The sequence below is a fragment of the Mytilus galloprovincialis genome, chromosome 12 (assembly GCF_965363235.1).
Source record: "Mytilus galloprovincialis chromosome 12, xbMytGall1.hap1.1, whole genome shotgun sequence".
NCBI classification, from domain to species: Eukaryota; Metazoa; Mollusca; class Bivalvia; order Mytilida; family Mytilidae; genus Mytilus; species Mytilus galloprovincialis.
In genome coordinates this window covers 35,427,919-35,716,276 of record NC_134849.1, presented here as the reverse complement: position 1 = coordinate 35,716,276, position 288,358 = coordinate 35,427,919, and the positions used below count along the sequence as shown (strand labels likewise).

Sequence of the window (288,358 nt, the reverse complement as noted above, 5' to 3'; positions counted from 1 at the left end):
ATCATTGCTTAGAAAAACAAATTAATGTGTTTGAATAAAATGTGAGTCGCTATTCTTATCGTATTTGGAATAAGAAAAAATCGCAGCTCTATGTTCTGCAAATTGCCCTAAAAATCACAAAGATCATTCAATGAGCTCCAGTTCCGCATACAATGAGCAACCATATAACAAGATAATGGTCAAAACCGATGATCCGAAAAGTATAATAATGTTTTTTTTTTAATTCAAATTGTTAATTTTTAATGTGAGCTTATTTGAAAAGAAAGGCGAGAAATTATATACTTTTTTTGTAAATATAAAATCATAGGTTTTTACAATATTGATGGTAACAAGTTGGTTTTAAAATGGATTTTGATATTTTTTGATTTACAAATACTGAAGTTTTCTTTTTACCTGTTTCCAAGACATGCTATGCTCTTTTTCAATTGCATCATATTTATAAAATTGAAAATTTAAAAATGAGGAATGTGTCAAAAAGACAACAACCCGAACACAGAAAAGACAACAGCAGAAGGTCATCAACAGGTCTTTAATGTAGCGAGAAATTCCCGCATGACTTCTTGTAATATTTTTTGGCAACATCAGATCTTGAACTGAACTACTGAATAATAATTTCAACTGATTTAAATCATCTCTATTGCATTGTTGTAGATATCTTTCTTCCTTCACCCGACATGACTTATAACTAGAAACACGGCGGGTGTCTTGCAAGAAGCAGGAAATGTTCATCCTTTAGGACCACCTCAGTTTATCCCCAGTTTCTAGGGGTTTGTGCATTTCGTTGATATTTGTACTTTATAGTTGTTGGTTATCGGTCTCGGTCGTTTTTGGTTTTCTCATTTTTGTTCGTTGTCATTTTGGATTTTTGTATATTAATAAGATGTGGTATCAGTGCTAATGTCAATGACTGAATAAAACAACTCTCCATCCAAGTTAGAATGTTTTAGCTGGTTGGGACTTCACAATATGGGATATCCCTAAAATTACTCTCCCTAAGACAGAGGTCATGTTGCTGTTGTAGAAAGGACAAAAAAGAAAATCTTGTTTTTTTTTTAAACAAAAGTGGAAAATTTGTATTTTTTTGGAACAACGTTTCAGATAGAGGGTGTCCACTTTTTTTTGATAATAAAGAGGATATACATGTAAGACCAGGAATATTATGAAAATTGTTTTGAACATGTAATACTAATACTGGATAGTTTATTCAAACATTATAAATAAGTGCCATTTTGGACAAAGCAGTGGTTTTTACAAGGAAGCATGTGTTATCTCTTAAAATTATCCCTCATATAAGGAATAGTCGTTACATTGAGGGGTAACTCCTCATTCGAGGGATTGTTCTCAACCTGATGAAAGTTATCACTTATAGAAATCAACACAGAGTTTGACTCAAAATGAACTGCAAGCAATAAAGGGCTCAAAATGACTAATGTAAATCAATACAAACAGGGAAATCAACGATGTAATCTATACACAAAACGAGAAACACGTAGATTAGGAACCACACTTACAAACGTAAACTACCGTCAGTACTGAACAACATGCTACTGAATTGTGACAGCTGCATAAACTATTTGAAGAGCTCAGCAAACGTCTTCCGGCAGACGATAGTGCAAACGAAGGCTACACTTCTCCTCCTGCGTCCTTTAGTATGACAACTTAAATCTGCATGATTTTTGAAACGAATCGTCCTTGCATTGACTTTGATAAGAAATATGTGTTATTCCTCGAAACGTTAACTAAAACGCTCTGACGATGACTTTCTTTAATGTTTACAATGGTTAGACGCTTGAAATAGACAAGATTCGTTTTCCGGATGCGAGGTTTGTAGATATATGTCACTGGAACTTAATATGAAAGAACATATAGCTTGGTATAGTCTTATCTGTTATTTACATAAGACAAGTTGTAATATACTAACTAATATAATGTCACTGCAAATATTATATAGATAAGAAATCCCCAATCTTAAAATGATGTTTCGCCTGTGCCAAATAGCTTTTGCTTTGACTGTATCTGATTTCAAATCTAGGTATGTAAAATTGAATAATAGTCACATAGGTTAATTCATTATCTAGAAACATTAAACTATTTTTAACTGCATTAGAACTAACAGTTTTTGTTATTCATGGACACTATGTTGTACACATTCAAATTGACTTATATGTCGAGATGTTCTTTGTATGTTGTCGTAATCAAACTTGGTCGAACCAATCAATATGTATGAAGTTGGCAGATCTATGCTGATTGTCTTCCATGCTTATGTTGTTGGTTTTTTTGTTGCTCGACAAAAAATTTTGCAAGGAGCAAATAAGCTTCACGTTGTATCTTTGCTTATAATGTTTGTTCAGGAATCAAAGCTGTGACATGTGAATGTGACATGAGCAATAGAGTCAGCAGTGTGAAAAAGGCAAATGAAAGCATGGTAATTTATACTACTGTGGATTCATTATCATTCCTGGCCTTGTGGTCATAAAACTTTCGAGTCTCTTTTTTGTACTCGTACTCGAAAATCAACCAATCAAAATGGTGGATTTCATGTTTCGAGCATGAATTTTGTGCTCTGACTGCACCGAGCAAAGTTTTATGACTTCAACCCCTAGGATATCAATATTCGTTGAGTTCGTGAGTTAAGGTCGACCCCGAATTTCAATGGTCTACGAATTTCAAATTGTTAATGGGCTTATATGCAGACTTAAACAAAACAGCACAATTCAACATCTTCGAAAACATAAGTTTTCTCAAATCCACGAAAATTGATACCAACGAAAAAAAGTACAGAATACATAACATAAGGCAGATGAAAGCCGTCATTTAATTTAAAATTATCCACAACAGTAGTTAAGAAAGTCGTGTCCATGCCACTACAATCGAGCTTCTATTGTTCTTTATTGAATTTGTTATCCAGCCACTTTAACAATATATTGAATACATATATGTACTCTATGCCGTTTTCATATTGCAAAAACTCTTTAAAAAAACCTCAGCCAGTCATTTATTGTAATGAGCACTTCACATGTCATGATATATTGCTGGTATTACCGTACATATACATAGTGACAAAAGTCCAAATAATGCTGCTACATAAACATTACATGTATTCTGAGTTGCTATTTTTGTCTGCAACTAATTAGAAAATCATATGCGTGAACGAATTTTAGTATAGGAATCATCACAATACGCATTGGTGCACAAAATGGCCTCCTGATAAATATTCATAAAATTTCGGACTTATGACTGAGGGAATATATTTTTAATACAACTGTTTTGTTTACCAATTATATTAGTGTAAACTTAAATTGCAGGATTTGTATTAATGGAGACTGAGTGTCCTTTATGATGGCAGCATTATAATAGTTCGTGTTACTTCTTCAGTTCCGAGAGTTTAAATTGGTATTTGGCTCAGATACATTAATTAAAGATATACACAGAAAAGGTGTTGCTCTAAGGAAACTTAATTACAGTGATCGTAAAGGAATTGAAAATGATAATGTGTCAAATTGTCAATACATTTGTAATTGAAGCTGAATTTTGAAAATGATTCATTCCATATCCTAATAGACAGGTTCTTTCATTTATAATTAACATAATTAATCTTCATTGAAACGGTATTTGATTACATGTAATGTTGAAAAAATTACTGAGCGTAGTGCAGTCTTAAATCTAGAGCTATAACGTTTTGAATTGTTTCAATGGTCTTATAGAAAAAAGTGAAATTCAATGTCCGGGAAAAACGTTTTTGAGTTAATTCTGTTTACAACAGTCTGTAAAATTGGAGATGATGCTATCATACATCTCATTTTTTATTAATAATGTTGACAGTAAAACTTAACGATATTTATTTTTACTGTCTTTTGATGAGGTAAATATGCGGTTTTAATTCATATCAGTTGAGAATAAGCTTTTCTTATTTGATAAAAAGGGGCCACATGACATTCATTATTCTTCAATAATAAATTCCATCGGTCATTTACAGAACCAAACGCAACAGAAAACCGGTCGTTAACGGACATTTACATGATAGTGACCGCTAGGGCGTGGTTTCCATTTGTTCATGACCGTTAGCGCGTGGTTTCTCTGTTAATGACCGATGGGGCGTGGTTACTCTGTTTAGAGAGATGTCCCTTTAATAAAACATTAACCTGTTTTCAATATTATATTTAAGTTGTTGAATTGTTAACCATATGTTTTCGTAAATTATGAAATTATAGAGAACTTGATTTAGTATTCATATACTGAAAAATTGCACTAAAATGAATGGCAGTATTACTACGACTGGTCTTCACTCTTTGCCATAGAAATCGTTCAACTATTTGAGTTTGCTTTGGCCATTTTGAATTTTTGAGAATTTTCAAACACATAGTTCCTCAATGAAATAAACATAATAGTTATTAAAGAACTGGCTTCGGCTCAGTCATTATCACTATCTTAGTCAATACCACTGTCCTGTGGGCAGTCTATATATCACGATAATGACCAGTTGTTCAAGAGAACTATTATGTAATGGTTGAATTTTGAAAAACTGATATTCACTGAAGCCGAGGGCTGAAGTGAATATCAGTTTTTCAAAAGTAAATTAAACCATATATTTACGGAAACAAAAGACAGTAATTGTTTTATTCCATATCTAAAGAAAAAAAAATGTATTCAATGACAAATATTTATCTAAACCAATTGTACATCAAACATTTTACCATAACCCTACATGTAAAAGCGTGTGACGTTTAGCGCGGTGAATAACACTTTTCTCCAGGTGAATGTTATACAATAACTGTCTTTTGATGAGGTAAATATGTAGTTTTATTGCCTTTGAAAAAACTGATATTCACTAATGCCAACGTCCGAAGTGAATATCAGTTTTTCAAAAGTCAATTAAACCACATATTTACTGAAAAAAAGACAGTAATTGTTTTATTCCATGTTCCGAGCGAAATGTACATGTATGTAATGGCAATTATTTACCAAAACCAATTGTACATCAAACGTTTTTTGAATATGCTTATTTTTTCAAAATCTCATTCATATAGAAAAACCTACAAAAATAATACTAATATGGAATAAAAATAAATATTTAGATTTAAATAAATATTTAAATATAAATTAATATTTAAATATAAATTAACATCTAAATATAAATATATATTTAATTATAAATATATATTTAAATATAAATATATATTTTATTGGAGCATTTATACAAAGTCAAAAGAAAGACTTTATTATAATAACGTACATTGTAGAGTGCCTGTCGAGGACATGAATCATGGCTTGTAGAAATTGAAACCAAAGATCGGCAAGACTATATTTTAGATCTGGCAAAACGCTTCCATGGCAGTACGTATTTTTGCATTAAAGCCTGCACCCTTTAAAATTGTCCTATATTAATAAATCAACTCTTTATATCTAAAACTAAAAAAAATTTAGTCAACCTGTTGTAAAAATGGACTATAATAAATTGAACATATACATGTTACTAATCATTTTAAGCCATTGATGTCCCCCTAAAAGACACAGTACTTATAGTTTACATTCATAAACAGGAACTATATTTATAGACAACCGAAATACAGCGACAAAACAAGTCATTCTTTTTTCATTTTTTAAATAAGACCATTTTTTCTTTTTTGTATAAGGTCCTTTTATCTCTCTTCATCTTTTATCAGATACGAAATAACACCTTGAACTGCATGTTTGAAAATTGACAATGTCCATCAAAAACAAGTGTGGTGTAAACGTCAATGAGCCGCAACCTAGCGACAAATATAACCAAAAGACACATGTGCAAGTTTGACGTTAAAAAGAGATGTGAGTTTCCCTCAATAAGACAGCATCCCAGCGACAAAATATATGAATGAATGAACTAATCACTTGACTCATTCTACACATATTTGTTTTCTCTCTCAATTGTTTGGTATTTTCCAATAATAAAATTACTGTTCGCATGCAATAGTTAATACTGATGAAAAGTGGCATTAAACACTTCAAATCGATAAATTCATCATTGTTTATTTCAGACGTGTTCTACACCGATCATTGGTTTGGTAAACAAGAATCTATTAACTGGAATTGTTATTTCACTAGAGCAATGTTTTGCATCACATACTTTTTACTATTATATCTTTTGCATCATGACTGTAATATTTGCCGCTGGTCATGAAGCAGTTTCATGGAAATTAATGATTTCTTGTATATTTCTAACAAAAGATACTTTTAAACCCGGAGTATGATGAACACGTCAATCAACTTTATGGAAAGAAAAAAAAACGGTATATGAAAAAGTAGTATAAAGGGTTGGAAGAATAAAACATTATAGGTAGGACCTGTTTTTTTAAGGTCTTTGTTTCCATCACAAATAATGTGTGGTGACCTTTTGTTTGTAAGTCTATACTATGTTAAACTTTTTTTTTTTTTTATCATTAATACTATGTTAAACTTTTTTTAAGTTATAGTAAACTTGTCATACAACTTCAGGTCGACACCATTATATATAGAATTTTTATTTTCAAAATGACAGGGTATTTTATGTGTCAAAGAATTTCCAAAATTCTGTGAATGTATCGCGCAGTCTCTATTTCAATGCATCATTCTGTAGTTAAGAAGACATGTCGTCGTGTAGCACAACTGTTTTACACTAACTGTTTCTGTAAAGTTAATATGGGCAAAATTGACCAAAACTAGCATTAGAGTTAAGTCCCTGCTACACTGAAGTCTTCATGTTTCAGCTCTGGAGTTCCCAGTGAAGACATTTTTTTGCCTTCATAAATTTGAGGTATACAGTTACTGAATGATGAAAAAGATGAAAATCTCTGGAACATATTGACATATACTCGACTTTTAACATATTTGAACTGCTTAAATATTTAAATGGCGTCAATAGACACATTGGAAAAGTCGCAAATTTTTAACCTACGATGTTCTATTTCATTTGTTAAATAGACAGATTTGCCATCCATACAAATCTGACACTTAAATCCACAATGCCATCTGAAAAAAACCTAATGTTTAAATGTGGGGGTAATCTTCCCTATAAAAGAAATAGTATAACTAATCATTTTAAGCCATTGATGTCCCCCTAAAAGACACAGTACTTATAGTTTACATTCATAAACATGACAGGAACTATATTTATAGACAACCGAAATACGAGCGACAAAACAAGTCATTCTTTTTTCATTTTTTAAATAAGACCATTTCTTCTTTTTTGTATAAGGTCCTTTTATCTTCTCTTCATCTTTTATCAGATACGAAATAACACCTTGAACTGCATGTTTGAAAATTGACAATGTCCATCAAAAACAAGTGTGGTGTAAACGTCAATGAGCCGCAACCTAGCGACAAATATAACCAAAAGACACATGTGCAAGTTTGACGTTAAAAAGAGATGTGAGTTTCCCTCAATAAGACAGCATCCCAGCGACAAAATATATGTATGAATGAACTAATCACTTGACTCATTCTACACATATTTGTTTTCTCTCTCAATTGTTTGGTATTTTCCAATAATAAAATTACTGTTCGCATGCAATAGTTAATACTGATGAAAAGTGGCATTAAACACTTCAAATCGATAAATCCATCATTGTTTATTTCAGACGTGTTCTACACCGATCATTGGTTTGGTAAACAAGAATCTATTAACTGGAATTGTTATTTCACTAGAGCAATGTTTTGCATCACATACTTTTTACTATTATATCTTTTGCATCATGACTGTAATATTTGCCGCTGGTCATGAAGCAGTTTCATGGAAATTAATGATTTCTTGTATATTTCTAACAAAAGATACTTTTAAACCCGGAGTATGATGAACACGTCAATCAACTTTATGGAAAGAAAAAAAAAACGGTGTATGAAAAAGTAGTATAAAGGGTTGGAAGAATAAAACAATAAAGGTAGGACCTGTTTTTTTAAGGTCTTTGTTTCCATCACAAATAATGTGTGGTGACCTTTTGTTTGTAAGTCTATACTATGTTAAACTTTTTTTAAGTTATAGTAAACTTGTCATACAACTTCAGGTCGACACCATTATATATAGAATTTTTATTTTCAGAATGACAGGGTATTTTATGTGTCAAAGAATTTCCAAAATTCTGTGAATGTATCGCGTAGTCTCTATTTCAATGCATCATTCTGTAGTTAAGAAGACATGTCGTCGTGTAGCACAACTGTTTTACACTAACTATTTCTGTAAAGTTAATATGGGCAAAATTGACCAAAACTAGCATTAGAGTTAAGTCCCTGCTAAACTGAAGTCTTCATGTTTCAGCTTTGGAGTTCCCAGTGAAGACATTTTTTTGGCTTCATACATTTGAGGTATACAGTTACTGAATTATGAAAAAGATGAAAATCTCTGGAACATATTGACATATACTCGACTTTTAACATATTTGAACTGCTTAACATTTTTAAATGGCGTCAATAGACACATTGGAAAAGTCGCAAATTTTTAACCTACGATGTTCTATTTCATTTGTTAAATAGACAGATTTGCCATCCATACAAATCTGACATTTAAATCCACAATGCCATCTGAAAAAAACCTAATGTTTAAATGTGGGGGTAATCTTCCCTATAAAAGAAATAGTATAACTAATCATTTTAAGCCATTGGTGTCCCCCTAAAAGACACAGTACTTATAGTTTACATTCATAAACATGACAGGAACTATATTTATAGACAACCGAAATACGAGCGACAAAACAAGTCATTCTTTTTTCATTTTTTAAATAAGACCATTTCTTCTTTTTTGTATAAGGTCCTTTTATCTTCTCTTCATCTTTTATCAGATACGAAATAACACCTTAAACTGCATGTTTGAAAATTGACAATGTCCATAAAAACAAGTGTGTTGTAAACGTCAATGAGCCGCAACCTAGCGACAAATATAACCAAAAGACACATGTGCAAGTTTGACGTTAAAAAGAGATGTGAGTTTCCCTCAATAAGACAGCATCCCAGCGACAAAATATATGTATGAATGAACTAATCACTTGACTCATTCTACACATATTTGTTTTCTCTCTCAATTGTTTGGTATTTTCCAATTAGACAATATACGTATAGTGTCTTGAAATATGAAATTTATTTGTATGAGGCTTAGAAACGGGGGAAATGCGAGGTTCTACCGAGCATTTTCCCGTTTCGTGCCGAATACAAATAATTTTCATATTTCAAGACACTATACGTATATTGTTTTTATACTGAGATCGATAAAGAATTGAAAAAATAATAAAAATATGAAACAAATATTGTTAAAAAAAAGTGTTTAGAATTTCCCTCTTGGGGTACCATTTTTGGGTATTTCCCTTTGAGCGTAGTCCAGGCGGTACAAAATTGACATTTTCAGGGAAAAGACAGGGAAATGAACTCTAATTAATAACATTTGATAAATCATGGTATATAAATTACCAATTTGAAGACATAACAAGTTTAATTCATAAAAGTTTGACCATTGTTACTACACGTTGTCATGGTTGTGACGTGACGTTGTAAGTAGGCGGGGCTTATAGGTGAGTTGAGGTCATTGACGTATAAAGCTAACGTTTATACGTATAGCTTTATCTGTATAGTAAAATAGCTGATTGCAGTATAATAATAAAATTACTGTTCGCATGCAATAGTTAATACTGATGAAAAGTGGCATTAAACACTTCAAATCGATAAATCCATCATTGTTTATTTCAGACGTGTTCTACACCGATCATTGGTTTGGTAAACAAGAATCTATTAACTGGAATTGTTATTTCACTAGAGCAATGTTTTGCATCACATACTTTTTACTATATCTTTTGCATTATGACTGTAATATTAGCCGCTGGTCATGAAGCAGTTTCATGGAAATTAATGATTTCTTGTATATTTCTAACAAAAGATACTTTTAAACCCGGAGTATGATGAACACGTCAATCAACTTTATGGAAAGAAAAAAAAAACGGTATATGAAAAAGTAGTATAAAGGGTTGGAAGAATAGAACAATATAGGTAGGACCTGTTTTTTAAGGTCTTTGTTTCCATCACAAATAATGTGTGGTGACCTTTTGTTTGTAAGTCTATACTATGTTAAACTTTTTTTTAAGTTATAGTAAACTTGTCATACAACTTCAGGTCGACACCATTATATATAGAATTTTTATTTTCAGAATGACAGGGTATTTTATGTGTCAAAGAATTTCCAAAATTCTGTGAATGTATCGCGCAGTCTCTATTTCAATGCATCATTCTGTAATTAAGAAGACATGTCGTCGTGTAGCACAACTGTTTTACACTAACTATTTCTGTAAAGTTAATATGGGCAAAATTGACCAAAACTAGCATTAGAGTTAAGTCCCTGCTAAACTGAAGTCTTCATGTTTCAGCTTTGGAGTTCCCAGTGAAGACATTTTTTTGGCTTCATACATTTGAGGTATACAGTTACTGAATGATGAAAAAGATGAAAATCTCTGGAACATATTGACATATACTCGACTTTTAACATATTTGAACTGCTTAACATTTTTAAATGGCGTCAATAGACACATTGGAAAAGTCGCAAATTTTTAACCTACGATGTTCTATTTCATTTGTTAAATAGACAGATTTGCCATCCATACAAATCTGACATTTAAATCCACAATGCCATCTGAAAAAAACCTAATGTTTAAATGTGGGGGTAATCTTCCCTATAAAAGAAATAGTATAACTAATCATTTTAAGCCATTGGTGTCCCCCTAGAAGACACAGTACTTATAGTTTACATTCATAAACATGACAGGAACTATATTTATAGACAACCGAAATACGAGCGACAAAACAAGTCATTCTTTTTTCATTTTTTAAATAAGACCATTTCTTCTTTTTTGTATAAGGTCCTTTTATCTTCTCTTCATCTTTTATCAGATACGAAATAACACCTTAAACTGCATGTTTGAAAATTGACAATGTCCATCAAAAACAAGTGTGGTGTAAACGTCAATGAGCCGCAACCTAGCGACAAATATAACCAAAAGACACATGTGCAAGTTTGACGTTAAAAAGAGATGTGAGTTTCCCTCAATAAGACAGCATCCCAGCGACAAAATATATGAATGAATGAACTAATCACTTGACTCATTCTACACATATTTGTTTTCTCTCTCAATTGTTTGGTATTTTCCAATAATAAAATTACTGTTCGCATGCAATAGTTAATACTGATGAAAAGTGGCATTAAACACTTCAAATCGATAAATTCATCATTGTTTATTTCAGACGTGTTCTACACCGATCATTGGTTTGGTAAACAAGAATCTATTAACTGGAATTGTTATTTCACTAGAGCAATGTTTTGCATCACATACTTTTTACTATTATATCTTTTGCATCATGACTGTAATATTTGCCGCTGGTCATGAAGCAGTTTCATGGAAATTAATGATTTCTTGTATATTTCTAACAAAAGATACTTTTAAACCCGGAGTATGATGAACACGTCAATCAACTTTATGGAAAGAAAAAAAAACGGTATATGAAAAAGTAGTATAAAGGGTTGGAAGAATAAAACATTATAGGTAGGACCTGTTTTTTTAAGGTCTTTGTTTCCATCACAAATAATGTGTGGTGACCTTTTGTTTGTAAGTCTATACTATGTTAAACTTTTTTTTTTTTTTTATCATTAATACTATGTTAAACTTTTTTTAAGTTATAGTAAACTTGTCATACAACTTCAGGTCGACACCATTATATATAGAATTTTTATTTTCAAAATGACAGGGTATTTTATGTGTCAAAGAATTTCCAAAATTCTGTGAATGTATCGCGCAGTCTCTATTTCAATGCATCATTCTGTAGTTAAGAAGACATGTCGTCGTGTAGCACAACTGTTTTACACTAACTGTTTCTGTAAAGTTAATATGGGCAAAATTGACCAAAACTAGCATTAGAGTTAAGTCCCTGCTACACTGAAGTCTTCATGTTTCAGCTCTGGAGTTCCCAGTGAAGACATTTTTTTGCCTTCATAAATTTGAGGTATACAGTTACTGAATGATGAAAAAGATGAAAATCTCTGGAACATATTGACATATACTCGACTTTTAACATATTTGAACTGCTTAAATATTTAAATGGCGTCAATAGACACATTGGAAAAGTCGCAAGTTTTTAACCTACGATGTTCTATTTCATTTGTTAAATAGACAGATTTGCCATCCATACAAATCTGACACTTAAATCCACAATGCCATCTGAAAAAAACCTAATGTTTAAATGTGGGGGTAATCTTCCCTATAAAAGAAATAGTATAACTAATCATTTTAAGCCATTGATGTCCCCCTAAAAGACACAGTACTTATAGTTTACATTCATAAACATGACAGGAACTATATTTATAGACGACCGAAATACGAGCGACAAACAAGTCATTCTTTTTTCATTTTTTAAATAAGACCATTTCTTCTTTTTTGTATAAGGTCCTTTTATCTTCTCTTCATCTTTTATCAGATACGAAATAACACCTTGAACTGCATGTTTGAAAATTGACAATGTCCATCAAAAACAAGTGTGGTGTAAACGTCAATGAGCCGCAACCTAGCGACAAATATAACCAAAAGACACATGTGCAAGTTTGACGTTAAAAAGAGATGTGAGTTTCCCTCAATAAGACAGCATCCCAGCGACAAAATATATGTATGAATGAACTAATCACTTGACTCATTCTACACATATTTGTTTTCTCTCTCAATTGTTTGGTATTTTCCAATAATAAAATTACTGTTCGCATGCAATAGTTAATACTGATGAAAAGTGGCATTAAACACTTCAAATCGATAAATCCATCATTGTTTATTTCAGACGTGTTCTACACCGATCATTGGTTTGGTAAACAAGAATCTATTAACTGGAATTGTTATTTCACTAGAGCAATGTTTTGCATCACATACTTTTTACTATTATATCTTTTGCATCATGACTGTAATATTTGCCGCTGGTCATGAAGCAGTTTCATGGAAATTAATGATTTCTTGTATATTTCTAACAAAAGATACTTTTAAACCCGGAGTATGATGAACACGTCAATCAACTTTATGGAAAGAAAAAAAAACGGTGTATGAAAAAGTAGTATAAAGGGTTGGAAGAATAAAACAATATAGGTAGGACCTGTTTTTTTAAGGTCTTTGTTTCCATCACAAATAATGTGTGGTGACCTTTTGTTTGTAAGTCTATACTATGTTAAACTTTTTTTATGTTATAGTAAACTTGTCATACAACTTCAGGTCGACACCATTATATATAGAATTTTTATTTTCAGAATGACAGGGAATTTTATGTGTCAAAGAATTTCCAAAATTCTGTGAATGTATCGCGTAGTCTCTATTTCAATGCATCATTCTGTAGTTAAGAAGACATGTCGTCGTGTAGCACAACTGTTTTACACTAACTATTTCTGTAAAGTTAATATGGTCAAAATTGACCAAAACTAGCATTAGAGTTAAGTCCCTGCTAAACTAAAGTCTTCATGTTTCAGCTTTGGAGTTCCCAGTAAAGACATTTTTTTGGCTTCATACATTTGAGGTATACAGTTACTGAATTATGAAAAAGATGAAAATCTCTGGAACATATTGACATATACTCGACTTTTAACATATTTGAACTGCTTAACATTTTTAAATGGCGTCAATAGACACATTGGAAAAGTCGCAAATTTTTAACCTACGATGTTCTATTTCATTTGTTAAATAGACAGATTTGCCATCCATACAAATCTGACATTTAAATCCACAATGCCATCTGAAAAAAACCTAATGTTTAAATGTGGGGGTAATCTTCCCTATAAACGAAATAGTATAACTAATCATTTTAAGCCATTGGTGTCCCCCTAAAAGACACAGTACTTATAGTTTACATTCATAAACATGACAGGAACTATATTTATAGACAACCGAAATACGAGCGACAAAACAAGTCATTCTTTTTTCATTTTTTAAATAAGACCATTTCTTCTTTTTTGTATAAGGTCCTTTTATCTTCTCTTCATCTTTTATCAGATACGAAATAACACCTTAAACTGCATGTTTGAAAATTGACAATGTCCATAAAAACAAGTGTGTTGTAAACGTCAATGAGCCGCAACCTAGCGACAAATATAACCAAAAGACACATGTGCAAGTTTGACGTTAAAAAGAGATGTGAGTTTCCCTCAATAAGACAGCATCCCAGCGACAAAATATATGTATGAATGAACTAATCACTTGACTCATTCTACACATATTTGTTTTCTCTCTCAATTGTTTGGTATTTTCCAATTAGACAATATACGTATAGTGTCTTGAAATATGAAATTTATTTGTATGAGGCTTAGAAACGGGGGAAATGCGAGGTTCTACCGAGCATTTTCCCGTTTCGTGCCGAATACAAATAATTTTCATATTTCAAGACACTATACGTATATTGTTTTTATACTGAGATCGATAAAGAATTGAAAAAATAATAAAAATATGAAACAAATATTGTTAAAAAAAAGTGTTTAGAATTTCCCTCTTGGGGTACCATTTTTGGGTATTTCCCTTTGAGCGTAGTCCAGGCGGTACAAAATTGACATTTTCAGGGAAAAGACAGGGAAATGAACTCTAATTAATAACATTTGATAAATCATGGTATATAAATTACCAATTTGAAGACATAACAAGTTTAATTCATAAAAGTTTGACCATTGTTACTACACGTTGTCATGGTTGTGACGTGACGTTGTAAGTAGGCGGGGCTTATAGGTGAGTTGAGGTCATTGACGTATAAAGCTAACGTTTATACGTATAGCTTTATCTGTATAGTAAAATAGCTGATTGCAGTATAATAATAAAATTACTGTTCGCATGCAATAGTTAATACTGATGAAAAGTGGCATTAAACACTTCAAATCGATAAATCCATCATTGTTTATTTCAGACGTGTTCTACACCGATCATTGGTTTGGTAAACAAGAATCTATTAACTGGAATTGTTATTTCACTAGAGCAATGTTTTGCATCACATACTTTTTACTATATCTTTTGCATTATGACTGTAATATTAGCCGCTGGTCATGAAGCAGTTTCATGGAAATTAATGATTTCTTGTATATTTCTAACAAAAGATACTTTTAAACCCGGAGTATGATGAACACGTCAATCAACTTTATGGAAAGAAAAAAAAAACGGTATATGAAAAAGTAGTATAAAGGGTTGGAAGAATAGAACAATATAGGTAGGACCTGTTTTTTAAGGTCTTTGTTTCCATCACAAATAATGTGTGGTGACCTTTTGTTTGTAAGTCTATACTATGTTAAACTTTTTTTTAAGTTATAGTAAACTTGTCATACAACTTCAGGTCGACACCATTATATATAGAATTTTTATTTTCAGAATGACAGGGTATTTTATGTGTCAAAGAATTTCCAAAATTCTGTGAATGTATCGCGCAGTCTCTATTTCAATGCATCATTCTGTAGTTAAGAAGACATGTCGTCGTGTAGCACAACTGTTTTACACTAACTATTTCTGTAAAGTTAATATGGGCAAAATTGACCAAAACTAGCATTAGAGATAAGTCCCTGCTAAACTGAAGTCTTCATGTTTCAGCTTTGGAGTTCCCAGTGAAGACATTTTTTTGGCTTCATACATTTGAGGTATACAGTTACTGAATGATGAAAAAGATGAAAATCTCTGGAACATATTGACATATACTCGACTTTTAACATATTTGAACTGCTTAACATTTTTAAATGGCGTCAATAGACACATTGGAAAAGTCGCAAATTTTTAACCTACGATGTTCTATTTCATTTGTTAAATAGACAGATTTGCCATCCATACAAATCTGACATTTAAATCCACAATGCCATCTGAAAAAAACCTAATGTTTAAATGTGGGGGTAATCTTCCCTATAAAAGAAATAGTATAACTAATCATTTTAAGCCATTGGTGTCCCCCTAAAAGACACAGTACTTATAGTTTACATTCATAAACATGACAGGAACTATATTTATAGACAACCGAAATACGAGCGACAAAACAAGTCATTCTTTTTTCATTTTTTAAATAAGACCATTTCTTCTTTTTTGTATAAGGTCCTTTTATCTTCTCTTCATCTTTTATCAGATACGAAATAACACCTTAAACTGCATGTTTGAAAATTGACAATGTCCATAAAAACAAAATTGTTGTAAACGTCAATGAGCCGCAACCTAGCGACAAATATAACCAAAAGACACATGTGCAAGTTTGACGTTAAAAAGAGATGTGAGTTTCCCTCAATAAGACAGCATCCCAGCGACAAAATATATGTATGAATGAACTAATCACTTGACTCATTCTACACATATTTGTTTTCTCTCTCAATTGTTTGGTATTTTCCAATAATAAAATTACTGTTCGCATGCAATAGTTAATACTGATGAAAAGTAGCATTAAACACTTCAAATCGATAAATCCATCATTGTTTATTTCAGACGTGTTCTACACCGATCATTGGTTTGGTAAATAAGAATCTATTAACTGGAATTGTTATTTCACTAGAGCAATGTTTTGCATCACATACTTTTTACTATATCTTTTGCATTATGACTGTAATATTAGCCGCTGGTCATGAAGCAGTTTCATGGAAATTAATGATTTCTTGTATATTTCTAACAAAAGATACTTTTAAACCCGGAGTATGATGAACACGTCAATCAACTTTATGGAAAGAAAAAAAAAACGGTATATGAAAAAGTAGTATAAAGGGTTGGAAGAATAGAACAATGTAGGTAGGACCTGTTTTTTAAGGTCTTTGTTTCCATCACAAATAATGTGTGGTGACCTTTTGTTTGTAAGTCTATACTATGTTAAACTTTTTTTAAGTTATAGTAAACTTGTCATACAACTTCAGGTCGACACCATTATATATAGAATTTTTATTTTCAAAATGACAGGGTATTTTATGTGTCAAAGAATTTCCAAAATTCTGTGAATGTATCGCGCAGTCTCTATTTCAATGCATCATTCTGTAGTTAAGAAGACATGTCGTCGTGTAGCACAACTGTTTTACACTAACTATTTCTGTAAAGTTAATATGGGCAAAATTGACCAAAACTAGCATTAGAGTTAAGTCCCTGCTAAACTGAAGTCTTCATGTTTCAGCTCTGGAGTTCCCAGTGAAGACATTTTTTTGGCTTCATACATTTGAGGTATACAGTTACTGAATGATGAAAAAGATGAAAATCTCTGGAACATATTGACATATACTCGACTTTTAACATATTTGAACTGCTTAAATATTTAAATGGCGTCAATAGACACATTGGAAAAGTCGCAAATTTTTAACCTACGATGTTCTATTTCATTTGTTAAATAGACAGATTTGCCATCCATACAAATCTGACACTTAAATCCACAATGCCATCTGAAAAAAAACCTAATGTTTAAATGTGGGGATAATCTTCCCTATAAAAGAAATAGTATAACTAATCATTTTAAGCCATTGATGTCCCCCTAAAAGACACAGTACTTATAGTTTACATTCATAAACATGACAGGAACTATATTTATAGACGACCGAAATACGAGCGACAAAACAAGTCATTCTTTTTTCATTTTTTAAATAAGACCATTTCTTCTTTTTTGTATAAGGTCCTTTTATCTCTCTTCATCTTTTATCAGATACGAAATAACACCTTGAACTGCATGTTTGAAAATTGACAATGTCCATCAAAAACAAGTGTGTTGTAAACGTCAATGAGCCGCAACCTAGCGACAAATATAACCAAAAGACACATGTGTAAGTTTGACGTTAAAAAGAGATGTGAGTTTCCCTCAATAAGACAGCATCCCAGCGACAAAATATATGTATGAATGAACTAATCACTTGACTCATTCTACACATATTTGTTTTCTCTCTCAATTGTTTGGTATTTTCCAATTAGACAATATATGTATAGTGTCTTGAAATATGAAATTTATTTGTATGAGGCTTAGAAACGGGGGAAATGCGAGGTTCTACCGAGCATTTTCCCGTTTCGTGCCGAATACAAATAATTTTCATATTTCAAGACACTATACGTATATTGTTTTTATACTGAGATCGATAAAGAATTGAAAAAATAATAAAAATATGAAACAAATATTGTTAAAAAAAAGTGTTTAGAATTTCCCTCTTGGGGTACCATTTTTGGGTATTTCCCTTTGAGCGTAGTCCAGGCGGTACAAAATTGACATTTTCAGGGAAAAGACAGGGAAATGAACTCTAATTAATAACATTTGATAAATCATGGTATATAAATTACCAATTTGAAGACATAACAAGTTTAATTCATAAAAGTTTGACCATTGTTACTACACGTTGTCATGGTTGTGACGTGACGTTGTAAGTAGGCGGGGCTTATAGGTGAGTTGAGGTCATTGACGTATAAAGCTAACGTTTATACGTATAGCTTTATCTGTATAGTAAAATAGCTGATTGCAGTATAATAATAAAATTACTGTTCGCATGCAATAGTTAATACTGATGAAAAGTGGCATTAAACACTTCAAATCGATAAATCCATCATTGTTTATTTCAGACGTGTTCTACACCAATCATTGGTTTGGTAAACAAGAATCTATTAACTGGAATTGTTATTTCACTAGAGCAATGTTTTGCATCACATACTTTTTACTATATCTTTTGCATTATGACTGTAATATTAGCCGCTGGTCATGAAGCAGTTTCATGGAAATTAATTTCTTGTATATTTCTAACAAAAGATACTTTTAAACCCGGAGTATGATGAACACGTCAATCAACTTTATGGAAAGAAAAAAAAAACGGTATATGAAAAAGTAGTATAAAGGGTTGGAAGAATAGAACAATATAGGTAGGACCTGTTTTTTAAGGTCTTTGTTTCCATCACAAATAATGTGTGGTGACCTTTTGTTTGTAAGTCTATACTATGTTTTAATTTTTTTTTAAGTTATAGTAAACTTGTCATACAACTTCAGGTCGACACCATTATATATAGAATTTTTATTTTCAAAATGACAGGGTATTTTATGTGTCAAAGAATTTCCAAAATTCTGTGAATGTATCGCGCAGTCTTTATTTCAATGCATCATTATGTAGTTAAGAAGACATGTCGTCGTGTAGCATAACTGTTTTACACTAACTGTTTCTGTAAAGTTAATATGGGCAAAATTGACCAAAACTAGCATTAGAGTTAAGTCCCTGCTAAACTGAAGTCTTCATGTTACAGCTCTGGAGTTCCCAGTGAAGACATTTTTTTGGCTTCATACATTTGAGGTATACAGTTACTGAATGATGAAAAAGATGAAAATCTCTGGAACATATTGACATATACTCGACTGTTAACATATTTGAACTGCTTAAATATTTAAATGGCGTCAATAGACACATTGGAAAAGTCGCAAATTTTTAACCAACGATGTTCTATTTCATTTGTTAAATAGACAGATTTGCCATCCATACAAATCTGACACTTAAATCCACAATGCCATCTGAAAAAAACCTAATGTTTAAATGTGGGGATAATCTTCCCTATAAAAGAAATAGTATAACTAATCATTTTAAGCCATTGATGTCCCCCTAAAAGACACAGTACTTATAGTTTACATTCATAAACATGACATGAACTATATCTATAGACAACCGAAATACGAGCGACAAAACAAGTCATTCTTTTTTCATTTTTTAAATAAGACCATTTCTTCTTTTTTGTATAAGGTCCTTTTATCTCTCTTCATCTTTTATCAGATACGAAATAACACCTTGAACTGCATGTTTAAAAATTGACAATGTCCATCAAAAACAAGTGTGTTGTAAACGTCAATGAGCCGCAACCTAGCGACAAATATAACCAAAAGACACATGTGCAAGTTTGACGTTAACAAGAGATGTGAGTTTCCCTCAATAAGACAGCATCCCAGCGACAAAATATATGTATGAATGAACTAATCACTTGACTCATTCTACACATATTTGTTTTCTCTCTCAATTGTTTGGTATTTTCCAATAATAAAATTACTGTTCGCATGCAATAGTTAATACTGATGAAAAGTGGCATTAAACACTTCAAATCGATAAATCCATCATTTTTTATTTCAGACGTGTTCTACACCGATCATTGGTTTGGTAAACAAGAATCTATTAACTGGAATTGTTATTTCACTAGAGCAATGTTTTGCATCACATACTTTTTACTATATCTTTTGCATTATGACTGTAATATTAGCCGCTGGTCATGAAGCAGTTTCATGGAAATTAATGATTTCTTGTATATTTCTAACAAAAGATACTTTTAAACCCGGAGTATGATGAACACGTCAATCAACTTTATGGAAAAAAAACGGTATATGAAAAAGTAGTATAAAGGGTTGGAAGAATAAAACAATATAGGTAGGACCTGTTTTTTAAGGTCTTTGTTTCCATCACAAATAATGTGTGGTGACCTTTTGTTTGTAAGTCTATACTATGTTAAACTTTTTTTAAGTTATAGTAAACTTGTCATACAACTTCAGGTCGACACCATTATATATAGAATTTTTATTTTCAAAATGACAGGGTATTTTATGTGTCAAAGAATTTCCAAAATTCTGTGAATGTATCGCGTAGTCTCTATTTCAATGCATCATTCTGTAGTTAAGAAGACATGTCGTCGTGTAGCACAACTGTTTTACACTAACTGTTTCTGTAAAGTTAATAATATGGGCAAAATTGACCAAAACTAGCATTAGAGTTAAGTCCCTGCTAAACTGAAGTCTTCATGTTTCAGCTCTGGAGTTCTTAGTGAAGACATTTTTTTTGGCTTCATACATTTGAGGTATACAGTTACTGAATGATGAAAAAGATGAAAATCTCTGGAACATATTGACATATACTCGACTGTATATTATCAAGATGCTTGATTTCATGATTGACAACATATTTGGTACGTACGGAGGACGTGTTTTTCAACAGACTGTCGGCATTCCAATGGGAACAAACTGTGCCCCTCTACTCGCCGACTTGTTTCTTTATTATTATGAGGCTGACTTCATGCAGGAACTTCTTAGGAAGAAAGACAAGAAGTTAGCAATATCCTTTAACTCTACTTTCCGCTATATAGATGATGTTCTTTCACTAAACAATTCAAAATTTGGTGACTATGTGGAACGCATCTATCTAATCGAACTAGAGATAAAGGATACTACAGATACAATTAAGTCGGCTTCATATCTTGACTAACATCTAGAAATTGACAATGAGGGTCGGTTGAAAACAAAACTTTACGACAAAAGAGATGATTTTAGCTTTCCAATTGTGAACTTTCCATTTCTAAGTAGCAACATTCCAGCAGCACCTGCATACGGGGTATATATCTCCCAATTGATACGATATTCCTGTACTTGCATTTCCTATCATGATTTTCTTGATAGAGGTTTGCTGCTCACAAGGAAGCTATTAAACCAAGAGTTCCAAATAGTGAAGTTGAAATCATCCCTTCGTAAATTTTACGGACGCCATCACGAGTTGTTTGACCGTTATGGAATAACCGTTTCACAAATGATATCGGATATGTTCCTTACGTCGTAACTACAATCCCCTTCCCTTTCATGAATATGACCTACCGAATTAGACTATTTACCGGATTTGTAATCACATAAGCAACACGACGGGTGCCACATGTGGAGCAGGATCTGCTTACCCTTCCGGAGCACCTGAGATCACCCCTAGTTTTTGGTGGGGTTCGTGTTGTTTATTCTTTAGTTTTCTATGTTGTGTCGTGTGTACTATTGTTTTTCTGTTTTTCTTTTTCATTTTTAGCCATGGAGTTGTCAGTTTGTTTTAGATTTATGAGTTTGACTGTCCCTTTGGTATCTTTCGTCCCTCTTTTTTTAACATATTTGAACTGCTTAAATATTTAAATGGCGTCAATAGACACATTGGAAAAGTCGCAAATTTTTAACCTACGATGTTCTATTTCATTTGTTAAATAGACAGATTTGCCATTTATACAAATCTGACACTTAAATCCACAATGCCATCTGAAAAAAACCTAATGTTTAAATGTGGGGATAATCTTCCCTATAAAAGAAATAGTATAACTAATCATTTTAAGCCATTGATGTCCCCCTAAAAGACACAGTACTTATAGTTTACATTCATAAACATGACAGGAACTATATTTATAGACAACCGAAATACGAGCGACAAAACAAGTCATTCTTTTTTCATTTTTTAAATAAGACCATTTCTTCTTTTTTGTATAAGGTCCTTTTATCTCTCTTCATCTTTTATCAGATACGAAATAACACCTTGAACTGCATGTTTGAAAATTGACAATGTCCATCAAAAACAAGTGTGCTGTAAACGTCAATGAGCCGCAACCTAGCGACAAATATAACCAACAGACACATGTGCAAGTTTGACGTTAAAAAGAGATGTGAGTTTCCCTCAATAAGACAGCATCCCAGCGACAAAATATATGTATGAATGAACTAATCACTTGACTCATTCTACACATATTTGTTTTCTCTCTCAATTGTTTGGTATTTTCCAATAATAAAATTACTGTTCGCATGCAATAGTTAATACTGATGAAAAGTGGCATTAAACACTTCAAATCGATAAATCCATCATTGTTTATTTCAGACGTGTTCTACACCGATCATTGGTTTGGTAAACAAGAATCTATTAACTGGAATTGTTATTTCACTAGAGCAATGTTTTGCATCACATACTTTTTACTATATCTTTTGCATTATGACTGTAATATTAGCCGCTGTTCATGAAGCAGTTTCATGGAAATTAATGATTTCTTGTATATTTCTAACAAAAGATACTTTTAAACCCGGAGTATGATGAACACGTCAATCAACTTTATGGAAAAAAAAACGGTATATGAAAAAATAGTATAAAGGGTTGGAAGAATAAAACAATATAGGTAGGACCTGTTTTTTAAGGTCTTTGTTTCCATCACAAATAATGTGTGGTGACCTTTTGTTTGTAAGTCTATACTATGTTAAACTTTTTTTAAGTTATAGTAAACTTGTCATACAACTTCAGGTCGACACCATTATATATAGAATTTTTATTTTCAAAATGACAGGGTATTTTATGTGTCAAAGAATTTCCAAAATTCTGTGAATGTATCGCGCAGTCTCTATTTCAATGCATCATTCTGTAGTTAAGAAGACATGTCGTCGTGTAGCACAACTGTTTTACACTAACTGTTTCTGTAAAGTTAATATGGGCAAAATTGACCAAAACTAGCATTAGAGTTAAGTCCCTGCTAAACTGAAGTCTCCATGTTTCAGCTCTGGAGTTCCCAGTGAAGACATTTTTTTTGGCTTCATACATTTGAGGTATACAGTTACTGAATGATGAAAAAGATGAAAATCTCTGGAACATATTGACATATACTCGACTGTTAACATATTTGAACTGCTTAAATATTTAAATGGCGTCAATAGACACATTGGAAAAGTCGCAAATTTTTAACCTACGATGTTCTATTTCATTTGTTAAATAGATAGATTTGTCATCTATACAAATCTGACACTTAAATCCACAATGCCATCTGAAAAAAACCTAATGTTTAAATGTGGGGATAATCTTCCCTATAAAAGAAATAGTATAACTAATCATTTTAAGCCATTGATGTCCCCCTAAAAGACACAGTACTTATAGTTTACATTCATAAACATGACAGGAACTATATTTATAGACAACCGAAATACGAGCGACAAAACAAGTCATTCTTTTTTCATTTTTTAAATAAGACCATTTCTTCTTTTTTGTATAAGGTCCTTTTATCTCTCTTCATCTTTTATCAGATACGAAATAACACCTTGAACTGCATGTTTGAAAATTGACAATGTCCATCAAAAACAAGTGTGTTGTAAACGTCAATGAGCCGCAACCTAGCGACAAATATAACCAAAAGACACATGTGCAAGTTTGACGTTAAAAAGAGATGTGAGTTTCCCTCAATAAGACAGCATCCCAGCGACAAAATATATGTATGAATGAACTAATCACTTGACTCATTCTACACATATTTGTTTTCTCTCTCAATTGTTTGGTATTTTCCAATAATAAAATTACTGTTCGCATGCAATAGTTAATACTGATGAAAAGTGGCATTAAACACTTCAAATCGATAAATCCATCATTTTTTATTTCAGACGTGTTCTACACCGATCATTGGTTTGGTAAACAAGAATCTATTAACTGGAATTGTTATTTCACTAGAGCGATGTTTTGCATCACATACTTTTTACTATATCTTTTGCATTATGACTGTAATATTAGCCGCTGGTCATGAAGCAGTTTCATGGAAATTAATGATTTCTTGTATATTTCTAACAAAAGATACTTTTAAACCCGGAGTATGATGAACACGTCAATCAACTTTATGGAAAAAAAAAACGGTATATGAAAAAGTAGTATAAAGGGTTGGAAGAATATAACAATATAGGTAGGACCTGTTTTTTAAGGTCTTTGTTTCCATCACAAATAATGTGTGGTGACCTTTTGTTTGTAAGTCTATACTATGTTACAATTTTTTTAAGTTATAGTAAACTTGTCATACAACTTCAGGTCGACACCATTATATATAGAATTTTTATTTTCAAAATGACAGGGTATTTTATGTGTCAAAGAATTTCCAAAATTCTGTGAATGTATCGTGCAGTCTCTATCTCAATGCATCATTTTGTAGTTAAGAAGACATGTCGTCGTGTAGCACAACTGTTTTACACTAACTGTTTCTGTAAAGTTAATATGGGCAAAATTGACCAAAACTAGCATTAGAGTTAAGTCCCTGCTAAACTGAAGTCTACATGTTTCAGCTCTGGAGTTCCCAGTGAAGACATTTTTTTGGCTTCATACATTTGAGGTATACAGTTACTGAATGATGAAAAAGATGAAAATCTCTGGAACATATTGACATATACTCGACTGTTAACATATTTGAACTGCTTAAATATTTAAATGGCGTCAATAGACACATTGGAAAAGTCGCAAATTTTTAACCTACGATGTTCTATTTCATTTGTTAAATAGACTGATTTGCCATCCATACAAATCTGACACTTAAATCCACAATGACATCTGAAAAAAACCTAATGTTTAAATGTGGGAGTAATCTTCCCTATAAAAGAAATAGTATAACAGTTGAGTAAATCTTTTTAAAATTCAGTTGTCCGATTTACTTCCTTTATTTGCTTGCTAGCGAAGCTATAAGACAAGAAAAGGACTCACACAGAAAATCCAAAATTCACTTAACAAAAGCGTATGAATAACTCGATGAATTTAAGTTGGAATCTTGTATACTTATAGTTTCTTAACGAAGATTCTTTAACGGCGTTACATTGTCAATAGTGCTTATATTTCTTTCTTCAAAATATGATTAATAAGCGGTACCAGATACCTTTAATCTAAAAAAAAAGAAGATGGATTTTAAACTGATAGAATAGAATAAAAAAAACTGCATAGTGATATTTGATACTCAATAGACCATTTATGGCACAAAATTTACAACTTTAGGTTTCCGTACGGCCTTCTACAATGAGCAAATATTATATTGTATTGTCATCTATAAAATATCCCAAAATGTTAACAGTCAGTGGTTCGTAGAGTCAATTTGATTTTCATTTTATATTTAAATGTTTATGTGACCAAAGTATTTCTTTTTGTAGCTTTGAGTAAAATGGGTTGTTTTTGAATTTCAGACGTTTATTGGACAGGAGGACGTGATGATATTATTGGAGATAGATAGATGTGGTCATCAACAGATCAAATATTTACGTATTCAAATTGGGGCCCAAATGAACCAGATGGTGGCACAGGACAGAACTGCCTCGCTATTTATTCTCATTACTCATGGCAGTGGATTGACATGACATGCTCGGATTCACAACAGTTTATCTGTGAGAAAAAGTAAATACAATTTTTACTGACTCTACTTTATGACATAATTGATGAAAAACTGTTTTAACAAAACTCGAATGATATAGAAAGACGCGAAACAAGTATACCATGGCATAAGTGCAGAAACCCCATTTGGAAATTTAAGCAATTTGGACAAACGTTAACTATATTAAGTCCCCCAAATAGTTATCAAAGATACCAGGATTATAATTTAGTACGACAGACGCGTTTTTCGTCTACATAAGACTCTTCAGTGACGCTCATATCGAAATATTTATAAAGCCAAACAAGAACAAAGATGACGAGCATACAGATTTTCAAGAGAACGTGATTGAGTTGAACATGACAGTGAACGCTCAGTCCTAGCTAACCTATATCTGGACAGTGTTTTAAGAGGACAGCAGAAGAAACTTTCAAAAACATATTTGGAAAGGGTTTGCCCTAACAGATCAACGCAAAACACTAACATAACATATAGTCAATGTTAGTTAAGATAAAAAAGAGACACTTTTTTTTCACTAAATTGTGCATTGATTAACCATTTTGGTAAATGTAATAAAACATGCATCATATAACAAGCTCTATGAAAAGTTTTAGGATAAACAAAAATTTGAAAAAAATAAATACTACATGGCATGTGAATAACAATTTTATTACTTTAGTTGTAGATAACATACGTAACTGTTTAAAATTAATATGATTGTATTAACTGGTAAAAGGTAACACTAAATACACGCTTGTTTAGATATTTTCATATTGGTAATGAAACAAGTACTACTACTTTCATTCCACAAATGTTTTCATGATAAAGTATAAACAATGATAGGATAGTTGTGAATGCGATAAATTGAACGGAATATTTGTCATCTCCGACATAAGCGTTTTGTTCTACTTTGGGAAGAATTCAAACAACTTATGACATAATAGCCTTTTTCGTTTATTTCAGATACCATGCAAGTGGTGAAATCATCGGCTAGGCCCAGTTCCCTAGAAAGTGAATACATGATTTGATTTCAAATGTGTTTTTTTTTATTGAAATAAGGAGATGTAGATCTATGTAACAATTATTAATATCTGCACGTCCTTGAGTAATAGACAAAACTCATTATAGATAGACAGGTATAGTAAACTTCAGATAAGATTTTCAAGAGAACGTGATTGAGTTGAACATGACAGTGAACGCTCAGTCCTAGCTAACCTATATTTGGACAGTGTTTTAAGAGGACAGCAGAAGAAACTTTCAAAAAACATACTTGGAAAGGGTTTGCCCTAACAGATAGGCGCAAAATACTAACATAACATATAGTCAATGTTAGTTAAGATAAATAAAATACACTTTTTAAATGATGTTTTGTTTGTATTTTTGAACCGTTAAAATGTTGACCATATTGATAAATATTCCGTATATAACTTCACAAATAATACACGATGGTCTTGACATATAGATTTTTTTGTACTAACGTTGTTAATCATCTTACGTTTCCGATGGTATCCATTTGACGTGACTCTGCACTTAGACATTCCGTTATAGTGTTTTTGTTCTATGATGATTTTTGTATTCTTTTCTTTTAAATTTGCTAATATGCCTTGTCTATGTGCCTTTTAGTGTTTCTTTGTTACAATGACGTGGTTTTGTACATATATACCCCGTCTTTGTTCTATCATAATTTTTGTATTATTATCTTTATTGTATTTTCTTATATGCATTTTTCATATTCCTTTTTGTGCTTATGTGTTACATATGACGTGGCTTTGTACTTATTCATCCCGTCATTGTGTTATTGCGCCATGGTAACTGTATGTTTATATATTTGTTTGTTTTTATAGCGATAAAGATAATAATACAATGTTGACTGCTGTGCTGTTTCTTTATTTTTGACACTAATACCTATTGTATCTGTTTGTTTTGTTAAAAAAATGTTGACAATATGATGGAATTGTATGCGACTTTCATACACGTGATAAGTTTAAAGAGCTATGCATCTAGGTTAAACCCACCATTTTCTACTTAAGAAAATGCCTGTACCAATTCCGGAATATTACAGTTGTTATTGTTGTTTGATGTGCTTGAGCATTTTGAATTTGTCATTTGATTAGGGAATTTCCTTTTTGTATTTTTATCGGAGTTCAGTATTCTTGTAATTTTACATTTTTATTAGATATTTTGAAATAGTAATATTAATAGTTATCACGATTACTTTTTAGCTATGGTTTAAAATCAAAGATCAACAAAATAGTACCAATAACACAACAAAAACATAGAAAATGTTGAGCCTTTTTACTTTTTACTTTTGAAATTGTCACCTGAGTTTTCAGTTTAATTTCGACTATGAGTTGAATGTCCCCCTATCGCTCTCGCACCTCTTTCATAACTAATGAACAACTTGTATTTCTCAGACTAAAATGAATCACTAGAATTTAGTTTGAAGTCGCCATGAACAGTCTGAGAATATATCTTTGTAAACAGTACAAAACTAGCGCATAATTAATGCATAACCTTCTTGACTTTGGAATTTACTCTCCGAAGCAGTTATTGTCGCAAGTTTCAAAGTGCGATCTAGTTGAATACCTTTTCACACTACTTAAGAAACCACCAATGATATGAAGCAAGTTCTGGACACACATTGTTGTGATCGTCGATGGGTACACTTTGTACAATTGACTTATCCTTGCATGTTTGATTTATTGTGATAAACTGTTCATATGTCTTAAGAAATGACACCAAACAAATTGCTTTGGTTTGAATTTCAAGGACTGGTAAATGTTCTTTGATTTGCAGATTATTGGAATACGATATAAATGGTAAAAATATTACTATTACTGACACTAGTCAACAGCAGTTTTAAACTTAAGTTTAAAAAAAAAAAAGAATAAAAAACACTCACAAACAAGAAAAGATCGTTTCAAGAACTATTTACTTAAAAAGCTAATTGATTTCTGCGTAGTGTTTTTTGGTAGTTAGGCTGCTTAGTAACTTTTATTATATTTGACCTTGACGTGTTTTTCTATTTCTGAATTTTGATTGCCACCTTTGTACAAAGTCGATCATTTTATGTCAGTTAAGGTTACTCTTATCTATATCATTGCATGTATAGTAATAGTGCATAGTTACATAGGTTGTGATCTCGCATGAATAACACTTAGATAAGGAACCAAGGGAGCAAAACGAGTTCTTTAAAATGACATTACGACATTGCCGTATTGCTGTTGTTTTGTTTCTTATTTCATATCTAGGTATGTATATTTTTTTCAAAAACATTTAACAAATGAAGCCAAATATTAATCGTTGATAATTATTTGATTTTTAATTAATAAAACAACTTTAAGTCTGAGATAATTTTTGGAATGCACTAAGTTAACAATTATCGTAAAGTTACGTTGTCAAGACTAATCGGTAAAGATGTTTGGTCATATCTAATTTTGAATCACAGTTCGAATTGAATTTAAAGAATTAAACGATTCGCTGTTTTCCTTTGCCACCATCATATATAAGACATTTATAAATAACTAAAATAGTGAAAGCACAAAAAGCTCGTGTAAAGAGCGAATGTTCAACATATTCATTTACATGTAAAATTGATTTATGTGGGTTTTTTTTGTGGATACTGAGTTTGTTGGTCACTTTTTTAATCCACTATTGTCTTGTTTGTTTTGCCACGATATATTAATTTGAATTGCGACAATTGCATCTGTTCAATCTTTTGACGTAAGTAAAGGTTGCGCTTATTTCTCTATCGTGCTATCTATAATAACCCCCACCGACGGTCTGTTTGAATAATTAAAGGTACTAGTATGATGTTAAAATCAGCATTCACGATCTTCAAATTAAGACTAACTGCTTCAAATTTTTTGAAAAACATTTAAAATACAAGCAACATAGTTGGAATTTATATGGAAAGCGTATTTTCTATTAGGAAATATTTTTAAAGCGTATTTTCTTTTTGGCATAACTTTTAGAAATTTTGGTCCTGAATGCTCTTCAACCTCGTACTTTATTTGGCCTTTTAATCAGTTTTTGATTCGAGAGTCTTTTGTAGACGAAACGCGCGTTTGGCGTAAATATAGAATGTTGGTCCTGGTATCTCTGATGAGTTTATTTGCAACCACTGCGTCTAAGGTCAGCTGAACCTTGCACACATTAAATCACTATGCTTGGTCAATAATTATAACAAATTATACGTCAATTGAATGTTCTCTGACTTAATGCAGGATATGTATTGACGGAGTGTCCATTAGGATGGCGGCAGTATAACAGTTCATGCTACGTTCTCAGTTCCAAAAGATTAAGCTGGTATAATGCAGAGGTAAATAAATGTACAAACAAGAATACTAGTCATGATTGTCCAATAATTGATAAATTGTTTGATTTGAATAGACCACCAATTTTAGCGCAATTGGCTCTTATGTGACAGTTTCCATTGGTGAATGAGCAGAGAAAATCACCAAACGTCGGAAAGAAAACCGACAATCCTATTCGATTCATATTGGAATTGAGTTCACCTGTCTCGTGCACAACCAATGTAGACATGTTACTGATGAATAAAGTTGTACGTCATAGACTTCTCAGAAACCAAAGCCCCTGATTGTCCATATACTACGTTCCATCGCATGACGTAGAGATAATTAACAATAAGGTACCGTACGGTCTTAAACAATGATCGAAACCCAAAAATCGTAGCGTTAGATAAAAAAAACCTCTGTGTGAACTTTGCAATGCAAATATATAATCATAACCGTTCAGTCATACACATTTAGCTATGTTTGAATTTAAAGAGAACAAAATGAAACATAAAACCGACAAAAACAGTATTCAGCGATCTTCTATATTAGTATCAAAGAAAATGATATATTTTTGTTCGTTCTGATGTTTACAGTTTACAAGCTATTCTTATGTCGAACTATAACATAACAAATGTATCCTGTTCACATTATTTGTGAACCTGCATTCCATGGTTGTTGTATGTCGATGTGTACTGGTATATTGCCTGTTGTCTTTGTCATAAACGAGACTGCTGGTGTGTTTTGGTTGAATTGTTTTCATTTTGTCATGCCGGGTCTTTTTATAGCTTGCTGTACGGTATGTCTTTGGTCATTGCTAAAGGCGGTATTGTTGCCTAGTATTGTTCAACATAATGTAGTTTGGATTCTGCTGGACTGTTGTCCTGCAGAAAGTTTGGAAAAATATTTTTTGCAAACAAGTTTTTGAACTGACAATCTATAAATATATATACATAACGATACAAACAATTGCTAGTGCCGACAAATGACTGGGTCCGTGTGAAAAATTATAGATGGCGGGGTATAAATAAACTACATTTAAAACACTGTTTTAATCATACTTATAGCTATATTTTGGAATGTTAACTATCACACTAGATTTCTATCAAAGTTTAAAAAAACTAATACTATCGACTACTTAATGTTGCTGGTAGATGTTAGGAATTGAAATAAAGGAAATACTAGAGCAAGGATAATAAAGCGAAAATGAAAACAGTTAATGTAAACATTTGTTGTAGAGTTACTGTCAAGAACATGGTGCCCGGCTTATTGAAATTGAAACTAAAGAGCAACAAGACTCCTTGACAGATTTGGCAAAACGTTTTTATAGCAGTATGTATTATACATATCGTAACTGCCACTGTTACACATAATTCAAAAGGAGTAAAGTTTATCTGCCACACGCATTTATCTTTCTAAAAGTTCAACGAAAGGTACGAACGAACGACCGTTAATGAAGACTACATTGAACTCCCATAATAACACTGAGAGTTTATGTTTTATTTGGTAAAACGACTAGCTTTGTCAGAATGCAAAGTTTCTTTAGAAATTGAAACATATATCTCATTAACTGACTTTTTAAATATCTGAAGAAAAAAAATGTACATTCAAATGTATACGTTCCTTGTTTTGCAAGGCGACACACATTTGTTTGATGATGTATTACGTACATGTATATACTAGTAGCATTTTGGTTGTTGTGGAAAAAGGTGAAGTTGTTTTCATATCTCATCATTTACCATTATTTAAATTCGATTGGTCAAAATCCTTAGAATCATAGATTTCTGCAATACGAGCGACACATAGTTAAAAAGGTGATGGCTCTTTTTTCCTTGTTCAGTATTGATGTTGTAGATACTGAATTTCAATTTCAATTTAGAATATAATTTTTGGCTCGGTGGAAAAGATGAGATTAGTGAAAACAGATGGATATGGTCATCAACAAATCACTCAATAATGTATAAAAACTGGGGCATAGGTGAACCAAATGGTGGAAAAGGAGAGAACTGCCTCGCTATGTACGGATTTTGGACATACACGTGGTATGACATGGGATGTTCATATTTACTACAGTTTGTCTGTGAGAAAAGGTATGATTGTTTTTTCAATTGACTCAATTCTATGCATTATCTAGAATTAAAACATAAACTGGATTAATGGAAAAGGTTAAAGAAAATATAAACATAAACAAGAAAAGATGTCAACCAAAAACAGGTATCTGCAGGACGTTTCTTAGATACCAGGATGCTTTTTAAACTAGGTGATGCAATAATTGACAATTATTGGTAGATTTAACATTAAATGTATGTTGATAAAAATATATTGGTTATACTTTAAGCATGTTATAGCGAATCTCAAGTAAAATAGAATACTATATAGAAAAAAATAAGGCCATATTTGACATCTAAAACACAAATGATTTTGGACTGCTTTCAATATAAAAATAATTAAAAGCAAATATGAAGACGTTATCATTTCTATTTCAGTTACCAAGATGGGGAAGAAATCATTGGCTAAGTTTAGAAAGTAAATAAAAATATATCGCATTACCATGTTTGTATATTAAAATAAAAGATGTCTGACCTTCGACATTTGAAAAAAATCAAATCATATGGTAGTCAGCGCTCAAACCTCGGCAAAAATTGGCAAGGGCTTGACGCATCAGATTAGTACTACTAAAAAAAAATTACCAAAAATCACCAAAAAATCAAGCTATCGGAAACAATGGAGTGATAAATATGAAATTATAGCGTTGTTGATTGTATTGTTTAATGAAATGGTGTGATTAATGGCCTTATCAGTAATTCGTATATTTTCCCTTTGATTTTACTGCCTAATATTTTCGAGTATCAGCGAACTTGCTATCACTGAAAATATTAGGCAATGCATTGTGTGACGTCATAATTATCGATAAACATAATAATAGGTAGTTTCAGTTTTTTTTTTATACTGACTATATCATGTGGAATATTTCAACTCGCCCTAACGGGCTCGTCTTGATATTCCACATGATATAGTCAGTATCAAAAACGAAACTATCTATTATTTTATATTAATTTGTTAACCAAATGATTTTTTTACGTCTCTGATAGAAATATTGTATTTGAAAGAAGGTAAAATAGCACAAATACAGAGCTCAAAGATTAATTTAATTGGAAACTCCGAAATTATCAAATTGCAAAATCAAAAGCACAATCACATCAAACGAATGGAAAGCAAACATCATTATACCTACTTTGTACAAATGTGGGTACTTCACAATCGTTTTAGTGACGCACATGTTTAACGTTTTCTCTTTTTCTTTTAACGATGGTTCCGAAAAGAATCCTGTTACGAAAATGAATGTTAAATTTAGAAAATCTCTATATACCTTAATCCATTAATTTTTAAAGAAATATATGTTTACTTTGTAAATGAGTGCAGTACAATCTGTATGGAGCCAAGTTTTACCTCGTCAGGTTGATGACGAACAATCATTCACAGTTTTTTTTAGAATTTCTTTGTAGACGTTTCATCTCTCCTCCTCTTAGCTTTCCTCTATCAACCTTTTCAAATAACTCAACAGTACCCCCTTCACTTTTAGCTTATGTAACACACCCGCCTTGTACACAGGGAATAGAAATTACACTCAAAGAAATGTGTCAAAGGATGGCAAACATAGAAACAAAATTGCCAAATAGAGTCCCGATTGAACAAAATGTAAACAATTTGGTTCTGTGGATAACGAAATTATAGATTGTAAAAAGCGCATCAGCACAGTTTACAATTTCTGTCAAATGCACACGACGATCTACGTGGTTTGAGACTAACAGTTGCCACTATCAATTTTGGTGTAGAATTCACGAAAAATTAAAACACAGAAGTTTGTAATAAACTTGTGTATATTAAATCCCAAAATCTAATTCAAAATTAAGTATTTTTGAACTGTAGGAAGCTAGTGAAACAATGACGCAGCCGAGCGGAGTGCAACGGATGACAATAGGGGTGCAACGGGATCAACATACAATAAAGACTGTAATAACACTATGTTGGATTTTTGTGAAAACAAACTGAAAATAGAAAATGCAAAAGACAAGATTTTCTTTGGAAAAAACATACCGTTTAGAAAAAAGGAAAAATGACGCAACCAAACCGAGACCGATTGTTGTGAAATTCAGAAATTTTGAGAATCGTGAAATGATTCGCAGTGTCTCAAATCGTTTAGAAAACAGGACATACGATTTTAGTCCACAGTATCCCAAAAAGGTTCTAGAAAGACGGACAAAATTGGTACATTTTAAAGAAAAAAAAAAAACACCAAAAGCTTACATTTTTGGATGAAAACAGAATTAACTTCAACCTTGCAAAAGCAAAAGTATGAAAGAGGGACGAAGGATACCACAGGGAAAGTCAAACTCATAGATTGAAAATAAACTGACAACGCCATGGCTAAAAAAGAAACAGAAAAACAGAAAAACAATAGTATAGAAGAAACAACATAGAAAAAACTAAAGACTAAGCACACGAACCCCACCTAAAACTGGTGCTGATCTCAGGTGCTCCGGAAGGATAAGCAGATCCTGTTCCACATGTGGCACCCGTCCTGTTGCTTATGTCACAAATCCGGTAAATAGTATAATTCGGTAGTTTACATTCGTGAAAAGGTAAGGGTATTATAATTACGACATAAGGAACACATCTGATATCATCTGTGAAGCGGTTATTCCATAACGGTCAACCAACTCATGATGGCGTCCGTAAAATTTACGAAGGGACGATTTCAACTTTACCATTTGGAACTCTTGTTTTAGATTAGACGAAAAACCATTTACAATTCAAAAAATCTAGTTTAGAATGCCACACAACCATTATAATATACTTTATATATTACTATATGATATATACTCTTTAGGACCCCAGAACACGATGTTTAAATAGGAAATCATGTGAACTCGTCCCACTGGCCAATCGGTCCACTCTAAATCACTGTAAAAAAAATCGCCCCACTCTTGTTTACCAACTCGCCAATCTTATATAAAAGGGTAAAACACTATTGCACAATTAGTCTGACAACTCCCCTTATTGATGAAAATTGTTAAAATCCCACTGAATAAAGGTCTGCCAACTCGCCCTTCTTACCAAAATATCTTGTTTCCTTCAAATACGTTTAATTACCTGTAATTGGAACACAGTAGTCCTGGTGTAGAGGTTTGTGTCATGGGTTGACATGCTAAAGGTTTTGAGTTCGAATCTCAGCATAGCCAATGAATTTTTTTCTACATAAGTTTTGCATGTGTGTCTTTTCGTAATGAATAATTGTAAGTTTTATTGTGAATGAGACATTCCCGCTAAAATGTTACAAAACAAAGGAAAGCATGCAAAACAAAGAAACTGAAGCTGGGGTGGTCTGGTATTTAAGGATAATCCGGCTCAGATCACCCCTGGTAGAACAAAGAAGCTTAGATGTTACAACTGGTAGAAGAAAGGAGCTGGGATTCTTATTGGTGAAAATTAGCTTATTCAGGCAGAGCATATAGGATCTAGTTTTACCGTCTGATTAGTTTTTATTTGAAATGCATCTATTATATGTGAGCGTATCCGTAAGTGAGGTCGGAATATAATCATGAATTATGTTTTGAAATGACAGTAAAGTGTCCGGTTCTATAGAAATACTAGTATTGAAGATGGGTTGATTAAGGTGTAGATACTCGTTAATTTTATTATCACGCTATACCGTATAACACGGTATAAAGAAATTCTGATGACAAAACAAAACAATCCTCCCTTCCCGAAAAAAATACCTGCATTAATCGTATCAAGCTTTATTTTTCTCCTTTGGAAATTGACCTTATAATTCTACTTCTTATTAATCTTTGAAATTTTGACCTTTAAAAAAAAATTGTGGTGCAAATGAACTTTTATTTCTAGGATAAGATATTTTTCAAGTAATTTTTGGGGTCCTTTATATCTTGCTGTTCGGTGTGAGCCAAGGCCCCGTGTTGCGGCGCTCCTTGATATGACGACGTTATTACCAGTGATGATTGGAATGAGAATGATCTACGAGTGACCAAAGTACGACAATGTAAACAATGTTCTTGATCATAAACGTATTGAAATAAAATTTGTTATCATGGTGAGATTGATATTTTTTTTTGTTTTATGGCTGAATTTGTATAACTTAAAATGAATACATTTATAGCGTGGTATATTCTTATCACTTTATATGCATACATAATATGTGTAGACATATACACGCAAATGTAGTCAATGTAAAGATAATATAGATAAGTTAACACAAGTCTGTAAATAATGTTACGACTGTGCCACGTACGATTTGCTTTGTTTTTAATTGCAAACCTAGGTATGTAAAATTAAATTAATGTCATGAAGATTTATGAAATGTCAATAATAATTGATTTTTACAAAATAATAAAATATGTTTGTTTGTAAAGAAGAGGGTAGTTTCTGTTTCTCGTGGACACTACTGAATTTGTTCGTGTAAGCGTGCTTGCCTCAATACAATGTGGTCGTTTGGTTCGTCTTCAAACTGGGTCAAACGAAAGTCTGTTAAATTAGAATTTGATTCGTTTCTACTAATCACGTGTTTTTATTATTGATGTGAGATGAGATATGGGTTAGGTTAAAGTCAGTAATATGTCTTTCTCTAATTGTTGTGCTTTTTTCACATTTCCTGACCGGTGTGAGAAAAATATTTCTCCTCACTAGTGAAAATCTGTTCTCGGTAAATGATTAGTCGAAATTCGATTATGACGTCAAAATGTTTTGTTATTTTCTGAACTTTCCTATTGTGACGCCATGAAAAAAGACGACCATGTCTGATGACGTTACATATAAAGAACACAAATTTCTGAAAATCTTTGAAAAAGAAGAATAAAAATCATAAGAGAAACAGACTCCTACACTATAACTCGCGTATTACGATATTTCTCCACTTTCGACAGTTAAATTTGATTATTTAAAAAGCTCGGCAAGCCTCGCGCTTTAAATAATAAAATTTAACCGCTCGAGTGGAGAAATATCGTAATACACTTGTTGCAGTGTAGGAATCTATATGTCTACGATTATACGTAATCTTGTGGGCTAGCACATTACATGTTAGTTATTTGACCTTTTCAACAACTCTCGACACCGACTAATGACAGTTTACAGGTAAAATGGAGGGGTCGTCTCAAAGACAAAAACGTCTGATTATCATTACGATAAATAAATTCGGTTTGGCGGTTATATATAGCTACAGAAGATATAAAAAATATAAAAAGTAAATAAAATATTTCTCAGTCATACAATATTCTTACAAAATGTATTTACAAGACAATTCACGTTGAATTGATTAAAAAAATAATGCAATCATTCCGCATCCTGATCAGCTTTCTCTTCAATTTGATGATTGTTCCGCATGCCAGTTAGAATAAATGTGTCTGTAAAAGTTTTTCTGATATTTTCCGAGAATTTCTGAAACATTATTACTAAACTGTCTGTCCGTCTGTTAACACACTTGTAAACACGGTCGAAACTTTTCTAAACGATCTTAACCTTACCCGATGTATATATTTAATTTTGGGAGGGATAAAAACATATTGATTTCAAAGGTTGAAGGCAAAAATCAAGATACATTGTTAAAGTTGGTGTATTTCCTTCTTGAATAAGGGGAGATGTATCAGTACATACCTGCGTATGGAATTTATAATTGAAAAAGAAAAACAGTTACTATAGAGCTTTGTCATTGTAAATTCTTTTTGGATAGTGCTAAATAGGGGTTGGTAGTCTAATGATTTATTTTGTCCCCTCATTTTATTATATGGTTGTCCTCACGAACTGATTGTCCAAAATATTTGCCCGTGTTCCGAAAAAAAAAAACCCAACAGACCTTGTACTTTTTATCGTAGAGCCATTTCCCTGTTCTTGAAAATGACCTTTGAGTTTCTTGCAAGAAGCGAGACTTGTTTAGCAGAGTTTAATGGGGTCCGTGTTGATCAAGTATCGTTGGTTTTATATGTTACACTGTCAATGCCATATTTTATTTTGTTGTCAACGGGTCAGCAATTATTTCACTGTTTCTTTTTTCCTTAAAAAATCTTTGCCGGTTTTATAATCTTTTATTATTTTGTTCGTACTAATGAGACTTTTTAAATTTCGTCTATGACCATGCATAAGAGATTTTTTTCTACTTAGATTAGTAAAACCCCGTGGCATGTTTTGTGCGCCTGAACAAAGTCCTGAAAATGTTGATACTGTGTACGGCCTTCACACGGTGGAAATTATGCTTCGCCTTCATAGTTGATTCCTTATTAGACGATCAGAGATCGCTGTTTTTTTTATTCTATCTGTTTTTGTCGACGTATGCGCTCTATTTTTCCTGTCGAATAATCTATGGAAATTTGCCCATTGTCATTGATTGTTTCGTGAAAAATTAATATGAGTACAACTTGTGACGTCATAATGAAACGCAGAATTGTAAAATTTACAATAACATGGCTTATATCCTATCTAGTCAATGTATTAGCTATAATTTATCGTGATAATGGTAAATAAATCCGAATTTGAAATTTACGCTAAAAAAGATGGCCATTTTAGGACCTTATCGAACATACTCCTTTTCGTTGCTTTTCCGATGCTACTACGTCTTCATCACGCTTCTTCAACGATCCCGCTCCGATAATGTGTATGTAAAATTAAACTAATGTCATGAAGGTTATCAAATGTCAGTAATCATGGTAATAATGGCAAGCCTTTTTAACATTACAATATGTTTGATTTGTAAAATAAGAGGGTAGTTTCTGTTTCTTGTTGACGCTATTGATTTAGTTCGCGTAAGCTTGGTTCATCATCGATTCGTAACTTGTTCATCAAATGATCATGATGAACAAACTAAATTCTCTTTTTAGTTGATAACCAAGGAGGAATTTAAACCCAACAAGAAGACGTACACCGTTTAATTTTTTTTTCTGATTCTTCTTCTTCGCTCTTCCCCAAACACCATTAACACTATTATGACTTGTTCGTTAAGATTTTGTATATGTGTTAATGCTTGTAGAGTCTCGTATTTCTATGGCTCAATTGATGTTTCAAACAAAACCTGGAGAGCTTTAAATATATTTTATGTGACAATGACAATAAGCATGATTAGAACTCGAAATGGTCGAAGAATGAACGTAGTCAAGTCCTAAGAAGAGCGTGATGAGGACGGCATCAGCATGTAGGCATCGTACTATGGTGTTGTGTTTGCGTCACAATTAGAACATGATGGTCGTATTAACGTCACTGTGAGATCGTAGTGTAGTATCTCCGACTAGAATTGCGCTTTCACTATGCTTTCGCTACGCTCTCGTTACGATGGTACAGCGACCGTGGCGATCTTACCACGACATTACCTTCTACTACATGTACTACGATCGTATTTTGCTACAACTGCATCCCGATTGGTTTAAAAATGTTCAAAGTTGGTCCACGTTATGAAGAAGACTCCACCGCGACCGTACCATGGCCTTTCTGTAATCAACACGAACCCGCTGCAATCGTCATAATTGTCATTTTTTATAGATCGCAGTGAAATCGTGGACTATTGTAACGGGCTTATTAGTGTTTTAGTCGGAAAGAGAAGTATTGAAAAAGTGCAGTGTAAGATTTATTGTTTTTGGTTTATGCCAGTGTACACATTATTGACATCTGACACAACATTGATAACTTTTCTAAAATTCAACTGTTTTTTCTATCTCTTAACTTTAATTTCAGATCGTGTACGGACGGAGTGTCCATTAGGATGGCAGCATTATAATAATTCGTGCTACTTTTTCAGTTCCGAGAGTTTAAATTGGTATTTGGCACAGGTAAGTTAATTACAGAAAAGTGCTGCTCTAGGGGATATTGATTATAATGAACATGTTTCAGAGGTGGCAATGATAATTAGACAAGGGTTGCTTAATGTTAGAATTAGTTTATTCCGTTGTTAAATAGACGGATTTTGTAATTCTTTTTATTAACAATGTACATATCAATTTTTGTAGATACGGACTTACTTACATGTATTGTTGTCCGTTCCAAAATATTGAAAATCGCGTGAAATATAAATTGACCGACTTTTGAGAAACAGAACGGTAATTTTGATTAGGCAAGGTTTTCCTATTTATTGAATTTACTGGACAAATCGTCATTAGGAACACTCAAAACAGAAATATTTAATGCAAACAGATTACAATTATTGATAATATCTACAAAGTATTTAAAACTGTCGAAGGGTTTAGATAAACCAGCTTAAACGGTACTATCCATGATTTACTATCTTTTCCAAGTTTAATATTGCCTTTGAGGAACTGGTCGGAGGAATGCGAAAGTGTCTTTATTCGGCATTAATTCAGTCAATGATTTGGTCGACCAATGTATTTTTTCTCAAAATAACTGTTTTTACACTTCTCATTATCCAGTATATTCACTTATTGTGTTCAAATATGTTATAATCTGAAATTTAAAGAAAATTATTTAAATAAGAAACGAAAAAAAAAAACCGCTTACCCGTTAAATTGTAGATGTCTTAAAACATAGATACAGTTTGTTTTAATGTAATTACATATTCAAGTTTGTGAATGGTCTGGTATATTTAATTTACAAAATCGCATCTAATGTTTGCTATATCGTTCTATCATAAATATAAGGCCAGTTTATGTAAAGGCCAGTATATGTAAACATGTTTTAATAAGACCAACACCATGTAGTCTTGGTCCCCATTTATTTCTTCGTGAAATTTTCATTTTCGAAATTTATGATGGAGGGGGTATATCGTTATCACCAGACAATATTTGTTCACGCAACTTTTGACACACACCAAACCAGGTACTTCATACAAAAACAGTAGCCACTTATACCTCCAATTTTAGAATTCATTCATACACTTTTATATTACTCAAAATTATCTATCAAAATTGTGTTTACTTCAATGATTAACTTTCCTAACCTTCCATCTGATACCTAAATGATCAATCTTGGACAATATTCTAACAGTTTTATGATCAATCTTGGACAATATTCTAACAGTTTTATATTCACGCCTTTTCAGAGAACTTTGTTTGGTTTAAATATGTACTGCTTCAAAGTATGTTTCTTTGAACAGGCCCGATTTGGTGGTGTTATATCGTACAAAGTCTACCCGATAAAGTTTGGGAATAGTTTTGCCAAAACCTGTGCTAGGAGGTATGAGGTGTTTTCTATTTCATTCAATGGTTAAAGGCCTCACTGTGGTTGTGAGATAAAGAACAGCAATTATTAAAACATTTGAATTTGCATATACTGACTTTTTTGGGATACAAAATATCCTTTCATTGTTTTTATAAAACTCATTTGTAATCATGTTTACAGTACTCATAAACAGTTCTACTCTATATAAATAGCCATTTACACATTGGCATGATTGAGACACAAATATATTTAAAAGTAACATAATTTGTAGAGTGCATGTAGAGGACATGATGCAAGGCTTGCTGAAATTGAAACAAAGGACCGGCAAGACTATATTACAGATCTGGCAAAACGTTTCAATCATTGTATGTATTAATTGTTAAAGCAATACAATCGAAAAATATCACAAACATTGATAAATCACTTGTTGTATCATCGGCTGGTAATAATGAAACATAAAAGGTATTAGTATGTGAAGTTAATCATTTAAAAACTGCTTTTCATTTCTGTCCGGTGATATGCGATTTGGTGCCACGACATCTCAGTTCGAATCCCAGCTAGGGAAGAAAAACAATGTACAGATCTAACATTGTTAGTCTGATGTTTAGACAATTTGTTTTAAATATTATTTTGTTTATTGGTGTGTTGGAAATATTGTTCAAAATACAGAAACAATATCACAATAAAACCTGTATGACAATTGATGCCTTTACTGCTTTTTATGTCTTTTTCTCTCTCTTTCGTTAAGTTCTTTATTTACATTTAACAACAGTAATAGTGTATGTTTCACAAACTTAAAATTAGACACATAATGCGAAATATTATTGGTCACTTTAATGATCAGGTAAGTATACTCGTCATAGATACCAGGTATTATATTTTGTATTTACACCAGACGCGCGTTTCGTCTACAAAAGACTCATCAGTGACTCAAGAATCCAAAAAAGTTTAAAATGCCAAAAATTCAAAAGTTTTGTAAACAGCTAATTTATAAATATAATCATATAAATGATAATTCTTGTCAGCACAGAAGTGCAGAATACTGGGCGAGTGATACCCTCTGGAAATATAAACTCTACCAGCAATGACATCGACCCAGTGGTTGTAAATAAACTCATCATAGATACCTGGATTAAATTTTGTAGTTATGCCAGACGCGCGTTTCGTCTACAAAAGACTCATCAGTGATGCTCGACAAAAGACAAAGCTACTGAGTGTATCTTGTTTTGTTAATGTGGTGACTTAAAATTTTAGACAATTATTGGATAGGAGGACGGGATGACATTATTGAAAGTCGATGGATATGGTCATCAACAGATAAACTGTTAACGTATACGAACTGGGGTCCAAATGAGCCAAATGGCGGGACAGGGGAAAACTGTCTCTCAATGTACGCTCCTTGGACATGGCAGTGGTATGACATGACATGCTCGACGTCACAACAGTTCATCTGTGAGAAGAAGTAAATATATTATGTTGATTTACTCTATTTTATGACATATTCTTAAATAAATCTAACGTTAGTTTAAGAAAAAAAGATAAACGAAATTTTGGACATACAACAACCAAAATATCAAACATGGAAGAAGTTCCAATTTGAAGAAACAGAAGGAAATTTCTCTTAGCAAATTACCCTAAAAGAAAAAAAAATGAGTTAATGTGAACAGGATTTTTTTCATATTACGGTATGTCACGAAACTTGTAATACTGCTCCAAATTCATTACTGTCTTCCAACGTTGTGCTATATAGATGTTTGAAGAAACGCAATACACAAGGATAAAAGAACAAAATGGTGTGAGTGACGATCTTAACAATTAAGTTGTCATAAATGAGTTGGCATGATGTTGTGCAAGCTAATTTTACTTTGTTTCTTATTTCAGTTATCACAACAGTGAAGAAATCGTTGGCTAATAAATAAAATAAAAAGAAGAGATATAATTTCATTAGTTTTAAACAAAAAATACGAAATGTAGGGGTAACAGTATAGTCATCAAGGAGTAAGAAAAAATAAAATTATAAAAAGAATACCGCATTCATTTCAGAAGAAATCGTCAAACAAAAAACTGCTAAAACAATTAATAAAAAAAAAACAAATCTGACATACAGCAGCAAACTGCAGACTTTCAAATTACACATAAACGAGGTGTCTAGTTTAAACATGAATGAGCTTTCAACCTTTCCATATGACATTTCTTTAACTAACTGCACATCATGAGAAGAAACTAAAGAAATCAATTTAAAAGCTCCGACGCAAAAGTAAACACACAACCGCCGATTGTTTGTTGTTGATGAAACTGACGTGAAAACCGAATTAAGAGTAATTTAATTACTAAAAGCAAGCTCAAAGCATGTTAGGAACTGCGACATCATATGATTGCAATGATAACATTGATAGAATAGGTATTCTATTTAGTCCTTCCTTGAATTGGTGAATATGATGATCATTTTCAACTTTAATCCTCGACGTATACGCAGTCATGATCATCATCATAATATATCCATGATGTCTCTACTAATGACCTGCAGCTATTTGTACCAAAGCTGTTACGTATTTAGTACAGTACCACGTAGATTTATTCATTTTCCACTTCACATTTGGGAAACCATTGTTATAAAACCTCATTCAAAGCAAGTTATCATTTAGTTATTGTAAGATATTGCAAGTAACAGACTTTTCCAACCAGTTTTCATAGAGGATAAAAATTAAGAACGGAAAGATCCTGTCTTAATCTTTCATTTGCCAACAAACTTCCTTGTCGTCAACTTGGGCAATACCCTTCATTATAAATTAGTTCTATCGAAAATACCTCCCTTTTCAAAAATCTATTTTTACTTATTAGTACCAATACAAACATTACAATACAATTGAAACATTTTCAATTACAAACACGTGTTGCAGGAACTCAATACTGACGACTTCTAGTCTTTAAACTGTTCTGATTGCATTAGTTCTCCATTCATATATTATCCATCTGACTGCGTTATAAAAGAAGGGCGAAAAATACCAGAACAGTCAAATTCATAGATAAAAAATACACTGACAACGCCTTAGCTAATATTTATCAAAGGTACCAGCATTATGATTTAATACGCCAGATGCGAGTTTCGTCAATATAAAACTCATCTGTGACGTTCAGATAAAAAAAGTTATAAAGCCAAAACACGTACAAAGATGAACAGCATTGAGAACCCAAAATATAATAACGTTGTGCCAAATACGACTGAGGTAATATATTCCCAGGATTAGAAAATCCTTACCTTTTCGAGAAAAAAAAAGTTTTGTCAACAGCAAATTTATTAAAATGACCATCTAATTTATAATTATGTCAACACCGAAGTGCTGACTACTAGACTGGTGATACTATCGGGGACAAAACGTCCACCAGCAGTGACATCGATCCAGTGGTGTAAATAGTGATCAAAAGGAACCAGGATTTAAATTTAATACGCCAGACGCGCGTTTCGTGAACATAACACTCATCAGTGACTCTCAGATCAAAATGGTTATAAAGCCAAACAAGTACAAAATTGAAGAGCATTGAAGACCAAACTTTCAAAACGTTCTGCCAAATACGACTAAGGTAATATATTCCTGGGATAAGGCAATCCTTAGTTTTTTTTTAAAAATTGATAGTTTTGTCAACAGGACATTTATTAAAATGACCATATAATGGATATTCATGTCAACGCCGAACTGCTGACTACTGAGTGCAGTGGCATCGACCCAGTGAAAAAGACAAACAGAATAATAATAGTACACAAGACACAACATACACAACGACTAAGCAACATGAACCCAAACAAAAACTGGGGATGATCTCGGGTACCCCGGAAAGGTAAGCATATCCTGCTATACATGTGGCACCCGTCGTGTTGCTCGTGTTATGACAAACCCGGTAAGTAGTCTAATTCGGTAAGTCTCATTTATGAAAAAGGAAGGGTATTGTTGTCACGACGATATGAACATATCCGTTACCATCTGTGCCGCGTTAATTTCATATCGGCCAACCAACTCGTGATGGCGTCCGTAAAATTTACGAAGAGATGATTTCAAATGAACTATTTGAATACTCTTGATTTAATAGCTTCTTTGTTAGCAGCAACCCTCTATCCAGGATATCATGATAGGAAATAAAAGCCCAGGAATATCGTGTCAATATGGAGATAAATACGTAGTATGCAGCCGCTGCTGAAATTTGCTTCATTGTCTCTTTCGTGGTAAAGTTTTGATTTAAACTGATCATAATTTAATAAACAAGTCGGCAATGAGAGGGACACAATTGGTTCCGATTGCAGTGCCGACAGTCTGTTTAAAAACACTTATACTGGTGACCGCATCATTGCTAGTAACACTTCCCTACCAATTGTGTTTTCTAAAGGTTCAAACAATCGTGCGCTTTATTCAAAATATGGATCAATTCAGTCGAGGATTATACCAGGTAATGGGTTTAAAGCAAGAAAGAACTGTGCCCCTCTTGTTGCCGACTTATTTCTTTATTGATGAGACTGGTTTCATACAGGAAAGAAAAGAAGGAAGTTAGCAGTATTCATTACCTTTACGTTCCGCTATATAGATGATGTTCTCTCACTAAATAGGTAAACATGTTGTGACAATAATAAATGCATCAATTCCAGCGAACTTGAGATAAAGGATACAACATATACAGTTAATGTTGGCTACATTGTATGAAAGTCGGTTGAGATCCAAATTTAACAACCAATAGATTTGATTTCCGATTCAGAACCCTCCTTTCTATGTAGCAACATTTCTGCGGCGCCTGCATATGGAGATAACATGTATATCTTCCAATTACTATGATCTTCTTGGTCTTGTATTTTCTCTCATGATTTATTTGCTAGAGGATTGCTGTTTACAAGGACGCTATTAAACCAAGAGTTCCAAATGGTGAAATTAAAATCATCCATTCATAAATTGTACGGACTTCATCACTAGTTTGTTGATAATTATTGAATATCCGTTTGATAGATGATCTCAGATATGTTCTTAATGTTGCAACTACAATACCGTCCTTTATCACGAATGTGACCTACCGAATAAGACTTTTTGCCGGGTTTGTAATAGAATGAGCAACACAGCAGGTGCTAAATGTGGAATAGGATATACTTTACATTTTCAGAGCACCTGAGATCACCTGCAGGTTATAATGGGGTTAGTGTTGTGTTTTGCGTACTATTGTTTGTCTGTTTTTTTTTTCGTTTTCATATTCAGCCATGGCTTTGTCAGTTTGTTTTCGCTTATGAGTTTGATTGTCTGACTGTTAGCTTTCGTCCCTTCTCACAACTAATGAACAAGACCTATTTTCACAGATTTAAATATATCATTAGAATTTAGTCTTAAGGCGTCTTTAACAATCTGAGAATATAACTTAATGTTAACAGTACAAAACTAACGCATAACCTTCTTGACTTGATACTTACTCACCGAAGCAGTTGTTGTCGGAAAGTTTAGATTTTGGTAAAGTAATATAACTCTTAATTGTTAAAACAAACATACAAAAAAAGATCGTTTCAAGAACTGTTTACCTAACATTGCATAGTTTTTTTGTTGGAAGTTAGGCAGTGGGGAACCTTTACAAATTTTACTTTAATTGACTTTGGCGTTTTTTTTCTTCTTGTCAATGTTGGTTGCCAACTTTGTACAATGTAGATAATTTAATATCAGTTAAGGTTACTCTTCTCTAAATCATTGCATGTATAGTTATATCAGTGCATGGTTACATAGGTTATGATCTCGCATTAAAAACACTTAGATATTGAAATAAGGCAGCAAAACAAGTTGTTTAAAATGACATTACAACATCGCCGTATTGTTGTTGTTGTTGTTTTGTTTTTGATTTTTTTACAAATCCAGGTATGTATGAATAAGTGAAAGATTATACAAATTTAAACATACATTAGATTACTGGATGTTTAAGGCAAATATAAATCTTTGATAAACTCTACGTTAATCTATCAAACAAATTTAAGACTGTAATAAGTGAGTAAACAATTATTTTCAACCTACTTTTTCAATTTGTAAAGATGTTTGACCATATCTAAATTTCAATCAAACTTGGGTTTATATCTAAAGGATTGACCGACTCGCCGTTTCGCCTCCCCACAATCATAATAAAATTATATAAAACACAAATAAATTACAGAAATATCGTTGAAACACGTGTAAAATAAGAATGTTCATCATATTTATTTTAAGTTAAATGATGTTTCTGGTTTTATGTGGGTACTGCATTAGTTAACTGTTGTTGATTTTTCAATTGACCATTGTACATGTTTTGTTTTACATCGAGTTTTTAATTTTGATTGCCGCCTTGCTCGATCTGTTTACGTAAGTTAATGTTGCTCTAATTAGCTAGCGTGCTACTTTATATTCACTCAACCGCGAAACAACAAGACTGGCTGTTTGAAAAATAAAAGGTACTTGTATGCTAAAATCAGCATTTACGATCTTCAAATTAAACCCAATTGCTTACAATTTAGGGAAACCATGAAATTACAAGTATCATGATGATAGTCGGAATCTATATTTTTTGGATCATGGTTATTTGACTGACCCGCTTATTTCCTCGCCCCTATTATGACATGAGAATAGTTAAAAAGGTCAACAAATATAATAACTTTTAAAAATAAAAAAAGGGAGTGTAAAGTTAAAAGTTCAGCATTGTTTCTCTACAAATTACACCTTAAGACATTATCTAAATTTTATTGAGGAATAACTTCTTCAGAATGAAAAATGATGAAAAAGTATGGTGATAAGGTGAAAGGGATGAGGATTTTCAGTTTGGAAAGTTTTTTTACTTTGAAAGGAGAAAGAATAGATTTAGAAAAAAAAAAAGAATAAACGTTAGCAACCGTTTACTACTGAAAAGCGTATTTTCCCAATACGAAGAAAAAATTTACAGGAGCCGTGAATTGTATAATGTTCTGAAATTTCCGAAACGTTTATGAATATTGATTGCGTCATGTGTTGAAACAGTTATTGCCAAATCAAATCAGTATTCACGGTCGGAAATGACTTCGTTCAGATTAAATAGGTTGAACCGAGCTAATCAGCTTTAATGACTTTTACCGACTTTGTTGGTCAATAACTATAACTTATATAATTTCTCTGAATTAAATGCAGAATATGTTTTGACGGAGTGTCCTTTAGGATGGTTGCAGTATAACAGTTCATGCTACGTCATAAGTTACAAAAGATTGAGCTGGTATAATGCGGCGGTAAATACATGTAGAAATAAGAATGTGTATCATGATTGTCCATACATGAGAAATTGTTTGATTTGAATTGAACACCAATTTGGAATTTGCAATAGCAGAATTGTCCTTTACGTGAATCTGTTGATTGGTGAAGGGGCAGAAAAACAACCGAACGTCGGAAGGAAAACCGACAATTCTTATTGATTTATATTGGAGTCGAGTTCACCTGTCCCGTGCAGGGTTTGAACTCACAACCAGTGTAGCCATGTAAGCGATGCATAAGCTGTACGTCATAGAACACTCAGCAGCAACCGAAACCCCTGATTGTCCATGCGCAAAACTCCTACAAATGACGTAGTAGTTTGCAACAAATTCGGTACCGTACGGCATTCAACAATGATCGAAATTCATACCGTATGGTTAAATATAAAAAAAAACTGCTTGAACCTTTGCAATGCAAATCTATAATCAAAACTGTCTAGCAATACATTTTTAACTTTGTTTGAATTTATATTGAACAAAATGAAATGAAAAAAAAAAAATAAAGACATTACCAAACGATCATAAAAAAAGCTAAATTGATAGTCGTAACGATCTTCTATATAAGTCTAAAACATGCTGTATTTATGTCGTGCTGATTTTACCAACTTTTCTTATGTCGTGCTATCACATTATTTTCAAAAGTTAGTGGAAGATTGAGTGCGTAAATGTATTTTATTCCGGTCACAGTATTTGTGACTTTGCATCTCAGTAGTTGTTGCGTGTTGATGTATACTACTATATCTGATTGTTGTTATTTGTACTGTCATAAATCAGGCTGTTGGTATTTTAGGTTGAATTATTTTACATTTTGTCATGTCAGCTTTTTTAATTGCTATACCGAATGTCTTTTGCTCATTGTTAAATGCGGTGTTGTTAATATAAAGCTATACGGATTCTGCTAGACTGCTGGCTAAACTTTTTTTATATCACATCTCTATCATTCTATATCTAATACATATACCTACGAAAGTTGGAAACATAATATTTGCAAACAAGTTTCTGTACTTACAATCAATAGATATGTATATATATACATAACGATATAAACAATTGCTTATGCCGAAAAAATACTATTTCCCCGTGGAAAGTCATTGGGAGCGGGGTATAAATAAACATCATAAAAAAAAATGTTATAATGAACCTTATAGGTACATTTTTGGACTTTTAACCATCGTACTTCATGTCAATTAAAGTTTCTGAAAACCAATGTTATGGCCAACTTAATGCTATAGGTAATTGTTTTTGAATTCGAATTAAGGAAATAGTAGATCGATGACATTTAAGCGAAAATGATAATACTCACTGTAAACACTTTTTGTAGAGTTACTGTCAAGGATATGTTGCAAGGCTTGTTGAAATTGAAACAAAAGAGCAACGTTTTTATAGCAGTATGTATTATTGAACATATCGTTGTTGCCATCGTAGGAAATAGTCCAGTAAGAATAAAGTATATCTGCCACACGCATTTATCTTTCTAACATTTCAACGAAAGGGACGAACGAATGAACGGTAAAGGAAGATAACAATTACATGCCAATAATAAAACTGTTTTATTTGGTAAAACGTCATTTTATTTCAGAATGTAATGTTTCTTTAAAAAATTAAGTATATATCTCATTAAATACTTAATATATAATATCTAAAGATGAAAACAGTTTTAAGTACATATACGTGTAATGTTTTGCCTGGCGACACACATTTCCCCGAGGATGTATTACCTTTATAGCTTTTTGTTTTTTGTGGAAAAAGGGGATGTTGTTTCCATAATTCTTGTTTTTTTATTCAACATTATTTAAATTTTACATTGTCAAAATCCTTAAAATAATAGATTTCTGCAATATGAGCGAAAAATGGGAAAACGGGATGATAGCCTTTTCTTTGGTCAGTATTGATGTAGTAGATACGAATTTCAATTTCAATTTAGAATATAATTTTTGGCTCGGAGGGAAAGATGATGTTACTGAAAATAGGTGGATATGGTCATCAACAAATCACTCATTAACGTACAAAAACTGGGGCACGGGAGAACAAAATGGTGGGAAGGAGAGAACTGCCTCGCTATGTATGGGTTTTGGACATACACGTGGTATGACATGGGATGCTCATATCTACTACAGTTTGTCTGTGAGAAAAGGTATGTAGGTTTTTTCAATTGACTCAATTATATGCATTATCTAGAATAAAAGCAAACATCGGATTAACGGAAAAGGTAAAATAAGGTATATAAATATACAAGAAAAATGTTAAACAAAAACAGGTTTCTTGCAAGAAGTTCGTTTGATCCCAAGACGCTTTTTAAACTAGATTATACATTATTTTACAATTATTGGTAAATTTTACATGAAATGTATCTTGATAGAAATATAATGATAATATGTTAAGCATGATGTAGCAAATTTCTAGTTAAATAAGTATACTAAAAAAGGAAAACAAACTCATATAGGAAATACATAGTGATATGTGTTAACCAGTGCTATTTCTCGCTAACGTGGTTGTTTGAAATAAAAAAAAAAATGTTTTAGGCAGAAACGTTTCAATGAATTAAAACCTTTGCATTCTATTTTTAAATTGCAATGAAAATACAGTGCAACCTGCCTTATCCAACGCCTCAGTATTCCAACATCCTACTTTGACCGATATATTTTCATGGTCCCGCAATAAGCCTATCCTTTCAGAAAAAAACCTGAGTAATCCGAAACATGCTAATTCAGACATTTTTTCTGGTCCTCTAGTGTCGGATTAGACTAGTTACACTGTAATATAAATGAATGCTTCTTCTCCACTGGTGTACTTCGTCGTTGTTGTCATTTTAATATCCAGCAATAAGTCTTAAAAAAGGAAAGGGGGCAGAATTGGGAACGCCATAATTTAAACAAAAGAGTTGTCATCTATGACAAAAAGTATTTTGTACTGATGGCAATATGAAATTTATCCAAACGAAGTATCATAATGTTGGCGTTTTTATTTCAGTTTCAAAGACGGAGAAGAAATCATTGGCTGAGTTCATCTCAGAAAGAAAAACAAATAAATAAGAGAATGTCTTAAAAAGTTTTATATTAAAAAAAAAGAAATTTAGAGGTAACTGGCTGTCCATCAATAATAAACAACAACAAACATATGCAGTAAATGTCCCTGATTTGAGAAAATGTAAGCCAATGTTAACAAAAGAATTTATCACCTCGATGACTACAAGTATGCAAATTACTCTCTAGAAGCAGTTAATGTCGGTAAAACACGAATGCTATCCAATTCGAAAAGTCTGAAATATTTTTTAAAGACCATCAAAGCCAGGAAAAAGTAAGACATTATTTTAACGTCTATTTAGGTACAATTTTCTGTTCGCTACATGTCCCTCGATTTACTGTTTTAAATACTTAAGTTTCATTAAACCTTCCGTTCTTTCGAATCCACAAAGAATACACTGTAAATGTCGACGAGGTTATTTGATTAACAATAATTTTATAATCACCAAAGCATCTTGCAAAGTCATACAATGTAGTTTTGCTATAACATTAAGCATCTGCTGTTAAAAATAAAACAACAACACTGTTCAGAGTCATAGTTATCTAAAATGACTTGTACTGAACATGGACGAGAACATGATACATACATTTTGACATTTTCACTAGTATAAGGACACGAATTCGCCGTATTTGAAGTATTAGTCATGTCTGATACTAAGGGGACACCAGTAATTTCAATTCAGACAACATCATATCTTTGTGAGTCCGTTTTGTATCTATTTATATTAAATGTGATAGGCGACAGGTATGTTAGATCATTGTATGTTACAGAATGGATGACAGAGACTCAGTTGTAGTAACAAAGATATAAGAGATAACAAATCAACATTCTAACTAAAATTAAAAACCAATTGTTCAGAGAACCATTGATGGTCTTTCCACCAGTTAAGACCCTTTTTATATAAAAATATTACAATTTGGTTTAAAATGTCAATTTTAGCGCCAAATGACAGCTTATTGAACGCTTATTCAAAAAAATATATGGTTTCTATAAAAAAAAAATATCGAAAAAGGAGATAATCTTTTACTTTCGGTTTAAAAAGTTTACTTCCGGGTATTGTTTGATAGTTTACTTGACACTGATCCCAAAAATATATGGTTCTATATACTTTTACATTGATTTAGTACAAAAAAAGCTACTTCCGGTTTACAAAAGGTCACTTCCGGTTGTGTTTTTTAAGGTCACATTGCTTACAACTTAATGCAAAAAGTCCCATGGCTTTATCATGTGTACATATGAGGTAAAAGCAAAGGTCAAAATCTAGAACGTTTAATTAGCATATGACCTTGAGCTCAATTTCAAGGTTATAAACCAAGGACCTCAAATCAAAAGACTCTAGTCCTCTACTTTATATTGTTAATGAGTTATATTACCATACGTATGATATTAGATATAAAAAGGGGAAAAACTTGCGTCAAATGTCTACGTACCCTTTTAACTAAAATGTATGTGTTACGACATGTCGTAACCAACAATTGTGTGAAATTATTTTGTCGATATCTTGTATGATTACTGAAAATAAGAGATAACAAGCCAAAATCAAAATTTTAATCATGACCTTGACCTTTGACCTTGACCTCATTTTGATTTTTTTGGACCAAGGACCTCAAATCAGAAGACCCTAGGCCTCTACCACTTATGGTTTTCCAGTTAAAAATGCATATCACTTATATCAAATATAAAAGGGGAAATAACTCTCATATGGAGTCTCCGGATAGCTTCGGTCAAATACCAAACATTCAGATATTTCTACGTCTTTTTCGGTTTTAGTTGACAAATTCGGGATAGAAATAATAATAATAATAATAATAATAATAATAATAATTAAAAACCAATTGTTCAGAGAACCATTGATGGTCTTTCCATTAGTTAAGACCTTTTTTTATATTAAGATATTAAAATTTGGTTTAAAATGTCAATTTTAGCGCCAAATGACAGCTTATTGAACGCTTATTCAAAAAATATATGGTTTCTATAAAAAAAATATATCGAAAAGGGAGATAATCTTTTACTTCCGGTTTTAAAAGTTTACTTCCGGTATTGTTTGATAGTTTACTTGACACTGATTCCAAAAATATATGGTTCTATATACTTTTACATTGATTTAGTACAAAAAATAGCTACTTCCGGTTTACAAAAGGTCACTTCGGGTTGTGTTTCTTAAGGTCACATTGCTTACAGATTAATGCAAAAAGTCCCATGGCTTTATCATGTGTACATATGAGGTAAAAGCAAAGGTCAAAATCTAGAACGTTTAATTAGCATATGACCTTGAGCTCAATTTCAAGGTTATAAACCAAGGACCTCAAATCAAAAGACTCTAGTCCTCTACTTTATATTGTTAATGAGTTATATTACCATACGTATGATATTAGATATAAAAATGGGGAAAACTCGCGTCAAATGTCTACGTACCCTTTCGACTAAAATGTATGTGTTACGATATGTCGTAACTAACAATTGTGTGAATATATTTTGTCGATATATTACTGAAAATAAGAGATAACAAGCCAAAATCAAAATTTTAATCATGACCTTGACCTTTGACCTTGACCTCATTTTCATTTTTTTGGACCAAGAACCTCAAATCAAAAAACCCTAGGCCTCTACCACGTATGGTTTTCCAGTAAAAAATGCATATCACTTATACCAAATATAAAAGGGGAAATAACTCTCATATGGAGTCTCCGGATAGCTTCGGTCAAAATGAATCAAATCATCCTGAGGATATAACGAGCAATTTGGTAAAATAAATTTGTCGGTTTCTTATACGGTTGCGAAGATTAAGCGATAACAAGAAAAACAGTGTTCGGGGAGATAACTCTTACATGGATAAGATTTTGGTTACGCGGTGTCAGTTTCAAAAGCGTATTAATTGTTCGATATCATATACCATATATCTCAGCGACATCTTGCGAAAAAAAAAATTGCGAAGGAACAAAAAGTTGGCGGAAGAAAAAAAAAATAATTAAAAACCAATTGTTCAGAGAACAATTGAAGGTCTTTCCACCAGTTAATATCTATTTCGATATTAAAATATAAAAAATCAGTCTAAAATGTCAGTTCATATGGCTTTATGATGTATAGATATGAATTTAAAGCAAAGGTCAAAATCTAGAACGTCAAATTAACCTATGACCTTGACCTCAATTTCAAGGTCACAAACTGAGGATTTCAAATCAAAAGACCCTAGTCTCTAATATGGATGGTTAATAAGTTATATCACTTTAAACATAATTTAAGATATGATAGGGGCTAAAACTCCCATTCATTGTTTACACACCCTTTCAACTAAAATTATTTAGTTACAACATGTCGCAACTAACAATTTATACAAATAATTTGTCGATATCTTATAAGGTTAATGAAAATGAGTGAAAATAAGACAAATTCAAAAATTAGAAAATGACCTTGACCTTTGACCTTGACCTTATTTTCATTTTTTTGGACCAAGGATCTCAAATCAAAAGACCCTAGGTCTCTATCACTTATGGTTTTCCAGTTAATAATACATTTCAAAATTTCAAAAACAAAAGGGGGAATAACTCTCATATGGAATCTCTATACGGCTTCGGTCAAAATAAAACAGCACATCCTGAGGATATAACGAGCAATTTGAAAAAATAAATTTGTCGGTTTCTTATACGGTTGTGAAGATTAAGCGATAACAAGAAAAACAGTGTTCGGGGAGATAACTCTTACATTGAAAAGATTTTGGTTACGCGGTGTCAGTTACAAAAGCGTAATAACTGTTTGATATCATATACCATATGTCTAAGCGACATCTTGCGAAACAAAAAAATTGTGAAGGAAAGAAAATTAGGCGGAAGAAAAAAAATAATAATAATCAGAAGAAAACCAATAGGTCTTTCCACGGAAAAGTGGAAAGACCTAACAATCAGAAGAAAACCAATAGGTCTTTCCACGGATAAGTGGAAAGACCTAATAATAATAATCAGAAGAAAACCAATAGGTCTTTCCACGGAAAAGTGGAAAGACCTAAAAATACGAACAACGCCATGACAAAAAACCAGGTTTTGTCCCAGAGGGTATCACCAGCCCAGTAGTCAACACTTCGGTGTTGACATGAATATCAATAATGTGGTCATTTTTATAAATTTCCTGTTTACAAAACTTTGATTTTTTTCGAAAAACTAAGGATTTTCTTATCCCAGGCATAGATTACCTAAGCCGTATTTGGCACAATTTTTTGGAATTTTGGATCCTCAATGCTCTTCAACTTTGTACTAGTTGGGCTTTATAAATATTTTGATATGAGCGTCACTGATGAGTCTTATGTAGACGAAACGCGCGTCTGGCGTACTTAATTATAATCCTGGTACCTTTGATAACTATTTACATTTGTATACCACTGGGTCGATGCCACTGCTGATGGAAGTTTCGTCCCATAGGGTATCACCAGCCCAGTAGTCAACACTTCGGTGTTGACATGAATATCAATAATGTGGTCATTTTTTTTAAGTTTCCTGTTTACAAAACTTTGATTTTTTTCGAAAAACTAAGGGTTTTCTTATCCCAGGCATAAATTACCTTAGCCGTATTTGGCACAATTTTTTGGAATTTTGGATCCTCAATGCTCTTCAACTTTGTACTAGTTTGGCTTTATAAATATGTTGATATGAGCGTCACTGATGAGTCTTATGTAGAAGAAACGCGTGCCTGGCGTACTAAATTATAATCCTGGTACCTTTGGTAACTATCAACTCACCTTTTTTTTTCTTAAAATGTCCTGTACCAAGTAAGGAATATGGCCATTGTTATATTTTAGTTCGTTGTTGTGTGTGTTTCATTTCAATATTATGTCGTTGTTCTCCTCTTATGTTTGATGCATTTCCCTCAGTTTAAGTTTGTAACCCGGATTTGTTTTTTTCTCAATCGATTTATGAGTTTCGAACAGCGGTATACTACTTTTGCCTTCATTCATACGACAGGACAGTTGAATTATAAAAAACTTAAGACAGAACAATACAAAAAAAGTAAAATAACAAAAATAAGGAACTCCGAGGAAAATTCAAATCGGAAAGACCCTAATCAAATTGCACAATCAAATGATAAAATGCATTAAACGAATGGATAACAATTGTCATATTCCTGACTGGATGAAGGCATTTTAAATGTAGAAAATTGTAGACTTAACCTGGTTTTATAGCGTTTAACCTCTGACTTGTAAGATAGTCGCATCACAAATTTATTATATTTACAACGATGCGTAACACTAAACAAACATAATAGGTAAAATAGTCAAAATATGAGTACAGCAGTCATTACCGTGTCACATTCTCGAATCGAGCAATTTTTTTTAACAAAGAAGAACAAAAAGCACCCCAAAAAGTGGTGCTCTGCAAGCGTGGGTGAGATGATGGTGTTTCATTATATGCATCGTATTTGTCTAGTAAGGACAAATACTGTGAGAAGCGTAAGTCGTGTTAGCGACCTTGCGAATAAATTCGTCATCATCTGTAAACAATACCTTTTGATATGTTATGTTACCATCTCAGCTCTCCAATAAGGGAGGCGAGAATCACAAAAAGCATGCTGTAAACATAAGGTGTTTGTTTTCGTTCTAAACTCTTAATAAGATACGAATGTTATTTTGTAATGGATTAGAAAAATTAATCATTATTATTCAGATATTATATAAAACAGTTTCAGAGAGAAATTTTATTCGGTATGCACGATTCCATGATTTGCTGAGTTTTTTTTATCATTGCGTAAATTGAAGAAATATAAATCACTGTTTACAGAAATCAAACAATTATGGTTAAATATATTATTAGACATAGTTTAGAAGCAAATATACAGTAGGCTGCATTTATCACAAACTTATTGTTCAGAGTTTATATGACAATAAATATTTGAATTAAATTTAAATTGAATTTATCAAACGCGCGGCTGAATTGAGATAAGATAATATGTTAAAGAAAATAATAAAGAGACTAATTCTATCTTAAAAATATAGAATTTTTTTTTTAACTGTCTGATATAATCAAGTCATGATCATTTAATTTTTAATTCAGCGTAAAATAATCCAACTGACAAGCCAAACAATATACACAGGAATACAATAAATTGACAAACATGACACCAAAATGTTTCAGATTTACATATTAATACACCACGTACATTTTTTGCCTTTGCATGGAACAACTCGGAGGTAATAAATTCATTTGTACTTTCGACAAACTTATTAATATCCTTTGTATTTGAAGTCTGTTTATTAGCTTGACCATGAACACAACATCCTACCATTGCAGCAGTTAGCAATCGAACGATTACACTTACACAAAAAGTGATAATGAAAAACCAAACAGTTGAATTGCATTTCTCCACAAATAAATTCAGTTCTACAAATAGTCCAGATGGAATCGAAATTATCAATGAAAGGTATCCTGAACAAAACCTAACGATCAAAGCCCCTTTTGCAGATTTTAATGTATGCAATGAAGTTACAGGTAACATTGTGCAACAATAATACAACCCGATGAATAATGTTTCTATCACAAACCCACTGCCGAGAATTATAAATAATTGATAGCACCATAAATTGTGTACTTGTTTTTTTGCTATTTCACACACAACCGGGTTATTCGTTTCATCTTGAATATTGCGTAAAATAAGACTAACATTAGCTAAATCTTCGATGTATGGCAACGTGTCAGCTTCTGATAATCGCAAGAGAGCATTTTGTAAAATGGTATCTTCCATATGATTAAACGAACAATGAACAGTAACATTTTTAGCAATTAAACTAATAAATGTTGATACAATGACTCGAACATATGCGTGCCTGATAAATGTTCCTACAATTGAAATAAGTAATGATAATATGATTATATTGGTGGCACCAATATCCTTAAGTTCCGCCGTAACAACACTACAAAGATGTGCACAACATCTGTTCTCCTGGACTTGCACAGAGTAGTCGTTCCCTGTAATAATGTAGTTTACTATATGTTCACAGTTGTTCCAGGAAACGTGATATGCTTCTTCATCTATACGTCTAAGCAAACGACTGTAAGCCTCTTGTACTTGTTTAGGCGTCTGTAGATCATTCTCATGTTTTACAATGAAAACTCCGTTATCAAAATCAAGCAGGCTATTATATTCATCTTTCTTTATACGAACCGTTTCACGGAGGAATTTTCCCCCTGCGTTATCATTGTTGCTTATTATCGGACATGACGTTGTATAATGAGCAACAGTCACAAGTTTATTTTGACTATCAATGTGTTTCAATCCTAACAGAATAAAATGATGATAGTATTTTTTTTCGCTTCACCCGAAAGTGCGTCATAAACTTGGCTTCTTCGCAAAACCTTTTGAAGTCCCTTTTGTTATCTAAAAAGGGCAAAAAATATAACAGATTATAAAAAGTTGAAGATGTATGGAACATTATATGTATACAAATACATATTATACTAGAATTTTTTCTGAATTTATTTACCAAATGTGATGTAAACAATACCAACGAGTGCCCTCCACATGAAACATTGCTTTTAATTATCACTGTTTTTCAAACCTTTAATTTTTCAAAGAGTCAGGAGAAACCATTGTATTTCTTTCATTTTACCTCCATTTCGCGGAATAATATTTTAATAATAATAAACACGAAAGCGCATCATATTTTTTAACATTCGAAACAAATATCGTTGTTATTGATATAACGCTATAATATGTGTAATAAATTACATCTAGTGTTTGTTCCTCTTGGACCATCAAGGGTGACTGGGAAATAGAAATATGGTCACTTGATTTTCTTCCGACTGGCAGTAAAACGCTTGTCAAAGTGGGGCGTCCGTATGGCTGTGTGGGATGTATTAAGTTTGCAACCACGTCCGGTCAGTATGGGGACGTTAATCACATTAAGCCTCATGTAAAAATAGTGACACGCTCCTTACACGGTAATACCCTTGCAACAATCTTTTAGTTTTCCGTAGGTGGCCTGTTGCAAGGCAAAATGTCGGTCTGTATCCAATGTACCCTCATTTTTAAGTGGCAGTCAAAATTTCCCCGACCATCATACTGAACGTCCTCATTATTTCAGGACCTTCCTTTTGTATTTGTTGTTTACTTGTTATCGTCCTGAACATGCATGAAATATTTGCCACTAAAATTTTAGCACCCAACAACCAACAATTATGTTCATCTTGAAATTAAAAGGTCATATAGGTCTGGTTTACACTATGTAAACAAAAATTAAAGTATAAAGTTTAATTTAAGATTTAATAGTTTAGATATGTAATCGAACTTTTAAAATACTAAACTCAAGGTGCACTTTCGATCATTTAGCTTTTTGAAATTCAATTATTGTAAAATAAATAAATGACTTTGAATATGTGGTATGATTGCCACAAGAGACCAAATGACACAGACATAACTAACTGTTGGTAACCGAAGCACAAACGACATAGTCAACTATGACATATCCAGACATGACAAATGTCAAACAATGCAAACGAAACAAATTACAGCCTAATTTATGTAAAAAAAATTGAACGAAAAACAAATATGTAGGACACCACCAAACGACAGCCACTGTACCAAAGGCTCTTGACTTGGGATAAGCACAAACATACATAACTTAGTGGGATTTAACATGGTTGCCCCCCCCCCCCCCCCCCCCCCACCGTGGACCAGTGGTGTGACAGTACAACACGAGAACAGACAACAGCTAGAGATTCCTAGGAACCCATGTCGTTCACTTGATATTTAAAATTACAATTGATGCATAAAATAATACAACAGTTATACTTTTGCTTTAGTTTCAGAGATATATGTCAAAAACTGCATTCTCCCCTACATTCTATTTTAAGCCATGTCTGTCATATTGGTTGGCATACAGGGGTATGGGACACATTGTAAACTTGATACCATAATGCTAATTGTCGCCAAGTTAAAAAATGTCTTAGTTGTTTCAGAAAAAAAAAACTATTTAAAAGATTACAAAAAAATACGAATAATTGTTAAATTTGACTTTAAAGGATAATAATTCTTGAAGTGGTCAATTGACCATTTTGGTCATGTTTGACTTGTTTGTAGGTTTTACTTTGCTGAACATTATTGTTGTTTACAGTTTATCTCTATCCATAATAGTATTCAAGATATAACCAAAAACTGAAAAATTTTATTAAAATTATCAATTCAGGGTTAGCAACCCGACAACTGCTTGTTTGATTCGTTTGAAAATCTCAGGACAAATAGATCTAAACTTTATGAACAAGCCTGTCAAATTGCTGTTTAGTTTTAGATATGTTAGCGAAAACTATCATAATAAATTTGTCAGCAAGTTTCAGAGAAGATTTTCGTGTAAAATTAGGGATTAATTGACCATTTTTGGTCATGATGACTTATTTATAGATCTTATTTTGTTGAACATTATTGCTGTTAATACTTTATCTTTTATTCTATAATAATATTGAAGATAATAACCAAAAACCGCAAATTTTCCTTAAAATTAGCAATTATGGGTCAACACAATTCAACAACGGGTTTTCAGATTTTTCTGAATGTTTCAGGGCAAATATATCTTGATCTGATAAACAATTTCATCCTATATAAGATTTGCTGTAAATGCTTTGGTTTCAGAGATACAATCCAACAAAAGTTTTTACCACAATGGTCGATTTTTTGTCATGGCGGCCATCGTGGGTGGTTGGCCGTGTAATTTGACACGTTTTGTTAAATAAGATACCACTATGATGATTGTGTCTTAAATTGGTTAAGTTTGGCAGTGTAGTTTCAAAGGAGAATTTTTTTTTTTAAAGTTAACGGACGATTGACAACTGACTACGGACGAAGGACTACGACGACTGACGTCAGACGCCAAATTTGAAAAAAGCTCACTTGACCCATTTGACCAGGTGAGTTAATAATCAGTTGAAAAATGTATAATCTACAGAGTATGAGATTGATACAAATAAAAACACAGAGTGGACGTGGCCGGGTACTTGTTTATTTCAACACGTCTACTTTTTAATTGCTGCTCTTAATACTGTTTCTGAAAGTAGAAGTTTGTATATATAGTAACACCAAGATGCACTTGAATTAAATCTGGTAAGCTGCATTCAACAATATCTTGATAAATATTGTCACTAATTTTGAAATATACAAGATCAAGATTGTCTTCGCCAAATAGAAGCAGCTGCTATAAAAAAAAAACCAGTTTTTAATGCCAAGAAATTGTACGTAATATGAGCCAAAAAAAAAATAAACATATAAACTATATTGACCATCAGACGAACAATCATGAATAGTACAATAGTATCATTATACTTTTATGTCATGTACCAAGTCGGGAAAATGGCCATTGTTATATCATAGTTCGTTTCTGAAAGTGTTACATTTTAATGGTGTGTTTCTGTTGCATCGTAGTTCTCCTCTTATATTTAATGCGTTTCCCTCAGTCTTAGGTTGTCACCCGAATTTGCTTTTTTTCTTAATCAATACATGACTTTTGATCAGCGGTATACTACTGTTGCCTTAATTGAAAATAGCAGTAAATCTATCTGCTCGCATTTAATATCACAAAAAAAAAAATACTGTGATTTTTTTTTCAATTGTATTTCACCTTATGAACTGTCTGCCTCTTATTTTTGTATCTCGTTTAATTTTAATTAAAATCTAATGAAACGAGTGACTGGTGAAACAATGATGTTAAACTTGTTTTTGAACTAATGCATGCGTATATCAAAATGCTTATTTTTCTGTGCACGATTTTATATTTTTTACGCTTCAATATCGTATAAATGTGTAATCGTCAACAACTTTTCCATCGGTCTGTTGACAGCTGTCTGTTGATGTCAAAAGATGGCAGCTTATTAATTATTGTGTTTTGAAACAGAAGTCGACTAATTGTCACCTCAGTAAATAAATCAACCAAGAAAGTAGCATAAACATTGTAGTAAGCACGTGTAGAACATAATTATATAATACGATAAAGTCTATTTCGATGACGACTCGAAGCATATTGCGATCATCGGATTTTTACGAGAAAAGCTACACCGAGGTCACTGCAGAGGGAAACCGACATGTCGGCGAATTTCTTTCTTATTAGAGCTTTCTTACAAATTGACGAAAGGTACGTATGCTTGACGAATCATACGTAAGACTCGTTTGAGGGATCCTTTATTTTGACTTATTTAAATAATAGTCGTGAAACTTCGGACAATGATCCTACATGCAACGACACTTATTAAATTGGACTTCTCTTGAGATATATTTAGGATTTTGGGACGTACGATATGATACCACCAGGTCGGAGGAGATAACACTACAAAATATCTTAAATAGAAAGTATACGTAGTAAGACGAAAAAAATGCCCCTAAAAGACTAAAAACCGACCCTCCCCCACTCTTCAATATTACAATGTTGCACTGTTTAACCTAAGACAATGTCAAAGCAAATACATTGTCTTCTTCCCTTACAGAAGAATAAGAAAAAAATCAAAACACAAATACTTCCTTGATTCAAAATTTGCAACGCTCAAAATAATAAAATGAAAATGAAGAAAAAGATGATCTTCATAGTTTGCCATATGCTGGTGCTCGTTTAATAACTTTTGAATCATCGCCTCTACTCTGGTAATATTCATTGCCCCCCCCCCCCCCTGATGTGTATATATGATACACTGGAGCAATGAAACGAATATTTTAGCGTATAATTGCGTTTTGCCTATAGTCCTGATCATTCATGAAGTATTAGCCACTGGACGATAAGTGACAACTTCGCGTCTATTACCCATACATGTGTACTGATAAATCGTCATTATAAAATCCACAATGTATAGATCTATGTTGCAAAATTGTTGATTTATTTTCTTGATATACAAAATATGTTTTTTCTAGATTTATTCAACATTACTTTTTAAAAACATTGTAGCATCATTTTTGTAGCAAATCTCGATATTCCACTTTGACAATTTGCTGAAAGTGTACTATAAAAAATAAAAATAAATGTGAATCTTGTCGTTAAATTTAGACTAACGTACTTCAATAATGCCATTGAAATGTTAATCGTGAAACTCGTGCTGAAAATATTCCCGCGGAAATGTGTGTACTCGTGGTTTATGTAAGTAACGTATCGGACGTAAGTGTATTTGACACTATTTTTCTCTGTTTGATTATATTAAAATTGTGTATTATTTGCGATATTATTATTTTTGAAAAATAAACTTGATTAAGAAAAGAATGTTGTTTTACTGGATAAAACAAAAACTCTTTTACTGTTATTGTGGAAATGTAATACGTGCTCCCGTCACGTTCGTTCGTACCTTTCGTCAATTTGTAAGAAAGCTCTATTTAAAGAATATATCGGAAAAACGTAAATGTACGTATCGTTTTATAGTAAAGCCGAAAACCATCTAGCTAAAAAAAATATTTTATTTGAAATTTCATATGACTTTTAATATTCATTTCTAATTAGTAAAAAAAAAATAAAAAAATAAATAAATTTGGATTTGTTCCGTTTTAGGAAATCCGTTAGGAGCTATTTTGTTCCGTTTTATTCCAATTTGCACTGTATAAATACAATTTACACCAATAAGGATATTATCTTACAAAAAGGATGTTTTTATTGGGCCATATGCTCTGCTTATAAAAAATTTTGTGTCAATATGTTTTTAATTTTTACGATAGATATAATGCTAAATAAACAAGTTGTTCAGGGTCACAAAACCGAATTATACAGATGCAAAACCAGAAATACTGTTTCAAGACACGCCCAAAATCCTCCAGATACAACACATATCTTCTCAAGAGAATCTTTAGCCATACTTTCTGCAACTTGACAAACATTGTTACTGTGCAACGCACTGTTGATAAGTGTGTTAACATTTGTCATATTGTGAATTTTACGAATAATTTCATATTCGATGACTTCATCTACTATTCTTTTAGCTTCACTAATCACATTTTCACTGATTTTGTTTTTACAGTTTCCTTCGTCTTTGGCATATGCTGAATACGAAACCATAGCTGCCACAATTACTCGAACATATGAATGCCAAAATAAACCTCCAATTACCGCAGGAACTACCGCTAAGAGAATTGCAGTTTTGTGTCCCACATTTTGTATGTGTCACGAACGGCCGGATGGATAAGTCTTTCAGTGCTATTTTACAATATTGACTAAAGAATCAACGATAAGAATAAATAAATTATTTAATAAACAAACAAAAAAAACAATTAAGAAGAAAATATACATCAAATTATTCTAAACATTAAAGTTCAAATAAATAGTTCAACAGCTTCAGTAGTTTGTATATCCAGATTACTTCCCTTTGTATCGTTATGACGGTTATGGTATCGTTGTGGCGGTTATGGTATCGTTGTGACGGTTATGGTATCGTGCACGACAGTTCCACTATAATATGTAGATATGTTGTTTGATGAATTATGTATGAATGCGTTCAATCCATATGACCACTCCTTAACACCGCAGCATTGTATTACTCTGGTGCAGGCTGGAACCTCGGAATTGATGCACTAATACAGTAGAACCATTGTAGGTTAAATTTAGCTATCAAATATGAAAATGCTCTAACGAGTGTGGCATCCTTCCACACGAAAATCCCAAGCAGAAAAAATTACAACGTGTCCAAAGAACTCATCTGACCACTGTTTAAAAATAGCCAAACCTGTCCGAAGAACTCGATTGACCACTATATAAAAATAGTCAACAGGTGTGTAAATAGGCTAAGCCTAAATCAGTGTGCGTTTAAACACAGGTGAACCAAACTTAGGCCAAACGTACATATATACATAAAAGCGTATGTTAAAACTATGTATAAAATAAACTGTGAAAAAAGGCGTCCTGCGCAAAGACTGCAAGTGCAATTCTTTGATCATTACGACAATTTCGAAATCATTATCTATATACAAGTTTGACTGAATAAATATGTGAATTACTCTATAAAATTCATCTGGGTCAAGGTCCCTAATAGACCTTGAGATGAGGAACTCAGATGACGTAATTAAAAAACAATATTAGTCCGCGATACAATTGTGGATGCTGTGATTTTAAAAATGGACATAAATGAACAATAAGAACTGTTTTATAGAGCTGATGTGATGAGAAAAGAAATATGTAGATTTGACCTGAAATAAATTATTAGAAAGGACAAGTTTTTTATTGAGTTTTATGATCAGAATTTTGGGATTATTTCATGTGGAGAGTGACATTTTTCACCATCTTCCGGGGTCCAGCAATTTGCGAAAAAAGTAATCTCACTTGCCACCCCGAAAATTTAACCAGACATGTATAAATGTATCAGCTTCGATATGAGCCATCCTACATGTTCAAGTAAACGATATGGACTGAGCAATTGAGGAAAACGTTACCATTGTCGCCTATGGGGAATTAATTAAAAATGTTGACCCAAATTGTGAACTATTATTTCAAAGGTGTTGGAGTGTTTCATGGTTCAATGATCACAATTTCGGATGGGAGCTGCTGAAATCGAGGTCAGTTACACTCTTTTAGTGCTATTTGATTAAAAAGAATACAAAATGGCTACCAATAATTTAGATTTTTATCAAAAATATACCAATTTTATACTTATAAACAGTGAAGAGGCAGAAAATGGGGCATGCATTACTTGGACTGGGGCCACTCAGAGGAGAAATAATTATATTCTAGGGATGATCAATGTCACATACCCAAATGCCAAACGTACTAAAATGAATGTTGCACGTTTAGCAAAAATTTTGCAATTGAAATCTACTGATTTAGCCAAAAATTTAGATGCTACACACCTTTGTCATAATGCATTGTGTGTGAATACAGACCATATTGTTTTAGAACCTCGGGAGATTAACAATCAAAGAAAAATATGTGTAGCTGCACACCAATGCACCACACATATTGTGCATGGCACAAACTATACTAACTGCATGCTGAATCTGAAATTGTGGTTTGTTATGATTTTGTAGTAAACATATGCACCTTGCACATTTTACCTCCACATTAATCATCTCTGAAAATACAAGTTTTTAACACAAGTAAAAAACGAAAATGGGAAAAAAGCCCACCCTCATACCCCCAAGACACCGAAACAAACATGGCAAACATGTTTATGCAAGATTATAAGCTCAGTCAAACATTTATGTGGTTTTTTTCGCCAGTGTTTACTAATTTTTACAGTGCAAGGGGAGTAACTCTTGATGGTTTCATTACTGTGTCAGAAAACTGGGTCATTCAATCAACAGGTGATCACAGGAAGTAAACATGCGGTAGAGAACTAAATGAAAGTGAAACATAGAGACAAGTATGACAGTCATTAATTAAATAAGACAACAAAAAACAAAAGAAAAAATAACAGAAAGGAAAAAATCCAAATATGACATCGAGTTACAAAGGCAAACTGTCAATGACCTAATGTTGTAATATTCATTTTACATGGTTTTATTTTGTTTATAATTTTGTTTCAAGGTATGTGTTTTCCAATAAATGCATGTACTGTGGCTGCATGCATTGGGAGATATGAAGTGGTCTTTTTGTCTGATACAAAGTTTATTTCAGTGTCTTGGACCATTATCCCATTTTCATAACAAACTTAAAATAAACAAACTTTTTAATTTAAAAAAAAACACAACTAACTCATATCATGCTCATATATTCCTGAAAAGTGTTTGTTTTAATATATTATAAGATGTTTAGTATTCTCTGTAAATAAATAAATAACTACATATGCTTCCTGAAAGGCTGAAAGAAAACCATATTGTGTAACCTTTTAATATAAATGTTAATCTGGCCATGAACTACAACCTGGCTGTGGAACGAATTCTTTCGGACTTGAATTCTGACATAGCTTTGGTTCTAACTGATGTTTTTTATATCCACTAATCAACCTGTTTCGCACTCTCTTGTTTAACAAGAAATCGATAGCCTGTTTTTTACGAGCTTTTAACCTGTTTAATTTGACACGTAAACTTTTTTGATATGCACAATCATATATTTCACGTTTACGTATTTTTTTCAGAGCCACTACAGCACGAGACTTTCTACCCAGACCACAACCTACAGCTTTTAGGGTCTTAGCCAATGCAACATCCCGTTTATTATTGACTTTCAAGACTGCTGCAGATGCACGGCCGAAGGCATTGCGAGAAAAATTCTTATTCTTCGGTAGGTATGTAGAAATTGTCCTATTGACGGACTCACACGTATTTGTATTGCTGAAAAATTGCATCTGATTTAATGCGGTCTGAGACAGTTTCATTTCTAACAATGATTCTATTAATAATTTGTCAGTCTTATTTGGTTTCAAAGACCCTTTTTGTAAACCATGACTGCTAAGGTTAATAGATTTGTACCACCAACTAGTTTTTATACCACCATTACATAGTGTTATGCTCCATCTACACGTATCGCTACAATTACCACTATAACAATTCACAACAGACTTAACAATGCGTGGCAAACATTTTGAAATTTGTTGTCGGTCACCATTATATTTTGCAAATAAACATTTCATTATACCATGTGAACGTAATTTTAAATCATTGGCAAAAGCTATTTTAATATCATTCCTCTGGGCCTTTGTAGCTCCAGGGAACATACCGACACTAAATTTTGCTCGCAATACCTCACGGAACTGACTTTGACCCCGGTGAATAGTATCTGCCAGTCTATTTACTGACCATAAAGGGTCAAATATTTCCTGCATTGCTTCTTGTAGACCTTGTACACTTTTTGCATCCCCATCAGTAGTACAATAGTCCACAAGTAAATCAAGTTTAGCAATTTTTTTACCTATTTCATACCCAAGATCCTTCTCACTCAAAGGATCATACCTATTTGTATTTGATGTGCAGTACTCGTGATTAGGACATTCAATGTCATAACCTTTACCGCGTAACCATGCACCAACCCAGCAAAGTTTGTTTACAAGGTGAAAACCAATGATATCATGATTGTCAGTTTCATTTTCACAGGCAATACCAATGACTTGTGATGCATTTTGTCCCATTTTATGCCTACTTTTTATATGCACACTCTGATAGGTACCATCCATTTGTAATTTTACAGGACTATTTTTATTTAACCCTAAGGTTTCATTTCTCTTTCTGAAACTCTCAACCACTTGTTCGGTTTCATTTTCCGCAAGTTTTACAACCTTGTCACAAACAGTATTTGTTATTCTCTGCATTGTTCCTTTTGACATAGGAGGAATACATGAACTAGTTAAAAGTAGTCGCGCGCTATCATTACCAATATTACAGTTTATCACGCCAGTCTGAAACCCATAGTTAATTGTAGCACTCTTGCGACCAGCACGTCCTGTGTCAATTTCTCTAAATAGTTTATATTTTTCTGAAATAAATTTACACTTGGTACACTTCATTTTCCAAATCCAACCAAGACCCCATTGAGTCTCTTGTACCAGTTCAAAATGTGGAACAACACACTTTGGACTTTTATTTAAATGACATATTATAAGACTATTGATCATTAAAATATTAAGATCTCTATCTACTGTTCTATTTTCAGTACTTTTCTCCTCTAAATATTCATCTAAATAATCATCTGACAATTTATGCGGTCTGAGTAGTTTGACTGTAGTCGCACATTTTTCAGTTTGGGGAGCTACATAAGATTTTTTATCGTAACTCTCTTTTGAGTACAGCTTAAATTCCTTTTCTGTAAGGCGGGGTAACCAGACAGATTCTGTGGTGTTTTTAGGAGTCAAATCTGTAGTGGAATTAGAAAATTTAAGTTTAGGTGGTGCAGGTAAAACTTGCATAGATAAATTTTTTAAAACCTGTGTAGATGGAGCTGTAGATGGAGCAACACCATTAATAACACTACAACCTTGATCTGTTGTTAGGGATACACAACGCAATAGATGGGCTTGGTTACCAACCTTATATTGGTTTCTTTTCCTTTTCCCTTTCATTATTGAATAAATACACACTCTGTTATGTTTGTATAATTCTAAATTATGACATCATAAAGTCATGACGTCACAAAAGCGATGACGTCACAATGTTATCTTCACTAAAGAAAAGCACCATTTTTCCCTATTTGAACACTCACACAAAAAGAACTCTAAAATGGTTATTACTTGATGGATTTTAAAACCAAAACCTGTTTTAGAATTGTCTGTGAATGATCTTAACAGTTATTAAAAAATAAAAATGTTCTATTCCTTCTATGAAAGAAATAAATATCAAAAACATTATTTTCTGAGTGAAAAAATCCTTAAATCTACCTTATTTACAGTAAAAAACACAATATTTTCATGATTCGTCATCTAAACATGATGATTTTTATAAAGTCAGTTAGGTAATGAAGGTTTGTTAAATGGCACTTTAAGCTATAAAGAGTCTTAATCAATGTCTAAATTGTGAATTGATAACATATGGATTTTGTGCTTTTTTCTACTAAAAGATATAAGGAACAGTAATAAGCATGCTTACTTAAAAATACTAAAAATTAACTTATTTTATTTCAAATGCGGAAAAAAACTTCACAGAATTGTTCGAAAAGGTGTACCGAAGAAATTCATACTGCAATACAAGTGGAATCTGACATTTGCTGATCTAATATGGGTCAAGGTCCCTAATAGACCTTGAGATGAGGAACTCAGATGACGTAATTAAAAAACAATATTAGTCCGCGATACAATTGTGGATGCTGTGATTTTAAAAATGGACATAAATGAACAATAAGAACTGTTTTATAGAGCTGATGTGATGAGAAAAGAAATATGTAGATTTGACCTGAAATAAATTATTAGAAAGGACAAGTTTTTTATTGAGTTTTATGATCAGAATTTTGGGATTATTTCATGTGGAGAGTGACATTTTTCACCATCTTCCGGGGTCCAGCAATTTGCGAAAAAAGTAATCTCACTTGCCACCCCGAAAATTTAACCAGACATGTATAAATGTATCAGCTTCGATATGAGCCATCCTACATGTTCAAGTAAACGATATGGACTGAGCAATGGAGGAAAACGTTACCATTGTCGCCTATGGGGAATTAATTAAAAATGTTGACCCATCTGGATCGTGACATCACCTCCCCAATTTAAGAAAGTATTCTTACTTGCATTTATCTCCACGATCCTATATACGACTCAAAAAATCTGCTCCAACGTTGTCCTTTCCTTTGATGGCAACAATCCTGAACCTATACGGCTGTAACAAGAGTGACCATCTCATCAATCGTGCATTTGCAATTTTAGACTTTTGCAAATATATCAAAGGTTGATGGTCTGTCTCCAATATAAACTGTTTACCATATAAATACCTTTGAAATTTGCTGATTGCCCATACAATGGCTAGGCATTCTTTCTCGATAGTGGAGTAATTTCGTTCACTAGCTTTCAGTTTTTTACTAGCGTACGATACAGGCAATCTAATATTACCTTCATCCTGTAGCAGTATAGCGCCTACTCCGTTATCAGAAGCATCTGTTTGAAGGATAAATACCTGAGAAAAGTTCGGCAACTTTAAAACAGGAGCTTTTACTAATGCATTCTTCAAACTCGAAAATGCTCTTTCATGATTAGCTTCCCAACGTACCTGATTTGGTTGTCCCTTTTTCGTCAGATCAGTAAGCGGACTAGCTATATCTGAGAAATTGGGAACAAACTTTCTGTAAAATTCAGCCATGCCAATGAAACTTCTGACTTGTTTCTTTGTTGTAGGCCTATGAGCATTTTTGATTACCTCAATTTTATCTGGATTTGGTGAAAGACGATCTGTTCCAACAATGTGACCTAAAACTTCAAGACTGCTATACGCTATATAACACTTTGAGGGTCTTGCTGACAAATTAGCAGATGCCAACCTCTCAAATACACTCTCCAAAACCTCCATATGGTGATTGAAAGAACGTGTGTACACTATAATATCGTCAACAAAGTTATCAACGTTTTCCAACCCTTCTAAAACTTTTCTCATACAACGTACAAAAGTAGCACCACTATTGACCAGGCCAAATGGCAGAACCTTGAATTGGAACAATCCTCTAGGTGTTTGGAATGCTGTTTTGGGTTTTGCAGCATCCACAAGACTAATTTGCCAATATCCCTTGGTTAAATCATTTTTAGATATAAACTGATAACCAGACAACTTTGAAAACATCTCTTCTATGTTACCCATCGTTTCTGCATCGAAAATTGTAATACTATTTAAACCTCTGAAATCTATACAAAACCGATTACTCTGATCTTTCTTCTTCACAATCACAAATGGACTTGAATAAGGACTATCTGATCGCTCGATGACATCCATTTCTATCATCTTATCGACTTCCTTATTTACCGTGTCTAGCATAGCATATGGTATAGGATAAGGTTTAAATCGAACAGGATCATCAGAAGTCAACTTGATATCGTGCTGTAGTACATTTGTCCTACCTGGAATATCTGTCAACACGTGTGAGAACTTATCTAGTAAACACTGTACCTTAACTGTTTCATTTGCTTTTAAAGCTTCGTTGATATGAACATCTCGTAATGTCTCCTTAGCAACTGCAACAGGCGTTTCGATTAACTCACTTTCGTAATTGTCCACATCGTCTGTATCTTCATTTTCGAGATCTATAACTGATACTGTAGCAACAAAACTTACCTTGTGATCTGGTGCACTAACGCACACGTTAGTTTGCTCACGTTCAACATACAGTTTCAACATGTTGACATGAAACATTTTAAGTTTATCTCTCATATCAATTCTGTAATCAAGATCACTTATCTTTTCTACTATAGAGAATGGTCCTTTCCAATGCATCAGCAACTTATTTGCTTTAGTAGGTAGTAGCACCAATACTCTTTGACCTACCTTCATCTTTCTTGAACGTGACTTTCTGTTATATATACGTGACTGTTTACGTGAAGCTTTCTCTAAGTTTTGTTTAACCAATTCACAAGTCGATTCCAATCTTTCTCGTAAATTGATAACATACTCGTATGTGGACCTCACTTCAGGATCAGTAATTTCTCTAGTCCACAATTCTTTAAGAATTGTCATTGGACCTCTGACTGGCCAACCATATACCAATTCAAATGGGGAAAATAAAACACTCTCCTGAGGTACTTCTCTGTAGGCAAATAATGGTGGTCCTAAATACTTATCCCAATCTCGCGGACGCTCTGCACATAGTCGTTTCAACATCATCTTCATCGTACCATTAAACCTTTCAACGAGTCCATTACACATAGGATGATACGGTGTAGTAGTAAGCTGCCGAAGAGAAATCAGTCTACTCACCTCAGACATTAAATTGGAAGTAAATTGTGCGCCCATATCTGTCAACATCTCTCTTGGAAAACCTACCCTACAAAATATATCAATCAATGCTTCCGCTACCCTTTCTGTCTCGATAGATGGTAACGCTACTCCTTCTGGATACCTTGTAGCGTAATCAACAAGAGTTAGTATATAACGATTTCCTTTATCAGTTACTGGTACTAAAGGTCCAACTATATCTACAGCTACTCTGCGAAAAGGTACATCTATGATAGGGGTTTTACCCAAAGGTGCTTTCACTTGCTTACCTTTTGGTACAGTGCGTTGGCAAATATCACAGGACTGGCAATACCGCTTGACATCGGATTCAACTCCTGGCCAGTAAAACTCTGATAATACACGATATACTGTACGTCGTGTAGCCATATGTCCAGCCATCAATGACTCGTGTGCTAATTTCATGACATCGCTTCTATAAACTTCAGGAACGACCAACTGACGGAATAACTTACCATTTTCTACTTTTGGTGACATAAATTCTCTATACACAAGTTTCTTCTTCACTATGTAATTTACTTTTGTACCATTGGTCTTCTCAAAGTTTCTGCCTTCAGCAACATACTGTCTAAGCTTCGACAAACTTGCATCAGACTGCTGTTCATTCTCAATGTCCTCTAGACTAACATCCTTAATACTTCCTGGAACTTTTAATTTCGGATATGGATTATCTCTATTCTTCGCTTGCTGTCGAGTTACTACACTTACCGACGGAGATATATCGGGATCATAAGGCTCCCTAGCACCATCTATGTTTCCTATAATAACATCATACAATGGTTGTTCCATACACCATGCTTTTACTTCACCTTGATAATAAGGACTGTCTATAGTAATTATAGCTATAGGTACTTTAACACTCGATCCATCAGCTAATACGCATGTCTGATAATCATCTAGAAAACAATCTATACTTACAAGACTTGTCTTTATAACGACTCCATTACATCCTGTATCGCGAAGTACTGTCACAACACGGTTACCTAACTTACCTTTAGCTACAGGCATTTTGGTTTCTTTTCACACTGTTCATGTATTGTAAGACTACTAACCTGTGTAGTAATAATGCTATCAGTTAGAGTAGTAACATTACCGCAAATAGGAGTTTCCTTTACCCGTGAACCACTATTCTGTACATTACCAACTTTGTTTTTTAATAATGGACAGTTCGATATCAAGTGATCTGATTTGTTGCACTTAAAGCACTTTCTATCAAATCTGTTTCCACTACCATAACCTCCTGTATGTCTATTTCTATCTCTGTCACTTTGCTTTGGCGGTTCTTGGTTCCGTGCATTGTTGGGTTTTTGAGACGGCTGTGGCTTACCTTTTTGAGTCTGATTTGTAAGTGATACTATATTCACTCGCCTTGCCTCCTTAAATTGATCAGCATACCGAGTCATATTATCTATGGACTTCGGTACTCTCTCTTTCAGAAATAACATTACCTCGTTATTACATATGTGTAAAAACTGATCTCTTAACATAAGATCATAAAGTCCATCAAACGTCTTCAAAACATTAGACATATCAGTCCACCTGCTAAAATAACTACCCAAACGAACAGAAAACTGTTGAAACGTTTCACCAAACTCTGGACGACAAGATCTAAAATTCTGCTTAAAACCATCTTCAGTCATGTTATACCTCTTCAACAAACATGTCTTAAGAGCATCATAATCTAATGCTTGATCTGATGGCAGCAAAGCGTACACATTTAATGCATTACCTTTAAGAAGTGCACTCAAATGAGTGGCCCATATTGATTTGTCCCATTTTTGCGATATAGCATACCTTTCATAACGACGCAAATATGCATCCATATCATCAGTACCTTCCTCAAAAGGAGGTAGTTTAGGTACCTTTGAGAGGTTAACATTACCTTTTTCTTCCCTGTGTTTTTCAGTTTCAAATAAACGAGTATTATCTAGCCTTTTCAATTCCAATTCATGTTCTAATCTTACCTTTTCAACTTCCCATTCTTCCTTCTCTCTTTCTCTTTCAAAACGTCTATCATCGCGTTGTTTCGCCTGTTGTGACTCAATGAACCTAATTAAATCTTCATTGGCTAACCCCAATGACTCACCATACTGTCGTAACTCTTTTAGACTCTCCATGATTGATTCCTGCTAATATGACTTGCTATGTAACAATAAACTAGACCAAGGACAAAGCTAAATATATCACATATCTATATCTCGTAACACTACGCTTTAGTATCACAGTTGACCATAGCCTGGTCCACCAGTGTCAATCGCAACACAAAATAAACAATAGCCTTAGTCTAAATTTACTCTAAATAACAATACCTACATTAAATCTACTGTTTGTACTTGCAGCATGCAACAACACCGAGGCAATGTAGTGTAGAAATTTTACAAATTCTGAGTTTCCAAACTATCAGGATTCTGTCGACATAACAGTTTCTGAAAAATACAATAGTAAGCTTTACTACACGTTATAAATGTATATTCAATGTATAAAACAAATAATAATTCTTCTATAGTAAATATAAATTTAACTTCAAAATGTATAAGAAAAAAAAACACTTCAGACTTATCCCACTTCTGACACCAATTGTCACGAACGGCCGGATGGATAAGTCTTTCAGTGCTATTTTACAATATTGACTAAAGAATCAACGATTAGAATAAATAAATTATTTAATAAACAAACAAAAAAAAAACAATTAAGAAGAAAATATACATCAAATTATTCTAAACATTAAAGTTCAAATAAATAGTTCAACAGCTTCAGTAGTTTGTATATCCAGATTACTTCCCTTTGTATCGTTATAACGGTTATGGTATCGTTGTGACGGTTATGGTATCGTGCACGACAGTTCCACTATAATATGTAGATATGTTGTTTGATGAATTATGTATGAATGCGTTCAATCCATATGACCACTCCTTAACACCGCAGCATTGTATTACTCTGGTGCAGGCTGGAACCTCGGAATTGATGCACTAATACAGTAGAACCATTGTAGGTTAAATTTAGCTATCAAATATGAAAATGCTCTAACGAGTGTGGCATCCTTCCACACGAAAATCCCAAGCAGAAAAAAATTACAACGTGTCCAAAGAACTCATCTGACCACTGTTTAAAAATAGCCAAACCTGTCCGAAGAACTCGATTGACCACTATTTAAAAATAGTCAACAGGTGTGTAAATAGGCTAAGCCTAATCTCACTGTGTCTAAACCACACCGGCAAAATTTGCTCGGACTCGATGGTATCTAACATCTGGCACAATGACGGAACACCAATAGACAAAAGAAAGGTAGGTTTCTCCTTATTTTTTTATTTTTTTTATGATATCGAAAAATATATATACATATACAACTATTTTCTATTGTGAGATGCAATATTTTCTACAACCGTTCTATATTAACGGAGAAATAAGTCAAAATGCATGTCAAAATGACGAATTGAGTGAACCTTGCCTCGAAATTGTTAAATTTCTCGTTAAATTGATGACATTGTACGAGAAGAAAGGTACGGAAAGATAGATATTGACACGGAGATTGCAAATTTAGTTATTATGAGCATCTCCATAATTGTACCTCTGTGTATGGAACGAAAGAAATAGGTCATGTCAAAATGGAACTGGCCGGTTTCGTCAATGTATACAACCCGGTTTCGTCATAGATTTCAAAATGCATAACCCGGTTTGGTCAAATAAAAAAAATCATATTTGCATTACATTATAATTGATTATTTAACTTCAGCGTTCAAAAGGAGTTTTGTGGGTCGTTGGAAAACAAGTTCGTTCACCGGACAACGGCTTATTATTTATATGAGTCTCGGATTCAAATAAATGATAATCAAAAACTTGAATTCCTACTCTTATAGAACACAAATATTTTAATTTACTTTGCATTCCGAAATTTTTTAACAGCATATTGAGATTAAAGCTCTCTAAATATGCGTTTTCTATATGAGTTATGGGAAAATATGTTGAACATGTTTATACTTGAAATTAAAGTTAACGGTCTTAAAAATCGAAACACACAATTGGTATGTGATTTTCTCGCACAAAAGGATGGACATGCACCTTTATAAGTAATCTAATCATTCTATGTATGTAATTTTTTCAACAATCGTTAAAATAAATCTTCTTAAGGATAAACGTTGATAATAAGACAACTGTATATGCATGGATAATCGACATAGAACATGAATGTAGGATTACAACTACCATGCATTAAAATATTTTTTTTTATCCCTTATTGTAACTATACTGGTATGTACAAATTAGTATAATAGTCTCAGGTCATCGACAAAATTCAATAATAATTATTTTGTTAACATTACTAAAAAAAACGAGTCTGTACTGTCGCCGTTGTGTTATGATGATCGTACACTGACGTTGGTCAATATATTGTGACAATATATACGGACAGACGGATTCAGTTTATTTTAAATTGGACGTAATTCGAACAACTTTTACATACCGCCGAGCGTATGTCTATCAACATGAAAAGTTCATACAAATTCCAAGCGACAACAACCCGACCATAGAGCAGAAAACAGCCGATGGCCACAATGGGTCTTCAATGAAGCGAGAAACTCCCGCATCCGGTGGCGTCCTTTACCTGGCCCCTTAATAAATATTTATACAAGTTCAGTGATAGTGGACTTCATAGTAAACTGCGAATACATGTATATTTATTATATTTAAGGGATAATTTTAACTATGATACAAGTTTTGGCACACATCGCGCGCATTTACTATACAGGCTCTGTCATCGGACGAGTTAAGGTTTTTTCATCATTTTTTATTATTTGTACTTTTGTTGTACTGTTTGAGTCAGCGACAACACTTTGACTCAGTCCATTCCCGAATCACACGCTTGTAATTCCATGGTTGTTATAGCTTGCTTTCATGCAGTTTGTGTGTTTTTCTCATTGTTTAAGGCATACGCTGACCTAAACTTAATTAATTCAACATAATTTTTGTGTCTAAAAGAAAGTTGTCTCATTGTCAATGTTTATGGGATAAGTGGTTACCGTCACTTCTTCTTTATAAGACCTAGATATAAATGACGGTCATGTTTTGCAAACCAACTTTTATTCACATTGAAAATACAAAACTGTCAGATATTGTTTTCGAAAGTTATCTTGAAGTTTCAATTGAATTTGAACTGTACAAAAAATGAATTTGAACTGTAAAAATAATGTGAAAAACATGCCTATGAAAATAAATGTGCCTACCAGAAACGGGGAGAAAGTTACAAATCTCACTGCTATGTTATGGATGTGTGAAAACTCGCTTTAGTGCGCAAGTAACATAGTATATATAGTACCAGAAAATCTGGCAGGACTGCATGCATGATTAATTTGTGCAGAACAGTATAGACTATAGTCGGTTTGGGACTGTTCGTCAATGATTGAATGCATAAATGTATTAACAATTGATAGTAAATATTGTAAAGTAAGTGTATATAATATAGTATAGTAAATTAAAATTATGGCACAATCAAAACACATCCTTTTATTTTTTATCTTTACATACATTTGTACTACTATTATAAACAAAAAAATATAATAATGTTACAAAATAATTAGAAAAACATGGACGTAAGGGGCCGAAGGTATTCCACGGAAATTTGTTCGCTCCTACAAATCCAAGTAAAATCAATAGTTTAAAGACGTAATCCAGAGTATAAGTATACTGAATAGGTGCTTACTAGGTAGACACTTGTATTATAACTAGCTGTTTCAATATTTTTCACAAATATACGGACAAATAACCATTTTGATGATGGCAAGTTCGGACATCAATAGTGCTGATGTCAGCCATATTAAAAACCTACCCGAGTCATACAAAAACGCAGTGAAAAACGGTCTGATGGCCAACAATCAGGTTGAAAATCCCATGAACCCACACGAGATACTTGGTTCGGTTAAGCCAGTTTTCCTGCTAGAGAAAGACCTGTTTGGTGATGTCAAACCAAGCATAGATCAGTTTCTCAACCATGTTGAACTTTACAAATCCATTGATTATATTGTTAATTCTAGGAACCTCAGAGGTTTGCAAAGGGTAAAAGGGATGTGGCGAATTTATCCCGACTCTGAAACTGACAGAGACACCTTAATAACAAAGGGACTGGTTTTAAGGAAAAAACTTTTGAAAATCTATACCCGCAATCCTAACTCAAAGGTATACGATCATGACAATCCTCATCACTGGCGTGTTAGGGTCAAGAACATCCCATGCTCTGCTGAGGATGGACAGATTATGAGGGCAGTAGAAAATCTTGGAGGGACAGTCCACTCATTAGACAGAGAGCGACTCAGAGTGGACGGTTTACTCACCAACTGCCAAACAGGAGACAGGATATTATACTGTGAACCCATGGAAAAGGTCTTGCCTAGAACTCTTAAAATTGGTAAATATATGGCCGTTTTGTTACACAAAGAACAGAAAACTGATTCATCTCAGCTCAAATGTAACAAATGTCTACAAACTGGGCACGTGCTCAGAGAATACCCAAATGAGTGGGTATGTACAACATGCAACAACCCAGGACATAAGAAAGCTGAATGTCCAAATTTCGAGACCGTTATTGCCCACGCTCAAGAACATCCAGTCAACGTCAATACTGCTAGCACGCATGAATCTGAAAATTCAACAAGTGAAGATGAAAATACATCTGAACTTAAAACAAATACTGAAAAGATGGGAACCACCAACCAGTCTCCGTCTTTTATGCAAAATTTCAATGTGACAAGCGCAAGTTTCAGCTATAATGCTTCAAATAAAAAGGATGCAGCTCTCATTATGAACGAACCTGAACACCAAGGCATTTCAGCAGCCAAACATAACAATGAAATTAAAAAGGCAAAAGCTAAAAAAAAGTCTGGCAAAAAAACCGGTACACAACAACTTAATAAAGACAACGAGGACAATCCTAATCAATCAACATTGTTCTTTCACTTCCAAGGAAACAACAATGCTGGAACGCCTGATGGACGCAAAGACAAACGCGCAGCAACAACACCAACTGACCAAATTCACGAACGAACATCAAATATTCAGAAACCAAAGGGACCCTAACTATCATCCAGCTCAACTAAATGTATATAAATTTTATAAGCATTAAATAGTAAAATTATATACCTATTTCCATGAACATTTGTATATATTTACTTTTTTTCTGTGTTTTTATTTATAGTGTAAAATACAAACAAAAAAAAGAACTCTTTGTAATAATAGATTGTATGTGTCCAACTGATGTTATGGTAAACATAAACAATGTTCTCATTTTATGTTTTTTCATGACTTTTATTTATTATGTTAAAAAAAAAAAAAAAAAAAAAATACGATATAATTTAGATTATATGTGTTTGAATAATGATATCGAAAATGAAAACTACTTATCCTCTATACATATTGTATATTGTATTTGTGTTGATAAGAGTAGTACATGTATATTAACCAATCAAAAAGAGAAATATGACACAAAACTAGATCATATGTTCTCAATTGATGATCATGATGATGTAGAAATAGAAAACAGTGTAATATGTAATTTATCTTATATGTATGTTTATTCACAAAATACCAACAAAAACATATGTCTGAAAGAAACAGATAATTTTAAAACAAGCATTAAACCAACAAAAAGAAAAAACTTTTATTCACTAGTTAACAAAATGAAACGATCACTAGTTCTACTATCCACGTCATTAGGCTGCATTTGTTTAATTCGGTTCATCACCAAAATGCTTTTATCACACGTAAGCACTGATTGTACAAACAAATCTTCTATTTTCTGCAATTCAAACAAGGATAATCGGAAAATATACCAACCACTTCATATTCCTACGAAATTGCAAATATGGTACGCAACTACATGTAGTATATCACCAAATACCGCATCACACACAGGAAGTACGAAACGAATTGCACTCATATATTTTTGCACCATACTATCAAGACACACATATTCCACAACCAGCTATGCTAATCATTTTGACGCAGTATATTCACTTGAAGTACAGATCCATATCTTATTAAAACACATGATACACACATGTACAGCAGCGTTAAGTGAACATTTAAAAATCTCCAAAGAATTCTACACAAAAAGATATCATTTCCAGGTTCAAATGTATGGAAAATTTAAGACGTCATCAAAAACTGTTGAGAATATATTTCATTTGATCACAGTTATAATGTTGTTGAGCACTCGAACACTCCTTATTGAACAATTCAAATATCTGAAAATAGAAAAAGTAATTTCTGAAAATCAAGCTCCTATATACATACAGGCACAAGTACAAAACTGTATTATTGTAAAAAACACATATTATAATGATACATATATATTATATATACTCATGCATTACTACTATTATACGCTTAGTCATAGTTGTATTGTATACAACAACTTAAAACAGTTTGTTATGATGTATATCTCTGTAGTAATCTTTGCTAATACATGTATAGTTCATTATTTAGATGAGTAATAATTTAAATATTTGCTCCTTGAACTGCCAAGGGCTAGGAAAAAAAGAAAAGCGAGACAGACTATATATTTGGTGTGAAAATCAAAAATGTGACATCTTGTTTATTCAAGAGTCCCATTTCACCGATAAAAACATAAATGTAATAAATAGTGAAACTAAATGTAAGATATACCATAGCTTTGGCAATTCCCTATCCAGAGGTGTTTCAATTTTAATTAAAGAAAACATAAATCACAAAATAATAAATGAAATTAAAGATGAGGAGGGCAGGTTTATTCTAATTAATGTAGAACTTGATAATAACATCTTCACTTTAGTTAATGTTTATGCACCAAATATACAAAGAAATAGAAATTCTTTCTTCAAAAAAATAAACAACTTAATTGAAAATAATAGATTAGGCATTTTAATACTTGGAGGGGATATAAATGAAAGTCTGACTGAAAACGACAGAAAAAGTGCAAGTACACAAAAATTTAATAAACCTGTAAATAGTTTGAAACAATTAATAAAAAAACATAAGTTAGTTGATATATGGAGAGAAATTAACCCAAACAAAAGACAGTTCACCTGGAGAAGGAAAAATAACTTTAACATAGCAAGCAGAATAGATTATTTTCTTATTAGCTCTGATATAAGACCACATATTACAGCAGCAGATATTAGACCCGCTGCTATTTCTTACACTGATCATCAGGCAATTTCATTAAAGCTAAGACACAAAGCACACAGTAGGGGCCGAGGTTTCTTTAAAATTAATAACAGTATATTGAATGACACAAAATATCAAAATCTCATTAACAACTTAATTCAAACTTATAAACAAAAAATACTTACTACGGCTGTAGATCCTCGAGTTAAGTGGGACGTTTTTAAAGCTGAAGTAAGAGACATAACCATTAAATACTGTAGGCAAAAACAAGCTGAAAATAAAAATGAAATAATTAAATTAGAACTGTCATTAAAAAAATTGAACGAAAATGCAGAAAACTTACAAGATAATAATGTTCAAAATAGAATAAACAATGCTGAGAAAAAACTAGAGAACCTTTACATAAATGAAGCAAAGGGAGCTCAGGTTAGATCACGTGTAAAATGGACAGAAGAAGGAGAAAAAAACACAAAATTTTTTATAGGCCTTGAAAAATCCAGACAAACTCATAAAAATATTTCTGCACTTACGAATGAAAAAGGAGAAATTATAACAGATTCATCTGAAATTTTAAAGTTAGAAAAAAACTTCTATGAAAATTTATATAAAAGTACAAATCCTAATGAAAATGAAATAAAAAAATATATAACAGAAACAAAAGTAGATAAAACTCTTTCTCATGAGGAAACTCAAAATCTAGAAGGGGAGCTTACCATAAAAGAATGTACAGAAGCTATTAAATCTATGAAATTAAATAAATCACCGGGCATCGACGGGATCAGTGTAGAATTTTATCGAACCTTCTGGACAAATTTAAAAGAAATTGTTGTTAAAGTTTTTAACACATGCTATCAAAAGGAAGAAATGAGCACACTACAAAAAATAGGAGTAGTCTCTTTATTATATAAAAAGGGAAACCCACTTCTTTTAGACAACTATAGACCAATTACTTTACTCAATGTTGATACAAAGCTTATGGCATATTCTTTAGCACAACGTCTTAAACCAATACTAACTAAAATCATCCATAGTGACCAAAATGGTTACATAAAAAATAGATATATAGGTTTCAACATTCGTCAAATTCAAGACATAATAGACCATGCAGAATACTTTAATATTGAAGGAGCATTGCTCTTCATAGATTTTTCCAAGGCCTTTGACTCATTGGAATGGCCATTTATGTATGAAGCACTCAAGAAATTCGGCCTTCCAAATCCTTTTATCAAATGGGTTAAAACTCTGTACAAAGACATAACGGGTTGTATGTTAAACAATGGGTGGGTCTCATCACCATATAACATTAAACGCGGTATTAGACAAGGCTGCCCGTTAAGTTCCCTGATTTTTGTTATTGCTGTAGAAATTTTGTCCTGCAGAATAAGACAAGACAACAACATCAAAGGTTTTCAAATTAAGCTAGATACTAAAACGCACAGTTTAAAGATTTCTCAATTAGCTGACGACACAACACTTTTTCTAAAATCAAAAAATGAAGTACGTCACACTCTTAATATTATTGAAATCTTTGGAACGCTATCAGGTTTAAAATTAAATAGATCAAAAACTGAGGGCATTTGGTTAGGAAAATTAAAACATTGTAAAGATAAGTTTGAAAATATAACATGGAATAAAGGACCAATAAAAAGTCTAGGAGTTTATTTTGGAACAGATCGAGCTGAATGTGATAAGCTGAATACTGAAAAAATAATACAGAAATGTGACAAATTAATAAGTAATTGGAAAAAAAGAAATCTTACAATGATAGGTAAAATAACAGTTGTAAAATCTCTTCTTATACCTAACCTTACATATTTAGCTTCAGTCACAAACCTACCACATGAATTTATTCAACAGTTTAAAACTATTATCTACAATTTTATATGGGATGGTAAACGAGAAAAGGTCAAACGAACCACCCTTAGCAAAAATACTACTACGGGAGGGCTTAAAATGACAGATATAGACAATTATATAACTGCACTACAAATAGCATGGATAAAAAGACTTACTGCAGATGATTTTGCTAACTGGAAAGTAATTCCGACATTTTACTTTAATAAATTTGGTGCTAATTTCATGCTACTTTACATGAATCTAGACAACATTTACTCAATACAAAACCTACATAAAACTTTACCAAAATTCTACTTAGAAATTGTAAAGTCTTGGTTCAAAGTACAAAATTTAAATAATACCAAACTCAATATGAATTTTAAAAACATTAGACAACAAATCTTATGGGGAAACAAACTGATAAAATTTCAAGGAAAGTGTTTAGTTTTTATAAATTGGATAAAAGAAGGTATTATATACGTTAACGATATAATAGACCAAAATGGTAATATCTCTCAAGAAATAATATCTAATAAAATATCCTCAAAATCCAATTTAATGTTTGAAATTTCAAAACTTAATTATGCCTTACCAAATGAATGGCTCAAGGTACTTAAATCAGAAAAATCAATAAAATCAAAAGTAAAAAATAAACTTAACCTTTGCATCAATACAAAAGAAAAAAATAAGATAATAATTTTACAAGTAATGGAAACAAAACAGATATACACACACATTATTAGTGGAAATGAAGACACGCCTCCAGGTTTCTTTAAATGGAAACGTGTCCTAAATTTAGATTCGTTTATTCCAATTAAATCAATGCTTAACTTTATATTTACTTATTTAAAAGATAACAGATTAAAAATATTTAAATGGAAATTGCTGCATCATATCCTTCCTTGCAAACAATTGCTTTTTCAATGGAAGATAAAAGAAGACAGTAAATGCGACTTATGTAATGTAACAGAAGATTATAAACATTTTTTCCTAGAATGTCGTTACTTTAAAACTTTTTGGGAAAAGATCAAAATACTATTAAATAAAGTTAAAATAGGTCATCATATCCTAAACTACAGAAATCTCATTATAGGATATAAAATCGGTGATATCAATTATTATGATATAAATCTGTTGGTGACACTCATTACATTTTCTATCCACAAGTGCACTCACAGTTCAAATTATAAAACTACAAATTGTGATGTGTATGCCCTGTTCAAAAAAGATTTTTTGAACTACTTAAATATTTCGACACTTTCAGGTGGTAAACATGGTAAAATTTTGAAAGAAATAAGCTTATACATATAATTATTATTCTCGCATATATGCTATATGCTATTTTATTCAGCAATACATGTGTCTCTATATTAGTTAATCTTAAAACCACGTGCTGTAGACTTCGTCATGATCATGATCAGTGATACAGATTAAACCCCTACTATTCTGACGCATCCTTCATTTAATATATCACATACTCATAAATAAATATACTTATATAATGTACTTCAATTCGTAACCAAGTATGTTCACCTACATAATTAATATACAACAAACTGCTTCGACTGTTAATTTGCCTCCATCGTGTAATCCTTGATCAATAGGTCATGACCAGGTCAACTAGCATATATACAGAGTCAAAGCGGTTCACGAATGTATTTTTTTCCGGAAAATAATTTCTGTAGTAATCTGTATAATCTGTATACACAATATTGTAACATGTAAATCTAACCATTTATTATTATTATTAATAATTTACTGAACAATCTCCCTGTTTGTTCAGTAAAACTAACGCCTCAGGGATGCCCTGTCAAATGCTGTAGACATGGTATTAATTATAACAGCAATAGTGCAATAAATCAGATTTTAGATAAAAAAAAAAAAAAAAAAAATAATTAGATACCAGTGTTTGCTATTCAGTATTTATATTCCATTTAAAATTAGTTTGAAGTTAAGTGAAATAAGGGATACGCCTTTCATTAGGAAAATGTGTAGTATCATAATTAACTATGTCCAAAAGTGCCCGTTTAAAATAGATTTTAACACGCCAAGTTTACTTTACAATAAATATATATTTAAATTCTCGAAAGACAATGTTCAGATCCGTGCCAAAGTTTCTTTTCATAAATTGTTTGTTAAAAAAAAAACCAAAAAAAAACCGGGTGATATATATAGACGAAACCGGGTGATTGTGTAGTAACAACATTGACGAAACCGGTTTATTTTAATTTGACATGACCCTTTTCTTTCGTTCCATACACAGAAATACAATTATGGAGATGCTCATAATAACTAAATTTGCAATCTCCGTGTCAATATCTATCTTCCCGTACCTTTCCTTCCGTACAATGTGAACAATTTAACGAGAAATTAAACAATTTCAAGGCAAGGTGCACTCAATTCGTCATTTTGACATGCATTTTGACTTATTTCTCCGTTAATATAGAACGGTTGTAGAAAATATTGCATCTCACAATAGAAAATAGTTGTATATGTATATATATTCTTCGATATCATAAAAAAAATAAAAAAATAAGGAGAAACCTACCTTTCTTTTGTCTATTGGTGTTCCGTCATTGTGCCGGATGTTAGATACCATCGAGTCCGAGCAAATTTTGCCGGTGTGGTTTAGACACAGTGAATCAGTGTGCGTTTAAACACAGGTTAACCAAACTTAGGCCAAACGTACATATAAACATAAAAGCGTATGTTAAAACTATGTATAAAATAAACTGTGAAAAAAGGCGTCCTGTGCAAAGACTGCAAGTGCAATTCTTTGATCATTACGACAATTTCGAAATCATTATCTATATACAAGTTTGACTGAATAAATATGTGAATTACTCTATAAAATTCATCTGGATCGTGACAGTATGGTCATCTTGATTTCACTCATCCATTTACACGAATCGTCTTTTTTGAAGTTATATTGGTCATCACCTTCATCACCAGTAAGAATATAATTAATTGCTTTTTCGTTCGAGATAACAGAATCAGCAGGATGCTTTAAACACATGTCAATTCTTTCTAACGCATTATCTATGTCCCTCTCTGATTTTGGATAATTATCCTTGTCTATTTGTTTCATTTCAGTTTCAAAATCTAAAAAATCATTTCGTTTGTTTTGTCCAATTGTCATAGACTGCACATCGATTTCGAGTTTATTTCGGGTGTTTTCTCTGTAATGTACAATGGTTAAAGTTGTTGGCGTACCATCGATCTGCTGTGTAAATCCTAGAACTATGAAACGAGTGGCTGCTTGCACAAAGTTGGGATAGGAGTTTAGCGTTATTAAGAAACCTGCTGCAGTTTTCTGGAAAAACATGTTATTACATTGTATTTTTTTCAAATACGACCGAGTATAAATGAGAGAATTCAGCTACTGATATAAGGATTCCATGAATAGTGTTTATGAAAAATTGCATGTTCTCTGGACGTTGGCGGATAGTTTTTCAATAGATAATCATATAACTTGATCTTTAAAAAAAACCCAAATAAGTATTCATATTGTGTTCAGTTGCTTAGTATGCGCTCTTAACAGTTATCCGTTTGGATATAAAAAGGTTAAGGGTTAGATTTGCATATATAGTTTTCTTCCAGTCCAGAACTGATACTTAGGTTCATTGTTATGAGGCGAGGTTCTCGTGTACGTTTCGTTCATTATCTTTTAAATAATATAATAGATTTTTGATTGTTTTGCACAAGTTAAAGACATTCAAAAGATTGTCTTTAGCTTAGTCATAAGACATAGTAAAATGTGTAAGTCATATTATATATATAGGCCGTTGACCAAAGTGTGATGGTCAACAAAAGTGCACGGCATTATCATATATCATTTGATTTGAAAATATGTCTTCTTTAAAATAACTGAGGTCAACAAAAGAAAATATAGTGCAGTTTTTTAAAAATCAAGATCAAGGAAAAAGAAAATTGAATATCAAATTTCAAATTAAATACCTTTTTTTTGCAGTCAAAAGATTGAAAACATGAATCAATTCTCTTCCTTATTCAATTTTTCATAACAAAATTGAAAACCCATCAATTATACGCCATCACAAAAAGGGGTAGGTTTTCAGTTAAAAAGATGTATTTTTTTCAAATTATAAGAACAGTGGCCGTCAAATCTATACAACATGTTTAGAAAAATATGACCAAACACGTATTTGCTAATCTGTTAACTATCTGTTATACCCAAATTAAAGGGAAAAATTAAGTTTTAGGCATAAATGTTGAACTTGATACATACAAAACTGGCAACACAAATTAATTCATTATAGACTTATAATAAAGTTTAAACAATTTAATGACGTTTTGTATGGGTAAAATGTTATACATGTTATAAATAAGAAAATAAATCATTTCAAAATATACTAACAACTTTAAAAAGCCGGCGACTATAGTATATGTATGTCTCAAAGAAACATTAGAGGCAGAAATAGTTTCACGATGTTCATTTATTTAAAAAAAAATCTGAGCAATTCAAAACATTGCAAAAAAAGTTCAGACCGTAGGCATCAACAGCATGCATCACGTACCATGTGAAGAACATTATCGACAAATTAAACAAATAGGAATGGGACACAAATGGCAATTTTTTTTTTAGATTTTCAGCCATTGAAATTAAGTCTAATTGCACGCCACTAACGATCTGCATTTAAAATTTGACAATTTAACTCTTAAACAAAGACCAGAGGATTCGGACGTGTGATTTAACATGGTTAGTTCGAGCTCAACTCTTCCCGTATGTCTTTATTCCATGTAGGAATCACCAAACATAACCCACTGTAAAACTGATTTAAAAAGTCCCTGCAATCTGATATCAGTAAAAGAAATAAAATAACATAAGTAAAATAACATTGAAAAACAAATTTGAGTAGTTCTGTGATATATTTTGAGTGTTTTGTGAACATGCTGAAGTCGTCAGTATTGAACCCCAATAGCATGAATAGATTATCCAATATATCAAAAGTACTATGAAATATTTATATCAGATGTCGTTTTGCAATGTCCTTTATTGTAACTCATAACAAAAAAGAAACAGGTTCACAATAAATGGTGTACGGTTAGTCCCCATTAGAACTACGATAACTTTACATTATACGAAATCTCCATAGCGACAAAAAAGCTAGTAAAAATTCAAGGGTATTTAAAGCATCAATGCAGGGCCTATTGGCATGCATGTTGTTCTTTTGCTTGTTGTTACTAAAAAAAAATACCTAAAATCGTTTGAACATATACAAATGTATATTCACATTCTCACTTTATAAATCGATATAATCGATAGGATAATGTGGTGTGAGCGCAACTGAGACAACTCTCCATACAAGTAACGATTTGTAAAAATAACTATTATAGGTCAAAGTACGCCTTTCAACAAGAAGCCTTTGACAACACCAAACAGTAAGCTATAAAGGGCCACACAGATAACTAGTGTTTACCTATACATACTGGAACACCACCGGTCTAATCTAAACAAAAAAAAGAACGAAAACATTTATGAACCACATCAACAAAATGACAAAGGAAAACCTCTGAACAACAGGTTCCTGCCGTATTAAATTATAAACTTGGTACTTTTGATAACTATTAGGACAGATGCAGAACGTTTTAACTCGTGCCAACCTACATCTTTACCTGCAATAATAGTGTAACATCACAACATGAAAGAAAAACTATACACGGTCAATTGAAATGGCTTAACTCAATCAAAAGACATACTGACAAAATCAAGTCGACATATAATGATCGAATGAATTTGATCTATGACATAATGAGAAAACAAAATCAATAACAAAGGAATGAGCTGAAAATCAAAAAGACAACTATGACATTTGACTAAGTGTCGTTAAATAAAAGATACAAATTGAAAAAAAAATCGATAGTAGTACGAAGGGTTCGGAAGCATTTTTCACACAATACATGCATTTGTTGTTCACAGTACAAGAACAGACGTGAACATTTGTCGTTATACTAAATGCTCGACAAAGGTGGTATTTCGTTAAAAAGTTAGACGAAATGCCCTTTTAATTAGGTGTGTTCCTTTTTTTTTTCTAATAAGAATATATGAGGCAAAGTTATATATAGGGTAGACGAATCAAAACTTTGACCAGATTCGAAATCACCAATTTAATGAAAGCATATAGTCAATCAAATAATTCTATTGCTAATGTATTTACTGGAGTCAGTAGGAACTAATGATGATAACTGGCGAGAAATCAAGCCTAGTTGTGTTTCTGGTTTATTTCCTAACTACCCTAGCATGGATAATCTTTTACAGGGATACCTAGCAAAATTATGCATACTTCATGTATGCCAGAGAGTCATATTGATTGAATTGATCTGGGTAAACATACATGGGTCTACTTATCTAGTGTAATAGCTGAAATGATCATATATATTTAGAGTCATTTGATACTGCTAATTTTACAAAAAGTTAGATATGTTTTATATACTAATATTACTAAATGTATGAAACACATGATCATAGACTTGATATATATAATTCATTTGTCATCATCATCATACTGATAAAGGATATCTTTTATCCGAAATAGGCTTACAAGTTTCGTTTTCTTATAATGGTATTGGCCTTTCTTTAATTTATTTTCATACAGTGTTATTCAAAGTTTTATTTTCAGCCATTACTAAGCCAGGATATTCATTTTCAATATAGAGAAATGTGTCCCACAATCCCCACCATCAAACAGAAATCAAAGGGTTGCCACCATCTCCTAGCATAGAGGATCAATGCGCGTTTTTAAAGACATGCATACCGTTGTTGAGCATTGAATAAGTACAGCTGTATGCAAACTTTTAGTAAGCTTAACTTAAATACCATAATACCTGATTCTGCTGTGCTAAAAAAAGGACTTTCTCCATCAGTTGTTTGTACGTGAGTCGTACTTGATGCCATGTTCTTCTACAATAATAAAGCGCACCATGTAGCAGAAGAATAAATATATGTGTCTTAATTTAAATGTCGATAATTTTATTTGTATACACGAATTTGTCATCTATAGCTTTTGACAGTATTTGAGTTCAAATGTACTTTTTAGTTGAATATTCTTTAAAGCAGTAAAGTTGATGCCTAATTCAAATCATGAATTATAAACAGTGGTATACTACTCTTTCTTTAATTTACCGAAAATATGAAAAATAAATGATGCACATTTTGTTAAATTGTATGTCGCATTTCGGAACAAAAAAAGTTTGGTCACCATTTTTCATACTTTCGAATTAAAAAACAAAACTGACCTAAGTGACTCGTAATCGTATGAACCCATCCCTTCTATTATCAGAAAATTGTAAAACAAATTTTTAAGCTTAATATGATCTTAAAAAATGAGATATACATGAGGGACATTCAAATTCATACATCAACTATTAACTGACAACGCCATGGCTGAATAGAAAACGACAAATAGACAAACAATAGTATACAAAACATAACATAGAAAATAAAAACTTAGTAACATGAACCACACCAAACAGCTGTGGTGGTATCGGGTGCTCCCAAAGAATAATCAGATCCTGCTCCAGGCCTCTACAATAACTTTTTTTCAACTTGTCCAGTAGGACAAGTACATACCAAAACTTACTTGTCCGAATGAAATTGTAACTTGTCCAAAAAAATCTTAATAATAACCTTTTTTGCATTTCAAGTTGATTCAAGGAACAAAATGAATTTAAAAAAATTTGACAGAATTTGATTTATATCCTTTGAAATACTCTGCACATGAGGCACCATCTGATTGGCCTCTAATGAAAACTCATTGGATTTTTATCCTATTTTTTTAAAAGTTGAAAAAGTTTATTCAAATGCAATCAATAAAAATAATATGAGGTATTATTGTCAATGAAACAAAAGACCAAATGACACAGTAATTAACAACTATAGGTCACTGCATTGCAAGTATTGTTTTTTCTACATAAAGATCAAACATGATTTGATGATTTTTTTGGTAAATAATTTCCTCATTCTTATTTAAAAAATACATATGGACATTGGTATTAATTATTATAAAGCAACAAAATAAGTAGGAAAAGAGGTTCTGATTTGTCTTGGTCCAGAAATGTCTACTGCCTTGCCAAACTGTCTATAAGTCATGTCTATGAAATATGTCTCCTACGGTGCCCAACTGTCTATTAAACTTTGAGCCGAATCATTTCCGAGTTGGTGACGAACTGTCTTTTAATGTTACCTTATCTAAAAAGCACATGGTTGAATGGGATCGGTAAGACTGGTTTCCGAGAAAAGTGTGCTTTTTACCTGTTAAAAGTACTTGACAAAGAACCAGTTTTAAATTATCGATTGCAAGTCTGAGAGGTCTTGAGAAATAAAAAGTTTCAATTAGTTTTAGTTTAAAAAGGAAAGATGTCAAACAAATCTCCTTTTCTTGTTTTTTTGTAAATAATTATACTTTGTTCATCAAAGTTGGATTACATTTTTTTCTGCAGAATGATTCTACTTGTCCCATCGGACAAGCTTGGTATAGCTTTTACTTGTCCGACCTTTTTTACCTCTGGTACCGGACAATCGGACAAGCGTTATTGTCGAGGCCTGTGCTCCATGTGTGGCATCCATCGTGTTGCTTATATACGTACTAATCAGGTATATAGTCTAATTCGGTAGGGCACATTCGTGAATGTTTTTACAACTGCTGTAGAAATGATATATCTGCATCGAACATTTTCAATCTTATTCTTTACTTTCCTGAATCAGATTTACTGATTTATTGTTGCGTTAATTCGACTACATTTGACAAAATGTAATCATAATGATAAATTTCAAGATTGACCTCCCTATTGTCAAACCGTTCAACTGGGTCAGTTGCTAAATGTTTTAAGGACCAGATAGACTATAAAGAAAAGCCTGTTGCAACTACAGGATGAATTTGGAGTGAAACGGTTAATTAGTTGTAAATAAAAGAAGAGCTCTGTGGGCTTTATCTTAAAATATTCACTCTAACGAAAATTATTCCGCAGTCTTAGCTTGACATGTAAGGTATTTCAAACTACCTTTTCTTACCGTTTTATTCAACGAAAGTTTCCCTTCAAATTTAGCTTTCAGATCCCTCCTTTAATAAAAAAAACAAACAGTTTCATATGCTCTACTTACATGTACATTTACTGCTTTACATCAATGTACATGAATAGGAATTTCTGATCTTCTTATACTAGTGTCTCCCGTTTAAATAACTTCTCTAAAGAGCGTACAGACTATTTATATACACCTACAAGATATACAAATGTGTCGATAAACAATTCACGTGATCACGAATGAAGAACAATAAAATTCGGGCAATGTGATATGTAACACAGTCCGTCCACAGAGTCCAAACATAATCGTTCTTATTTTTCTCTTCAAACTAATCTTTTTATTCAAACATAAGAGAATATGAACAGCACGAATATAACAGAATATTTACCTTGTATGTTATTTTTTTTTTCAATCACATATAAAGTTTATTTTGTAATCAATAACTTCGGTAGCCAGTCCTTCAAATAAGGGGATGTTACTTAAAACTATTCTGCTTTTGCCATTTTGGTTTAAATATTATTTGTCATTGTACAGATAAATTTGTTCGTATAATCATATTTTGCAGACACTGTTCTTGAATGACTTTGATGGTAATTCTATTTTACAGATTGGTCTTTCTATTTCTAATTTTAGTACTTTTGTTTAATTTTGATGGGTTGCATACATTAAGACTAAGGTGTTGGCTACCATATGGCAATTATTAACCGTTTAAATATGTGACACCTTTGCGACACATGTTCGAATTCTCCATTAATTTATTCAATAAAAATCGTCGCGTAATCAATGGCGTTATTTACAGTTCATGTGTGTGATATGACAAACACGTTGGTCAAATTCACGAAGGATAGATTAAACTTTTAAACAGGTTTGGACATACTTCAGATGAAATCTTATGGGTAAGAGAAGGAGATGTGTAAATAAAAATGCATGAGTATGCATGTCCATGATGTTAAATCCAAGCAGACGAGTTAGAATACAAATGATGATAACACGAAATTGCTAGAAAGAAATCAAGGGAACAGGCACACAACAGCAAAAAATAACAGAATGAAATATACGGAGCAATATACAGGTCTTCACAATAAACAGGACTGTTTCATGTCAATGTTAAATTTCGCGTATGCTTTGCATTTATAATACAGACACTCTATACTGTTTCATACGGTTAGAGGTAAAAATGTACCTCATAATTATAGTCGATACGACATCATTTGAAATTGAACATAAAGCAGGAACAAACGTATCTTTATATTCAAGTTACCGAGTCTTAAGTTGACTTTGTAGTATTGTGCAGTAGTAATTATTCTTCGGTTTTATGTCGTTTTTTGCCAATTCTATTTTCAAATGAGGAGTTTACACTGTCCCTAAGATATCTTCCACTACTATGAAATGTTTATTTAAGATATTGTTGAGATATTTGACGAAATTGTTTTATTTAGTGACATAGTTTAAATATCCTACCTTCAAAATGTAATATTTTATGTCCTATATCTTGGTTAAATTATATATCTTATCACAATATACATGATATACTATAATATGTCTATTCAAACATAGGAATAAAGTAAGCATTGATCTTGTATTTGCTTAAGTGATTGCAGTATCAAATACATACAAGATCAAACACAACTAGATAGTATAGGATTGATGTTATAGATGAAAGGAAATTATCCTTAAGTATAACATGAATGTTTGACGCATCAAGTGTAAATATTTCCTGTCTGGATAAAAGACAGATAGCAACATTTTATATAACATTAACAATCAATAAATATCAATATTTATGAAAATCAATTACTTGCATGTGCTAAGATATCGATTCAGTTAATCATGATATCGTATTTACCAAACATTAAAAAAATCTAACGCTTTTATTTTTTAGAATGCTCATTGAAACCAAAATGATTTATACTTTAAGCAACTTTTCATAATTTTGAACTAGTCTCTTGTCTTTTAAAATTATAGATATTGACTTTAGCACGGAACACGAAGTGTAGTTGGAAGCTGGACACAGTAATTAAAGTATACTCATTCACTCAAAATAGAAAAGTGATAACAGTTAAAAGGATGTACTTATTTGTACAGTCTATTCCTATGTTTATACAGCAGTTGTCTAATTGGAGAATATATATATATATATATATATCTATCATAATAATGAATTTCACACAGATTGGTAATATATAGATAGAATATGTCAAAGATAGTGTCCTTATCTTTTATATGTATCGTCAGTATATTTAATCATAAGAACACAAAATTGCACTTACAGCATGGTTCATATCTGGTATTTTATTGCAGTTTTAGGTAACGTACATGTCATTAGAAATATAATTTGATGGTTGATGCTTATAAAAAAACTACAGAAACTAAATACATGTATGCATAACATTTGTTAGTCTTGTAAGTTTTTTAATTGTAGTTACTTGTGTTTAATTTGAAGTTTAGTATGACGTCCATTATCACTGAACTAGTATACATATTTGTTTAGGGCCAGCCGAAGGACGCCTCGGGGTGCGAGAGTTTCTCGCTTCATTGAAGACCCATTGGTCGCCTTCTGCTGTTTTCTGATCTATGGTCGGGGTGTTGTCGCGTTAACACATACCACATTTCCAATCTCAATTTTTAACATTAATGAGTAGCAGAATTATACGTAAAATAAAAAAAAGATATGACATAATTCCCAAAGAGACAAAATGACATAGAAATTAACAACTACATATATTATTAGTTACATAGTGTGCTAGTGACCTAATACGGTATATATGGGGTCAGTAAATTCCATATGGGGTGAGAGCGAATCCCATATGGAATTTACTGACCCCATATATACCGTATTAGGTCACTAGCACACTATGTAACGAATTTATCTTACCGACTATCTTAACGTGTGAAATTAAGACTAGTGATTCTCAAAATGAGCAAGTCTTCAATACTGTTAGCACTAAGAAAATACTTCCATTGATCCTACAAAAACAGATGCCAACAATAACGACTTGTAAGGTTTAAATGTGTTTTTATTTCAATCTTAATCGTCAATTTATTCGTCTGTTGGAACTTTAAAGATTTTTTCTCAGTACCGTTTTGTTTTTTATAAAGGGACATAACACCATTACTAACCGTGTATGAAATAAGCCCCGCCCCCTTCTTACCTAATAAGGAATATAAAGGGACGTAACTCCACTACTAACCGTGTATGAGATAAGCCCCGCATCCCTACTAACCTAATATCAAATATACACGGTTTGCACGCGGACGCTTTTAACCAATCATATTCCTGGAAATGTATAGGAGGTAAGATAAAGGTCCATACACGGTCGTATATACGAAAAACAAATATGGAAAGCAGTATCAAAAGATTACCACTGTTATAGAGGTTGCTGGTTTAGGACAAGCACATGTAGAATGGTGCCATATATTTCCCCTAACCTGGGAGAGTGTTGTATCCTTAATTAGCCAAGCGAGCATTAAATATTTAAGAGCAAAATCCAATCAGTTAAAACAACTCTTTTAGTTAGCTATTAAACTAGTTTCTACATAAGACAATGCCTGTACCAAGTCCGGAATATGACAGTTAACGTTGTTATCTATTCGTTTGATGTGTTTTAGCTTTTGATTTTGACATTCGATTAGGGACTATAAGGTTAGAATTTCCCTCGTAGTTCAGTATTTTTGTGATTTTACTTTTTTAACCGTTATCATTTTACAAATAGCATCATTCATATAATTATCATTGGACGCACCATACATGTTTTTTCTAGGATTTGTTCAGTCTGAGTGCCCACTAGGATGGCTACATTTTAAGGAAGGATGTTACCTCTTCAGCAAAGAACATTTATCTTGGTACACTGCACAGGTATCTTATTTAAACTTTAAAGCGGAAAGGAAGACTTGAACTTAATGTTTATTTATTCGTAATGTATAACCAAATTCCTACGTACCCTATAATCATATTACAACACTTTCAATGTCCCAATTTTTATTTCATATGTACGTCTTGCTTCTGGAGTCACACACCATTTAATGAATATGCTACATGCGTTAGCCATAACACGCTGAAATATTGTAACTGGTTTCCTATAGAAATTTAAGTGCAAATAAGAAGATTAAAAAACACATTACATGATAAACATGTGTTATATCTTCGTCGAACTTGTATGCACTTTTACCATGGGACTTTGAAATACAACATGCAACGAACAAACAGATAAAAACAGAACTATCAAGGTACACGGTAATAATCAATACTCAATGTAAACTCCAACTTTATTGAGCAGAGATACAAGAAGAACGTTGATGTGCATGTAAAAAAGTAAAATCACCAAATACCGAACTTTGAGGAATATTCAAAACGAAAAGTCCCTAAACAAAGTGAAAAATCGAATGATGATACATCAAACGCAAGGACAACAACTGACATATTTCTGACTTGGTTCAGGCATTTCAAAATGTAGAAAATGGTGGATTGAACCTAGTTTTATATCACCAAACCTCTCACTTATATGATAGTCGCATCAAATTCCAGTCAGTGTTTAGTCATTGTTTAAAGTAACCAGTGTAAGTCAGTGCTAAAAGTCACCAATAAAACACACCATTGAAGAACATGTATGTATCTACAACTAAACTACCAACTGAGTGTAGTAGTATAATCATTCAGATCAAGCCTTGTCGTATGGTGTTTGTTCTCTTGTGTGTCTTAATAAATTATATACACACTAATATCTTGTAAAAAAAAAACAAATAATACAAACATGAATATACCGTGTAAATCCGCTGCACCTGTCCTAAGTCAAGAATCTGATGTTCAGTAGTTGTCGTTTGTTGGTGTGTTTCTCGTTTTTGTTTAAATAGATTAGACCGTTGGTTTGTTCGATACGACCCAGGGCTCTGTGTTGAAGACCGTACTTTGACCTACAGTGGTCCACTTTTATAAATTATGACTTAGATGGAGAGTTTTCTCCTTGACTCTTAAACCACATCTTCTAAGTTCTATATATAGAGCATGTAATCGATAAAAATTTGGATACGGTAATTATACTAGTAGCTTCATGTGCCAAATGCCTACACTTTGGTATAGTACTTAAGCTTCATGTTACATGCATGTATTAAACACAATTAAACAGTATTTCATTTCAAAATTGCAGATGCTACGTGCGCGGAACATGCTTAATCTGATTTAACTCAACACCAGTTGAAAAACACCTTCCGCTTACAGGACTGAACAGATTAAAATTGTTTAACCATGAACGCTTACTAAATGTGTTTTCGTGCATGTCATAGATTGAAGTAAATAATAAAATAACATTCGTTTGATCAATTCTTTCAAAGTTAGATAGTCTACAGATAACCACTAATTGTTAAAATGAAAACATGTTTGGGTATTCTAAAATATTAGACGGCATGAATCGACACATGTCTTTTGAATAATTTGTTATTTGAATTCAATACATTTTGTATTAGATGATCCTAAGATTTTCAATATTTGTAAGGTTTGTTGTTCAATAGTTACATTAATCTTACACATTCATAGCTTATAAACAAATAAACTCATCATAGATACCAGGATTTAAATTTTATATATACACAATTCGCGCGTTTCGTCTACAAAAGACTCATCAGTGAGGCTCGAATCTATCAAAAAATGTTAAAAAGGCCAAATAAAGTACAAAGTTAAAAAGCATTGAGGATCAAAAATTCCTAAAAGTTTTGCCAAATGTGTTTAATCAGTCTTCTTTTCTTTGAAATTTGAATGTCATGGAACCGAAATTTTCTCGTATGAAGACATATTACAGAATAAGTACATACGCATAACATTCTGTTTTCATTTGAAGATATGAAAACAATAATAATTATAACGTGTTTCATGTGGTTAAACGTATCATTTGTACATGAATAAATACCCCAAAAAATCGACAAGAGACCAGCAGTTTCCTTTTAAATCCCGCTTAAAAAACAAAACAAAAAGGAAGACACAAACACCTTATTTTATAGAACATATACTTGTTCAAAAATTATTAATCAAGACCTCATTGTGATAAACTGGCGGTACATATAGGTAGCCGTTTCTATTTTTTTTTATCAGAAAAACTGTCAAGGGTAAAGTCACAACTAATACATCATCATGACATTTACCACAGTCCACATCTCCATTTTTTTTTATCAATTGTTGATATAAGTTGCTTTTATGTATTGCAGAGTTCGTGTCGAGCACATAATGCGAGACTTGCTGAGGTTGAAACAAAAGATTTATCTGATTATCTGATATCTGTAGCAAAATTATTAGATAAAAGTATGTATTCGTTTAGATGATTTCAATTGATTAAGATTTTTGAAAATATTAAACTAAGAATGTCGCTTTATGTTCAACATTCAAAGGTGAAATATCTTTGTTCAAATACACTCATTATAGATGCCTTGAGATATTTTCATACTTCTATATCACATGATCTTTTTAATAATTCTGTCTAGGTGTTGACTACTGGCTTGGTGGACGGGACGATGCTATTGATGGGACCTGGTTTTGGTCTTCTTCAGACCGAGTATTTACATACTCTGAATGGGGACCAGGAGAACCAAATGGCTACAGATACGAAAACTGCGTTGATATGTTTGTCGGTCATCAATGGAAATGGAACGACGCAAATTGTAGTTCTTCTCAGTATTACATTTGCGAAAAAAAGTGAGTTGGTCATTTCCATCTACAAGTTGGATATGAAATTACATTTTTGTTTATAGCTGGTCTATGATCATAGTTTACACTACTACATGTTTATCTATTTATCTATTTTTTAACGTTGCTTTTTTTCATTCTTTTTTTAATTTGCTTTCGAAATTCTGATTTTTTGCATTATAGGTTGCATTTCTGTAAATATTGACAATGCTATTTCCCATAGGAACTCCTTTTACGGCTAAAACTGTACCACTTTCACTATGAAGTTTTAAAAAAAATCTTATCCTAGAATTGAAAGTTCATATGCACCACAATTTTTTTCAAAGGTCAAAATATAGGGTGTGTGGCATATTTTCAACGTTTATATGCCCTGAACTTCTCAGAGTTTAAACTATCACTAATTTTCTTAAACACCCCTACCTCGAATGAAAGGTTACTACAGATTTTAATGTAAACAATATGCACATGCATATTTACTGATAACATTCCCAAGTTATGTCTCTGTGAGATGGAACACAGAGAGCATAACTGGGAACCAGTACGTAAACAACATTAATTTTCTATTAATATTTAAGATCTCCCAAAGGAGGCGTGTTTTGAGAAACAGCTGTATTTACAAAGTGCAACCTATAACAGGAATGTATTACTACATGTAGCACAGTGATTGATTTATGTATACACTTATTGTCATGTTCTATTCATTCGATTTTAACACCTACATACAAATGTACATATTTCTGTCCACCAAGTGACACAGTATCATTTTGTTTAAATATACATATATTGGTATTGCTTTTGTGTGTCAATTACAACGACGTTAAAATAAGTCTAAGAAAAATGAAGGCTTCCTGTTCATGAAATATAAATGTGTCACAAAATGGTTTCAAAACAGAGAGTTCAGAGAAAATTTTATTCTTGTCGAAATGTCGACAAATACAGACGCGAGCATACGACTTCAACACTGCCGATAATTATACAATATGCACATGTATAGCTTTCTTATTTATTCTGGCGACATTCATCTGTTAAGGAGTATTAACTCCATTATAAATTCAAATACTGAGAAATTAATGCAATCTGAACAAAAAATCAAATGTTCAACCGTACCAACTAATAGAACAAATGAAAACAACTGTCCTATGTATGCTTACCCTGATTACTTGCAGTTTAAGTCAACAATCGTTTTCTTTTTATAAAAGACTATATGTTATTATATGACGCTCATTTTGGTATATTAAATGTGGTCTCACAAAATTAAAATTATTACATGTGCTTCATTATTAAAATAAAATGAATATTTTTTTTAGATACCCTGTCTCAGACCAAATAATTGGCTAGTTTATCTTGCATTGAAATGGGGAAAAAATAAACAGGACATATTCGGTGCATAGAAGTTTTATTCTATTATAAGCTTTTTCTCGACCACTGACAGCCAAATATAAATATACTCCACATTTTTTTGTGTACTGTTGGCTTTGTCAGAGGAAGCCGAAAAATAATTTAAACTGAAGAAAGCTGAAAGGTTATGCATGTGTGTCGACCTGTAATCTGTGGTTAGGTTTTTGATGTGAATACAAAACTTTTATTTTATAAATGTGCATTCTCAATTAAAAAAATAAAGAAAAGGAGTGTATGATAGCCACTTAGAAAACTCTCCACCAAAGACCTAATAACATAATGTTACAACAACAGACCAAGCCTCGAGGTGAATTAAGTAAATATGTAGTAAACATGGTAAATAAAGGCAACAGTAGTATACCGTTGTTCAAACTCATAAATCCATGGACAAAAAACAAATTCGGGGTAACAAACTAAAACTGAGGAAAACGTATTAAATATAAGAGGAGAACAACGACACAACACTACAATGTAACACACACAGAAACGGACCAAGCATCAGAAAAAATCCCCCGAGAATAACAAATATAACATCAAAACCAAACACGTGAATTTGGGATAGACAAGTACCGTGACACGTCTTATCGCAAAACAGCAAACAAACAATATATTATAATTGCAAATGTCAATTTTTACTGTTGTCCTTGTCAGAGGAAGCCGAAAAAATAATTTAAACTGAAGAAAGCTGCAAGGTTATGCATGTGTGTCGAACTGTAACTTGTCGTCAGGTTTTTAATGTGATTACAAAGCTTGTAAATTTATAAATGTGGATTTTAAATAAAAATAAAAAAGGAGTATTTGATAGCCACTCTGCACTAGAGACATAATAACCTGCATGTAACAGCAATATATCAATGTATGTTATACAACAATGGGCAAGACTCATAATATATATAAAAATAAGATACGATACGATAGCCATAGAGACAACTCTTCACAAGACCAAATAACACAAAAATGAACTATAGGCCACAGTACGGCGGAACGTATGTAAAAATGTAACAATAATGAACAGAAAACAGCCGTCAGGAATCGGTTATCCATTGAATTGAATAAATATAATACATCGATCGACGGCTCACAGTCTTGTACATATATTGTGCCAATCATTGAGCTTACTGATATCGCTCAATTGTACAGTAAACGTCTTTAGCAACTCGACGGTGTCTTGGAAGGAATCATTTATGCAACGCTTCTTAAAAAAATTGGAAACTATCTGCTATAGAAGATATACAGCATCCACACATGAAAGGTAGCGTCGTTCTCATGATTGTAAACAAATACATAAGTACGTTCTGAAATATGTCATGGCTTATTGTCATGACGATAAAAGCTTCATCCTAGCCAAAGCTGCCAGAAAAGTTTGAAGATATATACTTGATAGTAAGAATAAATTTACAGGCGATTCAAGATTTGAAATTGTTGATGAATGGAATAGAGTTCCTCAACTGAAGTTCAAAAGGTTTGTACAGAGTATGAGACGCCGTTTTATGTAGCTGTACCGGAAAAGAGGTTGTTACACATGCTATTGATTCGAATATTGACATCGAATTGGCCGAACATACTACAGATTATTTGTAGAAAATTTAAATGATATTTGATGAGTAATTATTGTAATAAAATAAAATCACAGTCCGTTTCTATTTTTTTAAATTTACACTATTTCTATGAACACAAAATTTTAATGCATATTACCTTCATCAGTGACTAAAATTAAATTTGTGGTTTGTTTATCGTATACCTTAGCAAAATTGCTACACAAATGATTTCTCTTTTCCGAGAAACAAATTTATTTTTTAAAACGGAAAAAAACTTCGATGCAATAACAATAGGCGGTGCTTAACTTTTGGCGGACTGTATAGTTAGGCTAATTTAAATCTTATCAGCAAGTTAAATGGAACAAGGTTAGATAAATTGTTAACAATGAGTGCATGTGATCTTATTACTGGCATTTTAGTTTGCATTGCATCTTTTGGTAAGTTAACAATTGATTATACAGTATACTTTTTAAGAGGATCTCATAAGCATAAAACAAGCTATTCGTTAATGTGATTCCATATGACTTTGTGTAGTATGTGCTTTATACAAACAGTTTAAATTCTAAATTAAATGTACCTTGTGGGCTATATTTGTTTTCGCGTTTTTGGTTGTCACATTTAGATAACGATATGTTAAATGCAAAGTAAAATAAATGTTCAACACTTCGATACGTTTATTTGACATATGATATAAATATAGGAAGATTTGGTATGAGTACGTACCAATGTATACAAGTAAATAATTATAGGTCAATGCACGGTCGTCAGCATGGAGCCTTGATTACAACGACCAGCAAGCTACAAAGGGCGGAACACATTTCTAGTGTAAAACCATCATTGACCATTCAAACGTGAAAACCAGCGGTCTAATCCAAATGAATAACGAAAAATATATCTATTTATATTACGGATAACTTATGTGTCGAGGTTTGTGATAGGATAACAAAAAAGAGATGTGAGTATACGTTTATAAACTGCCGAAATTTATTGTTTAAAGTTTAAGAAATTATTACAAACACGATAAAAAAAATGTTCACGGTAATTACAAAATCCTTAGCGTATGTGCAACCGATGATATTGAACAGGTTGAGTTTGCCATTAATATGTATGTGTTGTAAAAACGAAGACACTAACAAACAAAGCTCTGTGTTGAAGACCATGCTTTGACCAATAATGGTTTTCTTTTATAAACCGTGCCTTGAATGGAAAGTTGTCTGATTGGCATTTATACTACTTTTTCTGATATAATCTATAAGCTTTATTGAAAATATTTTCCTAACGGAAAAAAAGTTTGTTAAGGGGGCTCATGGGTATAAATCATTTTTTTTCTGATATAGGATTTCCCTATATTTTTTTTTATAAATGAACTTTATCATATACTTAAAAGAAAAATGAAATGAAAAAAATTGGGTCACCGTTCACTTAAGCTCACAATCTGCCTCCGGAAGAAGCAAACATTTTTGTTAATATCCTTTTTTCCTGTTGAACTAATAGGATAAATAGAGGTCATATCGAAATAAAAAAACCTAATTACAGAAAACACTTAAAATTTACAATTATTTAGTTTATGTACAGCCTATTTGAAAACAATAATAAAAAATATATGTCACCGATGAGTTAAAAAAGATATTTCAAATTTAATGCCAAAAAATGACATTTTTGCACCAAAGGGAGATAATTTGGAGCTTTTTCAATGATATAAACATTTTAAAAGTCATCTGGGGTCAAGCCGAATCGAGTTTTTGGGTTGATTTTTGTACCATATCATAAAGTAATAACTAATAGTGTAAAAAATAAAATTTGTAATGAAAAAATAAAGGTTTAATTTTTTGCTGAAATTTTTGTACCCACGAGCCACCTTAAGTTAAATTGGTGCATTTTATTTGATTTTTGAATTATTAAGAAAAAAGAAACTATGCACTTGTAATGAAAATATATGCTGCATTGTGAATGGCTAACAAATACTTGCAATGGGAAAATCATTGAGACAGGGGTTGTCCGTAGTATATGTGTTAATAGGTCTCAGACAGGGAATATGCTGTAACATTCCCGGCTTAGGGCTTATATACCTTGTCTGAGATCTGAAAAACATAGAATTTTTGACATATAAACGGATAATATATATTTGATGTTAAGGTATCAAATTGATGTACATTGTCGCACAATATGTAGTTAAATATGGCTGAAAACAGTTTTGAATGCACTTGAGATAAATGTCACTACTAGAGTTAAGTAATAGGTTTCAGTAAAAAGAACCCATGGCATATCAATTCTTTTTGATTGCATAGGGGCTGTCAATTGTGAGTGTCCATCAGGCTGGACTCATCATGAAGAATCGTGCTACCTGTTTAGTTCCGAGAATTTAAATTGGTATCTCGCACAGGTATGTGATTAACTTGCACAATACATAACTTTGAATTAGAAGAAGTGATTGGCTGTCATTTGTACTCCTATTGATTCAATAAAGAGGTAACTAAGAATCAGAAAGTATAAATACCTGTTGTTTTCGAATTGGTTAAACGGTGTCAAACTCTATATTAGTTATTGTTTTATATGTATCTATTTAAGGATCGATACAGACCAATTATGTATACATATACATATATACCACTTAACCGCTCAAAACCTCAAGTGTATAACTAATCAATAAGTATTTTCTTTCAATAGGGTTCCTGTAGAGGACATGATGCAAGACTTGCTGAAGTCACATCAAAAGCGCAGTCAGATTTTCTTATAGATGTGGCAATACGTTCTAATAAAAGTACGTGTTTTATGATAAACTACATTTACCAAATAAAGTAATAAATATGTAACTCGTATCAATGTACGTTATACAAAATACATATGTACACACGTAATATTATAAATTTTGTGGATTAATTTTTGTTCCTGGATGCCAGTTTTCGTGGATTGAGAAAAATAACATTTTCGTGAATATTTTACATGTTTGAAGACTGGTTTTGCAAAAGTCTGATTAACAGCTAAAATAGAGTTCATGTTTCCCTAAAAATAAAAATTCATGGTTTACATTTTCCCGCGAAATCCGGGTGTGGGATTTTCTCGCCGAGTTGAAGACCCATTGGTGACCTTCTGTTCTTTGGTCGGGTTGTTGTCTCCTTTACATACCCTTTATATCCAGTGTCAACTTTATAATGTCAGTATCAGCTTACATAATTCATCCCATATTATGTCATATTAACAATAAAAAAAACGTTTTATTGATTAGTACACGAATGTGTTCATATCAAGTCGATGTTCATCCTAGGTAATAATATTAGTTGAAGAGCCGAATGCTATTAGGACGATATCTATAGATGCTTATGAAGACATCTAATTAAAAACTGTCAGGTCCGTGTATATTTCTTCTTCTAAAAAGCATCATCTCATTGGAATGTTCTACTTAAAACATTATCAATTAAGTATACCATAAAGAAAATACGTTACCAGGCCTGCGTAATACATGTAATATAAATAATATTGCATATCAACCACAGTGATTAATATAACATGTCTACCACCATAAAATAGTTTGTCTATCAACAATGTTGCACCCTTGATAACAGTGGATATTTTGGAAAAGAAAAAGTCAATTTGTTTAGTGATATCATTTAAGAACATATACCATGCATACATTGTGATTTTGCAATCAACACCAGACACTATCGACAATTACAAGATACACAAACAACCATGAATAAAAACAATACACAATATATCATAAACTTTTCCTTACACATTCGAAGAATTACACTTTACATAATATATCATAGTTCAATAGGTTCTATGTTGATGTTTATACTATTTACAATTGTTAATGTTTGGTCAGTTATAAATTATTCATCATACTGCTTCATTTATAATTTATTTTGAAAAGGGCAATTACAAGAACGGACCATTTAAATTGTTGTATCGGATATTTCTGTATGATTTATCGCTATAGCTTTTTTACTTTTCATTATTGTAGCCGATAATTATTGGCTTGGTGGACGTGATGATGTGAAGGAAGGGAGCTGGGTTTGGTCTTTAACTGATATTGCTTTCAATTACACAGCATGGGGTCCAGGTGAGCCCAATGGTCAATCAAAACAAAACTGTCTGGACATGTACCACCGTTGGCAATACAGATGGGATGACAACGACTGCATGGTTTCTCATCCGTTTGTATGTGAAAAAATGTAAGAATACAATATACATGTATACTATACATGTGTGCATCAAACTGTTCGAATGTTGTCACTTAACGTGGATTTATCACCACATGTAGGTATATATGTAAGATCGTTCATTGGTAAAGGCCTTAAATTTTTCTATTAATTGTGGCTTGGTCTATATTCCATTTATTAATTGTACTACATCTCCTAATGTTTATATGTAAGTCCCGTACAACCGTTCGTTTTATAGAATAGCTGTCGTTGTTTCGTCACATAGGTGACAACATTCGCAAATTTTGAGGCACACATGTATAGTATAGACATTATTAACTTAGCATTACAATATAGTCAGTGTTTGTGACTTTTTATCGCTTAAGGCATAATACGGTCTTTGTAAACTGAGTTTGAATAGTCCACGATACTCGATATTAATGATTTTGGATATGAACATTGGCGATATCTCTTGTCGTGTAATGTGTTAATATATTAGTCTTGCCATAATTCCTTCAAAAGTATGCTTTCGTTATGATATATTTGACGTGTGTTGTCCTCGAACATACAGTATTTTGTGCTATTATTGTACATTTTATGTTAACACATTATATTACTTTCCAATTATGTATTTGTTATACATTATGGTCACAATTCACTTTGTGTTAAGGTAGCAGCAGTCTTTTATTTAATGATGATTTTAATGATAGTATATCATCATTTCAAAACACAATAGGATACCATTAGCTCAGGATTTGATCAATTTACAAAAAAAAATTCCAGTGAAAATATTTTAACATCGATTAAGAAATGCTGTTACTTTTGAAATAAAACATATCAAATATGTTGTAACTTAAACTTATCTATTATATTTTAAGATTTACTTTTATACATTATTGCAAAATTAATTTTAATATCTTATAAATAAATCATTTTCTGTTTTTTAGATATCATGAAACTGACGAAATCATCGGATAAAAGATCGTACTGATAATAAAATTCCTAAATAAATGAAAACAGTACAGTATTTTACCATCCTCCACTACACTACATCACAAGGGGATTACAGAAAATGTTTCACAACATATTTTTTCTAGACTGAATTTTGTCAATTAAATATCAAAAGTACTATTATATTTGTAAATCAAATACATGTTCTCTGAATTATGAAAAAACAGAAATAATAAATCAACCTCCTTAGAATCTTTATAATTCTGCATTCTAAGAGCATACATGTTTGATGTACAATAATATTCAACAGTTCTGTCACTTTAATTCTGAAACATGACTAAATGTACGACTACCGAGCGAGGGTTAGTGGCATACAAATGTTTTTAAAAAGCGTTCTCCTTTTCTCTGCAGATATATTAAGTGTTAACTTGTTATGTGAAAACATCCTTTAGTAATGTGGTCCTTATCTATTTCTCATTTATCCATTAGAGGGCTTTTATAGTTTTCAAATTGTTTATTACGTAGATATAGAAATTTTTCAACAATATTTTCTAACTTACTTTGTCTTAGGCGAATTAACTGGTCTATGCTGACCAGAATATTAATCTAACACTGGGCACGATGCTGTATATCAAAAACAAGCACAAAAACAAAACTACTGTTTGCCACATCCTAAGGCGTTTTGTACAAGTTCTCTTGAAAATGATTGTATTCATTAAAATGTTCTCTTTCATCAGTTTATGTAGGGAACGTCTTTTGCATATGCAAGAGAAAACCTGTCTTTCATTCTGTCTCGTACACTTTTATTGAGATCAACCATACATATAGTACCAAAATAGTTTCTACCTGTATGCAGCGATGACTCAATATTGAATTCCAAATCACCATGGTAGACAGTATTGAACAATAGCATGTGATGAATTCATAACTATGGTTCATTATGTCACTGAGTTTGGTTTGAGAGGGACGTTTGAAACACCCGTTGTCTGTTTAAACCAGATATACACGAAGTGAAGTTATGCATCGCTAGCTCTCGTCTGCTATTAAGTTATATTGAACTTTCAATTTGGTAGTTTTAGTATAATTCATAAATATCTGATAAAATCTTAGAATTTTCTATTTTTGTCTTTTATTATTTCCTTATGTTGGTGTTGTTGTTGTGGTAAAGAAAGCAAACGTTGTGGTCAAACGGGGAGTTCTGCACATGTATTTTAAACAATATATTTGACACTTTTCAAAAGAGATATAAATCCACTTTTTTGTTTATCCGACCTTATTATTGAATCTATTCATTTTCAAAAGTTACATGTACCACAACTCTATAAGTTGAGTTATTTCGCGTATACATGGTATATATATTATTGGCATATTAAGAAAAAAGTACAATCTATATATAAAAAAAACGACAACTGAACGAGAAACATCTATTAACAACACTAACAAACGACACCCATGGAACAACAGGCTATGGCTTAGGTCATATGCATAAAAATGCAGCGGGTGTAAACGTTTAAACAGTCGCCAACCTTCACCTTAACATGACGTAGAAGTAACACATTACAATATATAATAGCCACACTAGAACATTTCAATTTAATTGGCTTAAACTCAATCTATAAACATAAAATTAACGTGTATGCGGTTTTATACACAAACAAAAGATTTCCTGAAAAGTTTCGGGGTAAAACATATGCCAAATAAGTGAAATGAATTATAAATTAAGGAGACGCAATGGATATATACGACATATGATGAACACACGGTGCAATAATCTTTTTAATACGCTTTGTGTTAATGATGTTTCATTCTTTCTTAACGATTAATATGGTTTTTGTTTTGTTTTTATTGGGGGAATGTGTATGTACCCGTTCACGATTACTCGTTTTGCTAGAAATATTTAAATTTGTATCCATCCGATGAGTTAAACCTTTTACAACTTATTTGTATAGTTTGTTCTTATGTGTAACTGTTGCAGCACTGTCCCGGGTTAGGGAAGTATAGAGCGGTCAGAAACATGATGAACCCGCTATATTATTTATATTCCTACCTCAAGTCAGGATTCTGAAGTTCTTTGGTTGTTGTTGGTTTATGTTTGTTCATGTTTGTCATAATTGTTTTTTCTAAAACTGTTTTGTTAAAAACTAGGTCGTTTGTTTCCTCAATTGAATTGTATCGCATTTGAAATGCGGGACCTTTTAACGCCATGTTCGTTGTTAAAGGTAAACGGTTTCCAACAAATGCTTACACTTTGATGGATAATTTTCTAATTGGCAATCATACCACATCTCCATTTTTTAATCATGTCCCAAACAATATCATGAATATGATAATGATGTCAAAATGAACATGTTAAAAGTCCTTTTAAATTCCAAATTCCAAATAATTTAAATGAAAGGGAGACAGAATTAATACAAATTATTCATCCTCTCCTATCAGGCAGCCTTATGGTATTAATATAAAAGCACCAAAAAATATCGCTTTCGAACTGCATACTGTAATCTACCAAACAACACCTTATCAAGAAAAAACATATAGCAAGTTATCTAAACATCTTTTTGCAGTTCCCCATACCATTGTTAAAACAGAAAATATGGCTTTCAAATATATCATGAAGTTGTGTATATAAAATCAATGCCAATAAGATGTGGATTGTAAATATTATAAGATATTTAATGTTGGGTGCAGATCTAGTATTACATGTAACCGAGCGGAAAAAGTTAACGCGTCGTTTACTAGCGTGTACTTCATGTAAACGCCGTTTTAAATTTACGTTTACTTCAACATTTCAGTTAATGCGAAAGTTGCACGTCTTTGTAGTAAACACGCGTTAACGCAGATTTTCATCGTATCCTGGATACACCGATCTACCATTTAACATGGTAAGGTACATCAAAATTACCTACTATCCATTTTCGATTGACATCATGACGATTAAAGTTAATGATACTCCACCTCTTTAATCAGTTGAAAACTAATCAAAGAAGACAAGTTCAAAATGGATATGTATCCTTGAACTGTAAAACAAACAAGTCTTTCAATTTACATATGTGAGAGAATAAGAAGATCAGATATTTCCATTTTGAGTATTGGTAGATCAAGTAACATCATTGCACGATCCAGAGACTTGATCAGTGGAGTTATGTTAAACGATTATAGCAACTAAGAAACACATTATAAAATATGACAAGAATTTTAAGATTTAGTATTGTGCCATAATTGTTGACCATTGCAGAGTACATGAGTTTACAATCAAGGTTCAGTGAAGTTCTGTAACTGTCATTTTAATTATGTTTGTCTAATTTGCGGTGAGGACTGTGATATTTAGCGAAGTATGTATACAGAAGAAACACACTATAATCCCTTCAAACAAAAACGAACACAATATTCAATTCACTTATAACCTTGCATATGCATTGTACATAGAAAATGGCGATACTCAGCCAAAATGATTATATAGTAGGTACATGTATTTTACCCGTTGTATCTTGAAGATAAACAACTGACAAATCGTCCTGAAAAGTTGCTTTACAAACATTGAACTCCACACAAAGATCTATATATTAAACATGAATATTTAGTTATTCAATAGCGTTTAGATAGATTAATAATTTTACGCCACTCTCAGCAATTCAGGTTCTAGCATATGACTGGCAAAATTTTAAAAGATAACCAACCTTCGAAGAAAAAAATATAGTAATTGAAAATCGGAGGCAACCACACCGGCTGTTGGCGAAGTTTGAACTCGCAACTTCAATGCTAGAGGGCTAAATGATAATGGAGATGAACTCTGACTTCGATCTACAAAGAAAAGTTTACCTTAGTAAACCAGGTGAACTTATTACAATATTGAGCAACCTCTTTTAAAAATTCAAAGACTTAAAAAGCTAACGCACATGTGCTTCAAAAATAATACTTGAAATAGTTGAATGTTCGTTCTCAACTAGACGAACTGCAAGAGTGAATTTTCATATATTTTTTTTTTTTATAAATTATTGTATTATCGAAGTTTTTTTCCATACAAATGCTATCTGCTCTCCTATGATTGTTTCTAGATCTAAACTGCTGAACTGAAAATGCTTCTTCATAGGAAGTTAACATTTCTGAATTAGCTTTAAAGTTTAGCAATACATTCATCAAATCGAGCTTACTTTATATGAATTTTTAGTAAAAGTGGTTATATCTTTTAACGACTACTCGTTTTTTTGGTGAAAAAAAACCAAAACATTTCTCCCGGTATTTTATGTGCTATACATTAAAGTGTTATATCAACAACAAAAGTTTATATTTATATTTTTTTACATTGATCTTTTTTTTAACAACCTTGACTCATTGGTGGCCTTCGGCTGTTGTCTGCTCTATGGTCGGGTTGTTGTCGCTTTGACACATTCCCCATTTCCCTTCCCAATTTTATTGACTGGCAATTATTAAGACCTCGCACGGTCGGCTTAAACTGACGAGCTCAGTTCCAAAAGTGTCGTTATGGAAAACCAATAAATTGTCGGAATAATTATGACAATAAAATTTTATAAACTAATGAAATTCAGTGAACTTTTAACTTAATTGATTTATAGCATTCAAAATACATCTATTTGTTTATTGTGTTACCATCGCTCCTTTTAATGAACAAAATTGCTGCGGTTTTTAGTTTATTTTTCAGATTTCATTGTGAACAGATCCAAATCTATTGAATGTTCAAATTAGATTGTCATGTATATCATCAAAAATGTCAGACGTTTAAACAATCATTGGCAGATTCAATGAAACCTGAATATTTTGGAATTTGCAGGAATTATTAAAAAAAATTGTGTCTATCATTATGGCATTCCATTCAGTATGGAAAGTGCGTTTGATGTCATCATCAACATGATTCAACTGGTTGTGATGTATTCAAATATAGTTAATTTAGCTGTTATGTATATATAGAAATTCTTTTGCATTCACTGTTGGTTTTCTCTTCAGTAGCTAATTGTCATCAAGTTTAAACTTGTTTGCCAGTTTGTTGCTGTAGATTGTTTCTGGTTTATATTGTTTAATAAATGCCATGTCAAATAATCAGCCCGATTTCAATTGTTTGTTGTTTGAATATATTTATTACGTAAGAATTAACCAAAACAAATGTGTTGTTGTGTATTAATTGCGCATATTGAATATGCAAAAAACACTGTATGTGTATTTAAAAACTTTTTGTTGTCAATAAAAGCATACTATTGAGACGAAAGAGACTATTAGCATAATCTAAGTAATTCAGTCTATCCTAGTAATTGATATCTCTTACTTCCGAGTAAATGAATAAATCGTGGACTTTTATAATCCAAAAGATGTTGATTTTAGATTTTCTGACAAGATATATTTACAGTACAGTTTACGAATTGTTATGGAATTAAAATGCAGAGGTGTATAAATATTCGTCTAATTTGAAAACTTTGACCCTGGTTTCACGGTTAAACAAAGAAATATGTCAAAGATAGCGGCCTTATCTTAAATATAATCGTCAATGCACCTGTACATAAAAGAAAACCATAGGCGACATGATCTATATTTGGTACCTTATTGCAGTTTTAGGCAATGTAAATGCATAATTATAAAAACCAACAATATAATTTGGTGGTTGTTTCTTTTAACAAATGTTTAACAACTCTCAGTAACATCATTTAAATAAACTAATGAGTGGCATCATTATATGTATCTGATCTGCATCATATGATTATTTGGACGATATATATGCGTAAGGTCATCAACATTATTTTCTATTCAGGTCTCAGACATGAAAAATACTGTGATATATCACCTTCACCTTCGACACTTATAAATTATATATATATTATATTACGGATTACCCCGGTTTTAATGATTTTGCCGGTCCAGGTACAAAATGTATTTGTTAAACAAACACAATGCAGCATGTATATTCATTACATGTCAAATTTTAGGTAACCAATTTAAACATGTTTTAAAAATGCATCTTTTTTTTTAATTTTTACCATTTTTTGATTTAAGAAAATGTACATTTATTTTTTGTGTTTGTATGTGTGTGGGGCTTTTTTTCAAATATATATATTGAAAACACCGACCTGAAATGTTGCACATATATGCGTTACGTGACAGATTTTGTAATTTTTTGTGAAAATAATTTTATCTTGTATATAATAATTATAATAACTCAAAATATTAAATCTAAGTATTTGAAGTGTAAACTGTGTGATTTTGTATAAGACATGTATTATTGACGGATACATGTAATTATTTTCCTTCTTTGAGCCTATACCATTCCATATTGTTGTGTATAGCTTTTGAATATGTCACAAAGTGACAGGTGTTATAATGACATTTTTAGGTTCAAACTTGGAACACAAACGTCGAATTTCCCGGCAGTTTTCTAAATATATCCTGAAAATTCGTGTGTTGTTATCCAATCAAAACCTCGACACAATTGTAATCCCAAATATATGCGTATATTAAAATGGTCCAACCATGTGGGTATATATGTGTTTTTATCAAAAATAAAAAGCTCAATCCACGAAATCATAACGGCACAATTTACTAACGAAAATCTTTGACATATCGTTTGGATCTCGGTATATCTGTAGTTTAGATATTTTTCAAACCTATTATTTAAATCATGTGTTTTTTATTCTATTCATGTCATCCTACAACAACAGTAGTTTACAGATGCAGTTAACCGAGTTTATACATAAGAATAAAGAGAAAAAAACATTAAACTACTGATATTAGAATACCATTTGAATATGAACAAGAGTACATTAAATTATTAAAATACAATTGACATATAAACAAAATTTGGCTTACTGAAAAAAATGGAAACAGAAAATATTTATCATATGACTAAATAAGTTTGGCAAGCATGCTCTACTTATTGGATATCTTAAAGTAGATATTAACAAAGATGTAGAAAAAAACATTTAGTTATATTTTATTTGTAGGCTGTGTACGATCTGAGTGTCCTTTAGGATGGCTACATTTCGAAGAAGCGTGTTACCTCTTCAGTTCAGAACATTTGAATTGGTTCACTGCACAGGTATCTTTTATTTGTTTAAAGGTGAAGGTTCAGTCAGACCCGTTTTTGGCCCCAAAATATAGCAGTTTTACAAAATTGTGAAAATGCAATCTTTTAGCTATTTACTGGAAAGAAGAATGTTTCTGCTATATAAATATGGGCTGTTTTTTACAATACAATGCACATATATCGGATACTAGCATCGTTAAGTCATGCTAAATTACTGAAATCTTCACAACTTTAGCATTTTAGTGAAATTTTAGACGGTTTCCGTCTTGAATGAAAGTGGCCGCACACGTGTTCATTCATAATACTGAAATGTAAGTTGTAATTGGTGATATAACATAACATATACATGTATAAAGGTTGAGGATGCAACGGATACGGCGATTTTTAATTTTGACAAAAAACAATTGAAAAGTGACGTTTTTTGGCATATTTGATAGATTTTTCACATTTAAGCTTCAATCAGACGTTTTTAATGACTAAATAAGTTAAAATCTTTACATAAACTAATTGAACCAACTGAAATAGACACTTAAGTGTTTAAAGAATGTCCAAAATCTTTCGTTAGATGAACATGATATTTGAGGCCAAAATCGGCCCTTACCAGACCTACTCATTTGAAAGACTGATTTTATATTTTGGTGATTATTTCTTTATTATTTTATATCTTAATTTGAACATATACATTTTTGTATCACACTATTGTTCTTCATTTTTATTGATATTAGCTCAAGATATGAACGTTTATAACAATCTTAGTGAAGACGGCTCCTAGTCTGAATATGTTTTTTGCGTGAAATCTAAACAATAGTAATGTGAATTGTACATTTATATATCATAATCAAAATAATTTATGGTTAACATAATAAGATATAGCAATAAAAAAAATTACGTTGTACATGATGTAGAAAGTCCCCATAACATACGAACCTCCAAAAAATCAAATGAAATTACAATTTAGTTAAACAATCAAAGCTAAACGGCACTAACATATAATGACACATATAGCATATATAGGATCGTTCAATGTATTTTGGTTGTCAAGACAAAGTTACTGTATTTTTGAATGCAACGGACTCACTTATAATAGGTAATTGGGGGCTTTGGCTTGCTCCTCATCAAAAAAGTTAATGGTATACATGTATGATGTAAGTAATGCTTAATCATGTCATATACACCTGTTGTCTAAACTATTCTTTTACAAATGATAGCCTTATTTCATTACAGAGTTCTTGTCGAGCGCATAATGCGAGACTTGCTGAAGTTGAAACAAAAGTCTTAGCAGATTATCTAATCTCTGTGGCAAAACTGTTGAATAAAAGTATGTACATTTTCAGATAAAGCTAGTGGATTTGATGACAATTTATAATATATCAGATTTGATAAATTTTAAGTATAATAAAACATATAAAATATTTTAAAATCTAAATGGATCGTTCAAATATCACAGTGTTGTATATTTATTGCAGTAAACATCCCATAATGCATTATTCTTTTTTCATTCATACACTCCAGCTGCTGAACGCCATCGTCAGGCATATTTGTGAATGACTTTTAATTTAGACGCCTCAGTTAACTATAAGTAAAATCTATTTTTTAAAACTTCTAATCCTGTCGCAAAATTAGTTTTAAATGTATCACCTTAAGGTATGTTTCCTATGAAATATTTAATTAATCAGATAGACATAGCTTATATGCATTCTTTTGTGAAAAATCACCGTGATGTCAAATCTGTATAGTCTGCCTTAAAATTGACATGCGCGGTACCAAATTTATGGCTTAGAAATGACGTCTGGATAAAACTTTTGCTCTCACGTGATACAGAACTATAATGTAGCGATAACGTTGAGAATGTAATCGTTTGTGTTGATTTTCTGTTCGCCTTTCTCTCCTTTGGCCATGATATTTTACCTGTGTTTATTGAAAGCCCCTTGTTAATCCCCAGCTGTCAATTGAATTAACAACGAGGTATAAACATATAGAATAAAAAATGACTACAACGGAAGATAATTACTAAGAAATATCTAAAAAATCGGCCTCACATTTTTGCAGTTCTGAAATAATGTTACACTTACAAAGTGCAAATATATAAAATGTCACCCGATATGCTACATACCAAGTTGAATTGTTTCTTTTCAAACACAATTTTTTGACATCCCTCAAATCTTGTATGGCACGCAATAATCAGTTATTGCTATGCCTAGATGTCAATTACTGGCTTGGCGGGCGGGATGATTCTACTGATGGGACATGGACATGGTCGTCATCAGATAGAGTGTTTACTTATACAGCATGGGGACCAGGCGAACCAAACGGTCATGCCAATGAAAACTGCCTTGATATGCATCATGTACACCAATGGAAATGGAACGACGAAGTTTGTACCAGTATCCGTCCTTATGTTTGTGAAAAAAAGTTAGTTGATAATTTCTGTCTACAAATTCGATTAGATTCAATCGGTTTAAACAAATCCATATATATTTCTTTCTTTGTGACAAATTCTAATGTATGATATGAAGAAAGAAAACAACCTAACAAATAAGTAGGTTTGGCTTGAGTGTGTCAATTAGGAGGGTGATTATACTGAACAATAGGGAAAATTTGGAATGTGGCAGACACTTGTTCGTCTACTACAGGAATTTACACATATCGCAAAGCGGGTTCTCTACAAAATGTATATTAAATGCTTCGGGGTTAAACATATATTATGAGATATTACCCTTACCTCTAACTAATGTGGAATTAACGAACACACAGCAAAAAACACAGCAAAAATTTTGATTATTTACTGATCAGTACAAACTCCAAATCAACAAAGTGTATTTAAATGTTAGTTTTTGTTAATCAAAAATAGTTTTGTGGATTTGTATCCTTTATGAATTATAGGGATTATTGAAAAAAGAACACTCTGGATTATATCTAAATGTGTTACTTAAAAAATCCACACAGTTGAGTGTCATATGAAAATATAATATGTAATTAGTTGTCTGCCCATAAATCGTTATTTGTATTCCCGCGCTTCATGTGATATAACCATTCAGCATGCCAAGGCCGAATCGATAGGACGTGATTTCCAAGCTAAATTGTTATCTTGCTTATATGAATTTATTTGATGTTATGTTTAATGTTTTGATTTCAGCATTAATTATAAATTACTGACTATATTTTGTCGACATGATATTATGGATCATAATGTGCAATTAAAAACAGCACATGGCACTGTCGTGTGGGTATTCAATTTGAACTTTGGTTATTTATTAGCGTTATGTGCATAGAGTTGGGTAGTCTATGGGCGTTGGTAATTGTAGAAGAATATAAGTATTGTACAGACACAAGTCTAGTGATACACACCGTTTGTTGACCTTTTGGTATCGCACGCTTGTATATGGCGTTGAGTTATATCTTATAAGATGTTAAATGCAGATGTGACATGATCAATTCGTTCAATTTAGACTTACAAAAAGTGTTACATGCGCCTAAAGTTATAAAATGTAAACCAAAATTAACAATATGACTATTTATTTTAGATATCCAGGCTCAGACGAAATCATTGGTTAGTTTAACCTTGTTTGCAGTGAAAAAAATTAAATATAGCAGATTCGTAAAGTAAAAGACCTTATTTGTAGGACTTTCTCGAACCACTGAAGGCATAATTTAAATAACTCCAAATTTGCAGTGTTGTATCGCTAATAATACATCTTTTAATTAAATTATTTTTAGAGTAAAACATCAATGAGACAGCAAACAAAAGTCGTAATAAAACTGAAGATGAAAATTTCTATGTATGTCTTTGTCCTTGGAAGCTGGAAACCTAAGTTAAATAAAAGATCATTTGTAGGCGTTGTATGTGTGTCAAACTGTAATTTCTTTTTCAATTTTTTTTTTTAAATTTGTCATTCTTTTTTTACAATTAAAAGTTGTTTTTAAAATAGTCAATAAGAAAGCTCTCCACCAAAAAGAACAAAAGATAACAACTATAAGTCAATTTATGGTCGTTAAAAATGCGCAACATCTATACTTTACGCCATGTTATTCATACACCTATTTTTACCTTGCTTCTACTGAGTTCCAGAAGTGTTAATTTTGCTGTAAGGGATGAGTGCGAAAGAAGACAATGTTTTAAACACTACTTCAATCACCAAATATAAAAGAGAAAATGCACCACCATCCAGTACAAAGCCTGAAGAGCTCGACCACTACAATGATACTTTATTACATCTATATTATCTGTCTATCTGGCTGGCTGGCTGGCTGACTGGCTGGCTGGCTTGATAAAGTGAGGGTTATATGGGAAGATATACACTTCTATAAGCCAAAAATATTCACCAATAATGATTTCCACAATGGTTGAATTAGCCAATAGCATTCGTTACTTTTATATTGTCCATTTTGAACAACTTTTGACATGTTTGTGTTATTCCTTGTGTATTGTCGTAAACTCACGGGAGTTGTCGGTTGTTATTCTGTAGGTTACATGTTGATTTGTAAGAAAAGTATTTGTTGATGTATTTTTCTATCGAGAGTTCTTGAATTTATTTGAACTGTTTTCCTGTCACGAAATGTTTTTTAAGCGATATGTTTATCATTGCCATACAATCGGGAGGTTTGGCTAGCCATTACATAAGGTTCAACCCACAATTGTTTTTTCTAAAGTGTGTTGTACTATGTGAGAAATATGACAGTTGTTTTAAAATAGTCCGTTTATATACATGTTAGCGTTGACTTTTGTTGCAGTTTAGTGCGTCTGTTGTTCCATATTTTCCCTCTTATATTTGATGTGTTTCCGACTGTTTTTATTTTGTGACCAGGATTTCTATTTTTTTATTTATAAATTCCGGACAGCGATATACCATTGTAATTTATACATCGTCTTTTTTATGAAGGTTGAATAGATATATATCCAATTTAAAAGCGAAACGTACATGTATCAGCCATATAACATTCCACCAATGTCAGCAGTGATTAAACTGTCAGTTGTCTTTTTTTTTAAGAATTACTGCCATTCAATTAAAGTAATAGAACAGAAATGCCCCAAAGGTTAAATCAAAGGACAAACGAATGGAAAACAATGGTATATTCCTGACTTGGTACCGACTTTTTTTTATGTAGAAATAGTGGTTTAAGAGGTGGTTTATGGCTATATAAACTTCTCACTTGTAAAATATTCATATATAAATCCATCATACTGGCAACAATGTTTTTGCAAACCAAACAGAGAAAATATGTAAAATATGTCATAAGTTGGGATACATTCGTCAACATTGTGTAACAATCTTCATCAACATGATCATAAATAAAACAATCAAGTATTTTAACAAGAAAAAACAAAATGGCATATAAAACACTCAATAGACACAGCACATAACGTCGCTGGGCTTCTAAGATGTTGTAAATTACAAATTTTTCAAGAAAAAAATTTCACAAACAGGCTTTGAAAATTTGGCAAAATGCATGCTTCCAAAATGTCGTATGTGAACTTGAACATTTTTGTAAATAGCAGTGAAATAAAAACTTTGGCATTTCTAGATTATCCAAGAACTTAAATTATTTTCATAAAAATTAATGTACAATTATTTTTTTCCCAAAGCCATTCTACAACGATTTTCAAGTTTTCATACAACATTTTGGAAGAAAACTTTACAAACAACTGACATTGGCAATTTTGTAATATGTCTTATTTCACACATTTTGATTGGTCGAACTGTATGTTATTTTGTAATACCAAAGATTTCCTCCCGCCCAGACCATTGGTGTCAAAAAGTATTTTTAGCCAAAAAAGTCATATACGACAGTTTAAAAGCCCAGCGACGATAAGCAAAAATGAAAGACACAGATACAAGAACTGACCATCGGACAAAAACGCGATAGTGGAATGTATAAAAGATGTTCAAAGAAAGATTAAAACTAATACAAGAACAAATAAATAAAACTCCAAAAACACGTTATTAAGAGGATAAACATATAAGCTTTACCTCAAAACCATCAGGTATTTTTTTGAAGTAGATACGGAAAAGTAATTGATTTATTTTAGGTTTTTTTTCTTTACTATTTTATATTTTGAAAAATGTTTACAGAAAAAAAATATCTATTATACAAGATAAATAAAAAAATGATTTTACTATGAATTATTAATTAGTTCACAATAGTGAACAGTGTCTATTGTTTCAGATTCACATATACCTGGGTTACGACACACAATCTGTTGAGACTTCAGTTTAAAATCCTCGTTACACGATATCAGGGAGACTAAATCGTAAAAAGAAACATGTGATATAAAATACAGAATTGAAATGGTAAATATATGTCAAAGACACAACAATCTGACCTAAGTGCAGACAACAGCAGAAGGCAACCGATGGGTTTCCAAGACAGAATGCGAATCGGGTGTAGCGAAACGGCTCTGAAAAAAAATGTGTACTAGTTCAGTGAAGATTGACGTCACACGTAACTCTAAAACATATGACTGATTTCTGTATCTATATTCAGCATTTCACACATTTATTATAACATGAACAAGGTAAAAGACTAAATACCCTTCTGCCTGTGGATAGTTTTATTTTTGCATTGCACAAGTCATGTCTTCTTAAACTGTTCCTAGTGTTTAAACACTAAATTCCTTGTGTGTGTTTTAGTTGATTTTAGACTCGGATGCATTAATTTTATAATTGATTGCTTTTGCCTCGACAGGTCATAGTTAATAAATGATACGATACGTAAACGAATATGTGTGAATTACATTACTTTTTTCTATGTTAATATTCCTTATAATATCAACACAATGTCTTGCTATCTAAGTTATAAGTCATGCTAGTGTTTTTAATTTTTGATTTGTCATTCGATTTGTATAACTGCATTTATGTTGTCACATAATTGTACAGAATGCAAATTCGGTTATTAAAAAATGGCGTCGATGACATGCCCAGTGACCACAAATACCACAAACCATTATAAAAAACTTCAAGTCAAATACATCACACTTAGTTTAATATTTATCATGTATATGACGAATGTTTCTACTTTACGATAAAACTTATCGATTCATTGCATTTGGTGAACGTTTTGAATTATGGGGTTAATTTATTATGTCTAGCAGTTCCGAGAGTTTTTCAGTCAGACGCCTTTTAAAGCCATAAACATCGCAAAATCAATTATAGTTTGTGGTTTTATTAATTCTTAACCGAAAAGCCTATCAGACTCATTCTCCGTCAGATATACAGTTCAAAGGGTCAAAGTATAATTAAACAAATAATGTTGTTTCTTCTTTTAAAGCAGAATCTTTTATAACTATAAGTTGTCCGTTATGTTTTTCTGAAAATGCAAACAATTCCTTTAAAACAATCAGGATGCTAAAATAAAAGTATCGAATGCATGGATTTGAAAATGGGATCCGAAAATAAGTCTTCCATTAAAGCAATGTCTACATGACGCATTGCTTTATATTTAACCCACGTACATCATTACTTTTAGTTATGTTTAAGACAACATTTACATAAAAGGTTTAGATGTCGTAAAATATATACCTGACAACCAGGAATTGTACCTGAGTATATACCTTAATCAATCTTTAGATTGTATGTATTCATATCGGATTTACACTGTCCGTAAATAAGAACACTGCAGACTCTAACTAATCTTAATCTTATCAAAAGGTCAAGCTGAACCAGATTTGTCTCACACTACACAATGGCAGTATATAGTCTCAGTGTATGCATTTGGTATTTTATTCTAGCATTTGGTAAGCACACTTGTCTTACAACTCCTACTTTAAAGTATTCTTTTCGAACATTAAACGGTCGTCATCACATGTTGATTGACGATTATTGAGTATACGTTACACAAATGACGACATATAGTTCCAAAAGTAACCAAAATCGAGACCTCTTTTTCTGAAATATGACTTTTGAAATAACACAGTTTGCATTTACAGCAGCAACAAGACTAAAATGTAGTTCCACATAATTATTGAGAAGGATCCGTACATTGTCAAGAAGCAAATGAACTCACTCATTCCATAGTATGTTGTTAAGTAAGTAGAGAAGCAACATTTCAAATAATCTCAATGCGTAGAACCTAAAGCATAGGGTCTTAACGATACAATACATAAATGATTTCGTTCATTGTTTAATCCTCTATGACGTCCTAATATGTTCGTTTGTATATAACTTTCCAATTGATTACATTCCTAAGATATCTAGTAAGATGTTAGCGATAGCACATGTTCATGACCGATGCATGCGATGGTTTTTGAATTTTTCTTAGTGTAAGAGAGTAAACAAGTATCAATCCGCTATAAACATGTGTTTGTGTTGCTTAGTGTTTTGTTTTCTATGTTATGTACTATTGTTTGTCGTGTTGTTATTCTTTTTTTCTGCTTTTACATGCTCAGTTTATTTTCGACGATAGCGTTTGAATATTACTTTCCATGGTATATTTAACCTCACTTTTATAAACCTTACAGTTACATACAGTCGACCATTGCAGGATTGTTTATTTTGCTTTTGGTGAAAAAAATGAAAATGTGAATGTGTGTAGTATTCATTCAACGGATATAGCAATACTAAATACATTTAATTTAAGTTTCATGTTTATCCTAATCATTTATCTTTTTTTAATTGCAAACAAAACGAGTCATGAACACCAACGAGTTGTCTAAGTGTTTCAAAAATAAATTATATCAATAATAATTGCAAAACATAATTTATCTAAATTTGTCACAACTGATCTTTTTTCCTGCTTTCTGTCACGCACACTTTTTTTTTATTTGTTTGGCATATGTATTATCGATAGCTATAATCCGTGCCAAGGAACCTGCATGTTCATCCAGAAATCGTGAGCTTCAATATAGTGTTTGATAGTCGTTCGAAATGCTCTTGTAAATTATTATGTAATAGGGATTTGTATTTTATATAGCTAGTAACATCTTAAATGAGTTGAGAAAAATCATATATGTTAAATACCAGTATAATACATTCTGTAATAATCTTTTAATTTGATAGGATTTACTAATGGTGAGTGCCCATTGGGCTGGATACATTTCGGCGAATCATGCTACCTGTTCAGCACCGAGCACCTGAATTGGTATCTTGCAGAGGTATGATATGTGTTACATCATTTAAGACAACAAGCACATTTTGACTATACATTAATTAGAAACATCGTAAAGCTTTTATATTTAGTACGGCCTTAACCTTTACCAAAATAACTTAATCATGTATCAATGCGTACATTGCAGCAGATGTAGACAGACTGAGAATATTTTTTCTTGTTTCTTCTCATCTACTAAGCATGCAATACATGTAGTACTAAGATGTAAAATCTTAGAATGCTTGTGTCGACGTCAGAATAGTTCGCAAAATGTACGATTGGATGACTTCAATTTCACTACTTTGAACTCTTAGTATAACAGCTTCATTGTAGGCATCAAACCTCAATAAAGAAATTTGCGATTTGATATGGTTTGAAGATATAAGACAATCATGTCTTGCCTTGCTCTGAATATTTGTCGTTCAAGAAAAAAGAAACATTTATACGTTCAATCGAAATTTTGATTTTATGAAATCTTTTATTTGGGTTAATATGATTGCTTTGTTCGAAAGAAAAGGATTATGTTTACCATGTATACGTTGGTAATCCAATTTTTTATGTTAGACTTGAGGTCGTGGTTGATACATTGACAAATCACCGCATGTCACATGCGAATCAACAATGCAAAGAGATCAATTGTTTTTGTTATTTCGGTAGGGTTCATGCCGAGGACACGATGCAAGACTTGCTGAAGTTACGACAAAAGCACAGGCAGATTTTTTGACAGATTTAGCATTACGTTTCAATAGAAGTATGTACCTTATAATATAAAACTCACAATTTTTTAACTCAAATAGGATATGACATCGAGTAGATTAATGTCAAACAGATGAGAAATATGAATTTATAAAAATGTTATTCATTGTCAGACAACATAGTGTGAACACATATAATTTAAAATGCATATAGGCTAAAACTTTAAATTTTGTTATAACCAAATTATAGGAATGATACTGCCCTTTCCATTTGTGGTGCCTAAAAGCATTACTGAGATCATGTTAGATTTATTTGTTGGTCAAAAATATTATACCTGCAAAAAACACCAGTTAGATATATCAAACAGAAAACAGTTTATTTAAAAAGAAAACTCTTTATGATGTTCAACAAAGTTGATCAGTCTCTCAAAAGTCACGTATTAAAATGAACGCATTAATTATTTTCTTCAAATTTCATAAATGTAAGCTGAATTAATTAAGTTTCACTTACATTGTCTATTAATAAAGGTTTATAAAAATACGAAAAATGAAAATATAACATTAAATGAAAAAAGAAATAAATCTAGGTATATTAAATACTTTCACTCAACGAAAAATAGTTATTGCAGTAATTAACTAAGGACAATCAATAGGACAAGACATCAATAATATCAAACACAATGGCTCTTATGGTCTAATCGGTCTTTGTATGTCTTGTTTAGTGAAGCATATAAGTTCAAAATATGAATAAAATATTATGTATAAATTGCATTCTGTAAAAAATAATTGTTTAGATGATAACTATTGGCTTGGGGGACGTGATGATGTAAAGGAAGGAAGATGGGTTTGGTCAACAACAGATATGGCTTTTAATTACACAGCCTGGGGACCAGGCGAGCCTAATGGTAACACAATTCAGAATTGTCTTTGTATGTACAACCAATGGCAATATAATTGGGATGACAATGTCTGCACCACTTCATTTTCGTTTGTATGTGAAAAAATGTAAGTTCAATGACAATCCAAACGACAGTGCTGCCGATATAGTCGAGGAAAAAAATATTTTACCTTATTGTACTAAACACTCTCCATTTGCAGAGAAGATTTGAAATTAAGGCACATTTAAAACACCTTATTTCCTAAAGAAAAAATATTTTTTATTGTACAAATAAAATCGTTGAGGTGTCTTCGAATGTTCTGAATAAATATGGTATTTTTATATGACACAACAACTTGTAAATGATAAAGCTCTATCGTCATACAATGATTATTATCATTGTGACGACATTTATTTTATTTTATGACGTTCACATGTTGGCAGAAATTATAAGATGTTCAATAAGTGTTATTATGGTGTATACACTGTTGTCATTGAATACGTGCAGTACAATATTCCTATGCTAAATATGATTTATGTGGTGTCAATGTGTCAGTAATACATCGACAGAAACCCCGTTAGATTGACCCTTCAAATAGCTTAAGCAAAATACATGTTATATACCAAAGTGCATTTTTTTGTGTCACTGTCTATCAAATTATCCAAATGACATGAGGATGCTGATTGGCATTATTAATTAATGTACTCGTAAAGAGATGGTACTTTCGCTGTACTATGTTAAATTAATTGACTGTTATAAAAACATTTTGTTTTACAGACATGAAATGGTATTATCGCCATGTTTCGAAATTTTCCTTTTATCTTGCTTACTGATAATTTTCTTTCTCAGCGGGGTCAAGTAAAACGAAAAATTATCGCTAAAAATTAAGTGTGGATGTAAAGTTTTCAAGGACATTGCAATTAAATTGACAACGTCGTCATAGGTTGAATAGTATTAAACAGATTATCATTGGTCATCTCAACTCGATTGCTTTTCTCCCCTTTTCTCGGCGTACCGGCTCAAGCGAAAAAAATCGTTTTGGGTTGTTGTTCCGTTTTGCCAGTCATACTGTTGAATCAGTAAAGAACATTGGTCCAGAAAGTTATTCAAATCTCTACTTCAACCGTTAAAAAAAACACAGCTTGGTGGTATCTAGCGATAAGCATAAAGAAGAATATTCATATCAAATCGTTCTCTACATTAAAATGTTTTAATTGATTATCATGAACTGCGAATTGTAGCTGATTCAGTCTTCTTTTACATTGATTGAAATGAAAGTGTAATAAAATTGAGAATGGAAATGGGGAATGGGCCAAAGAGACAACAACCCAACCATAGAAAAAACCAACAGCAGAAGGTCACCAACAGGTCTTCAATGTAGCGAGAAATTCCCGCACCCGGAGGCGTCCTTCAACTGGCCCCTAAACAAATATATACTAGTTCAGTGATAATGAACGCCATACTAATTTCCAAATTGTACACAAGAAACTAAAATTAAAATAATACAAGACTAACAAAGGCCAGAGGCTCCCGACTCGGGGCAGGTGCAAAAATGCGGCGGGGTTAAACATGTTCGTGAGACCTCAACCCTCCCCCTATTCTGTTCTGTAGTATCAAAACCATACTTTAAGTTACCATAAACCTAATTTTTGTAGCACGTACTTAACTTTTAAAGTTATTGTTACTAAAATGTACTTTTTCGTATTTTATATTCAGTTTTATACATTGTAGCAATATTCAGATATATATATTATTAATTAAACGTTCTCTGTATTTCAGATATCATGATACTGACGAAATCATCGGATAAAAGATCCTGCTGTTAATAAATTCATTATAACATTCAAAACATTTTTGCTATTCCGTCACATTTAATCAAACGAATATTTAAAACAATAAACTCTGTTTCTTTCGAGCAGGAACAAACTTCTAAATATACATTATGATGAGTTTATGCAATATGGCATAATGTTTGCACATGTAGGCGAAATTGAGTGCCCTCGACAAATTTGAAGGCAAAGTCGATTTTTTGCGAGATAGTTCTCTTTATACCTTCAGTAATTCAAACTTGGTCTTTATCTACTTTTATTTCCTAAAGGTATTTACTGAATTACTTTTTCCCCAGCGACGTCCATGTCACCCTAACGACAATATGTGACGATGGACACGATTCTGTATATAAAACCAAACACGAACTCTAAACTTACATTAGTCATCTTTAGGTGAGTTATATTTATACATTGAAGATTCAAAAATTTCAACCATTAAAAGTTATCTTTTGTGTTTTTATGTGGAGAACGTCATCAGAATAAACTTGTATTTTATATAGCCTAGTTTACTAAAATGGAGATCAACCATGAACATACATAGAAGCTTCAAACATTTACTAATTGTTATGATATCTAATCAGTATTGCCGACTACATATACTCTCGACAACGAATAGGTGTGATGCTACCTCCGATATTTTCTACGTATGATTAGTAATGGTTAAGCACGGACTTTAACTGTCACATCGTAACCGTACTAAGTAATATCGTGGGATTTATTCTTCGCCATGGTGCATTGCATAACTCATGTAACTGTGTAAAATGAAACAGAACGTGAACCCCATCCTTGTCCGGTATCGGTCAGATACAAACGACGACGTTGAGGTATATTTCTACAATGTGCTTCTTCAAAAAGTCATGTTGAACTTTCAATCTGGTAGGTACAGTATGAAATGTCATATCTTTTTTTTAAATATATTTCGTACCGTGTTATTGTGAGGATTTCAATCATTGTGGCCGAATGGCAGTTTCATTTATGGAAGGAAAATGTATGTTTTCATTGAAAGTTATAGATTGATAACAATGATACAAGTATATTTTTTTTTCTTCAAAAGTATGTCTTTGAAACATATTCATGTGCACATGTTTAGTTGACAACACTAGATTGTGGAAAGCTTACCAAAAACGCTGGTTGTTTAACTCACAATGACGTCACGGTAAAAAACAAATTCTAATTTAAAGTAGATCTTTTGATTTAGGACTTACTTAATGTATAAAAAAAACATCTCAGACTATTGTTATAGTGGTTGGTTGTACTTATTTGTAACAACTGATTTTAAGCCCCAGTTAACATATATCATGTATATAATGTATATGAAAGACACAACTGAAATTAAGTTTTATAGCACTTACAAGTTCATTGCGAACTTTGAAAATTTGTTTTCGTAGATTTATTATTCTAAAAAAGTATCGAGTTCCAAGGAAAACACTTATGACATGGTCATTGTTATATTTGATATGTTAAACATTAATGGATATTGTTATGATTGGTAAAACACATATGTCTTGTTTTGTAGAACAATAATAATGAATACATATGAATTGACATAGATTGCTAGGAACAAATCTGTTTCCAAAATAATATGCTCGAAAATGTTATTGTACAAAGGATCACTTGTTTTTATATTTCGGGATTCATATTTCAACAGACAGTCAATATACCACTGGTTACTAGTTGTGCACTCCTACTAGCCGATTTGTTTTTGTACTCGTATGAAGCAGACTTCATTCAAACCCTTCTAACAAACAAACAGAAAAGCACCTTGCGAAATTCTTTAATTTTACTTTCCGATATATCGATGATGTCCTATAATTGAATAACTTATTTTTTTTAGCCGATACTTGCATCTCATATATCCCAGTGAACTTGAAATTAAGGATACTACTGATACTAAAAGGACTGATTCATACCTTGATATTTTCCTCAATATTGACACAGATGGACGACTTAACATGAAAATCTATGATAAACGGGACGATTTCAACTTTCAAATGATCAATTTCCCATTTCTAAGCAGTTGCATACCTTCTGCCCTTTCGTATGGTGTTTACATATCTCAATTGATACGTTATTCTCGTGCATGTTCACACTTTACGGACTTCATATATAGGAGTGTGCTCCTAATGCAGAAACTGCTCCAATAAAGTTATGAGGAGGACAGATTAAACATGACCATGATAACACTCCGTAAATTTTACGGACACCATCACGAATTGGTTGATCCATACCATGTATCTTTGTCAAAACTAACCATGGAAATTTTTACCACGTGTTAGATTGAGGTTTACCTTTACGTCGTCTGATCTTTTTATTACCGAACGTGACTTATTCCCGATTGTGACTATTTTGCTGAGTGTGAATTCGCATTGCTATAAGACGTGTCACGGTACTTTTTAATCCCAAATTCATTTATTAAGTTTTGATGTTATATTTGTTATTATCATCGGATTTTGTCAAATGTCTTAACATTTGTAGTTGTAAATCTTTTTTTTCCTGTTGTATTCGTGTGTTATGTAAAAGATAATTAAGCACCCAGTTCCTTTTTTAGATTTCAGTTTTGATCAACGAAATTAACACAATATATTTGGTTTACAGTTTGATCAGAAGATACACCGAAATAGCTAGATAAAACAATTATGTATCTAAACACTACTACAATTTGATATTAATTAGTATTGTAAATCTCACTGTTATAAATAATGTTAGATAAGTCATTCAAATCTAATCTTGAATTCCATCCAAATTCTTTCTTAATTTTAGGAACTCGTATAAGAAATTGAAATGTGATGTCATATTGGGTGTTGCACTGGCTTTGGCTAACACGGCTGTGTATTTTTGTAATGTATTCGTTTTTATTCTGTAGCTATTCACCACTTCAGTTTAATCATGTATATCTATTATATAGTCATTTTATAAAGTTTACAGTTTGTCTTCATATTATATGTTTTTATATCTTCTGACTTTCTTTTTTTTTTAAAACAAGGCAAAGTTAAAAACCAGAATTTCAACATAACCATCTTACAGTGTTAAAAGAGAAATGTTTTATTGTATATTGAAATGACTCCTACCCACTAGTATATAGTTAATGATTGATTGTTGCGAACTTAGTACGTAGGAATGTAACGGATATATCAATATACTTTTTATGCTATGCAATCGACCGACGCTATTGCTGTGAACCTGTTTAGGCAACCTCTAAAGGAACCAGTCTTGACATCCGTAAAATGTACTTTTGATTAGCGAAGTCTCAAAGTAATACATGCAAGTTCTATATTTTTTTTTTTTTGTGTTAGACGTGAAATAAACTAATGTCCACCAGGACTTCCAGCGAGAGTACGTAGCACGTGTTCACATGGACAGTTAACGTTGACTGGAATGCATGCATATTTGAGAGGAAATAAAGTAGCAATTCATATATCTAATAGTGTCTCAACGGTGATAGACCGAATTGATTACTGAAATTATAATATGAGCATGATGAGGGTATCAATTGCCAATTGCGTATCAAGAGGTCACATGTAGACCCTTAAAAAAATATATATTTTTATAATCATTTGTTTGACATATTGGCGGTTTCGATACCGTGAAAATGTGTGCACCAAGTCTGAAATAGAGAGTTGTTTTTTGGCTTGTACTGTTGATTGATAACGTTATATTTGTCATAATTCATTTAATTTGCCTTGGAGTTTGGTATTGTGTTAAAATCGTAAAATCGCTATAAAACCAGGTTCAATCCCCCATTTTCTAAATTTGAAAATGCCTGTACCAAGTCAGAATTATGACAGCTGATGTCCTTTCGGTTTTGATATGTTTTGTCATTTGATTTTGCCATGTAATTATGGACTTTCCGATTCAATTTTCCTCAGAGGTCAGTATTTTTGTGAATTTACTTTTTCCAATCTATTAACTAACATATGGAGTTAAAGAAATCGAATTAAAAATTAAGCTACGTGTAATATGAATTCCCTAAAAAAAATTAGTTAACAAAAGTACCGAAAAGTTAAAAAACAAAATAACGATATGCAGATAAAATATGAACGGTAAGTCCCTTATCAAATTACAAAATAAAAGCTAAATCATCCAAAACCAAAACATCAAAGAGTTAAACATCAAACGAATGGACAACAACCTACTTATGAAGCAACGTAGTGCGTACTTATCATGACATGTGCAGACTTTTTAAAGTTAATGAGATCACTTGTATAAAAAACGTATCACATGATGACTTGTTTCTGAGTGTATACATGTATATCTTAAGATCTATCTACTTAGTAAAATGTTTCCATTAGATAGTTTGTGAGTAAAGGTGAACAATTTAAACGATCGCTTTGGTTATTCACTTTGGTAATCAAAAAGACAAAAACGAAATCGGATATTATACGAGCACATTCATTATGCGATTGGACAGGTTTTCATAGGTAGATTACATAAACAAAACAGGTAAAAATATACATTAATATATAGAAAATAAACTAATAAAAGGAAAACGAAGCTTACACAAAATACACTCATGTATGAATACATTTAAACTAAATGATTTTATTATTATTCTTTATTTCAAATCCATCAATTTTAATGGTATACTATATATGCTGACTTGTTTGCCGAAATCTATTGTTAACATTCATGTACCGAATGCTAATTTAGTGCGTGACACGATGATCTGTCAATCAAAAAAAAAACAAAAAACAATTATTCGCTATCGGGGCAATACAATTCTCAACAGATCGATCAGTTTCCAGTCCCGTTAGTCCCATTATTATGTAATACAGTTATAATCATTCATAATTGCTTGATGTACTATCTCTAGTTTAACATATTTACTCTATTTTTTTAAGATCATAGCACATGACAATGATGTTTTATTCAAAAGAAAGCAACACCAACATATATCTAGAGGCACTTAACAACTATATGGTTACGTTATTAATACCAAATACTGTATTTTTATTTTTTCTGTTATTCGCCAGTCTGGTAGGAAATGGGTTAGTTGTATACGTTTATACCTTCAAAATAAAATCAAAAACAGATGACAGATATTTTATACCATGCTTAGCTGTTGTTGATATGATCGCATGTGGACTAGGTGTATCATTTGGAACAATGATGAACTTTAATCCGTTGAACTTTCGATATGGCTTAGTATGTAAATTGATCTGGAGTGCGAATACGCTTACCGCAACGAGTTCGAGTCTGATGCTTTTAGCAATTGCTGTACAACGTTATATTAAAGTTAGTCGACTATCGAACTCTTCATTGAGCCCGCGAAGTAGACGATTGACAATTACAGCAATTATAATTATATCAACTGTTATATCATTGCCGTGTGTTGTCTTGTACGGTGGAGCGAAGGTTCCATTGCAAAGCGAAAACACAACAATAACGGGATACAATTGTGGCGCTTTGCCAAATGTAAATCGAGATTTTCTATTTGGTTATTCAATTACGCTGCTACTATTCTGTTTGGCTGGAATATTTGCACTCGTCACACTATATTGCGTATTACTTCGCATTATATATAAGCAAGAATCTTTCCGAAAAAGTATTAGATCAGCCATACGCCCTTTAGACGTCAATAAACATCATGGTATTCCAAAATGGAATATACAGGTTTCTAGTTCATCTAAGTGTGAAGAAGCAAAATATTATGTTAACAAATCGGAACCCTGCAACACGGACATGGAATCGGCAAGCTACCAAAATGAGGAGGCAGATGGAGGACACGATACGAAAGAGCATGTGTCTACTGTTCCTTCGACAATCCGTACACGACGGACATCAAAATTAACCAGAATTATATGTCGAATCAAGCGTAGACATCGATTCTCTATAATGTTCTTCATAATCACATTATTATTTTGTATTTCCTTTCTCCCGAGAATTGCATTGATGATTGTAGAATCTGTTATAAGTAATTTCTGGGATAACTTATCAGACGCTGAATACGTCACTGTTTTGTCTTTTTACAGAGGATATCTGCTGAATTATGTTGTTAATCCTGTTATGTATCTGATATTTGATACAGTGTTCAGAACATCTTGCAAGCAAATGTGTTGTGGAAGTAGATGAAACCATAGCAATGTCGATAAGAACTGTGTTTTTGATTGCAATATGTTTTTTTTTTATATTTACAATCAACATACACACACTTTAACTTTTTATCATTCAGAGGAATCATTCGATATTTTTTAAACATATATATTGCTAGTACCATGATTTACTAAGCAAATTATAGAGGCATTGCCCAATATATACCAGGCATTAGGCGAATTACATTGCAATGTAATGTATTATATTACTATCACTTTGACAAATCCATGCACAAAAATACAATTAAAATTACATGGCAAAATCCGTATCATATGTCGTATCATCCCGAGACACACCAATATCAGCTCAAGGGCCTTTAGGCCCGAGGGATGATATTGGTCGAGGGTGATACGGCATGTGATACGGATTTTGCCATGTTTTATACGCTTTATCATATATTTCAACAGGAGAGTAATATTATATGATCTGTTTTCTGATCCATAGCACTGGGTTACCTTCAGTTCTGCTTTTGTCTTGCTTTAAAAGCCTTAAAAGAACTGTTCAATTACTTATCCAAAGCACCTGAGCTACCTTACAATTTGCGTGCTGTTGTTTTAAAAAAAATTAGTTTATTATTGTATTTTTTGGTGTGTTTCGTATTTTTTATAGCTGCATTTAGTGTGCCAAAAAATATGAAAACTTGACGTTCGTGACGTCACATGTACATACCAAACAATGACGTCATTCAATAAATTGCGTCACGCTCGAATGACCGTTATATTGGACCTATTTTGAGGACAAATATTTCTTAAGCTTACATAAATAAAAATTGATTTAATGTAAAAAAAATTAAAAAACAAAAGAAAGAAGGGGTTTGATAAAGGGTAAAGGTGTGATAAAGGGTATGCCAAAAGGGGTAGGGTGTGATAAAGAGTGAGCATCACAGTTGCGCGATATGGATTAAACAGCAGGCTATTTATCAAGTATTCAAAACTACTGTATATACTACTAAACATATGATAAATGCTTTTATCAAAGTAATGCATAGCATTACAATTACTTTTGCAAAGTAATGCATTGCTTACACATAACATTTTAAAATGTTAATACTAAGAGGAAAAAAAATCAAACATTTTGAAAAACAACATGAAGTCACAAAGGTTTTTGGCATATTCAGTCACTGTTCCTTATATATATTAAATCAATTATATTGCCTCAAGTAAAACGGCTATTCAATACAATTATTACATTTTAACATTATAGGATTTTAATGTATACATCTCTGTTTTTTTCTCTGAAAAAAATTATAAAGTTTGATATTTAATTTAACTAATGTTAACTTCACTTTTATGAATATACATTGTTTTATTAATTCCAAACAAAAAATATTGACTGAGAATTTCTCTCCTTACTAAATAATTTTTAAAGATTGATTGTTTAACAAACTAATTAGTGTTTTATGACAATTGTCAACTTTCCTGTAATTTAATCATGACAAGGAATTCGTTAATGTTTTAACAAATGTAAAATAATTTTACAGTGAGTCTTTCCAAATAAAAAGAAAAGAATCAATATCCAAATGTTTATGTTTTTGATAAAATCCACAAATCCTAAATTCTGCTTTAGCTAAATCTCAAACAATCTGTTAAATATCGATATGTAGTATGTAAAAAAGTAATGACATGTAATCATTGTAATGCAATGCATGAAATTACACATTTTTCTTTATCAGTGAATGCATTAAATTACAATTACATGTAATGCGAAAAATACTGCATTACACATACCATCCAATAACTTGGGAAAATGTATTGTATAACCATGCATTACAATTACAAACTATCATAACCCTATGCATGATACATACCCATCAAATCGAAATAAACTCTCAAATTACAACATTGAAAAACATAAAACATAAACGACAAAAGCAATATAAAATGCATGAAATCGGACGAACATGACAAAGTATATACATGTATCAGCAATATTTGTAAACGTGTTTTTTTTTTAATTATCCTTAAGGTGGCTAGGGAGTCTTAATTGAAATTGATTGAAAATTTTCATCACTTGTCAAAATGAAAATTTTATCATGTTTTTTTCAAAAAATATATTAAAAAGTATGGGTCATCGGACTTTTTATAACGCTAGAGGTTGTGCAAAATTGTCAGACTTTGTATACATTATGCATGGAAAATCAAATTGTGTGTTATAAAAAGAACGTGTTACCAGAACTTTAAAATAAAATGTGAGAAGATTAATTTTTTAACAAGCTTTCAGATAAGAAAAAAAAATGGGTAACCGAACTTCTTTTCTTGCTACATATCAAAATAGGTAAATTCATAACACTTTCTATTATAAAAATTACTTTATTTGAGTTATCTCCCCTTATTTGGCAAAGTTGAAAAAAATCTTACCAGACTAAGACAAGGTGTTTTTGAGACAGTACATTTGTACAGCTGCTGAATTAATAATAAAACACACAAATTACTATATTTAGATCAAAAGTCTTATACATAAATTACATACAACTCTCAAAATGTGCACATTTCATCATATATCCAGACCAACGTTATCTGCTTCTTCAAAATCCAAGATGGAGGAAGACACTCGAGCCACCTTAAGCGACAGCCAATAGTTGTATAAGGAAGATAAACGTATGTTTGCCAAATTTGGGTTGTTTTCGACACTAAATTGCGATTCCTTACCCGGCATTTTGGATTATAGCTCTTCAACTTTTTAATAAGCTATTGATTTTCAAATAATACTTATGAAACTACATGTTCGTTATTAAGATGCTAAAAAACTTCCCTACAACAAACAATTTTGATATACTTATATCTTTTCAATCCGCTAATGTAAAAAGAAATGCACACTATCATCTGATTTGACCATAAGCTACTTCCAACTATCACCCAGACATAATATACGTGTACTAATGAGGTCAGTCCAAAATGTATGTAAATATGGAAACTACATTTTAAGTTTCAACCCTGTTAACTGTAGCAATGCTTACCGATAAAAAAGACATGATACATCTTGTTTGCATTTTGAGGGCTTTAACAAGTTAAGCTATGACAGTTTTTTTTTATTCGTTTGTTAATCATGTAAATATAATCAAGTATTTTCCTTTCTGTTATTAAATGAGAGGTCGGTATTTTTGTTAATATTATTCATATTATTTGTCATTACGTATAAAACATATATGTAAACACCAATACTTTTTATCATGCGTTTTTCCAACTCTTTTCCTATTTTATTGCAAAACGGTATCCATTCTTGAATTTGAATTTCAAATGCTGTTTTTCGGACTAGGAAAATACAGAAACCAACAGCTCAAATAAGTAAGCAAAGAAGGATTACACATCAAAGACATTGTACTCTTTCTAAATATTCAAATATATCTGTTTTAAAGGTCAATTCTGACTGAAATCTTTTACGAGTACTAGCCGCATAAAATCAAAGTACATGTATACAACCAGTGTATTGATGATGGAAACCCTCAACCAGATTATAAACAACTATAAATAGTTGTAATCATTAAGTTAAAAGAACATTCAGTAATGACCTGACCACTTAATATTATCTTGCACTTCAACAACTTATATGCGAAACAGGATACTGACAAGTAGGCTAATACATGCTATGTCCAGTAATTTATTTATTTTCATGGGTATCAAGGTCAGGTTAATGAAACGTTGTGACCACATTTAATTCAATTGTTCATTCATACTCCTTCAATTTTACTCTCCTATGCTACGGTTACAAACGAATTAATAAAAAAAAGAGAAAAGTTTCTAAAACACAACTGTCTGATACCACTGAAGACATGGAAGTAATTCAGAGAAGAGTATCCAACAACAAAAGAAAAAAAATTGTATCGCCAAAATTTCCCTTTGGAATCTCTTTATTTATTTTAAGAAATTCAAACGAGACTATTCGAAATAAAAAAATTCCGTTTTTGGAAAAAATATCACTAAAAGAGATAAAATCCAACAGACAGAGAAAGAGACGTTTGAGAAAAAAGAAACACTCTGTTAACGATAATCTAGTTGTAACTATGTCACCAATAGATGTAATTGCCTAAATATTGAGAAAAAGCCATAATTTTGGATCAGTTGCTGTCAATAAATTGCAATTATAGACAGTTGTAGAAAAATTGTCAGGCGTCAAGAATTTCAATAGACAACATAAATCAAACTACTAAGCCGGAATGAACTAATTTGAATAAAAGAGTGATGAAGGAATCATATGAATATCCAAATTATTTTGAAGGAAAATACATTGAATCCACCAAAAAGCAAAATAATATAATATAATGTTGAATAATTTGTAACATCAGTTAGACTTGAAAGACCGTGACGACATTGTTATCACACAAACAGACAAATGAAGTGCCGTTTTTATAATGAACTAGGCATACTAAACCAAAGAAGGGAATCGTCAGCTCTATAACATTACATCTGATAAAGAGAAAACATGTGATCCAACCAAATAAATCAACAAAACAATAAATGAAGTCCTCTCAGAAATAAATAAAGATAAACAAATTGATGATGATATGTTCGAAACTTGTAAAGCAAGTCGATTTTATTTACATTCATAACTCTTTAAAGCAGATAGTTCGGGAAAACATATACAATGAGATATTAGCAGCTCTTAAAAAGTTACCACCAGAAACACTGCTCCAGAAGCATTCTTTTCATTCAAGCCATCAAACTTAAGCTTATTTGCTCCATGGAATCTAAATTCAACTAGTACTGTCGTTCGGAACAAATCAGAACACAACTAAAATCAAGAGGATACCCAAACAAACATATCACCAATGATTTGATGGATATCGAAGAAAATATCGAAAGATAAGACGACCCGCACAGATATATAATTCTGTTTGTTTTCCCTTCCATCTCGATCTGATAAGTAGTTCATATGATTGTACGCAAGCACTGGAATCGTATTGAAAATAACTATTCGTTAAAAGAATTCCCCCTTCACTTGCTGCTATTGCTTATCACAGACCGACACATATAAAAGACATACTTGTTATATCTAAAGTAAAATCAAACACAATAGACCTCTAATATTGGATGTTACAAACAATGCGGAAAAAGAAATTGCAAGTGCTGTAAAGTCGCCAACACAGTACCGAAGCAGCTATACAACATCTATGTTGCATCTAATTTTGCAAGCTCATACATGTATGCCACTACATATTACATGTTTACAAAAGACTATGTCTTCATCTCCCAAAACTATGCGGTATGGGCTTTGCTCATTGTTGAATGCCCTACCTTTAGCTGTAAATGTCTGTGTCATTTGCTCTCTTGTGTAGAGTTGTCTCATTGGCAATCATACCACATCTTTTCTTTTTTTTTTTGGCTGCGTATTGATACATTCCGTCGAGTTAAAAGGACACCGTGCGTCCACTTATAAACACTATCGTAAATCTTTTGATAATAAATAATATTTCAAAAGATCATCGAACTTTATGTTTAATTTATTTGTTGTGTGTGCATTATGTTTGAATTTGTAGGAAATCGAATTAATTTTGACTGGTAGTTTCATTTTCGTTAGTCGATTGTAAAGTGTTTTATTCTAAATAAGGGGAGAGCCTTCAACAGAAAATGGATGTAAAGATGAAAACTTTTGTACATGCTATTACTTGTATTTTTACATTGTACAAATTATAACATGTACTATATGTCTGTACATTGTTATAACATGTACTATATTTCTGTACATTGTTATAACATGAAACACATCGCAACTTGTACACGACATATATATATCTATTATATTTGTTGACATAATAATAGGCTGCACATTTTCTCTAACATTAACAATTTCATACTGATACTTAAATAAGAAAATTTGCTTGAACGTATTAAATAAAAAAACTGCATACTTGTACTATTAAATATGTGAGACCTTATATGTAATAGCTTTGTACATATTGAGGAATTTAATTTTTTGATCTTTATCATGACATTAAACATGCATATTTCCATTGTTTGTACATATACTTGATAGTACTTGTTACTGTTTTTGTACATGTGGTTATGGCAATCAAAATTCTGGTTTATATAGTCGGGAAAGATATATATATATATATATATATATATATATATATATATATATATATATATATATATATATATAAATATGTTTATGCTGTTTTTCCGGAAGTTGCAGTAACTACTCCCGGAATTTTGTCCATTGCCCATCAATCTTAGTAATAACTATATGAACACATTTCTAAATGCATTTTATCTGTTTCGTTCGTAATAAAAATGTAAAAACATCTAAGAACGATCAATTTTAACCTAAAGAGTATACAGCATATAGAGTGGAGTCTAAATTATGCAGGATTTCGTTAACGTTTTCGTCGAGTTATAGTTGTGTGTTTCGCATTCAACGTTTTGATCTTTGTTCGATAAATTGTTGGGTAATGACGGCCGAGGGCTATTTTTCATGCATATTTATAAATGCAACAATTTAAAAAAGTAATAAGTAGTTACATTGTTTTGGAAAGTGCATGGACCGATATAGACGCAGAAATTTGTCCAGTACATGACGTCTAAAAGAGAATCTTTGATATGAAAGGAGCATGTCATTCTCTCAACACAGAATGCAATATCAAAATGTCTATTTTCCAACTGTACATCGTATAATTTTACACTACTATTTGCTCCAACAACGCAAATCTCCTTGACTTTAGAGAACGAGGAAAAGTAAAAATAAGATTTCATACATAACGTGAAAGGAACCTTTTAAATGGTATATACATGTTATATACAAATGTGTACAAATTGACAGTAAATGTAAGTTACACTATCAATGTTAAACCATTAGAAAAAAAAGACAAAGATGTTACAAGAGCTGATGAGCCGATCACATGGTCATGCGTAGAAGTTAAAGCTAAGCATGATTTGTTATATAATTACAGCCGATTTCATTGAGTGTGTAAGGAAAGGTAGAATCCTTGGTTAGCTAAACCGTGAAGTCGTGATAAGGTAAGGTATACTACCTAATCTTCGAAGTAGTCTACTCTTACAGACATATTGATTGGTTGTCTATCAGACTGGTCTATTCCTAACTGCCTAAAGGATGGAAGTTTTACCTAACCTAAATATGACTTCACGGTTCAGCTAGCAAGCAAACGAACAAAATATATAACCATTGCCTACACACTCAATGGCATCGGCTGTAATCCATATTACTTACTGTCCAACCACCTCCATCTGTTTCCATATCACAATACACACTCACTTCGTCCCGACATTCAGAATATATTTTGTACACACCAGAGGTTGAATTTCGGTTTATTTCTTTTATTGCAGTGCAGTCTTGATAAAATATGCTGTTTTTTCTCTTCTGCAAAATTAAAGCATTAACTATATTTTGTGAAGAAAAACTATTTAGATAGATATAGGAAGATGTGGTGTGAGTGCCAATGAGACAACTCTCCATACAAATAACAATTTAAAAAGTAAACCATTATAGGTTAAAGTACGGCCTTCAACACGGAGCCTTAGCTCACACCGAACAACAAGCTATAAAGGGCCCCAAAATTACTAGTGTAAAACCATTCAAACGGGAAAACCAACGGTCTAATCTATATAAACAAAACGAGAAACGAGAAACACGTATATATTAGATAAACAAACGACAACTACTGTACATCAGATTCCTGACTTAGGACAGGTGGTACATTTACAAATATCTTTTTTTTTAATTTTTTTTTGCTATGTTCTGATTTTATTTATTATTTTACATTTACAATTAAAACGTGTAATGCAATAATCCTTTTACTCCCTGTATGCAGATATCAATATATCTTCGTACAAACTTCTTTTACAATTGCAATCAAAATATGAGCGTTATACAACAAAAAAAAATCATCATTTTGTATGAACATTAGTTTGGCATAATTTTCATAAAAAATATAATAGCTTATTTTCATTCACGGACGTCACAATGGAAGTTATTTGCTGAATATCGTCTACTCTGAGAGAAGGATTTAAAAAGAGTAAGTTCGGTAAGGGCCATATTCGGCCCCGTTTATAAAATTGAATGGTACAATATATAATATGTTTTAAATAGTCTTTAAGACATGTGACAAAGTAAAATATAACTATTCATGTCAAAGTTTTATTCTACAGCGTTGGTTTCTACAATCAAAATAGATACTGTTTGTGACGTCATCAGTAGAACGCAGGAATGTTATTTTCAACAAAAAGACTTATTTCCTACCTAGTCATTGTATTAACTAAAAGTCATCGTGATATTGGTTAAAAAATCCCAATTTGAAATTTAAGGTAAATTAGAGGGTCATTTTAGGGCCTTATCGAACCTTACACTGAGTTATCAATTGGTTAAATAGTAGTTTTATTTTTAGGCAATTAAGCGACCTCCAACTTTAACAAATTAAACATAACTATTTCGGTAAGCTCATTGGGTCATGAATCAATATAAATACATGTCGGGTTAGTAATGTAAACGCGTATAGGCATTTATTTATCGATGCCAGTGAGAGAAAAAAGAGGAATATTTACCTTCATGTGGTTCCTGTATGGATATATTTCTAATCAATTAAAAGGTAGAATTGTCTTTGAATGCTATCATTACCATATCATGTAGTTGTCCTTTTAGTGTATTTTGAATCATATTTTCCATCAGTGTTTCAATGTAACGTTTAAGTTTCCTGTTAATGGTATTGGTGTCTAACATGGCTACAAGGGGCCCTCCTTTGTCGCTTATCAACGGTATGGACAATGGATCTTCACTTCCTCGCTCTACGGTATTTGATTCTACTAGTGTGCCATGTGTATATCCATGCAGGAATAAACAACAAACAACTAACATAAACATTGTGTTCAATTGACAATAGTGTGTCATCCTTAGATTCCGTTGTGCAAATGTGTGACTGCTTATGTGCTATTGTTTAAAAACACAAAAATAAGCACAAGGTATTATAATTATTAATATGATATCTTATTGGACTTATGGAATTTCCGATTACATTTTTCTCTTAGTTCAGTATTTTTGTGATTTTACTTTTTAACAATGATAACCCTTATGGTTTATAGATAAAGAAACCTGATCAAATTATAATTAGTGTTGTTTTAATTGACTTGCTGTAATTAAATGATAACCTGTCTGGCTGGTTGAAAAAAAAACCTTCAGGAATGTCGATTTGAATTTGTAGTAATTGAATTGTGATAAACAAATGAGAAAGTTTCCCCTTGGAGACAATGCAAGTAGTCGTCCCATATTTATGGAAATAATCGTCATGATAGAAGTGGTACTCTAAAATAGCATAGGAAAGTACAAATTGAAATAACATGCAAAAGTCATTGATTTGTTAGTTTGGTAGCGTTTGACAAACGTTCAGGGGCTAAAACGTCATTCATGTTCAACAGATGACAAAAATTGAAAATCTTTCAGTTGGAAACATTTAAGAAAGGTAAAAACAATTACCATAGTAAATTTTTGCCTTAATAACCATAAAAAGATGTTGATAACTTCTATTTGCCCGACTAATTCTAGGTTTCATAAATCGTTGGCGATAAAAAGGTCTTAATAGTAAATTTTAGCGTTTATATCTGCCTGGTATCCTCATTTTGTGATTTAAAAGAGAATGTTCACCTTATTTACATGACATGCCATTGATAATGGAGTTATAGACGAAAAGCCTCATACTTCATACTCTAGTGAACATCCAAATGATAGTCCTTGTAATCTGATATACAAAAACTTATTATACCTACTATTTGTTAAGGGGACAACTTATATCTGGCGTATGAACAAACATCATATCATGTTTGTATTTCAATTGTCATAATGTAAATGATCTTTGAAAAAGGTAAGGAGATGTGCTTTCAAGTTTTGGGTTACCTTAGATTAATAATAAATTTAACCCAAAGAATTTTATACGTAAGTTTAAATTTTAATTGTATGTCTCCAACGTAAGAAAGATAATTTTAAAATCAAAGTGTTGACAAATTAACATTTATAAAGAATGTAAGAGGCAAATTAAGAGCATAACCTAAAGGTAATCTAGTTTAATTTTGAATTTTACTTCATTACAAGTATTTCAACTTAAGCGTTTGCACGGTAACAGCCTGAGGCATTCTCAACACACACTAGCAAAACATTTAAGAGTTTAATTTGTTAGTTAACAAAGAACACACAGACTTTGCTCCTAGATGTTCTGAAGAATACTTGTTAGCATACATGGTAAACTCACTCTCAACAGTTGCAAACTGTGTGTTTCATTTTTGTTTGATTTATTTTTTTAAATAAAATGCGAATAAAAAACATGTAAACGTTGCAAATTGCCTTTCTAGAAATATTAACAGAAAGATGGAAATTACGCAATCGTTGAATGTGAATGGTTTTCATCAGTATTCATTATTAGTTAAAGCGTCCACCCGGGATTTGCTGTTTTCGAGTGATTTGATCGTTTTCGAGTGTGACACTTTTTTGCGAGTGAATATGATAAACAAAAATGTCATTTCTAGTAAAACGTAAAAAAGAATTATGCTTGAACTTTTGATACAACCTTATATACAAGTTCAAAGAAGATAAATTAGTATTTCCGTTACAAAAACGATATTAAAAACCTTACATTTTACCATTTTGTAAACAACCCTGACCACTTGTTGTAAACACATTTTTTGTTTTGGATGTTGGTCTCTAAAACAAACAGAACAGTACAAAGCACTATTTTGAAACAAAACTTCAAGGACATTCTGTGTAGAATATGTTCTAAAATATATAGCCTCCAGAATTATATGAACATTCAAGAATACAACTATTGTACTGGCGAAATACAAAATGTAGATCTAATCGCGTGTATATTCACTCAACAATAAATTATAATCTGCACTCGATAAAATAAATTTGATTCACTAAAAAGATAGATATTCACCAGAAACTTAATCTAGGGTATTAGTTTAGTGACATTTGAGACGTTTTAACAACACCTTGTGTATCTTTCACTTGGTTTGTATTTGTTGATGCCTTGTTCTGGTATGTTTTTCTCTTTCATCCAATACACATATTTCTTACGAATGAAGTATTTGTAATCAATAGTATAATACATTGTTATTGTCATGTGCTGTTCTGTTGATGAGTCTACATGACTGTGCTTTTTAATGATGATAACAATTTCTGAATAAGAAAACGAAATATATGCACATTCTAAAGCAAATGTGATATGAACGTGTGGAGTAGGAGATTCTATCATATTTACATTGTATCAATGTATATGAAATCATATAAAATAGTTGAGTTCATTTGTTTCTGTTGATTGTATTAAGTTTTTTCTTTCAATATCCATGTCTAGTGAAGACATATTTACTAAGTGTAAATCCTTAATTGGTTTACTATAAAAAAAAAAAAAAAAAAAAAAGCTCATACACCATGGCTAAAAATGTTGAACTGTAATAACTTGTTTATCAAAAATCCATTCAACCATACATTATATCAACTTTTAACTTTTAAAACACTGTAAATAAAAATATAATTATGAATCAGCTGTGTATAATAAGGACCAGTATGTTTTCCTTTGGTTCAATATATAAAAAAATCAGACTGACTCTTTAAACAAAATTATTTGACCGCATTAATCAAAACTTACCATATTTGTACTTTATCATGAAAATCTATATAGCTGCATAATAATTCAGTAATATTTTATGTCAGGATATATTGCATTAAACAAATGACAGCAATATTGGAACACAATGACTACATAATTTTGTCAGCATCAATTAAGATTGCCAGCATGTCCTCTTTTTATTCAAAATATTGTCTCGCAACAAAATGTCAGTAGTTTTGATACCTCAGGCAAAATTATTTGACGATATCAACCAAAAATGACCGTATTTTGACTTTGTTTTGTTAATCTATATAGCTACCTAATAACTCAGCTATTTGTTTATGTCAGGATTAAATGAATAATACACAATAACTAAAACAATATGTCGGAATCAATTTAGAGTGCCACCAGGTCCTCCTTTTGTTCAATATATGTATATGTAACAACATTTCAGTAGTTTTGATACCTCATGGAGACTCGTATGGCAAAACAATTTGACTGCATCAATCAAAACTGACCATATGTGTACTTTATTATGTAAATCTATATAGTTATATAGTAAATCACCCTATCTTAATGTCAGAATATAATTTATAATACAAATGCCAGTAATATGTGAACACAATGAAAACAAAATCGAATGAATCGGTTGCTGATATACTGACATGGAAACAAAGAAAGGTCAGGACAACACACGGGTCAATGTTAATGTTAGATTTAAATACTTTACTATTTGCAGATCACAGATAGACTCAAAATTAATAAGAAATAAAATACAGCAATTTTATAAGGAAGTGAATGCTGCCAATGCAGTATGTTTGAATCGCATTTGAAAGAAATCAATTAAACCAAGTTGATGGTTATACTTGGAAAAATCAAACAAACAACTCATACAAAGGAATGCCCAAAAGGCATCAGGTAGTGTAGTACTCTTGATTAAAAACTTATTTTTATTTGATTTTTTGAGAATAACTAAATGAAACGATTGACATTCCTCAATATGGCGTTATATGTGGTAAATTGCAATCATAAAGCACATTTTTTTTAAACTTAATTGTATTTTTGTGAAACAGTATCTAACCTCCTTAAAACTCAGTTTGGGGTTAAGACTCACATGGATATTCTGCACACATTTTTACTGAAATATACAAACATTGAGATACAGATATTATTTCTGTGGCGTTTACAACTTAAGAATAGAATCACTGCAGAATTATGTTTATTTAATGAATAACCATGATTACGATTATCGCTTCAAAAAACCGTTAACCAAGATTGACACACGTTCTTCGTATTGTAGAACGAATCGAAAATGCTCGTCTTGAACAGATAATTCGATCAAGTTGAAGATTACTTTATATTCATTTCAGGGAGAGAAAAAACAGTTTGAGAATACAAGTGTGTCCTGCAAGATTATCTTAACCAGTGTATTTCGTTTGAATCAATTACAAGATAAATTGTAGAAAATGTAAATATTTTCATCTTCCTTGTTGAACGTACAACATGTAGCTTTCTTCTGGATTATTTAGTCTTGGTAACTGATTTTAAATTTTATAAAATCCACAATTGCAGACTTTTTCCAGGCAGCCCTACTCAATCGCCGTAGCGATTTGAATTGAAGCTAATGCCAAATGATGTTTTTTCCCTGTATGTGTAAACTTGCATTACAAAAAAGTATTAGTCACATTTATCTTACGATGTATATATACACTCAGTGTAATTTGTCAAATAACGAAATTTCACTAAGCGCAAAAACTATTTAACTGCTAGCTACGCCAGTATGAACGGCAATACAAGTACTCACATTAGTACTATGACGACGAATAATCTAATGACCTCGTAGATGTTCTTCTGTTCCAATAGAAATATCTTACAAAGATAGTGAGATTGTTAGTGAATAAAAAATTGTTTAAACAAAAATGATGTTCTGAATATATATAGAACATGAAAAATTCAGTCGATAAGGTTGTTCTTGGTTTGCCTGTCGAATAAAACAGTGTTTTGTCTTGATTTTTTCTGTAAACTTAAAAGTATTTAGAAATAATTCAGATACATATTGTATACCGATTGTGAGATATAATTATGATTTCCTTTTTCTATCCTCAATCTGTACTAAAAATGTACATAGAAGTCATTTATTTGCTATCAAATTAAAATAAACAGAGTATTTTCTATACTGGCTTTGAAATACCTTTGTTTTGGGAACAAGTTCTTATCGGAAAAATAGTCTTAAAACATACGTTTTTAACTAAAAAAACTTCGAAAAAATTTTGGAGAGAAAACATTAAAATAACATTTAGCACACGTTCACGCCAAGCATCTACTACACCACAGAACCTGCTACAACATATTCCGGGGTTGTAGTCAATAATTTTAAACTGTTTGTTCTGTAGTGTTATATGACTAACATTGAGCTACAGTTTTTTTATGGTTTTGCTTGGAATATTACATGGCTAGAAACAATAATAAAGGATATCACATCGTATAATGCTTGCTTACACACAAATTATACCAATTTACACGTCCAAAACAGTCCATGACGAAGGAAGAGGTTTTTAACGTGCTTAGCGCGTGAATCTTCAGATATGTGAAATTACGGGTATCTTATGTGCATTCCGATCGGACGTTGCTGCACATTTCGGACAGGTCAGTGAGCGCTATCTGTAGCATGTATGTAGTCTTCGGATAGTGACACTAATAAAATCGAGTCAATCCTTGAGATCGGAACTATGCACTTAATACCATTATTGTTTGTTTAATATACAAATAAAAGGAACGGTTGTTATGCACGTCAGCATATTTTCTCATTATAATCAGTTTTGTCTTGCTTGATCATGAACGAGAAAGTGTTCATTACACATTAGAATTCTCACAAGGTTATATAAACGTAAACGAGTGATTATTCCTTGTATTAAAATGTTTGCATTAGTTAAAACTTTTCTTCGGGGAGGTTATCTTTTATCTACATCATATATGAGCATTTCTAATTACCAACTGAATAAATATCAAAAACATGAATTTGATCTTTTCTTTGTGTTTCTGTAAAGAAATGTCATTTAAAGATTGGTAAATTAAGTGTTCGTGATAAATGTTCTTCAACAAATATGACTAGATCGTTCTGATATAAATTGAATTATTATGAGGATTATAGAAGATAAAATATTAAGAAAAATATATAAACTTATGTAACAGAAATCAGTGAGTTTTTTATATAGTTATTACATCATGTACATTTTTATATTTAAAATATATATTTTTTTTAATTTCTGTAAAATAAATTTAATAATGGATATCATGGTTTTTTATGCATATTCAAATGACATATATACAATTGATAACTATATATTTACATGATTCATGTCGGAAGAAGTGCTTTTTGTTAAATTATTTAGTGTGTCATGCTTTCGTTGTTTAATATTTAATACATTTGTATCAATAAAATTTTCCTCTCTGCAGTAAGCAAGAGAATTTAACGGCTTTATCAAATTGTTTATGCATACAATTATATTGAAGTCTCATAAATGCTATGCCTCTTTCAGAATATTAAAAACGAACATACACTTTATGGTATATGAAACACACGAGGACTGCTACATAATGTTTATCTTAAACAAGATATAACACATATTTACCTAATACTGTATCACAAATGAAATGTCTTGATTACGTTCATCAATAATTTATTATCCGAAATGTTTTAAAATAACATACTGAAATGCAATTAAGCTATTAAAAGTTAAAATCAGTCTAATAGAAAGAACCAATCATCTTGATAATAGCTTTTATTTTTGTAATTAATACGGATAGGTGTGTTAGGTGATATCATATCTTTATTGAGGTAATTCATATACTTAAGATGTTTTGTGTTCATGCTACCTACCTTTTAGAAATCAATTGACATGTGTGTCAAAGAGACAACAACATCACCAAAGGGCAAAAAAAAGCCTAATTACACTAATGAGTCTTCAATACAGCGAGAAAATACCACAACTAGAAGCATGCTTCGACTGGACCCTTGACAAATTTGTGTACTACGTTATAGTTTAGTGATAATGGACGTCATACTTAACTCTAAAAATATATATAAATGATCTAAAATTAAAAACCATATGACTAACAAAATTCAGAGGCTTCTGACAGAGTAGGTAACAAAAGACTCTTAACAAAATGACAATGATACATAAACTAACAAAGAACTACTAGCAGTTACGGACATGCCTGCTCCAGACCTCAATTGTACTGATTCTGACTTTGTATTTTGACTTTTTATTATAATTTTCAAGCATATTCCGTCCCGTTCGTGGTCTAGTATCATACCATCATAAAATATATGAGAAGAAGATAACCCGTATCATGTCAACAACTGGTTATAGAATTAATGCGTTTATTTCCGATTCAAAGACCCTATAAATATAATAAATGAATTAATATTTAACCAAAATCTGCAGTCTGCAATGGTCTGACAACTGTATCGTAAGTAAATCCCATCTTGATAAGTAATACTGTATGTTTAAAGGATTTGTCAGCTTTTGAGATGAATGCCGACATTTTTGTGCTTTGAAAAGAATATAATCATTAAAGATTTGATGTAAAATAACTGAATGTATAAGATGTCTGCATATTGATTTATATTCATGAATGATGTCCTTGTACCGATGATAAAATTTAGTAAATGCGTTGACTAATTTGTGATATAGAAAATCCTGGTGTAATAATACTTGAGTAATATATAGATTTCTTTCGGTAAACTTTAATACGTCTTCACATATACGAGCGAATCGTACAAGTTGAAATATATAAACAGTATACGGGGATGACAAGGGTATGTCATCATTGAACACTGAATGTTTAGCTATTGAACACGAAAACATATGTTTTGTAGGTACTGTTCTATAAAATATACGCAATATTTACAAAATTGCTACTTCAGGTGTATTAAGAGTCATCTTGTGATACCACATTATTAATTTTGCGGAATAAGTAAAAAAATATTGAAAAACAATTATGTAGATAACAATTGATGGTTTTTCCATCATTTAAGTTATTAATCATTGATAAGAAGTTATAATTCTAATTAAGGTGGTATGGGTGTCTAAAATAAAAATGATAGAATTTGTTAATACTTTGCCAAAACGTAGTATATATTGATATATGTTCAAACATATAATAAAAACGATAGGTCACCGTGCATTTTCTCAAGCTACAGGTTGTGACAAATTGCCACATTTTGTATGGATTATACAGGAAAATACACCATTTTGATATTGGAAACTAACTTTCGTCCCTCTTTTAAATGATAGAATTGAAAGATAGATTACAAGAATAGACAAGGTTTTGAAAATATCAAAAGAAAAGATAGGGTCACCGTATGTATTTTCTGGTTAAAATACAAAATAGGAAAATCACATGTAAATTCCTTTAGAAAATGCACTATTTAATAGTAACCTCCCCTTAAAATGCATATTAAAAAAAAAAAATAACCAACTACTATACTTGTCAAAATATTAATATTCTTATAACTTGGTTCTTTTGAATGAACATTTACATTAGTTATCTGCATTCCTGCATCAAAGTTTGCTATCATGATAGAAAATCTGGACATTACAATCTCTGTTTTTCACAATCCAAGATGGCGAAAACCATCCATACTACCTTAAAGAAAAATTCTGACTGGTGTCAAATCATCAAATTCATCATGCTCATTCCAAAAAGTATGGTTTCTATATATTTTTGCCTTAAAGAAGGGAAGTAATTTGCCTATTCCGATTTACAGATGTCATTTCAAATTCTAAAAGGTTAATTGATGCTGATTTTAAAAAAATCATTATTTCAAGTTCTTTTTTCATGAAGGATTTTCTATAATTTGTAGCAGAGCTGTCACTTGATTAAATGCGTTTATGTATATATTTATATCTATAATTTTTATAAATATACACATACACTGTTGAATGGAGGAATCATGATGTATTGTTGTTATATAATTTATACCATCGCCTAATACAGCATTTAAACTATATTAAATTAAACCGTGGCATTGCGAAAAGTTCATATATTTTTATTTTCAGCAAAGAATGCTGCTCATCATGATCATGATGATATATCACAATTTGTTTTATTTTCTAAATTTTATCTTGTTTCGTAATAGCTTGTCATTTAAAATTGGAACACATTTCAAGTTATAACTTACTATTGTTTGAATACAACAGAAAACTACTGGTTTGATATTTTTATTTTCAGATATTTAGATGACGCCTTTTCTTGATCTGATACCAACTTGTCTAAACTTTTAAATTCCCCGGAAGTTTTGTTAGTTACAACAATGGCCAGATTTACGACAACAGGTATGGCGATGACTTGTATATTTTAAACATTATTATCGTATTTCATATTCGTATCTGTTTCTTGTCACTACCTTTTTTATTCGATTAAACATGATTAATCTTATATGTATTCAAAAACCCATCTTGTTGTATATACATAAGGTTTCCTGTTTTCTCGTTTACATGTTTTTACACTCATGGGCTAGTCTCTTTCTATGCGATTGCGGATTTACTCGTTGTGACCATACATTGACCTTGAGTTTCTTATATTTACTGCATTTAATCGCATGTGCATAGTTGTATCAACGGTCTAATATATATAATAGCGAGAAAAGAGAAACACGTATGAATGATATAAAAAGACGACAACAACAGTACATCAGAATCCTGACTTAGGACAGGTTTCCCTATTTAAATAGCGTCATCTAACGTCATCCGTGAATCCGTACAGTAGGTAAATATAACATGTTTAACAGCATGTTGGTTGTCCAAGCATGCATACATATCTGAGCTAAGAACAAATAGATAATGTGTAACATGTCATAACTATGCAGCCATTCTACCGTTTACTTAAGCTTCTTTATCAAATACATCTCTGCGTGAAGAATTATTTTTAATTATGAAAAATGTCAGTCATAAAGTGTCACTTGCTTAGATTATATAATGAAATCAAATTGTGTTGCTGTGACATGGTAATTCACATTATGATCTTTTACGAAATACAAAATATAGCTAGTCTGCAAAGTACATATTTTATTTACAAATACACACACTCTGTGTAACAAACTTAACGATGAAGAGTGAAGGCATTTCGCGAATGTTATATTTATAAATGAAAGATTTTGATTTCCGCTTCGGCAAAACAAAAACTTGCTGACGAAAATTTTCATACCAAACAGGAATATATTTTAAATGAATTAGGAACATATTTTTAGTGTTAGTCTTGAAAACTACAGATTTCAGATAGAATATGTGTGTCATAAAATTGGCAAATGTTTTGACGTTTATGCATATAAATATTGACTGCTCTTATTCGCCTCAACAAATGCTATAATAAAAAACAGGATGTATTGAGGTTTGAAAATTATATACCTTAAATATGATAAAACTCTTTTGTCTGTCGTCAATAGTCGTAACATTTACAATTATGTCACAAAATTATCACAAATGTGTGTCTTGGGCTTGGCACACAGTGCAGACCGTGTAGAATTTATGCCAAAACAGACCAGTGTAAATCAAGGGAGTAAACTATTGGTGCGTCGTTACCACTAAACTAACTGTATTTGATTCTAAAAGGATAAAAGTCTTGTAAAGTCATAAGAATTAAAACCAATATAACTATTTCTGATATTCCTCATCTTGAACCTTTCTGCGCGATCTTCAACCAAGTATTGTATAGTGAGCAATCTCTAGACGATTGATATTTTTGATGTTTATCATTTATCATCCATGATCGAATTTACATTGGATTACAGCACTGGAAATCAAAGTCAATATCAATGTCTGTCAATGATTTATAAATCTAATACCGAAATGTTCAGGTACATGATGAAGTAAATTTCCAAACGAAACACTCCACCTCGTTTCATGCCACTAATGTAAACATCTATACAACTTTGAATGAAAGAACAACATTCCAATGTCCAACGCGTTTTACGTCTTTTATACACAATAGCTAAAAAAAATGCTGATTTAAAACTTTTTATAAATATCTCAGAGTTATGACGAATTCATATCAAAACAATGAATTTTCAATAGAACTATTTTTTCAAGGGGTATAACTCTTTTAAAAATAGCTCAAATGCATTGATTTTCGAAGGTGTCCATAAGATAAGTTATTTAAGTTATATAAAAAATCCGGCAAGAATTGTACACGTGAAAAATCTTATCAACAGACAGAGGAACAGATATGCGGTATGACTTTGTCACCAACAACGCGGGGACAAAATAAATATAGTTATTGCATGGTATAGATAACTAACTAGCCATCCTTGCAGTGATTTATTTTCTCCTTATTTTTACTAATCGCAGCATCAGATTGAATCCAAACTCATCATTTGTTAACGATGAATATCTTCTCTTTTTTAAAACTTTGTTTAACTTTTTCACAGACGTTCAAAATCCCATATTTGTAGTCTCAACTTTCTCGACAACAAGCATAGTAACTCATGTTTTAGTTGGTGATTTCTTTTATAACTCGTCCTGGCATACAACTTATTTCAAAATTATTCTAATGAAATATAACGTGAAACTGTATAAGAATAAACAACTATTGCTACCGACAATTTACAGATCAATTATTGTCGTGCTACGTTTAAGACGAAGTGCATGTATCACGTGTAGAACTTGTGTCATACAAGGTCGATACGTATCATGTGAGTAATAGATATGTATAACCATTTTAAGTACTGTAGATTCATTCTTTTCGTGGGTATCAATTAGTTTGGTCAATCTTAGTTTACGATGGTTTAGCTGTGCCCATGGCAATTGGTATCCAACTAATAATAATGAATCCACAGAAAATGTATTTTTCTTACAGAATTCTCACTTAATACAAGTGATGTCTCATTTGAAGAGGATATAATAGAAAATTTTGATTACACTGTAATATCCCCACCTCCACTTTTTACAGCGGATACCTCAGGTATATATTGATCAATTACGCGCTGATATTGAATATGTTACGATTGTTTCAGAAAGGATATTCAAGACGGATGACACAAACAGTTTTATGATTATGAACTCGAAACTATTGGAAACGATAAAGTTGAATATTTCAATGAGAATAACGAATATTTTTTTCTAAATAAGTAATAGCCCATTACTAAATTCAAAATTATATCAAATCAATAACCCACAAGTAACATGATAAGTTTCATTACCCTTTGATGAAGTATAATATTGTTTTGAATCTATGACAGTGTCCAGATGATATTCTAAATCCATCAAGCAAGGTTGATCTTAGATGTATTCTTACGTATATACATAAGTGTTTTTCCTGACTGAACAATTTGTTTTGAAGTGTTAGACTTAGAATGTTTGATAGTTGCAATTATCAACTGTGTCAAATTAGATGCTACCCTTTATACAGATTTGTATGGGTGTTGTCTGTTGTTGAAAAACATCAATTTCTGATCCTTCCCAGACTTTCTAATTCCATTATAATTAGTTATCAAAGGTACCGGTATTATAATTTAGTACGCCAGACGCGCTTTTCGTCTTCATAAGACTCATCAGTGACGCTCATATCAAAATATTTTTAAAGCCAAAAAGTACAAAGTTGAAGAGCATTTAGGATAAAAAAATTCGAAAAAAAGTTGTGCAAAACACGGCTAAGGTAATCTTTGCCTGGGATAAGAAAATCCTTAGTTTTTCGAAAGTTTTGTAAACAGGAAAGGAGTAGGTCCAGTAAGACCCCTTTTTGGCCCCAAAATATTGCAGTTTTACAAATTTGTTTAAATGTTAACTTTTAGTTATTCATTGGACAGTATAATGCTTCTGCTACATAAATATGAGGTGTTTTTGACAATACAATGCACATATATCGGGTACTAGCACCATAAAGTCATGCTAAATTACTGAAATCTTTACAATTCTAGCATTTTAGTTATATTTTGGACGGTTTTCGTGTAAAACGAAAGTGGCCGCATTCGTGTTCATCCTTAATATTAAAATGTAAGTTGTATTTTATGATTATACATACCATATATAAAGGTTGAGGATGAACACGGATGCGGCCACTTTCGTTTTTGACAAAAACCATCTGAAAATTGACATTTTTCGGCATATTTGGTAGATTTTTCACATTTGAGCTTAAATCGGATCGTTTTTAAATACTAAATCAGTTAAAATCTTTCACATAAACTAATTAATTCAAATGAAATAGACACTTAAGTGTTTAAAAAGTGGTCAAAATCTTTCGTCAGATGAACCTGAATTTTGAGGCCAAAATTGGTCCTTACCGGACCTACTCCTTATAAAAATGACCACATTGTTGATATTTATGTCAACACCGAAGTTTTTACTAAACTTATTCGTATATACATGTAACATTCGAATATATTTTCTATAGTTTTAAAGATATTTGAAAATGAAAGTTAAAAGCAAGAGAAACTGTGACCGTAATAAATGGCCTTGTAAATATGTATTTTTTTTCAAATTTTAAGTTTTTGAGTAAAATAAACGTACATGCACCACCTAATATATTTCATTCTCAAATATCAAATATATATTGTTTTGAAATATTATAAATATATTAGCCTCATATACGAATATGTTTGATTTGAATCGATTTCTCTTGAAATCTATCGCGTTTTGGACTTTATTAAATAATTAAATGTGTGGCGATAACCTTCACTAATGGAAATGGAATTTAATGGCAATGTTGGACCTACAGTGAATAAAGATTATTTTAGCTACATATTTTGTAGGCAAGGATTGAAACCATCTTACATTTTGACAATTATGGCAATCAAATCAATTTGTCTTCAAGGCATGTATTACAGTTTTGATCCCATATTCAAATATTGCTGACAATTTGCATATAGGCTATTTTTTTGTTTGTCAAATTTAATCAAATATGTAACCGTCATGTTCTAAAATGAGGTCAAAATTTAATATATTTGATCAAAATTCGGAATTGTGGACATATTTTTCTTTTCGATAGAAATTCGTATTTTTTAAATTTTTTTTTTAAATAAATACTAGCTGGTGTGTTTTTCGTAAATAATTTGTAATTTGCTGCTTTATATAAATGTCCTGTACCTTTGTAGAATTTGTTTTTCAAATAACTCATATTTATCAAATGTTCACGAATAAAGAAATAAAACGTAATTTTTTGCTGCATATTTATTTCATAAAAATTGGCACCCCAACTTCCCCCCCCCCCACGTAACTGTTTTGTTTGCCTAAAATTCGACTACATAATGTCAAAATTATCTCAAAGAAATCAATTTATTGGGCAAAAATAAGGTATTAGTGAACCAGCTCCGTTATATTTTTACTTTGAGATTACGTATTTGAATAGTTTGAAGCAATGGGTTCGAGCGCCTCTATTTTGAAAAAAAGTATTGAATAAAACATGCAGATGATGATTGAATTTTAAATGCCTCAGTCTTTATATGCATACTATTTATTTTTGTATATTCAGTGAGTATATCTGTAGCATGTGTGCCTACTCTCTTGATATGTATCTTCTTTTTTTTAACGATTTATTCAACATTTATCAGTATCATTTTGAAGAGAAGACATGATTTTATGCAATACATTACGCTTTAGTTTAATTATGCATTTTTTCTTATCAGTATAAAAAAATCATTTCATTTCATTAAAGACATAAAAAACTGAATAATAGAAATATTGGTTATATCGGGTGTCCTCTGACAGACAGTACAACCTTTCCATAAATAAGCATCCATATTTGGCGTGCAAGATTTTCAAGTATGGAACCATGTCCGATGAGAATGGGGAACTTTAAATCTTATGCCTCGTTAATAAAGAGAACAAGGCTCTATGCAAATCAAAACCACGTTTTTCAATTCGTTGAAGGTTTGTGGCCTAATGAAAGTCTATCTTTTTTGTATTTTCCCTATCCAGTATACTCTTATTTTCAAGTGGAAGTCTAAATGTCTGTATTTGACAAAACTTTAAGGGAACTTTGGTCCTCATTGCTTTTCAACTTCGTACTCTATTTGGTCTTTAAAACAATTTTTTGGGTCGATGCCAATGCTGGTGGAGATTTATTTCCCCGAGTGTATCACAAGCCCAGTAGTCAGCACGTCTGTGCTGACTTTAATTATCATTGATATCTTAAGGAGGTTTGCTACTCTGTTTAAAAATAACAAGCTTTCTAAAAGACTGTTATGAATGGATAAGCATATAAATAAAGAAACAATAAAAGCAGAAAAATGGAGGGTTCGTGTGCTTGTTTTCTAGATATAAGCCATGGACAATTTGGCGGATAAATTCTCTCTAAATATTTTATACATTTAACATTGACACCTTTTTTGGTTCAATCATTATGAAAAAATAACAGAGATTTTATAAGATTTTGAAATATAGCTTTTTGAACTTTATGTAATAAAATGATGAAAAGAAAAGTAGGGCTAAGTGGGCAATTTTTTTTAATGGCAATACATGGACAATACCAGAGGATTCCGAAAATCTGGCAAAAATTCAGAAAGTAGAGGAACAAACAATAAATTAACAGCTAACAAAACTTTCAATTTTTAAAAAACTAAGATTTTTCTACCTCAGGAATAGATTACCGTAGCTGTATTTGGCAAAACTTTTAGGAATTTTTAGACATCGATGCTCTTCAACTTTGTATTTTATTTAGCCTTTAAAACATACTTTGATTCGAGCGTCACTAATGATGATTTTGTAGACGAAAAGCGCGTCTGGCGTAAATATTAAATTCAAAGCCTGGTATCTATGATGAGTTTATTTCTCGAACCTTCATCTTGCAGTCTCTTGTACAGGCCTAGGAACAACCGATTTTAAATACTGTTAAGTTATTGTCGTCCAAAACATGCATGACATTTTTGCAACTGGGCGTTAAATAACCAATAATTAATCAGCAACAACTTGAATGCATAAGATTTGCAATACAATTTAGTTGTTTAGTTACCATGCAATCTACAGTGAAGTTGGATAAAAAAAGATGTATACTCTAAAAAATATTAATCACTCAGAATGTAAACAATCTTAGTTACTGTGTTTTTCATAAGATCATCGACTTCAATTCCATATAAACAGTATTTGAATTGATAAAATATATTTTGATTTCCTGGATGGGTTATTTTCAGACAGGTGACACTCAAATGTGAACTAAATATACACCTTTCTTTAAACAGCTTGTTACCTTATTAATACAACGTTGACTGTTGACAAGGAAATCTCATGAATAATGAACAAAAGCTTGTACAACATAATCAAACTTCAATTAATGTTATCAATATAACGTCCTCCAGCTTTTAGACCATCATGTTAAGCCTGTTTTATATATTGACTTATTCTAAATATTGGAAACAATAATTGAACTTACTGTGTGTTGACATTTGATTAATTAAGTTTTAGTGATCTGAATAATTGTACTTGCAAATTTGAAGTATCTTCATTCAAATCTGTGTATCTTTACGATTCCAGGCAAACATACTACATGCATTCAATTTAACGCATCGTGCAATCGTTATAAATGCAATAATGACATGACTATAATATATGAATATCTTTTTGGTTGAATAGAAAAGAAAGGCCACACTGCTGAACGGTTAGTTATTAGTGACACGGCAAGGAAAACCTGTGAGACAATCTTGTCTGGTTTTGAGATGGATACATCTGAACATATTTTGATGAATGGGTATGCATTTATAAGACAAGTAGATACACTATATTTTTTCTATATTTATTTAGTTGCTGGTAAAATGTAATTCCATGTCAACGTATTGATTTGTATTTTTATCTATTTACTGTCATTATTCTATCTATAGAATATTGTGTGTCTTTCAAACATAAAAGGTTAACAAGAACAGTCAATTGATTACTGAACATGTTAAAGTGACTTTGATTAGAGGAAACTAATTAATCTGTATATATTTATGTGCGACATTACTACCGTTACTACCTCTGTTGTTTAAAAAAAAGTAAAAGTTCATTGAATTCCTCAATAAATGTATAATCAACACATATATATTAAATTGATCGAAAGACGACTGATAAATCGGAAAATTGTAGTGCGCACGAATAGAATATACGCTGAAAACAATCAAGAACTAATTAAAATTATTAACTCTGGAAATCGTTTAAAATTGTATGTTATTGTCTTTTAAATTTCAATTTATTCACACGTATTACATTTCTAGATAAATCATTCGTTTTATGAGTAAGAAAAGCTGACAAACTGAAAAGTTCTATAACAAAAAAATAAAACGAACTCCGAGGAAAATTCAAACGGAAAGTCCGTAATCAAATGATAAAATAAAAGGCTCAAACACATCAAATGATTGGATGTGTTTTTGTCATATTCCTGATTTGGTACGGAACAGCGTGAAAAAAGCAACGGAATTTTAAAATAAAATCGTGTTTGTTTAACAGATAGTAATTTTAACCTTCGACGTGTTTAATTCCAAAATAAAGAAAAAAGGGCAAGTCCACAAAACCTAAACAAATTTAACGCTCAACTATTTCAACAAAATCATGGATTACATTTTTCATATTTATTACTGGATACACACAGTTTCAAAAGAAAATGATGGGTAAAACCTTGAGTTTATAATTAATACATATTTTTTCAATTTCAATTATGAACAGCTCATTTATTATAGTAGATTTCTTTACATAGTTTATCATTAAATGAACAACAGAATATGCTTTATAAAAATATATTTATTAAAGTAAATCATATAATGTAAAGTACAGTAGAGAGTATCAGAGCTAATAGCTTTTTTAGGTACTGTGGATCTTAAGCAAAAAGAGTAAAGATCGACCAAATTTGGTCCCTAAAACATTTTTTTGCACAGAAATATAGCCAAAACATGACTCACTACACTTAAAGATTAGGTATTTAACTAGTCATTAATGAAAAAAATCCCTGGATAAACATATTTTAAATCAATAGCAGATAATTCAAATTGGGTCATATTAGGGGTGTAAACTGTTCATGTAGGCCAATTTTTCATATGTTTGCTCTCATACCAGACAATTTCAACAATATAAACCAACTAAGATGCTATATTTATGTTGGTGTTTGTTAATTATGTTTGTTCAAATGACTGACCTATGGTTGACAATAAAAAACCGTATCCAAACCTTAAAAAAATAGGGGGGGGGGGGGGTTAGTGACATAATTTTTTTGGCACAATTAATTTAGAAATAGAGAGGCATTAAAATCAAAGAATTTTGGTATGGATACTTCAAATGATTTTCTTTAAATACAGAGATAAACAGAATGGGTTCATTACTAGGTTCATTATATTTATGGAAAATTTGGGTTTTATGTTAAAAATTTGGGATTTTGAAAATCAATTTATTTTACAGGGTATACATTTTTTGTACTTTGAGTAATTAAGTAAACACTCTTTGAATCAAGACTGAACATATATTTTTTTTTTTCTTCAATTCAATTTAAAGTAAAGGTTAGAGGACAAAATACTACATCTTTGTTGAAAAACCGTAATTTTGGGATAAAGTGTACTTTAGGCAGATGCTAATTTTAATAAGTATCAGTGTCAGTGCAACTCACGGGTGTTCTTTCGTATTCATACTTTAATTATTTTTAAAGGAAAAAAGGTTTTGGTATTTTCTTTTAAGTGTTTTTGTTGTTGTTGTTATATATATATATATATATATAGACAATTGCTAATTGCCTTTATAGATACTTATCGTCTTTGGCCCAACATGATAAGTTCCTTCTTTTATATATAGAGATATTGCTATGGATTTCTATTGTTATACTGATCAGTCACGAAAAATGAAGCATGATCCTAATACAAATAAAATAATTTGGGAAGATATTCGTTTGCCTTCGGCCATCCGATTACACCAAGTTAATGGATTGTTGGATGCGCTTAAAGCAAAAGACTATACACAAATTCTGAAAATTTATTACCAAACACAACATCTGCATACGTTGAATGTTCGCGAAAATCCTATTTACATTCCGGTATATATCCACCATGACCAAGTAGAAAAGAAGTGGGTTCCACATGTCAAGTATTCAATTGAAGCAATTAATGAGGCCACACCCGGTATTAATCATTTGAAACAAGCGATCGAATGAACGCAAAGATTCGAATTGGAGACGATCAAGTAAGTAGCCTGAAAACGGCACTTACAAGAAACGGATCTATATCAAAATTACAAACATACCAAGCAAAGTCTTTCATCCATCTTGGACGAGAATGGGATAAAAGTCAAATGAAAGGTACTGGTATACATGAATTATTGCATGCCTTAAATTTTGATCATGAAATGAAAAGATTTGATGGCAGAATGTATCTACATTTTAGAAAAACAAATGATTCAGCTTATACTATGAAGGAAGATAGATTTTTAACAAGATTTGATCCCTGCAGCGTGATGATGTATCCTGAGGGTAAATATTTATCTATGCAAAGAACGGAAGGTGATCCGATATGGAAATTGAGACAAACAGGCGACAAGAGGTGCCAGGAACTAAGTGAACCTAATAAAGTGGCATTGAATTTGAAATACAAACCATGTACAAACGAATCTAAAACCTATTCACCAAAACTTAGCATACAAACAGAAATGCTTTACCATGGTGGTCAAGTAATGAGCACCCACAATCAAGTTTGCAAAGCAACTACTGATGGCTTTTGTTGACCTAACAACTGGACCAACTGTGCTGCCTGTCGGGTTTTTACACGTATTCGAAACAACGAAAATGGTTCAACACAAATTCCTAAACTACAGAAATGTCTCCAAAAGGGCAAATGGCAAGGTTTAAGTGGGTTATTCTACTGCGGGAAAAAAGATAATCGGTCTGCTACAGATCTTAACCGTATGAAATCAGACGGAGTGTGTGTTCCAGATACTGGAATACCTTGTACTGAATGAGGAAACGAACTTTACAATGCTTGACAGTTATTAATGAATTAACTGGTCTTGCTTGAAATTGATTTTCTAATAAGTAAATTTTTAAAAACAAAACAGGTCATTTAATTCCACATTTAGATATATTGACGATTTTATTTCCCTTAACAAATCATGTTTTTCTGGTTTAGTTCAATTCATATAACCCCGAGAACTAGATACTAAAGAAACAACACTGATACCTAAAATATGACATACATCTCAGTACCCCAATATATGACAGTTGAGCTTACTGTAAACCAACTTTTTTTCGCGGATACTTTATATCGCGTTTAGCCCTTTCGATTTCATTTCGCGGTAATTTAATTTCGCGATTTTTTAACTATCTTGATGTAGCTAAATAAGGAAAGATGCAAGTTTTACATATTCGAGACGATTTAAATTTGCGTTATTTTTCAACTCACAAAAGTCGCGAAAATAAATCGCTCAAGAAATTTAGTTGGTTTACAGTATTACAATTTTGAAATTATAAATTTCGTCCACCGTAGAAGCAATATACAAACTACACATATTTGTTTACGATTCAGTATTTTGAATAAAAAGAGGACTTGCTGGCGCTATAAATTGATACGAACAAAATTGTGTGGTCATTGTTTTCAAATATTGCTTAATGATAACATTTTCACAATTTTGTAAAACTACTATTTTTTGGGGGCCAAAAAGGGGTCTTACTGAACCTACTCCTTTAAAACATATTTTGAATTTTTTGCAAACTAAAGATAATCCGTTTATTTATCTCAGGCTTAATCTTAGCAAAATCAGAAGAAGCTAGCATTTTCCATTAGTGTCACATTCTGCTATATAGATGATGTCATATCGCTAACTAATTGAAAGATTGGTGAATAAGTAAAACGCATTTATCACATCGAACTTGAATTCCCTATGTTTTGTGACTATTATTTTATAACTTCACGAATTGATTACACGCACACTATAATTGTACATCTCTAAGGAATGTTTCGTGGTATTCATTGCTGGAAATAGCGGTTATAAAACAAAATGCATAATATTTTATTTCGTGATCATGTTATCTTTAGTCTAAAAGTGGTCAAATCTATATTTGTTTAATTTAATATACTTTATCTGTATTTGCTCCGTTTGCAGTGAAATTTTCCTTGCTCGTTCTGGTAGAAATTTTTCGACAAAGGGCACCGTAGTATGTCAGTCATATTATGTTTGCATATGTGTCAATCTTCGCCTTTATCATGTTTATTATAATATCAAAAGATGCAAGATTTACAAGCTTGCGTATATGCTAGATGCAATTCATGACTGTAAAATGTTTAATAACGAAAGGAGTTTTAATAGTATACGTCGATTGAATAAATTAAACAACAAAGGCTCCACCTTTTTTTTAACAAGTTTTAAAAATTCCAAAATTCAAATACTGTCGATATTTTAATTGAAGTCTACTATATTCTTAAACAAATAATATTTGGGTATGGGTAAGTCAGCAAGACATATATGTGGTACGCATAACGAACAGATGACTACGAGAAACATTTCTTTATAATGTTGTTCTTTTATTATGATCCGTCTGTAGTAACTTACATGCAAATGAAGACAAAATGCAGTCAATTTAAATATTCGAGAATATATATGTATTTAAAGTATACAGATCATTTTCTATGGTAGCGTATAAGGGCCATCTTGTTTTATTTGAATTTCCAAATTGTCGACTTTATTCTTGGAAATTCAAAAATAATTTAAGAATGATTAACCTTAATCTTGGAAATTTTAACTTTGATTTTTGAATTTATAATTTTAACCTTGGAATTATAAACTTAAACCTTTGAATTATCAACTTTAATGTTGGAATAATCAACATTCAACTTCGTTATATTTTGATATGAGCGTCACTAATGAGTCGTATGTAGACGAAACTCGCGTCTGGCGTACTTAATTATAATCCTGGTACCTTTGATAGCTATCGAGTCAAATCACTAAATTAGGATCATGATGACTGTTGGCACTCAAGACTCTCGCCTCTGCTAAACTTTGCACTTCTGTTTGATATGCTTAATTTCGTATTGTTGCTGATTGCTATTGTAAACCTCGATGCATATCTGCATATTCAGCAATATAATTATATAAATGCATGTAATACATATATATTTACAAATGAATATTGATATTTTGACATTCGTTTCGGGTTTTTTACGAAGGTGTTACTTCAAAATGTTTTGGTAGTGGTGCGCCATTTATGTTTTGAAAAAAAATGTACCCATTTTTATGGTAACATTGACTAAGATTTGGGATCTATATTTATACAAAGAATGAATTTTACTTATATACAATATGTTTTGAAATTTAAAATGCTCAGAATCGGGGACTTTATATTAATTTAAATAACAGAGAATCGATTATTTTATATATTACAATTAGCCATTAATGTAAGATTCCCAACACCATTATAATATAAAATATTTAGAACATAACCCAAAGTCAATATAAAGTTACAAAAGAACAATGCATGTCAATGATATGTAAAATGTTATTAAAAATGTGGTGTCATACATAATAATTCTAACAGAATGATGACCCATATTTTCGACATGTCAAAGTATACCCATTAAAAGTAAGCTAGTACCCCTCCCTTTTTAATGGATATAAGGCTACGTGAAGCTATACACTACTTTAGATACACGTCTATTTTTCCTTTACATTTACAAACAAAAAAAATAGTTACATAAATAATTATAAGTATATGGAGTATACACACAATAAACTATACACTAGAAGTAACACTTCGGTCATTTTAAAGATTACCTTGATAATACTAAGATCAAAGGTATAATTTCCAATTGAATGCTAGCAATTCCAAAATTTTATTTTGAAATTGTTTAATGATGCAAATTCCAAGCCAACGGTTAAAAATTCAAAGATTAAAGTTTATAATTCAAAGATAATAATCGAAAATTTAAAAATAAATACTAAAACATGGTCATATTTACGCTTTCTTTTTTTTTTTTTTTTTAAAGGTCAACTGTCCAAAAGTGACATACACCTTTTAATCAAGTTTAAACATTCGAACAATGAAGTTTAAATAAAGTGTTTACTAGATGATGTGTACTTATCCTAATTTTGTTGTAGACATTGACGAACAAGCAAATGTGGACTATTTTGAATATGTTGATATTCAAAAAATTGATTTTACGAAAAGACCTCCCCCATCACTTTTTGAAGAGGACAGAATATCAGGTATTGCTACTTTGTTGAATTTGCACATTTATTGAGTTGAACAAACATTAAAGGGAAACGCATAATTAGCAAGCAAAATATCGTGTTTTTTCATTGTTCTGTGGTATTTACACATATGCACTCAAATGATATGCTTAATGTCTTTAATACAGTTGCTGCAAACCAGGAATACTAAATTATACCCCGTGTGCACACATTTTATTTGTTAACACCAATGTTCAAGTTTCCTATAAAGTTGAAAGGCGGTCAACATCGGAATGTCCAATGTCTACTCGGGTACACACGCGTTTACTTTGTGTCTGTTAAGGCAGTAGTTGACAGGTATTTACTTCAGATTTCTTTGGTATAGATTTGATGCTTACAAGAAAGCAATCAAACCAAGAATTCGAAGTGGTGTTGTAGAACTCATCCCATCGTAACTTTTACGGAAGCAATCACAAGTTGATTGACAGGTATGAAAAATTGGTGTCACAGATGATAGTGTATATACTCCAAATGTCGCGATTATAATGTCGTCCCCTTTTCCTCGACTGTGACCTACCGAATTAGAGTTACAATCAAATATGTACTGCAGCAACTGAACGGGTGCAATGTGTAGAGCAGGATCTGCTTACCCTTCCGGAGCATCTACAATCATCCCCTGTTGGTTGGGTTCGTATTGCTAAATCTTAAGATTTAGGTTGTGTTTCGTGTACAACAGCTTGTATTTGTTTCTTTTCTATCTATCATTGCCTATGGCGTTGTTATTTTATTGTCGACGTATAACTTTGAATGTCCCTTTGAATTCGAAAATCGTATTGAATAATTCGAGTTTGTGGATTGATAAGTTGCGCATAATGTTTTATACAATCTAGACCAATGACTTGATACTAAACTGTTGTGCTATATAATGGTATACTTTTATAAATTATGACTTGTATGGAGAGTTGTCTCATTTGCACTCATACCACATCTTCCTATGTCTATCAAATATGACAGTTTCATATCTGCATATAAAAATATCATCCTGAAACATCAATCTTTTACAGAACAAAAGAATTGAAATCATGTACAGTTAATTAATTCTTTGATTTCCATGGACACGTTACAAATAGTTAATATACCAAATTTTGATTTATTTTCCCTATGTTAAGTTTCTAAAGTAACTTGCTTTACCAAAAAACCCGGCTCATATGAACTATTTTATTTGTTTATGATGTAGACACTCTTCGATAAACTACCTCTTCCTGTTGCCGAATGCTACCATGACAAGCACATTTAAAGCAACGGAAAGTATAAACTGTGGTCACAAAAACAAACCTAAGACCTTTGTTTCTATAACATATCACTTGTGTCGTCCATGTGTTTACTGATACCTTCTACATGTTCATAAACATCTCAAACTCATTGGTAACAATTAGTTTTCGTACACAATTGATTTTTGTGTGGAGACATTTCGCTATCCCGATATTCTCCTACTCAGTCTGTCAATCACTTCTTGAAATAATGCATGTAAAAATTTGTTTTTGTTATGAAAATAGAAGCATCAGTAGCAATAGAAGATATAATTAAAAACCAATTGTTCAGAGAACAATTGAAAGTCTTTCCACACCACAGAAATTTGGATAAGAAGGTAGTTTCTTCATACTGTTGCGATAAATAATGGTTTAATTATCTTTTTGAGTGATATAAGGGAGATAATATGCTACTTCCGGTGAAATGAATGTCACATCTGGTCTCATATGATAGCTTCTTTCACACTGATTGCAAAAATATATAGTTTCTATATACTTTTGTATGTAGAATGGGAGATAATTGGCCACTTCCGGTTTGTTGGAAGTCATTTTTAGTCTTCAGTAATTTGTTCATGTATCTATATGAAAAAATATATGGATTCTGAGTACTTTTATGTGAAAAAATTGCAAAAAAAGCTACTTCCGGTTTTCTCAAGGTCACTTCCGGTAGCCATTTTTCAAGGTCATTTGTCACTTAACCTTTTGTATCAGGTCAAATGTCTTTATAATGAACTTACTTGAAGTTATAATCAAATAACCTCATATCAAGACATTTCAGGGGCGACAACTCCTATAAGATGCCATCTAATTGTATAAGACTAAATGTAGCATATCTTCATAACAATTAAGCAGACATTTTGCACTTGTTCTTTTATACGTATCTCTCAAAGTGGGTGAGAAAATGTAAAAACAAGCAAAAGTCACAATTGAGAACTTGACCTTGACCTTTGACCTTGACCTCATTTTCTAAGTTAGGACCTAGGGGACTCAAATAAAAACATCCCAGGGTTATACGGTTATCTGTTAATGAGTTAAATAAACCTACCGACAAATTTATTTTGTAAAGGTAGATAACTCCTACAAAATTTCATCGAATCGCTTTGATACAAATACGCCAAAAATTACTGAGGATGTAACGAACAATTTGTAAAAAGAATTTTGTCGCTATCTTTTTTTGTTACGAAGGAGATACGCTTTGATGATAAACAGTGAAAAGGGAGATAACTCTTACAAAGAAAATGGTTCGGCTTAGCAGATTGAAATTTAAACAGAAAAGTGGAAAGACTTAATTATGTAATATTTATAAAGTCTCAATTCAAAACAACGTTCAAACCTATGATTGCGTTTGATAAAAACTGCAATTTTGATAAGTGTGCAATTAACAAATTTCGTTGTAGAGGGATCTGAATACAGCACAAACAACATTTTCTAAAGGGCAAAAAGATATTTTTTTAACTAAACGCATTTGAATAACAGATCGAACAACTGTTTGATAAATTGATCACAAGGTGTTACAAAATAAATCTATTAGTTGTTAGATTAAGTTAAAAACAATAAACTTGTGGCAATGATGATGAACCACATCATGAGGTGTTTTTACACCATATTCGGATTTCGACAATTAATGTCTCTTCAGTGATGTTATGGATCGAAAAGTATTTGGAAGGTCATTTAATTCATCTCAATTCAGGATAGACTCTTGAATCTTAAAGAGTCAAATAGGATGAACGGATTTTATAAACCGGAGGGAATACACACATATATATATATATATATTGCTTAATTATTTTAGACTCGGCAAAAGACACATGTAATACAATGGTGGGAGGATTTGTTATGACTGTGTCCCAAAATATTTTGTTTGACGGGTAAGTTTAATGATTTTTTTTATATATACACATTTTACATGTATCATCTGATCTAAGAAATTACAACTTATCTTCAAATGATTATGAATATCATCAGTCAGTAACAATTTCCAGATGGTACCATCTAATACTTTGTATTATAAAGTAAAAATATGGCCAGGCTTCAATGTGTTGGTTGATGCGGTCAAATATCTTCTATATCTATATATATATATACATATATATATATATCCAACTCGTCTTAACATCAACCCAACAATGTTAGATTTGTAAATTTTACAGATCTAACATGGTTAGGTTGATGTTTAGACGAGTTGTATATACATAATGTACACAGCCGATGGATAAATCTGTTGTAGAGTTGTCACTGACTCAGACGTATATATATATATATGTATATATAAGCCAGCATAAAATATCAAAATTACTAGTGTTGTTGTGACTAGTTAATGTTATAAATAAAAAGAAGACATTCTGGGTCTCTGATTTGATTTAGCCAAATTTGTTAGAAATTGTATTCCAAAGTTTGCAGTATTTGTTTTATTCTACTAATACAATTTATTCTGACATTAGAAAACTAATGATTTATTATGTGACTTTATGTCGACAAAGTAAGCTTTTCAAGTTAACTTGATGGTGGTCCTAGATCCATTCGCAGCTATATTTCACCAATCAAAATGACAAGTTATAAAGTTATCTTTGTAACCAAGTAAGTATTGCACCCATCTATAGATACAGTTATGTGTTACAAAGTCAAACTGATTACAGTTTAATTCATATGACAGCAGGGTAACCAATAAACGTCGCACCAGTAACATGAGTTATAATAAGACGAACTATCGTGTTCTATGAATAGTCATTTTAACTAGAAGGAAGTTATAATAGTGTTCAGATTGTAAGTCAGTTAGTATACTTGTATCACACTTTATAGAATGCATCAAGTCTTTTGAACTAATTTAGAAAGTTGAGTACTGGTCCGAGACCACAAGTATTTCGTAGTTTATGTCTTTTAGACAATAAATGGAAATAAAAAAAATCCGACTTGCGCTTTCTCAATAAAATATTTACCGTGAATTGTACTACTTTTGGAAAAATTATATCAAAATTACAGAAAACTTCATCGGCTTTAACTCAAAAGTTGGACAATTTTATGTTAAGGCGGTCTTGCAATCTTTTGACAGCTTCCTAAGTGACATTTTTTAACCTTTTTTTAACTGGACTTAATCACTACTTCACTTTAGAATGCATGACCCAATTTTTTTGACAGTGTCATTACATACCGGAATTGCTATTGAAGGCATAAAACATGTTGAAATACTTTTGGAAGGGTTTTAAAAAAATGGCATGTAACACACTGTCCACACTAGGGACTATATTCGTACAATTGGAGTCTCGGACCTACTTAGTCATTTGCCTGATTGTCATTTCGTTTCCTAGGCACTAGACCTCTCTTTTCAAAAACTCCAAAAAATCAAAAATATTGTTCTCAAATTATATTCACGGTTAAAATATATAGTTTGTCTGAGACCGTGCTTTGTTTAGTGAATTGGTATAATTTTTCGAATGTATTACATGCGATCAGATCTATTTACTGTTTATTTAGCATGCACTATAGCTTTATTCATGACTGTTCATAGTATTATGATCATCTAACATGTTTTAAGCACACACAATGTACCATTTCTTCGTATTTTACTTTAAATGCAGTGTTTTATAGTATAAGTTTTTCTATAAGAACCGATAAATAATGCTTCGATTTCTTTTTCATGCAATAGTGTATTCTAAAGCTAAACAAAATGTATGATTTAGATACATGTCAGTGGTGAACACTGGAGTTTTGAAATAAGGAGGGCTTTAGCTGGCAACTAAACCAATTGTGTACTAGTTCAGTGACAATGAACGTCACACTGAACTGAAATGAAAGAAAAAAAAACATACAAGACTAACAAAGGACAGATGGTTCTGACTTAAGACAGTCGCACAAAAAGGGCGGGGTAAAACATGTTTTATACCTCAAGCCAATTTAAAAAAAAAACAACACATTATTAACACACAGTGTCACTCAGTTTAAAAGAAGTCTGAGTCCGATGTCAATATAAGTTACAACAGATAACAATAGAAACTAAGCAAAATGACAATGATACATAAATCAACAAAGGACTACTAGTATTTAAGGACATGCCAGCTCCAGACCTCAGTTAAACTGATTAAAGATTATGCCTTCATCATATGAAAATCAAGCACTATACTTTCGCGTTATGGATTACGTATCACACCATTATAACATATATAAGAAGAACATAGCACGTATAATGCCAACTTGTTTTTGGATTAATTGTGTTCATTCTTATGCAAAGACCCTATGAGCAATGATGAGTGAATCAATATTTATACCAAAATGTGCCAACTTAAAAGACCTGACAACAGTATCGTAACTATATCCCTTCTTACATTTACGGATAATATCCGTTTATCAATGATAAAATTCAGTAAAGGTTTTGACTAATTTGAGATTTTTAAAACCTTTGTGAAATATTTTTTTAGTCATACAGAGATTTTTGTTCTAAAATCAATACATACACGAGCTAATCGAACAAAGGAACGTCACCATCTAAAAATTGATAATTGATAATAGGAATTGAAAAATCATGAGCTTTATCTTATACTTGTTTATTAATTTAGTATAAAGACACATTATATTTGAGTTTACAATATTTCAGATACTTAAATATGGAATCTTACGGAACAACTAACAATAGTTCTAAAATGCAATTAGACATAACAAGAAATAAAAACATATGGTTTCAGAACAGGAACACAGAGATGTTTGATCGCATATCAAAAATAGAAACTTTGCTTACGGCTATTAAACAAAAAGATCACGATGAGGTCATGAGGATTTACTATCGTTCACAGCATATCCATACATTTGACGACAACAGCGTTCCGATGAAAGTTGAAATATGTGTAGAAAAAGACCGTTTGCATATCAATTGGCATGAACATATCCAGACTGCTATTAACAAAATCAGCATTGCAGCACCAGGAATACAGTTCATACATACAGGTTCAAAGGAACCTTTAAATGAATCCACAAATTATATAAAGATTGGAATCGATAACCCAATTTCAAAGGGTAAAGCATATACGTGCTATAGAAATGGATATCCTTTAATTCACTTGGGAGAAGAATGGCCTGACAATTCAAAGGCAGGAACTAGCATACATGAAATATTGCATGCCCTAGGATTTGGCCATATAATGAAGCGTTTCGATTCAAATCTATACCTCAATGTAAAAAAAGATGGTCTCGATTGCAATAGAGCATACCAATATACAAGTAATCCGTCTTATGGGATGTTGACAAGATTTGATCCCTTTAGTATTATGATGTACCCAGAGAATGATTATATGAAGAGGAAAGAAGGAGACAAGATCTGGGATTTGAAAAAAGGACCTGAACAATTGCAAGAAATGAGCGAACTCGATAAGGTTGCACTTAATTTAATGTATAAACCTTGTAAATCTAATTCAGAATATCCATATTCACCAGTATTAAGTGAATCAACAAATATGCTATACTGTGGTCGAGATGTCATGAAATCTCATAATCAAAATGTGCCACCTACCATCAGTTCTAAGTGTGGACCGAAAATTTGGGCGAACTGTTCATCATGTCGAGTTTTTAAAGATTTAAAAACTCAAACAGGTAAAAAAATACAAATTCTTGGAATACAAAGATGTCTTGATCAAAACAAGTGGCAAGGTCTTAGTGGTAACTTTTACTGTGGAGTCAAGTTTGCACCCGAATTTCACACGTGCAGATTTGGTATATCGATCCTATCCGATGGCGTGTGTGGCCCAGATCAAGGAATTCCCTGTACTGATTGCGGAAAACAATTAAAACTGGGTTATTCCTACACAGATTTTAACCCAACACCAGTTAATAGGATGACAGATAACCCAACCACATAGATCGAGTGGCTAGCAAGGCGGTGATACTATATTCAGTTTGAAGTTTTAAGCAAATTGTCGAAATTGTATGCACAATGTTGTAATATAATTATAATTGTACCTCCAAGTCTTTTCCATACCATCTAAATTTCAAAACTTTAGAATGGTCATATACCACTGCAGAACGATAATATATCATGGTAGAATCTTGTTATGCTCATTTTTCGTCATTTCAGAAATTGCTTATTAGTAACTTATACAGCAGCAATCCTTACTTGACTCGTGCATGTTATAACCAGAGTCTAATTATGCAAACAATTTAGCGGAAGACATTTTTAATCGATCAAGCCTCTAAAATATCGATTTCTATAATTTCACGTCACCAATGTTTACCAATGTTTCAAAATGTTTTTAAATTTCATTTTACTCCACAAAAGCCATTTATTGGTCTTCAAATTCAAGACATAAATACTTAAAGTGTCACTTAGGAATATCGAAAAGTTTTATACGTTATTCTCACACAAACGCTTTCTTGAGAGTATGTTTTCTTATATTCTCAGATACATGGAATGGGTGAAGTATCGGCCACGTTTTTTTTTATGTTCGACCTGCATGTATGTGATTTTGCTTTCTTATGTAAATAATTAAACAGGAAGTGAGCTCTTCTGTTTTTAGCTCACCTGGCCCGGAGGGCCAAGTCAGCTTTTTCATCACTTTGCGTCCGTCGTCCGTCGTACGTCGTCGTCCGTCGTCGTTAACTTTTACAAAAATATTCTCCTCTGAAACTACTGGGCCAAATTGAACCAAACTTGACCATAATCATCATTGGGGTATCTAGTTTTGAAAATGTGTCCGGTTACCTGGCCAACCAACCAAGATGGCCACCATGGCTGAAAAAAAAAACATAGGGTTAAAATGCAGTTTTTGGCTTATAACTAAAAAAACCAAAGCATTTAGAGAAAATCTGACATCGGATAAAATTGTTTATCAGGTCAAGAACTATCTGCCCTGAAATTTTCAGATGATTCGGACAACCTATTGTTGGGTTGCTGCCCCTGAATTGGTAATTTTAAGGAAATTTTACTGTTTTTGGTTATAATCTTGAATATTATTATAGATAGAGATAAACTGTAAACAGCAATAATGTTAAACAAGGTAAGACTTGCAAATAAGTCAAACAACGACCGAAATGGTCAGTGGACCCCTTTAAGAGTTATTGCCCCTTATAGTCAATTTTTAACCATTTTTCGTAAATTTTAGTAATCTTTTACTCAAATCTTCTTCTCTGAAACTACTTGGTCAAATTAATCACAGCTTGGCCACAATTACTTTGGGGTATCTACTTAAAAAAATATGTCTGGTGACCCGGCCATCCAACAAATATGGCTGCCACGGCTAAAAATAGAACATAAGGGTAAAATGCAGTTTTGGGCTTATAACTAAAAAACGAAGCATTTAGAGCAAATCTTACTAGGGTTAGATTGTTAATCAGGTCAAGATCTATCTGCCCTAATTGGTAATTTTAAGAAAATTTTGCCGTTTTTTGTTATTATCTTGAATATTATTTTATAGATGGAGATAAACTGTAAACAGCAATAATGTTCAGCAAAATAAGATCTACAAATAAGTCAAATGACCAAAATAGTCAATTGACCCCTTAAGGAGTAATTGCCCTTTATAGTTTTTAATATTTTTTATAAATTTTTGTAAATTTTTTGAAAATATTTTATACTGTAATTACTGGGCCAAGTTCATTATAGATAGAGATAATTGTAGCAACAAGAATGTTCAGTAAAGTAAGATCTACAAACACATCACCATCACCAAAACATAATTATGTCATGAATGTTTTAGGCCCTTCTTAGCTGAATTTGACAGTCTTTTTCTTCTGTTGTACTGTCTCAGTTTAGAAGGAGGAATTTCACATTCAAATAAGTTTCATTCTGCCACTTTCTATATGTGCAGGTCCGAAGTCAAAATCCGTTATCTTGTTTTCCTTTTATTTTAATTTTTAAATCGTTTATTGTTTTGCAATGTCCTAAGTTACGTGGTTGTCGCTAGTTGCTGTATATCATATGTTTTTTCTCATGTTTGTATATGTTGAACTTTTATCGTTAATCTTCTCGTTTGAACTGCTTTTAAATTGCTGTATCGGGGCTTTTTATAGCTGACTATGCGATTTGGGGTTAGTTCATTATTCAAGGCCGTACGGTGTTTAATAGTTGTAAATAACTATGTGATCTGTTTTTGTTGAGATTTGTGTCATTATGAATCGTATCACATCTTCTTATTTTTACATACGATTGTATAGATATTGTTTCCGACAAAAGCACATGTTAATCATATTGTGATAGTTTAATCACAAACACGCCAGGAGTTGTACGTTAAGAGACGAACACAATAAAACATTGTAAAATGTATACACAGACATTTGAACTAAGAATTCAAGGGTAATTGCTACGGTGTACGACTTTAGATAAAAAAATGTATTACAACAATTTAGTAATTTTATTAATTTTATTAGATACCATAATATTGTATTAGATACCATCTTTTTTTTAAAACTAACACAATCTATGCTTTCACCTTTTAATGACACTATCTCCTATTTTACATGTATAACATATTTTTTTCATATTCTTGAACGGAATTAAAAGTCATCGATTTACAGAAACATATATGTGTCTCTTTTAATAATCCTAGATGCATCACTGACTAATGCAGTCTTTGAGTTCAGAGTATCAAATAATAAAATTGAGAATGGAAAAGGGGAATACATCATAAAGACAACAACCCGACCGAAGACCGGACAACAGCCGGAAGCCACCAATGGGTCTTCAACGCAGCAAGAAAATCCCGCACCTGGATATGGTTCTCAGCTGGCCCCGAAATAAAATTATGTTCTAGTTCAGTGAAAATTGACGTCACACTAGACTAAAAAACCAAAACCTTATCATGTCAACAACTGGTTTTAGAATAATGTGTTTATTTTTAATGCAAAGACTATATGAGTGAATCAATAGTATTTTCAAAATGAAGAATTCTAAATGACCTGACACCAGTATCGTAACTATATCCTTTCCGAATAAGTCTGTATAACGGTTTTGTTAGCTTTTGAGGGGAATATAAAACTTTGTGTGCTTTGTAAAGAATAATAACATACACAATTTGATGTGAAATACCAAAACGTGTAAGATTTCTACATGTTTTTATATTTACGAGTTGTGTCCTTGTACCAATGATACAATTTAGTATTGTTTTGACTAGTTTGCGATAACGAAAACTAAAATGCTTGTAACTTAAACTTAGTGCATTACGAATATTGTACCATATAATTGTAGAAAGGCAAATAGAATAGTTTTTATAAGCATATTGTAGACACCTGTTTATTCATTTGTTATTGGTAATGTCGTATTGTGATCTGTCGATGTATCTAGGTTTTTAGTTTTGTTAAACTTGTTTTGCATTGACGTATGCTAACCCAATATCGCTTTTAATCCACACATTGAAACAATTTAATAATGTGAAATATTTCATATTAAGATATAGAAGACAAAAACATTCAAAACCAAGGAGTAAACAAAAACCAAAAGACACTTCCAAAGACAAACAGAAAAAGCACCTTGTGAAATTCTTTAATTTCATTTTCCGATATATCGATGATTTCCTATCACTGAATAAACCATATTTCAGCCAATACTTGCATCTCATATATCCCAGCGAATTTGAAATTAAGGATACTACTGATACTAAAAGGACTACTTCTTACCTTGATCTTTTCCTCAATATTGACACAGATGGACGACTTCATACGAAAATCTTTGATAAACGGGACGATATCAACTTTCCAATTATCAATTTCCCATTTCTCAGCAGTAACATACCTTCTGCCCCTTCGTATGATGTTTACATTTCTCAATTAATACGTTTTTTTTCCGTGCATGTTCACACTATACTACGGACTTCATATACAGGAGTGTACTCCTAACGCAGAAATTGCTCCAACAAAGTTATGAGGAGGACAGATTAAAAATGACACTACATCAATTTTATGGACACCATCACGAATTGGTTGATCCATACGATGTATCTTTGTCCAAACTAACAATGGACATTTTTACCACGCGTTAAATTGTGGTTTTTCATTACGTCGTCTGATCTTTTTATTATCGAACGTGACTTATTCCCGAATGTGACTGTTTTTCTGATTGTGAATTCGTATTTCTTTAAGACGTGGCACGGTATTTATCCATCCCAAACTAATTTGTTGGGTTTTGATGTTGTGTTTGTTGTTGTCATCGGATTTTTAAATGATTTAAAGTGTGTAGTTGTAAATTGTATTGTTTCAGTTGTATTATTGTGTTATATTGGGGAATAACTACTCATCCAGTTCATTTGGTAGATTTAATTTTGGATATATATATTTGGTTTGCAGTATAATCAGAAAAAATAACCACAAAGCTAGATAATACAATTAATTATCTAATTACAACTTCAATTAAATAGCAATTAGTATTATAATTTTCACTGTTATTAATATAAGTTAGATGAGTCATACAAATTTAACCTTGAATTTCATCCAACTTTCGGAACACCTTTTATAAATATATATCATGTATATGTGACGTCACTTTGGGCGTTGCATTGGCTATGGCTAACAGGGCTGTGATTATGTAATTTATTCGTTTTTTATTCTATAGCTTGACACCACTTCAGTTTAATCATGTTTATCTATTATATAGTTATTTTATAAAATTTACTGTTTGCAAAACTATGTGTTATTCTTGATATTAATGATGTTTTGTCCAAGGTGGATAACCCTGGCCTCATAACATTTTGGAACTTTTGGTCCTCGGCGATCTTCAACTTGGTTGTTGTTATGGCTTTTAAACTTTTTACAACTGAGCATCGTTTTGTGTGGACGTAGCGCGCGTCTGGTGTATACAAATATTTTTTAACCTGTTACCTTTGGATGACTATTATTTGTTTGTTTCTCTGTCCTATATTTTCTCCCATTTGTAAATTTATTTATTGTAACCCTGTCGTGTAATGTTGTAATCCTAATGTTATAATTAACACTGCCATTAAAGCTGGAGGTTTGGCTTGCCACAAAACCAGGTTCAACCCACCATTTTTTCATAAAATGCCCTCTACAAAGTCAGGAAAATGGCCATTGTTACGTTTCGGTGTTGTGTCTCTGTTGTGTCGTTGTCTTAGTTCTCTTATATTTGATACGTTTCTCTCAATTTTAGTTTGCAACTCGGATTTGTTTTTGTCTCTATCGATTTTTGAATTTTGAATAGCGGTATACTTCTGTTGCCTTTATGTACATCAACAGTTATAAATAAGAAATGAGAAACAACAAGAACTACACTAAAACCGGGAGTGAAATCAGGTGCTCTGGAAGGGTAAGTATTTCCTGCACCGTATACGGCACCTGTCGTGTTATTTCTTTGTACAGTTCGGTAATGATGGAAGGTTATTATGACTGAGGAAGAAAGTCTACGTGACACGTTGATTATTAGAAAAGTCTGAGAGTCTCGTGTTCGTAATGCTATTCGTGCATCATTGTATGATTCTATCTATACAAGGGTAGACAATAGCGACTTATATTACGATTATTATTTTTATGTATAATTTAAGGATTTAGGATTTGGATGGGGATCCTATTCAATTATGTATACTTTTGATAATTTTACCGTTTTCTATAAATTCTTCAGAAATTTTGCTAATCATTCTCAACTTGTTATATTTTAACAACCAAGTATGCTCTATTCTTTATTTTCAGCTTACTTTTTATATTCTTTGTATGGCGGCCCGTTTTTTCTTGCCTTCTACTTAATATTGTCTTTTTTGATAACCCCATTCAGACCTTAAAGCTAGGTGCACACTGCTAAACAGACCAAGTCGATCAATCACGATCAAGACAGATTAAACGATCGGATGACTGGTCTAGCTCTATTAGTCCGAGATTACCCTGACGTCCAACGGCTGTTTTGCCAGACAAGCTGGGGCTGTGGGACGTAAGAGCTCGTCCCATATAAAAAAAGTGGATATTTGCCCACCCAAACTAGATGCGCTGCTTCGTCGCTTCTGAAGACGACTGACGGCCTTGGAATTATATAAATTGGGCATCATTCTGTTCATTTTTCATTTATCTCTTCATTTAGGTAAGTTTTACCTACCTGCCAACCTTTATTTTTTTCCATATTTTAACAGTTTTTACAGTGACCCATCGATTTATCAGTCCATGGGATTGAAATTCTATTTTTGAATAAATTTTTGGGAAATATGTGACATTAATTTAGCCCCTTTTTGAATTTTTTTAGGCAAAAACAAGCAGTTTGTTGCCAAGGATACACCAAAAATTAAAACTCCCACAACATACCAGCGTCCTAGCTACCTTTACACTTAAGAAGTTTTTATAACCACGTTTGCCTTTGATTAGGGACTTTCCCATGTTTCCGTTTTGATTTTTCCTCGGAGTTTCGTATTTTTTGTGATTTTACTTCATACTGCCCACACAGTGATCGTCGTATCGGTCACTGCCTCGCCTAGATTTCCCAGCGCCTGTTGCCATCTACATAAAAAAGAAGATGTGGTATAATTGACAAACTGTCCACAAGAGACCAAAATGACACAGACATTAACAATTACAGGCTATGCGCCTTTTTGTTCGTCTTCTACGCTCACTGCATGCTCTGTCACAGATATGAACCTGTCTCTGAGCTCTTACTACCTTACTTAACTTCCATGTAGATATTTCAAATGTTTGATTTTCCTAAGACCTTCTGTGAACTACTGGATCTAACCAAATAAACGAAGAGTGTGTCCATCGGACACAGATTATACCCTAGATTAAATATATATGTTTATAAAGTGTTTGATGGTAATATATTTAAGCATGGTGTAAACGTTTCTTTAACTATGGTTTAGGCCAACAAAAAAAATTAGAGTACGGAAACTGAAATTGTAAATATACCCGACCTATTCCCGACTATCCATTCAACCCCTATACAATGAGGTCCATCTGGTCTGGTCTAGATCAGACTGAGATCGAGTATAGTTGATTTGGTCTAGCTAGTAAAGTAAAGATCGTGTCGGGTCATGGATTAGTCGGAATTATCGAATATGTATGCAAGTAGTGGTCGGGTTTGGGTCGTGATGATTTCGTTAAGGAATCGTGAATGATCTAGAATAGGTCGTGTACAGTTGGATAGCAGTCAGGTAGAAGTCGTAAACAGGCTCGATCACGAATTGTATTACGATTGGTCTTACAGTGGAGATCCCTTCTAACCTCGCATTAGAACTGTCAGAATAATTTGTCATAGAACTGTTCTAACATGTCCTAGAACAGTTCTACCCTAGAACTGTTCTAAGTAGAACTGTCAGAATCAGTTCTAGGTAGAACTGACTAAAACTATTCTAGGTAGAACTGTCCAAATCAGTTATAACCGTAGAACTGTCAGCAGAACTGACTAAATCAGTCAGGACTGTAGAACAGTTCTTAATTGACGTCACTGCAGTAAGGGCACTTTAGAATTTAGAAGAAAAAAATCGGTTCCAACTACTTTACTATATAAAAGCAGATTTTCTATATTTTTTACTGATCAAACGTTACATGTACAAATATCGAAGTGGATAGAAGGGTTATCCGACTCATCGGAGAAATATTTTTATAAGATTGCATATAAAATCATTGTTTACGTTTCTTCGTTCCCCGTTTTTAGCAGTCTCTTCCTAAATATAACTGCATTTAATTCATGGAATTTTAATCGTAATTTACCTTGTTTGCCTTGGATTTACATTCATGGATTCTGTTTTGACAAATGTTCAAACGAAAATTGTACAGTGGATGAGTTATGGGATATTATTGAAAAAAGTGTTGTTTTATGTAAAAAAAACTATGTACATTTTCACCAACTCGTCAATTAGCCAGACTTATCCATAACGATTATAAATGATATCTGAAAGTCTGGAACGTCTGAAAAATATTCTCGATCTGAACATGAATGAAACATTTGCCCCTGGACGTTAATCTACAAACAAAATCAATCATTTGTCTTTGCCTTCTTCGGTTATTCTAAGAACAGAACTTCTCAAGCATGTACTTTTCATTTTAAAATAAAGTATATGAATCAGTCATGTGAGTGTGAGTGCCGCTAAATAGTTTTGCTTAAAAAAAACCATCACGAACTTAAAAAGTCACTTCAGTGACGGTTCATTATTATGAATACCTAGAGGAAATAATGGCACGCTAAATTGATATGGACAAAATTTTTAAATATGGTATATATTGTGTTCCAAAGTTAGTTTCATCTTTATCATACGATCCGTCCTGACAAAGAAATAGTATTGGTTTACAAAGAGGCCATATATATTTATTTGATATTCAGTGTAAATATGTTCAGTTTTGGTTGATGCGGTCAAAATATTTTGTTAAAACGAATCAATCTGATATATCGAAACTTCTGAAATTTGTTTACAATTCAATATTTTGAATAAAAAGAGGACATGCTGGTAAATTTATGTGGAAATTTTTCCAATATTACTGTGATTTGAATTATACAAACCATATTGATATGTAACTATAAGTGATTTACTACATTATTATATGCGGCTATATATATATCTATATATTAAGATTTCCATAATAAAGTGTAAATATGGTCAGTTTTGGTTGATGCTGTCACATTAAGTCAGTTTTGGTTGATGCTGTTACATTTAGTCAGTTTTGGTTGATGCTGTCACATATGGTCAGTTTTGGTTGATGCGGACAAATTTTTGACCGCATCAACCAAAACTGAACATATTTACACTGAATATCAAATAAATATATATGGCCTCATTGTAAACCAATACTATTTCTTTGTCAGGACGGATCGTATGATAAAGATGAAACTAACTTTGGAACACAATATATACCATATTTAAAAATTTTGTCCATATCAATTTAGCGTGCCATTATTTCCTCTAGGTATTCATAATAATGAACCGTCACTGAAGTGACTTTTTAAGTTCGTGATGGGTTTTTTTAAGCAAAACTATTTAGCGGCACTCACACTCATATGACTGATTCATATACTTTATTTTAAAATGAAAAGTACATGCTTGAGAAGTTCTGTTCTTAGAATAACCGAAGAAGGCAAAGACAAATGATTGATTTTGTTTGTAGACTAACGTCCAGGGGCAAATGTTTCATTCATGTTCAGATCGAGAATATTTTTCAGACGTTCCAGACTTCCAGATATCATTTATAATCGTTATGGATAAGTCTGGCTAATTGACGAGTTGGTGAACATGTACATAATTTTTTTTTTACATAAAACAACACTTTTTTCAATAATATCCCATAACTCATCCACTGTACAATTTTCGTTTGAACATTTGTCAAAACAGAATCCATGAATGTAAATCCAAGGCAAACAAGATAAATTACGATTAAAATTCCATGAATTAAATGCAGTTATATTTAGGAAGAGACTGCTAAAAACGGGGAACGAAGAAACGTAAACAATGATTTTATATGCAATCTTATAAAAATATTTCTCCGATGAGTCGGATAACCCTTCTATCCACTTTGATATTTGTACATGTAACGTTTGATCAGTAAAAAATATAGAAAATCTGCTTTTATATAGTAAAGTAATTGGAACTGATTTTTTTCTTCTAAATTCTAAAGTGCCCTTACTGCAGTGCCGTCAATTAAGAACTGTTCTACAGTCCTGACTGATTTAGTCAGTTCTGCTGACAGTTCTACGGTTATAACTGATTTGGACAGTTCTACCTAGAAAAGTTTTAGTCAGTTTTACCTAGAACTGATTCTGACAGTTCTACTTAGAACAGTTCTAGGGTAGAACTGTTCTAGGACATGTTAGAACAGTTCTATGACAAATTATTCTGACAGTTCTAATGCGAGGTTAGAAGGGATCTCCACTGTAAGACCAATCGTAATACAATTCGTGATCAAGCCTGTTTACGACTTCTACCTGACTGCTATCCAACTGTACACGACCTATTCTAGATCATTCACGATTCCTTAACGAAATCATCACGACCCAAACCCGACCACTACTTGCATACATATTCGATAATTCCGACTAATCCACGACCCGACACGATCTTTACTTTACTAGCTAGACCAAATCAACTATACTCAATCTCAGTCTGATCTAGACCAGACCAGATGGACCTCATTGTATAGGGGTTGAATGGATAGTCGGGAATAGGTCGGGTATATTTACAATTTCAGTTTCCGTACTCTAATTTTTTTTGTTGGCCTAAACCATAGTTAAAGAAACGTATACACCATGCTTAAATATATTACTATCAAACACTTTAGAAACATATATATTTAATCTAGGGTATAATCTGTGTCCGATGGACACATTCTTCGTTTATTTGGTTAGATCCAGTAGTTCACAGAAGGTCTTAGGAAAATCAAACATTTGAAATATCTACATGGAAGTTAAGTAAGGTAGTTAGAGCTCAGAGACAGGTTCATATCTGTGACAGAGCATGCAGTGAGCGTAGAAGACGAACAAAAAGGCGCATAGCCTGTAATTGTTAATGTCTGTGTCATTTTGGTCTCTTGTGGACAGTTTGGCAATTATACCACATCTTCTTTTTTATGTAGATGGCAACAGGCGCTGGGAAATCTAGGCGAGGCAGTGACCGATACGACGATCACTGTGTGGGCAGTATGAAGTAAACTCACAAAAAATACGAAACTCCGAGGAAAAATCAAAACGGAAACATGGGAAAGTCCCTAATCAAAGGCAAACATGGTTATAAAAACTTCTTAAGTGTAAAGGTAGCTAGGACGCTGGTATGTTGTGGGAATTTTAATTTTTGGTGTATCCTTGGCAACAAACTGCTTGTTTTTGCCTAAAAAAATAAAAAAGGGGCTAAATTAATGTCACATATTTCCCAAAAATTTATTCAAAAATAGAATTTCAATCCCATGGACTGATAAATCGATGGGTCACTGTAAAAACTGTTAAAATATGGAAAAAAATAAAGGTTGGCAGGTAGGTAAAACTTACCTAAATGAAGAGATAAATGAAAAATGAACAGAATGATGCCCAATTTATATAATTCCAAGGCCGTCAGTCGTCTTCAGAAGCGACGAAGCAGCGCATCTAGTTTGGGTGGGCAAATATCCACTTTTTTATATGGGACGAGCTCTTACGTCCCACAGCCCCAGCTTGTCTGGCAAAACAGCCGTTGGACGTCAGGGTAATCTCGGACTAATAGAGCTAAACCAGTCACCCGATCGTTTAATCTGTCTTGATCGTGATTGATCGACTTGGTCTGTTTAGCAGTGTGCACCTAGCTTTAAGGTCTGAATGGGGTTATCAAAAAAGATAATATTAAGTAGAAGGCAAGAAAAAACGGGCCGCCATACAAAGAATATAAAAAGTAAGCTGAAAATAAAGAATAGAGCATACTTGGTTGTTAAAATATAACAAGTTGAGAATGATTAGCAAAATTTCTGAAGAATTTATAGAAAACGGTAAAATTATCAAAAGCATACATAATTGAATAGGATCCCCATCCAAATCCTAAATCCTTAAATTATACATAAAAATAATAATCGTAATATAAGTCGCTATTGTCTACCCTTGTATAGATAGAATCATACAATGATGAACGAATAGCATTACGAACACGAGACTCTCAGACTTTTCTAATAATCAACGTGTCACGTAGACTTTCTTCCTCAGTCATAATAACCTTCCATCATTACCGAACTGTACAAAGAAATAACACGACACGTGCCGTATACGGTGCAGGAAATACTTACCCTTCCAGAGCACCTGATTTCACTCCCGGTTTTAGTGTAGTTCTTGTTGTTTCTCATTTCTTATTTATAACTGTTGATGTACATAAAGGCAACAGAAGTATACCGCTATTCAAAATTTAAAAATCGATAGAGACAAAAACAAATCCGAGTTGCAAACTAAAACTGAGAGAAACGTATCAAATATAAGAGAACTAAGACAACGACACAACAGAGACACAACACCGAAACGTAACAATGGCCATTTTCCTGACTTTGTAGAGGGCATTTTATGAAAAAATGGTGGGTTGAACCTGGTTTTGTGGCAAGCCAAACCTCCAGCTTTAATGGCAGTGTTAATTATAACATTAGGATTACAACATTACACGACAGGGTTACAATAAATAAATTTACAAATGGGAGAAAATATAGGACAGAGAAACAAACAAATAATAGCCATCCAAAGGTAACAGGTTAAAAAATATTTGTATACACCAGACGCGCGCTACGTCCACACAAAACGATGCTCAGTTGTAAAAAGTTTGAAAGCCATAACAACAACCAAGTTGAAGATCGCCGAGGACCAAAAGTTCCAAAATGTTATGAGGCCAGGGTTATCCGCCTTGGACAAAACATCATTAATATCAAGAATAACACATAGTTTTGCAAACAGTAAATTTTATAAAATAACTATATAATAGATAAACATGATTAAACTGAAGTGGTGACAAGCTATAGAATAAAAAACGAATAAATTACATAATCACAGCCCTGTTAGCCATAGCCAATGCAACGCCCAAAGTGACGTCACATATACATGATATATATTTATAAAAGGTGTTCCGAAAGTTGGATGAAATTCAAGGTTAAATTTGTATGACTCATCTAACTTATATTAATAACAGTGAAAATTATAATACTAATTGCTATTTAATTGAAGTAGTAATTAGATAATTAATTGTAGTATCTAGCTTTGTGGTTATTTTTTTCTGATTATACTGCAAACCAAATATATATATCCAAAATTAAATCTACCAAATGAACTGGATGAGTAGTTATTCCCCAATATAACACAATAATACAACTGAAACAATACAATTTACAACTACACACTTTAAATCATTTAAAAATCCGATGACAACAACAAACACAACATCAAAACCCAACAAATTAGTTTGGGATGGATAAATACCGTGCCACGTCTTAAAGAAATACGAATTCACAATCAGAAAAACAGTCACATTCGGGAATAAGTCACGTTCGATAATAAAAAGATCAGACGACGTAATGAAAAACCACAATTTAACGCGTGGTAAAAATGTCCATTGTTAGTTTGGACAAAGATACATCGTATGGATCAACCAATTCGTGATGGTGTCCATAAAATTGATGTAGTGTCATTTTTAATCTGTCCTCCTCATAACTTTGTTGGAGCAATTTCTGCGTTAGGAGTACACTCCTGTATATGAAGTCCGTAGTATAGTGTGAACATGCACGAGAAAAAAACGTATTAATTGAGAAATGTAAACATCATACGAAGGGGCAGAAGGTATGTTACTGCTGAGAAATGGGAAATTGATAATTGGAAAGTTGACATCGTCCCGTTTATCAAAGATTTTCGTATGAAGTCGTCCATCTGTGTCAATATTGAGGAAAAGATCAAGGTAAGAAGTAGTCCTTTTAGTATCAGTAGTATCCTTAATTTCAAATTCGCTGGGGTATATGAGATGCAAGTATTGGCTGAAATATGGTTTATTCAGTGATAGGAAATCATCGATATATCGGAAAATGAAATTAAAGAATTTCACAAGGTGCTTTTTCTGTTTGTCTTTAGAAGTGTCTTTTGGTTTTTGTTTACTCCTTGGTTTTGAATGTTTTTGTCTTCTATATCTTAATATGAAATATTTCACATTATTAAATTGTTTCAATGTGTGGATTAAAAGCGATATTGGGTTAGCATACGTCAATGCAAAACAAGTTTAACAAAACTAAAAACCTAGATGCATCGACAGATCACAATACGACATTACCAATAACAAATGAATAAACAGGTGTCTACAATATGCTTATAAAAACTATTCTATTTGCCTTTCTACAATTATATGGTACAATATTCGTAATGCACTAAGTTTAAGTTACAAGCATTTTATATACTACCGAGTTTTCGTTATCGCAAACTAGTCAAAACAATACTAAATTGTATCCTTGGTACAAGGACACAACTCGTAAATATAAAAACATGTAGAAATCTTACACGTTTTGGTATTTCACATCAAATTGTGTATGTTATTATTCTTTACAAAGCACACAAAGTTTTATATTCCCCTCAAAAGCTAACAAAACCGTTATACAGACTTATTCGGAAAGGATATAGTTACGATACTGGTGTCAGGTCATTTAGAATTCTTCATTTTGAAAGTACTATTGATTCACTCATATAGTCTTTGCATTAAAAATAAACACATTATTCTAAAACCAGTTGTTGACATGATAAGGTTTTGGTTTTTTAGTCTAGTGTGACGTCAATTTTCACTGAACTAGAACATAATTTTATTTCGGGGCCAGCTGAGAACCATATCCAGGTGCGGGATTTTCTTGCTGCGTTGAAGACCCATTGGTGGCTTCCGGCTGTTGTCCGGTCTTCGGTCGGGTTGTTGTCTTTATGATGTATTCCCCTTTTCCATTCTCAATGTTATTATTTGATACTCTGAACTCAAAGACTGCATTAGTCAGTGATGCATCTAGGATTATTAAAAGAGACACATATATGTTTCTGCAAATCGGTGACTTTTAATTCCGTTCAAGAATATGAAAAAAATATGTTATACATGTAAAATAGGAGATAGTGTCATAAAAAGGTGAAAGCATAGATTGTGTTAGTTTTAAAAAAAAGATGGTATCTAATACAATATTATGGTATCTAATAAAATTAATAAAATTACTAAATTGTTGTAATACATTTTTTTATCTAAAGTCATACATCGTAGCAATTACCCTTGAATTCTTAATTCAAATGTCTGTGTATACATTTTACAATGTTTTATTGTGTTCGTCTCTTAACGTACAACTCATGGCGTGATTGTGATTAAACTATCACAATATGATTAACATTTGCTTTTGTCGGAAACAATATCTATACAATCGTATGTAAAAATAAGAAGATGTGATACGATTCATAATGACACAAATCTCAACAAAAACAGATCACATAGTTATTTACAACTATTAAACACCGTACGGCCTTGAATAATGAACTAACCCCAAATCGCATAGTCAGCTATAAAAAGCCCCGATACAGCAATTTAAAAGCAGTTCAAACGAGAAGATTAACGATAAAAGTTCAACATATACAAACATGAGAAAAAACATATGATATACAGCAACTAGCGACAACCACGTAACTTAGGACATTGCAAAACAATAAACGATTTAAAATAAAAAAAAAAAGGAAAACAAGATAACGGATTTTGACTTCGGACCTGCACATATAGAAAGTGGCAGAATGAAACTTATTTGAATGTGAAATTCCTCCTTCTAAACTGAGACAGTACAACAGAAGATAAAGACTGTCAAATTCAGCTAAGAAGGGCCTAAAACATTCATGACATAATTATGTTTTGGTGATGGTGATGTGTTTGTAGATCTTACTTTACTGAACATTCTTGTTGCTACAATTATCTCTATCTATAATGAACTTGGCCCAGTAATTACAGGATAAAATATTTTCAAAAAATTTACAAAAATTTATAAAAAATATTAAAAACTATAAAGGGCAATTACTCCTTAAGGGGTCAATTGACTATTTTGGTCATTTGACTTATTTGTAGATCTTATTTTGCTGAACATTATTGCTGTTTACAGTTTATCTCCATCTATAAAATAATATTCAAGATAATAACAAAAAACGGCAAAATTTTCTTAAAATTACCAATTAGGGCAGATAGATCTTGACCTGATTAACAATCTAACCCTAGTAAGATTTGCTCTAAATGCTTCGTTTTTTAGTTATAAGCCCAAAACTGCATTTTACCCTTCTGTTCTATTTTTAGCCGTGGCAGCCATATTTGTTGGATGGCCGGGTCACCAGACATATTTTTTTAATTAGATACCCCAAAGTAATTGTGGCCAAGCTGTGATTAATTTGACCAAGTAGTTTCAGAGAAGAAGATTTGTGTAAAAGATTACTAAAATTTACGAAAAATGGTTAAAAATTGACTATAAGGGGCAATAACTCTTAAAGGGGTCCACTGACCATTTCGGTCGTTGTTTGACTTATTTGCAAGTCTTACCTTGTTTAACATTATTGCTGTTTACAGTTTATCTCTATCTATAATAATATTCAAGATAATAACCAAAAACAGTAAAATTTCCTTAAAATTACCAATTCAGGGGCAGCAACCCAACAATAGGTTGTCCGAATCATCTGAAAATTTCAGGGCAGATAGTTCTTGACCTGATAAACAATTTTATCCGATGTCAGATTTTCTCTAAATGCTTTGGTTTTTTGAGTTATAAGCCAAAAACTGCATTTTAACCCTATGTTATATTTTCAGCCATGGTGGCCATCTTGGTTGGTTGGCCAGGTAACCGGACACATTTTCAAAACTAGATACCCCAATGATGATTATGGCCAAGTTTGGTTCAATTTGGCCCAGTAGTTTCAGAGGAGAATATTTTTGTAAAAGTTAACGACGACGGACGACGACGTACGACGGACGACGGACGCAAAGTGATGAAAAAGCTGACTTGGCCCTCCGGGCCAGGTGAGCTAAAAACAGAAGAGCTCACTTCCTGTTTAATTATTTACATAAGAAAGCAAAATCACATACATGCAGGTCGAACATAAAAAAAACGTGGCCGATACTTCACCCATTCCATGTATCTGAGGATATAAGAAAACATACTCTCAAGAAAGCGTTTGTGTGAGAATAACGTATAAAACTTTTCGATATTCCTAAGTGACACTTTAAGTATTTATGTCTTGAATTTGAAGACCAATAAATGGCTTTTGTGGAGTAAAATGAAATTTAAAAACATTTTGAAACATTGGTAAACATTGGTGATGTGAAATTATAGAAATCGATATTTTAGAGGGTTGATCGATTAAAAATGTCTTCCGCTAAATTGTTTGCATAATTAGACTCTGGTTATAACATGCACGAGTCAAGTAAGGATTGCTGCTGTATAAGTTACCAATAAGCAATTTCTGAAATGACGAAAAATGAGCAATACAAGATTCTACCATGATATATTATCGTTCTGCAGTGGTATATGACCATTCTAAAGTTTTGAAATTTAGATGGTATGGAAAAGACTTGGAGGTACAATTATAATTATATTACAACATTGTGCATACAATTTCGACAATTTGCTTAAAACTTCAAACTGAATATAGTATCACCGCCTTGCTAGCCACTCGATCTATGTGGTTGGGTTATCTGTCATCCTATTAACTGGTGTTGGGTTAAAATCTGTGTAGGAATAATCCGGTTTTAATTGTTTTCCGCAATCAGTACAGGGAATTCCTTGATCTGGGCCACACACGCCATCGGATAGGATCGATATACCAAATCTGCACGTGTGAAATTCGGGTGCAAACTTGACTCCACAGTAAAAGTTACCACTAAGACCTTGCCACTTGTGTTGATCAAGACATCTTTGTATTCCAAGAATTTGTATTTTTTTACCTGTTTGAGTTTTTAAATCTTTAAAAACTCGACATGATGAACAGTTCGCCCAAATTTTCGGTCCACACTTAGAACTGATGGTAGGTGGCACATTTTGATTATGAGATTTCATGACATCTCGACCACAGTATAGCATATTTGTTGATTCACTTAATACTGGTGAATATGGATATTCTGAATTAGATTTACAAGGTTTATACATTAAATTAAGTGCAACCTTATCGAGTTCGCTCATTTCTTGCAATTGTTCAGGTCCTTTTTTCAAATCCCAGATCTTGTCTCCTTCTTTCCTCTTCATATAATCATTCTCTGGGTACATCATAATACTAAAGGGATCAAATCTTGTCAACATCCCATAAGACGGATTACTTGTATATTGGTATGCGCTATTGCAATCGAGACCATCTTTTTTTACATTGAGGTATAGATTTGAATCGAAACGCTTCATTATATGGCCAAATCCTAGGGCATGCAATATTTCATGTATGCTAGTTCCTGCCTTTGAATTGTCAGGCCATTCTTCTCCCAAGTGAATTAAAGGATATCCATTTCTAAAGCACGTATATGCTTTACCCTTTGAAATTGGGTTATCGATTCCAATCTTTATATAATTTGTGGATTCATTTAAAGGTTCCTTTGAACCTGTATGTATGAACTGTATTCCTGGTGCTGCAATGCTGATTTTGTTAATAGCAGTCTGGATATGTTCATGCCAATTGATATGCAAACGGTCTTTTTCTACACATATTTCAACTTTCATCGGAACGCTGTTGTCGTCAAATGTATGGATATGCTGTGAACGATAGTAAATCCTCATGACCTCATCGTGATCTTTTTGTTTAATAGCCGTAAGCAAAGTTTCTATTTTTGATATGCGATCAAACATCTCTGTGTTCCTGTTCTCAAACCATATGTTTTTATTTCTTGTTATGTCTAATTGAATTTTGGAACTATTTTTAGTTGTTCCGTAAGATTCCATATCTAAGTATCTGAAATATTGTAAACTCAAATATAATGTGTCTGTATACTAATTTAATAAACAAGTATAAGATAAAGCTCATGATTTTTCAATTCCTATTATCAATTATCAATTTTTAGATGGTGACGTTCCTTTGTTCGATTAGCTCGTGTATGTATTGATTTTAGAACAAAAATCTCTGTATGACTAAAAAAATATTTCACAAAGGTTTTAAAAATCTCAAATTAGTCAAAACCTTTACTGAATTTTATCATTGATAAACGGATATTATCCGTAAATGTAAGAAGGGATATAGTTACGATACTGTTGTCAGGTCGTTTAAGTTGGCACATTTTGGTATAAATATTGATTCACTCATCATTGCTCATAGGGTCTTTGCATAAGAATGAACACAATTAATCCAAAAACAAGTTGGCATTATACGTGCTATGTTCTTCTTATATATGTTATGATGGTGTGATACGTAATCTATAACGCGAAAGTATAGTGCTTGATTTTCATATGATGAAGGCATAATCTTTAATCAGTTTAACTGAGGTCTGGAGCTGGCATGTCCTTAAATACTAGTAGTCCTTTGTTGATTTATGTATCATTGTCATTTTGCTTAGTTTCTATTGTTATCTGTTGTAACTTATATTGACATCGGACTCAGACTTCTTTTAAACTGAGTGACACTGTGTGTTAATAATGTGTTTTTTTTTTTTTTTAAATTGGCTTGAGGTATAAAACATGTTTTACCCCGCCCTTTTTGTGCGACTGTCTTAAGTCAGAACCATCTGTCCTTTGTTAGTCTTGTATGTTTTTTTTTCTTTCATTTCAGTTCAGTGTGACGTTCATTGTCACTGAACTAGTACACAATTTGTTTAGTTGCCAGCTAAAGCCCTCCTTATTTCAAAACTCCAGTGTTCACCACTGACATGTATCTAAATCATACATTTTGTTTAGCTTTAGAATACACTATTGCATGAAAAAGAAATCGAAGCATTATTTATCGGTTCTTATAGAAAAACTTATACTATAAAACACTGCATTTAAAGTAAAATACGAAGAAATGGTACATTGTGAGTGCTTAAAACATGTTAGATGATCATAATACTATGAACAGTCATGAATAAAGCTATAGTGCATGCTAAATAAACAGTAAATAGATCTGATCGCATGTTATACATTCGAAAAATTATACCAATTCACTAAACAAAGCACGGTCTCAGACAAACTATATATTTTAACCGTGAATATAATTTGAGAACAATATTTTTGCTTTTTTGGAGTTTTTGAAAAGAGAGGTCTAGTGCCTAGGAAACGAAATGACAATCAGGCAAATGACTAAGTAGGTCCGAGACTCCAATTGTACGAATATAGTCCCTAGTGTGGACAGTGTGTTACATGCCATTTTTTTAAACCCCTTCCAAAAGTATTTCAACATGTTTTATGCCTTCAATAGCAATTCCGGTATGTAATGACACTGTCAAAAAAATTGGGTCATGCATTCTAAAGTGAAGTAGTGATTAAGTCCAGTAAAAAAAAGGTTAAAAAATGTCACTTAGGAAGCTGTCAAAAGATTGCAAGACCGCCTTAACATAAAATTGTGTCCAACTTTTGAGTTAAAGCCGATGAAGTTTTCTGTAATTTTGATATAATTTTTCCAAAAGTAGTACAATTCACGGTAAATATTTTATTGAGAAAGCGCAAGTCGGATTTTTTTTATTTCCATTTATTGTCTAAAAGACATAAACTACGAAATACTTGTGGTCTCGGACCAGTACTCAACTTTCTAAATTAGTTCAAAAGACTTGATGCATTCTATAAAGTGTGATACAAGTATACTAACTGACTTACAATCTGAACACTATTATAACTTCCTTCTAGTTAAAATGACTATTCATAGAACACGATAGTTCGTCTTATTATAACTCATGTTACTGGTGCGACGTTTATTGGTTACCCTGCTGTCATATGAATTAAACTGTAATCAGTTTGACTTTGTAACACATAACTGTATCTATAGATGGGTGCAATACTTACTTGGTTACAAAGATAACTTTATAACTTGTCATTTTGATTGGTGAAATATAGCTGCGAATGGATCTAGGACCACCATCAAGTTAACTTGAAAAGCTTACTTTGTCGACATAAAGTCACATAATAAATCATTAGTTTTCTAATATCAGAATAAATTGTATTAGTAGAATAAAACAAATACTGCAAACTTTGGAATACAATTTCTAACAAATTTGGCTAAATCAAATCAGAGACCCAGAATGTCTTCTTTTTATTTATAACATTAACTAGTCACAAAAAACAACACTAGTAATTTTGATATTTTATGCTGGCTTATATATACATATATATTATATCAGTACCGTTGTGCAAATCTTTAGACTGATATAATTTTTTCCTTATCTGCATAGTATCGCCTATTCTAGACGATCCGGTACATAGTAAATTTGCTGGTTGGTCGTTTTTATAGACTTTTATATTATTTTTCCTCTGAATGACCTGTATCATGTTGCTCACATAATCCCAGTAAATTTAAGTTTTTAGCTCCTATATCATGAACATCAATGATTATTTTAAACAACTTAGAGCTATAAAACAAAAACAAATTAGAACTGAACACCATTTATCTAATTTGATTAACTACGAGTATAATGAAAGTATTCCTAACGGACTACAAATCAAGATCAAGCCACAAGCACCTGGCTCTTTATCCAATACATTACTTCGCAGATGGGACCAAACCCTCTTTCATTGCTCAAAGCGGTTAGTGGTCCTCCTCAAACAACACTGCGAAGGACATCTCAAAACTCTCACTGGCGAGTTTAACACCCTTTTGAATAGCTGCAAAAGAGATCTAACATCTGACAATTGTGATGCTATCAACACTCGCCTCAAGGACTTAACTACTATACAATCCAACAATTTAAGTGAAAAACAAAAACGAAAATTCCGCAGGGATGGCATGGAATACATCCACCCTTCCTTACCATCAGAGAGAAAGACTAAACGAATTAGACGCTTTAAACGTAGACCTCAAAAGACTGATTCACCCTCCAACATCGTGGTCAATCTGTCTCAACACCATTTAACGGAATCGGAAACATCTCTTCTCTCTAGAGGCCTTAATTTCTGTCCCCTACCTGCTCCTGTCAATGACACCAAATTGTCGGAAGACCTTGACAATTTTGCTAGAAGTCTACGTATTAAGGAATATTTCGCGTCGAAGGAGGATAACATAATAAGCTCGGATAGGGACTCAGAAATTTCAGAAGACGAGAACAACTACAAATTTATTAAAAAGAGCTCTTGGATCCCTAAACCGAGCAAAAATGCTACCCTGGAATCATTTATTGATAACTTAAAGTCGGACATTATTAGAAATACTAAAAATAACAATAAACCTTTTGACAATTTTACCAATGAAGAACGGACTGCACTAAAACACTTACGATCTAACAACAATATCGTCATTAAACCTGCAGACAAAGGCAGTGCAGTGGTTGTCATGGATAAATCTGCCTATATTCAAGAGGCTGAACGACAACTCGGCGATGCAAGGTTCTACCAAAAACTAGACTCTGATCCTACAACATCTTTTAGCAGAGAAATTACTGATAGTTTGGTAGAAATGCATGACGATGGTTTCATCGATGACAAAACTCTTGAATATTTGAAACCAGAAAATCCAAAACCGGGCAGATTTTATCTTTTACCTAAAATTCATAAGGCCAATAACCCAGGAAGACCTATAGTTTCAGCGAACGGTCATCCAACGGAAAAAATATCGGAATTTGTTGACTTCCATCTTCGTCAACATGTTGAAGACTTACCATCTCACATCAAAGATACAACCGATTATCTAAGAAAAATGCAGGCCTTAAATCCACTCCCCTCCGACACGACTCTTGTTTCCATGGATGTCACCTCCCTCTACACTAATATTCCACATGCAGATAGCATCGATGCATGTAAAGAAGTTTGGGATTCCAGACCAGTGAAATATCCACCTACCGAATGCCTGGTCAAAATGCTCACGCTGGTACTTAAGAAAAACAACTTCACTTTTGATGGAGATCATTATTTGCAAGTAAATGGAACTGCCATGGGCACCAAAATGGCTCCGTCATATGCCAACATATTTATGGGCAAATTTGAGAAACAACTCCTTGAAACTTCCATCGAAAAACCGCTTTCCTGGTTTAGATTTATAGATGATGTGGATATGAAATGGAATAAAAGCGACGAGGATTTAGATACTTTTATCACTCATGCCAACAACATACATCCTAGCATCAAATTTACTCATGAGAAGTCTAAATCCAAAATCGCCTTCCTCGATACTTCAAGTTCGCTCACAGAGGGCATCATATCTACAGATTTATATTCTAAACCCACTGACACTCATCAATATTTGTCCCCTTAAAGTTGCCATCTTGCTCATCTTACCAAGAGTATTCCATACAGTCAGGCACTTAGAGTCAAGCGAATATGTTCCAACACAGAAACAACTAAAAGACAACTACGTCAACTTGAAACTCGCTTGAAGAAAAGGGGCTACAAACACAGAAATATCAAAAAAAGCTTTCAGAAAGCGGAATCAATTCCCAGGAGTGAACTATTGGAATACAAAGTTAAAAAGAAAAAGAAAAGGACTCCATGTGTTCTTACTTACCACCCATCTCTCAAAAACAGCTTTGGTGTCATTCGTGAGCATTGGAAATCAGTTGAAAAGAATTCCAAACTATCCAAGATTTTTCCCGAGCCTCCAATGATAGCTTTTAGGCAACCTAGTAGTCTGCGGAACCTGCTGGTGCGGGCTGAAGTGTCTGATAATAGAAGTACTTCTGGAGAATGTCGTTCGTGTGAAGAAAAACGCTGCAAATGCTGCCTACAGATGCAGCATTCATCAACATTTCACAGTAAGGCAACCGAAAACAACTATAAGATATTTTGCAATGTTACCTGCAAAAGTATGAATGTTGTTTACATACTAGAATGTTCGGTTTGTGGCCTCCAATATGTTGGTGAGTCAAAGCAGCCTTTCCACAAACGCCTCAATGGCCATAGGAGTGATATCTCTAAGGAGCCACTTCTCCCAGTTTCTCAGCACTTCAGACAGTCGGGTCACAAACCTGATGACTTTAACCGCATGAAAATTCTAGTGATTGAACAGAATATTCACTGGAGTGATGCCCAGCGACAGGTTCGGGAAAGCTTTTGGATAAAGGAACTTAATGTACATCATCCAAACGGCATCAATAAGAAATACTAGCGTTTTTGTTTTTTCACTCATTTTTATTGTTAATATACACAGTCACGTATATTGATTTATAGTGTTTTGTTTATATTATGATATTCAGGCTTTTGGATTAAAAATCAATCGAACAAAACTTACCTGTATTATTACTGATCTATTTTTACACCTTATACATTATGTATCAGTATTGTTAAAACTTGTGACACTTGAAGAAGGCCATTTGTTGAGCCGAAATATTTGTCAGCACGATTTAATAACAACATTTTCGTATTATAACATCTTATATCAGTACCGTTGTGCAAATCTTTAGACTGATATAATCTTTTCCTTATCTGCATAGTATCGCCTATTCTAGACGATCCGGTACATAGTAAATTTCCTGGTTGGTCGTTTTTATAGACTTTTATATATATATATATATATATATATATATATATATATATATATATATATATATATATATAAAGTCTATAAAAACGTATATATAAGTACGTCTGAGTCAGTGACAACTCTACAACAGATTTATCCATCGGCTGTGTACATTATGTATATACAACTCGTCTAAACATCAACCTAACCATGTTAGATCTGTAAAATTTACAAATCTAACATTGTTGGGTTGATGTTAAGACGAGTTGGATATATATATATATATATATATATAGAAGATATTTGACCGCATCAACCAACACAATGAAGCCTGGCCATATTTTTACTTTATAATACAAAGTATTAGATGGTACCATCTGGAAATTGCTACTGACTGATGATATTCATAATCATTTGAAGATAAGTTGTAATTTCTTAGATCAGATGATACATGTAAAATGTGTATATATAAAAAAAATCATTAAACTTACCCGTCAAACAAAATATTTTGGGACACAGTCATAACAAATCCTCCCACCATTGTATTACATGTGTCTTTTGCCGAGTCTAAAATAATTAAGCAATATATATATATATATATATATATGTGTGTGTGTATTCCCTCCGGTTTATAAAATCCGTTCATCCTATTTGACTCTTTAAGATTCAAGAGTCTATCCTGAATTGAGATGAATTAAATGACCTTCCAAATACTTTTCGATCCATAACATCACTGAAGAGACATTAATTGTCGAAATCCGAATATGGTGTAAAAACACCTCATGATGTGGTTTATCATCATTGCCACAAGTTTATTGTTTTTAGCTTAATCTAACAACTAATAGATTTATTTTGTAACACCTTGTGATCAATTTATCAAACAGTTGTTCGATCTGTTATTCAAATGCGTTTAGTTAAAAAAATATCTTTTTGCCCTTTAGAAAATGTTGTTTGTGCTGTATTCAGATCCCTCTACAACAAAATTTGTTACTTGCACACTTATCAAAATTGCAGTTTTTATCAAACGCAATCATAGGTTTGAACGTTGTTTTGAATTGAGACTTGTTTATAAATATTACATATATCTTCTATTGCTACTGATGCTTCTATTTTCATAACAAAAACAAATTTTTACATGCATTATTTCAAGAAGTGATTGACCGACTGAGTAGGAGGATATCGGGATAGCGAAATGTCTCCACACAAAAATCAATTGTGTACGAAAACTAATTGTTACCAATGAGTTTGAGATGTTTATGAACATGTAGAAGGTATCAGTAAACACATGGACTACACAAGTGATATGTTATAGAAACAAAGGTCTTAGGTTTGTTTTTGTGACCACAGTTTATACTTTCCGTTGCTTTAAATGTGCTTGTCATGGTAGCATTCGGCAACAGGAAGAGGTAGTTTATCGAAGAGTGTCTACATCATAAACAAATAAAATAGTTCATATGAGCCGGATTTTTTGGTAAAGCAAGTTACTTTAGAAACTTAACATAGGGAAAATAAATCAAAATTTGGTATATTAACTATTTGTAACGTGTCCATGGAAATCAAAGAATTAATTAACTGTACATGATTTCAATTCTTTTGTTCTGTAAAAAATTGATGTTTCAGGATGATATTTTTATATGCAGATATGAAACTGTCATATTTGATAGACATAGGAAGATGTGGTATGAGTGCAAATGAGACAACTCTCCATACAAGTCATAATTTATAAAAGTATACCATTATATATTTTAACATGAACAGCACAACAGTTTAGTATCAAGTCATTGGTCTAGATTGTATAAAACATTATGCGCAACTTATCAATCCACAAACTCGAATTATTCAATACGATTTTCGAATTCAAAGGGACATTCAAAGTTATACGTCGACAATAAAATAACAACGCCATAGGCAATGATAGATAGAAAAGAAACAAATACAAGCTGTTGTACACGAAACACAACCTTAATCTTAAGATTTAGCAATACGAACCCAACCAACTGGGGATGATTGTAGATGCTCCGGAAGGGTAAGCAGATCCTGCTCTACACATTGCACCCGTTCAGTTGCTGCAGTACATATTTGATTGTAACTCTAATTCGGTAGGTCACAGTCGAGGAAAAGGGGACGACATTATAATCGCGACATTTGGAGTATATACACTATCATCTGTGACACCAATTTTTCATACCTGTCAATCAACTTGTGATTGCTTCCGTAAAAGTTACGATGGGATGAATTCTACAACACCAATTCGAATTCTTGGTTTGATTGCTTTCTTGTAAGCATCAAATCTATACCAAAGAAATCTGAAGTAAATACCTGTCAACTACTGCCTTAACAGACACAAAGTAAACGCGTGTGTACCAGAGTAGACATTGGACATTCCGATGTTGACCGCCTTTCAACTTTATAGGAAACTTGAACATTGGTGTTAACAAATAAAATGTGTGCACACGGGGTATAATATAGTATACCTGGTTTGCAGCAACTGTATTAAAGACATTAAGCATATCATTTGAGTGCATATGTGTAAATACCACAGAACAATGAAAAAACACGATATTTTGCTTGCTAATTATGCGTTTCCCTTTAATGTTTGTTCAACTCAATAAATGTGCAAATTCAACAAAGTAGCAATACCTGATATTCTGTCCTCTTCAAAAAGTGATGGGGGAGGTCTTTTCGTAAAATCAATTTTTTGAATATCAACATATTCAAAATAGTCCACATTTGCTTGTTCGTCAATGTCTACAACAAAATTAGGATAAGTACACATCATCTAGTAAACACTTTATTTAAACTTCATTGTGCGAATGTTTAAACTTGATTAAAAGGTGTATGTCACTTTTGGACAGTTGACCTTTAAAAAAAAACTACGAAAGCGTAAATATGACAATGTTTTAGTATTTATTTTTAAATTTTCGATTATTATCTTTGAATTATAAACTTTAATCTTTGAATTTTTAACCGTTGGCTTGGAATTTGCATCATTAAACAATTTCAAAATAAAATTTTGGAATTGCTAGCATTCAATTGGAAATTATACCTTTGATCTTAGTATTATCGAGGTAATCTTTAAAATGACTGAAGTGTTACTTCTAGTGTATAGTTTATTGTGTGTATATAGATATAGGAAGATGTGGTACTCCATATACTTATAATTATTTATATAACTATTTTTTTTTGTTTGTAAATGTAAAGGAAAAATAGACGTGTATCTAAAGTAGTGTATAGCTTCACGTAGCCTTATATCCATTAAAAAGGGAGGGGTACTAGCTTACTTTTAATGGGTATACTTTGGCATGTCGAAAATATGGGTCATCATTCTGTTAGAATTTATATTTATCATATACTTAGATTAAATAACATATGATTTTTACCGTATGATAATAGCATTAAATTAAAGTATTTTCCATATTTTTCGAATTGGTGCTTAGCGGGCTGATATGAAAAGTTTATCACATGCTTCGATTGTTATCACATGCCTTTCCGTAACGTTATCACATGGCATTCCGGTGATACTCGGCAAATTCCGGAAAATACACCTCAATGCTACGTTTTCAGTGAAAAACATTACAAAGTAGTGTACAAAACAATTATTTGAATACTGGAAAGTATATTGTGTAAAATAATTAAATTTAATTAAAAAAAAATAATATTAAATAAATGCATTTTTTAAGTTTTTCTGAAACATAATTTAGAAAGTTACTTTAAAAAAGTTGATTTTTCCAAACAATGTTCATTATGTATATTGTTGAATTATTTTTTTGTCGATTCGTCTATAATAAAATGTGTTTTTCTTCTCTGTTGAGGCATATGATGGAAAGATTTCATATTGAATGTATCAAATTTTGGGTCCGACGTCCGTGAACGTTTTACTCTTTCAACTTCTTTTCGGGAACCACGTAGAAGGATCAATATATGAATCTCTTATTTTTCTCTACTGTTGAAGCATATGATAAAAAGATCATAACATGTCATTTTTCATATCGCATGTATTATCAGCCCTCGGTCAATATCATCCCTCGAGCCATGCGGCTCTTGGGCTGATATTGAACCTAGGGCTGATAATACATGCGATATGAAAAATGCCATGTAATAATCTGATAGTATGACACCACATTTTTAATAACATTTTACATATCATTGACATGCATTGTTCTTTTGTAACTTTATATTGACTTTGGGTTATGTTCTAAATATTTTATATTATAATGTAGGGAATCTTACATTAATGGCTAATTGTAATATATAAAATAATCGATTCTCTGTTATTTAAATTAATATAAAGTCCCCGATTCTGAGCATTTTAAATTTCAAAACATATTGTATATAAGTAAAATTCATTCTTTGTATAAATATAGATCCCAAATCTTAGTCAATGTTACCATAAAAATGGGTACATTTTTTTTTTCAAAACATAAATGGCGCACCACTACCAAAACATTTTGAAGTAACACCTTCTTAAAAAACCCGAAACGAATGTCAAAATATCAATATTCATTTGTAAATATATATGTATTACATGCATTTATATAATTATATTGCTGAATATGCAGATATGCATCGAGGTTTACAATAGCAATCAGCAACAATACGAAATTAAGCATATCAAACAGAAGTGCAAAGTTTAGCAGAGGCGAGAGTCTTGAGTGCCAACAGTCATCATGATCCTAATTTAGTGATTTGACTTGATAGCTATCAAAGGTACCAGGATTATAATTAAGTACGCCAGACGCGAGTTTCGTCTACATACGACTCATTAGTGACGCTCATATCAAAATATAACGAAGTTGAATGTTGATTATTCCAAGTTAAAGTTTGTAATTCCAACATTAAAGTTGATAATTCAAAGGTTTAAGTTTATAATTCCAAGGTTAAAATTATAAATTCAAAAATCAAAGTTGAAATTTCCAAGATTAAGGTTAATCATTCTTAAATTATTTTTGAATTTCCAAGAATAAAGTCGACAATTTGGAAATTCAAATAAAACAAGATGGCCCTTATACGCTACCATAGAAAAGATCTGTATACTTTAAATACATATATCTTCTCGAATATTTAAATTGACTGCATTTTGTCTTCATTTGCATGTAAGTTACTACAGACGGATCATAATAAAAGAACAACATTATAAAGAAATGTTTCTCGTAGTCATCTGTTCGTTATGCGTACCACATATATGTCTTGCTGACTTACCCATACCCAAATATTATTTGTTTAAGAATATAATAGTAGACTTCAATTAAAATATCGACAGTATTTGAATTTTGGAATGTTTAAAACTTGTTAAAAAAAAGGTGGAGCCTTTGTTGTTTAATTTATTCAATCGACGTATACTATTAAAACTCCTTTCGTTATTAAACATTTTACAGTCATGAATTGCATCTAGCATATACGCAAGCTTGTAAATCTTGCATCTTTTGATATTATAATAAACATGATAAAGGCGAAGATTGACACATATGCAAACATAATATGACTGACATACTACGGTGCCCTTTGTCGAAAAATTTCTACCAGAACGAGCAAGGAAAATTTCACTGCAAACGGAGCAAATACAGATAAAGTATATTAAATTAAACAAATATAGATTTGACCACTTTTAGACTAAAGATAACATGATCACGAAATAAAATATTATGCATTTTGTTTTATAACCGCTATTTCCAGCAATGAATACCACGAAACATTCCTTAGAGATGTACAATTATAGTGTGCGTGTAATCAATTCGTGAAGTTATAAAATAATAGTCACAAAACATAGGGAATTCAAGTTCGATGTGATAAATGCGTTTTACTTATTCACCAATCTTTCAATTAGTTAGCGATATGACATCCTCTATATAGCAGAATGTGAAACTAATGGAAAATGCTAGCTTCTTCTGATTTTGCTAAGATTAAGCCTGAGATAAATAAACGGATTATCTTTAGTTTGCAAAAAATTCAAAATATGTTTTAAAGGAGTAGGTTCAGTAAGACCCCTTTTTTGGCCCCCAAAAAATAGTAGTTTTACAAAATTGTGAAAATGTTATCATTAAGCTATTTATTGGAAAGTGGAATGCTTCTGCTACACAAATATGGACGGTTTTTGACAATATAATGCACATATATTGGGTCCTAACATCATTAAGTCATGCTAAATTACTGAAATTTTCACAATGTTAGCATTTTAGTTAAATTTTAGACGGTTTCCGTCTTCAATGAAAGTGACCGTATTCGTTTTCATTCATAATATTGAAATGTCAGGTGTATTTGATGATAATACATAACATATATAAAGGTTGAGGATGAACACGGATGCGGCCACTTTCATTTTTGACAAAAACCATCTGAAAGGTAACGATGTTTTTAATATTTGATAGATTTTTCATATCTAAGCTTGCATCGGAGCGTTTTTTAAAAACTTAAATCAGTTAAAATCTTTCACATAACTAATTGAATCAATTGAAATAGACACTTTAGTATTTGAAAAGTGTCAAAAATATTTGGTTATATGAACCTGAAATTTTAGGCCAAAATCGGCCCTTACCGCACCTACTCCTTTGATTTTGCTATCTTCTTGCGGAACGTCTGAAAATTTCTTTGGATATCTAAAAGCTGTTTCTACTTTTGACATAAAGAAGCGTCTTTTTCCTTTCATTTTAAAGGGAAGATGCAATATGATTGCCACTGAGACAACTCAAAAGACCAAATGACACAGTCATTGACAATTTTAGGTCACCGTACGACCTTCAACAATGATCAAAGCCTTTTCCCATAGTCTGCCATAAAGGCTCCCAAATGACACATATAAAACAATTTAAACGATAAAACAATTTATAACTGTTAAAAAAGTCATCAGTCTACTTTCGGGATTTTTATTCAGAACATAATTATTTTTAATTCGTTAGTACTACACCTTAACATTGTTTACCTCTTGTTTTTATTGCTTTAAGTATTACAACGTTTTTGCTATTTGTTTTAACAAATTTCAAATCTAATCAATATAAAATTTAAAAAAAAAATATGATTGCCCACAAGACATCTTAATCTACCAAAAACCAAATGACGCAGATGTTAGCAAATAAATGCATCGTACTGCGTGATATGTATATAAGTAGCCAAGCCTATACAACATTGAAATATAAAGAATGTTCGTCTAAACAAAGTGTAAAGAAATTCAAATGTGAAAAACTAACTGCCTAAGAATGTACAGACCAACAAAAGAACATCTGACTTGCAAAAGGCCCATACAGAACTTGTCGCGGTTAGTTATGATTTCGGGCGCACACCCCTTACCCTGATATAGGATTTCAGTAAGCGCGTAACTAATATGGATATCCTGTGGTGTTTGTCGTTGAAGGAATATGTACTTTGTAGTTCGACGGTTTGCATACTGTGTTGACTATTATATAATATTGTTTGTTAGTGCCTTTCTAAACGATGAATGATCTTGAATACGTGTGTGTTTTATTTCTTTCACTTAATTTTGCCATTTTTGAAATCAATATACATTAAATGAATTTAGAACTTTAATCATGAAATCAACAAAAGTATTCAGTTCACTATGGAATTCAGCGATAAACAATAACCATTTCTAGATATTTTGATAATAAAAAAAGAGATACAGAAATTGAAACCGATATTAACGTTAAAGCAACAGACTCTAAACAATACTTACTTTTCAATTCTTGTCACAGAAAACAAACAAGAACAAACATAGCGTTCCATTTGGCGAAAAGAAGAATATGTACTATTGTTGCCAGTAATAATGTTTGTATTAGAGGTATAGCATTGCCAAACATTATCATATTATAACATAATTATTTTCAACTATATAATTTTACAGTGGAAATGGGCCATCTACATAACATACTGGTGTTATGATTACAATCAGTTAATGTTTAACGTTGGCTTGTCTATTATATTGCTTGTGGTTTGGTTTTATTTTTTGCTTCAACCATGTACACTTCTTCATGGTTCAGTTCTTGAACCGTATGCACACTTTTGAAGTTCACAAATGTATATGTACATATTCTAGAAAACAAAAATTCATTAATAAATGAACTTAATATAAACATGTGATTGCTTTTACATCTTCTTAACATGTTATATCAATTCACTAAATTGTAATTCAAAATATAAGCAATACCTGATATTTTGTAATCACCAAAAAGTGATGGATGCGGATCCGGAATACCATAACGTTTATAGCAGTCAACATTCTCTCCTTCGTCAATGTATAGAGCAAAATTAAATAATTAGATTAAATCATTCATTGAAGCGCTGTTTTGTTATTGTAGCCTTAATCCGACCGATGCCCCCCCCCCCCCCCCACCAATCATATAAAAGACAAATACTATTTGTCATAATTCAAGCGTTCGAAATGTCATTGTATGGCTTCTTTATCAGCTAATAGTTTCTGCCATGAAAAAGTGAGGGCGATCTCAGGTACTCCGGAAGGGTAAGCAGGTATTGCTCCATATATGACAACCGTCGTGTTGCTCAAACTATTACAAATCCGGTAAATATTCTAATTCGGAGGGTCACATTCGTGAAAAGGGAAAAAGGATTGTTGTTACGACACAATGAATATATCCGATATCATATGTAAAACAAATATTCCACGGGATGATTTCAACTCCACCATTTGGAACTCTTGGTTTAATAGCCTCCTTGTGAGCAGCAATCCTCTATCAATGAAATCATGATAGGAAACACAAGCTCGGGAATATCTTATCAATAAGAAGATATATACTCTGTATGCAGGCGCTGCTGGAATACAGCTACATAGAAATGGAAAGTTCACAATTGGGAAACTGAGATCATCTCTTTTGTCGTAAAGTTTTGTTTTCAATTGACCCTCATGGTCAATTTCTAGATGTAAGTCAAGATATGAGGCAGGCTTAATTGTATCTGTAGTATATAAAGTCTTAACATTTGATGGAACCTTTATAGTTGTAGGTTCGAAGTGTTTGAAAAAAGGGTCAAAATCGGCCATTTCTCTCCCATTTGATGGAAGACAATTCTGACGATCCCTTTTTCTTTATATATGTTTTATTCATCATAAAACGATCAATAAAATATGTGAAAAATTAAAGATTGTTTTCCCGAGGGTTTATGTGTGTGCTACACATTAAAAGAGTTACTCCCTCTTATGTACTTTTTAAAAGTGATGTGTTTGACACATGAAAATCATAAAAGGTACATTAACAGTAGAAAACAGATGTCTTTCCCCTCATAATTATAAGTAGCTGTTTTTGGGTATAACCTTCCAATCACACACAGTAGAGAAATATGTTCTTTTGAATTGAGGTTTTTACTTTATGAACTCAAATTCGAAGTCAATCATTATGGAAGGTTTCAGGCTTATAACCTAATACGCCAGATGCGCGGTTCGTGCACATACGACTCATCAGTGACGTCCAAGGTCAAGATCACAGTTTATTTTGTCTTTTGGATTTGGCCTTTGTTGTATCTTATCATTGGAACATGAACAACATGTAGTCAAATGATCTTTTACATAAGGTAATTACTTAGTGTGAACCTAGATTCAAATGAAACCGGTAAATGCAATTTCAAAAATCGAGAGTAATAACTTATCCCCCTTATATTTAGTTAAGGAACGTATGTTCTAGGAATCAGCGAGAAAGAAGGAACGATCTGTACTAGACAGAACACATTTTTGTTTATAACCAAATGTGCATTTGGGATTGAAAGACTTCAATTGTTTTCTGAATAATTGGTTTAAATGATTGTGTAATTAACAGCCATAGGCATCAGTTTGTTTCTGTTGAATTTGGGGAGTCATCGAAGTGGCTTGACTAGCAAAAAAGGGGAAAACGGATTATATCTGTTCTCAGCACAAACGGTGATTCTCTGGACTGTTGAATAAATGAAAGCAAAAGCAGTATATCGCTGTTCAATAATCATAAATCGATTTAACTGAAACATATCCGGATCATAAACTAAAACTAATTGTAAACACATCAACTTTAATTGAAAGAAAACCGGAACAACAGAAACATTGAATTGCTACAAAAACAAACACCAACATACATAGAAACGGACTATTAAGATTAGAACTGTCATATTCCTGACTTGGTACAAGACATTATAAGAAAAAAAAATGGCAGATACAATTAAGTCTGCCTCATATCTTGACTTACATCTAGAAATTGACGATGAGGGTCAATTGAAAACAAAAATTTACGACAAAAGAGATCATCTCAGTTTCCAAATAGTGAACTTTACATTTCTGTGTAGCAATGTTCCAGCAGGGCCTGCATTCAAAGTATATTACTCCCAATTGATAAGATATTCCCGGGCTTGTGTTTCCTATCATGATTTCATTGATAGAGGATTGCTGCTCACAAAGAGGCTATTAAACCAAGAGATCCAAATGGTGGAGTTGAAATCATCCCGTCGTTAATTTTACGAACGCCATCAGGAGTTTGTTAACTGTTATGGAATAATTGTTTTACATATGATATCGAATATATTCCTTATATCGTAACTACAATCCCTTTTCTCTTTTCACGAATGTGACCCTCCGAATTAGAATATTTACCGGAATTGTAATAGTTTGAGCAACACAACGGTTGCCATATAAGGAGCAATATCTGCTTACCCTTCCGGAGTACCTGAAATTGCCCTCAGTATTTCGTTGGGTTTATGTTGCTTTTCCGTCCGATCCCACAATGCAAAGCGGCAAATCTCCTATGTACCGGAAGTAATCGAAACTCCGAACTCGCTTACTGTGACAAACTTCGGAGAAACTCTGGGAACGTAATTGTGAATGAATATAATAACTGGTTCATACTCAAACAGTGCAGATACGTATTTTGTTTCATAATTGACGAAATTGTCGCCCTGGAATGTTTTAATCTCCGTTGACACTTTTGTGAAAAGTGCTTTCTTTCACGTCCGCATTTCTACCAAGTATGGCATGCCGAGTTAACATTTTAGACAATCATTTAATATGAATATACAGATTGCGAAAATAAACGACAGAACTGTGAATAATAACATACATTGTAATTCATATGACATAAGAAGACACCATGTGACAATTTTAATTAGTAACTGTTAATTGTGTAAGTGTAACAATAATCAAGATTAAACAAAACTATCCAACACTTTTATGATGTAAATTATGTATCTTTAGTTATTTTTTGGTCATGGTGTTGAATTTATTGAACTTATTATGTGTAATTGTCACCCGCCTTCCGTTACAACTTCTATCTTGACGACAACGCGTGCTACTTCGTATTTCTTGTTTGCAAATCATTCTCTACATATCTTTCCGTTAAAATTTGCATGCATAAAGTATTTGTCACTGGACGGTCAGAAAACAACATTCAATCAATCATATATCTTCTAAAATAGCAGCACTACATGTATAATGAATTTAAACATATCAGATATTACACGTCAAAGAAAATAAAATGAGTATTGAATATGAAAGGAATAAAGCGCATCATAATTAAAGATATCTAGCTTGTAAGACGTGTGTTTCGCATACAAAAGACTCATCAGTGACGGTCGAATAAAAAAATGTCAAAAGACCATAAAAGGCCCAAAATTCCGATTTTTTTTTTTTTTTTGCGAAATACAGCTAATAGAGGTTATTTATTCCTGAATATATTATCCGTAGTTTTTTCAAACAATATAAAGTTTTGTTAACAGTTAATTCATAAAATTGACTATTTCAATAATAATTCATGTTTACACAATTAAAAGTGCTAACTTTTGGACATCGTGTTGCTGCATGGGTTGTTTGTTTCATTAATTTTTATTGTGCTATAGCTAAAAAGATTACAGTCCGCAGGAAGACATATTACCCTAACTTGACACTCCGATCCAACTAGTCTTTGTCCTTACCCATTAATGCCAATTGATTAACGGAAATCAGCAAATACCAATTTTTAAGTTTGACCAGGCCGGTGTCAGAACACACGATATCAGGCGTTTTAATTCATTTATTACATTTATTTAATTGTACAATGAATTAATAAAAGGGTGCATACTGTAAGAATCCATCTTATAGGAATCCGCGCTTAAACATACACATCCACCCAAAAGAAATAACTTTTGCAACATATATAGAAATAAGAAGATGTGGTATGAGTGCCAATGATACTACTCTCCTTCCAGGACACAACATGTAAAAAGTAAACAATTATAGGTCAAAATACGACCTTTAACACAGAGCTTTGGCTTAAACCGACCATCAAGCTATCAAGGACACACAAGTGACTAATGTTGCAATTCAAACAGGAAAACCAACGGTTTAATCTTTATATAAAAAAACTAGAAACGAGGAACACGTATGAACCACAACAACCACTGAACAGGTTCCTTACTAGTTGCAAACAAACGCAGCATGTGTAAACGTTTAAACAGGCGACAACCTTCACCATAACCCGATCTTATATACTCTTATTAGTAACTTGCATGTCCAATTATAACTGTAGTTCATTTTGATAAACAAATTACAAAAACACAAAAACAAAACGAAAAGATACAAAATGCAAATTAATCACATACATGCATTTTACATGATATTTCACAAATCATTTGACACTGACAGTAAAGTGAAACCATTTTTCGTCATTGCCAGTATCTACATCATAATTACAGATAACACAAATGTTCCATAGATTTAGGAAGATGTGGTGTGAGTGTCAATGATACAACTCTCCATCCAAATAACAATTTATAAAAGTAAACCATTATAGGTCAATGTACGGCCTTTAACACGGGGCCTTGGCTCACACCGAACAACAAGCTATAAAGGACCCCAAAATTACTACTGTAAAACCATTCAAACCATAGTCCATTTCATCGTGAAAGAAACATCAGTTTCTTCTGTTCTCAGTTTTCACTTGTCTTTGTCAATTTTCCCTGGCTTCCAAGATGAAATGAATGGATACATTATGTTAAACATAACTATTCTTCTTCTTTTTTGGAATTTTATTCTCATACACACTTGTCCGGGTCTACACTTATTTAGTTTTTATACATTGACTTGTGATATTTGGCATACAGTGTATATGACTCAGATATCATAACAGTCTAATATCATTATGACATTTACCGTTGATCTCAAGGTCCAATTAATTGACCTTTAACTTTCATGGTTAAATGATTGTCCAACCCTTAAACCATGTATGTTCTTACAGGCTATGCCATTTTCTTTACTGCTCAATAGGATTAATTTCTTAGGTCAATTAATGCCTCGTTAATAACTCCAAAAAAGAGTTATATCCCCCCCCCTTTTTGCCTTGATAAGTCGTTTCTAAATCACCATAGGTTTTGTACCCATGCAGAGGACACATTCACATTCCAACCCCTACATCATTTTTAACTAAACATGTTCACAAATGGACAATCTGCATTGCATTCAATTTAATTTGTTCAATAAAACGACTAATTGATTTGTAGTTGGCTTTAATTCAAACATGTTTTGCTGTTGCTAAGCAACACTTGTGTTGCTATGCTCAATACGGAATTTGTAAAGAATAAAAAAAGATGTATATGAAAAAATATTAGAATGAAACACTAAATGGAAAGAAAAATCTTCAAACAACTGCTTAAGTCATACTGAGGAGGGGCACGCGCCAATTTTTTAACCGTTGCTAGGCAACATTTCTGTTGCCAAGGTTGTTTTTAAGCATACAATAAACAATATCAAAGGGTATTTTCATTTGTGACTGCAAGTTCTTCTTGGACAAACAATATTATTTGCAAATATTTAAAGTACTGATAAAGCAATTAATATGTGATAATTTTCATTCTTAATAAAAACCGTTGCTAGGCAACCTTCCTATTACCGGAACACAATAAAATCATTATTTTTTCAAGTGTCTACACTATCAACCATCATTGATATCAATATAAACTTATTTGAAGAGGGGGCCAAAAATAGCCCTTATCATACCTTGTCCTTTCTTTCTTATAACACAATTGATCAGGCACAAACATAGAATAATGCAATTGTGAAGTGCGATATTGGTGCTTTAGGATTAATAGAAGATCCCATATAGACAAGTGGATGGATGGAGTCAGTACACAAGAGGATGAAATTGAAAGATCTTGTGGTTTGGGTCATTCTATAACAGATGAACGACATAATGAAGACAAAAAAACACAAAAAGATGTCTTTAAACAGCTTTGAAGGCTTTGTAAAGTGATGAACAAGTTTAGAAATTCATTTCTAGAAGAGTTGTCAGATTTGTAAAAAATAAAATACTCCATTTAGGAAATCCTTGAACAGGTAAGATATGTAAACAAACTGCAAGATATTGGTCCAAACAATACGAAGATATTTTGAAGCAAATGCAAAACGAAGGAGAACCTGCTTATATAACCAAATAAAAAATAACAACTTCCTATTTTGACCGCAAAATGACACTGGAAACGTCTTTGTCAAAAACATAGCTAGAGAACCTTAAAATTGATTGGGAAACTTTTCTAGACTTTTCATTTTTTGTCACAGTAGACACTTTCACTTGGAATATTTCTTTATCCATAAAAACCAAACTGCTCCTCCGTCTTTATCGCAGGATGTTTCTTGAAATAGTGGTATTAAATCGCTGCAAATGGGTTTACTTGAAACTTTCTGCGATTTGCTGATCCAAACTTGGACGCATTTATCGTCGGTGGGGCAGCAATGGTTCATTCCAGGTCACAAAGTTGGGCAGACATAGTTGATGATTATGCAAATAATGTGGTACTGCCTTACATATAATCTTTCATTGATACGTATTCAAGAGTAGACATTGTATTTGATGTTTACTAAATTAATAATTGCAAGGCTGTGACAAGACAAAGGCAAGGTTTTATTGTGCTAGAAGGAAAGGTGTTGGTTCTGGTAGAACACCAAGGGTTTGGAGTAGTTTTCTTTGTGAAGGTGACAACGAAACGAAATTTTTCAAGGTTCTTAAGAGACTTATATGTGTATATTACTCATGGTGGAAATATTCTTTGCAATTTCAATAAGGATATTTCCTATCTACCCCTTGTAATCATGGTAATCATGAAGAAGCAGATACACGAATGTTTGTCAATGTTCGGCATGATTATGAGAAGTGTAGTACTGACACAGATGTAATAGGATCAAGAATTGCAGCAATCGCAAAACTAGTTAGAACACATTGTGGATAGGTTATGGAAGGAATAAAGACTTTTGATTGCTTCCTGTACGTGACATATCAAATACGTTTGGTCCTTGTGCAGCTGCTCTTCCTTTTGTCCATGCAGTCAGTGGATATGACATTTTGTGGAATTGTCGTGGGAAAGGGAAGAGGTCACCTTGGCTAACAATGGAAGGTTTTCCAGATGTAAAGGACTTTTTTTTTTGGCTTGAGTATGAAGTGACCCATGATGTGAAATGTTTGCCAGGAAGTAGCGGCATTTTGAATAAATTTCGCCTACAAGAGGTTCTTTTCCAGAGCACATCAAAAGAGAAGTAAATCAAGAGGGAGTTGTTTGGGCTCAGCCTGATTCATATATTCGACAGGTAAAGGTACCAAGTCATGAACATTGGGGTTGGATGAAAGAAAGAATCAATGACAGTTGGAAACCGAAACGGACTTCTTTGACTGCCGTGGCATCCTCGTGTCAGGAACTTTTCAAATGCGGAGGCAAATATCCAGCTGTGTTTGTGACCGTAAATGCTACGGTAACCGTTCTGGCCTTCCTTGTACGGCTTGTTGTATAGGCAACTGTCAGATAATTGTAAGAAGAGCAACCTGTCTTTCTAACCAAACTAGGCATTTTAACTTAACAAAGAGTGTTATTACTTGTTAAGTTGATGAAAATTATTAAAATATTTTCTACGTATTTGCCTCCAATTTGGAACCGGAAATCACTATTTTCTTCATTTATGTGTTGTTTTGTCGTACTAAGGAGATGTTTTTTAACGTTTTATCATAACTTACATTGGATTATACCTATAACACATCTTTCAAGGGTTTACATCCCTTGTGAAATTGCTTGAAAATCGAAATTTTTGACTTTTTTGCCGGCATTTTGAAACCGGAAGTCACCTAAAGTTTCATTAATGTATTGTCTAGTCGTAATTTATGAACTGTTATTTGCTTTTTATCAAATCTAACATTGGATTTTACATATGACACACCTTTCAAAGGATTAAAAAATAATGGCTAATTTGTAATGACGCCATTTCCAAAATGTGTGGTGGCCATCTTGAAAAAATGATTTTTTTTTTCTGACCAGCAGCGGATAGTTTATAAGTATCATTTAGTTAACCTTTATACCAAATTTCATGCTTGTATCACGATTTGCACAATTATGTTCATAATATCTCCCACTAAAAGGAAAACATTTTACATTACAAATCGAGATATAATTTAAATTAAATACAAACTCTTCTTTAATAAAATCTAAAACGAAAAACGGAAACACTTTTGATTTTCATTTTGGTTTTAGAGAAATCAAAAACAAAAAATGAAAACACTTTCGTTTTCCGTTTTTGTTTAAGAGAAATTAAAAACGAAAATCGAAAATACTTTTGTTTTTCAATTTGTTTTTTCTAGAAATCAAAAACGTTCAGATCATCAACAATGATGAAAAACATATTCGTATAGTCGACTTTAAAAGGTTGTAAGATGTCGACAATTCCTAAATGAATACAAACGGTTACAATACATCCAAAACAGAAATAGGGTCCCTATAACAAAATACTAATTTATTCTTGGTATGAGTGTTATAGGTCTCATATAAAAATAATAAACAACAAAATACAGAACTTTAAGGAAATTCAAAGCGACAAGTCCTTTATATATAGAAAATTCAAAACCTCCAAACACCAAAAAATGCAAAACGTATACAAAATATTTGTTTTATTCCTTACTGTTTTAATCATTTGCAAGAGCAGTAGAGAAAAAAAAGTGATCGTTATCCCTTTATTTTACTTTTCGCTATCCAGCTTGTACAACCTAGCTTGTACAACCATACCCTGTTTCCTAAACGAAAAGTAATGTCTACTAACATATGCTGTTCAGGTGGTATCTCACGCACTTTTAAAGTCATGTCAAGTATTTTTTTTTCATATCAGAGAGTGTCTCCATTTCAAAGCAACACAACACTTTTAACAATAGGAAGTTTGAAAATATGTATACTAGACTTTCAGTTGTCAGCATGAACTTGCATTAGCCGAAATGTATTGCTAGTTATGTCTAAACGAATATGTAACTAGCAAATGAGTTTGAATTATACGGAATTAAACATAAGTTGAATGCGTCCAATGGTCAAAATATTAAAAATACTGAACTTCGAGGAAAATTCAAAACAAAAAGTCTCTAATCAAATGGCAAAATTAAAAACTCAAACACATCAAATGAATGGATAACAACCGTCATATTCCTGACTTGGTACGGGCATTTCTAGAAAAAATAGCCTTTCTTAAGATAAAGAGTCGTTGTCAGTATTAATTTGACCGCCATAAAATGAATGTGCCTAAACTCACAAGGTATAATCAACTTATAGTGATGATATGAATAACAGAGGATGTGGTTCATTTCACAATGAAACAGTTATCCTACCACAACATACAGTCATGGAATTTTATTGTAATCATCTATGAATATAGTACAATGGATATTTGTAATGTAAACTTATTTCAAATTTTACCTTTATCTCTGAGGTACCTAAGCGGAGATTGTGAAGAGGAATTGAGGATCTCGTCTACATCTTCCTTGGAAAAATAAACTTGTGGTTGATCTACAATATCAATAAAAATATCTATTATAAAAAAACTGTAATGTGGTTTCATTTATAGAGGAATGGTCCATGTTATTTAAAAAAAAAGAGATACCGGGAGATTCAAAATGAGACAAATATTCACCAATGAAAGTTCAAGTAAAATGAATGGTAGGTCCGTGTATATTTGCGTCAATTTGTTTTTCATTTTGAAACGAGAGTGTTTTCATTTTTCGTTTTTGATTTCTCGAAAACCAAAATGAAAATCAAAAGTGTTTCCGTTTTTCGTTTTTGATTTTACTAAAGAAGAGTTAATTTTAATTATGTCTCGATTTATAATGTATTTTTTTTTCCTTTCTTTTTTTTACAGTCATTGATGGTAAATATTGCCAATGTAACCACCCCGGTGTTCTTTCAACATAATGTAGACAAAATAGACCGCATGAACTACGGTGATAAGGTAATCAAAGACTTTCAAATTACCTTGTTTATATCTTTGATAGAAAATACATTATTATATTTAAATATTGAACAAATCACAAATTTAAATTGTACAATATAATATTATATAAAGATGGTACAAATAAATAGATAAATGACATCACACAAACAAGGGAGGTAACTACTTTGAAAACTGACAAGAAAACTAGCCCGGTCGTTAAAGTATACATGCACAGCAGTTGTCAGATCAATATTATTTTAATCGAAGAAAATATCGACAGATGCAAAAGTATTAATCAATCTAAAAAAAATAATGGTGCGTGATCTTTTAAGGTTGGAGAGATTGATCTGAGATGATAAGATAGAACCGTAACCTGGTAACTAGCCTCTAGTACAAATAAAGCAAACTATATATTTTGCGAGGGTAGGGCTCAAGGACCCCAGAACTGGAAAAAAATGACGCAAAATCTTGCATTCTAAATGTTTCTTTCGGACCCTTTCTTAATCTTAAGCGCAAGTTTTGTTTTATTTATTTTATTATATTCTGGTCTCGGAGCAAAATATATAGATAAAGTGTAAGACTTTGAGTATTTAGCCCGAATCGGGAACCTTTGTTTTTGTAGTGCGATGCGCTAACCTATGTGGCTATTGTATAATGGGTATGAATGGTCTGGTTCCTCGTTGAAGACCCCCCAGCTACTTTAAAAATGAAGAACAGGAATAAAAGCCCTGTTCATTAATAATTTGTATTTTTTTCTATGTATTGTGTGCGATTTTGTCCCGTGTACATTTACTCCACATCTCTTTATTTTCTATTTAGAACCTAACCACGGATCAATGCAAGTCTAGCCTTCCAATGTTAAAGGTCATATATATACAATTTTTTTTTAATTATTTGATGCCGGGGGATTGGGATTTCTAGCTTTAACGTAGCCCAGGTCAGCTTTTTAACTGGTATTTACAGCAATGTTAGCCAGTTTTGTGTTCTGTAATATATTGTAACAGTTTAATTTTCCATGAAAAAAGAACATTTTTTTTCTATCTCCGTTAGCATCGTTAACTTCTTAACACATGTTTCGAACAATATCTGAACATCGGTGGGCATGTACAATTGCCAAACCTTAATTGGTGTTTTGTTAACGTCGCCGCAGAACCAAAAAAAAGCTTGTCATTTTTATGTTGTTTTAAAATATATCAATTTGACTTGAAGTTATATGAGTATATTTAATATATATGTATATACCAAGCTAAGTCCGTTTATATCTTGTTTCTTGTCGGACTATACAAAAGGCCAGGAGAGCTATTTTGATAGATCAGGATGACTGATAAGCTGTCTATATAAAGTAATGGGACAATGCATGGTATGAAGACATCACCAAATCACCGTATGCAATATTCAAAAAGACATCCAAAGCTTACCCAACCACAGACCAGGAGCTCTGGGGGGCTCTTAACACAAATCCAAGAGCACAGCAAAATGTCAAAATATCCAATTCAAACTGGGTGACCTGAGAGGAAAACATTTACACTTTCCAAAGAAATACAAGTTTCTCCCATCCCCCACCCCTCTCAACTTTTTAATAAGGAGATGTGGTATGATTGCAAATGAGTCAACTACCCCCCAAAGTTCAAACGTAGTGGATGTAAGCAATTATATATAGGCAACCATATAACCTTCAACAATGAGAAAAAAAAAACATACGGTAAAGTCGGCTACAATAGTACACAATGTAATTCTTAAATCAGTGTTTTAAAGTCAGAACAGATAATAACGATTTTCTGTAATTTCCAAAAAGAAATCATGTACTTAAGAATATTCAAATAAATGAAATCTGATTTGAATAAGTTTTAGACTCAATGAAATTCATTACGATTTTTGGCATAATTATTCCTTTAAAGTAACTATTTGGGTATCGAATTTAAATTTAAGCTCCTACGTCGTTCGGGTTAATCAGGGTCACCCAAGCCGTCTTATTACAATAATTTTCCAAACGTTTGGAACCCAATAATTTGGCAAGGTGTTGCAACCTGTAATGTAAAGCGTTACAGCCAATTGTATTGAGTGTGTAGGCAAAGGTAGTATCCTTGGTTAGCTTGCTTGCATTATTAGGTTAGTTAAACTACCCTCCTTTAAGAGTAGACTAGTCCGACAGATAACCAACCAATCTGTCTGTATAACTAGGCTACTTCTACAGGAGAGTAGTATACCTTACCTAATAATTACTTCACGGTTCAGCTACAAGCAAGCTAACCAAAGATATTACGTTTGTCTACACACTCAATGCAATCGGCTGTAGTGAAAATGCAGAGTTTGTGAGACCAGGCTCAAGCAGTCAGTCGGTAGCAGCCTTGTTTTCAAATATTTATATAAACAAAAATGTTGCATAAGACTCAAACGTACTTCAAATGTTTTTATTAATATATAACCACTATATCATCAGTTTTTAATATATAATTAAGCAGACAAAGACACTATTCAATGAATTTTCAAAATTTCATTTCTGGTTCATTAGTTATATAAAGGCAATACGAATCGCTTTCAATATATTACACAGCGTGCTGCACGCTTTACATTTTAACTTTTAAACACTTTGGTGGGTTTATAGAATCGTAAATAATTATGATTGTTTTTTTAAATGATGACAAAATTTCACTATTGTGTGAAATAGCTTTCAATATTCTCGGCATCCTGTCAAATATTTCATGAAAAATAATGATTGTTCTGCATTAGAAGAAAAGAAAGTTGCACTCGTGCATTTACTTTTTATTTTGCCACACAAAACTGTTTTTACGCAACATTCGACATCTGTACTAGTAGAATTCGCTTAATTATGATTTGACGAAATGTTTACTTTTTGTATTCAAAGTATGGTGGGCAAGGAAATTATTTATTAGCTTAAAAAAGATTAATCCGTGCTATACATTAACTTGTAATTTTGATCAAGTAGACCATAGATCTCTAGCTCACGTTATATACTAGTGCAGATAAAAGTATTGTCAGTATTTTATTTACTGAAACGGTTGGGTTGGGTAGGGTATCCGACCTCAACTTTAGACCTACTTTAGAAAAAAAACACTAAGCAGAACAACACCCTGTATTTTTTCTACTGTAGACCTGAGCTACCTACCTTCCCTTTGCACCTAGTGCGGACACATTTTATACATTTTCGGTAAGGGTGGGGTTGGGTGTCCGACCCCAACTTTGGACCTATCTTTAAAAAAAAAAAGAACAGCTATCCAACCACCCTTTACACATTGTGCGGACAAAATTATTGCCGTAGAAATTTGTTTATTAACCTTTCTGTAATGATGAGATAGGGTGGGTAGCTGAGGTCAATTTGAAAGAAAAAAAACACGTGGACTCCAGTGTGGTTTAATGCAGAACAATTATCGGAAATCTATGGCAGTTTTTTATAATGTGATGTGTAATATGTTGTCAAATAATAAAAGCTCTCATCTTAGTTAATAGAAATAGAAATGAAGGGAAACCGTATGATAACCAATAAAATCTCTTAGAGACAAACTAACGTTCATTAAGGCAACTAGTATGATGTTCTGGATTCGGGGTTCTTAATTTCTGTATTCTTTGATATTTTATGCCATATTTCTCTATTCTTTATACTTTTTGCCAATTATCCTCTTCTCTTTATATTCTATAACACCAATATTCTCGCTATTTGATTTATTTCTTGGTCCATATTTTTATTTTTTGATCCATTATTCTCAATTCCAAAATCCCCCAGCAACACCCTAGCTCTAGTTAAAGTCACCATTTATAGCCTTCACAAATAAGCAAAACTTATACCGAATAGGCTCCGAATGGCAAAGTAATTGAATGCTTATCCCAGTTTGAATTGTGAAATTGCAGAATTTTTTTCTAAACTTAAAAGTAAAGTTCACGCACCCTTATTGTTCAGATTGTTAAAGATTTTTGCATTCGTCGACATTTTCTTCGATTAAAGTAGTATTGATCTGACAACCGCTGTGCATGTATACTTTAACGACCGGGCTAGTTTTTTTGTCAGTTTTTTTTATTAGTTACCTCCCTTGTTAGTGTGATGTTGTCATCAATCTATTTATTTGTACCATCTTTATCTAATATTATATTGTACAATTCAAATTTGTGATTCGTTTAATATTTAAATATAATAATGTATTCTTTATCAAAGATATAAACAAGGTAATTTGAAAGTCTTTGATTATTTGATCACCGTAGTTCAATTCAGAAGTCATGCAGTATATTTTGTTTACATTATGTTGAAAGAACACCGCGGTGTTTACATAAGCAATATGTTTACTATGAATGACTGTGAAATAAGGAAAACATTTTACATTACCAATTCGAGATATAATTTTAATTAAATACAAAACTCTTCTTTAATCAAATCTAAAACGAAAAACGGAAACACTTTTGATTTTCATTTTGGTTTTTCTAGAAATCAAAAACGAAAAATGAAAACACTTTTGGTTTTCCTTTTTGCTTTTTGAGAAATCAAAAACGAAAAATGAAAATACTTCCGTTTTTTTGTTTGTTTTTTGTTTTATATTTCAAAATGAAAAACGAATGGACGCAAATATACACGGACCATGGTAGCAATACTATAACGCATAGAAAAAACGTTAAGATCATCAACAATGATGAAGAACATATTCGTATAGTCGTCTTTAAAAGGTTGTAAGATGTCGACAATTCCTAAATGAATACAAACGGTTACAATACATCCAGAACAGAAATAGGGTCCCTATAACAAAATACTAACTTATTCTTGGTATGAGTGTTATAGTTCTCATATGGAAATAATAAACAACAAAAATACAGAACTTTTAGGAAATTCAAAACGGCAAGTCCTTATTATATATAGAAAATTCAAAACCTCAAAAGCACCAAAACGTATACAAAATACTTGTTTTATTCCTTACTGTTTTAATCATTTGCAAGAGCAGTAGAGAAAACATAGTGATCATTATCCCTGTATTTTACTTTTCGCTATCCAGCTTGCAAAACCTAGCTTTTACAACCATACCCTGTTTCCTAAACGAAAAGTCATTTCTACTAACATATGCTGTTCAGGTGGTATCTCACGCACTTTTAAATGCATGTCAAGTAATTTTTTTTTCATATCAGAGAGTGTCCCCATTTCAAAGCAACACAACACTTTTAACAATAGGAAGTTTGAAAATATGTATAATAGACTTTCAGTTGTCAGCATGAACTTGCATTAGCCGCAATGTATTGCCAGTTATGTCTAAACGAATATGTAACTAGCAAATGAGTTTGAGTTATACGGAATTAACATAAGTTAAATACGTGCAATGGTCAAAATATTAAAAATACTGAACTTCGAGGAAAATTCAAAACGGAAAGTCTCTAATCAAATGGCAAATTTAAAAACTCAAACACATCAAATGAATGGATAACAACCGTCATATTCCTGACTTGGTACGGGCATTTCTAGAAAAAAAGCCTTTCTTAAGATTAAAAGTCGTTGTCAGTATTAATTTGACCGACATAAAATGAATGTGCCTGAACTCACAAGGTATAATCAACTTATAGTGATGATATGAATAACAGAGGATGTGGTTCATTTCACAATGAAACAGTCATCCTACCACGACATACAGTCATGGAATTTTATTGTATCCATCGATGAATATAGTACAATGGATATTTGTAATGTAAACTTATTTCAAATTTTACCTTTATCTCTGAGGTACCTAAGCGGAGATTGTGAAGAGGAATTGAGGATCTCGTCTACATCTTCCTTGGAAAAATCAACTTGTGGTTGATCTACAATATCAATAAAAATATCTGTTATAAAAAAAACTGTAATGTGGTTTCATTTATAGAGGAATAGTCCATGTTATTTAAAAAAAGAGATACCGGGAGATTCAAAATGAGACAAATATTCACCAATGAAAGTTCAAGTAAAATGAATGGTAGCAATAATATAACGCATAGAAAAAACGTTAAGATCATCAACAATGATGAAAAACATATTCGTATAGTCGTCTTTAAAAGGTTGTAAGATGTCGACAATTCCTAAATGAATACGAACGGTTACAATACATCCAGAACAGAAATAGGGTCCCTATAACAAAATACTAACTTATTCTTGGTATGAGTGTTATAGTTCTCATATAAAAATAATAAACAACAAAAATACAGAACTTTTAGGAAATTCAAAACGGCAAGTCCTTATTATATATAGAAAATTCAAAACCTCAAAAGCACCAACACTTATACAAAATATTTGTTTTATGTTTTACTGTTTTAATCATTTGCAAGAGCAGTAGAGAAAACATAGTGATCATTATCCCTGTATTTTACTTTTCGGTATCCAGCTTGTACAACCTAGCTTGTACAACCATACCCTGTTTCCTAAACGAAAAGTCATTTCTACTAACATATGCTGTTCAGGTGGTATCTCACGCACTTTTAAAGTCATGTAAAGTAATTTTTTTCAAATCAGAGAGTGTCTCCATTTCAAAGCAACACAACCCTTTTAACAATAGGAATTTTGAAAATATGTGTAATAGACTTTCAGTTGTCAGCATGAACTTGCATTAGCCGCAATGTATTGCTAGTTATGTCTAAACGAATACATAACTAGCAAATGAGTTTGAATTATACGGAATTAAACATAAGTTGAATACGTGCAATGGTCAAAATATTAAAATACTGAACTTCGAGGAAAATTCAAAACAGAAAGTCTCTAATCAAATGGCAACATTAAAAACTCAAACACATCAAATGAATGGATAACAACCGTCATATTCCTGACTTGGTACGGGCATTTCTAGAAAAAAAGCCTTTCTTAAGATTAAAAGTCGTCGTCAGTATTAATTTGACCAACATAAAATGAATGTGCCTGAACTCACAAGGTATAATCAACTTATAGTGATGATATGAATAACAGAGGATGTGGTTCATTTCACAATGAAACAGTCATCCTACCAAGACATACAGTCATGGAATTTTATTGTATCCATCGATGAATATAGTACAATGGATATTTGTAATGTAAACTTATTTCAAATTTTACCTTTATCTCTGAGGTACCTAAGCGGAGATTGTGAAGAGGAATTGAGGATCTCGTCTACATCTTCCTTGGAAAAATCAACTTGTGGTTGATCTACAATATCAATAAAAATATCTGTTATAAAAAAACTGTAATGTGGTTTCATTTATAGAGGAATAGTCCATGTTATTTAAAAAAAAGAGATACCGGGAGATTCAAAATGAGACAAATATTCACCAATGAAAGTTCAAGTAAAATGAATGGTAGCAATAATATAACGCATAGAAAAAACGTTAAGATCATCAACAATGATGAAAAACATATTCGTATAGTCGTCTTTAAAAGGTTGTAAGATGTCGACAATTCCTAAATGAATACGAACGGTTACAATACATCCAGAACAGAAATAGGGTCCCTATAACAAAATACTAACTTATTCTTGGTATGAGTGTTATAGTTCTCATATAAAAATAATAAACAACAAAAATACAGAACTTTTAGGAAATTCAAAACGGCAAGTCCTTATTATATATAGAAAATTCAAAACCTCAAAAGCACCAAAACGTATACAAAATATTTGTTTTATTCCTTACTGTTTTAATCATTTGCAAGAGCAGTAGAGAAAACATAGTGATCATTATCCCTGTATTTTACTTTTCGCTATCCAGCTTGTACAACCTAGCTTGTACAACCATACCCTGTTTCCTAAACGAAAAGTCATTTCTACTAACATATGCTGTTCAGGTGGTATCTCACGCACTTTTAAAGTCATGTCAAGTAATTTTTTTCATACCAGAGAGTGTCTCCATTTCAAAGCAACACAACACTTTTAACAATAGGAATTTTGAAAATATGTGTAATAGACTTTCAGTTGTCAGCATGAATTTGCATTAGCCGCAATGCATTGCTAGTTATGTCTAAACGAATATGTAACTAGCAAATGAGTTTGAATTATACGGAATTGACATAAGTTAAATACGTGCAATGGTCAAAATATTAAAAATACTGAACTTCGAGGAATATTCTAAACGGAAAGTCTCTAATCAAATGGCAAAATTAAAAACTCAAACACATCAAATGAAAGGATAACAACCGTCATATTCCTGACTTGGTACGGGCATTTCTAGAAAAAATAGCCTTTCTTAAGATTAAGTCGTCGTCAGTATTAATTTGACCGACATAAAATGAATGTGCCTGAACTCACAAGGTATAATCAACTGATAGTGATGATATGCATAACAGAGGATGTGGTTCATTTCACAATGAAACAGTCATCCTACTACGACATACAGTCATGGAATTTTATTGTATGCATCTATGAATATAGTACAATGGATATTGGTAATGTTAACTTATTTCAAATCTTACCTTTATCTCTGAGGTACCTAAGCGGAGATTGTGAAGAGGAATTGAGGATCTCGTCTACATCTTCCTTGGAAAAATCAACTTGTGGTTGATCTACAATATCAATAAAAATATCTGTTATAAAAAAAAACTGTAATGTGGTTTCAATTATAGAGGAATAGTCCATGTTATTTTAAAAAAGAGATACCGGGAGATTCAAAATGAGACAAATATTCACCAATGAAAGTTCAAGTAAAATGAATGGTAGCAATAATATAACGCATAGAAAAAAACGTTCAGATCATCAACAATGATGAAACACATATTCGTATAGTCGTCTTTAAAAGGTTGTAAGATGTCGACAATTCCTAAATGAATACAAACGGTTAGAATACATCCAGAACAGAAATAGGGTCCCTATAACAAAATACTAACTTATTCTTGGTATGAGTGTTATAGTTATCATATAAAAATAATAAACAACAAAAATACAGAACTTTTAGGAAATTCAAAACGGCAAGTCCTTATTATATATAGAAAATTCAAAACCTCAAAAGCACCAAAACGTATACAAAATATTTGTATTATTCCTTGCTGTTTTAATCATTTGCAAGAGCAGTAGAGAAAACATAGTGATCATTATCCCTGTATTTTACTTTTCGCTATCAGCTTGTACAACCTAGCTTGTACAACCATACCCTGTTTCCTAAACGAAAAGTCATTTCTACTAACATATGCTGTTCAGGTGGTATCTCACGCATTTTTAAAGTCATGTCAAGTAATTTTTTTCATATCAGAGAGTGGCTCCATTTCAAAGCAACACAACACTTTTAACAATAGGAAGTTTGAAAATATGTATAATAGACTTTCAGTTGTCAGCATGAACTTGCATTAGCCGCAATGTATTGCTAGTTATGTCTAAACGAATATGTAACTAGCAAATGAGTTTGAATTATACGGAATTAACATAAGTTAAATACGTGCAATGGTCAAAATATTAAAAATACTGAACTTCGAGGAAAATTCTAAACGGAAAGTCTCTAATCAAATGGCAAAATTAAAAACTCAAACACATCAAATGAATGGATAACAACCGTCATATTCCTGACTTGGTACATGCATTTCTAGAAAAATTAGCCTTTCTTAAGATTAAGAGTTGTCGTCAGTATTAATTTGACCGACATAAAACGAATGTGCCTAAACTCACAAGGTAAAATCAACTTATAGTGATGATATGTATAACAGAGGATGTGGTTCATTTCACAATGAAACAGCCATCCTACCACAACATACAGTCATGGAATGTTATTGTATGCACCTATGAATATAGTACAATGGATAATTGTAATGTAAACTTATTTCATACTTTTACTTTTATCTTTGAGGTTCCTAAGCGGAGGTTGTGAAGAGGAATTGAGGATCAAGTCTACATCTTCCTTGGAAAAATCAAATTTTGGTTGATCTACAATATCAATAAATATATCTATTATAAAAAAAAACTGTAATGTGGTTTCATTTATAGAGACAGAGTCCATGTTATTTAAAAAATAAAGAGATAACGGAAGATTCAAAATTAGACAAATATTCACCAATGCACCTATAAAAAGGGATATATTTTGACATAGTCAATTCAACTAATTTTCTATAACATCGCACGTGTCTTTAGCCGAATCTTAAATGAGATATATTAACAATATTTTCAATATGTTTGTTTTCCATATTTTACCTTAGTGTTTTACATAATAGATATACAGGTACACATGACGTTGCAGTAAATATATATTTGTTTGATTGTAAATGACACTCAATAAATATTTGTACGTTAACTTAATTGTCTATTTCAGAAATCCTGTTCATTTTTTTTCAAACTCTAGGAATGAACTGTAATAGATAATAAACTCATCATAGATACCAGGGCTAAATTTTGTATATACGCCAGACGCGCGTTTCGTCTACAAAAGACTCATCAGTGACGCTCGAATCCAAAAAAGTTAAAAAGGCCAAATAAAGTACGAAGTTGAAGAGCATTGAGGACCAAAATTCCTAGACGAGTTGCCAAATACAGCTAAGGTAATCTATGCCTGAGGTAGAAAAGCCTTAGTATTTCAAAAAATTATTGTCTACATATTTAGCTACCTTCAACTCAAAAATTCTGATATCATACTATGCAAGTGCGATATGATATTATTTGTAAAAGAAAAGGTACGTAGATTGCAGTGGTAATAAATAGAAAATACCAATTTCAAAAGACACACATCAATACAGACAATCATTTCTACATGTTCAACGCTTCTACGATACATTGATAATAATCTTTTGCAAAGCATTTAAAATAAAAACCGCAAAACAATTTGAAAAGAGAAAGTATTCATTGATCTACTAATTACCAACATAATATTTTTGTTGTCATTTTTTTTATCAGTAACAAAGGTTGCACAATGTGTATATAAATGCTATTACTTATCATTATTTATACTGCAGCTAGTGATGTTTATTTCCTAAGTTAAGTACCGTAGCTATATTTTGTATAATGTCCATTTCATCTTGAACACTTTCGCCAGAATCAGGGTTCATTAGGGGATGAAAATAAGGTTGACATTTTTGTTACGATTAAAAAGCTATTAATGTATTAGTTTAAGTTGCAGTTAAAACCTCGCCTTTTCTAGTTTCTTAGCCTCATAGAAAAATGTTTATATTTTCCGACATATTTTCTGACCTAATATTAAAAAATATTGTATTATGTTTACGCCACACTATTACAAAATATGCTTTGAACAAAAATGCAATACCTTGGACTACCCTTTAATTCTACAATTGGCTGTCATTTATGAGCCTAAATTATCATTATAGATTTCACATTTTATTTCTCTAGATAACAATCAACCATTTAAGTCATTACGAGTCAATTGAGGTATGGAGTACACGAAACTATCAACATTCCAATAGCCATTACGCAGTTGCATGGAAATATGGATATGGTTTTGTTGGAATTGCAGGGTAATGTATCGAATGTTGTGTTCCTGAGAAATAGTTGCTGCTCATCAGGACACTATCAAACGGTGTAAAAAATGTATAAACAATGACCTGGTTTATTCGGACAACATCATATGATGTATATCAATTCTGACAGTGTATTTAAGAATGTTATGTGTTTGATACAGCTGTTGTTTTTTCGCGATTTAAATATGCAACCTTACATTCACCCAATAGATCTGCTGATTTTGTCTGCATATCTTTATGAAATGTCCCATAGCGTTCTTTTGCGGAGAACTCTGTAAAACAAAATAATTTTAAATCATTACTATAAATATGCAAATCTTTATGAGTTTGTCGATATTAACGTGTATTCAATAAGGATCACATATGAATAAATCAATAATGTATACTTATACATAAAACCGTTAATATTTTAACACATGTATATGCATAAGCAACAAACAAGTTTTTTTTTTTTGTGCCTACCATTTTTTTCTTGTTCGTGTATCAAAAGAGCATTGCTGCATTGACCAGAAAGATTTTGAAAAAAGGAATTATAAATGAAGAATTTGGAGTTGTAGCTCCATAAGTTTAGTATACGTCTAATTGATTCCAATTACGAGAACTAAGCTAATAATATACACTTTCTTACCTTTGAAGCAGGCAGATATTCGCTCAAGTGGATCTAATTGTTCTCCTACAAATTCAAATGATTTATTACTCTGATATTCTATCTAGTAAAATTGTCTGTAAGTTATATAAGTTATTAATGTTTGTCCGCTTTGTTTTTTCAGAGTACCTAATTACAATTTATACATAAAAGGCGAACAGTTTTAATAAAGCAGTAATTTTTAATTTCCTTCTAATGTTTGGATACATGAGATGATGGACACCTTTGCATCAGCTATGTGGTAAATGCTGATAGGTACAATATACATGTAACACATCTCTCTGTATCATTCGTTGGAATATACATGTATTAGGATTCCAAGAACAATAAGTACTTCACATAAAAAATCAACCAAGACTCAACCAAATTTAAATCAAAGAAATAATCAATAGACACCTATTGATAATTTAGGTCATTATTTTATACCGTTTACAATACAATTAAATGTTTCGGCAGAAACTGTTCTTTTGCAATTTATAAGATTTAACATACATTGCAGAATGGTTTCTTAATATGTATCGGCGTACCTTTCCCTCTCGGTCTCTCCGCCATTCATGTAACCAAATATTCTCCAAAAAGAATATATATATATACTGTTGCGTCTAAAACAATTAGATTACAAGATAACATTGACTTGATAATTTAACATTTCATTAACATAATACTGACCAACTAAAGGAGAGTATAAAATAATCTCATAATGCATGCAGTCCTAAATACTGGCTTAATCTATACGACTTGGACTATAGAGTGACCTAACATTAATTGTTGTATGACACTCTCTATAGCAGCTCTCCCAGGTTAGGGGAGGGTTGGGATCCCACTAACATGTTTAAACCCGCCAAATTATTAATGTATATGCTTGTCCCAAGTCAGGAAACTGTAATTCAGTGGTTGTCGTTTGTTGATGTGTTACATATTTGTTTTTCGTTCATTTTTTTTACATAAATAAGGCCGTTACTTTTCTCGTTTGAATTGTTTTACATTGTCTCATCGGGCCTATTATAGCTGACTATGCGGTATGGGCTTTGCTCATTGTTGAAGGCCGTACAGTGACCTATAGTTGTTAATGTCTGTGTCATTTTGGTCTTTTGTGAATAGTTGTCTCATTGGCAATCATACCACATCTTCTTTTTTTTATACTTACTGGATTTACAAATTCGACAATTAATACACACCTGCTTAATACAATAAAAATGACCAAACCAAGACAAGGAACCAAAGGTATGCATGAAATATTCATTTAATGACAAGACTAGCGTTAAATTAAAGTTACCATACGAAGTGAAGTAATGAATCCAAAAACACACTTTGAGACTTCAACTCCTTCATTATAGAAATAAAACTTTCTGTAGCATGTGTATAGCTTATTTGTCTTTTGCTTGTAGACTTATCCAAGGTAAACAGTAAGCTATGTTTTACGGAGTATCTTGCATTTTGTATATCAGTTATGTTATCCGTCGTAATGGATAACATTATCATCACTTTCTTTTTCTTTTTTTCATTTAAAAAAGAAATACATATTGTGAAATCTGTACGACTTGAATATTAAAGGATAAACGAATGCTTACTTTACTGATAACACAATGTCATGAATGTGTCTCGCTCTCTTCAATCACCTTTTGAAAACAGTTGCTTATCTTTATATTGGGGGAATAATTGTATGTAAGTGGAAGTAATAAATCCGTAAAACTAGTGGTTTTCTGGTTGCGGATACTAGCCATATGGTTGTGACATACAATGAAATATATACAGTACATATGAAATTGTTCTGAGCACATTTTAAGTATTTATCAATCCATACGGCTGACACAAGCCGATCTTGAACGGTCCAAACTACATAGCACAATAGAGCTTGTACTCTGATACATCCGCAGAAAAAAGATGCATGGAGAAAAGTTACCTTTAACCTAGTTGATCGACTGATTAAAACGTGGTTTCACTACGAGTCGAGTTTCCAAAATGTCACTTAGGAACCACTTAAAAAAGATGTTAAATTTGCAAATCTGCAGATGGTTTAGAAAGAAACATGTTAATATTAACAATATGTGTGGTCATAAAATGAGTTACCAAACTGTGTTTATATCATCTAAATACTATTATTACAATCCTTCATATAGGAAATACTTATGACTGGAGCAGCTACAAAAATAAACTTCATACAATGTAGGCATTACACATCAACACATCAAACAATAATTAAGTTTTTATTTCAAATGTTCACTGCTGTCTAAATATACCGTATTTTCAAAAACTTTTATATTTACTTTTTGCATGTTTTTTTTTATATGCAAGCAATATATATTATATCAATCTTGTATCAATTAAAGACTTGACTATGCGGTATGGGTTTTGCTCATTGTTGAAGGTTATACAGTTACCTATAGTCGTTAATATCTGTGTCATTGGATCAGGTGTGGAGTGTTGTTTCATTGGCAAACATACCATATCTTCATTTTTTATATAAGAAACTATTTTATCTTCTGTAGATTTTTATCACTTTTTCCGAATATCGTCATTTGCAATAAGCTACGTATTCTTTCCTGTAGTATTTTGTTTTAATTTAATGCACACGTATAACCAGACATATTCTATTTACCTTCGGAGTCACTCAGTAACAGGTGGAGTGTCGTATACAGTGCACATTTATCTTATTTTCTTATTTCTTTATAACAGATCATGGTTGATATTAAATTAATACTGAATTTGTGAGTTAAAACAAGTTTGCAATACATGAATTTTAAAGAGATATAAGCAAATGTGGTAAGAGTGGCAATAAAACAACTCTCCATCGATACCTAAATTTGTAAAAGTAAACAATTATAGTTATAAGTACGGTCTTCAGCACAGAGTCTTGGGTCACAAAGGTTTATATTCAAATATTATCCTTATATTTTCAAATCTTAATGTAATCATGCATTTCATCTATGTTTACTACGGAATACAAGAAACATGATAAAAGCACATGTGCTTATATCAAAATTATGAATGCTGAAATAAAAATCAATAGTCTAGAAAGATTACAATGAAATAAAAATGTACTTCAATAATAACATCGAATGTCTTCGGTAGCTTCTAATTGTATTACAGAACAGTCAAGCTTGTTGGTTCAAACGCACAGTTCAATAATGTTATAGTGTTCTGTATGTGTGTGTGTGTGCATTTTAATAACATGTTTGTGTTTTTGTTTTTTTAATTTTGATTGGCATAACTGTATTATTTAAAGTTTACAATTGTATTACCAATCAACAAGAAACTCAGAGTAAAAACTTCACCGTCACGTAAAAGAAGCAAAATCAAATTATTAAAGATCTCCATAAAGGTATATATTTTTATGAGTAAATCATGAACTATGTTATTAAAGAAACGTTACAATAACTTGTAAATCAATGTATTCCAAATGTAAATGTCAAGGAGAAGATTTCAATATCTAGATCATACGTAATAAATGACGATTGTGTTATATCTTTTCTTACGTTTTATTTTTAAACATTTTCGAAACATAAGACTATAGTAAGTAAATATGTAATAGTTATTATCATAAAAAATCAATATCCAATACTAACAGACATGAAACATGAATGTGTAATGATGACTAACGTGAAAAAAACCATACTGTGATAAACCTATTAAACAGTTAACTAAATAAATGTTTCCTATGTTAAGCAGTTTAAATTGAATGCAAATTACAGGTCATTTCAAATGTATTAAACGTGTATACATAACTAAACCACACATATACATTTGAGAAGTGAATCTATGACGTACGATATATATATATATACCTGCAATAGTTTAAATAATCTCAATTTTTATTAAAAATAGTGAATGTTCAACTTATAGCTATTTTTCCCGATGTCTATTATACAAACATAAAGTGTTCTTTTATCTTATGTTACTACCCTGATTTATTTTTAAAAGGAAACAAGTGCATCACAAATCATTTAAAAACGTTTTCGAATTTTTTTTTAAATTACTCTTTTTCTCCTATATTTTTTTGTTGTAAATAAAATGTGTTAGTGACCATTTCCAAGTTAACATACAATGAGGACAGAGGTATCGTAGTGGTAAGTACATCGGACTACTCACACAAAGGTTCCTCGTTCGATACCCGCTCTGGGGGAGGGGGGTTGACTCCATTTGCGAGTATGGTAGTACGTTGGTAGGGGACGGTAAATGGCTGACCCGTGTCAGAAAGAGCCATATCTCTTGCACGTAAAAGATACCCTTGTATATTTTGAAAAAGAGCGGGCTAATGTCAATACAAGGCAGGAATCACACACTCAAAGCAGCAAGAGATTAATATAAGTTTCATTAACTTGTTTCCTAATCCACTATAAATAGATATGTTAAAACTAAAACAAAAAATAAAATGTAAACACTTCGAAAGAGATAATTTTTATATGACGTAATGCTAATTTTTTGTATTATTTCCCTTGACTGTTCTTTAGAGTAGGGTAAATTTGAAAATCTTCCTTTTTTATCTTTCTCATATTAAAAGTTTTCCATGTGTTATGTTATATTTCAAGTTGTTTATTAATGAAAAATTAATATCAAACTTCTATTAATCATTTCCATTATAAGGTCTTGCAACCGAAAGAGCTTTTGATTTGTTTTTTTATAATTACAAGGTATTTTTACTTTTCCGTGGACAGACCTTTTGTTTTTGTTCAGATTATTTATTTATCTATTTATTAATTATTTTTGTATCTACCGCCTAATTTTTTTTCATACGGCATAGATTTTTCAAAAGATGTAGCTTAGATATTTCAAGATTTAGTGTCAAGGAAACTATCAAATAATACTGGAAAAGATATTTTTGCAGACAGAAAGTAACAAGTTGTATCCTTTTTTTTTTAAAGAAATTTATTTGTTAACATGGCATACGATAGGTTATTATTTAAAACTGGCAATGACATTTTAAACAGAATTTTAATATTTTCGTATCAAAAGATATCTTTTTTGGTTTAATGTCTTTTTTTTTTACTTTCGCCTAATTCTCTTCTTGCGTGGTACTGTTTTTTCAAAAGATAACGTTTATATCTTTGGTATATGATATCGAACAGTTTCCCGCTTTTTAAACTGACAACCGCTTAGCTGAACACTTTATGTTGTAAGAGCTATCTCGCAACATTTTCTTGTGTCCACTACTCAGTCGCTATGGTTGAAGATAAGACAAATTTATTATACCAATTAAAAGATACCAAGTTTATAATCTGATACGCAAGACGCGCGTTTCCTCTACACAAGACTAATCAGTGACGCTCAGATTAAAACAGTTAGAAAGCGAACATAGTAAAAAATTGAAGAGGATTAATGACCAGAAATTCAAAAAAGCTGTTTCAAATACGGCTAAGGTGATCTATGCATGTATAAACTGGAAGTGGCTTTTTTTTTAAATATTGCAGGTATGCATGACTGAAGATTTTGAAAGCAGTTTCGAATGATACAGGAAATGACATATTCAGACCGGAAGAAACAAATAACCTCCTTAATTCAAACAAAACTGTATATAAACCATGTACTTTGGGAATCAGCAAACAATGAAGATTCCATTTACTGCAACACTGGAAAAGCGTAACATAAAGTAAACGCAGTTGTTAGTTCCAATTTTCGCGTTTTCCAGTTCATGCTTGTTACCTACGATTATGTGTAGTAAACATGCGTTTACTGAGCTATACCAATATTTATTTAAAAAGAAAACATCAATCCATACAGACATACAACTTCATTTTCTTTTAAAAAAAAGTCCAAATAATTCGTCCCTTTTTTTACCATTTTCGCCTGATTAATCTACAATAAGTTGACCTGTCAAAAGTTATGAGTCTGAAAATTAAGTTTTCCGACCATGTAATCATTTTGATATTCATGTCCACAAACGAAAAATCATTGAAATAGGGTTTACGTTAATTGTTGTTTTGTTAATTATGTAGGGATTTGTATTTTAAATTATTCTAATACGTTCCTTTTCATTCATTATTCAAAAATATTTTTTCTTAGGGATAACATTTGTTTACTATCCTCATTGTTGTTAGCGTTTTTTTTTTGTATAAAGAATATGTTCGAGCATTTAAGATATTCTAATAGAAACACATGATTAACGAGACAAAAATAAAATAACTTAACTGTCCGATACTGCCGTTATTTTTTTTTTTTTTTACTACTGAAGAGGTGAACACTTTACTAATGATTTATCAAAATGTACAAATAATTAAAACAACAAAAGCTCTACACAATCAGATATCCGCCACAAATCGGTTATCCCTCGCAACATTTGCATTCATATCATTCGAATATAAAGCAACAATACCCAGTACATATATTAACAGATATTCGATATCATAGATTAGTTGCATATAAACAATGATAAAAAAAATAATAAACAGTGTACATAACTCACTAAATTCTGTTTCACTGGTTACGGTTGGTTAATCTTCTATCAAATTAAAGCTGCTATTTTTCAACTGTCTTATAATGATCGTGTACATATATTAAAACCCAAGGCATAGTTATATATATATATATATTTCAAAAGTACATAAACAATTATGCAGGATTTAAATACATTATTGTCAAAATCAGTTTAAAATATAAAAACACTTCACGAAAGATACTCCTTTGGTATAATTTGATATAAGCTTTGGATTTCAAATATTTTGGCCACGAGCATCACTGAAGAGACATGTATTGTCGAAATGCGCATCTAGTGCAAAACATTAGTACCGTTAATTTTATTGATAAGACATCGCTTTATTTTCAGATCGATTTTTATGCACAATGTGTCAGCTCTATCAAAGGCAATATGTTTTTTTACGTGAATTAATACGTGATCTTTTTCATCCTTCCGACCCATATTTTTATTTAATCTATCAGATATCAATTTAGATTTTTCGTCAGAACGATCAAGGGTATTTATTATGAGCACTCAATTTTCAAATCTTAAGATGACATTTCTTTACAAAAACACAAAGAAAAGATCAACTTCATGTTTTTGATATTTGATCAGTTAGTAATACAACATTCTCTAGTATGATATGGATAAAAAAAAATTACCTCCTCAAAGATTAAGTGAAACTAATATAAACAGTTCAATAAAAGAAATTGAATGTAAATATAACCTCGTGATAACTATAATGTTTAACGAGCACTTTAACGTTAATGATCGAGCATGACAAAACTGTGTGATTAATATGAGAAGATATGCTGATGTGCATAGCAACAGATCCGTCTATTTAAATAGAAAACAAACAATAATTGCGAAAAAATAAATAACAAATCCAAGACAAATCTCTCTGCCCCCCTCGAATATTAAATGGTCGTCCCGGGGGTAGAAATTGGCGATGGTCCGGTGGTCCGAGACCAGAAGAGTTTGCGTCTGTAAAAGTAGATTTTGCCAGCTGGTTGTCCGGCGGACAAGTAGAAATTTGTCGATAAAACTTACCGATCTCTCTTGTGTAACATATGTCAAAAAAAGCACTCCTTTAACGAACCAATGCCTGATCTTTCACGATTGGATCGCAATGCTTGACCACCGTAAATTAATCTGAGGAATATTAACCGTCATGTTGCAATACCTTGTCAGAAATAATTAAAAATTAAGTGCTTAATTATTTTTAATTATTTAAAAAAAGAAACCATCTGCATACAGTACAGCAGTTTATAATTGTAAATTTTAGATTCATGACTTGCACTTTTGAAGCTAATAAAAAAAGCATTCATTTCCCGTACTTTCAGACCTTCTTAGTCATTATTTTCCGATTTGAAATCAATTGTAAAAAAAAACCACACACTAATTTCAATGTATAGAGATAATATGATATGTATCACATTTATATATATATATATATTACATAAGCTTTAAACTATTTTGACAGTTAATATTTCTCTAGCGTTTTATTTTAGCTCACATTCAATATTGTACTTTGGTAAACTGAAAATAAAATGAAAAGCTATTCTTTAGCCTAATTGTGTAAACAGACTGAAATTTCTTCATAATCAACACTTTTATCCAGATTAGAATAATAAACAATGCGTGGGTGTAATATCTGTGTTTTACATACTTCTTTCTATATACGGAGCTATTGTTTTTTTTTTATTATTTTTGTGCAATTCGTCTTTCTTTTTAAGAATAAACCCGTATGATACCCGTTTTCAAGGAAATGGGGTTTTGCATCCGAAATAAACACATGTGTTCTAAGACCAGTTGTTGGCATTCCACGGGTTATGTTCTTCTCATATATCTTTTAATGGCATGATACTAAACCCCTAAAGTTTGGGATTGGTGAAAGACTAGGCATTGGTTCGTAAAAAAACGTGCTTTGTTTGACATATGTTACACAAGAGGGATCAGTGAGTTTTATCGACAAATTTCAACTGGTCCGCCGGACCACCAGCTGACAAAATCTACTTTTACAGACACAAACTCTACTGGTCTCGGACCACCGGACCATCGCCAATTTCGATCCCCGGGACGACCATTTAATATTCGAGGGGGGCAGAGAGATTTGTCTTGGATTTGTTATTTATTTTTCCGTAATTATTGTTTGTTTTCTATATAAATAGACGGATCTGTTGCTATGCACATCAGCATATCTTCTAATATTAATCACACAGTTTTGTCATGCTCGATCATAAACGTTAAAGTGCTTGTTAAACATTATAGTTATCACGAGGTTATATTTACATAAACGACATGCAATTCTTTTATTTAAATGTTTATATTAGTTTCACTTTATCTTTGAGGAGGTACACTTTTTTGTCCATATCATACTAGAGAATGTTGTATTACTAACTGATCAAATATCAAAAACATGAAGTTGATCTTTTCTTAAGTTAAGTTTTTTTAAAGAAATGTCATCTTAAGATTAGAAAATTGAGTGTTCATATTAAATGCCCTTGATCGTTCTGCCGAAAAATCTAAAATGATATCTGATATATTAAATCAAAATGTGGGTCGGAAGGAAGAAAAAGATCACGTATTAATTCACGTAAAAAACACATATTGCGTTTCATAGAGCTGACACATTATGCATAAAAATCGATCTAAAAATAAAGCGATGTGTTATCAAATTATACCAACAGAGTATCTTTCGTTAAGTGTTATTATATTTTAAACTGGTTTTGACAAAAAGGTATTTAAATCCTGCATAAGTGTTGACGTACTTTTGATATATATATATATATATATATATATATATATATATATATATATATATATATATATATATATATATACATAGATGCGGATGGTAAAGTGCTCACATTTAGTTATATGGGCACTTTAGGACACCAGTTAGATAAAGTCGACTTTTGAAAAGAGTTCCTTATCTTGGCCATGTTTTATTAGAAAAGTATTTAGGCTTTGGCTTAAAATCATATACCATTATAAAGAGCTGCATTTCGTGATTCCAAAACATCTGATATTATTAAGATAAGTTTAAAATTGAATATGTTATTCATATTTGAAGTGACCTACCCTAAATTTCTGTATATCTGAGTTGGTATAAGTGGTAGTAAAGTCGTCACCAATTTCAAACACGATTTTTAACATAAAAACCTATATATATCTGCATTTTTTTATGTTTGGATTAAGTATCAACATTAGATGTAATTTTTGGATAATAGAAGCATAACCGGACTTAAATCATTAAGAAATTACAAGAGATATATATTCATAGGCGTCGGATTATGTACCATAAATTGACGAGCTCTGAAAAGATATACACATCCGGGTATTTCACAGGTAATCATAGATGAGTAACAATGGCGGATAACTGAAGCGATGACCTACTTAAAACGTTTTGCCTTTTAAACAGGACTTTAAGGACAGGACATTTTCAATTGTAGAGTAAGTTTGACCATTTAAATTATAAGATTCAGATCTAGACTATGTCATTATTTTACCAAAAAGCATGTAAATTTACACTGTTATTGTGATGCAGCATACACACCATACATTGGCTTGTACCGGTATATCGTATGAAAACAGTTAACTCGCCAACATAATGGAGTGCTTGTAGTTCATTTCCTCTGCATATCAATATTTTTTAACTTAGTCTTGCATTCTAATGATCGATGCACGATATTACGATTAACATGTTGATATACAAAAAGGGGTGTGTGATTAGATGATGTATCGATAGAATCATGAGAATGCTAGCCCGGGAATGACGTTTTTTCTTGAATTTGAATCATTCAAAGATATTTTAATAATATATTAAAGTTTATATTATACAATTTCAGATTCTCGTGTTAAAAGCCAAAAACTGGGACATCACACGTATGATAAAATTGTCTTTGTTACTATTTGTTGCATGTCCTTTGACATGCATCTTTTTGGTAAATAGGGGACAACCATTTGATTTGTAAGAGGGGGTGGGGGAGTCTGAAATTTTTTTACGAACAAATATTTATTTCCATGTTCACTTGGATTGAATTCATCCCCCCCCCTAATAGGCCACATTTTTTAACATGTGTCATGGAATATTTTTTTTCATTTTCACAATGTTTCCAAAATCTTCCAGACCCTCCCCTTGAATGGTCATCCCCTTATAATCCATTGAGACATAGTTGATAATGTAGAGAACAATGTACATGTATATCATGGAAACAAAGATTCTAATATGACACCCTATTACATGTACCGTCAAGCAATATAATGCTCGATAAAAACATACTTGACTCTTGCACAGTTTGACTCTATGTCAAAAGCGATTTCATTGCGTCGTAATGTAAAAGATGGTTTTTGAACGTTCAAACAAGACAGGAATGAAATGAAACTCTATCAATTAAGCGTTTTACGGTTAAACTTTGATGAAATATGGAAGAATTTCAATATAAAAGTACTGTTAAATTTACAGTTTGAACTCTGAATATTTCTCCTCTCTGTGGGAAATTTAATTTTCACTGTTAAAATGGTGCCATGAAAAACATGCGTATAAGATACAGTCTAATTGAAAAAATAACAGGGAACACATTCATAAATTAATTAGAATCAAATGAGAAGAAAAAAGAAAGATGATCGTATGATATAAACAAATTATGTTGACAAAGTAGGTAATTCATTTACATATTTTGACCTAAACCGTAAACGTACAAAAAATAAAATACTCTATAAATATAATCCAGCCCGTAGCCAGGATTTGTCAGAGAGTGGTAATCTTTTGGACTCAATACTGTTAATTTTCAATAAAAACTTCCACTTTTAATTATATTAATAATAAATTAATTATAATAATGATAATATCTTTAATGGAAAAACCCACTTTTATAGTTCTAATCTGTTTTCAGAGGGGGTTCTTACGAACATTCAAGAACCAACAAATGTATTAATGTGAAGCTACATTTTCTATGTCCCTGTGTTAGACTTCACTAAAGTTTTAATCTCAAGTGACATTTTGATCGGATGACACTTGACCTGATACATGTACATTTCCAAATCTAGAAAAAAAAAAAAATTTGTCTGCCAAACCGAAAATTGATCTCCTCTATTTCTGTCATATACATGTATCAACTCATGCTGAGAGTTTTCAATGAATGAAATTTTTTTTAAGTTACAGTACTGTCACGTTAAAGAAAAATTAGTAGCATCCATTGCTCTCCAGCTGATGTTAAAGAAATAACTTGAATGACTTTCCTCATAGGGTAAGTGGCTATGTTAATATGCCTATGGTTAACATTCTTATTGTAACTCGAACAATTATTAAATTTACTAGGCAGTGACCCGTGCAAGCGCATGTCTTACATGTATAAAAACGGACAGAATAATTTGGAATTACATAATGTTGTAGTAAATGTGTATTTTTGTCAAATTTTGCATTTCACTGAACAGTGTTGTTGTAGTAAATGTGTTATATCACCTCGGATGATGCGTGCATGACCATGTACTTAGACTAAATTTTATTTTGACAGTTTTGGTGCGTTGTGGTATAAAAGTCTAAGTTGGTATTTAGACCAATCTTGTAAATTTAGGAACAGTTTGGTGCATTGCTTGTTTTTGGTTTTTAGTCCTACCTTTTATAGGACCATTGTGGTGCGTTTTTTATTTTTGGTTTTTAGTCATACCCTTTTATAGGTACATTGTGGTGCGTTGTTTATTTTTGGTTTTTAGTCTACCTTTTTATAGGTGTATTTTGATGCGTTGTTTATTTTTGAGATTTTAGGCATACCTTTTTATCATGTGACATCATAAAGGTACATTGTGCTCCATACAGTGGAGGGATTTACAAAAGAAAAGAAAATGACTAAAAGAGAATCGTATCGGAGAGTTCAACCCCCCGAAACTGGTTAATTTGTCTAATTGCTTATTATTTCAAATAGTAATCGATGAAAAAGTTTATGTCTCAGATACTATGTGGCCTAGGATCATGTAACTTGATGTGAGGATGTAACTTTGGGAGCCTGTCAGCATCCATACCAAAATAGATCAATTTGACCTACATTTCATGCTTGATTGACTTTGGTTAAAGATTTTGTCAAGAGTTCATTTTTCAGTCACTATATGGCCTAGGTTCATGTAATTTGACCTACATTTCATGCATGTAGTTAACCTTCCTTAGGTAAAGCTCTTACTTTTATGAATTATTGTGCTTTATAGGTTTGACTTGGGTACTTTTTTTAACTCGTACCAATGTAAACTCGTACCACTGCTAACTCGTACCAACTTATTTAAATGCATTTGATTGGTGTTTAATTATGAATATATACTGTTATTTTTCTCAATACCTCTTAAGTCTGTAAAATGTATATAATTTGAAAGTAAAATGACCAATCTGTAGCTAATGTTCCATGTGTATTAGATATAGACAATACCTTGGCAGATTTGATTTGTTGTCTCCCTTGAATCATTCTTTTTTAAACTTATACTGATAACCATTGGATTTAATTTTTTAATCATTCCAAATCAGTTACATTGAATAGATTTGGGTACTTTTCTTTTGTTTCTCGAAGGAGTTTTATTCACTGAAAGAATTAATTTAGTGTGTTTTAAAGGTTGTAAATTGTTTATGACCAACATGGTTAAAGTATTAAATTTTTTATATATAATATTTTGCACATGGTATGATTACCGACCGAGCAAGGGTTGCATAGCCAGTGAAGGTTGTATTTTTAGTTGTAATGATAAATGAACGAGGTAAGGGAAAAATAGCCAGTCACGATCGTTAAGTATTTCTAGGTATTGTTATCAAAATATGACAACTTCTTTTAAGATTTTAAATAATGTCATGTTAATTTAATGTGTGAGATATGCATTGCTTTGAAAAAGAGTAGTGACACCTTCACAGGAAAGTAAATGAGACAGGAAAGTAAATGAGACCTGAAATCTGAAAACCTGAAAACAAGTTGATTAGTTAATAATCAACCAATAATCACACATTCAAAGGAAAGTATTAATTTGATCACACAATCAAAGGAATATCATATATTAATTAGTAGGGTATTAAGGTAATTAAGACCATTTATATTAGTATCTTAATTAAAAAAAAAACGTATTTTTGTCCAAGTTTTCATTAAAATCCCGTATAAAATTACAGTAATTCAACTTTTTTTTTATTAACTTTAGAAAGAAAAAACACCACAAAACATTCGTATTTTTTAATATATTTTTAATGGTACAACTTCCCAGTGGTACGACTTTCAGTTGGTACGAGTTAACTTTTTTGGTACGAGTTAACATGGTACGAGTTTCCGTTGGTACGAGTTAACTTGCTTCCACGTAACCCTGTGTCCGCTTCTCTCCCGACAGGGTTACGATTCCTTCCCATTACTCGTAATGACGCAATACTTTTTCTCTATTACGAGAAAATTAATGGCAATACATGATGTAAAACGAGATTTATTGCAAAACTATCATAAATACATTGCTATTTCTTGCTAGAGACATTTGTTTACAAGCACAACCTTTCAATTTTGACTATCAGCGTTCACAATGCAATCTTGAACTTCATACAAATAAATTGATTTTTCAATTGAAAACTGACAATTTCTTGAATTCTGTTGCTTGTTTGTGATAAAATTAATTATTTGTTGTTTAAAGTTACTTTAGCTTTAAGTCAAGGCAGAATTTAAACATTCTAAACTATGTAAATCGATTTTACATGCCAGGAGTTGCCAGGAGTTGCCAGGAGTGAATCACTCCTGGGCTGCGTCATTACGAGTAATGGGAAGGAATCGTAACCCTGTCGGGAGAGAAGCGGACACAGGGTTACGTTATCGTATCTACCCCTCATATGAGTAACTATCCCTCATTTCAGTAATAGTTTTCATGTGCTAAAAATCAAAATTTTGGAATTGAGCATTTTTATTCAAAAATGGCACTCGTTTATGACAAAAGGAGCAACTTTTATCAAAGAAGGACATCTTTATTTTCCAATCTGTAAAAGTTAGAAGCCTCAGAAAAATGCCAAAAAATGCTAATTTTACAGACGCATAACATACGCGAAATTGAAGATCAGTATATTGTAAAATGTTTATGCTTTACATATTCTACTAGATATTTTGATTGCTGTACTGTTTCGTCTTGGCTTGGACTCACCATAAAATTCTGGGACTCATGAGAGATCATGAAAATTTGTTGGGACTCACCATTTTTAAAAGTGACGAGTCCAGGACTTACCAAACTTTTTAATTTTTTGTCTAATTTCAACAGGTTTTTTTTCTTTGGAGTCCTTATGAAATTTCGAACTTATGAATTTTTACAGATTTGAGCTAGGACTTGTGTTTTTTCCAAGCTATTAGAGGCCAAAATGGTGCTTTTTAGTACTTATGAAATTTCTGTGTCCAGCATATTATAGACGTTTTCAGAAATCGGTTATGAACGAGTTATCAGTCGTAGCCGCGGGGCGGCGCGGCGATCATACGCCATTGACAAAGTGCAATATCAATCAGGCTGTTTCACTATATACGATTGCTCAGTTTTCATTACTTGAATGGTTATTGAAACTTCAATAGAAATAAAGTATTTTGTTTCTCAAAGTTGAAGAAAAATGAAATATATCTGTCGTGGAAGATGTTTAAAATTAAATAAAATAATTAAAAATTAAATATGTCTGTTTTATTCGTAAAAATGATAAAGGTCCCTGTTTAACTATTCTTATTGATTATGAAACTTTCAAATATGTGCAAGGTATTTGAGGTATTGGAAGGCTCCAGCTCTGATCAATTATCTAAATAACAACATATGCTTCTAGTTGACACTTGTGGTTTCACCGCGGAGAGGATGTTAGAATACCCTCTGGCAATGTGTTACGTCAGTAACAGGTAAATGTAGGTAAACTGATTAAATGTTATCTTTTTTTTTTAAAAAGGAAAAGAACTCTATTGTGATTTTTGTGAGAAAACATACTTCCAAAGGACTGTAAATGTTTAACCAGATAAAAAATGTTCTGTTCAAGTTAAATAATGAAAAAATCTTAAAAACAAAGACAAACATAGTGAAGGAAAAAGGCCAAACAAACAGTGCACACGCACTGCCACAAATATTTCTAATAAATATATTCTGCTTCTTGAAATGAATTTCTTTGTTCACAGCTGGTATTTCAGTACTGAAACGCATGTTTCTAGTTTAGCTTTCCTGGGATCAACATCGATGTTGAGTCCCAGAGCTTTCCATTAACTTAATGTCATTTGCTTGGATTTAAATCCCGTTTTTATTTTTTGAAAAAATAACAAATTGTCTCTATAAAATATTTAAAATTATGACTTGACAATCATGCCAACAGTGCTGTACAATTTTTGAAATTTATTACAATACACTAAAATAAAAAAAAATTAAAAAAAAGACACGACAGAAGATGCAATTTCTCAGTAACAGGGTCAAAACTTATTATGTAACGTAACTTTTTTTTTTAATACATGCCATACAATACCTGTTACAAATGTGATTTTTGTATATTACTTAGTTACTTACCTGTAATACACGTTAATAAATGAACTGATAAAGCGTTTCCTATACATAAATGACCCCATGTAGATTTATTACAAATTAAGGTAACAAAACTGAAAATGAATACATTTTTACTAAAACAAGCATATAACGAAAGGTATGGTGCAGTATGTCAACTACTGTTGTCCATGTTGTTAACTTTTGCGAACCTTTCGAAGCCAGTGGAGAAAGATAAAATAATAATCTTTTCATTTTTTTCAGTCTCTCTTTTTTAGGGGAAAAAAAATTTTGCAAAGTATACAAATTCTAGACACTTCTGAATGGAAATTATTTAATTTAAATTTTTGTGTATTGAATTCGGTAGATGAACTACAATATCTGTAAGTTATAATATGCAATACACAGACATTTTGTTTCAAAAATGAGTCTGTCAAATTAAGGACCCCCCTAAATTTCACATGACAAGAGCCAAGAAATTTCGTACTGTTTACACGGGTTTTAGATACAAGAACCCTAGCATGTAGCATCCAGTTTTCTTTACAATTAAAAAATATCTTTATTCATTTTTATTTTAACAGAAAATGTTAGCACTTATTATACTCAGGATGTGGCACTGTTTCTTTAACACTAACTTCCAATCCTTTTTTTTTTTTATATTAAATAAAAAAAAAAGGAAATAAAACACACTAATTTCGAAAAGAGGACGGAAAAAAACCTGCCAGAGCATCAATTATTGTTTAAATAAACAAGTTTTAGGGAAGAATTACAGAGATTGAGATTTGACGTTTAATTTGTTTTCATCTTCAATATGGTACCTCAGTTGAATTAAACAAGTTTTGTTCATTAACAAACACACAATAAGCAAACAAACAAACAAACAAAATAAACAAACAATCAAAGATAAAATCCAGTAAAACGTAAGATGTAAATTTTTACATGAAGAAATTTTAGGGGAGATTTTAAAGAAACTATGAATTTGAAATTAAGTTTGTTTTCATCTTCATTCTTGAAAATCGAATTAAAACAAATTTCAATGTTATCTTTAAAAAGCCAAATAGCAAGATGTAATTTAATTATTCTGCCATATCAAAAGTAAATCTTTATATTTTTTACTCCATGTAAGCAGGGAATTTCTATTGATGTAAGCTAGACACAAAGTTTTGTTTTGCTTACTCTACATTCAACTTCTTATTACAGCAAAATGAAAATCTTTATGTAAATCATAAATTTATTTATTTTTCAATTAAACAAAGATAATAATCTGAATCCCTTGTACTATGCATTTACTTTCTTCTTTCTTTCATGCAAAAAAGCGCACAGAAAAGTGCAATTTCATCAACTTTTTTCTAACCGATTTTCGTCGGTAATTCACGGTGAATTACAAAAGATCAATAAATTGTAGGCGGTTAAATAGTTGACATTATACCTTCACGGATTTATTACGTTCACAGCAGGTGTTTTCATTAAACAACAAGCCGATTTAACTGTTAATTATGACACCTGCACTTCAAAAACAATATATTAGCGTATCGATAAAACCCGAAAGGATCCGATTGATTGCACTTTATTAATGGCAAATCCACTCGGAGCTCGTTAATGGCGGCGACCGTGTTTTAACGAATAAAAAGGTCTATTGTGTCCATTATTTGAATAGTGTGTCAACGCTTGCCCAGATGAACACTTATTAACCACTGTGGTCGTATCATGCTGCGCTCAGCGAAGCTCTTTATTTTTATTTGGATTCCTTATGAATTTTCCAACCTAAATCATTCTTTTCAAATTTGAGTTGGGACTTCCGGTTTTCGAGCTACAAGGGTCTAAATTTCTGTGTCCAGCAGCAAATTATTGTGTCCAGCAAATTACTTTGTCCAGCATATTATTGTGTCAATGCTTGCCCAAACGAACACTTCTTCTACCACTGAAGTCGTATTATGCTGCCCTCAGCGAAGCTCTTTATTGAAATATATTTTCTGTATGAATACATGTATTTCTTCATATTCATAAGATTGATTTCATTTTGGACACTTTTGATTGCGTAGTTTTAATTTGGCGGCTTTTGTAAATCTGTTTGTTCTTGGCCAGGGAGATATACCTGAGATTTTGAGAAGTACAGACATGTTTTTGGTCTACTAAAAGTTATATTTATTCTTGAAGATATATATTCTCTAGGACATTGATTTACTGACATAAATAAGACGCAAGTTGCACTTCTTTATGACATTATTTTTCAGCATTTTACACAATAAACAAGAAAATAACGTGAATATAAAAGTCTTTTTTTTTTCTTGTCATCGCCCACCATAAAATATTATACACACTTGTTTCCAATTAACTACAGGTGTGAATGTAGAATTAGACAGTTTTTACTATGTCAACAAATCAATAATTTTACGGCTAATTGTAGAGTTATGATTGTCTGATAAAAATGTGTTTATTTAGGGAGCTACCATTTGATTTTTATGGGGGGGCTAGGATGAAATTTGAAAAAAATAGGCAGGACAGGAGTTTTAATAAAAAAAAAAGGCAGGATTTATGACTTTAATCATGAAATAGGAAATCTTGTCTTCTCGAACAATTCAATGCTATTGAGGGTGATTTTGGATGTTTCTAGCCCACAAGTTCCAATTTTAATACAGACTTTTTCATTTATGGAGAAAATTGAGGCCATAACAAGAAGAATGGTATATGCTCTACACCATAAAAGATGCTCTATACTGGATCTAGTTGGCAGTTAGGATGGCAAAGTCATTTAAAGTCATTTAAAATCATTAAATAGTTTAAAATAAAATAAATAAATTTATTAAGTTACTATTAATCAAAAGTTTAAGGTTTAATATGACAATTAAATGTTAAGTAAGCCTTGTGTTCTGATATTTTTACTTAAATTTAAGTTTGTAAGGAAACTTAAGGGTTGATACAAATGGCTAAGTTGTTCTATTAAGTTAAGAAAATACTTTTCTATTAAGGTATAAGGAAATTATACTAGGATAATAAAAATTTTGTCCCAAATAGGTGATAAAGTAACTATTATGTAAGCAACTTTAATTGTTGTGTGTTTTTTCTAGTGAAGTAGGAGATATAAGGCTACTGGTGCAGTGTAAGGAAACTTGAGTGAATGACCAACAAAGATGGCATATTGGTTTAATTCAGAATGAACAATAAAAAGCTGAGTTATATGCTGAGTAACAAATTGCCACAGTAACATTGATAATTTGGTGGTACATGAAGTAATTTTAGATTTTAGTATATATATGCCACAGTGCATGAACTTTTAAAGTAATAGACATTGATTAGTGTATAATTGATATAACGTATGTGATTTATATGGAGTTCAAATGTATATCCCAGGTAGCACAAAACATTTTCAAAACATTTTTATAAGGTTGTATAAATGTCTTATCAAAACGTTGTCAAACAAATATTTTCGTGATGTTATGTGAATATTTTTTCTTTGATTTTTAAAACATTTATTTAAAACATTTTTTGAAAATATTTTTACAATGATGTAAGAATATTCATAAAAATGTTTTCGATAATATTTTTTAAGATATTTTGTATGAATGTTTTATAAATGTTCAGAAGATATGTAGGTTCTACCTCTGAAAAACATTTTAAAAGTATATAAGTAGAACATTCTTAACAATATCACTCCGATGTTTTAAAAATATTTTCTAAAATTGTTTCATGAAATGTTTAAATAACATGCCTTTGAGATATTTTAACAACATTTCTTCATAATATTTGATGAAAACATTTTGAAAACGTTACGCTTTTAATATTGAGAAAATGAATTTATAAAACATTTTGTTGCTTATATTTTAACAACATTCTAAAATAATATTATGAACACATTTACCCCAAAACATTTTAAAAACGTTTCGCATTTAATATTGAGAAAATGACTTTATAAAACATTTTGTTGCTTATATTTTAACAACATTCTAAAATAATATTATGAATACATTTACAAAAAAATATTTAATAGAAAATGTTTTAACAATATTTTTCAAACATTGATTTAGGTTATGTGAAATACTTTATTTTATTTAATAAATGACAGAGATTGGAGCTGTACCTCGATCCCATATATATATAGCATTATATAGTGCACGCACTGCTATTTTCCGGATTTTATATTCCACTACCGACATCAAACGTTTACACATTTAAAATCTAACTGTTCCCGATGATCAACGGACATGATACAAAGGAATTTTGAAACCAGTAACCGGAAGTTTTAATTATTGCCATGCTGTAAACAAAGACAAAGGAAACGTACAAAATAAAGAATAACCTTATCATGCGTTAAAACTGGTAAGATATGACACTAGTTCACATTTATAAATCATTGTTATGCTTCTAAAAATATCTTGGTTAATTTGTTTAATATATTCAAACAATAAATACGAGTGTAAGCAAGTATAATACAAAAAGGGGGATGATGATAATTTAGTCTGCCTTGATGTTGTGATGTGTATGTCCAGTGAACATTAGAATTATACAAACGGGGTTAAACTTAAGGTTTTTTTTATATTATTTTAAAGTCTATAAATGTATATAAGTCTAACCACTGAGCATGTCTGAAAAGTTCTGTTATAAGCATTACAAGTCAGCCCATTATTTGCTTTAACAGACAGGGCAATACTTTATTTGCTCCATCGCTGGCTACACATCTACTTATCAAGGGAATCTCAAATATGCAATGATTATCAAAGCTTTTGCTATTTGACAAAGCGAGTGTTGTTGCCTCTATAATATATTGTTTTATGTTTTTGTAACTTGTACTTTTGTGTTGAGCCCTACAAGTAACAACCTATCACCCAGCCAGATAATTATTTATGTGCCGATCCCAAGACAGGAGTTTGATTCAGTAGTTGCCGGTTCATTTCTGACAAATTTGTTTTTTCGTTAAACTTTATAAATTATGCCATTCCTTTCATTGTTAGAATTGTTTAAATTATACGACTTTACAGGACGTATTATGGTAATGTATACTGTGTCTGTCTGTCGGTCGGCCTGTTCGTTCCTCTATCTGTCCGACACTAACTCAAAAAAGCTTTAACCAATTTGAATAACACTGGATTGTTTATATACACGGAGCAGCTGTTCACTTTTAAATGTTGTGGCCTTTGTAGCTGACTTTTACACTGTGACTTTTTCTAACTTATATTTTATTCATTTGTTTATTTTAACTTTTGTAGGATCAATTAGACGTTCCAAAATTTATGATAAATTTTCTGAAATGCAGATTAAAATGGAGAATGGAAATGGGGATTTTAAAGAAGAATATAAGCTTAGAAATGACTACAAATATCCTGGAAGAGCAAATTTTTTGAAGGTATTTATTATTTTAAATCCTCAATCTACATTACATGTATTTGCACAAAAATATACAATAACCATTACAAAATTTTTTTTTTTTATGGAAGACCAAGAAAATGTTACAGGTTCTTCATGGCTGGCTACTCTTTATAGTTGAGAAAACTATAGTGTCTTATTTTAAAAACTGGTGAAATCTACCGTTACACTTGTTTAATAATAAAAAAAACCTCTAGATGTTTAAAATAGCTACAATTGTTGCTTCACAATCAATTAACACTGATTAGTTGACACTTTTCAATATATTTTTGTAAAATTGCTGGATTTAATGAAGAGAAATAGTTTATAGTGTAATTTTGATTAAATTAACTGAAATTTCGGCCACTTGTTTAATCATTAAACTGAAGGACTAATTTGCTTACACTTTATTTTACAGAAGCCAGCAGATGTCAAAGGAAATAAAAAGAATGGAACAAAGGAAACTTTGAAAAAGAACAGTGATATGAAAATATTGAATAAATGTTTTGCATTTATAATTGTAGTTCTATCTTGTATAGTGTTGACAAATTATATATAAGGTAGCAGAGAAAACAGTTAAAAAAACTATGCAGAAGCAGAAAAATGTCTGAGGGTACCTGTGATCAAACATGAGATCAAGAAATACTTTTAAAACAAATGCGCAAAGATATTTAAAATCAGAAAAAAAGAATACCTTTCTGTAAGTAAAACCATGACAAACTATATAATATTACGTGTTCAATAAATACAAAAAATAGGGTTATGTCAATGAGATATCAATCTAAATCTGACAAAAGTAAATAAAATATATGCTGATTCAACTGTAATCAACAAACAATTGTAAAATGAGATGTTGGGTAAAGATCAGTATGACAGCAGTTGTTTTTCAGATGCAGATCTAGGATTATGAGAAAAGTGGCCACATGCTCTAAACTAGACAAAGTTGAAGTGAAATAGTTGGAATTAGATAAACCATAATTATAGCTCCATGCGGGGACCCAGGATCTCCCCATATTCAAACACGATCAACTGTTTTATAATATTTTATAAAACGTTTGAATAATGATGTTAGAAAACGTTTTTCTAATGATATTCATATAACATTTAAATGATGTTTTGAGAATATGAACATTATTAAAACATTTTGTAAAATGTTTTTTGAACATTTTCACAACATTATTTCCTGCAAAACATTTTTGTTTTATGTTTTAAAAATGTTTCAAGGATATTTTAATATAAAACAAACATTTATAAAACATTTTACAAACATTGTCAACAAAATTTAGAAACGTTTTAATGATGTCTTAAAAATATTCTGGAAATGTTATAGAAAATGTTTTGAAAATATTTGTGAAACCATACAATGGCACGTTATTTTAATATTTTCTACGATATTTTCACAACATTTTTCAAAATGTTTTAAAAACATAAACAAAATATTTTTGTGTTAACTGGGATAGTATGGTGATGGAACAGTTTCCTGCACGTTTACAAAAGTGATTTGACATTAAGTTATTTTAAAGTTTATGTTTGAATTGAGCTCCTAGCTGGGATCGCAGCCTTAGCTCAATTTGGATAAGACCAACTGCCGTTGCGTTGTAAATTGGTGGTGGGTACGCCAGGCTGTGTTGACATCCAATACACCAGTATCTAGAACAATATATTTAGGCGAAATAATACTGGTATTATATGCACCGATCATATACACTGTATAATATTCCTGCACATGCACACAGTTGCTTACAGTAAATCAGTTGCTAATCCGTGCTACACTACAAAAGTAGTGGTACTCCAGATAGTGGAGGAAAGAATAAAGAAGAAGGATGAGACACTTGCAAAAAAAAAAAAGTCAGGATGACAATTTATGTAAAAAAAGTCAGGATAAACTAAAAAAAAAAAAAGCAGGACCGAATAGAGTGAAAAATAAAAAGGCAGGACAGAGATTACAACTAAAAAAAAATGCAGGACAAAATTTTTCATCCTAGCCCCCCCCATAAAAATCAAATGGTAGCTCCCTTATAGATGTATAGTTATGTATTTTAAAGAATGTTGCACTTGAAATGTTAAAGTCTTACATATAAATATAGCGAGGTTATGAGTAGATTACGAATACAAGGATTTGTATGATTTATATATGTACATATATGTAATATGCAAGCCATTTTAGTTCGTTATCATATTGTTGTACATGTATTTTGGTTTGCAGGATATGGTTGACATGTAGCAAAATAGATTTGTATTAAGAGTGTGTCATTAACCCTTTTTGTACCAGTATATTTAGAGGTGTTCGATTGACACGTTCTGAGTGTGCTAGAACAGGCTGTTCTGTTGAATCAAATGGCATGGAACAGTGGTTTCAGGGCGGCAAATGACTAAAAATAGCAGGAATTCTTTTTTTTAATTGAAACGTACAATGTATGTTTTAACACTTAAAATTTTCATAAAAACTTAATAATTGATAAATTATGTGTTTGACCCCGATTGTTGCAAAAGATATCTGAATAAACACATAAAAATGTACGTTGATAAAATAATCTTAAAGGACACTGTTCTGAATTATTTTATTCCTGTTCTAACTATGCTTAAAATGTAGAACTGTTTCTCACATCTTAACAGTGCTCAAATCTTCTTTCAATACAAGAAAGTTGCTGACGATGACCATTTTCATATGTCAATTGGTTAACTACGTTAAATAGCATCAGACTTCACATTTATTTTTTAAAAACATGCAAAATATACTAGATCAAGTTTTTGTCTTCCATCTTGATAACGTCACTGTTCCAATCACACCATCTCTCCAGGCACAGACAGAACTTGTTCTGGAACAGTTTCTGTGTCATTTCATTGATGTTCGGAGCGTTCCGGACTTTCAGAACCATGAATCGAATGCCCCTCATCACTCTAATCTGTCAAATGTGATTGCTTGATCTGTACATGCGTAAAAAAGGTCGTTAAGTAGACTGCCTGTTCTGTTCTGTTCTGTTCTGTTCTGTACAGGTATTCACCTCCGTTTAATCGGAGCACTCCACTTATCGGATGAGCAATTTAATTTACACACCGAGATTGCGGATATCTTTATATTTACATTAAAAATATGTACGACTAAAAGTCTTAAAATATTACGACGATAATAAGTTAAAAATATTATGTACACATCACAATTGCGGTAATAAGAATCAACACGATATCACGGTAAAAATGTATGCAGCTAATGTTCACCACTTGTATCACAATAAAAATGTACACAGCACAAGTTGCAAATACAATATGCCTCGTTTATGAAAACAGTAACTTCAACTTAACATTGTGTATTTATGTCAAATATATGCATAAACTTTATTATTTAAAAGCAGTATTTATTGTATAGAAATATATGTAATAATAGTTAATCTGCATTGTTATAAGACAAAAAGGATATAAAGTGAGTGTCATTGGAACAGCATTACCTCCTCGTACAATAAATTGTTTACTTATGATTGTATTTTGTTATTGCAGATTTATATAATTTTACTGGTAATAATAGAACATTTGATCATCAAGACAACTCGATGAGTTCTCCATTTTGACAACAACTGTTTATAAAAAAATGCATTTTTGTGAAGGAATATTCAGTATTCAACAAATATGTTAAAACAAGTCTCTTTTTGTGGACTTAGCCTTTCAGTTGTATCTGACTGTTTGAATGAGTCTCATGCGTTTCACTCATAAACTGATACGGACAGACATACATTGTACAAAGATAATGTCACAATTAAAATGGGGTTTCAAACAATCTGCACCATTGAGTGTGCAGTGAAATATGCTTGATCAACCACTAAGTCCCCTAACTCTTAATAGACAAATCTGTAAAGGATGAAATTGAGTGGCACCTAGTCTTCATAGAAACCCCAACATCATGTTAAAATTCTATATATTTTTCTTCTTTTTTCAGAAATTGGATGTGGTCAGATAACTTGAGTTACAAATAGAACACTCGCTTGCAAATTCACTGGGATGAGTATATTGTCAGACAGTATGATAAATCATCTGCACTGTCCTCATTCCATTGGTATGCAAATCACAGCATGTAGATGTAAGATGACACAAAAGAGCTTGGTGGCAGTTGAATTTTGGGATGGACTTGCACTGAAGTAATTTACAGATCAACACAGTTACATTGTATAGATGTACACTCGAAAAAGAAACAATGGCACATTTTGTATTGTCAGACCATACATACAATTAATTAAATAGAGGATACAAAGTAAACAAATACAGAATGGACAATGCATTAATATGTGGAATTTTATACCTGAGCAACTTTGATGTGATTTTGTTTTTTTGTTACCTTAAACCCCCAAATAAAATATTTTTAATTGGATTTCCGAAGAAAAAAAATTGTTATTTGTTTGGGAATGTACTGCGACGGGCATCCAGGCTATTGCCAAACATTATCTGTGCAATAACTTGAAGAGTATTTGGCAGATTCTTTTCAAATTTGGATGTGTTGTTTCATATGGAAAAATGAAGGTAAAGTTTGACTTTCAAAAATATCTCTTTTTTTCGTTTCCAAGTGGCAGCCATTTTTGTTGCAAAAATAGAAAGTTTGACCATTGTCAGTGCAATAACTCAAAAAGTATATTGCCATTTCTTTTCAAATTTGGATATGTTTCATAAATATCATGAGACAAAATGGAGGTCAAGTTTAATTTTCAAATTTATGGCTTTTTTCATTTCAGAGTGGCAGCAATTTTTTTGTATATATTGACTTTGACCTATGTCCATGCAGTAAAGCAGGAAGTATCTGGCAGATTCTTTACAAATTTGGATATGTTGTTTCATGCGACAAAATTAAGGGAGCTACCATTTGATTTTTATGGGGGGGGGGGGGGGGGGGGGGGCTAGGATGAAATTTGAAAAAAATAGGCAGGACAGGAGTTTTGAGTAAAAAAAAAGGCAGGATGTGACACTTGCCAAAAAAAGTCAGGACGACAATTTAGGTAAAAAAAAGTCAGGATAAACTAAAAAAAAAAGGCAGGACCGATTAGAGTGAAAAATAAAAAGGCAGGACAGAGATTACAGCTTAAAAAAAAATGCAGGACAAATTTTTTCATCCTAGCCCCCCCCCCCCCCCCCCCCATAAAAATCAAATGGTAGCTCCCTAAGTTCAATTTGTAGAAAAATCTCTTTAGTTATTTCCCATAGACGGCAATTTTTATTGTGAAAATTGGGACTTTGACCATTATCTGTGCAATAAGTCGAAAAATATTTTTCAAATTTAGATTCAGAATCAGATTCTTTTCAAATTTAAATATAATGTTTCCTGCGAAAAAATGAGGGTCAAGTTTGATTTTCAAAAATATCCATTATGTCCTTTCAGAGGCGCAGCCATTTTTATTGTGAAAATAGTGACTATGGCCATTGTTGGTGCAATAACGGGAAAAGTATTTGGTTGACGCTTTTCAAATTTGGATTTTGCCATGTTTCAAGATAAAGTTAAATTAGATTTTTACAAATGAAAATAGGGCTTTTGATTGTTGTCTGTGCGATAACCAGAAAAGTATTTGACAGGTTCTTTTGTTTTGTTCATGTGGTAAAGGTCAAGATTAATGCTTACAAAAATCATTTTTATAGGTTTCTGAGTGGCTACCATTTTTAGCTCACCTCATGAATTTAGGGAGCTTATATGATTCTCTGAGCATCCACATCTGTGTCCGGTTAAAATCTACTCACACTTACTGACAGATCCTACATGAACCATATTAGACATAGCGTATGGTATTGGGGCCTTTAACATAACATTATTTCATTGCGTTCACGTTGTGAAATAGCGGAAAAACGTCAAAAACGTCATTTGGACAAAATGGCTAGACACAGTCAATTTTAAGCCATTTGGTAAAGAAAAGTCGTTTGGATATAGTTTTATGTAAATAAGGCACTTTGCTTTCTTATGGACGCAAGAAATCGCTTTGTTTTATATATGAATATAAAATTTGAAGTAAAACGCATTTTAAACTGCTTTTACTTTTTTGCTTTGAAATGAAACAGTAAAAATAATTACCTATCAATATTTTGTCATGGAAAAAGGACATGAACATTTACACGTGTATCTGAATTTTTTTCGATCTTGATTTTCCGTTAATGGTGTCTCGAAACAGCATATCAGAAATAATGTCATTTACACAAATAGTCTTGCACTCTACATTTTAGAATATAGACAAAAATAACTTATTAGCTCACCTGGCCCAAAGGGCCAAGTGAGCTTTTCTCATCACTTTGCGTCCGTCGTCCGTCCGTTAAGTTTTACAAAAATCTTCTATGAAACTACCAGGCCAAATGGAACAAAACTTGGTCACAATCATCCTTAGGGTATCTAGTTTAAAAACTATATCTGATGTCCCTGTCGGTCAACCAAGATGGCTGCCAGGGCTAAAAATAAAACATAGGGGTAAAACGCAAATATTTGCTATGATCTTGAAATCTGATGCAGATAGAGAAAATCTGACAGGGTAAAAATGTTCAGAATGACAAGATCTATCTAAGTTACATTTAAGTCAAAATTGTCGGATTACCCCACATAGGGGTTATTGCCCATAAATGACAATTTTTGGCCAATTTTTAAGTTTTTGACTATTATTGCTTAAACTATAATAGATAGAGAAAAACTTTAAATTGCAAAAATGAGCACTTAAAGCTCTACAAAAAATTCAATATGGTCGAAATGATCAGAAGACTCCTTATTGAAGTTATTGCCCCTTAATGTTGATTTTTGGCCGATTTTAGTGTTTTTAAGAAATATCTCCTGAACTATGATAGATAGATTGAAAGTTTGAACAGCAAAAATGTTCAGCAGGACAAGATATACAAATAACTTAACAGATCTGAGATCATCAGTTGACTTCCTGTCGGGGTTAATACCGTTATGCCCTAAAATAACGATTTTTGGCTAGATTGTCTCCTCTGATTATTGACTATTATCTTAAAAACTGTTGCAGATAGAGAACATCTGACGAGGGCAAAAATGTTAAGAATGACAAGATCGATCTAAGTTTCATTTAGGCCAAAAGTGTCAGATGCCCCCACATAGGGGTTATTGCCCATAAATGACGATTTTTGGCCTATTTTAACGTTTTTATACGACCGCAAAAATTTTGTCGTCGTTGTCGTCGGGGTCCAGATTTTGGGTTTCCGGACGATAACGTGAGTTCTGATTGAGCAAATGCTACGAAATTTTAACACAAGGTATATAACCACAAAGTACAGCTTGGGATTGTTTTGGGAGGTTATGCCCCCGCCGTTTCCTGAAATAGGGGCCAAAAAGGGCAAAATAAGTGTTAATATTAAATTTGATGTAGAGGATTTATTTTTTGTTCAATTTTAATGAAATTTTTTTCATAATGTTCCTTATGATTTACGGATTTAACGTAGCCTTTACCGTTTCCGAGCTATTAGCAGCCAAAGTGGTGCTAAATAAAAAAAAAACTTTTTTTATTTCTCGTCCGATTTCAACGGGTTTTTTTTTCTTTGTATTCCTTATGAAATTTCCAACAAAGGAAATTTTAGGAATTTGAGCTAGGACCTACGGTTTCCGAGCTACAAGGGGCCAAAAGGGGCTAAAACGACCTTCTCTTTTTTGGACGTCAAATTTTTATTTTTCATCTTATTTTCATTTTGTTTTTTTTCATTGTTCCTTATGAAATTCCGCATCGGTACTATGTCAACGGATTTAACATAGCTTTTACCGTTTCCGAGCTATTAGGGGCCAAAGTGGTGCTAAATCCAAAAAATCGAACTTTTTTATTTCTCGTCCGATTTCAACGGGTTTTTTTTTCTTTGGATTCCTTATGAAATTTCCATATAGGTAATTGTTATGATTTGAGCTAGGACTTACGGTTTCTGAGCTACAAGGGGCTAAAAGGGGCTAAAACGGACTTCTCTTTTTTGTTCGTCAAATTTTCATTTTTCATTTTATTTTGGTTTTGTTTTTTTCATTATGTTCCTTATGAACTTCCACACCGGTAGAGTCTCAACAGATTTAACATAGTTTTTACCGTTTCCAAGCTATTAGGGGCCAAAGTGGTGCTAAATCCCAAAAAAAGAACTTTTTTATTTCTCGTCCGATTTAAACGGGTTTTTTCTTTGGATTCCTTATGAAATTTCCAACCTTTTATTCTTTCCAAATTTGAGACTTACGGTTTCCCAGCTACAAGGGTCTTAATTTCTGTGTCAAGCATATTACTGTGTCCCGCTTATTACTGTATCCAGCAAATTACTGTGTCCAGCACATTATTGTGTCCACTTTAGTAGTGTGTCAATACTTGCCCAAATGAACACTTGTCGACCACTGCAGTCGTAACATGCTGCGCTCAGCGAAGCTTTTTATTGACTATTATTGCTTAAACTATAATAGAGAAAAACTTTAAATTGCAAAAATTTTCAGCAGTACAAGATCTTCAAATAACTCAATAGATCTGAAATCATCAGTGGACTTCCTGTTGGAGTTATGCCCATGAATGGCAATTTTTGGCTAGATTGTACATAGTTTGTAAACTTTTATAAAAATCTTCTCCTCTGAAACTATAAGCCAAGTGGAACCATTCTTGGCCACAATCATCCTTCGGGTATCTACTTTAAAAATATATCCAACTTTCCCTACCTTTCAACCAACATGGCCGCCAAGGCTAAAAATAGAACATAGGAGTTGACTGCAAATATTGACTAACATCTCAAAAATCATTGCAAATAGAGAAAATCTGATAAGGACAAAAATGTTCAGAATGACAAGATCTACCTAAGTTACATTTATCTCAAAATCATTGGGTGCCCCCGTATAGGGGTTATTGTCCATAAATGACGATTTTTGGCAAATTCTAATGCTTTTGGCTATTATCTCAAAAACTATAATAGATAGAAAAAAAATTAACTTGCATATATGTTCAGCAATAAAAGCTTTACAAACAATTCAAATGACAGAAATGATCAGACTCCTTGCTATTGGAGTTATTGCCCTTAAATGTTTATTTTTAACTGATTTCAGTACATTAAACAAATATCTTCTAAACGGTTATAGATAGAATGAAAGTTATAACTGCAAAAATGTTAAGTAAAGGACAAGATCTACAAATAGCCTGTAGGTCTGAAATCATCCTCAAATCAAGATTTAGACAAAACTGATACCAGGTGAGCGACACAGGCTCCTTGGAGCCTCTAGTTTTTGAAAGTTTCAACATTTCTCATTTCCGCTGTGCACTCGACTTGTTACAATTTACAGACAAAATTAAGCGTTTTATGTTATTACAAGGCTCCTAGATCTTTATTGCCATGTATCTTTTCAATAAAATAGTTATTCTTTAGTAACATTGTTGTTTCGATCCATTTTACACAATTTAGATTTTCTTTTTACATTCGACACAACTAGAGAACGGCAAAACTTCAAGACAGCACAAAATACCTGCAATACCATGTGCTAAGTCATTAGTATGTAGGATGTATCTGAGGATGAAAACTGTAATGCATGCTTTGGATGCTGACTTTAGCCTATATTCTACGCATGAATGACTTGGTTAGGAAACATGGTTAAAGTCCATTTCCGTTAACTAACATGTCCCAGATCAACCAAATAGGTATGCATGATTCATCTAGGAATGACAACTGTAATGCATGCTCCAGATGCTGACTTTGACCTATATTTGACGCATGAACGACTCGTTTAGGAAACATGGTTTTCGTTAAAGTCTGTTTCCCTTTAATGACATATCCCAGATTAACCAAATAGGTATACATGATGCATATAGGGTGCAACTGCAATGCATGCTTCGGATGCTGACTTTTACCTATATTCTACGCATGAACCACTTGGTAAGGAAACATGTTATAGTCCATATGCATGATGAATCTATGGTTATATAGACCAGACAAGCTTGATATATCATTGGTAAAGGTTTATTCTATGGTTATCATGACCAGACAATCTTGGCATATCACTGACATAGGTTTATTCTATGGTTATCATGACAAGACAAGCTTGGTATAACGATGACACAGGTTTATTCTATGAATATCATGACCAGACAAGCTATGTATATCATTGACACGGGTTTAGTCTATAGCTATCATGATCAGATAAGCTTGGTATATCATTGACACAGGTTTATTCTATGGTTATCATGGCCAGACAAGCTTGCTATAACGTTGACACATGTTTATTCTACGGTTATCATGACCAGACAAGCTATGTATATTATTGACACAGGTTTATTGTATGGTAATCATGGACATACATGCCTGGTATATCATTGAAACAGGTTTATTCTACGTTTATCATGACCAGACAAGCTTTGTGCATTATTGCCACAGGTTTATTGTATGGTAATCATTGAATTAATGCATGTTATATCATTGAAACAGGTCAATTCAATGGTTATCATGACAAGACAATCTTGGTATATCATTGACACAGGTTTATTCTGTGGTTATCATGGCCAGCCAAGCTTGGTACAACGTGACAAAGGTTTATTCTATGGTTATCATGGCCAGACAAGCTTGGTATTACGTTGACAAGGGTTATTCTATGGTTATCATGGCCAGACACGTTTGGTACAATGTATATCATTGGCACATGTTTATTCTATGGTTATCATGGACAGACAATCTTGGTATATCATTGATACAGGTTTATTCTATGGTTATCATGACAAGAAAAGCTTGGTATAACGTTGACACCGGTTTATTCTATGGTTATCATGACCAGACAAGCTTTATATATCACTGACAAAGGTTAATTCTATGTATATAATGACCAGACAAGCTATGTATATCATTGACACAAATTTATTCTATGGTTATCATGACCAGAAAAGCTTATAACGTTGCCATAGGTTTATTCTACGGTTCTCATGACCAGACAAACTATGTATATCATTGACACACGTTTATTTTATAATTATCATGACCGGAAAAGCTTGGTATACTAACGTTGCCATAGGTTTATTCTACGGTTATCATGACCAGACAAGCTATGTTTATCATTGACACACGTTTATTCTATACTTATCATGGCCAGACAAGCTTGGTATAACGTTGACACAGGTTTATTCCTTAGTTATCATAGCCAGACAAGTTTGGTATACCATTAACACAGGTTTATTTTATGGTTATCATGACTCGACAAGCTTGGCATATCATTTAGACAGGTTTATTCTATAGCTATCATGACTACACAAGCTTCACATTCTATGGTTATCATCACCAGATAAACTTGGAATTACGGTGACACAGGTTTATTCTGTGAATATGGTGGCCAGACAAGCTATTTATATCATTGACACAGTTTAGTCTATGGTTATCATGTTCAGATAAGCTTGGTATATCATTGACATAGGTTTATTCTATGGTTATCATGGCTAGACAAGCTTGGTATAACATTGACTCAGGTTTATTCTATGGTTATCATGGCCAGAAAAGCTTGGTATAACGTTGACAAAGGTTTATTCTATGGTTATCATGGCCAGACAAGTTTGGTTTATCATTGGCACATGTTTATTCTATGGTCATCATGACCAGACAGCTTGGTATATCATTGACACAAATTTATTCTATGGTTATCATGACCAGGCAAGCTTGATATATCACTGACAAAGGTTAATTATATGGTTATCATGACCAGACAAGCTATTTATATCATTGACACAAATTTATTCTATGGTTATCATGGCCAGACAAGCTTGGTATAACGTTGACACAGGTTTATTCTCTAGTTACCATAGCCAAACAAGTTTGGCATACCATTAGCACAGGTTTATTTTATGGTTATCATGACCAGACAAGCTTGGTATAACGATGACACAGGTTTATTCTATGAATATCATGGCCAGACAAGCTATGTATATCATTGACACAGGTTTATTCTATGATTATTATGGCCAGGAAAGCTTGGAATAACGTTGACACAGGTTTTTTTTCTATGGTTATCATGGCCAGAGAAGCTTGGTATAACGTTGACACAGGTTTATTCTATGGTCATCATGGTCAGACAAGCTTGGTCTATCATTTAAACAGGTTTATTCTATGGTTATCATGACCAAACACGCGTTGTATATCATTGACACAAATTTATTCTATGGTTATCATAACCAGATAAGCTTGGTATAACGTTGACACAGGTTTATTCTACGGTCATCATGACCAGACAAGCTATGTATATTATTGACAAAGGTTTATTGAATGGTAATCATGGACAAACATCCTTGGTATATCATTTAAACAGGTTAATTCAATGGTTATCATGACCAGATAAGCATGCTATAACGTTGACACAGGTTTATTTTATGGTAATCATGACCATACAAGCTTGGTATAACATTGACAAAGGTTTTTCTATGGTTATCATGGCCAGACAAGCTTGGTATAACGTCGACAAAGGGTTATTCTACAGTTATCATGGCCAGATAAGTTTGGTATATCATTGATACAGGTTTATTCTATGGTTATCATGGCCAGACAAGCTTGGTATAACATTGACACAGGTTTATTCTATGGTTATCATGACCACACAAGCTCTGTCTATCATTGACACGTGTTTATTCTATGGTTATTATGGCTAGACAAGTTTTGTATATCATTGTCACAGATTTTTTCTATTGTTATCATGGACAGACAAGCTTGGTATTACGTTGACAAGGGTTATTCTGTGGTTATCATGGCCAGACACGTTTGGTATATCATTGGCACATGTTTATTCTATTGTTATCATGGACAGACAATCTTGGTATATCATTGTCACAGGTTTATTCTATGGTCATTATGACAAAAAAAAAGCTTGGTATCACGTTAACACGGGTTTATTCTATGGTTATCATGACCAGACAAGCTTGATATATCACTGACATAGATTAATTCTGTGGTTATCATGACCAGACAAGCTATGTATATCATTGACACAAATTTATTCTACGGTTATAATGACCAGAAAAGCTCGATATAATAACGTTGCCATAGGTTTATTGAACGGTTCTTATGACCAGACAAGCTATGTATATCATTGACACACGTTTATTCTATGGTTATCATGGCCAGACAAGTTTGGTATAACGTTGACACAGGTTTATTCTATGGTTATCATAACCACACAAGCTCTCTATGTCATTGACAACTCTTTATTCTATGGTTATCATGGCCAGACAAGCTTAGTATAGCGTTGACACAGGTTTATTCTTTGGGTATCATAGCCAGACAAATTTGGTATACCATTAACACAGGTTTATTCTATGGTTATCATGACTACACAAGCTTGGTATATAATTGACACAAATTTATTCTATGGTCATCATGACCAGATAAGCTTGGTATAACGTTAAAACAGGTTAATTCTATGGTTACCATGACAGACAAGCTTGATATAACGTTGACACAGGTTTATTCAATGGTTATCATGACCAGACTAGCTTGGTACAATGTAGACTCATGTTTATTCTATGAATAGCAGGACAAGACAAGCTATCATTCATACAAGCTTGGTATATCATTGACATAGGTTTATTCTATTGTTATCATCACCAGAAAAGCTTGGTATAATAACGTTGTCATAGGTTTATTCTACGGTTCTCATGACCAGACAAGCTATGTATATCATTGACACACGTTTATTCTATGGTTATCATGGTCAGACAAGTTTGATATACCATTAGCACAGGTTTATTTTATAGTAATCATGACCCGACAAGCTTGATATATCATTTAGACAGGTTTGTTCTATGGTTATCATGACTACACAAGCTTGGTATATCATTGACATAAATTTATTCTATGGTTATCATGACCAGACAAGCTTGGTATAACGTTGGCAAAGGTTTATTCTATGAATATCATGGCCAGACAAGCTATGTATATCATTGAAACTGCTTTATTCTATGGTTATCATGGCCAGACAAGCTTGGTATAACGTTGACACAGGTTTATTCTATAGGTACCATGGCCAGACAAGCTTGGAATAACGTTGACACAGGTTTATTCTATGATTATCATGGCCAGACAAGTTTGGTTTATCATTGGCACATGTTTATTCTATGGTTATCATGACCAGACAGCTTGGTATATCATTGACGCAAATTTATTCTATGGTTATCATGACCAGATAAGCTTGGTATAACGTGGACACAGGTTTATTCTACGGTTAACATGACCAGACAAGCTATGTATATCATTTACACAGGTTTCTTATATGGTAATTATGGACATAGCCAGAAAAGTTTGGTATATCATTAGCACATGATTATTCTACGGTTATCATGGCCAGACAAGCTTGGTGTAACGTTGACACAGGTTTATTCTATAGTTATCATAGCCAGACAAGTTTGGAATATCATTTGCACATGTTTACTCTACAGTCATCATGACCACACAAGCTTAGTATATCATTTAGACAGGTTTATTCTATGATTTTCATGACTAGACACGCTTTGTATATCAGTGACAAACATTTATTCTATGGTTATCATAACCAGATAAGCTTGGTATAACGTTGACACAGGTTTATTCTACGGTTATCATGACCAGGCAAGCTATGTATATTATTGACACAGGTTTATTGCATTGTAATCATGGACATACAGCCTTGGTATATCATTGAAACAGGTTATTTCAATGGTTATCATGGCCAGACAAGCGTGGTATAACGTTGACAAAGGTTTATTCTACGAATATCATGACCAGACAAGCTATGTATATTATTGACACAGGTTTATTGTATGGTAATAATGGCCAGACATGCTTAGTATAACGTTGAGAAAGGTTTTTCTATGGTTACTATGGCCAGACAAGCTTGGTATAATGTTGACACAGGGTTATTCTATGGTTATCATGGCCAAAAGAGCTTAGTATATCATTTACACAGGTTTATTCTATGGTAATCATGGCCAGACAAGCTTGGTATAACGTTGACAAAGGTCTTTCTATGGTTATCATGGCCAGACAAGCTTGGTATAACGGTGACACAGGGTTATTCTACGGTTATCATAGGCAGACAAGTTTGGTATATCATTGATACAGGTTTATTCTATGCTTATCATGACAAGAAAAGCTTGGTATAACGTTGGCAGAGGTTTATTCTATGGTTATCATGACCAGGCAAGCTTGACATATCACTGACAAAGGTTAATTATATGGTTTTCATGACCAGACAAGCTATGTACATCTTTGACACAAATTTATTCTATAGCTATCATGGCCAGACAACCTTGGTATAACGTTGACACAGGTTTATTCGCTGCTTATCATAGCCAAACAAGCTATGTATATCATTGACACAGGTTTATTCTATGGTTATTATGGATAGGAAAGCTTGGTATAACGTTGACACAGGTTTTTTTCTATGGTTATCATGGCCAGACAAGCTTGGTATAACGTTGACACAGGTTTATTCTACGGTTATCATGACAAGAAAAGCTATGTATATCATTTACACAGGTTTCTTATATGGTAATCATGGGCATACATGCTTGGCACATCATTAAAATAGGTTAATTCTATGGTTATTATGACCAGACAAGCCTGGTATAACGTTGACATGGTTTATTCCATGGCTAGCATGACCAAACAAGCTTTGTACATCACTAATACAGGTATATTCTATGGTTATCAAAGCCAGAAAAGTTTGGTATATCATTTGCACATGATTATTCTACGGTTATCATGGCCAGACAAGCTTGGTGTAACGTTGACACAGGTGTATTCTATAGTTATCATAGCTAAACAAGTTTGGAATATCATTTGCACATGTTTAATTTATTCTACGGTTATCATGACCACACAAGCTTGGTATATCATTGAAACAGGTTAATTCAATGGTTATCATGACCAGACAAGCGTGGTATACTGCTGACACAGGTTTATTTTACGAATATCGTGACCAGACAAGCTATGTTTATTATTGCCACAGATTTATTGCATGGTAATAATGGACACACATGCTTAGTATATCATTCAAACAGGTTAATTCAATGGTTATCATGACCAGACAAGTTTGGTATCTCATTGAAATAGGTTTATTCTATGGCAAGCATGGCCAGACAAGCTTGGTATAACGTTGACAAAGGTTTTTATATGGTTATCATGGCCAGACAAGCTTGGTATAACGTTGACACAGGGTTATTCTAGGGTGATCATGGCCAGACAAGTTTGGTATATCATTGATACAGGTTTGTGCTATGGTTATCATGACAAGAAAAGCTTGGTATAACGTTGGCACAGGTTTATGCTATGGTTATCATGACCAGGCAAGCTTGGTATATCACTGACAAAGGTTAATTATATGGTTATCATGACCAGACAAGCTATGTACATCTTTGGCACAAATTTATTCTATGGTTATCATGACCAGAAAAGCTTGGTATAAAGTTGTCATAGAATTTATTCTACGGTTCTCAGGACCAGACAAGCTATGCATATCATTGACACACGTTTATTTTATGGCTGTCATGGCCAGAAGAGCTTGGTAAAACGTTGACACAGGTTTATTCTATGACTATCAGAACCACACAACCTCTGGATATCATGGACACCTGTTTATTCTATGGTTATCATGGCCAGACAAGCTTGGTATATCATCGACACACGTTTATTCTATGGTTATCATGACCAGACAAGCTTGGTATAACGTTGGCAAAGGTTTTTCTATGGTTATTATGGCCAGACAAGCTCGGTATAACGTTGACACAGGGTTAATCTATGGTTATCATGACCAGACAAGCTTGGTATATCATTGACACAGGTTTATTCTATGGTAATGATGGCCAGACAAGCTTGGTATAACGTTGACAAAGGTCTTTCTATGGTTATCATGGCCAGATAAGCTTGGTATAACATTGATACAGGGTTAGTCTATGGTTATCACGGGCAGACAAGTTTGGTATATCATTGATACAGGTTTATTCTATGGTTATCATGACAAGAAAAGCTTGGTATAACGATGGCAGAGGTTTATTCTATGGTTATCATGACTAGTCAAGCTTGATATATCACTGACAAAGGTTAATTATATGGATATCATGACCAGACAAGCTATTTATATCATTGACACAAATTTATTCTATGGTTATCATGGCCATACAAGCTTGGTATAACGTTGACACAGGTTTATTCTCTGGTTATCATAGCCAAACAAGTTTGGTATACCATAAGCACAGGTTTATTTTATGGTTATCATGACCAGAAAAGCTTGGTATAGCGATGACGCAGGTTTATTCTAATAATATCATGGCCGGACAAGCTTGGTATAACGGTGACACAGCTTTATTCTCTGGTTGTCATAGCCAAAAAAGTTTGGAATACCATTAGCACAGGTTTATTTTATGGTTATCATGACCAGACAAGCCTGGTATAACGATGACACAGGTTTATTCTGTGAATATCATGGCCAGGCAAGCTATGTATATTTTTGACACAGGTTTATTCTATGGTTATCATGGCCAGAAAAGCTTCGTAAAACATTGACACAGGTTTTTTCTATGGTTATCATGGCCAGACAAGCTTGGTATAACGTTGAAACAGGTTTATTCTATGGTTATCATGACCAGACAAGCTATGTATATTATTGACACAGGTTTATTGCATGCTAATAATGGACATACATCCTTGATATATCATTGAAACAGGTTAATTCAATGGTTATCATGACCAGACAAGCGTAGTATACTGCTGACACAGGTTTATTTAACGAATATCATGACCAGACAAGCTATGTTTATTATTGACACAGATCTAAGTCGCCATTTTGAAATGCTTCCACTTCTAACAAATAAATGTTATTTAAAATACTTACTTTTTATCGATTTTATATAATACCACTCATTTTCTTCCTAAATTATTGATCTATCAGAAACTGTCATTCATTCAACTATATTTTGCAGTGTTTGTACACTACCGTCTCATTCAGGTGAAAATTTTCAAATTTCCCGGCGAAAGCAACGTAACTTACATGGTCTGCCGTTTCAAAGATCTTAGAGGAAATGGGAGATAACTCTTACGGTTCGGAAACCTTCGATTACTAGTCCATTTGCAACGATAATCTTTAATAACTCTCGAACGCAAATTTCGCGCCTTTTTGACGTTCGATTGTTTTTTAGAATTACTATTGTATTACGACTAGAAATCGAAGGTTTCCGAACGGTAAGAGTTATCTCCCATCTCCTCTAAGATCTTTGAAATTCAATTCAAAATATTTTATTGTTCAAATATCAAATGCACATTTAAACAAAGGGATTGGACAAAAGGCAGTGCCTATACAAATCCTTTCCCATACAAGATGGATTGAATAACATGCATGATAGTTTATAATTTTCTGATAAGTTAATAGATCATACGTTGTTGCAGTGAGTCAGGGGAGGCAATTCCCCCACTTCTTGAAGTATTTTATTGTGTATATGTATATAAATAACTATGTTAACAAAGTCAAAGCAAGACCTACTGAAGGTGGTGTCGAATTTTATACCACATTAATAAGTGTTGGTAAGGAATCAAGTAGATCATTAAGTTATTTTTTACTCGAATTCACAAACTCACTGCAACAAAGTTGTTCTATTTATATGAATAACAAGAATTGATTGGCCCTTTTTTGCAATACATAAACTTGTAATTTAGTGTACCATCTTATTACATGACTATTAATTTCTTGATTTTTGAAAATATAATTACTAATACAAAAAATAAAATAAAATATATATAAATTTATTTGCAAAAAGATGCTAAACACAATTGGTTGTTTTTTTGTGTTAAAGTTGGGTTTGTCTTTAATTAAGACTAAAGAGTGGTACACTGTGGTTATAAGCTGATTTCTAAACAGTATAGTATCACATGAAATATTATAAAAATCTTCCAGTTTCATGAATATATTGTTGTACATATGTAAATATCTCTGTGTTTTCATCAATATTAAAGTCTGAGCAACCCTGTAGTAGGACATCAAGATTGACATTATTAAAGTTACTTATTTTTCTAAAGAGCTCATATCTCTGATAAATGTAAGATGGACAAACAGATCTTTGAAATGGCAGACTATGTAAGTTATGCTGCCTTCGCCGGGAAATTTGAAAATTTTCAACTAAATGAGACGGTAGCGTATAAACACTGCAAAATATAGTTGAATGAATGACAGTTTCTGATAGATCAATAATTTAGGAAGAAAATGAGTGGTATTATATAAAATCGGTGAAAGGAAAGTATTTTAAATAACATTTATTTGTTAGAAGTGGAAGCATTTCAAAATGGCGACTTAGATCCCTTTAGGTTTTTTTCGTATACGGCTGGATAGTAAATTGCACATTGATAGTAAACAAATAAATCTCGAATCGATGCCCACGGTAATAATGTAATAAATATAGACTGAAAATACAAATAAATAATAAAATTTTTATAATTTTTTTATCCAATTACGGAGCCCCTGTGGGGGGAGTCGGTCTCTACGAGAATCCTATGATCAGGGACTTCTCAGAGACCCTCCAACTGGTGTTTGTTAATACCAATCGATAATTCCAATCCGGTGATTGCATCTGCAATCTCAGCTCAATCAAAACCGAAAGTGAAAGTAGGGAACTTAAACACAGTGACTGCATTCGCAATCTCACCAATTAAAAACGAAAGTAGCATTTTCCGCCCGGGTTACACTAATGTCCTGACCGACAGAAAAAAAGTTAATTACATCGTCATTTCTCAATAGAATGACTTCAAATTTGGAATATAATTAGAATTAAACATTTATTTAATAAATTTAAAAGAAAAAATGGAAAATTTTATTCGGAAAGACATAAAAAGTTGACCTGACCACTGTCGTGTTTGTCCTGACCGATTAAATTACGTATGCCCTGACAGCTAAAAAATTCAAATAACTTTTTTATTTTTCGAAGAATTTAACTGAAATTTGAATTACAACGAGTTTGTATCATATTTTTAATAAATATAATAGAAAAAAGTCAAAATTGAATTCATAAAGGTGAAAAAAGTTGACCTGACCACCGCCGACTTTGTCCTGACTGACGATCTTTCATATGCCCTGACCGCTGGAAAATACAAATAACTTTTTTATCTTTTGAAGAATTTAACTGATATTTGTTTAATCCTATTTTTAATAATATAAAAGAAAAATGTTAAAATTTAAATTTAAAAGGTAAAAAAAGTTGACCTGACCATCGCCGACTTTGTCCTGACTGACGGTCTTACATATGCCCTGACCGCTGGAAAATACAAATAACTTTATTATTCTATGGAGATTTTTTTATCAAAATTGGCCATTATTAAACTAAAATCATACTTTTAAAAAAAAATTTGTTTTAAAAAAAACAAAAACTACATTTCAAAGAATAAAAAGTTGACCTTAACATTGCCCTGACCGATGTCCTGACTGTTAGAAAATTAAAATAATCATGATTTCTTACCTTTAATATTATTGAAAATAGAAATTACCTTTCAAAGAAAAAAAAGCACAACATTTCTTGCCATTTATGAATTTTAGACTGAAATGTGACATAATATGAATTTTGCAAGCCAGCCGGTCCACGTGAATTGTGTTCATTTACGCCAATAATCATTAATTATTTTTTAATTTGATTACCGGCGAGAATGAATCCATCATTAATCTTCTAATCCAATTAACAGATTAAGTAGTCGTAAACTAAAGTGTGATATACAATAGCTCCTACAGCAAAGGACAGGAAAGTCCTTTTAAAACATGTTAAAACTGACCGGAATTGCTTCTTGACCAAGCAGGATGTCATGCTAGAAGTTTTGGCTATTAAGTTTAACAAATGCAAAATTTAAAGAAAAATTACTTAGTACTAGTTTGTTTTTTGTCCGTTTTTTTTTTTTGGATGTGATGGTTGCTGTATTCCTAACTTTACCCCATATCCGTTTTTGTTCTTAGTTCAAGCTGATACACAATGTAGCAGACAATTTCTGGGATAATGTTCGGAATGGTATGGGCAAAAACATTCAGAGTAAACTTATGCAGTTTCGGGACAACATTTCAACCACTGGTCATAAATGCTTAAATAGAAGAATAAATTATTTTTTTTTTGTTATTTCAGTTGGAAATTTGAAAGAAATTTCTTTCGTATTCAAAATTTCTTCCAGTCATTACAGTCAGTCAGGGCAAAGTCAGCAGTGGTCAGGCCAACTTTTCATACCACAATTATTTTTTTTTAAATTCTTTTAAATATATTCAAGTATGATTTAAACTTTATAATGGCCAATTTTGAGTTTAATTCTGTATAGAATGATAAAGTTATTTGTATTTTCCAGCCGAGCGGTCAGGGCATATGTAAGATCGTCAGTCAGGACAAAGTCGGCGATGGTCAGGTCAACTTTTTTTACCTTTTAAATTTAAATTTTAACATTTTTTTTTATATTAATTAAAAACAGGATTAAAACTTATTGTTTTTCAAATATCAGTTAAATTCTTCAAAAGATAAAAAAAAGTTATTTGTATTTTCCAGCGGTCAGGGCATATGAAAGATCGTCAGTCAGGACAAAGTCGGCGGTGGTCAGGTCAACTTTTTTTCACCTTTATGAATTCAATTTTGACTTTTTTCTTTTATATTTATTAAAAATATGATATAAACTCGTTGTAATTCAAATTTCAGTTAAATTCTTCGAAAAAAAGTTATTTGAATTTTTTAGCTGTCAGGGCATACGTAATTTAAATTTTAATCGGTCAGGACAAACACGACAGCGGTCAGGTCAACATTTTATGTCTTTCCGAATAAAATGTTCCATTTTTTCTTTTAAATTTATTAAATACATGTTTAATTCTAATTATGTTCCAAATTTGAAGTCATTCTATTGAGAAATGACGATGTAATTAACTTTTTTCTGTCGGTCAGGACATTGGTCAGGACATTAGTGTAACCCTTTCCGCCCAACTGCCTGTGGTCACGTGACTTAAGGTTGTGCAAGAAAACGGAATTCTAATAATATTTCATTAAAAAACGATTGCCTCGTTTGTTTTTACGCATTATACCTTCATGTTTATGTTAATGGCCATCCCAAATTGGTCACAATCGTGCCAGAAACGATGAACTGAAGCGGATCCCCGTGCAACTCGACCTGAGAACCCCGGCAATTACAAAAACTTGTTCCCTCAGTTCACTGGCGTTTTCCGAACAGATTCGGTGCTCGCAGCGCCATTGTGGTGAATCTATGGTTTACCAGCCAAACAAAGATATGAGATATTAAACGGTTTATTATGTATGGTCATAAACACTTACAGAATGATAACAATAACACTGTTGATGTACATACGAATTTGGCACTCGCACTGTTAACCTAACTCCTTCCAGGAACCAGCTCATTACACATGCTAAAACTATATCTCCTAAATTAAAGTTGTGGGTCATTTATTCATCTGCTACTCTAACTGTAATACTTTTTTTGTTTTATAAATTCTACTAGTATCTGTAGTTTTTATAAATTTATGCATTATATCTGGGGATATATTTTATTATGGATTCAGTCTCTTGAGGTGTGGTGTGTGTGCGTGTATGTTTATCATGTAGGTATTATAAATATATTAAGAGTCATTGGAGGAGGCTTAAATTTTATAACCATTTATGAGAGTTTAGATAATTATATTGTAACTGTCCTGTATTAATTTTGTTTGATATGCAGTGTCTGTTGGTACTGTCATCTTTTTGATATATATATGTATATATATTCGTATGTTTGATAACAATCCTAATATTGGATTTTAAACCAATAAAATTTGAATGTTGAATCTTTTTGAACCTATAACCCGATCATGTAACGTACACGCACACACACCACACCTCAAGAGACTGAATCCATAATAAAATATATGACCAACCAAAATTAAGGAATTTTGAAAATAATTTAGAAAACTTGTAAATTTATTTAGGGGGAGGGGGGTGCGATGTTTTCATGTTTCAGAAGTATCAATAGGGACTTCACTGGACATGGGTGCCAGGAAATTTGAATATGTACAATTTTTGAAAGTTTTGTGTAAGAAAAAGGTGCATATATACAGCTTGCGAATCAGATGGTTGGTAGTACTAGTCCGTAGATGATCACTTTCAAAATCACTTTGTAAAAACTTAATTACGGACTGAATTTTTTTTTGGTAAAAACCATGAATTATCCCACCTGGGAAATCGCGTTGTGTGTTTCAACCTAACTAGGGTATTAAAAATAGGGGGGATACCAGACATTAAAATATTACCAACTTTCTGTGTAAGAAAACGGTGCAACTACCCACCTGAGGTATCAGAGAGTGGCTAGTACTAGTCATAGTGACCACTTTCATCAGCTCTGTATAAGCTTTCCTGTAGGGACTTCACAGTGGCATAACTAAAAGGAAGGAAAGGGGTATACGATTTTTTTCTTAATTTTTAACTTTGAAAATTTGCTGCCGCGAGAAAAAGGATGCATTTACCAACCTGAGGATTCGAGTGGAGTGTATTACTAGTATAAGTTATAACTTTCTACAACGCATGGCAAAAGCTCTGTCAAAGTAACTTCACCAGGGCATTATTAAAAGGCAATTTTGAAATATGTATCAACTTTTAAATTCTGTGTCAAAAAATGGTGAATTTACCCACCTTGGGAATCAGAGGGTGGGAAGTACCATTCAAGGTGTTCACTTTCACCAACTCTATGAAAGGTTTGCTTTAGGGACGTCACAATAGCAGGACAAAACGAGAAAAGTGCATAATTATTTTTCAAATTTTTACAAACCTTGAAAATTTACTGTGAATGTAAGAAAATGATGCAACCCAGTGACGTGTAGTACTAATACCATCAGGGCATTCCTAATGAGGGTATGTAAATCTAGCTTTGTCTTTTAAGAAAATCCATCTAGTAAGAGTTCTTTTAATCACGCATTATAAGTGAAGTTGAGAAATGAAGTAAACTAAGTGTCATCGCCTTAAAAAGACTTATACTGTTTCAACTGAATTTAAAGATAATCCCTCATTTGAGCTAAAAGAATTTTGGTAATTTCGTTAATTGCTTTTGTATACATAACGTATTCGAAATGTCAATCACATAGATCAGTATGATTAATTAAGAATTCGACAAATGATAAGTTTTGTAGGTAAGATTCAAATGTAAAATAAAGTTTCATTGGTGATACTGAATAGGGATCGATCAGCACGTGATGTTGGGTGTAAAAGCTATAGGGAACGACGCTATCTCCCAATATCACACATTTCACATATCACATGAACTTGCCACCAGGTATGTGAAATACTTAATAGTATAAATTCTAAAACTACTTTTATAAATGAAATGCAAGAAACTTCATCTTTAAATTTTAATATAGATAATAGTAAAATAATTTTAAATTGTTGAAAATAAGTAATCGATATAAATTATTCACGCCTTGAAATATTTTATTCAATATATTTTTTTAAAGACTCACACATTTCACATTTCGCATGAACTCGCTGATTGGAAATAAATCATTGAAAACAATATTGTATTTATTCACCAGGGTCCAGCCTCGCCGCGAAAGAAAGAAGTGTCCTGCAAGATGGACACACCAACAGATGGCGTCAACTAGACAAGAAGCTAGCGAGTAGCTTTCATCGTATGTTAAAGATGCGAGCTAGCCTTCCCCGAGATGATTCGAGTTAACTATTTGAGATTCCCCAAACAGAAGCGGAAAAAGATGTGACAATTCACGCTTTGGAGGGAGAGGGGAGACAGCTCCATCACGCGAAATCCCCCCCTTCCCCGCATTGCAGAAACATGTGGTGGAACAGAGAGGATAAGGGTACCTCATATATGGCTCAATAATACTAAATATGGATTAGGTACCGACCATTTAACTTGCAAGGGAGAAAGGGGGGGGGGGGGGGGCGCAATGTTTTTTTCTTTAAAAAATATTCTGTTGCTGAACTTTCAGAAAAAAAATTATCTGATAAAGAGGGGCAGGAAAAAAATCTGAAGCAAGGTTTTCACTATAATATAGCGTAATGTAAAATTTGATGAAAAAAATTGTGCCAACGCGTAAAAAAAGAAGAATAATTTGTTACGAAAAAAAAATCAAAATTAGGATACGCTATGTTCAGATAATAGTTCCCTATGGAAATTTGGCACATTAAGGTAGAGGCTGCCACTGGTCATGTGACTTTTGGAGGAATTTCGTACAAAAGCGGTGAAGATTATAAATTGGGTTTTTTGTTTGTCTTGTGTTTATGATGTTTTTACAGGTTTCACGATAGAAATCCCGTTGTTGAACTTTCCCGATTATGTCTTTATGGAGTACCCCATTAACAACGGATCTCTTTAAATAATGTCAAACCTTTTTTCGTCAATCATGTTTTAACTTACACTGTTTTGTTTTCCTTACTCAGTCAGTGTTAAGTTTTCGTTATTTTGAGTTTTTGAATAACCTTGGTCTGACTACAAATGTCCGCATTCTGACCAATTATGATGTTCTCCCGACTGGTTTCAGGTTTGACGACTAAAATCCCAAAATTGTCACTTTACTGATTATGTCTTTTATGGGTAACTCCATCTACTACGAAACTCTTTAACAACTGTCATACGGGTGGGGGGTTGAGCATGTTATGAAACCAGGTTTGACCCACCATTTACTTCGGAGAATGCCTGTACCAAGTCAGGAATTTAACAGTTGTTTTCCAATCATCCATGTGATTCAGAGAGTGGAGTGTGTTATCGATTTTGACAGTTTTTTGTATTTTGTCAACATTGGTACATTCACACCGCAATGGAAGAGGAAGGTTTAGCGCGCTGTAAAATCTCGATTCAACCCACCATTTCGTTTGAAGTCAGGACCATTGCGGTAACCAGTTTCTCTGGTGGTGAATAACCAATTTTGTCGGTTTTGATTTTGATTTTGACTATGATTATGATCACTGTTCGGTAATTTTGTTTTTACCCTTTTATTTGTAAATTACGGAAATAAATAAAGAGAATAAAGAACATCTTTACCGTATTGTAAGTGTAAAATTTTAAGGTGAAGTCCAAATTCCTTAAACTTCAAGGGCAAATTTTAAAAATTTAATCAATTTGCAAAATCCTTTTGTTGATAGTGAGGATATAGCAGAAAATGAAGCTTTTATCCTGAAATTGCACTTAGCATTAATTGGAAGGCATATACATGGTTGTTAAAATAAAAGAAAAGTACTAGTGTGTACTATAAGGACTGGTATAAAGTAAATTCTGATAAATATGCACGAAAATTGAAAAAAAAAAAAACGAATATACAGCCCCATTTACATGCACAAAATTTACATACGTACATGTATGCATATTTACTCATGTGCAAGATTTCTCTGTTCAAACATGTGTCCACCCCTTTTGACTTACCTCATACAATTTTCAAATTTTTCGCATAAAAATTATATAACTATGAAGACTAGAGGAATGATAGTAGAATAGGATAGAACTATTTTTATTTCCAACAAATCATTTGAAAATGTCTAAATTGATCACCGAAAATGAAAAAAAAAATCATTTTTCAATCAAAATTTTTCTTGAATTTAGAAGGTTCGTGCCTTTTTCTTCATCTTTTATTTTTGTAAATTTTCATTGATAAATTTGGTATGGTTTGAAAGATGAAATAATAAGCTATAGCCTGGTATATTTTACAAAATTTTGCTTTAATGATTTCCTCCAGAAAATGCATTAGGAAATTGTCGTTTTTCCAAATAAAATCATGAACGTAGTTTTTATCAAAACCCAGGTTGCACATTTCTTTGAAATTCATCTTGATTGTTGTAATTAACACTGTTAAAAAGCCAATAAAAAGATCTACATCCTGAGCTTGCTTTTAGTTAACTGCGAGCATTTACCTTAGAGGCACTTTTTCGTGTTTTTATTTATATTTTAATTGTTCTGGTGCTTCTATGAGTGAGTTGGATGCTTTCCGAAATGATTTTACTGTGTGTATGTTGATGTATTTAATTTCGTTTAGTTTTCTTTAACCACGAGGAAAGGGAGAGGGTTTGGATCCAACAAAACTAGTTTAAATCCGCCGCATTTTCAATGCGCATGTCCCAAGTCAGGACCCGTGGCTTTTGAATTGTCTTGTTCTATTTTGCCATTTTGTTTAAATACATGTCTTTAACATTCTGGTATTTGTGCATGTTTATAGATACATTGACATTTGGGTTTTGTTCGGGGCAATTTAGAGCTCACCACAAGGAGTGGTATTCCACCCTTGTTGAAGACCTTGTGGAGACCTCTAGATTTAATTTTAGCTTTTAGTGTAATGAGGATGTGGTACTGTCTCTTTGACACCCACTCCATATCCTTTTTGTCTTATATACATACGTGTATAATTTTATTGTAATTCATTGTTATTTAACAAGGTAATTCACAGGTTAAAGTTATTCAAATTTGTTGATTAGCGTGGGGGGACTTCCCGATAAACGTGTCACGATTATTGATTAATTACCAACCATTTGAACATCGTTTTCGATGAAAAATTGGCACTTTTGCTTTCTTTTACTTGAAATAGATTTAATTTTCAACTTCCAATATTCAAAATTAGAAACATGAAATAGAAATCCTTCATCATAGTCTTTCTGGCATAGTTTTCAGATTAATTATATGTGCTGCTGTTTAAAAGTTATTAATGAAGATTTGCATAACGGCGCGGATCAAAATTTCTAATTAGAGAAAACTACACAAGAATCTGGCCTTTTTCGGATATATTCTCATTACATGATTAATTTGCTTATAATTTTTGGTAGATATATAATCATGATTTTAACTTTTTTCATACTATTTCAGTAAATTTTAGGTGTTCGGTGGTGCTTCGTGGTGTTCGGCGGTGTTTGTAGCCTGGGATCCTGGCCCAATCTCGCTTCGCATCACTAGTGACTTTCAAAGTATCACTGTGTCTAAACCACACCGGCAAAATTTGCTCGGACTCGATGGTATCTAACATCCGGCACAATGACGGAACACCAATAGACAAAAGAAAGGTAGGTTTCTCCTTATTTTTTTATTTTTTTTATGATATCGAAGAATATATATACATATACAACTATTTTCTATTGTGAGATGCAATATTTTCTACAACCGTTCTATATTAACGGAGAAATAAGTCAAAATGCATGTCAAAATGACGAATTGAGTGAACCTTGCCTCGAAATTGTTTAATTTCTCGTTAAATTGTTCACATTGTACGGAAAGAAAGGTACGGGAAGATAGATATTGACACGGAGATTGCAAATTTAGTTATTATGAGCATCTCAATAATTGTATTTCTGTGTATGGAACGAAAGAAAAGGGTCATGTCAAATTAAAATAAACCGGTTTCGTCAATGTTGTTAATACACAATCACCCGGTTTCGTCTATATATATCACCCGTTTTTTTTGTTTTTTTTTTAACAAACAATTTATGAAAAGAAACTTTGGCACGGATCTGAACATTGTCTTTCGAAAATTTAAATATATATTTATGGTAAAGTAAACTTGGCGTGTTAAAATCTATTTTAAACGGGCACTTTTGGACATACATGTAGTTAATTATGATAATACACATTTTCCTAATGAAAGGCGTATCCCGGCCTTATTTCACTTAACTTCAAACTAATTTTAAATGGAATATAAATACTGAATAGCAATCACTGGTATCTAATTATTTTGTAACATTATTATATTTTCTTTGTTTATAATAGTAGAATGTAAAGATGAAAAATAAAAGGATGTGTTTTGATTGTGCCATAATTTTAATTTACTATACTATATTATATACACTTAGTTTATAATATTTACTATCAATTATTAATACATTTATGCATTCAATCATTGACGAACAGTCCCAAACCGACTATAGTCTATACTGTTCTGCACAAATTAATCATACATGCAGTCCTGCCAGATTTTCTGGTACTACATATACTGTGTTACTTGCGCACTAAAGCGAGTTTTCACACTTAAGCATCCATAACATATATACATGTAGCAGTGAGATTTGTAACTTTCTCCCCGTTTCTGGTAGGCACATTTATTTTCATAGGCATGTTTATCACATTATTTTTACAGTTCAAATTCATTTTTTGTACAGTTCAAATTCAATTGAAACTTCAAGATAACTTTCGAAAACAATATCTGACAGTTTTGTATTTTCAATGTGAATAAAAGTTGGTTTGCAAAACATGACCGTCATTTATATCTAGGTCTTTATTAAAGACCAAACAGCCTATTGTTTATGCGCACCAACTAACGCAACTTGGTAGTGACTTAGAAGCTCTATGACGTTGTTTCTAGCAATGAAAAAACGTCAAATTATAACGTCCTATTTCGCGTTTTTTACGAATTCCAACATGGTGTACGCTTAAAAATACGTCTCCCAAGAAAAGAGGAATTAAGCGTTGCGCTGATATCGTGTGGAAATTTAACACAAATGGACACAAAAGATACTACACTATATTTAACCTTCGATCAAATAAAAATAGTTAAATATGAATTTTGATCACGACTTTTTTGCGCCGATCTGCATCTCATTTTTTTTTATTCTTTCACATGCGTATAGATTTTTAGGAATAACAGTACTTTCCTGGTTCCCGGTACTACGTTCCAGGTATTAGCTATTAGCCATACTCTCTCACGAGGTCCCGGTACGGGGTTATTATTTAAATTTCAAAATGGACCGGAAGTCGGCATTTGGGAGTCCGCCTCAAGTAAACAAAAGCTTTAAATTTTGGCCTTAGGAGACAGGAAATAACAAAACGACTTTGCACATTTCTGCAAAAAAGTATTTTCTTTGATTTAAGATATTACTGATTTAAATTGGGACACAGACAAAAAATGTGCAAACATTTATTCCAAGCACATCCAACGATAAGGACTTGTATGTTGGTCAGGCCAATGTCAACCTATAAATTACAACACCCTGTAAGACTTAATCAGTTAATATCAGTAGATAAGTATCGGACAAGAATGAATAAAGAAAAAAATCAAATTTGTTTGGCTGAATCACCGCAATAGTTTAACAATAAATGTATGACGGCGGGCTATAATGTTTTAAAGCAGTAAATTTGAAGCAGAATTATATCATACATTTATGACCAGATATGACATATATGTGGGGAAATGTCTATATTGTACTTTAATATACAAATGAAAAACATGAAGACCATCTGTTTATTACAGGGAATTTACACATATGGTCACATTTCAGTCATTTGCACCTGAAAATTTACTATGGGTGTAGACAAACTGGTGCATGACTTAACCCTCTTGCTGCCGGAGGGACACATATGTCCAAACCGGCAGTGCCGGAGGGACACATATGTCCATGGATAAATTTATGCAAGCTTCTTATCAATGCTGTATCTCTTTCAATTAAAATACGGAAGAATAAACAGGGTCATGTTTTTCTCCAATTGGTCCCAAATGTAGTGGTCATTTTGTCGTGACGTCATATATCGAATGACGTTGTTGTTTGGCATGTTACGTCACAGACGTTGAGCTGTCGTATTTTCCGGCATATGAAATGCAACCTTGAAAAACGATCGGCAGCAAGAGGGTTAAACTAAAAATGTTTAAATCCATCAGGTTTAATCATGTAAAAAAAAGAGTGACATTTGATATCTCAAGAGATTTGTATCCCCCCCCTCCCCCTTCTGACGGTTTCATGCACATGTATTAAACTAAATATTTTATGTTTATCTGACCACCAATTATTTTTAATGATGAAAACAAATGCATCTGTTTATTGATGAATGATACCATTTAGATCAATCAGCTTCTGCTACAGGATTACAGAACTTATTAGTTTTAAAAAACAAAACATGAACTGAATAATTTTAATATAAATAATAATAAAAATTAGTTGTTATTTTATTTAAATTAGTTCATATTATGTTGTATTGTATACTTTGTTTTGTAATTAAATTGATTATTCTGCAAAGAAATGGGCAATAAATTAAATGCTGTATCTGGATATACATTGTAGACACAAGAGACTACAGATTTCATATTCTAAAATTTTGAAATATTTCTGGAATCAGAGGGTTGAAAAGAAGAAAAAGGTTAATTTTTTCCAATTTTACAAAAAATAAGTATAATCGATATCTAAACCTATATGTTTAAAATTTTGGTATATTAAACTTCAAAATCACAATTTGTGACGAAACTATAAATTTGCTATTAGATAAAGTGATTTTTTTTATTACTAATTTCAGTAAGTCCCTGGTCTGGTGTATGGATCTAGGATTTTTAAAGCTGGATCTAGCAAACCAACATTTATAATAATACAATGAACATGATGAAAGACATGCATGAACCATATATTGTTGTCGTCGTAATCCGGGGTCATATGGTATTTTGAACCCCATGGTAAATTGACCCCGGGGTCAAAATACCGCTATGGTAAATTGAACCCCCGCTGTATGGAAAATTGAACCCCCATGGTAAATTGAACCCCCCTGTTTTTTTTTCATTCTAGTTGATTATTAGAACATTATACATTATTCTAAAGCTTATCATAGATTAAAAAATCATTCATACAAGAAGGGGAGGTACATTTTCCATGCTTGATTAAAAGAAATATCTTTGCTTGGTATAAGTGCTCTGAAGTCTTTACCAACAAAATGTCATTCAAAATACTTATTGACACATTATAACTAGACCATATGAAGCTTGAATGCTTTAATGATTTGTAATTATAACATATGTATATATATATATATAAGGGTAGTTTTGATTTTCCATGGTAAAAAAGGGGGAGGGGGGTCAAAATACCATGGCAAAGTAAAATTTTCAAATATCTTTTCCAGCAAGTTTAATACATACAAACTACCTATTTGTGTGTTCTAACTACATAAAAGAGTGAGAATTGCCAGATTTCTGGTATCAAAGGTCTAGAGAAGGGGATAAATATTATGGCAAAGTAAAATTTTCAAAATATTTTGAACTTCCTCCTATTGTCATAATACTCTAATAAGTAGTTTGACCCCCCTGTGGTATATTGAACCCCCTACTTAAGACCTCTCATTTAAAAAATTCTACCTATTATAACTCCTTAACCCTTTCCTCCATTGACATTTTTTTTTTGCATACTTGATTCGCATAGGATTTTTCAATAAAATGCTAAAAAGTATGCTTTAAAGTATAAACAAATTGCGAAAAACAAATATTTCATCAAATAAATTCAAGTCAGATATTCTTATGAATATCCTTTTCATATTGGATATAAATTTTATAAAGTCTGAAGCAGACACTTTGTAGTCAAAGTATTTCAACTGAGGTACTACACAGGCGTCAAAAGGTGTCATTATGGAGTAAAGGGGGTGGCGTCAAAAGGCGTCATTATGGAGGAAAGGGTTAACATAGTCATAATACTCTAATAAGTAGTTTGTATGTATTAAACATGATGGAAAAGATGTTTTGAAAATTTTACTTTGCCATGGTATTTTGACCCCCCTTGCATAGTATATTGAACTTCCAACTATAGACTTTTCATTTCAAAAATTCTACCTATTATTACTCCTTAACATAGTTATGATACTTCTGGGGTTGTATGAAGCTGCGCCCTGGAGCATTTTATTAAATTTTGTTATACTTAATTTGTTTGGTTGTTTATTCTTTGAGCAAATTTTAATTCATTTAAAAATATAGGACAACATAGTTGGTGTATGTGGGTTCGATTCCCACCCTAAGCATTCATTTATATCAGCTGGTGCAAAGCGGGCAGTTTAGCTTAGTGGCCCCACACTGACTATGTTGTTCCAATGTAAAAAATAAACAAAACTAACACTTGCTATTTTTGTTTTCTTATCATTTTAGACAATGAAAAGCAAAATCATGGTATGACTTTGAAAATTATACCAAAGATAGTGAGATTTGCATTCCCATAGGTTTCATTATACAGCTATAGGAAGCTATGATAACCTATGAAAATACAATGACTTTGAATAGGTATACATGACATGTCCTCCTCTTAAATTTCAAATAGAATCCCAGTAAAATTGACCAGAACACATACATTGTACAACTCAAATTATTCAAATAACAATTGCTTCTTTTTTTTCAATGGATTTATCATCTATTATTGCATAGCAATATAATATTTCCCACAGAAAGTAACCAAAAGTTAGCGTGCAATAAATTCCAATATTGCACTAGTGCAATAAATCTTCAAAATTCATGACGTCATCAACGACAAAATCTTAGTTTAAACCAATTTTTACTTTCAAATATTATATTGCTATACAATAAAAGAAATTATTGAATTACCCTATAATATTAAGAGTTTTTGACAAGGTGTGAACTGCAGCCGACACACGTTCGTGTAATTAAACATTTCAATCGACGATTAATTTACATGCTGTATGTGGAAATTATGCTACAAATGAAACAGTTGAAGACCTCTTTATATAAATACAATATAAACAGTTTAAATACATCTACCCATGTTTATAAGGTCAATTCAAGTCTTGTCCGTTCAGGCTGAGACTACTATAACACATAGTTCAGGTCTACATTTTCAAATTCTGTCCGACTTTTTGAGCTATAAACACTTTTTTTTTTATGAATATTCTTCATCATTTTAATATGTTACCTATTCTATAACAAAATTCAAATTTCAAAATGATAGCTTGCAAACTACAGCAGGTATAGAATTTGATCGGAAATTATCTGGTCAATTCAGGTAAAATATTTTAATTGGCAGTGGCTATTTTGCCGGCTCTGATTAAAATATTTTGATTCAAGCCGGCAAAATGGCCTATTTCTCTAGAAATGGCTGTTTTACCAGCAATATAGTTAATTTGCTAATTTGTAGGTTCTTTGTAAAGAGTGAACTTTAATATTGACTTTTGAAAAGTACTATGAAAGTGTGCACTGTCAAAATTAAAGAATTAAATAATTACTGATATACCAGTAGTTAAATAGGAATACAGCAAACAATATTTAAGACGCATAATTGTTTCAAAACATTTATCAGTCAAACTTTTAAGTATATATAAATAACTATAAAGAATTTATAATCATAAACAAATATAAGTATTGAGCATCCCTTTGTTCCAATGAAGTCACATCTAAACAATCATGTAGTTGAAATTATTTCTCAAATTAGTCCGTGACACTGACTATATAAATGCCACGGCGCCAATGCTCATATGAGGGGGGATAGGACCTTTATCGGGACTCCGGGATGGGGTGTTTTTAAGCTCGGGATTTCGGGATTGACCCTTTCAGGATCCGGGAATTCTTTTTTTCGGATTTTGGGATGTCGGGATTTACTTTATTTAAATTCGGGACCTCGGGATTTCGTGTTTTAAAGCCTGGGATTTCGGGATCAGGACCCCTCCTGCCCCCACCACATATACATGAGCCCCCGAACTCAAGGGCTTAAAAACATGAAATACCGAGGTCCCGAATGTAAAGAAATTTAAATCCCGACATCCCGAAATTCGAAATAGAATTCCAGGATCCCGAAAAGATCAATCCCTAAATCCCGAGCTTAAAAACATCCGATCCCAGTGTCCCGATAAATGTCTGACCCCACTCATGTATACATGCATGTATGAAAATAAAATCTCAGATTTATTAATTGTGTTAAAAAAAAGGTTAAAAATCTCATTGCATCATAAATTTGATAAAACATTATACAATAGAAGAAAGTCAATCTCATATCTTCAAAAAAAAAATTTTTTAAATTAAACTTGCTTTAGAAATACTAGTCAGTTATTTGTAAATAGTTTTTAGTTGGGCTTTTGCTTACCTCATGCTAACAAAATAAACATATACATTATTTTCTTTTTTTTTCAGCAGCCGAAACACATTCACTATATATTGCTGTTGCCGGTGAAATAGCCATTTCTAGAGATATTTTAAATTATTACTTATAAATAGGATTTTTGGTTAGTGTTGAAAAAAATCCATTGAAAAATAAAAACAGTTATTGAAGTTCAGGTCCGTTCAGGTCTCTTCATTTCACTGTTTAGATCCAAGTTTTGGAATAAAAAAATTTTTTTTTTTATTCATAACATTTTATTTTTTATTTTCATTTGTTACTATTTATCTTTTTAATTATGATTTTATGATAACACTCTCGAGAGATTGATCTCAGAATTCATTATGTGAGGAGCGTCTGCTGGGACGCCAAAATTAAAAAGTTCGCCAATAGACGACGTTTGGTTTAGAAATACCTCCGATTTTGAAGAACGTTGTAAACAAGTTCAAGGTAACGTTAAGCTCGTCCCGGTCGTTATATTGGTATATGTGTAACATACTGAATATTGCGATCGGGAACCAGTCTAGTTGAAGAGTTGCCACCGTCAATTGTAGATTTGACGGTCGCAAATGCAGTTTTACTGGCGACGCGTAGCGGAGACAGTAAAACGGAGATTTGCGACCGTCAAATCAAAATTGACGGTGGCAACTCTTCAACTACAGTACTGTTATTCCGATTCTAATGCATTTCAAAAAGATATAATACGATAAAACTTGGAAAAATGGCTTAATTTGACAAATAAAAAAAAATCCGCGAAACATCATGAATGATTTTGGCGCAAAGACGTCATGGGTAAACGTGACGTCATACAAATAAAAACTTACAAACTGGAAGTTATTACGTTACCTGTACACTTCAAATTCGGATAAAATAACATTAAAACGACGAATTCGAGGTAGGTGTTGTTTTTTTTTCCGATTATAAAGTAGTAATCGAACATTTGTTGATTCAATTATTTCAAAATGGTTGTTCCTCCATAGTTCCGCCTGGTCAACTGTGGATTTGACGGCAACTTTTAGCCAATGAAAAAAATTGTTACATACAAATTGCATTAGAATTTGTCTTATCGTCCTTCCCTACCCCTTTATCACCTTGCTCTGTCGCTCCGTAATTCTCGTATCAAGACTTCAAAACGAGACCAGGCATTATCAGCGACGTCACAATGTGAGAGGAGAAGTTATCAGCGACGTCACAATGCGAGAGGAGAAGTTATCGGTCGTCCCACTGTCTATATCACTCTGTTCAGCTCTTAATATTATTCCGTATCATGTCTTTGTGACGTCAAATACGTTGACCCGGCCTAAATAACTTTGACCCGGACATATCAGCGACGTCATAATGTTTGAACCGACGTTAATAACTTTGACCCGAACTTATCAAGTCATTTTTTGTGTGCTGGTGAAACAAAAAAAACACTTCTGAAACACGCAAATATAGCCCGATAAATCGATTATCAGATTATCTGCATATTGATATTGTAAAATATCAGCTGCTTGACATTATATGAAGGCTTTTTGATCTCGTTCGCTACGCTCACTCGACAAAAAGCTTCATATTATGTCTCGCAGCTGATATTTTACGATATCAACATGCAGATAACCTGATAATCGGTACTTATCAAGCTTGCTTTCGTCAAGCGTAAAACTGACTTGAGGAGAAAGAAAAGACCAGTATCAATAGAACGATAAAAAGATAATCGGGTGTTCTACGTATAGATATCGTAAAATATCAGCCGCTCAACACAATGTGAAACTTTTTATCTCGTTCGCTGCGCTCACTCGCCAAAAAGGTTTACATTGTGGCTCGCGGCTGATATTTTACGATATCAATGTGTAGAAAACCCGATAATCTATACTTATATTTGCGCCGACCTGCATTTCATTTGGTTTTTGTTTCCTTTCACTTGTGCAGATTTTGTCTTTCATTTGCGCCGATTATGTACAGGGTGGCGGGATTATTAGAATGGTGATCTTCTCTAGTTATTTTTATGTCCAATTTATGTTTTTTAATCTGTGCGTCCGTTCGTCCGTCCGTCCCGCTTCAGGTTAAAGTTTGACAATGAGACCACTTTCTTTTAGACACAAAAATTATGCTAAATTAATCAAGTTAAGGTCAGCGTATGCCTTAAACAATGAGAAAAACACACAAACTACATGAAAGCAAGCTATAACAGGGCCCTAAATTATAAATGTAAAACAATTCAAACAAGAAAACTACCTGCCTATTTTATGTTCAAAACGCATATGGTATAAAGCAACCAAAGACAACCATGGAATTACAAGCGTGTGATTCGGGAATGGACTGAGTCAAAGTGTTGTCGCTGACACAAACAGTACAACAAAAGTACAAATAATAAAAAATGATGAAAAAACCTTAACTCGTCCGATGACAGAGCATGTATAGTAAATGCGCGATGTGTGCCAAAACTTGTATCATAGTTAAAATTATCCCTTAACGATAGTAGAAAAGATTACATACATAGAATGATTAGATTTCTTATAAAGGTGTCCATCCTTTTGTGCGAGAAAATCACCTATCAATTGTGTGTTTCGATTTTTAAGACCGTAAACTTTAATTTCAAGTTTAAACATGTTCAACATATTTTCCCATAACTCATATAGAAAACGCATATTTAGAGAGCTTTAATCTCAATATGCTGTTAAAAAATTTCGGAATGCAAAGTAAATTAAAATATTTGTGTTCTATAAGAGTAGGAATTCAAGTGTTTGCTTATTATTTATTTGAATCTGAGACTCATATAAATAATAAGCCGTTGTCCGGTGAACGAACTTGTTTTCCAACCACCCACAAAACTCCTTTTGAACGCTGAAGTTAAATAATCAATTATAATGTAATGCGATTATGATTTTTTTTATTTGACCAAACCGGGTTATGCATTTTGCAATCTATGACGAAACCGGGTTGTATACATTGATGAAACCGGCCAGTTCCATTTTGACATGACTCATTTCTTTTGTTCCATACACAGAGATACAATTATGGAGATGCTCATAATAACTAAATTTGCAATCTCCGTGTCAATATCTATCTTCCCGTACCTTTCTTTCCGTACAATGTGAACAATTTAACGAGAAATTAAACAATTTCGAGGCAAGGTTCACTCAATTCGTCATTTTGACATGCATTTTGACTTATTTCTCCGTTAATATAGAACGGTTGTAGAAAATATTGCATCTCACAATAGAAAATAGTTGTATATGTATATATATTCTTCGATATCATAAAGAAAATAAAAAAATAAGGAGAAACCTACCTTTCTTTTGTCTATTGGTGTTCCGTCATTGTGCCGGATGTTAGATACCATCGAGTCCGAGCAAATTTTGCCGGTGTGGTTTAGACACAGTGAGTATGGGACCTATGGTGATAGGATCATTATCAAGTTATACAAATATATATACAAACACACATACATACATACATGGAGACAAACATATAAACATACATGCATAAACAAATAAACATGAATACATAATAAACAAAATGAATGAATGAATGAATGAATGAAGGAATGAAGGAATGAAGGAATGAAGGAAGGAAGGAAGGAAGGAAGGAATGGATGAAGGAATGAATGAATGAAGGGGGAGGGAGGTTGGGAGGGAAGGAAGGAAGGAAGGAAGGATTTAGTTTAAGTAAATATGTTAAATTTCGCTATGCGTCTGAGCAAGGTTCAATAAGATTACTGCTTGGACCTGGGTCCCATTTTTTTAGGGTTTTAGTAGGTAAATGTGGAAGAATGAATGAATTTCTCCAATCTAAATACAAAATTATGTTAATTAATATAAAATAAACAAAACAAAAGCTTTCAGTTCAATCGTTCAAGCAGGATAATGCATGCCCCGAGCATACCGTTTTTCGATGTAAAAAAGGGGGTGCCCAGGGCTAAATGGTCAGCATACCTGTTGGGTTGCTACATTAATATGAATTATAAAGGCGTGGTGCAGTATCTAATACGTGCTTCACCATTAAACTAAGGTGGGCAAAATAGACTTTTTTGACATTTCGGTAAATTGGAAATTTCACACTTAATTATTTCAGAACTTTATGAGTCTGTCCTTGGAGGGTGGTTCAAGGGTCTATATTGGCTTGTTGGTACAAAAATAATAAATTCCTGTACTGTATAGTTTGCTTGTATTTCTTCATAAATTATGCCATTTATTAAAGAAAACGAGTTTTCAAAATGTAAACATTGAATAATCAAATCTCCAAAAGAAAAGACTTCAAAAAATGAGGCTCACAAATTGGTTCCAGGCTCCTATTTATTTCTATACACTATACAGTATTTCAACTAAAATTAACAAAATGTGACGTCAAAATGCCGCTTCCCTATATTTCGTTGGCTCTAATGAGAACTGGTCCCAGAGGGTATAGTGCTTGCTTACTCAGACTGGTTAAATTTTCGGGGTACGTTGACAGTCGAAATTTTTCAATAGGTCCCCCTTCATGAGACTCTATGATTTTGCAAGGTGTTTCCCACAGTTATTTCCCCTAAGTACCAATCAAAATAATGTATCATTACTCAGCCTTCAGATAACTTTTTTGCATAAAATCTTTTGGTTTCCTGATCGAAAGTCAGTCTATTTTCTAAACTGAAAACAAATTTCTTCTCTTTTTAATAGGAGTGCCACACATCACATGCAAACTTGCAGCACTATTTCTTATAGAACTATCTTCGTACGGTACCCCAATAAATAGGTACCTTGAACCATCTAATCGATGACTTCCCGACATATTTTCCCGAATAGTTGATAGTTCGTTGTTGTTATATTTTGTATCGGTAGGTATTTAGATGTTCCATTCTGGTCACTACGTCATACATCAAAATCGATGATGGCATGTTCCAGTGCGGAGACAGAACCCGTAAAGAAAAAACGTAAAACTGGGCGAGATGACAGTGATATATTTGATGAATTCCATAGTAAATTCTTAACAGAAAATCCCTCTTTTGTAGACGCCGTTAATAAGTTCAAGCAAGAAATCACAGCACTTGGAGCCTATGAAATAGGATCATGCAACGCTGCTGACCCGGACAATGGTTACTGCTTCACAAAGGCAGACTGTACTCTAAAGCCCACCCAAAGGACATTTGCTTTTGGCAATCTTTTTATTGAAGCATTTAAAATGTTGAAGAATTTTATCACAAAGAAAGAAATTCCAACAGACAGTCAAACGAAAATGACACTGGAGCTCCTTGTCAAGTTCTTGCTAAATGAAGGTAATTATGTAGAATACGGTAAGAAATATCCTTGACAGGGACCATTTGCAGTCTTTCCCAAATACCGATGGCCCAACCCACAAATACACGTCAGAATAGTCCTATGAATCTTGAAGCGTTGAGTGCCACACTTTCTGCATGTTTACGAAATCTTCCAAATCAGTTCAAATCTTTATCAAGTCCATATTGTTGAAACGTAAGTTTGCAGGATAAATGTCAAGCTAGAATAATTTTAGAATGAAAAAAGTCTTGCTACATACATGACATATGAACTATATTCTAATGATTGTCTTCAAGGGACATATTTATTTCAGAAAGAACATGAAAATTTTCATAGAAAATTTTCTTTTGAGAAGTGAAACAATTCGCAATAGTTCCCAGTATGATTAATGTTCAAAGCTAGTGCTATTCCTTCAACATGGGCCAACTCAAGGGTTGAATAGGGTATAGAAACAGGGTCTTCCCATGGTCTTCCTCCGACCTGCAGTAGAAACCTTGGTACTTTTTGGTGTCCGTTTGGCTGTGCAGGATAAAAAAAAAATATGCAGTCACGTCCAGTCAGAAAAGGGACTTAAATCTAATACCTCTTGTCGGGAAAGTGCCACATTGTCCATACGCCAAAGAATCCCTGCATTAACTCACTTTTGGGTCTGCACAATAGGAATGTTCGCAAATCTCATCTGTGATGTCATATTCACTAATTTGCATCTCATTAAGTGTCATTTTGGTTGGCAAGTAAATAAACTAATAAACAATGGCCAATTACTCGATAAAAATCCCAATTTTTAAACTTTAATTGCTTTGTTATTTCTAGATCAATTTTGGGTCTGTAAATTGAATTTTGGATGAGATTCAATGGCGAGTTTTATATACATATGTCATGTATGTGGAAAAATGAATTTATCATAGAATTTAGAAAATTCGTCGGTGTATTTTTGAAGAGTTTGAAAATGGACCTTAATTTACATACACTAAATAACTGAATATTTATTTCAGAAGTTTACCATGACTTTGTAC

At 32.2% G+C, this 288,358-nt stretch overlaps 7 protein-coding genes and 7 long non-coding RNA genes across 14 annotated transcripts in view; 12 read left to right on the top strand and 2 right to left on the bottom strand.

Moving 5' to 3' along the window:
- The first annotated feature begins 25,624 nt into the window (after window positions 1-25,624).
- On the top strand, window positions 25,625-26,888 carry LOC143055586 (uncharacterized). The gene is made up of 2 exons (XR_012972096.1): window positions 25,625-25,879; window positions 26,817-26,888. It is a non-coding gene; the product is annotated as an uncharacterized LOC143055586 (long non-coding RNA).
- A 2,069-nt stretch (window positions 26,889-28,957) lies between these two features.
- LOC143054993 (perlucin-like protein) lies at window positions 28,958-32,697 on the top strand. Its single transcript, XM_076228108.1, has 5 exons — window positions 28,958-29,104; window positions 30,080-30,174; window positions 31,387-31,480; window positions 32,028-32,238; window positions 32,635-32,697. The coding sequence occupies exons 1-5, from the start codon at window positions 29,050-29,052 to the stop codon at window positions 32,663-32,665; spliced, it is 486 nt and encodes a 161-aa protein (XP_076084223.1). The 5' UTR covers window positions 28,958-29,049; the 3' UTR covers window positions 32,666-32,697.
- A 3,673-nt stretch (window positions 32,698-36,370) lies between these two features.
- On the top strand, window positions 36,371-43,261 carry LOC143054992 (perlucin-like). Its single transcript, XM_076228107.1, has 5 exons — window positions 36,371-36,488; window positions 39,881-39,975; window positions 41,589-41,682; window positions 42,572-42,779; window positions 43,199-43,261. The coding sequence occupies exons 1-5, from the start codon at window positions 36,437-36,439 to the stop codon at window positions 43,227-43,229; spliced, it is 480 nt and encodes a 159-aa protein (XP_076084222.1). The 5' UTR covers window positions 36,371-36,436; the 3' UTR covers window positions 43,230-43,261.
- Window positions 43,262-64,765: 21,504 nt separating this feature from the next.
- LOC143055670 (uncharacterized) lies at window positions 64,766-75,939 on the bottom strand. The gene is made up of 2 exons (XR_012972121.1): window positions 75,189-75,939; window positions 64,766-65,087 (listed from the first exon to the last, which is right to left on the bottom strand). It is a non-coding gene; the product is annotated as an uncharacterized LOC143055670 (long non-coding RNA).
- Window positions 75,940-80,410: 4,471 nt separating this feature from the next.
- On the bottom strand, window positions 80,411-85,610 carry LOC143055668 (uncharacterized). The gene is made up of 3 exons (XR_012972120.1): window positions 85,381-85,610; window positions 82,193-82,278; window positions 80,411-81,106 (listed from the first exon to the last, which is right to left on the bottom strand). It is a non-coding gene; the product is annotated as an uncharacterized LOC143055668 (long non-coding RNA).
- Window positions 85,611-95,112: 9,502 nt separating this feature from the next.
- LOC143055064 (perlucin-like protein) lies at window positions 95,113-100,937 on the top strand. The gene is made up of 5 exons (XM_076228207.1): window positions 95,113-95,190; window positions 96,645-96,739; window positions 99,079-99,172; window positions 99,352-99,562; window positions 100,861-100,937. The coding sequence occupies exons 1-5, from the start codon at window positions 95,157-95,159 to the stop codon at window positions 100,889-100,891; spliced, it is 465 nt and encodes a 154-aa protein (XP_076084322.1). The 5' UTR covers window positions 95,113-95,156; the 3' UTR covers window positions 100,892-100,937.
- A 3,655-nt stretch (window positions 100,938-104,592) lies between these two features.
- On the top strand, window positions 104,593-107,658 carry LOC143055667 (uncharacterized). The gene is made up of 4 exons (XR_012972119.1): window positions 104,593-104,872; window positions 105,157-105,250; window positions 106,454-106,664; window positions 107,579-107,658. It is a non-coding gene; the product is annotated as an uncharacterized LOC143055667 (long non-coding RNA).
- A 5,357-nt stretch (window positions 107,659-113,015) lies between these two features.
- LOC143055666 (perlucin-like protein) lies at window positions 113,016-118,215 on the top strand. The gene is made up of 5 exons (XM_076228828.1): window positions 113,016-113,144; window positions 114,524-114,618; window positions 115,831-115,924; window positions 116,808-117,018; window positions 118,131-118,215. The coding sequence occupies exons 1-5, from the start codon at window positions 113,111-113,113 to the stop codon at window positions 118,159-118,161; spliced, it is 465 nt and encodes a 154-aa protein (XP_076084943.1). The 5' UTR covers window positions 113,016-113,110; the 3' UTR covers window positions 118,162-118,215.
- Window positions 118,216-122,252: 4,037 nt separating this feature from the next.
- On the top strand, window positions 122,253-127,109 carry LOC143055665 (perlucin-like). Its single transcript, XM_076228827.1, has 5 exons — window positions 122,253-122,338; window positions 123,600-123,694; window positions 124,345-124,438; window positions 125,177-125,387; window positions 127,040-127,109. Exons 1-5 carry the CDS (start codon window positions 122,287-122,289, stop codon window positions 127,068-127,070), a joined length of 483 nt encoding a protein of 160 aa, XP_076084942.1. The 5' UTR covers window positions 122,253-122,286; the 3' UTR covers window positions 127,071-127,109.
- Window positions 127,110-131,373: 4,264 nt separating this feature from the next.
- On the top strand, window positions 131,374-133,763 carry LOC143055664 (uncharacterized). Its single transcript, XR_012972118.1, has 2 exons — window positions 131,374-131,529; window positions 131,928-133,763. It is a non-coding gene; the product is annotated as an uncharacterized LOC143055664 (long non-coding RNA).
- Window positions 133,764-147,836: 14,073 nt separating this feature from the next.
- Window positions 147,837-203,882, top strand: LOC143053652 (uncharacterized). The gene is made up of 6 exons (XM_076226439.1): window positions 147,837-147,922; window positions 150,962-151,065; window positions 153,584-153,688; window positions 158,290-158,404; window positions 160,468-160,599; window positions 203,861-203,882. Exons 2-6 carry the CDS (start codon window positions 151,044-151,046, stop codon window positions 203,880-203,882), a joined length of 396 nt encoding a protein of 131 aa, XP_076082554.1. The 5' UTR covers window positions 147,837-147,922; window positions 150,962-151,043.
- A 32,069-nt stretch (window positions 203,883-235,951) lies between these two features.
- On the top strand, window positions 235,952-251,740 carry LOC143055622 (uncharacterized). Its single transcript, XR_012972106.1, has 3 exons — window positions 235,952-236,035; window positions 237,741-237,831; window positions 251,340-251,740. It is a non-coding gene; the product is annotated as an uncharacterized LOC143055622 (long non-coding RNA).
- On the top strand, window positions 246,277-247,926 carry LOC143055659 (uncharacterized). The gene is made up of 3 exons (XR_012972115.1): window positions 246,277-246,385; window positions 247,273-247,409; window positions 247,827-247,926. It is a non-coding gene; the product is annotated as an uncharacterized LOC143055659 (long non-coding RNA).
- A 35,182-nt stretch (window positions 251,741-286,922) lies between the features above and the next one.
- The window catches only part of LOC143055658 (uncharacterized), a 12,663-nt gene continuing 11,227 nt past the window's right edge, over window positions 286,923-288,358 (top strand). The window contains exon 1 of the mRNA XM_076228823.1: window positions 286,923-287,341. Coding sequence (XP_076084938.1) covers window positions 286,954-287,341 — 388 coding nt within the window. The 5' untranslated portion in view covers window positions 286,923-286,953. The remainder of the gene's footprint in view (window positions 287,342-288,358) is intronic.

Bases quoted from the DNA above. Each gene is read 5' to 3' on its own strand.
- LOC143054993 (XM_076228108.1), top strand. From the start codon at position 29,050: ATGACATTACGACATTGCCGTATTGCTGTTGTTTTGTTTCTTATTTCA. The intron at 29,105-30,079 runs GTATGTATATTT...GACTTAATGCAG, and splicing joins GTTTCTTATTTCATATCTAG to GATATGTATTGACGGAGTGT. The intron at 31,481-32,027 runs GTATGTATTATA...ATTTCAATTTAG, and splicing joins GGCAAAACGTTTTTATAGCA to AATATAATTTTTGGCTCGGT.
- LOC143054992 (XM_076228107.1), top strand. From the start codon at position 36,437: ATGTTACGACTGTGCCACGTACGATTTGCTTTGTTTTTAATTGCAAAC. The intron at 36,489-39,880 runs GTATGTAAAATT...CTTTAATTTCAG, and splicing joins GTTTTTAATTGCAAACCTAG to ATCGTGTACGGACGGAGTGT. The intron at 39,976-41,588 runs GTAAGTTAATTA...CATAATTTGTAG, and splicing joins TAAATTGGTATTTGGCACAG to AGTGCATGTAGAGGACATGA.
- LOC143055064 (XM_076228207.1), top strand. From the start codon at position 95,157: ATGGTTCATATCTGGTATTTTATTGCAGTTTTAG. The intron at 95,191-96,644 runs GTAACGTACATG...TGTTTTTTCTAG, and splicing joins GTATTTTATTGCAGTTTTAG to GATTTGTTCAGTCTGAGTGC. The intron at 99,563-100,860 runs GTGAGTTGGTCA...TATTTTTTTTAG, and splicing joins TATTACATTTGCGAAAAAAA to ATACCCTGTCTCAGACCAAA.
- LOC143055666 (XM_076228828.1), top strand. From the start codon at position 113,111: ATGATCTATATTTGGTACCTTATTGCAGTTTTAG. The intron at 113,145-114,523 runs GCAATGTAAATG...TTTTATTTGTAG, and splicing joins GTACCTTATTGCAGTTTTAG to GCTGTGTACGATCTGAGTGT. The intron at 117,019-118,130 runs GTTAGTTGATAA...TATTTATTTTAG, and splicing joins CCTTATGTTTGTGAAAAAAA to ATATCCAGGCTCAGACGAAA.
- LOC143055665 (XM_076228827.1), top strand. From the start codon at position 122,287: ATGGCAGTATATAGTCTCAGTGTATGCATTTGGTATTTTATTCTAGCA. The intron at 124,439-125,176 runs GTATGTACCTTA...ATAATTGTTTAG, and splicing joins AGCATTACGTTTCAATAGAA to ATGATAACTATTGGCTTGGG. The intron at 125,388-127,039 runs GTAAGTTCAATG...TCTGTATTTCAG, and splicing joins TCGTTTGTATGTGAAAAAAT to ATATCATGATACTGACGAAA.
- LOC143053652 (XM_076226439.1), top strand. From the start codon at position 151,044: ATGGCCAGATTTACGACAACAG. The intron at 153,689-158,289 runs GTATATATTGAT...TTGGTTGAATAG, and splicing joins TTTTACAGCGGATACCTCAG to AAAAGAAAGGCCACACTGCT. The intron at 158,405-160,467 runs GTATGCATTTAT...TTTTATATATAG, and splicing joins GAACATATTTTGATGAATGG to AGATATTGCTATGGATTTCT.